Source organism: Neocloeon triangulifer, unplaced genomic scaffold (assembly GCF_031216515.1).
Source record: "Neocloeon triangulifer isolate White Clay Creek 2 clone unplaced genomic scaffold, ASM3121651v1 ptg000014l, whole genome shotgun sequence".
In the NCBI taxonomy this organism is placed as follows: Eukaryota; Metazoa; Arthropoda; class Insecta; order Ephemeroptera; family Baetidae; genus Neocloeon; species Neocloeon triangulifer.
In genome coordinates, this window is record NW_026775556.1 from 15,241,352 (window position 1) to 15,451,417 (window position 210,066).

The 210,066-nt window shown below is 36.9% G+C and overlaps 3 protein-coding genes across 3 annotated transcripts; 1 reads left to right on the plus strand and 2 right to left on the minus strand.

Annotated features, from left to right (window-relative positions):
- Positions 1-4,544: 4,544 nt before the first annotated feature.
- LOC132200158 (calcium release-activated calcium channel protein 1-like) lies at positions 4,545-8,049 on the minus strand. Its single transcript, XM_059625404.1, has 3 exons — positions 7,820-8,049; positions 7,304-7,424; positions 4,545-6,147 (listed from the first exon to the last, which is right to left on the minus strand). The coding sequence occupies exons 1-3, from the start codon at positions 7,873-7,875 to the stop codon at positions 5,587-5,589; spliced, it is 738 nt and encodes a 245-aa protein (XP_059481387.1). The 5' UTR covers positions 7,876-8,049; the 3' UTR covers positions 4,545-5,586.
- A 57,732-nt stretch (positions 8,050-65,781) lies between these two features.
- Positions 65,782-189,536, minus strand: LOC132200009 (uncharacterized). Its single transcript, XM_059625166.1, has 2 exons — positions 189,038-189,536; positions 65,782-70,791 (listed from the first exon to the last, which is right to left on the minus strand). The coding sequence occupies exons 1-2, from the start codon at positions 189,228-189,230 to the stop codon at positions 69,629-69,631; spliced, it is 1,356 nt and encodes a 451-aa protein (XP_059481149.1). The 5' UTR covers positions 189,231-189,536; the 3' UTR covers positions 65,782-69,628.
- On the plus strand, positions 139,140-142,331 carry LOC132201422 (microtubule-associated protein 1B-like). Its single transcript, XM_059627583.1, has 3 exons — positions 139,140-140,463; positions 140,554-141,650; positions 141,765-142,331. The coding sequence occupies exons 1-3, from the start codon at positions 139,140-139,142 to the stop codon at positions 142,320-142,322; spliced, it is 2,979 nt and encodes a 992-aa protein (XP_059483566.1). The 3' UTR covers positions 142,323-142,331.
- Positions 189,537-210,066: the final 20,530 nt, after the last annotated feature.

Here is a 210,066-nt window from a genome sequence, read left to right on the forward strand (position 1 = left end):
TGCATCACCAGTCGATCATCGCCTTCATACACCTCATTCCCTCAAAAATCTTTTGTCCCTAGTATTTGATTATAAAAAAATTTTAGCAATAAAATTAATGGGCGATATTATAATTACCTCCATATTGGGAAACGACCGACACGTATGACTATGTTTGGCTCTGTTCTGATTGATGAACTGTTGGAGAATTAACAGTACATAATTATAATATTCAATAAGAACCCTTTAAAAATTTTGTGTCCTATTATTAAAATGTTAGAAGAAAGAAGTTCATTTTTTATTGATAAAATTTATATTTTTTTTTCAACTGTTGGTGGCCATGTTAAAAAACGCCCTTTTTAAATTAATTTTTTCCATGTGGATCAGGTCCAGACAAAATATTGTCTTATGTTGTAAAAATTAAACTATCAGAGCCAAAATGCTTTTAGATATAAAATAAAATCACAATCAACTTATTTTTTGCTAAATAATTAGGCATACTATTAGAAAAATCAAAGCCGATAATATTCAGAAAAAATTCTTTGAAATAAAAAATTAAATTAACAAAATTAACAACCTTACCTCGATGGGTTTATATTTTTAAGTGAAAATAATTTCACAGCTCATGTTGCCTGCAGCCCGTGAAATGTAGAATAATCTTTTTCTGAACCAATAAAGGAACGAAAAAAAATCATGGAAAAACCCGGAAACTGAAATGAATCTCAAACGCAAAATTTTATCGTAGAAATAAATAAAATTTAGTTTATCCTTCAAATAATTAGATCCAGTTATTTTAAAAGAACAGAGAAAACAATTTACTGGATGCTTATAAAACAGTTCAAATTGACAAATTGAAAATTAATTGAAGCATGAATGATTGTGTATAACAATGAGTTTTATTATAATTAAAGAATTTATTTGGTCCCATTTGGTCCCGCTGTTCTCTTGGGAGCTTTTTAAAGTACAGCTGTGCCAGGCTTGATATTTATCACATTTTAAATAAACAATAACCAATTTTTGTTCTAACTTTAAGATATCACTTTCTATCACGAGGAACGCATTTTAATGACAGGTATTTTCTGATTTGAAAATAAAATAGTAGTACAATAATCAATGCACATTCAATACATTCACCAACGCTTCATTATCTTGCTCTGTAAATTATTTGAACGTTTTCATAAATTTTCCATTTAAATATTATATATTTTTGCACTCAAGTTCTACAACAGAAAATGTCTCTATGGCTAGAAATATATCATTTTGAGGATCACCTTGATACATGAACGTTTATCGTAGTAATATCGATATGATTAAGCCTCCTGGAAAAAAACTGGCCTATTGCGTAATTTGGTTTTTCTGCCTTTTTTCTACGTAAGTAGCAAAAATCGGAAATTAATAAAGACTTCAGAATAACCAGTAGATATATTAATTGTTTCTATAAGAACAGAATAAAATAGTTCAGTTCATTACCTTGAAAGCAATAACACAATTAATGTTGAATTATTTGTTATGACGTCTGACATATTTGTATTGAAAGTTTATTTTTAATTATGCCATTTGAATTAAATTTCAATCTTGAGAAGGGTGTACGTCTTTTAAATGTTCCTGAAATAAAATAAAATTAGTTTAATAAATTCATTTGTTAGCTCAGTTATAATTTGATATGTAAGAAAAATTTTCAAGTGAGAAAAAATTTCCATCATAACGCATATTTGTTGTTCATAATCTGCGCTATTAGAGCTTGGAGCACGTTTGCAAAGGCTGTGCTGGCGTGATTATTTGTCTTTTTGTCACGGGCTCACGTTGTTGTCAAAGTGCAAAACAAAAGGCGGCGGGTGCATTATTTGTTGAAAATCTTGGAGGAAAAGCGCAAAAACACACACACCGAAAGCAGAAAGTGCACATCCGGCGGGTGAGCGAGCGACGCGGGTTGCATAGCCAGGGGGTGTGCGAGCTCCAGGGGCGCGATTGCAATTTCGTGATCCACGCGGCGTGCAGGCTGGCGGCAGGGGTGCAACGAGGGAGGCATGCACGCGGGGTGGCTGCCGATGGGCGTCGACGGCCGAGGCTCCTCCACATTACGCGCGTTTCACACTCACACATTCATAACCCGCCCGGCAGAAATTAATGCAAGTCGCAGTCAGATATATTCCGCGGCGAGGGGGAACGGCAGCAGCGAAAAATAAGAGCATAATAGCGGCAGGGAGGGTCCTCGCTCGGCTGGTGGGGTAAAAAATATATAAAACACAAAACGAAACCACACCTTTTCAACACACTCACAAAACAGCAGCCATCACGCTGACGTCACGTCTCAAACAATTTTTCACTCTCGCGTAATGTATTATGTTTGGATGTGTGTGCATGTATAGAGTCTATTATCAACTTCAATCAAAATACACTGTACGTACGTGCGCGCGGCTGCTGGTGTCGGGATACAGCCATTTTTTGCTCCTCCTCTCTGCGCGACGCCGCCGTCTTTCTGCGAGAGCCTCTTTCGCCCTGTGTTTTTAATTTATTATAATGCAGCAGCCCTTGGAATTAAAAGTAAATATCTCTACTCGCATGAGTGCGCTCGGATGAAAATAATCGTTTGTCGCTGGATGCACTGAGCTCAACATTTTTAATGATTGAAACTCAAAATTTGGGCCTCGCTGAGCATTGACGATGGCTGACAACAGAGGAAATTGCAAATATTCTTCTTCCTCGTTGTGGTATTACAACAAAATACTGAAAGCGAGGTTTAGCGACTGCAAACAAGAGTTGGGTTTATAAATTCTGATACTTAAAAAATAAAATAATTTCAATTTCCTTAAAATAAAATTTATTTATTATTTTTTTTTCATAGTTCTTACAATTTTTAATATTTTCCAATTTAAAAATACATTGATTATTATAATAATAAAAATTAAATAATTTTAATAATATGTAATTTCATTATTATTTATCCCATTCATCATGTAGTATTTTTTTATTAGATAAATTAATTTAAGTTAAAAATATAAATTTAACATCTATATTTTTTTTTTATTACACCTAAAGTCGATCCAAAATACCACGAAGTCGCATGATTGTTGCCAAATATTTTTTAAGTTATGTACCGTGTCTGATGCAAAAACAAATTATATAAATTTATTACTCCATTTACGCAAGGAAACCCAAAGTGCTTGAAAAAAATTAGTTATCAACCCTTCTTGAAAGTGTTGAAATTGTTTTTATTTACATTTTTATTTAAACCATGTTTTTATTATTCAAAAAGAATTAGGGATAGTGTTGAAACGCAATTTTAAATTGTTGAAAGGGTTTATTAAATAATGTATTAATTGCTCAACCCACAAACATAAATTGTTCGAAAACTTTCTTATTCCATCACTTTCCGCAAAGTTTCCATGTTTAACACTAAATTTTCCAACACTATCCGACGACTTTATGTATCTGAAGCCAAAAAGCAAAGAAATGTTGGAAATTGTTAAAAAAAAGTGAACTTTTTCTAATTGAATATTTCAAGCTATTTTTATGCCTAATATCGTTTCATGATATAATATGTATAGATTTGTTTGTGGATGCTTTATAGCTTGCATGATTTAAGATTAAATAAATATTGAAAAAAAAAATCTGAACGTGGCGGCTTCGCAAAAAGTTAAAATAAACTTTGATCTGTCAAAAATAATTACAAAGTAGTAAAAATATAATGGGGGGAAAACTCCAAAACCTTTTAATTTTTTTTTCAAGCAAAAAATAATTATCAAACCATTAAAATTCATGGTTCACTCCTACACAGCAGCATACATCAATTAGCAAAAACTATTGCGCCTGGAAGAAACTTTGCTTATGCAACCATTGGAACACAAATCGCCAGCAGGTTGCATATGTTTTGCAGCTGCTATTATTAAACATCATTATAATTTTAAAAAACGGAAAGCTTCACTTCTTTGCTACTTAGCTACTGCGACACTTTATAATTTTAAGTGCACAAAATTTAGGTTCGTGAGCATTACAAATATAAAATTGATTCTATTTTAGCAACAATCATTATTTAACATTTTTGAAAACCAAAAACAGTTCTGTAAATTTGGAAAATTTTCAAAGTTTCTAAATTGATATAAATTTAGGCTATTACTGTCCCACCACATCATTAAACATTCACAAATCATATCACTGGGTAAAAAGAGAGTGAATTTTAAAATAATCTGAAGTACATTGTTCTCAACTGAAAGAATCCTATGATTTGATATTTACAAAATAGTTTCAAAACTCAAACTGAATGTTCAACGATTGAAGGAGACGCAATAATAAAAATGACAGAAAACATCAGTTTCATATTTCAAAGTTTTAAGCATTCGATGGAGCAAAACAGCGAAACTTCCCACAATGCAAATAATGAATCTGTTTGCGCGAAGGATCAGAGATAAAAATGCGCTTCGGAGTTTCATTGTGGCCTATAAATGGTCGTTTTTCCATTTGCTTATTTGCACCACAACAAATACATCTCGTACTTTTTTTATTTCGAGCCCTGGGGAAGTGACAGGACAAAAAAGTGCACTCGACAGCAGAGCGGGCGGGCGGGTGGGCGAGAGAAATCGCGTCCTGTGAAATGAAATAATATTCCATTGTGCGGCTGCCAAGCAGGCAGAGAGTGTCGAGATAACACGTTGTTAGACAACATAATGGTCTCGCGTACTTTTTCACGGGAAAACACTCACAAAAACGGCGCGAACATGCAGTTGGAATAAATGAAAGGCGCACTAACTAGCCACGCGCCGGCAGATTATTTTATTTTCCAACTATATTTACTCCATTGCCGCAGCTACAGCCATTCAAATTGCTGAGCAAAGGTGAGATTGGACCTGTCTGTCACACTCAAATCGCGCCCCCACCGCATCACTCGTCTCTTTTCCTTCCCAGGCCGGAATACACAATCTGATCCTCTCGAAATTGTCAATTTTACACTTTGAAAGCTTTTCACCGCTCGCTCCGTCGCGATTTGCCTAAAGTGTGTGAGTGTAAAGGAATTCAACACGCGTCAAGCTCAGACCGTCACGTCAATCACACAATTCACTCTTACCAATGTGTTGCTCAAGTTTACTTAAGGCTCGGGGAAAATGCACATTTTATTTGGTTTTGTAAAATATCAAGATACTTTTTTAAACAGTTCAACTTTTCTTATTTGAATATTACATTACAATATGTATTTGTCAACAGCCGTAGTCAAAATAAAAATTAACTATGATTCTTATTTTTTTAAATGATTTTTTGATGAATTTGATTTCCTTGATTTTTCAAAGCAATTTATATACATGAATTTTGAAATAAAATAAATTCATTATTAGATCACAGTGAATGATTTTGCGATTTTTGTTAGCAAAAATCAAACCTTTTTTTAAGTTTTACGTTCCAATGCCTACAAAAGTTAATGAGAGACGCATTGCAATTTTTTCCATATTAAATTTTACCCTCTCACTTCATGGTAATCACAGTTTAATAATACAATAAATTATCAATAAAAATAGCTACCTTAAATGTTAAATTTATGATTTAGTTTTTTCTTTCAATAATAGAATAACAATAAAATCATTAAGCTCGATTGAAGCAACACTATCAGTAAAAAAATCACGGTCTGTAGGAAATTATCTCATCCGACAGGGAAAACTTAACACTTCCCTGCCGAGTCTGTCCCGAAATTTCGTTTGCCGAAAGCTCGTCTTGCATTTCGCGGATCTCCTGGTCCCTCTTTCCATACGCACACTCGCCCAGCACCCTGTTGAAATGCCAACAGAAGGCGAGGAACAGCACCAAAACTGGTGCCATGATCAACGAGCCGGCCCAGCAAGCGGCCTTCGAGTGGTCCCAAAACTTAACCCACGCGAGCAGGGCCACTTCGAACAAAAAGAGGAACAGTCCTAACACGTTGGACAGGGCGACGCTCAGGTTGACGAATTTTCGCAGCCGGTTGTGAGGTGAAAAGTCGGGCACCGGACACACCTTTGCCGCCCCCGGCAGAGGCGGTTCGTACTCCTGTGCAACCGCCTCCATGCTCGGCAGCAGACACGTGCTGATCACTAACGAGAAGATGTGCACGGCTATCAATGTCACTGTGTTCACCGCGAATAGGGTGAAAAGCCACACTGGAACGGTGGTGTCCATGTCCAATTGCAGTTCCTGCATCGTGGACTAAAATCAAATCATAGAATTTCACATTTAACTTTGATTATTTTTTTATTTTATGAAACGGATAATGTAGAAGAACATAAAGCAAATCGAGAAATGGCATTGATATTATTTTCCTTCTGCCTATAATTATTTTCTATTCAGTAATTAGAACATACTTAAAATTTTAAAAACTATAACATCATTTTTAAATGTCAGCCGATAATTTTTCAAATGTGTTAATTATCTCATTAATTTTAAGTCAACAGACTTCTCACTAAATATTTAATTCATACATATATAATTAGATGAAAAAAAATTAAATTTATTTGTCACAAATGATATGGATTGATATACATGGAATCACTGCCCATATCTGCCCGCAACTTGGGAATTTTACTTATTTGCCAAATAGTACGAAAATCGTTCAACTTAAGGGAAAATTGATAATATAGCGTTGGTAAAATCACACTATTTATTTTATCAATCATTGCAACACATATTTTGTCATAACCTTCCACGGACTTTGTAAAATGCAAAAATTGGCGTGCTTTTTAACAATTAAATTTTATTAGTAATACTTACTTAGTTTAATTATTTTTATTATAAAGTAAATTATATAATTTTTTTGCTTTAAATACTTAAAATTATATATTTTTATGATTTATTATATTTTAAGAATAATTCTTTTTGTTATATGAAAATTACTGCATGACATTGGAATTCTGCAGAGTCAAAATTTTACAATTTTAATTATTTAAATTTTAAATTATTATAATAATAAATTAAAGGCATACGCATTTTAAAAAATATACTTCATATGCTTGAATTTTCAGTTGCTTTTCTTATTGAGTATTGATGTGATTTTAATTATACTTTACTGACTTCATTATTACATTTTGTTATAAATTATTAGCATTATGCGCCAGATTCATTTAACCTTACAGAGGTTGATCCAGTGTTAAGGAATATTTACTAAGCAAACAATTATTGAAACTTAACTAAATTACAGTAAGTAAGCCTTGATATGCCTAGATGAAAGGCGGTGTCTCTAATTATTGCTAGATGGAGGAAAATTAATTTTCAATAAAATGAAAAAGCATATGTTAAAAGCTATTTTAAAAGCTAGGGAATCATACCATATAATTTATACTGTGACAATTACGAAATACTGACTCACCATTGAAAAAGCGGCCAGTATGTATGATGCCCCTTTCGCCTCACGAAGTTTTGCCTTTCGTAGGTGCAACGTTCGCCATTCCAATGCTTCCTTCGACTGCAAGAGTGACGTCAAGTTGTTTCTTCAACAGAGAATTATAACATTTTAGCCTTCTTACGCAAAAATAGTTTTATTGAAGTTTTATCTTCAATCATAAAAAAGCACTGCTTTGAATAGTTACTATAATTAAGATTCAATAATTTAACTCCTTGATTTTTAATCAGTTGTTTCCTACATTATTTTGCAACTTTAACTAATGCTCGTTTTTTGAGACAGAGCGCACAAATGACCGGTTATTTTTTTTTTATTAATATTACATAATACCTGATATTCGTAAACTATTGTCAAACTTTAAAAAGAAATGAATTTTTCTCGTTGTATTATCAAATAATTATTTATTATCACCTCTAAGTGAAGTAAACTGCTGGCCAATAAATAATAAAAGATCAAAAAGTACAATTTTTTTTAATCTCTTACTTTGGCGCTTGTATGACGTGACAACACGTGTGGCGTGTTTTGCGAACGTCCATCATTTTTTCAAACCACTCTTGGTGGAAACTACTTATCGGAGGGCTTTTCAATAAATCGCCATTGCCCGCTTGTTGCGTCGATTATCCGATATATCCAGAGGGTGAAAAAAGCGATTTGATAAAATGCCGTGGCCACTTGAAGGCGCTCGTTGCTTTGCACTCACTCGCCGCACTACAGCTTTATCTACACTGAACGTGCGGTTTGTTTAAAGTCAGAGGCAAACAGGCAATCTACTCCTCCGGCCGCAGGAGACACGTCACAACTCAAGTAACAAGGTTACGCCTCAATTAAGTTAGGTCAACAAACAATAAACTGCTTAAACAAACTACTTACTTAACTCGACTCTGCTCTCGCGGTAACAACAGTCAACAACTTTATAGCAAAACGCGCAAGACCTTCATTTCTATCTTGCATTCTCTTGTTAAAATATTCTGTAAAGAATTAAAGTTTTTTTATTACAATAATTTGGGCTATTTTTATTAGTAAAGTGCCTTCATATCTTATCTATTTTGTTTGTCTTTAGGAAAAAACAAAGTTCAATAACTTATAAAAGTTATAAAATAAAATAAGCTTTTCTCTCTCTGAGTTATATCAACAATTTCTTTAATTTTAAATAATTCATATGTAATTGATCAAAAGTGATCGGATAATTTAATCTCGTGTATCACTTATGTATCAGAGTGCATCTTATTTTGATGTTGCATGCTTTTTGGACCCTCGCGTTTCCGATTTCCCCTCGGGCTGATATCAGATGGTGCCGCGCAGCTTCATGAACGCCGTAATTTGAGAATTTATTTTGTAATAACATGTCAGACAAATGTTATTTTTATGAGCGCCACAAAAGTGTCAGGTTGCATACAGTGGCAGACGTCGCCTCATTTGTTGATTGCGCTCACACCCAGGTCTTTTTTCATATTGCATAAAAATATTCATGCTCGGCGGAGATGATGCACATTGCGCGCGGCGTGTTTGTGCGGCGGAAAGAAATGTCATCCGCGAGCCGTTCGGTAAACGTTGATCACGCTGATCAGAAATGTGAAATATTTCGTGGTGGAACGAAAGTGAAAATTTAAAGTTAAATACTTACATAATTATGTGTATACTAACTTCATTTAAGAGTGAAGTGAAATAGAACAACTCTTTCATATTCCACATTTCGTTTTCTTTTTTTTTTATATATTAATTTTTTTTATCAATTATTTATTTAAAAAAAAAAACAGTGGAAATATTTGACATTATATTGATTTTTTAATCGATCCTTTCCATAAATTGTACAAAAACTTCAACTAATATAGTCTGATTATTAAAAATTTATAAGAACCATTACCATAAATGAGATGGAATATTGATCAAAGTGATTTTTTAAGATAAATTACATTTACTTTGATTTTGGAGCTTGGGCAACTTTTTAAGGTGTTTGAAAACAAAAAATTGAGATCCATTAATGAAAGACTAAAGCTGCATCACAAAAGAGGTAGCTAACGATTGAAAAACAAAAAGTATCCAAAAGTATATAAATTGAAACAAATTTTTGTTGTTACACATTTTTGAACGCTTTCAAGCAAGAAAGCTAAAAAAGTCATTGTTTTCAAGATAACAAATAATAAACCAGTACTTTGCAAAGTTAAGAAAACTTTCTAAAACTCGGAGGCGTGTAAGAATGATAACTGGAAGTTGCGTCATGTTTTGAATTCTTCATAAGCAATAGCATCCAAGAAACTTTTCTTATTGCAATGCCCAGCAGTCACAGAACTTGTTTTATTCACTGGCTCTCTTCAGATTGGTCGAATTCCCAACTTTTCTTCTGTCACAAGATTGAATTCAGTTGTGTGACAGCAGGCCATTCTCACTCGATTGGTCCGACGAGATGGAAATGCATTTTTGTATTCATACATTCCGAGGGTAGAGTGCACGTAGAAAAGGACTTGATGATTTGAAGAACCGCTGGGCAGAAGCTGAAGTGCATTGAAAAGAAGGGCGCGTCTTCTTGGTGTGCCGGAAAATTGCGCCGAATGTTTTCAAAGTGAATAAATTTCACTCCAACATGTCGCCGAGCTGAAGAGAAAGCTGCGAGTCTAATCGCCTCGTTAAAATGGAGGAGCGGTGGAATTATTATTCGTGTGTTGTCAAATTAATTGTTTGCGCCGCCATCGCGCTTCGAGTGGCGAAGAAAGAGAATTTAATTGTTTCATTGCCACACGTCCATTAAGTAAGAAGTGGAAAGTTGCTGACTGACGGATTGTTATTGAAGCACTTTTGTCGCCGAGCAATCGCCAACTTTTGCATAAAAAGTCATTAGCGGCGCGCGCTCGAGTATCCATTTCTATCTGTGAACCGCTTTTTATCCAGTCTGCAGCCACATTCCCTTCCCAGCAGTCGGATAATTTGGGTCATAAAAGAGGATGAGAGGAAATGATCAAAGGGCCGCTTTTTTCGCGGACGCGACGTTTATTGTAACTACCTTCTTTGAGTCATTTGCTGCTTATCGGCTTTTAAATGCTGCATTACTGTCGCCACCGCCGCCGATGATTAAAAGACGTGGAAATGCTGTGGCGGATTTTCTCCTTTGCATCCACCAAGCTTTCTCCTTGATTACTTTCATATTGTAATATTTCAATTTGGCCGACTCAAACGAACGAGTCATGTCGCCATCGCCTCCGGAGAGCTTTATTTGCAGAATTCCTGTGATGCAAAAGATGACCGCTTTCGTTCAATCATTGCTTGTTAACTGTCGATAAAATGAATGTCCAGCTTATTTTATAAATATCTCAAATTTAATTACAGTAGTTATTTTTTATCCGCTCAATTTAATTTAAATTTGTGAATTTATATCACAATTTGTAAATTGGCTTCCATAATAAATCAATAAATTATTATTTGCAACTAAATCAGTATATAAAACTAAAATTTTTGTAAATAGTAGGGTCACTCTCAAATATGAGAATAATGAAAGCAGAAAAGGGTATCCAGAATGAAAGAGCGAGATGTAGGCATCATGCTCTTCGTTGGTGTGAAGCAAGTTGCATATCTCTATGAGAGCAAGTTGCAAACATTACAAATTATGACAATTGTTCTTTAAATTCATGATCGTGATGTTGGGGAACCTTTTTGTCATCTCTCTCACGAATAATTATAATCAATGAAAGACAATTATTTAAAATACTTAATTGGTGTAACAAAGACTTCGAACATTATAAATCTGAAAGACAATTATCCTTTATAATATTATTTTCAATTTGTTGATTTGATACCTATAAGTCAATTTTAACATATTATTTAAAAACTTTTTTTATATAAATGTGACGCTCCCTTGATTATTAATCCTAGCGTTGATGGCGCTCAAGCCTTGATGCAGAAAGCGAACGGGGCAGAAAGCGAACGAATGAAACCCCGCCCTGAATATGCGAGAGCAATAATTTGTGAAAAGCAATACGCACTTTCGACGCAGCTGAAGTGTATGAATGCGAGCGGGTCTCTCGCATATAAATGAGTCATATAAATAATCTCGAGAGCGCCATATTGGTTTGTTAAGGGAGGGCAATATTCAGCTCGGAGCGCGCGTGATTCACGCTCTCTGGCTTCACGGGGCGAAAAAAATATAACGCGGACGCGGACTAATCACTCAGAGTGAGGAGAGAGATTTTTTAATTCAAAAATTGACGCACAGCAGCCAGCGAGATGGAACCGTTTGAATTTTAACAATGCGAATTACAACAGCAGCGGCCAGAGATTCGCTAGTTTGTGTCGCGTCGAGTGACATTCTCTGCGGACCCCTGGGTGCGGAATTATTCCATTATGCGGCCAAACAATGTAATTTGTAGCGAGTTAGGCCCTCTGAAAACTCAATTCGCTGCATCAGGGGGACTGAGGACTTCATTATGGCCACTGAATTTGCTGAGCTAACGACCACTTTGATGCAAAATTCATGTCAAATACACATTTCTAGTAGCAGACGAAAAAATATAGTAAATAAATATGATCCCGTTCAATTATTAATTCAGCGGCCATCCAGCATTGAACTATTTATTTTCATTTTAAGCAAACCCTGATTATTGTGTAAAGAAAAAAATGCCTTCTGCATATTATAATTTTTTTTCTGCTTTAAAAATTGCAGGTTTTTAAATGGATACAACTATTGCAATTATATATTTAATAATTTGAATAGCATGTAACTTAAATGATTAAAAAATAATCATTTTCTTAATTTTCTTGCAGATCTAACATGGTCCTTGAAATGGAACAGATTTTATTTGATAGAATCAAATCCTCACTAAGTTAATGTTCATATTTCTAACATCAATGAAAAAAGTAATTAGAACGATGAAATCAAATTATTAACGGAAACGAGAATATAAACAATATATTCTAAGTGCACTTGTTGGATGCTGATAATGATATAGCGTAGGATAGAATAAACCTAATACCATGCGTTTTCATACTGTTCTTTATCATTTTTAAAACACTTCAGCCAAAGTCTTTAATTCGTTTCTTAATTTGGAATTTTCAATATGCAGATATTTCAGGATAAAGTGAAAACAATTTTTTATTACAAAATAGCACGTTTTTCTTTATTTAAAAAAAAAAATGAAATATAACAAAATAATATGGCACAGAATGTATTATAAATTATAATATATTCTTATAAATATTTCAAAACTCCGTCGTAGCGAGAATTCATTAAATTTAATACAATGGCGTGATGCAGGTAAAAATTATTATTACTGCCATTTTTAATAATTTCCACGCCAAGGCGCCTGCCTCATTCTCTCATTTCGCAAAGAGGCCAGAGCAATTTGAGCTGTGTCTTGGAGCGGTGCCGGAAAGAAAACTTGGTAATTGCATTAAAATAATGAGGTAGCACAATCCCTCGCTTGCAGGCAGTCTTAATAAACACCCAAAACGACACGTTGACTGGTGTGCACAGCAATTAAGGCGCGCAACCAGTAATTAATTACATGCAAATTTCTCCAGAACTCCTTGCCCCCGTCTAGAAAGACAGATTCCGCATTTGCATGCTTGTAATTATTGACACTTTGTGCAAAATGGATCATCAGGCGTTGGAAAAATGAATATTTAGTGATTTGAAGCTCCTGAAATCTTTCCTTAATGATGCACATTCAACTACATACATTTTTTTTTACACTTTCGGCAACACCAAAAATGATAAATCACCGTTCGCATTAAAAATATTTGGTCTCTATTGTTATTTATTTTAATTTATTAGTATGACCAATGTAAATATATATCTGCTAACTAAAAATGCTTAAATGCTACCAATAAAGTACGAAAAAATATTACAAATTGGTCCAATAAAAATTTGTATTTCACTTACTTAAAAACATAAGTAGGAATAATTCACTATAGTGAATTATAATGTGTAATGACTGTAAATATTTGAAAATTCAGTTATTCAATAAAGAAAAATCATTAGGTTCTTTTTGCAAAAATATGTAATATTTATCAAGGTAACATGTTTGCTTTATTTAATTTCTAGCTTTATCCTATAATATCTTTTCATGTTTTTTTCTAGATATTTGTCATTTTTACCTTTTGATTTTTTTCTTCATTTTTGTTGCCATGTGGGGGTTGTAGTAAAAAGCTATTTACAACTATCAATTATTTATCTTGATTTATTTAGAGATCTTCAATTTGCTTTAGGCCATAACTTTAATTATGGAAGACCAACAATAATGACATCTGAAGCCATTTGATGCAGGATAAGGATTGAGAAATGTTTTGAATGGATTGGATGTTGGCCAAATGTGCTGATTTGAGCGGTTTGCGACATCGGTGATAAAGGCATTCAGCACCGGCGGCGCTAAGGGAAGGAAATTTGCATGCACAAAAATTGCGTCTCGCCACTTTCGTGAAGGAGGGTTGCGTACCTGCAGGCATCATCTCATTTATCCTCTTTCGTAAGCTGTTTTAACGCCTCAAAAGTTCCCTGGAGCGAGTCTTAACTGAATGAGTGCGGCCCTCGTCAGGCGAGAGAGCGTCGCCGCGCGTGTTTTTACGCCGCAATCCTTGCTTTTCCACCCTCATTGTGTAGATTATCTCTAAATCACATTAAATTTGCCTCTTGTTGTTAGGCACGAAACGTTCTCGCCGCGTTAAACTTAAATTGAAAATTTTAAATTCATTTGTGACGATGTAAGCAAATTAAATCAACAACAATATTAGGCAGTCATAAAGTATAAAAGAAAAATATCCATAATGTAATTTTAAATTATTATTAAGTGCTTACATGGATACATAAATTATTCCTTTTTTTTGTAACTTTATTTAAGTTCCTGAAAATTCCCTGATAGCAACATGTAGAGTTAAAGAAGCATGTGACCTATTCCTATGAAGAAGTATTAATTTTAAAAGTTTTTTATTTCATTACTAATTGTTTTCTATTTAACCCAAATTATTAAACTTCCAATGTTTTTCATTGTAATATTATTATAATTTGTAATTAATTTTTTGCTTAATTTGAAAACGTACACTATTCTTTTTGCATACAAGATATTAAAATATATTTTCTTTATTTTTATATTTCATTTTCTTTAAACCAGTAGTCAAATATTGATTAGAAAAATTATGAATTAAAATATACTCCACACTAATATTCCTAAGCCGATTATTTTAAATGATTTAAAAATATTTTTTAAATATCTTATTATTCATTAATTTTTTTATTTGATGTAAACAAAATTAGCGCATTTATTGACATTTTATGGTAGGCATACTAAGCTAGAATCTAGTATGATGTAAAAAAAAAAAAAAAATCGTGCAGTCACTGTGCTCCAACAGATATAATGGTAGCCGATACTAACATATTAATTTTCATGATTGCATATTATTAGATCAAATTATAAGGCAATATATTGATTTCTGAAATTGCTGAAAAAGTATTGGAGCGGTGAATTTACAATGTTTATTGTGCCCCATCTAAAATAATTTAGTTCAATCTGCATTTTAAAAATCTTCCTAAATTTTATCAATAGTATCAGTTTAAACAAATAATTAAAAAATACTATCAAAATTTAAATAATTTTACATCTATTTTCAAACATATCAGTTTGGAAGGCTCCACAATTTTCCACCAAATAAACCTATATCAGAAAAATGCAGACTTTTTTTATTTCCCGCAGCATGCTCTTGGTTGCAAAGAAAACGCACGCCACATGTGCTACTCGTCATTTTTCCTTCAGCCCCAGCTTTTCCACAAACGTGCGAGTGTGTATGTATACGGGCGGCTTGCTGATTAAAAAACAAAACCAAGCAACGGCTGTTAATTTATTTTCGCACGCAGCACCCGACGAGGAAATTTATTTTTCTCTCTCACACCACACACGAGTGGAAAGAGAGGAGGCTGTTCAGCGGGTGTGAATTTATACAAGCCCGCGCCGCACATTGTTTGGCGCCAGCAGCTCCACTTTTTTAATTGCGATGCACGACGTCCTGTTTTAATTAATACACCGATGCGAATTTGAATTAACCGTGGGCCGCCATTGCATGCATGAAAGGTGTTTTGCTTGTGCTCCGACGCAAATCTTCTGCAGTCATTTTCCACTTTTCCAACCCACCAGCAATTATACTCGCGGTCTGCGATGCATTACCAAATAGGCTAGCTCCCATTTTATTTTTATTTTCATTCAATTTGGATTGCCGCTCACGACTAGCGACGGAGCTCTTTGATCTGCACCCACCTTTCACAATTCAAAATCAGTTTTTTTTTTCAGTGCGGAAAAATTAATTGTGTATGGGATAATTAATTTGAACATTTACGGATGGGGCTTATTTATTTGCCAAAAAAAAAATGATAAATTAGAAGGAATAGTTCGTTGCAAATTAAATAAGAAAATTATAAAAAGTGAATACTTATTGGGTTATTTCTACCTATCGATTTAAGTAAGAATCGTTTTAAAATAAATAAAAAGATGTTGCTTTTCAATAAAGACAGTTCGTGGATTTTTCCGGCAATCAATGGCGCCTAGCCGACAAGACTAACGATATAAAAATAAATAAAAACAGAGAACACTGTAAAACACCATCACCCATCAATTAATGAATTTTCTATAATTTTCATCTCACGAATATAAGCGATTTTGGGAGGTCAAGAAGACTAAGTAAGTTGTTAATTGATAATAATTTTAAAATGCATGACATGTTCATTTATTTAATTTTAGTTTATTTTTATCAACTTAAAAGATTCACAGAAATCTACATTCCATGATACACAAAGCGTTCACCATTAAGTTAATTTATTTATTTTTTCTCACTTTCTTCTTCTGCATCAAAAAACTTAAGCTTGGGCTCAAATGATAGATATTATGCTGCGTGCCAAAAGTACTATATGTATTGTTTATAATTTTATTGTACGATTCAAAATGCTTTTTATGATATAACTCTTGTGCCTTTGACGATCATAATTGTGCAATCAACTGTTCTACTGCTGAGTTATCAACAAACGGTGGACAAAAATTGACATATATTTGAAATAAATTAAGAATCAACGACGTTTGAATTGGTGATCCAATTATCATTATTTGATTATTAAAATTTCTTTTGCAAGCAAGAACTGGAATACAGTGGCTACATTAATTCAAAACATTGAAAGTCCATAAATATGCCCTCAACTTTAGTAAATGATTATATTTTAGAGCCGCTGAAACTTTTGTGTGATTTATATAGTCACCAAATTCCAGCCTCCTTATATAGTCTCAAGTATTTTTCAGCTAAAAAATGGCGGTTTTGAAAAGGCAAATAATTTTTAATCACTCTCTTTTGTCTATCAAACTCAACCCATTAATCATGAATTGATGAATTAGTCGTTGAAGCCCAATCAAATATCACATTGCGGCTATTGTAATTATATTTTGATCAAAGTCCTTTATGGAAAGGGTGCAGTTAAACATAAATCCTGAATTACCAATAGTAATGATGAACGCGATATTATGTTAATAATCTAAAACTTAAATTTGTGTCTGGCCCTCTCCTTTAAAATATAAATTGATAAAAAAAACTATGAAATACCTAGGAGACCAACCAAGAAGTTTTAATATTGCATTATTAAGGTTCATTAATTATTGTTTCCCATGTTTTTCAAACGCTGCTCTATAAACAATACAAAAAATTAGGTACATAAGTTATTCACGATCATTTTTTCCCTTTGCTCAATACTATTGATATTAAAACACAAAATGTTTGCTCAAAAAATTTGAATTCGGTTGCTTAAAATTTAATTTTCTGTATTTTTTTTCATTTCAAAATTCTTGTCATACACATTAGTTTTGAGGAATGTAATGTTATATTTTCACAAGGAAGACAACATTTTTAGCAATATATGCGTAGTAGGTTTACTTCATTCGACTTTTGGAAATTGTATTTTGTTCTTGATTGGGAGAAAATTTTTATTTAATTTACTGTCAGCTCAAATTTTGATTAGGAAGGCAATGTTTTAAATTACAAATTTTGAGGTGGGGGGTCCAGATCACCAGCGATAAACTGGAAAACTTTGAAGTCAGGAGATAATCTCAAGTGATTGAAATCAATATTTAAAAAAAAATTATATTCAACAGAAATGATCAACCAATACAAGCAATATTTAATATGAAATGTGCAATTTACTTGGAGATATTATAACAAAAAAATTGATAAAATTAAGTTGCATAAATTTTATAAGATGATACAAAAATTTCGTGGTTTAAGATTGAAAACAATTTTGCATTACCATAATTTAATAAAATAATATCCTTTTAATTTAATGTAATATTTATTCTGTGAAAAATGTTTTAAAGAATATGAAGATTTCAGAGTTTATTGAATTAAACTCTCATGCCACCGGACGTGGTATTCGCGAATATCTATTGACACGAAAAATGAGAGTGCAGCTCAGATGCATTCCGTCATGACACTTCTATCCAGCCTGAGAGACGCAAACAAAGGGACCTCATTCTCTGAAGCGACGAGAATTTTTTCTTTTGTATTTCAAAGAGAAGGCTCGCATCAAAAATACAATCTCGCGTCTTCAGAAAGAATTCAGAGAGGTTAATGCCTGGCTGGATTGCATACAAATTACACATGCATGCATTTGCACAGGACGGGCAGTTCGATGTAATAACAAAATCTGTGATTGCACCAGTAACATTGGTGATGAAGAAGACAAATTTTAATGTTCTCTTCTCTCTTTTTAAGTGCAAGGAAAACTCAAAATTAAAGAGATCTAATGCTAGTTAGCAAGACGATTTAATTCAACATCTGATCTTTTAAACATGAAAAATGACAAAAAAAATAATTTTAACGATTTAAAATGAAAAAGAATCTGAAATGGTATCGTTGCAAACAAATAAAGTTTAATGTATTACATATAAATCTTTTACAAATTATCCAATATTTTATATAATAAAATTTTATTTTGATACGTTTAACCTAATTTTATTGGTTATTGTAAATTTGTGAATTAAAAAAAAATGATTTGTATGATAAAATAATAATTTTTTTATTCATTAATTTATAGATAAATTAAATTTTAAGTTTTAACCCAGGAAAACTAGTATCAAAAATAATGCAACATGATTTTTTTTTAATTTATGTATTGTTCGTTCAAGGATTAAGCAAAAGTATTAGGGCACTCAAGTCACATGAGTCTGATCTATAAGGATGAATTTATTATCATTTCATGATCATAGTTTTCCCGATTAAGTAGGGATTTTTTTTATCAACTGAAAACTACAATATAAATGCGCGTCTACTTCACCTTTATGCGTGGTTGATGCAAGCAAAGAATGGATGGCATTTTACAGGGCGATTTAGCGTTAATTGCGTTTCTACTTTTGGAGAGGACGTGGTGGCGTGTGAGGTGGCAGCGGCGGTGGCGGGCAGGAAGGGCGAGGAAAGGAAACCCACTTGGCTCGTGAGCAGAGAGGGCGACAAAAGCGGCGCGAGGGTGCAAATGACCAACGAGCCGCCCAAGCAAAAGCCGCGGCGGCGAAATAAAACACAGCAGCAGAGCAAATCTTAATTACAGTCTGTTTCCTTAGGGTTTGTTCTTTGCTGTTTTATTAAACAATGAACTGCCATTTTTGCACTCCCGCCACCGCCGCCGCGCTGTGTCTTACTTTTATCATTATTATTCTCTCTCTGTCGTGCACGCCAAGTCTCTTCATGTGTGTTTGCCGGCATTGTCAGGGCCTTTTCAACTCTTTTTGCATTTGATCATCAATAATTACAGTTGCACTGCGAGTGAGAGAGGGCAGAGGGCGGCATTATGTGTACGTGCATGCGATAATTAAATCTCGAGTGGAAGAATGGAAGAAAAGAGAACACTCGCGGCCAAAATACAGCAGCAACTCCTCACAATTAATAATTACAGCACAATTTTTTTACCCAAAATGAAACGTAGAATATTGCAATAGATAAATGTATGGAAAGTTTGAATAATTTGTTTTTAATATTCCATGTGAATTTAAAAAATAAATGACGTAGCAAAATAAAACGGAAAATTTGTTCAATATTTAAAATGATGCGCGTAATTGACAATTTTTTTATTATTATTTTTTGATTTACCTAGACGGCTTTAATTCAGATCAACTTTCCCTTTGATATCTTAAATATTGTAAGAACTATAAAAACCGTTGTAAGAATCTCTTGGGGTGGAGGACTTTTAATTTTTGCAATGTCAATATATCGATGATTATATGATGAAATGTTCAAAGTAAATAACATTATTTTGATGTCGAGTGGGATACATATTTCTGGATATTATAATAAAGCCAAATTTTTTGAAGTTTAAAATTTAACAATATTTGACTAGAATCTCGACTACAGTGATTCTTAATTTATTTTTTGTTTTTAATAATGTACGCTATATACCTAATGAACCAATTGATGATAGTGAAATATTTATAGAAACAAAAAACTTACTTAATAAAACCATCTCTTAAAAGAGTCTAAAATTTGGGAGCTCAGGGAGGAAACTAAATTTTATATCTTGCCATTGCGCCACTGACGTCTGCAAATTTAAATATTATCTTACAATGTTTGTAATTGTTATGTGACTGATGAGTTTTTTTTCTGCTGTATTTTAAACCTCTCTCAGTTGTAAATATTATCATGTTCAGCATAAATAAACTAAAAAACGCAAAATAATAATGTTAATGTTAATAATAATAATTTATTCAACCAAATAACGCGAATCGCTTACCGGTAGTAGGTTTGATTTTAATTTGACTTATCAAAATTTGTTGCCAGTTTTGACGCCGTGAAATAGTGTAACCTCTTGAAATTTTATAATCTATTCCATTGCGGCTAACTTTTGAAAATATCACACAATTTTCATCAGAACATAACGATCCAGATGAAATTATTATATGCAAATTTAGTTTGATTTTTACCCCACGGCATTTTCTACCACAATTGATTTGCATAATATAAAATTGGGGAAAATGTCATCAGAAACTACCTAAAAAATAAAATGGAAGAGAAAATGCACACATTTTAAATATTCACAACCACCGTAGAACTCCAAATAATCTGCGAAACGAGGCTACTGAAGATAAAAATATTCAATTATTATCAATTTTAAAAACTCTTAACATAAAATTTTGGACAGCCAGAGATGAAGAAATTTTGAGAAAATGATAATATTTTATTTCTTTTATTAATAATATTATTAATTAATTTTTACAGCCAGTTTTTGTTTTCACGTTAATTTTAATGTGTTTTATTGCTCTCTGATTGCAGAGTTTATGAAGAATTTACTATGGCCAAGACATAATAAAAAAATGAATTGAGCCAACATATAACAATGGTGCGTGAAGCGATTGAGAAAAGGACGCTTTTCCCCATAATATTTATAACGCAGCATGTGCGAACGAGACAACATAAGAAAAGGCGAGCAGACACAATAAAAGCAGCGTCGCGAGTGAAGAGCGAGAGCGACGCCGCCTTTCCTCCAAGGAACGCGCAATATCATAATGCATCATCAAGCCTATACCATTTGAAGATATTAAATTGTTTGTTGCAGGCACATCTCACTCTGTTTAATTGTGAAAGTGACGTCACACGTACACCATATCGCAATTACTCTTTCTCGTTCTCTTTCCGCGCGCACTCGCGCGCTCGTTCGCCCGCCCAAGCTCGAATAATACGTTTTATGTATTTGCAATTCGCACAATCTCATTTGCCGAGCTTTCAACATGGCTGGAGATTTTCATACAAGTCACTCAAACTTGAAATTTCCCCTCCAAAGTTGCGGAAGATAATAACTTTGGTAAATACGTGTTCTTACCCAGAGCATTATTTCTGCTTGCAGCGCATAATGGTCTAATGCGGTTTTCTTGTTCAAATATTGAGAGTACGCTGCTGATGCCACGCTGCACATTTATCCTATCGTTAAATTGGTTGTGCGAAACATTTATAATTCATTTTCAGCAAATTTCAGCAAATTCTTCATCCATATTTTAATAGACAATTTTGTTTGAACTGTATTAGCGACCATGTTTTAACGCAAGTTATAAATTTGGAACTAACATTAAATTCTTATATAAAATCTTTCAATTATTCATTATTTCTGCTCTTCTTAATTATTCTTATATTAAATTAAAATAATTCAAATACTAAATCCACGTATCTAAAAACAAAAATTATATAAGTTGAACTAACTCAATGTTATATTAATGGCGATAAGATTTACAATCAGATTAAAGTGATAATTTTTTTTTTATAAAATATAACAATCGTATGACGCTGTTTTTCAAATATCTTTCTAATAAAGATTAAACTAGCCAATCCAAAATCCAAACAGTTTGTAGCTCAGTTTATGAAATATGAAAAAAAAATCGTTGAAATCAAGATGCTATTTTTTTTTTGTCAAGATGCAAAGTATGATTTAGAGAGAGAACATTTTACAAAAATTGCGGCAATAATATGAGTTTGATTACTTCAAATAATTATAAAATATTATCCACTGTTGTTCATTTTTAAAAATTGATTCAAAAATTTCAAATTGAAAGAAAAAAAAATTAAAATATTGAATTGATTGACAAAAATGTACCACCACTAGCAAAGACTCAAAGAGCAAAAGAAAATACCTTGCTAAACATTTCTAGATCAAAAACTCCCCCGATGCGCCACATTGATGGACCTCAATAATTATTACAACTTTTGCAACAAAATCGCGAAACAAGCAAACAGCAAATAATAATAATAATAATAATATCAATTTTAATCAAAGGTTTTTAATCCTTACATCTCTTACTGTTGATTTCAAAAGTTAAATAATTATATCATTTCACAATTAAATATTTTCTTCTATATATTTGCTTTATTGACTTTTTTATTGCTATTTAGTATACTACTGTTGTATTTAGAGCTGACAATGAGATTAGAGGAACTTGCGATTTTATTTTAGATGTTATGTTAGATTTCATATAAAATCCAGAAGAAGAGTAAGACAATTTTTATCATATTTTAAGTAAACGCCATAATTGTGCAGGATGAACCAGCTGGTCCCTTTTGTAATGACTGTTATATAAAATTGTTTCTCATGGACTGCAATTTTTTTTTTCGTTAAAGTATCGCGACAGACGAATCATTAGGAATTGAAAATAAAAAAGAAATATTAAAGAAATAGCTCAAAAGGACTCTCAACGTGACAAAATATATTGCTTTAATTTAACTTATTGCTGTTATTTATCACTTAAAAATGAAATATTGCAATGATACAAGATAAAGAAATAAATGACTTATTCTTAATAAAGTGGAATCATGCCATTGTTTGGATGCTGCCTTATTATTGTACTCTGAAGTCAAAACCACCTATAAACGACTTTCAAGGGCGAAAAATTTTCAGGCAAGGCCGAATTTTGGAATCGCAGTAATTTTTCTAGCACATTTTTAACTTCAGGTTGCGCAATTTTAAAACAAAAAAATTATTGGGACCGTTCTTGCATAAAGAATGATACCTTGACAGTATGTGAGCATAAATTATAAAGTTATGGTTAACATTAAAAGTTTTTGCATCATCTATCCGCATTTTTATGGTTGAACGACAGCAGCGTGAAGTGGACCTTATATTTGTAATATACGCACAAGTGCGGCAATATGAGGCCCAATTTATGATTACTCGTTCGATAGTTCGGACAGGTAAACCCAGATATGTCTAAAGCATAATATAGGCATCAAGTTTTATCAGTTTATTAAATATTTTTCGCCAACCATAACTAGAACTCACTAATTTACTTCCCGAAATTTCACAGTACGAAGAATTTTCTAATTTAATTTATACACGGCTCTCCTCATAGTTGGAATACATTATCCCTCCATGACTCTAATGTCAATTGTAATGCGAGATTACTCAACGAGTAAACAAATTTATTCTTTAAAAATGCAAATTGGACGAGTCGAAATTGCACGTGGGAGGAAAACCATGGAAAAAGTGAGCTTGTTAATTAGTGCAGAGCGCGGATGAAAAGACGCGTCCTCGAAGTTGAATTTGCAAGCGTCGACGCGCGGCGTCGCCAGGCAGCCGCAGCAGTTTTGACAACACGACATTTTTTAATTAATTGCGCCCTGGCTGCTCAAGTGTCGGCAGAGAAGCACATTAAGAGCGAGAAAAGCAGCCGCGAGTTTGTGCCAGCTCGGCGTGAATGGCATTCATGGCGACAGATTTATTTGCACATGTATACGCCGTGTGTTTATGTGACAAGGAGTTCTCTCTCTCTGGCTGGCGGCTCACTCACTAATTAATGTGCAGCTCTACTGTATTATAAATGCGATCCGCATTATGCACACTCACATTAGCAGTCAGTCAGTCAGTCACATTTAAACTTTAACAGCCGGATGAACAGGTAGGTGTTCACATTCGATCAAACCAATCATTGCTCGCGGCGCCCAAACACGAGAGAGATGCTTTTTTTAATCAGACTATACTTTCCCGTATTGTTCGACTAAAAAATTGAACAAAATGTTCTGAAATAGCGGTACATTCTGAATGAAATGCATTGTTAGCAATAAAAAACTGCAATAATAAATATATTCACAAAATAATTAATTAAACAAAAAAAACTGTTTATTTATGATCATAGTCTACACAATACAAGCTGTTTTGGTAATTACTAAAAAAAGAATAATAAATTTCAAAATTTGTTGTAAGCACTTGTTTTGAGTTTAATTCCGTCAATAATGAGTTCTTAAAATATCAAAAATCAAGGCTTTTTTATTGTTACTGAACTCCTGAAATTAAAAAATAATATTTTTAACAAGCCTCCACGCCCTCCACGCACCATTTTTTTTTTTTTTTTTTTTACGAAAAGATGACATTTAACGTTACGCGGCACGCGGCTAATAGTTATAATTTCAAAATATAATTTATAATCTCGACGGAACTCAAGAATTCTTTTTTTTCAATTGATAGTTTATTGAAACATTTGCAAGCAAGTTAAAAATATTAAAGCTCCACAAAAAGTCACACGTTATACAAATGGAAACGCCTTGAAAACTTTCAAACTATAGTTTACAACAGCCTGCAGATTGCTTCAGTTTGTAGCAAAATAAGATGAAAATAATACGGAATAATATAAAATTGTTTTATATAATCATCTTAAAATGTAAAGTGTCCTTCGTCAATGGTAAAAATACATTAATTGCTGACGAGATAAGCTAGTGAAAATCATTTGAAGTTTCAGTCAACGGTGTCTGGTATATAAAATTTCTTTAATTATGGTTAAATGTAATAATTTATTTCAATGCTTTCCTCTATTTAAATTTTGTTTCTCAATATTAATGGATTTAAAAGCACCATATAAGGTGTCACCGGCATAAGGATCTGGAATGCTATTATCCTTTTAGCAATCCTCGTTTAATATAAAAAAAAAATTAACACGGAGTAATTTATATTCGACGCACGCGTGAAATATTACAATGCAATTTGAGAATATTTTTATTTTAAAATCAGAACCCTTGTCATAATAAGAATATGGATCCCGTTTTAGTTTCTTGTTGAAAGAATTGTTGTTGTTTTTAAGATTAGTTATGTAAAAAGGAGAGTACAAGATTAAATTTAAAAGATAATAAAAATTTTTTTTAAATACATATATATTTTATCACTATAGAGTAAAATAATTTTCATAATTTTATAATTCAAATTTCATTTTATTCCCATATCAATTGTATTAACTCAATAAAATAATTTTTCAAAAGAAACACAAAAATTTCTGAAGCCATAATCTTAAAATATTTAATTATGTTCAGTCAGAATCGTAAGGAATGAGGCCAATCTTCATCATATTTCGAATCAAAAATGTTTCCATTCTGTTCAAAATAAATACAGGTTAAATTGAATTTAAAAAATACTTCTCATAATTATTATTTTAATTATTTTTCTAGTAAAATTAGGCGTAAAAAAAGAAGTTCAGTTTTTAAACGCTGTTTTAATTGCTTAGTAGAGAATGCAACTTTAAATTGATAGTATAAATATCAGCAAAAATAAACTCATAAGTGATAAAAATCATTTAAACTTTCCAAATTCAATGTTAAACCTCTACCAATCAAAGCTAAAATTGTGTATCAAAAAATTAATTATTGATTCTTGTCTGCAAATAACTTGATGGTATAATATACTTTCAATAAATTCCCAGTGATGATCTGCAGGACCAAATAATGAAAACATCTTAATTCATTGAAAAATAAAATTAAATCGGTTGAAATGTAATCTTTTTACATATCCATACAACACTTGCTATAATTTATGTATCAACTGATTGACACATTTTTAATAAAAAGTGAAAAACGTTGTGCCAAAATAAAAGTAATAATGTCGGATTCTCTTACCGCGAATTTGCAAATGAGCGAGAGCGGCGGTTGCCGGCTATGCTGACGGCGCACGGGATCAAATTTTCCTCGCACTCGGCACAAAAATCAGCGGCTGTTCGTTTCTCTCACCTGGCTGCAAACCACTGAAATCGAGCGGCCAAACGGTGCGAGCCGTGTGGGAATGGCCGCCCCAGGAGCGGCCAATTACGCCCGCTGCTGACAGGTAGGCGAAAAATGTCCCTTTTTGTCCGCGATCGCATCAACACGGTGTCCGATTTCAGCCGCGACTAGTTTTATTTTTTTCGCTTCGCGCATACAGCAAACTCTTGGGGAATTTCGTTCGCCTCGCTCGCGAACAATGAATGAGATTTTTCTTTTTATTTTCACACTGCACGCGGAGAAAGAACTGCGAGAAAACTAAACGCTTGAAATTCATACCTATCGAGGAGCAGCAGCTCTCGATAAAAGGAGTGACAGACTGGAAAGACTGCCTGCCTACCATTGTGGGGGTCAATCTTGCGTGGTGACAGTTTATTATGACATGTAATGAGCACTGGCACATAACAGTCGACGGCTTCCGAGAAACACACCTCCTTCCTGCGAATACCTGGCGTGAGTTCTTAACTCAATTGCACGCCCGATTGTCTACTTACTTAATACCACACAATATATGTATGCATTATCCAAATAGTTTACTTTTGTCTACCCTACTTGCTTACTTGTCTTTTTATTTATCATTTTTCCATAGTTTTTTTTTTTTGACGTATTAACATTTACATGTTTGACGCCTATGCAGAATTTTTTTTTTAAATAAATAAATATTTCTTCATAACAAAGGGGTTCTAGACCTAGAAAAAAAAATTTGTTTGAGGTTAATTACTTTTTTTCGTGTTCATTTAATATTCTTCACTCAGTAAAATATCCCTTGTATCTGGGTCAAAATTTCATCTATCAGCTTCAGTAAGATTTTACACATCGGTACATTTTTTTTAGTTGAAAATTGTCTTTATTTTTTTTTATACAAAAAAAAAAAAACATATACATTGAAAATATTAACTGGAAAATAAGTCTATAATAATGAGTTTTTAAATTTTGCTTCAAGAGCAAGGATATAAACTGAACTATTTATTTGCACCTAATGCTTAGAACGTTATAACAACAGATATATAGTATTACGAAGTAAAGCAGTTGAAAAGTTATATATCGCTTCACGCTTTTATTGATACATCATCAGGTCACATAATATAGTTACTGCCCAAATACATCAATCCGCATCATTCGTACGTTAAGAAAATTTGGATTTTTATTCATTTTTGTTGTTGGTAGTTATTTAAAATTTATTGAATTCATTAATAAAAATAAAAATACTCATTTTGAAATGATGCAATATCATTTTACTTTATTTAGTATATTCATCTAATTTGTAGTAATTGCAAATTTTATTGATAAGGAGACATTAAAAGTCTGATATATGATGTGCTTTGTAACTCACTGTTGGAGCAACGCAAAAATTTATTTCAAACGGAAAAATGTATAAAGATGTTTTTTTGCATCATGAACGGTGACGGTTTATTGGAAAATGGCTTTATTTTGTTTACAGCTGGGAACAGTCAATCATCTCATCCGGCGAGCTCGCTCCTCTCATTAATCATGATATTTTTTAATTACTGAAATAGGAGTCCTTGTTTTCTGCAAAAGGTGTGAAAAAGGGGAGGGAAATGAATGCGCTGCAAACAAAAGGCCACATCTTGATAGGGAAAAAGAACTGCAGCTCGCAGCATTATGGTGGAGTCTGTCTTTCTCTCTCTGTAAAACTCTTTCTCTGCTCGCAACATACAGTATAAATAATAAAAACTGCTGCTGCCGTCGCTGATGCTATTCAACGTATGATATGCGAAAAGCAGGGAGTTTGCCAGCCTATATGCATATAGGGATGACAAAAAAGCTTTTTAAGGCTTTTCACACCTCGCTTTTCTCATTTGGAGTACCAGAGATTTGTGCGTGTGTGAGTTCTCTCTTTCTCTGGCACGTCTCTTGTCCGAGTAATAAATAATCCTAGCAAATGACAGATTTTGCAAAAAACACTCTACTCGCCAACTGTCGCGGGAACGTAATTTGATACCGTGCATAAAACCTCAATTATTATCAAAGGGGGCAAACAGCTATAGACCAATGATCGTAAGCCTATTTTTATCGATATGGAATTTACCCTGTAACATTCCGTTCTAATACATTTATTCAATTTTTCCATGCAACCACTTCAAAAGATCTAAATTATCAGCTTTTTGGTAAATTCTCGTGGAAGAAAACATCGGAAATCATTTTGTTTTCGAAATTCAGTAGTCTGTTTACTATAAAATTTTCGAAGTTGTTAACTTACTTTTTAAATTAATACAATGTTCATTGTGGTAATTTTGATTATTTATGTCATCAAATTTTAAATCCTCTACACTATATTTCGATGACTTAATATTTAATCTATTATAATAATATGGTCTATCATGAGCGATCCTGGATCAAAAATAATTAAATATTTTTAGGACTCCATGTACACCAATATGAAGCCACTTTAAAAATTACATTAATTTTTACTTTTATTTATTTATTCACTAGTGCATTGTTTTATAATTGAACAATACGATGAAATTTTAAAAATGTGCACATAGGGAAGTATTTTCACCTTTTTGCTATGGGGCCTATGGGTTATTGACCAATTCTATATAGATTTTATTTTTCTATACCCTCTACACACCACTCTTGAAGATAATAGAAATTAAATCACTAACAAGCAGTATTTGTTCAAATGTTATTAAAAAAAAACATCTTATAATTATCTTGAAAACTATTGTTAAAGCTATAATTATTCTTCCGCGCGATCCAATCGTTAAAGAAATTGTGCGTAAATGATGAGGTTAGAAATTTGCGCAGACAATTTCTTTTAAACAGCAAAAATTGTTAAAAATAATAATAAATACAGATTTTTAACAACTTATTTTTGTTAAGTTTCTGGATGCAGAATTTAACTTGAATTCTTGAAAATTCATTTAAATGTTCCAAGCTTAATGCTGGCTACATTTTAATAACCACATATATTATTTTATTAAATTTCATTTTAGGAAAACTTTAAGATTCCACTATCACTATCACGCTTTCTTCCATGTTATATCCACGCGCATATACATATTTTTCTTACTCAACTTGTTGAGATATTTCTTTGCATCAACGTTGAGATACATATTTAAAACTCAAAGCTCAATTATTACAGTTATTTCATTACAATAACTCGCAACGTGTAAATAGTAATAACCGCAGAAAAAAATTTTCGACTTCATTTTCCTTTTTATGATAAATAATTTCTTTACGTACCAAATTTCACGTTAATAATATTATTTTTCCTCTATGCGAAAAAATATAGCTCTTGAAAAATAAAATACTAAATTTAATATGCTACATATAAATTTTTTGATATCAGCAATAATAAGCATAATTAATAATGAAATATTTTGTATCTAAATCCTTCTACAAACTCTGAGTTTGAGATAAAATTTCCTTCACATTGTAAAAAATAATACCATGATTTAAGATATTTTTGAGAGAATTTAAAAACGAGGAACTCCAAACACCCGGCACGACACTGTTTACAACTTTTTAACACCATTCAGATCTACAAGATATAAAAAATTATTTTATTTAACCTAGCATGCGCAAGACTTTCGCGATTGAGGGTTGATTTATGGTGAATTGAATTTAATGAATTTATAAGATATAGCCGCTTGTTAAAACCCAGGAATACAATATCCATGTTTCATCTGTGCGCTGCAGCCAGCATTAGTATTTCCGATCGCTGCCTAAACGTGCAATACTGATCAGGATTTTATTGTTTTTCCTGTGAAATAAAATCCTACACTAGTCAAAAACCCCACCATCGTAAGCTGAATTTAAGTTCAACTCTGCATAATAGTATAATTTACTTTGACTATTTATAAAGTGAAAATATATGCATTTCCAATAGCAAAATATAATCATTTTAATTAAGCCAGTCTTAATGCTTTATAATGTTTTTCATTATACCGTTCATGACCATTTTTATATAAGTTTTATAATTATAGGAGCTCTTTTATATCTTTTATTTTAATTTTATCAACTAAAATATAGGTTTTCAAATTTTTTGCAAGCCTCATATTTGTATTTGTATTAAGAATATATAATAATGTGCAATAATTTGACAGACGAAGCTCTAGCTAAGTAAATTTGTTAGCAAAAATTATTATTCATTAAAAATTAACAATTATTCATTAAATTCGTTGTAATTTATTTATATTTTTAGTTATTTTATTTCCTCTAAAATACTTTTGAATTTATGTTATACTTGATCATCTGTCCAGTGTAAAGTAGATTAGCATTTTGCAAGTAACAATTAATATAAATTTTATGTCTGAGATATTACTATACTAGAAACACCTGAATAGGAAAAATTTAAATTTGTACTTAAAAACAGAAGAAAAGAAAATTGTACTGCATAAAAAATAAGCGAAGTATTTCAAAATTGACTGCGCGAGTTGACTGCAGCGCATTTCCATGTTGTTTTTGCCGGGGGAAGGGTGACATTTTTGCGCGCGCTTGCATGGAATGGGGTTCTCCATCTGTTTGCCCGAAGCGGAACTATTTGTGTAACAGGGGTTGAATTATATCATCTCGCCAGATCAATAAACATGCACGTATATGTGTGGCACTCGTAACGAGGGGGCAGTGCAAGACGGCGAGAACGAGCTCAACGAGAATTGGTATGTTATCAATCACCCCCGCTCCGAGGGACGTGAAATGCAACCCCTGCGGAGAACGCGGCGATGGCTCCAAGCTGACACACCAGCCAACCCTCTCAAAATCAGACGTATTATTGTGCAGTTCGCAAATTAATTTATGCGTAGGAACTTGAGAGTTGTGAAATACTTTTTACTATTGCATAACCAAATTCTTATTTTAACACATTAATGATGAATGCTCCTTTTAAAGTTTAATTTTGTTCCGAAAAAATTTACAATATATTAATGTTAAAAATTAAATACTACAACATTTTTTAAGTACATTGATGCAATTACCAAACTGTTTTTTAGATAAAAAAAAATTGCAATGAACAAAAAATTAAATTGAAAATAAATTATAATATTAATTAGCGTTTTACTCTGATGATTGTTTCTTGCATTTACATTGAAACGTAAGTTTTTTCATATTTATATTTTGTCGACTGACTTTCTTACATTAAAATTAGGGAAGCTTTAAATTTGATGATAATTTAGCTTATGAATAAATCTTCAAAAGACATTATGTGAAAGTGTAATTGTAATGTAAAATTAATTGGAGAATCTTCGGTAACACGTTCAGATGGCAGGTGCTAATGGGCTCATCATTCACATCCCTCATTTCACCCCGGAGCCAGTGCCAACTGCTTAGCTGGTAATGCGATCAAATAAACACCAGCGGGTAGGAATAATGCGCCCCGCGAGCGAGGGCGAGCGGAGGAAAAAGCTGCTCGGCCGCTTTTTCTACCGCATCCGACATCTCTGACCGAGATGCAAAACTACGAGGAGTCGTCGCGCGCTCTCCCTACGAGATGGGTGTCGCTCTCTGGTAAATGTTTTGCGACACTTCTCCGCGTGCTTAATTGAGGGGAGTCATTAATTATTACATGTCACTCACTCCCCGACCCCGCAGAAATCCTATTTGCCCAGAGTGCGCGCGAGAGCTCAAATTTTGCGGCCACCGGAGGGTGCTGACGGTAGAGGCCAAACCACCCGCCCAGGCACGGACTGAGCCTTCGCCTTTTTGCTCACTTTTTTCAGGCGCTATTCTCAGGCGCTAATTAGCATATATAGCTTAACCACCACGCTCGAATGACTTCTTTGCTAAGGCGACTAAATTTATTGCCCACAACCTCTCCTCGTATATGTTTTTCACACTGGTTTTAATGATAATTTTTTTTCTTTGCTATTTAGAAGTGATTGAAAAAAGTTGGAATTAAATTTAAGGATCAAGATCATTTTTCTTTTTAAATAGTCTTAGGAAAAGTAATGCGAAAGCAACAGTGAAACGAACAAATACTAGAAAATGTAAAATGTAAGAACATTAGAAAATACAAACTCATTATTTAAATTTAAATGAATTTTATACTTCCTACATAGGAGTATTATAATCCAAATACCGCAGAAAAAAAATTATTGTTTTAATTGTTTATGTTTGCAAATTGCTAACACTACTGTTACATGGAAAAAATGGTTCTTATTGTTAGAAGAGAAAATTTTAAATTTTTGGCCAAAAAGGCTCGTTTCCTTTTTTAATCTTATTATTTCGGCAATTCTTTATGTCAATGTATGTAGCTTTTGCATTGTGTTTAGACTTCAAATTTTTTATTTAGTTTCAAATGAAGTTTATTTGTGTAATGCGAGACAATCTCTGACAATTTAGAGATGTAGCATACAAGAAATAATTGAAACAAATAGAAAGAAAACTACAAACCGTGATAAAAGGGGGCAAAAACTTATATATTTCTTCTGGAAGCTTTTGTGGGAAAAAGCAAACACATTTAAATAAAATCACTTCTTATTTAAATAATTGAGGTTCAGATTTTGTATTTCTTTGTATTTTTCCCTAAACAATTAAAGAGCAAATTTTTGCTTCTTGTTTGCGAAAGAAAAATTGATTTGTAGTAACGGTGCAGGAAGATTTTATCTGCATTCGCTTTAATATGATCGAAAGTGACACTGTGTGAAATGCAGGGCGTGAAAACTGCACTGGTTGAAAAGCTGCTCCGTATGAAATGCACCTCGGGCCAATAAATCAACCATGTTTTCATATTATATATCACAAATCAAAGATCTGGAGTGGAACTCGCGCAAATAGGAAAGTGACAGAGCGAGCGTGTGACACTCTCCGTTCCTCGGGGGGAAGGGTGGATGCATGATAGATAATAAAAAATATATACGCGCCCAGGGGTGGGCGGCGAGGCCAGAAGGGTGATATCAAATCGTCAGGTGTGATTGATTGACGCAACAAGAGAGGGCCTCGGCAGAAACACCACTCCGTATTTTTCCTCACGCAATTTTTTTTATATAATGCGTGGCAAACGTATAGAATTGTGTACGTCATGTGTTCCTATTTGGGCTGACAAAAATTGCTCGTACATGCACCGAGCCAGGTTGAAAGTATAGACAGACTTATTACACATGCATGTATATAAACTCACGGCATAAGCCAACCTTTGACAATGTCATACGCGCGGTGACAAAATTAATGCTGCCGAGATCTTTTTCGCGATAAATATTATAAACCGGTGGACGCGCATGTACTTTTGATCGACAGCTGTTGACTTTTTATCAAGTGAAAAGCGTTTAAAATAATAATGAGCGAGGCAGATTGTGTGGTTTATAACGCGCGCGCACTGCCATTGATTATTGATTCTAACTATAGCACCAGTTTTTGTTTCCGCTCCGAATGACCTGTGGAAATAAAATTCCCGTTCGAGGAAAAAGAGACACAAAAGAGCGGATTGCCCATTGGCAATTTAATTACCCGGCAAATGGACTAATTGCGATTTGTTTATGCTCACCTTATTATTTTGTACAATATTTATGAGGGGAGGTTAACTGTTGTGTTGGCAATATGCACTGCATACGTGAAAAGCAGGTTGCATAGCTTCCCGTGAATCCTGACAATTTACATTTTTTTCATCAATTGTTTTATCTTGCCATGCTAGATATTTTCTTATTTTGATTCCTTGTTGAACATTTAATTAAGGAAAACTTAATTTCCTTAAGTTTCTTTTATACAAACAAGTTTTTAGAAGGTTTCAGAAGGTTTATTAACTGTTTTTTTTTTAACAAATTTAAATTCAATTAATTTTTATTTAAAAATTTTTAATTAAAAAGTATTTTAATTTCATGTAATGAAACAATACAATTAATTATGCATGTAAACAATCAATTATGGTTTACTAATGAAATTATGACTTTTCAGTTAATGTCGTCAAAAAGCTTTCTTTACTTTGAGGTCAAAATCCAATTCTTTTAATTTTTAAAAGTAAGAAAAATGGTTTACTTATGATATTTAAATTATTCATATTTCAAGCAATGCTTATTAGAGGCAAGATGAAACAAGTTGAACAAAGCCAAGTTTTGAATTTTAGAATAATATTGATTTTACTTTACAGTCGTGAAAATTTTTTATTTCTAGAGTTAATTGAAAAATCCCAGTAGCATTCAAAATACCACACATTAATAATGTGCATTAAATCAGAAGGGAATTCCACCTCCATTAGCTTTGTATTCACAAAAAACTGAAAAGGAAACACATTGTTTTGTATCCTCTACGAATTTGTTTATTTTGAGTGCGACAATAAAGATATTGGCAGGCAAACATGTTGGCATGGAAGTGCCGCCATAAATTCGCACTTATGGTCATCACGGGGCAATAAAATTTCCATCGAGGCGTCGGTCGTCGGATTATCTGCCGCTGGTGCTGCGTGAATATACAATAAAAGTAGAAAGCGCGGCTGCGGAAATTGATATCATTCCAGCGGCTCGAGCAACAATGCAGAGAGACGAAACTAAAAGTATAAGGGATTGGCGCGCGCGAAATGTTTTATAATTTGCAAGTTGGAGAGGCTCTCGCTATTCACACGACAGTAATAATGAATGCACCGCATTATGCTTTCGCGAGCAGCCAGCCAGCCATTTTTTGCTCCCTTTGCATGCAAACTTACACACAACAATAGCGGCGAGAGAACGAGCCCAGCAAAAGGGGCATTAATGGAGTGGGGTGCGCCGAACGAGCGAGCAAGAGCAGAATTGTGATTATGCGCGGCTGCTTTTTCGGTATTATGTTTGCACTATTTGTCATTTTTCATATAACGGAGAGGGCACTCGTCTGCGTTGGCTCATAGCCGACTGACGATGAATGCGTAATTAATTACTAAACCACTTTGGAAATCATCTAACCGTGTATTCATGACAAAGCGATGGATAAATTTTTTTAAATAAAACAATTAAAAGTTCAACATAAGTTTTGAATCAATTATTTAATTGTCATATATATCAAATTGGAAACTGAAAACTTAGTAACAATTAAACAAGCGTTTAGTATAGAGAGCGATTAAGCTGCGGGGACAAAATACGTTTGAAAATAGGCAGCCTCAAGTGGCGAGCACGTGTGCATAAGAAACTATAGTGTGCGTATATTAATCTTTTGTAAATCTACCGCATATGACGGGGTCAATACAAAGCAGCCTGCGATTTTTCCTTCCTCAGAGATAATGGTTTGTCCAGTAATCTGATACGTGTTTTTGGTCCCACGTGGAAGTAATATGCACAAAATGCAGCGTTGTAAATGCAACCCAGCTGCTGTGGGCATAGAAGATCTTTTGTATTTTTAAAAGCTTACCTATCTACAATTTTAATGTCATCTGCTGACTTTATGGCACGATGAACGCGAGAAACAACTTTAGGACCTCCGTGATTTGGTAAACAAGCCCAGGGCCACTTTGACACATGAGCAACACTGCAAAATGCTCTCCAAATCCCCTCCATGTAATTTTTTTTTTAAAGTATAGTCCATGAAAGTGTTCAAAATGTTTACAATTTTTAGTTTAACAGGAATTTAAATGAATTAGTTAGCTGAATATTTTTTTAGGTTCCCGATCACTTTTTACATTTTTATACATTATTTATTTATTTAATAAAAAAAAAAATAATAATTAATGATATTATGTAGTAATTTAATTTTTGGATTTTGAACCAAATCTTCCAAATCTGTACTTAAGAATGTTTTTGAGCCATTCAAAATATGTTTCTCTCCTCATCTCAATATTAATTTTATTTGCATATTTTTTTTAAGATTTTGTTTTCAAATTTAAAACGTTAAAGATTTTCTGATTGAGGTGTGAAATTCACCTAACCGTGTTATTTGCCCGGTGTCAATCTGGTTGTTTAATTTATTAATCATGATTATTATTCTGTTTTCCCTCAATTTGCGGATAAAGGATATTTATTATTTATCCACAAAACCTGCGAATATATATTCATAGCAGAACGGAGCGATCCGCCCAGCAGCGCATCCTGTCTGCTGTGAGCGCCGCGTAATTTGTGTATGTGTGTATATTTTACTCGCGGTTGCGAGTATGGGCAAGTAGTGTGTACATATGTACTTAGTGGCGTACATATTATATACATACAGCGAGAGAGACGTGAACGGCTGCTGCACGAGAGAGCAGCCAGCGCAAATTTAAACGTAACTGCTGCTACTCGTTGCCCGCACAAATGGCGCGACGTGCTGCTTGCCAACGCTCTTATTGCCTGCGCAAATAAGCATTCCTTTTCATTCATACCCAAAAATATGTAATCAAGTTTTGAGATGGGAAAAGTTTGGATGTAAAAAAAGAAATGAATTGGAGCAAAATTTAAATAGTTTAATAAAAAAATGCCATCAACACTCACAAAGAGAAAATTCCTAGAAATTTTTTGATTTGAATTTTGAATTAAACTTGAATTAAACTAAAATATGGTAAATTTGAGAGGGAGATAATCTATCAATAGAATTAATTTTCTTGATAAATTTAATTATGGTTGATATAATAATTAATAAAAGAGTATATGCTAATTAAAAAGAAAAATTAAATATTTGCTCTTCGTGAAAAAAAAAACATTTGTGTCGTATAATTTTCAGCTGCCTCTTTAAATTTCGTTTGCTTCTATTAATACAAATATCACGACAAACTACATGCATATACTTTAATTAATTGCGAACTTAAATATTAAAGATATTCCTTGCATCAAGATAAAATTAATTTATTATTTTATTTCTTAAAAAGTTATCATAAACCTTAATTACGAGCCTCAAATCTTAACACTGATTGCCAGACGCAGAGAACTCTAATAATAAAAACAAGCTAGGAGTTTATGTGACTTGGAATCAAATTTTATTGTCAAGACCTCTAATAGGATGTAACGAATGAATTAAACAGCAATTTCTTATTTTATTACCGCGCACAACGACACTCTTGTGTCTCTCTCTTTTTCTTACTCCTTTTTGGCTTGTTAAAACGCTCTCGTGTATATAAAACATGCAGAGAAGGGAAATAAGAAAAGGCCTCACGATGTTGCACATTTATTTTTCCTCGACGGAAGCGACATAAAATAAATAAACAGCAGCAGCAGCACAGTCTGGCAAAAATTTTCCGTCTTGTGCACGAGATCTATACTCGAAAGGAGCAGCCACTGCTATTATCGTTGGTATGTATTTTTCGCGCACAAGGGAGAAAAAAAATGTTAAGCGGCAAGGCAAAGATATTTGCTCCTTTTCTTTCCTCCTTTCTCTGTGCGCCGTTTTTTGAACGAATGCCAGAAAAGATCGGGCCGACCCGCGCGCACACATAATGCTAATGCTGTTTCGCCCGCTGCTTCCTATTCGGAAAAAATAATTTAGCAAAAAGTGCTCCGGAGATACGTGTGTGTTATGCATATAGTATAAAATACGCGCGCCGTCGCCGGCGGCGGCGAATTTTTTATGAGCCAAGACGAAACACAAGCAAGTCTCGGCCGCTGGTTTAAATGTTATCTCGGCCCGCTTATCATTTGTCGCGCACAGCTTTTTCCGACGAGCTCTCGTTCGCTACGCTGCGCCTCCTCTTACGTCTTTATTTTATTAGCTGCTTTTGCTCTTTCTCTCTGCCGCGATAAAAAGTCGCTTGCTGGAAATTTCGTACGCAGCACAACACTTTGGCTAACGTGTGTACACACGTACATGCATGATAAGCGCGAGCTGCAAAGTTTGGCGCTCGATTGGTGCTAAAAGCGATTAGACGTCAGCCTTCCGGCAAACAGCACACCATATAATACCGCAAGACTTGGCACTCGTGTCGCAAAGTTGGATTGCGCATTTTTTTTCTGCATGTGTTCAAAAAACGATAGTTTCCGTTTACTTATTCAAAAAGAAGAAAAAGACGTACGATCCGGATTATACTTCAACTGGTGCTGTATTTGGTCAAAGCTTGGGTTAAATTGTGGTGAAAAATTATTTTTATGCAGCTATCAGTTCTCCGGCAAAGCGGTTTTCCATATGAGATACCTAACCGGATTCTTGCATAGATCCTTTTTCGTTGCATATATTCAAAATCGACAAGTAAGATGAATTAGAGATTTGAACAATGAATTATATATCACTTACATTAAATAATGGCATTTGGCAAGTTCTTATCTAAATAAATAAAAAACAAAAATATATTGTTTTTAATGAATACGTAAATAAGAGTTAAAAATTGATTAAAATAAACTGTTTAATATTCTTACTAAAGTAAATCAAAAAGAAAATTTTTCAAATATTCTTGTTAAAAAAGCTAAATAAAAATAATAAAATAAAATTACTGTTTGTATATTTTAAACTTTTGAATTTTTTTTGTAAAATAACCAAGAAAAAAGCTTAAATTTATTAAAATTGGATTATTAATTAGATTTGAGATGATTTGTTTTGGTTTATATGGCCCATAGAGTGGATTTTAAAGAAACACTTTATTTCTAATCAAAATTACTCTAAACTGTTATCTAATTACAAGCAGCTGTCATAACAAAGAATTTTTTGAAGCATTAGTGCGTGGCGCCGCGTTTAGCATGGAAAACAAAGCGTAAAAAGACGCAGCGAAATTCACGATTGTGCGCGAGTGTGTCGGTATGAAACTTTTTTCATTCACGCATTGTGGAGCAAAAGTCCGTGTGCGGCGTTTGGCGTGTGTGCTTTGCGGGGCTCGTTTCCAGTCGGCTCGCGAGATAGATAGCAGCGGAGGCACAGCCGCAGCGGAAACAGGTGGGTTGTCCCCTCTCGTTTTTACCTCCATAAACCTCTATACTGCTGCCTGCTGCTGCTGCTATTGTCATAATGAAAGTAACTCGGCGCGCGAGGGCCCAGCAAGCAGGGTCATCCGAGGTTAGGCAGCACCTGAGGTTTACACACTGATATGGCTTTTGAATGCATTCCTATCCACTACAACATCCACTCCCGGCGAAAAATAAACTGCCCCTACTGCTGCACAAAAAAAAATAATGTGTTAACATAGATGAAAATAGAATTTAAAAGAAAATGCAAAGTGCAATTTTTTCAAATTAACTGTTATACTTATATTATTTTTATAAAGAGATTTGTAGTTTTAATATTACGTTTTAAAGATTTAAAGTTATATTCATTTAAAAAGAAATATTTATTTAAAATCGATTTTTTTCAATAAATTTTTATCGTGCGTATCATATGTACTGAATGATACCTTATTGTCTTTATATTTATTTTTTGTATTTAATATTTAATATTTTTACAATATATTGTTATGGCTTTGCTTATTCATATAAATATTAATTATAATTTAACTCCTTTATCTGCTTTCTTCTTTTTAAACATATTATGTACCCTTGCGAAAATTTGTTAAAATTAAGAAATAATATGTAGCAATTTAGTTTATGAATTTTCAGTAGAAACTATGACTGCATGGTAAAATTAATATGATTGAGAGATAATTTCGTGCATTATTATGAATGTTAATTGTTTCCGTTGACAAAGTCGCATTTGAAAGCAATTCCAGAATGGCTTGGTGCATTTTTTTTATTCAATTTTCTATAAGAAGCAGATTTTTCTCGCCGTGCGAAATTAATTACAATATCAAATGAAAAAATTCCCAGTGGCACTTTAGCAACACAAGTGTAAACTTTAGAGCTGAACATGCACACGCGCGTGGTGGCAGCGGCGGGCTTGTTAAATAAAAGAGAGAGATAAATGTAGTCCGCTTATTATTCTCGACTGGATATGCAGCAAAGCAAAAGTTCTCTCTTCTCTTTCTCATCTTGAGCGAGCTGCTTTTTATTTCTCTCTTTACCGAGAATCTGAACCGCGCGCCGCCGTCGCCGCGCCACTCGCGCGCAGAGTATTTTATAAACGTGCTAGCGCACAGCATATATAAAATAAATATCCGAGAGCAGAAGCAGCAGTAGAGAGAGAGAGATTCTTTTTATCTGTGTGTGGAATAAAAACGGCCTGATTTGAATTTAAATAGGTGAAGAGCCAAGCGAGTCGTGTCGTCATATAATGCAGCAGCAAATAACGCGCCGCCCAGGAAATATTATTCTCCGTCTATAAAAAGTTAGCCAGATTTATTGTTTGATAAACACATTGCCGGAGCTCGTCGTAGAAATCAATTCTATTTGCCCCGTACATCATTGTGCTCTGTTTTGCCGCGTCAAAGCGGGGCGCAGATTGGCGAAAAAGCAGCGGCACGCAAGTCGAGAGGATTTCTTAAAGAAATGTCAAGGGTTCATCGAAGGCGGCCTCTTCATTACCTGCTGCTGAAAAAATCCCACGCACACACTTGTCGACGTCTCCTCTCGCCTCTTTTCCTTTCATCGGTCGCTGTTAATAAGCCTTAATTGAAATGCTTTCGCTTTTTCTTTTTTTGTTAAGATAAATTTTACTTTTTAGTTTTTAACAAAATGCTTGAGCACCCAAAGTTAAAAATGATTCTTTATACTTGCGGAAGCTCTTTTGATTCTTTTTTCTTTTAACCTTCAAACCAGCCTATTCAAGGCTTTTCTGCCCTGAAATTCAATCACTATCTGATTCGGCGTAAAATATTTCGGATGGGAAAAAATTGAATAAAAACTCAATTTGGAAAGAAAATGTCAGAGTAACTCAGTAGTTTGGACTTCATCTCGATTTTTATCAGTTTTTATAATCCAAATTTTATTTTATTAGGAGAGAAACACTATAAGATTTCTCAGGAGCAACAACTTACATAAAAATTAAATAATCCTACTTTATAATGAATTGCAGAAATAAGATCATTAAGGGGACATGAGACAACAGCTTTAATAAAAACCACAATCCACATTTCAATAAATTTGAGAAAATTGAACTAATTTGTTTTAAGTCACCCTAATTTCTTTGCAGATAATTTTTAAATATTTTATTAGAAATTATTATAGATGACAGAAAATTTTAATAATTGGAAGGTTCATTGCAATTTGATTTTTTTTTCAACCGTACTCTAGTTTTCCTACATCAAAAATCTATTTTCATTGTTTTTCACATTTTTAATGTTGATTCCTTCTAAATTATTTGTTAATCACCAATTGATTTATTAGCCCTCCATAGTTAATATTTACAAGTAAGCTGCCAAAAATCCATGTAATTAAATTAATATAAATTATGCTACAATGCAAATATTTTTTTGCATACCGTTCAAATATTCATTTCAAGAAATGCTATGTTAAATTTAAAGTATATTTGCTATCATTAATATATTAAATTAAATAAAAGTTTTACTTGAGTGTTAACCTCATTTTTCATGAATACTCTTTTATCACATATCACTAATGAAATTTCAATTTTTTTTCTTAGAATTAAAAAAAAATTATGTTATGCGATATTTGAAGAAATCAAAACAATCGTGTCAGATGACAAAAAAGGGCATGCGCGATCTGGAGATAGATACCTTGAGAGACATTGTGCTCTGCGGACATTAAATAGAAACTACAACCGCACTCAGATTCGAAATTATACATCTACAAATAGAGCTGCTTCTGCGCGTGTAATTAATTTGCAATAGATTATCCGTCCGGCGGGGTGGATTAAAAGGCCGGGGGTGCTCTTGGTGTGGCCGGGCTTTGCTGCTCCGCCTTCGCTTTATTGCCTGGCACGGCATAAAGGAATTAATATCCTCTGCAGTTTACGTTCTAGAACTCCTTCAAAGACTCAGAAAATTAGTTGGTCGAGGTCCCTTTCGCCGTACGTACATTATGATAAAGTTTAGCCGAGGCCTTTCTTCATCACGATGCCTTTGTACCCGAGACGACGAGCATGCACAATGCTTGCTGCCTCGCCCTGGCTGTATCAGCAATACACACACACAACTGAGCAGCGAGAGAGGAGCCTGTTGGGACCGGAGGTGGCTGCCGCTCGAATAAATTAATATATATGTATGCGTCAAACACTTTGTTGCACGCCACCTTCGTGGTAATGACATCGCACAGCAGCGAAAAAAGTTTGCCCGAGCGACTAATTTATTAAAAAAGTGCGAGGGAAATTCGCAGCAGCGGCTCGGCGGAGGGCCTTTGTTACGCGACGAGAGATTTCCCTCTCTGCTGCTGGTGTGGTTAACGCTTTGTTTGCACTTTGCCTACGCTTTGTCAGCAGCGAATGAGAGTGTGCACATGAATTATACATGCCCAGCAAGAGTAATTACGCTCTAAACTGGACTTGAGTTTTATTTTTACAGTAATTGCTTTGAAATTTAAATCCTATGTTAATGAATTAATGAAATTATCAACGAGAATAAATTGAGAGCAGAAAGAGTGAATAAAAATAAAAGCTTTGTTAAAAATTTACCTTCTTTAAAACTTAAATTTTGTATAAAAAGATTATATTGTTAATTAGCATTAATTAGTAATCGAATCATTGATAATTTTGAGCATGCCTGATTAGTAACTTTACATTTTATCTTTCTTATCTTGGTTACAAATGTTAAGCATATTTAAAATCATTGAAACTATATAATAAATTATTTATTTATTAAATTTTTATAATAAATGTTTTTATTGTATTTTATTTCATTACTTTTCATAAAATGAAATATTCCCAACCAATAGGCTAATTACAGCATCTTTATCTGCTAATTGAATATAGAATCAATCTGGTGCCAATAAAAATATTATTTGGGTATGCGCATCATAGTATTATCTTAATTTGCTATTATGTATTTAAGACTGTATATTGAATGGAGAATAAATAAATAAATAAATAAGATAAGATAATGTTCAAGACGTATCTCAAATGATATTCATGTAAAATGAATTTGGGCTAAATAATTTGTTAAATTATTTTGATTTCCGACAATATATTAATTAAGCTTATGTAATTTTCGTAATTTAAAAAAAAATTCAAATTATAAATTCACATTATGTATTGCTATTTTTTCATTTAAAAAAAAATCTTTTATGGAGACAAAAAATAGTTTATGTTTCTGAAGTGTGAACATCTATACACCTCCTCTTTTGCTGTATGTCATGTGTATTCAATACATAAAATAATATCCACCGATAAAACAATCGTTTTGATTAAAATCCAACATCTCCATCAGCTGTCATAGGATACGCTCCCATTAATTAAAAAAAATAATTTGCACGTGAAAGCATTTAGAGGCTAAAATATTACCCTTAACAGACGCACATACACAAATATGCAAATGGGGCGGAATTGTAATTGCGCGTAATCACGATGATCACAGCGGCGTAAATAATTAGAGCTGAAGGGAAAAGGCTGTTTGCGCTCGTGTCAATTATTGATGAAGCGTTGACTGCATGCGCCGGGTTTCGAAGCCACTGCGGAGAGCAAGGCAGAGGCTGCGGGGCGGATTGCAATGAATAATGACGACACGGGCGATGAAATATGGAGCGCTCATGTTTGATACATCACACTCGCACACCGGCGGCTGGTAAAACGAACATTGGCTCGGTGATGAGAAATAGTGAGTAATAAAGAGAGCCAACCTGCAACATTCAATATTTAAACACGCAGCAGCTTCAATTCAATCACATTTTACTCGTTTTATTGACGCACAGTTTATTACTTTCCATCCTCTGCGCTCACCAACCATATGCAATCAATATAATAAAAGTCATAACACTCTTGGCTCTTATTCTATTAAATACTTTCTGATCGTGAAAACAAATCGCAATACACGATGTATTCAGAATTCAGATTCATATGGTGACGCTGAAAAAGGGAAATTTTCAATTTGATAACTTATGCTTGGCTGCGTTCCGGAACCAAAGTTAATTTTTTTCTTTCGTAAAACATAATTGTTATAATAATCAAAACATTGTTTTGATCCCAATATTTTCAATAAATTTCAACAAATAAATAACTTTTCTGAATTGCGCTTTTGAAAGTTGCCGCTAAAAATCATATTAAGGCTTTGTTCGATATACTCGCTCTTGTGGACCTAAAATATTTTTCTTATTATATTTACGTACACGGAAAGTTGAAAAATAATTTGTGATGTTGAGATTTTTGCAATAATTTTTTATATTAAATAATTGCAATAAAACGTGTACATTTACCTTTTCTTTTTTTTAATCAAAAAATTATAAACCATTAATAATAAAAATATTAAATAAAAATATTTTACGTTATTTAGTACTTATTTCTAAGTTAAATAACAAAGTTAAGACTGGTTGTCTAGACAGTGCGTTTAGTCACCTTATTTTGATACATTCAGACACGATTCTCTCACTCAGGCATAAAGCAATGGGACTGTAATTGGATTTTAAATTGCAAAGCCAGATTATTTCCTGCTCTGGGTGCGAATAATCTGCACAGCCGGTCGTCGGACAGGCTCTCGTTTTGTTAATATTTGAATCGCCCTAATGAATTTCATCTGCAGCCTCTCTCAGCGCGGTCTGATGGCATTTTCATGCACGAAAGGGAAAAGCGACAACGTACAGCCTCCGTCGACAAAACAAATTTTATTCTCTGCACTGCTGGCTGCGCGACAGAAAGTCAGTGTGGCTTTAATTCACATTTCATGAATTTCACCCGTTCACAGGGAAGTGTTTCAAACAAAATCCCTTTACTGCAAAGCCAGAGAGATTCCTCAATAAACTTGTGTGATTAATTTTTTTTAAACTACACATATACTTTTTTGTCTAAAAATATTAATTGATATTTTTGTTATATATTTTACAATTAGTTGAATCGCAAAAACAAATTATAAATTTTAGGAGAAATTTATTTATTTTTTAAATCTCATTACAATGCTGCAAAAAGTTTATATGCTTGTAAAATGATGTCAAAGTGGGACAAAAAATACAATACAAGTCAATTTAATTGTTTCACACTTCCCTATATCAGGTTAATTTCGCAATATAAATTCTAATTGTGTGGGACACGTGGTGCGCGAAATTGTGTTAAAAGCAAACAAATTTTTTAAAAAGCACTGCAGCATTTTGGTGCTTTTCCACGCCGAATTTTTGCTTAGCCACCCCTGCCAGCATGTTATGCTAAAAACTCGGTCTGTGCAGGTGTTTATTCGGAAAAAAAAATATTTTTGTTTCGTTTTTTTATGTTCCGAATTCATCATGCAGTTTACCGCGCAGTGCCTTTTCTGCTTCCTCGCTACTCATTTTTGGACGAATTGAATAATAAAAGAGAAAAACAGAATGAGCAAAGGAGAGAGGGAATATATAAGCAATCTGAAAAATGCCAATGCTGCGGTTTTGTTGTGCTGGTAAGGTGATGCAAAGGTGTCATTTATTGCTTGCGTATAACTTGCTATCTTTAAAAGGCTTCTGTGCTGACTTGCTTATTTCCTATTTTCAGTGAGGAATTTAATTTGCCAACATATCGAATTATTTTCATTATTTTCTGTTGTACATAAAGTTCAATTTTAGATTATTATTTTTCGATCAATCAGTGTAAGATTTTTAATTTTGAAAAATAAAATTGGATCGAGAAGCAGCTTAGTTCATACTTTGTGATCGATTAAATTCTATGGAGTATGTCTAGAGGTGGTTAAACTAAAAAAAAGTGATTAATATAGAGATAAAATTATTATAATTTTAAATATAAAGGTTAAAATTTTCTGAAATAATAATTATAAATTTTTTTATTTGTTGACATGCACTTTTTATTTATATTGTTTGTAGCATAATTCTATACAATGCATATCAATACAAAATGTAAATACAATTTTCTAAAATTCCACTTCACTTGTAAAATACGCACTATTTTACAATTAATTGTTAAATTGTCTGATATTTGTGATATACCCACAAACATGAAAAGCTTTATTAGTCTGATATGAGTTTGCTGAATATAATAACTCTCAAAAGCCGACTGTTGAAACCGACTGTTAGCAAACAAAAGGCTCGCATCAAAATCCGGAATTACATCGCGCACCATATAATTTTAACCAAATTACAAATTTATTTGGCACCACTTGCACCTAGAATAATAAAACAGAGCAAACAAAAATCGATTCATTGAAGTTTATATTATTTTAATTGTAAACCACAATTTTAATGTTTGGAAATGTTTGAGATACACGTGTTAGCAAAATTTGTTTTAGTGAAATGTGATCGCTTTAATTGCCGGCCTATAGTAACATATTTGAATTTGCGGAAGAACGCGTGTTTCATTATCACAAGTAGCAATTATCTCAAATAAATCATGGTATTTAAACGCCACTCATTGTCAGTCGATAATTACACCTCCAATTATAATCACAATTACCAATTCGCGAGGTAATAAATTTAGCATCGTACAAGTAAAAAAATTTAAATGGATATTAGCTAATTAAAATAGGTGCAAAAAATTTAATGTAAATTTATCTTGGCGTCTGCGAATATACGTCTCTGCCTGTCTCTTTCCCTCTAGTGATGTAATAATACGGCGGGCGCCCTGGCAGGCCGGCTGCTTGTTAAAGTATGGCAATTGAAACTGACTTTATTACATTTATGCTGTGCGAACCACGCCCATAGCGAGCTAAAAAGATTTGTCTTTCTCTCGCTCGAGTCGGCCGACTCGCCGGCCGCCAGCCATACGTTGCTAGCCAGACTGGCGCTCTTGCTGCTTTAATATTAAATTATTTCAAAACGCGAAAGAAAACTTGATCTCCTGAAGGACAAAAGACACAATAATGTGGCTGGATAGCCTTTCACGGCGTAAAAAAGAGCGGATTGGAGCGACAGCTTTTTGCCTTCGAGCATACACCGCAAGTGTGCGTGCTTTAATATAAAATTAAAGCACATAATATTCTTTTTTCCCACTTTTGCCAGGGATGAAAAATAGCAGATGATCAGCCATATAATTAAATTTTGCTTCAATTATTTTGTAAGGTATAACAAAAGGTAAAATTTTCAATTTTCCGAATTTAACATTTTGGAGTTTCGGATCACATATTATACCTTTTTGTTTTGATGGAAAAATAATGCAATATATTTCTCACAATTACCAAAACTTCCCTTTGAATTTTATATCAAATAATGATGTTTTTATTAATTATTATTAATTTTCAATCATATTTCTTCCTAACAGAACTAGCCTGATTTAGAAAAGAGTCACATCAAATAACCTTTCAAAATTCTACCTCTGAATAGTAAAATATAATTTATTATATAATTATTTTTAATATATCTGATTTGCTAAAAAAAAAATACATCATAGAAAATATATTTTTGACAAGGAAATTTTGAATATTGCTGGTCAAAACAGCACCACCAGTCTAGCAAGGATTTTGCTACATTACCTTTGAGATATTTACGATCCAACGATACTAATTATTATTAGTCCGCAGAATGATGCATGCGTCGTAACTTAAATCAAATGATTTGCCATTAATATATGGGTCTTGCAGGCGGCGGGCATATGTTCCAGATCACGAATTTCGCTGGACCGTTGACAACTTATTGTATAAATGATACATACATTATTACGCTTATTGATTATAATGATGTAGATAAGCAATTTTTAATTTTATTAATGGAAAAGTTCTAAAAATAAAAATCGATACAAAATGTAATGATGTTGAATTAAATTGGTGAAATAAAATTAGGTTTTAAATCCATTTTTGTTTAAAAAGTAAAAGTTATTTGTAATTTTTTCTACGCACTTTATTTTCACATTCGCACCTATACGCTCCAGTCCCACCTGTCAACCGATTCAAAACCGCCTGGTCGTCTGCCGTGTTGTTTTTCCGCGAGTGTACATATGTGTGTGTGTTTGTGCGCGCGATGCGATAATATCAATTCCATGCACACTTTGACGTCAACACCTTGACTGCCGACGGAATAATGAGCTGCAAACCAAGCAGGCAGATGAGGGTCGTCGCGCAGATTTTCAAAGGCCTGGAGCTGTTCGACGGAGCTGAGAGAGACGAGCAGCTCCAACTCGTCGTTCTCTCTTGGTGGCGGCGAGCGCAGGATAAATAAGTAAGTAATCTAGCCCCGTGCCGAGCCGAGCCATAAGTAATGAGAGTGAGCGCAGCCCCGCATCAAAATCAATAAATTCTTGCAAGCGCGCGCTCTTTATTAAACCGTAATAACTTTTGCTCTGCTTCTGCCGCTGGCAGCTCAAATTTTATATGAAATTGCTCGCTTGTGTTGCCGCCCGCCGTTTTTCTTTCCTGCATCTCTCATGCGCAGCCAGCCAGGTGAGCTATCGGATCGTTTTTTTCCCAAGCAGCAGCTCAACCAAACAAGAGAGGGCTCTTTTGTTGTTTTCTCTCTCGCTGCCGAATATAATAATATTGCAGTAAAAGTATGGCTATGGGGCATGTGCATGCAGAAGAACGTGTGCTGAATACTTTGGGTGTTTTACGACTGTTATATGGATGGACATCACGGACGTATTTTTGTTTTAAAATGCCCTAAAATTTGTACCAAAAAGAATTTTTACTTTTTTTTATTAAAAGAAATAAAAAAGTAATTTAAATTTGCAAAATTTTTGCATTTAAATTTGTAAAATATGAATTTTGACACGTTTATAACGTCTACTGAAATGTAATATTTTTTGCAACTGCATTAATCATCTGACTTGCCATTAGATTTTAATATCCTCAATGATTTAAGCTGATTGTGACAAAAGATGGGAACTGTTGTGACATCTCAAACCTGGTTTAATTATTATACTGGCGGCATTGTGAGTTTAATGCTAAAAAAATCACATTCCATAATTGATTTTTCTTTAACATTTTGATAATCTATTTTCATTATTAAATATGTTAATTTTTAATAATATTTTGATAATTCGATTCAGGGATAAAAAAATCTACCAGCAGGAACGATTCAGCGGATGTATAGTTCATCTTCATGATTTTTCAGAAACATAAGTACACGACATCAGATATTCTGTTCGTCACAATATTTATAATTAAAAATTAAAATTTGTTTAAAACAATTAACAATCAAATCCGCTTTTTATAAATTTTAAAATTATAAAAAGATTAAAATTATCTTAATTTTTAAAATTATTGACATTTATTACATTGTATATTTCATTTATTTTTATTATATCGTCATAATTTTTTTCTTCCATTTCAATTGTATGTAAAATTAAAGTATATGACTAAATAATAAATAATTTAGGTTCTATTTATTTACAAAATTCCATAATTATACAGAACAATTAAATTAGCATCACTATCATTGCGTCTTGTGAAGCTGTTCTTATATTACTTTCTCGTTGACGGTGTGATTTTTCTCTTCTCTTGCGCAGCAGCCACTCAGATTGTCAGAGTACGTCCGCTCGAGTGAACTTTTTGCTGGCAAGTCGACGACGACATCGAGAGATAGTTTTCTTGCTGGCAAAGGAAGAGAGTTGCTGGTATGCTTTTGAGCCATAACCACGACATTATTCAATGACACGGTCAAGAAATAATAATGCTGTGTACACTGTGGAGGCATCTCTGCCGAGAGCTGCAGCGCGCCGGGGCACTTTCTAATTGAGCTATTATTCCATCTAGATGCCTTTGCAGTGCACCAAGTGCTCGTCGCGCCGCGCGCTGCATCTCTAATGATTATCTGAGAGCTGCTCCGAAATTGCTCAACAAACTTTGCCTCTCTCGCTCCACCGGCTTACGGCGCGGCTCTTGTTCTTACACGGACGTTAAAATGGCATGAGCTGCCGGCTGACTGACGCTGCGCCGAACAAATTAATGCACCAGACTTGGGAGCAAAAAGGTCGAGTGATTTCAAAGGATATACATATTATACGGAGCATGCGGCAGTCAAAGTGCAAAAGATATCAAGCAAGACTTTCCAAATTGATTTTCTGGAATGCACATATGGAATTTATAATTCATAATTTTTTTACAAAAGTAGAGTAACTGCTGTTCAATTTAATAAGGACTCGTCATCAATGTTGCTCAATGAAGAATAAATTAATAAACAATATTAAGAATAATGAATTATATTGTCATTTTTATTGTTAATCTACCTATTGATTTTACTTTTCCAACTCAATTGGGTTGATATGAACTTGGTTTGAAGTAATTTTTATCAATTTTTATCAAGACAATGTAAAAAAATATACTATTGAAAAATCCCAGGAAAAAAACATCAAAAATTAAGTTTTTTTCAATGAATTGAATATTTCTTATGATGTCACCTTGAAAATTAAATGTATTTACCAATGGGAAGTCAAATTATCTTTAAAGTAAATCAGATTGGTTTTTTTAAAGAGATATTATATAAAATATTATGTTGCTTAAATTGAATTAATTAATCCATGCTTTAAGCTTAAATTAATCTTTTAGCAAACAAGAAGAAATTTAGCAATTTTTACATCCCCATAACATTTTTTAACTTTTGTGCGCTTGCAATCATGCAAATTAATCATCAAGCATCATGATTCAAATTTTTTTCTGTTCTTTGCAATGTTTTTTTTCTTCTTCGTTTCTTTTTGAAACAATCAAACGCCCAAGTCATTCAATTTATCACCCCAAGCCACCCCGTTCTGTTCCATATACCCATTCTTGTTTATCATCTCATTAGCCCCGGCGGAAGATTGTTTGAAGTGAATTACATACAATAGTTGATGTTTGCAGAACCACAATGCTCAGAGCAAAGATGGAAAAGGATAAAACCGAATAGAGCTCACAGTGCAGCCGGCATCTGTTTGTAAGTAGAGTTCATACATATCGATGTGCAATCGCAGTATAGAGCAGTGGCCTGGGGGTGAAAACTTTGCTCGATGTGCCGCCGCCGCTGCTGCGTGGCTTCCTCTTGAACTGTCTCGTGCGCGATCCAACCCCTAGCCATATTTGCTCTGGGCACATAGATGAAAACTAACTAACTGGGGCCTCTGTTATTTGCCAATTAGCAAAATTTATATTTGGACCCACTAGCGCGGGTTAACATCGAATTTCAACAACGCTTCAAGCTGATCTTCAACTTTTTTTAGTAACAAAACTTGGCACTGTTTAAAATAAGTTTTGGAAATTTTGCACACATCTCTAAATTGATTGTACTTTTTGAGAATAAGTTAACACCATAGTTAAACTCTGTGCAGGTAACAGTTCACCTTTTTTTATTTCAAAATGTGCAAATTTCATACTTTTATTTTATTTTTCGTTTAGACATAAATGTTGCCTGCAACGCATTTTTACAAAATTAAATCTTTTTGTTTTTATCAAAACGCTTCTACAACGGTTTTTCCAATTGATTCTGGAAATCCTCCACGCAATGTACGATATTTATAAATTTTACAGATACCTACAAAAACTATCGAAAACAATTCATGGAATTTATTTTTAAATAAATTTTGATGGACAACAAAAAACTAAACAAGAGTGTAAGGCCCAATCATGTTGGATGTTGGAAAGAATTTTAAGCAAAAAGTTTCAAACAAATAAATAAATTTTTTTCTTGTGAATGAGAGTGATTCTTTAAATTATTTTACAAATCAATCTTGTTTAAAAAAATATAGTCTGAGGTATATTTTTAATATTATGCATCTTGTATCCACTTGTTCTTTACATTTTTATGACATTGAAAAAAATAATTTATTTTAACTCGTTGTAATTATTTTTCATTGGATTGAGATGTTGAGGGAAAAGGAAGAAGAAAGGGGAGGAGAGGAAATAGACGCACACTGTTTCACGCCACTTTAACTAAAGAAAAGAGAGACAGCTGATAAATAATTTGATTCAGTTTGCTTTGCTGCATAGAGCGCGGTGAGAGGCCGTCTAATGAACAATCTCGTTAATTAGGGCTCGTTTGTCTCGTCGGAATAAATCCGGCCGGTAATGCAATTCAGGCCAAATGGTGTCTTGATAAAGTTAATACTGCGCGCAGCTCGCGCTACCTGCCTCTCTCTAGTCGCTTGTCTTCTACTTCATCTAAACACCTTTAGTTACAAAGCCCACAAGAGCGGCGGCGGCGGCGGCGAGCAAGGCATAAAACCAACCCCTCCTCCGTCGGTACACACACAGCACATATAACCACCCTATCTAACAAAATATCGATTCCCCATTTCTACTACGTGAGCAACATTGCTCCAAAGCAGTATAAAGAAGCAAAAGGGTGCGCTCGCTCGCTCGCCCGCCCGCCCGCCCGCTGCTTGCCTAACTCGCAGGGGCTGAAATTGTGTTTGTTCCTCCTCTTCGCCAGATGACTCGATGCGGCGGCGGGGAGAGCGATTTCAATCTTCAAAATCAGTTCCGTCGCTCGACCAAATGATTGATTTATATTTTTATAATCATAATCAATTTTGTGTCCGGGCGAATTTGCGCACGGCTCCGCCCGGTGGGTGAAAAATCCGAGAAGATATCTTGTCACTGCTGCACCGAGTTTTACTTCTCTTTTTCTCTTTCCTTGGGTGTATGTACTCGACGCTGTTTTGCCAAATTGAATGATGCTGTCAGACTGCTGCCTCTTCGGCTGCAAAAGTCGCTCTCGGGCGCTCACTTAGCGTCTATAGAGATAGAGAATTCTCTCTGCTCTCTTCACAGCCGGCCTAATCTCGTTTTCTTTCAATAACACGCACTCGCTGCTGCCAAACTCATCACCTTGGCATTTGCAATCAACAAGAATTAATTACTTTCGTATATGCCCCATTATTTTGACTTCCGAAGTTCTCGCCAAGGAGATGTTAAAAAATAGCATTCTTTTTTATCAAACTGTATTAAATTTATACAGATAAATAAAATTTAACAGTTTTCAAAAGATATTCTAATAATAAAATACATTTAATAATTAATTACACGTATTTTTTATAATAAAATCATTTAAAATATAGCAACATAAAAATTAATATAATTTATTTCACTGGTCCCAATCTCTTATTCTTATGGCAGTCTTCAAACTAGGTTTGTTTGTTTGCAGTGGGAAATAAAAAAGTAAAATGAATAAAAGTAAAACAATTAAGCAAATTGTTGTCGATGGGGACAGAAAATATGACATACTTAATGGATAAATCGCATGTTACGCTATAAAGACCTTGAATGCAACGAAAAAAGCTCATTTTTGCGAATTTATGTGTTTCAATTTTCAAATAATTGTAGTGCAAAAAAATAAACAATGGTGGAAAATATTAAACAATCAAAACACCATTTCCTTTAAAAAAATAACCAGAATAGTATCTCCGTTTCTGCGTGAGTGCGTGAACAATGTTGTGTGAGCATTCAAAGAAATATATAAAAAGAAATTACACGTTTCACGGTCAGAGACAAAAGATCCGGCGGCCAGATTGAACCGCGAAGGGAAATAATAATATACACTATAAAGGGAACGCGTGACGCCGAGCGAGCGATAAGTGAAATTTGATAATTAAGCGGCGCGAATGAGAGAGGAATCTGCATGATAATTTTATTTAATCACGTTGCTCGCATCTCTCCGTATATAAAGAAAGTTCTGCTGTGTGAATTGAAAAGAGAACGTCCGAGTCTAGTGTGATAGATAAGGAGGCTCTTCTCTTTTTGCTCACATAGAGAAATAAAATTGCACACGTTTCGGACACAGACATAAATAAATGAATTCGCATCTAAATAATACACATCATGACGTTTATATTATTGAGGAATGAATAACTCTCTAACAAACTCTCTCAGTCAGCCAGAGGAAAATAATAAATACACGGCAGGGAAAGGTCTTTTGTGATCTCAATAAAATATTGCTCTTGAAATATTATGTGCAAGCACGTCTCTGCAATAAATTTGCGTGCGGGTGATGATTAGAGCCCATAGCCGGTTGGTGGATTTTATTCACAATTATCCAACAACAGATCAATTCCAAGTATTATGAAGCATAAAATTGGATATGTCGCAAAAAATTGCAGAACTATTTCAAAGGAGGATGTTTAATGCGCTTGAATAATTAGGAAATGAAAGCAGGCGTGATGACGCATTGAGAATTGCAGTCTAAAATCCATTGTCCGCTAGAGAGCATTTCTGCTCGCCAGATTAGCGTTTGAATTGCATCACCCACAAGAAATAAAAGCGTGCTCGAATATGCAAAGCATATTCAGCACATTGTCTCGACGGCGCAAAATCGCTGCCTTGTCGGCGAGGCTCCCCATTATGTGGAGCTGGTGAGGCCAAAGAGAAAGGCCGATTCAGGTGCGACGTGTGTGTCACAAGAGAAAGAAATTCGCCAATCTCGAACACACTCACACAAGTCCTCTATGAAACCTGCCACTTTGTACGAATGTCCTAACCAAAGTCCTAATTTCTGACGCCATTCATTTCATACCAAGGATCGTACAAAAAACCTGTTTGAATTAAAATGAATGTTTTAATTGACATTAATTTAAGAATGAAGATAAATATTAATTATTTAATAATAAATCGACTACGCCGATTAGGCAATTCAAATGAAAATGAGTCTAATCCTGAAACAGTTAATTTGATTGGTGATTTTTTCCCTTTAATCTCTAGCATTTTATCCCATTTATAATCCACGAGTTTTTGTCTATAAACATAATTAGAAACTATATTATCTGTGATTATCTGTAAATTTTCAGTTTTTTAATCTTCGCAAAATTGAACGTTAAATTATGTTGCAAATTTCTTATTATAATAACCCTCTTACTGATATCAGGGAACCTCATGTGTCTCACTACAGTACTACTTGACTAGAATAAAAAAAAATAGTATACAATTCTTTGAATTACTAATAAATATCCAGGAGAAATGTATATTTCCGGATAAATAAATTAAATATTAAAAAAAATGTTAAAATCTTGGCTAGAAATCATTAATTAAATAATAAATATAAATTTGAATATTGTCTCTATGAGTATTTTCTCTTTATGTTTTCAAAGTCTCTGATATTTCAATAACATCTTAACCTTTATACCTAGCCAAACTCAACGACCAATTTTATAGATTTCAGAAGATTTCCCGTCCAAATGGAAATTCGAAAGGTCTCTGATGCTTGATGACGTGTAAAAAGTCGTGTGACAAAAAGGGCTGCCTTAGCTCTTTTCCAATTCCACGCCGATTTCTCTTCACGGCGTGGAACGCGATCGGCATTACATGCAACTCAATCCTCTCCCCCAAAATAGGCCCTTTGCGCGCACAAACAGCAACTTTATTCAAAACGACGTCGAGCGCAAGAGAGTCGACAAAAAGCAGCGAGACAGCCGCGCAGAAATATATACACCAGAGAGAATATTCGCAATAAGCGACGACGTGTCACAATATCCAGCGCACTGCTGGCAGAAATACAAATCCATCTGTCACACTCTTGCGTGTGTGTTTCCCTTTCAAATGGCCCTACTAGCGTGGCGAGAACGGTATTCGGCGTGACGTCACCTGCCACACTCTCCTCACCGCTGATTGTCGCCGCGTTAATTGGCATTAAAATGCAGCCGACGTGCTCATCAAAATTGTACTCACGAGAGACCTTTTGCCATTTTTAATCTTAATTATTATGTGGTACCAGGTGGCAATAAAATTTGACGCTTTCACACCCGGATATACTCTTGGTAGTGCATTAATTAATTATTGGACATGAAATTTCTTTAAAGCTTGATCTTGAATTTTTAATTTTTTTTCTTCATGTGTGACTTTAAGGCGTAGAAATTTCTCATATGTTTGATGATATACCTTAAACAAATGTCAGTCGGATTTAAATAAAATTTTTGCCACTGGCGAAAATGAGAAGAAATAAAATCGGTGTCAAAAGAATTTTGCAACCTCATCGCAAACACATTCTTTCTAGACAAATCCCACTGAATCCCCAGAGCTGAAACGTATATAGAAAGATGTATAATTTAATTTTGCAACACAAAAACAACAATCTTTTCGCACGCTCGTTAATGTGGCAATGTGTTGGGTGTCAAAATATGTTAATAACTTTATATGAAAATATTATTGATCGGTGTTCCAAACGTGTTATGTCAGTGCGCGATTATCTCTCTGTTCGCATCGAGAGAGGGAATTTATAATTTTGGGTGCAAGGTGCAATGGATCGAAACATCAATTATCAATTTCAGATGTGAGCGTTGCACAGGTGAGGTCAGCCGTGTGGAGGTTGCCGCCGCCGCCGCCGCCGATAAATATGTGAAAATTTGGTGAATGTAATTCCGCGCGGCCACCGAGTCGCCGCGCGAGAGAGCAGCGCGCAAAAGCCTTTGAGGCTCTGAAAATGTGTGCTGCAGATTGAGGTCAAGGTATGCCACTATGGTGCATGCCTCAATGTGGATTATCTAAGGCTGGCTGACGTGATAAAAATTAGCACTTGCGTTAACTAGCAGCCGCTGCTGCATGCGCGCGCATTTCGCACATTTGCCAAGTAGGTTCCAATCAGATAAACACAGATTTTTTTTTATGATTGAGCGATAACAATTTAATAAATGATGCATCAAATAAATTTTTATTTTTGTTTATTTAGTTATACTTAATCAGAATTTTAGGAATATGGGAAATTATTTAAAAATAAAAAGTATAATTATTTACTAAAGAAATTTATTGAGTTCATGAGTATGCAAACTCACCCAAATGGAATTTAATAAAAAATAATAATAATTCTAGTAAAAAATTAATTTTTTAATTTTATATTTAGCAGGCAAATGTGTTGATTAATTATAAATATTATAAACAACAATTGATGCCTGTCATATAGAAATAAAATAATTTTCTAAAAAATTAAATTATAATAAATTTCAGACTATAACGGTTTAATGAGAATTTCATCAACCTGTGAAGCGGTGTCAACATTTAAAGAATCAGATAATAAATGTTTTGCATTCTAGCGTTTTATACTTAATAATCTGATTTTGAATTTCAATCAATATAAATGAAACCTGGGTTAAAAATAAATATTTTTTTCAGTTTAAAATTTATTTTTTGAATAGGCTTTTCATAGATAAATAAACTCAATAAATCCCAATAAAACTGCCAAACTATCCAATTTCGCAAATTTATGTTTGCTCCTTGCAATTAAGCCACCCGTATTCTTTGATGCATCTTGGTGCAGCTTTGCGCCTTTGCTAATCCGGTTAACGCGATAAACAACTTCGGGGGGATTGCTGGGAGAGATCACGAGGCACACTGCTTTCGCTCAACACACAAATAATGCAGCCGAGAATTAGAAGATAGCGAGCGAGACTCGTGTGTGCGCTCAAAACAGCAGCTCGGTGGCGACGGCGGCGATCGATCGGCGCGCAGATAAGAGAGCAAATAAAAAAGCTGGCAATATCATCGTCGAACGCTAAACGCCGGCCGTCCGTTATCAGTTTAATCTGCGGACCGAATAGTAATTACAATAATTGAATGCAAACGAGGGTGACGAAGAAATAAAGAGCAGCTCTCGGAACATTATTATTATTTCATCCAATAAGGAGGACATGCACGCACCACCCCCAAGAGAGATGTGTATTGTCGGTAATAAAGACCGTGCAGTGTGCGGTGTGGATGAGTAATCGCTCGTCGGTCTTGATTTGCGCGCGCGAGAGGATGGCGCAGTGCTGCTGGCAAAAGCAACCCTCGATACTTGCTATAGCTGCACATTATTAGTCATTTAATCCCTTGTATTCATACACACTGCTGGCTGCCTCTCTCGCTCGCCATTCTCGCGATATTATTTTCGCCCGCCTGCCCGCTTTGAATGGAGAGAAAACTGGTGGGGGCGTACGGACGTGTATTTGTAAATGCGAGGGAGATATATCAGATGTTGAACTTATTGGGGTGATATAACACTTGAGCCAAAGGTTCGGCCGAGGGTGCAATGGTCGACGCTTGCTTTCAGCCCTCTCTGGCACTACGCTGATGTGAGCACATGTGCCATGGCCGCTCGCTCTCTGCGGTGACACACACAGCACGCGAGGAGAGCAGCGGAAAAGCAGATTTCCGATTGCTGGCTGGCGCCGCGTGTGACGTACTTTGTACATATGTGCGTATGTGCAAGTACTTTGTTGCACTTGTCCACAATTGCTTGCGTTTTAGCGCCGCTCTTGCTCGCTGGCTTGACGTCACGTTGATTGATTAATGTAAAGGGAAGATTTATTTTTAGCTGCGGCTCGCCCTGCCCGGTTATACGCGCTCGGAAGTAATTGCGGCTGTGTTTATACATATGAGCAACATTCTTTTTCAACAATGACAAAAATAGCTGGCTGTGATAATCAGAAAAATTTAAAAAACCAACTGCTTGCACGGTTGTAAATTTAGTTTCACATTAAACATGTTTCTAAAAAAATTTATTTTATTAGTTTAAAAAACAATTTAATCTATAGCAAAAATATTATTTAACAATGTTAATTTTCATTTTTAATTTGTTTTATTTAATTTTACATGAAACATGAATTTATTGTTAATTTAAAATTGCTTTATTTTTTATGCATAGTTTAAACTGTATTCTTTATATCATTTGCAAATTCAGCTACAAAAAATAAATTTCCAAAACATATTTTGCCCTAATAGTTTAATCAATGAGGCTCAACATTTTGCAATTCACAATTACCCTGCTATCGCAATATATGTAAATTATGAGAACATTGTCTATTTATTCTTGAAAGTAAAAATTTTAAATGTGGTTGATTGTAAAATTAATTGAAATTTAAGCGGCATTCTGAAAAATAATTTTCATCATGATCTTACTGGTTTTCAACAAATTTGGAAAAGAGGTTTCATAGTATTTATGTTTGATAGTCAATTAGTCTAGTTTCACAATAAAATACAAAACTTGGCTCCTGCTTGGCTCAAAATATCTTTAAATGTCTCGTGTTTTCCTATGGTTTTCCAGTCATAGCAGCACATCACATGAATCAATTGTCATTTAATTTTCCTGCAAATGAATATGCACGCATATTATTGGCCTGCATTCATAATTTGCATAAAAGTGCGCAGAGCCATATTTCACTCACCCCCCCTATACTTGTTTGATAATCTAATTGAAAACGACATTTGTCACCTAAAGTGAAAGTTTTAACCCCAAATTTCCGATTGAAGGAGACGGGAATAATCCTAATATAATAATTCATCGATACAATAGAGAGTGCTTTATTAATAAGGACGATTTTCCACTCCCCCGCGTGAGCTTGGAATCGACAAACACGGTGCTAGGAAGCGAGGCAGTGGCGGGCGGATTTATTTAATGCTCCCCTCGGTCGCGACCAGCAAGCTTCATGGCTGCCAGCAGCGCGTGTGTGTATTTGTACAAGCTTTCAGAAGGGTCCCCGTGTGTCATATTATGCTTTTGTTGCACAATCACACTCGCATCCATCCATCCTCTCTCTCTCGCTCTCCGCGCTGGCTGCGGTTTCTGCACTCGCTCCACTCGCACGCCGCTTTAAATGCTGCACTAACTATTATTTGATTTGATGAGCTGGCGCGGAATTAGGGGATTAGCCGCGATGGAAACGCTGCCTGGATGCCGCTTGATTAATTGCAACACGCTTCATTTCACTCGCCGTGATTTGTGCACGGCCGCGGCTCCAGCGACGACTCGCCTGTTTTGTAAATAAACAACCTTAATTAATCCTCCGCGGATTATCCCTCGGAACTGTTGAGCGCCGAGCGGTATGAAAATAAAATATACGCCAACAACCGTTTCTCTGCGGGCAAATTATTCAGCGCTCGTCTCCTCTGGTATTTTGGCAAAATAACATTTCTAGAGGCCAAAAGAAAAGTTATTTTTTTGTTTCAGTTTTAATTACGCAATTTATTAATCATAAATCGTTAATTACATTGCAGATTTTTCATGTTTGATGAATTGGGTAGAAGAACGCAAGTTGCATAAACTTAGGTAATAAAGATTTTTTTAAATTAATGAATTTTGAAATTTTTGCTTAGTTTTATTTGCTTGTTTCTTCGTTTTTTTTATGATTAATAACGTTTTAATTGCAATATTAAAAAAATAATGATACAATTTCAACTGTTAAATTGTTTTTTAAAAATAAAAACCTCAATTATTAACAAGCTCAAACTCTGTGAATCATTGCCGCATTAATGGAGCAGTAAATAATCAAATTACAGTTATTGCTTTTGACTTTTATGTTTTGATGGTCAACAATGTAGAAAGAAGATAATAATAATAATAACTATTATTTTTTTTTTATAAAATCTTATTTGTGTATTAAATACTTTAATGAATCTTATAATGATATAAAAATTTTTACAAATTTTTAATAATAAAATAAATTTGCTGATTGAAAAAGTATATTTTTGTCATTCATTTTCTTTATTTATAATTATGATTTAATTCAAGTTTTTCAGATGCTTTTTAAAAAATATGATCTTTCGGCTATCTTTGAGGTTATTAAAGTTTAAAAAAATTTAACTTTCTGATACAAGCTTATTATTGTACTTTTACTTAATTTTAATATTGTATCATCAGTCATCATTAATTACTTCGCGCAATCCTATAGAACAAACTTATTTTTAGCAATTTTCTAAGAAAGTGATTGAATATCAGTGCGAAAACTGCAAACAAACCCAAGCCAATTCAATACCACCAGCATTAAATATTTAAAAAAAAACCTCATTCTGCGAGCCACGCTTCCTGATATCAATCAAATTTGCGGGTCGGATCAACCAGTGCGTGAAAGAGAGGAATGGAAAAAAGTCAGCCGGCTCTTTCCGTGAGTGGACAAACAATCCAATATTCAGGCGCGATTTGTCGTCAATAAAAAACACTCTCATCTCGCTTACACGCACGTATACGCTGATCCTCGACGACGACGACAGACAACAGGAAAGCAAGCAAGCGAGAGCATCACAAAAATTAATCTGACACTTTCAATCTCACGCGCACAATGGAGCCGAGGGAATGAAAAATCACCCTCCCACATTACATATTCAACTCTTTTCTGCGGCGCGTCTTCGTCATCATGGCGGTGGCGGCGAGATAATAGATGTGCATGTTGCTCTCCGCCCGCTCTCTCTCGGCGTGTTTTCCCGGCCAGCCATATGCATTTTGCAGCAGCCCTCGTCGCCCTCGTTCTCTAGCTGCTTTTTTCTGCTTTGATGTGTCGAGAGAGGGTGGCGTGCAAAAGAAGCGGACACACACATTATTATCAGGGGGCGACACAGACAATAGAGCGTATAAAGAAATGAGATTTGGCCCCGCTTGAGGCCTGCATGCAGCGAATCAAAATTCTATCAGCCGCCGACAAAATTGGGGCAGCTCCAACTAGCCGGTCTGGCTCTTCATCCCTGCGCTGAAGCAGGTTACACAGAAGTGATGCCGATGCAAGTGCAGCTAGCAAACTTGAAATTGAATCTCCTGCTCTCGCCTGCTGCTTGATGCGATGATGATGGGAAATCGCTAAAAGCCCTCGTGCGCGCCACCGATCACAGATTTATGGATGCGGGGCTGCTCATTGGCAAGGCCGGAGTGCAAAAATTTTCATAACGAGCAAAAAAGCTGCATATGATTGATTGCCTTGCGGTGTTTCATTGCCAGAGAGCAATGAGGTTTTGATTAAAATTAATTTTAAAAATTATCTAAAAAAATTGTTAAAGTGAAATTCCGACATATATGTAATTTATATTGACGATGGTTTAATAATTAATAATACTCTATCACCTGGATTTATAAAAAAAAAACTTGATTTAAGGCTATTTTCGTATTAAAAAAACTTTAAGCCAAATTAATATTTTATTAATATTTTTTAGTTTTTAAAGATTTTATCAGTATTTATGTGGAATGAAAAATATTTGAAATACTGAAAAACAGATTTATTTTTATTGAAAATGGGTATACAAGATTTGCTTGTCACAGATCTCATAATTCTGAATCAATAAGATATATACGTGTGATTCCAATATGAAGCAGACGGAAGTCTGTTGTTATTGAATGCAAAAATATTTGTGGTGGCCGTAAACAATGACGGTGTAGTGTAAAAAGTATGTTAACTAAAAACCAGCAAAAATATATATGAATTGAATTTCAAATTTTGTTTTACGCCACTGTCGTTTTCATCAATAAATAAACATTTAAAAGTGCATAATATATCAAAAACATTTTTATGTATAGATCAATATTCTATTTGTGTTTGTTTTAACTATTTCGTAGCAAAGTAAACTAAAATACAAACTCATTTTAAAAGTTTGCATTGTTTATTTCCACAATGTCAGTAAATTAAGCAAATTTATTAATGCAGTCCTCCCAAAAGTGGCACACTCGAAAAAGTTGCGTGCCGTGCGTTGTTCAAAGAGGAGATAAAGAGAATCAAAGTTTTATGTGGCTTAAAAGTTTTTAGGTGGTGCGCATACAGCGGCTAATAGGGAGCTCACGTGAGCACCGAGGATGCGAAATGACGCAGCCCGGAGCCTTTCTGTGCGAAATTAATTTGTTGACATTCACGAGGGTAAACTTAAACCCACGCGGCCGAGTTATGCTGATATTGCGTTTCTCCTTGAAGAGAATTTCGGAGTAGAGAGCGCCGGAAACTCGATCATGATGTGCCCTAAAACTATTCCAGCACTCGGCAGTTGTTGAGCTCGTTTTGTGTGCGCCCCGTGCTTACATAGAATTTGATATTCCGCCGCCGAGCTGTACATAAGCGCGCGGGTAAATGGATGTTTCAATACAGTTTGCAGCGAAGCCAAATGACCAGTATGGGTGCCCCGAGTGTGCTTTTTATTCCCCCTGGTTAGATTAAAAATCAGATTAAATGACGGTGGCGGCGGCGGCATCCTCTCTCCAACACTCGAGCGACAATATTATTTCCATAATCGATGCCCGCATAATTTCCACCACCTTCCTGCTCCCTCAGACTGCTTTTTTTTTGCTCCGCGAAAAAATGTATAATGGGGATGACGGGGTTTTCGGCAGAGTGGCTCAAAACTTCCGACCATGCTGTTTTTTTCTTTTATTACTTTCAGTTGAAAATTATATACTTGTTTTCATAGCTGCAAAATATTCAGAATAATTTTATTGCAAAAAATTTCTGAAAATTAACATCATAAGAAAAACACAATAAGACTCTGAGGTATATCCAAGTTAGAATTCAGCAAACATGAATTCCACTTTGATATTGAACTTTTTCAAAGAAAAAATATTAATGTCAATGGAAAGTCATGACATTCTTAGCTATTTATATATTTGTAAATTGTGAAAAATATATGTGCACAATTGAGGCTCAAAAGGGTGTATACGAAGAAACGGTGCAATATTTTACAGTACATACATCGAATTCTTTGGTCAATTTTTTTTACGACAGATCAGTTATCAATTAAATTTGCACGGATATTATGTAAATTAAAATAAAAAAGCTAGGTAAACCAAAACTCGATGTACCTTTAGGTATTCACCGCCACCAAAAGCACACCTTCTAGCACAATAAATATACTTATCATAATTTATTTAAATTTTGCATTTTTTGCCTTTTATGTGTTTGTTTTAAGGGCAACAAAAATAAGTCCCCAATTTGAATTTTACTAATTGAAAATAATATTATAAATAAATAAATATAATATAATATAATATTGAGAAAAAACTGTCGTACAATGAGAAATTTGAACATTTTTTTATTGTTATTGTTAAAATTTTTTTTTTTTTATTAAAACTTGTTTTAAATGAACAGCTGTTTTCTAAGCTGTAATCTGCGACAGACTGTATGTGGCTGCGTGTAATCTTAACCTGTGCAGCACACTCGAGTTGGTGTCGTTTGTGTCGTTCGAGCGACCACCCTCTCTGCTGCTGCTGCTATCACCAAATTCCGACGCCCCTTTTAAGTGCGAGGCAGTTGAAACTGATGCTGTACATAACACCTTAATTGTGTGCGAACGGTGCGCTGCAGAAAAAGGCGGTCTGGATGGATCATCTCGGTGGCCGTAATGACATAAACAGCCTCCTTTACGGCCCCTCGCCGGCTGCGCGGCGATTTTGTAAGACTTCGAAAAACCGGTCTGTTTAGGTTAGGTGCTCTAGTGAGCGAAAATGTTCGCGCACTCATTCGTATTCTCTTCGATTTCGACCAGCGGAGTTGCCGAGGAGGAGATGTGCATCTTTTTATGCTTTTTATCTTGGTACAGCCAAGCAAGGCGAGGACTCTTGCCAACGACCGACACAAATGTAAAATAAATAGATTTGGAGTTGGAAAGCAACCGCATCGGATATGTAAACAGATGACATCTGCTCCCAAGAATTACTTTTCTTCCCTCAGACTCCGGCATCCATTTGAAATGATTTTATCTTCCTTTCATCCAAGGCAGTTTTCAAATAATCTGATTACGAAGGGGAAAAAGTTTATAAGACTTTTTACTATTGGAAAATAATAATGATGCTCACGTCCACAGATATAATATTGAAAAGACTTATTGCAGATTCTAGTCAATCATCATTCTTTTTATTTCATTTGCATCACAACTATATTTTGTAGATGATGTGAAGTATCCAATAAGAGCACCAATTAAATTTAGAAAATATAAAATCATAAGTTTTTTTTTTATAAATAACAAATATCCTTGAAAATTATTTAAATGTGATTAATTGTGTGTTGACAAAACCTTCACACTTAAGAGTGACAGAGGGAGATTTAATGTTTCTCTATATTTAGATTTTTCAGATAAAATACATTTTTAATAAACATAATGATTTTCTTATAAAATTTAGAAAGCAACGACTAAAAAAAAATAGTAATAACTAACCTTATTATTTTTTCAAAATTGCAAATCAATCTGATAGGATTGTTTTTAAATCAAATAAACAAAATTTTGGCTGAATAATTTTACTCTATAACAATACGATAAGTGATGATATAAATCATCGACCCAAGCACAATTTGATTCAAACTGCACCCTTGTCAGCAGCTTTTGAGTCTCACACGATATGACTGGTTGGTATCTCGATTTGCATAATAATATTGTTGAGCATTTCCGATGAATTTCCCCTTTGGTTTATTTTCCAAATTTAAATCAGTAATGCGTCAATGTAGCGAATAAAAAAGCAAATGAAAGCCACGGCCGCAGGCAGTTTTCTTTCCATTACACAGCAGTGCACGACATGAGGTGGAATGGGGAGGGGTGCGCACGTAACTCACATCCCATTATGGCTGATTCGCATGAGTAGGAAAACGGCTGTGAAATAAAAAATAATTTCTCAATAAAGGCACGGTTTTACAGCTTATATATGGCATTAAATTACCGACTAAATAATTTTTGCTCGAAAGTTCCAGTTTGGCAAGAAAAAGTCAAAGAGCTAATCTCTGCAGCAGGACAAGCAGAGCAATAATTCAGCTCTTGCTGTGAAGTAATTTGCCTAAAACCAATATTGTAAATTAAATCCCCGGAACAGGTAGCGTGCCGCCGCAATAAACGCAATAATAATTCCACTCTTCTTGTTTCCGCCGAGCGGAGCAGCCACTTTGCCAACGTAGTGTACTTTGGTTGTTGTACAGGGCGTGCTCGGTGTAGTGAATAGTCGTGGCCAAAGTTGGCGGGTGGTGCTGATGCAACTTTATAGCCGTGGCGGAGAGAGCAGCAGAATAAAAGCGGAATAATATTGTAAATTATTCCCCGCTCTGTGTGTGCATTTGCAATGCTAATCAATGTTGATGAGGGTATTCAATGAAGAAGTTTTTATGTTGCTCGGCGTAACAATAAAAGCGGCGGCGGTGGGGCTGTTATAATAATAAAGCGAGAGCGAGTTGCCGCTTTTCGCACCCCCGCCGAGCCTGAAAACTATTTTGTCCGGCGCACACGGCGCGGTTGCGAGCATGTAATAAGTCGCTGGCCCGTTCATAAACCCACTCAGCAAACTCCTCTTGCACCCATAAACCCACTTTTCTTTGCCCGCCTCTTAATTACTCTTGTTAAGCCCATTAAAATTTTTAAAGAATAATTTGCTAATTAAATAAAAAACAAATTGTTTGACATGAAGATTATGCTTTTCATTAAGTTTTTTATAAATATATTATTAATTGCTATTAAATTTTCCCTCTCATTTTATTTATCAGTGGGTCTTTTATCATGTTTCTTTTATTCTAAAAAAATTGTTGAAATATTTTTTTATCGACTTTTTCATCTATCATGATTATATTGATTGTTAACTCAATAAAAAAAAATTAATAAACCAGTTCAATTTTATGTTTCTTTTACTTACAAACTAAAGGGTAAAGAAGTATGGAAATTATAGCCAAAGGTGTAATTTTTCAGGTACTTTTTATTTTTTTATGCTTTTGTCATTTTTGTATAATATATTTTATTTTTATGGTGAAGGTTATCCTGCCATTAAGGGTAGTAACAAATCTCTTCTCCGTGATTTTATCTGCATGTTGAAGCAATATTCATCATGAGCTTTTCACAAATTTTTCTATACAAAAAGTAAAATTCTCAGCGCAACACTTCAACCTGTCGAGACACAAAAGTTTTCCAAAAAATAATTTGCTGCACAAATTAAGGCAAAGGATAAGAACCTTCTTTCTTGTGATTTTTCTCTGTAAACATAGTCAATGATGATCGTTTAGCAGCGGATAAATTTTATACAAAGCATTCTCTTGTTTTAGTTTACACTGTGTTGTTTAGAGTCACCCTAGTTGTAAGCACACAAGAATGAGATAAATTCACCTTCCCAGTTTTAATTCGCCTCTCTTTCAAAACTTGCTCTTTTTTCTATACAACTTTACATTGACCGCACTCATTGTGCGGGTAACTTAGCAGCGGGCGAGGCAGAAGCGAGAAGTGTGATCAAATACAAATCGTTTTGGTTTTTTGCTTTCATTTTTACTTTGAGTTGCATAAGTACAAGGTTTTTGGAGTTAATCAGCTTGCACGCAGAGACACCTCACATCTTACATTGTGAATCGGCTTTTGTTTGTTTTCTATACAAAACGCGTCTCATCAGCACTCGTTATTTTGATTTAGTCGGCAATATTAATTAAACGAGGATGTCTCTTCATTTTTCACATCGATTGTGAGTATATAGTGGCGAAATCAAGTATTTTGCTAGCTTTTTTCAAGTACATTTAGTAGCAGCGTGTTTACTCCAAAAGTTCACCGTTTATTTCTCATACTTTTTCTCTGTGTAGGTTCGCATCTTTGGGTTTTGTATACACAAAATTTTTACAGCAGCATTTATCAGTTAATGGCACAAAATGCATCGAATTTACTCTCGAGTGACTCGTTTCGAAACAATCATTCAATGAAATCATTCGTTTTTTCATTACTTATTTGAGCGTGGACAAACAGCAGTTGATTGTGAGAGAGAAACCATAATCATTTATAAGTCATAAACTTCATCATCATTGTCGCGGATAAATACACAAAATTAAATTAATAAAACAGCTTCTTGATAATAAATATATGTATAGCGAATATGCGAGAAAAGTATGTAGTGCAATACCGCAAATCGGATTTTAAGGGACTTCTCGATCCCCCACCGAAATCAACCCACATTAGCTAAAGAGAACATTTGAAATGATATTAAAAATTAAAAATACTTAGTCTTCATAAAAGTAAAAAAAAAAAATGTGTGAAACTCTAAAAATAATGATGTGATAAATCAGTTAGTTTTTTCCTGCTTATACCACTGCACGAATAGAGACGGATGTTCGGCCGAAGAAACTATTTTGTGATTTATTTTTCTTTTTGTGGATGGAAAGCGTTTGTCTCGCCTATAACATTGAATTCCTTCGAGGCGACTCGAAAAGATTCCTCGCTGGATGCTTGTCTCGTCTAGTAAAAAGTCATTAGTCGTCAGTCACGTCACCATGCTACACGGAGGTTTATCTGTCTTTCTATCATATTTAATAGTAGTATAGAAAGTTGTTATTTGGCCAGATTTTTTGTTACACGTAAAAATGTGTTTGCATACATTTGGATATGAAAATCATTTAATAAGGTTGACTAATGCCTACGCGAATCCCTGAATCCAAAGTAAAGAGAGTTTTGGTTGCTTAATTAAGTATTAATTAAAGTAGTTGGTCGAAACTGCAAATGCATTGGAAATTTTCTATGGAAAACACAGCCTTCATTGAAAATTAATTTAGTGAGGAAATTGTTAAGTAATAAAATTTGTGTATGCCACTGAACTGAAATACTGCAGATGGGGGGGATCATGTTTTTTTTTATCTTCTCACCACTTTTACCCTAATGATGAAAGAGGCGGTCGTTTTTACACAATATTTTAATTAGTTGATTCACTTCAGCGTACGTTTATTAGCATATACATGGGACATATCACAGCCATTTAAAAGTAATAATCTACAAGAATAGCCCTAAGAACACTAACTATCTATCTGCGTCGCCTATATAAAATGTTATTTATTCGTAACTAAGAGGAAAGTCAGAAAAACACGTACGTTTGAAGTTTTTAATTGAATTATTTATACGAGAGTGTTCAATTATTTATACTGGCGAGAAAGAGGGAAATTTATTTACACGGAGGTAGCAGTAATTAATCAGAGGTATTGGATAAGCTGCGGCCACTCTCTGCGTCTTGTTTTAACAAAAGGCAAAAAAAAGTGAGTGAGGGAGTTAATTTTGTAACTATAAAAGATACAACATCGGCACGGAGGCAAACGGATCGTCGAGCTACTATGTGTATTACGATTTATTTTTTTTATTAACCAGCCAACCTTTAATGCAACAAAAACTTTCACCTATACATTGACGTAAGAATGAATGCGCGGGAGATTATTATAAAGTCTGTTAGTGCTCTGCTCAGTTAAATTGTACAGAACTTTCTCCGGAGCTGAATAGATTTAAATATTGATCACTTCTTTTATCTTTTTTGGTAAAAAGCGTACATTCACTAGATTGGGACTATTAAAACGAACACATACAACAGAAATATATATGGAGGGGCACAACAAATAAATCAATGTTCTCTTATAGGTTAAGTGTTTGCGTGTGCGCTTGGCTGGCTGATTAAATAGAAGAAAGGCGAACAATAAAAATAAAAAAAAAATTTCTTGTGGGGTGAAAATAACTCACTTGGGAGAATATGTTTTATGAAACGTCAAAGGGGCACTGGCTCGTCAAGTCAAATAGTCAAAAGAAGTAAGAAAAAAAATTAATTTAAAGCTTTCCATCTTAATGCAAATTTTGCATTGCAGTACAATGCTAGAAAGTCGCGGCGATTTCAAACTGTACTATGAGAGAAAGATGAGAGTTTGCATCTTTAAAACTACAGAGCAAGACCTTCTTCTTTCTTTCAGCGGCAATTATATGTAGCAGTGGTCTACATTAATTATGGTGCAGTTGCTTTTAGAAGGATGAACACAACACTAGTACACACATCAATTTTATAATTCTTAGAATACGAATGAATTTAGAAAGCCTTTTCATCTATGTGCCATTTTATCTATCCACATTTTTTTTTCAATATTTGGCAAGCATCAAAATTTTTTTTTTTCAAGATTTGCAATTGTGTCTACAGAAGGAAAGTGTTGTGTCTGTGCGATTGCAACTACACAAAAAGTTGCTTGCTCGATTATCATCATCGTCCTGTAATGCTAGTTGCACGCTTTTATTGATAGATGATTACTGTGTATGTGTGTGTGGTATTAGTAAAATGTTATACAAATGTACTAAAATCTAGATATCATCATTTTTATTTTCCATGTTGCTTTGTAATTGCGTATCTCTCACTCTCTAAATATAATTCATCTATTTTCGTATGTACACAATACGGGCTAACTGTGTTCATTTTCGCTTCATTGTGTTAATTTTTTTCTTTGTTAAATTCTATCAATCAATCGATCATGATCGCGTTGAAAAATGCAGTAAAAACCTTATACGTCTGAACATGTATATTATGTATAATATATGCGATTCGGTAAACGCCCGAGTGGCTCTATAAAAAACTACGGCATCAGAAGTCCCAATTTTCATATTAAATGTTTTGTTTTAATTGTTTGTTTGAATCAGTCCGTTTTTCTTTTGCAGGTGATGGCAAATCACTGGTAATAACTGTTGTAGTAGTTATCCCAACAATAATAATATTCGGCACTACCATCGTCGGGATACAAATGCTGCCATCACAGTCTATAGCGCTAGGACTCGAGAGATGCGATCAAACTGTGAAAAACCACTGACTGCAGTTCACCAAAAATCGACGTGTGTCCGCACGAGAAGTGCTGCTGGTCCGAAGAGTCGTTAGCGCTTTCACCGCTGGCTGCGCCACCTGTTCTCTCAGCCTCCACTTGTGAGGGACGTAACCGTTCGTCGTTGTCACTGTTCACAACGTCGATGTCCTCGTCCTCGCTGTCTGAGCAAGAGGAAGGCGGCGTGTCCAGCAAGGGCTCTTCACAAACCACTAACCTATCGTCATCACTTGTGTTCACCACGTCGAGTTCGGCTTCGTCAGCCATTACAATGTCATCCGCCGCAATCTTGACTTGGGTGATCGGCGTCGGCTTTTCAGTCTCGCATTTCTTCATGAGGTCATCGGCACTGTTGCTGTTGTTGTTGAGGCTCTCCTTGGGCACCGATGGCAACTGGATGATATTAATGTTTTCGTTCTGAGGCTCCTCCTCAAGCATCACCCTTTGCTTTTTATTAGGCACCTGCATGTCATCCTCGTCATCAATGGAAGTCAACAGGCGTGGGGTCGGTGGCATGTAGAAGTGGCTCAGCACGTCCTGCACGTCACAGTCTTCGCAGTCATCAGTGCTGATTGACCTTTTCCGTTGGTTGCTCTGAGGAACCTTTTCTACTGCCGGCTCCAGCACGGTGGGTTTCAGGTCCAGCTCAGGAGCACTGAAGGCAGAGTTGATCTGAAAGATGCCCTGGCGTTGCAACTTCTCCTCTCGGGCCTCCTTCTGCAGCCGTTTCATTGTGTTGTTGATGAGAACAGAGCGTCGCAACGAACTTTCGTGGTCCTCAATACGCTTGAACTTGCCGATTGAGATCTTGAGCACCTTGCGCCGCTCTTCCTTGAGTCGGTACTTAGCACTGATCATGCTCGGCCGACCCGTTTTGTTGATGTAGGCGTTGGTGCTGCCGAATCGGACGCACCCGAAAATCGAGTCGGATGACGAGGTTGTCGTCTCGCTCGAGTCAATTTTCATTGTGGGCAGTCGCGACGCCGGTAGGGAGGACAACAATGGACTGACAACTAGGGTGCTCGGGGTCACGGCACTTTGCAATGGCGAACTTGGTGGTGGAATCTTAGGCGAGACGTTGGTACTGATCGGGTTGAGACAGCGGTTGCTTCCTGAAACATAAAAAGGAGAAACTGATTAATATTCATCATTTTTTTTTAATTTTATCAATTTTATTATTATTATTATAATTTTTTTATTATTACATTTATTTATCTTATTATTATATTATTATTAGGTGCGAAAATTTATATGAAGAGGAAGTGTGAAATCAGTTGTGTGCATCACAATTATACTAATAACCTGACGAGCGCTTTCGTTTTCTCGCGTAGCAGCACGACTTATTTATTTTTCAATGATAAAGTTGAGATAACAACACCTCGTCGGTTGTCTGGCCTTTCTCTGTGCCCAATTCTCTCTCGCACGCTTACTTGGCCGCGAAAGGCAATAAGGGTACTTAAGGTCATTACGAAGGTGAAATTTGATAATCAACTTCAGACACGACAGAAAGGCTGCACGTCAGAAACGATTGCTGTGACAAACTCGTTCCCGCACTGGCAGGCGAGCGAATGGAACAAAAAAGTAGGAAAATAATAACAAGGACTTGGGCGCGTAATTCTATAGCCCCTCTTGCATAATGAGACACAAAAAGAGTGGCGAATTGCGCACTAGAACACTCCTGTCTCTCCACGCAGCGAAAGAAATTTATTTCCCTGCGCCCTTTCCCCGAGCTTTGATAAATCTTTTCCCACCGCGCCTCTCTGCATAATTCGATTTGGTCGGGATGTATGCGTGCCAGGTACCTTCATTTTTATTCCTCGGGCAGGCTGAATTTTAGCAGTGCTTTTAGATCGTGTAGACGGCATTTGTCTAAGAAGATAAATCCATTGGCTGCACTGCTTTTTGCTCTCAACCCTCTTTCGCTCCCTTGTCAATTTTTCCACAGCAGCGTCAAAGAACGCGATATTGTGCGGAGCGCCCGATAATATTTCCACACATCGGGACCGTACGAACATTTTCAGTATATATTATCCGAGTATGCCTCTCTCTCAACAAGAGACGTCGGCTCGGATGGCGTAACACTCTGCTCTCGGTTATATATGTGAGCATGTTTTATTCATACATCCACATTTTACAACTTGACTCCTACGTAAATAAAATCAAAATATATCTGCAGAAGAAATTCCACTCCACTTAAACCTGTTTACTTTCATCCGCGACATTTATCACGCCACTTGTGCTGCCGACTCCTGCTTTCAAGTACGCCACTTGATGCGAGCGAATTTATCTAATTAGGTGGCGATAAAGAGGCGCATTTTTATTTATTTTCCCTCCGCATACTTTCTCTGCGCGCGTGCGTCTCTCAATGTTTACCGCGGTGCGATCTACTTCTCGCCCAACTAGTTTCAACACACATTGGCTTATATTGAATCGAGGCCCTCATTCTTCTTTTCCGAGTCATAGCATAACAAAGAACGTCTCCAGGGATAAGTGGCAGCGGCCATAATGATGTTTTGAAACAATTTATTAATTTCCCGCAGTTGTTTTGCAATTCACTGTTTAGTCACGAATTCGCCGGCAGAAAAGTGCACTTCGCGGAACGAGATACGCTTTAATAGTCCGGAGCCATCGTCTTTTTCTCTTGACGATAATTACTGGCGAACAGAGACGCGTCTAAAATAATTACAGAATAAGGGTCTTGACTTTGTTGGAAATAAAACGAGCTCGCCGTAAATGGAAGCTCTGAAAATGAATTAATGAGCGGCGGCGGCAGCCGACCGACCAGCATTATATTGTTTTGTATTTATATTTCAACACCAGGTGTACGCGCGTGTATACTTGAATGTTGCATTAAAAGCACACCTAGTGGCTCGCTGTAAAGTAATTATAATACGTTTATGTACGCGCGGCGGTGAGCCACTTTTGTGTATAAATAATTTTTTATATAGAGAGTGCGGCGCTAATATAAAAGAGCGCGGCGGCACGGCGTAATGATCAAAGTTTCATTTTAGTAGGCGTGAAAGGTTGTAAAAAGTGCGAGTACACCAAACCACCCTGCACAAGCCCTCACTCGCTCGCCACACGCCAAAGGTGTTGCTATCTCACACTCTCTCGATATTAGAAGCGACCCTCAGTCGGCGAGTGTGTAATGAAACTACCTCTCAGTTGTTGGCTGCTGCCGTGTAATCTGCTGCAACTGTTATTTTTGTGGCAGATGTGCGGTGAAAAAATTGGTTCACTAAATATTATCGCATTACTCTCTGCGGAAAGCCAGTATAGAGAGAGCGCGGAGGGAGAACTGGTGCCTTTGGCTACAGTCACGCTGTGGTTTTGGTTTATTTGGCAGAAATATTATTTTAGCGCTTTAAAGTGGTTTATAAACAAGGACTAGAAATTCAAAACGTCAAGTTTCGTTTCCGGGAGCTAAAAAAATGTTGATTTTAAACATAATTATACTACAACAATTGTATTTAATCATATTTTAGAACGGCAATTGATTTAATTATTGAATAAATTTTAAATTAATTTTGGTAATCAAAGAATCTATCTTTGCACAGTTTTATTAATAACCCCTTTTTTATGCTCTTGTACTGGTTATTAATAAAAATTATAATATTTTTGATGATTTAATATAAAGTTTATTTTACCAATATATGAATAAATCTGAAAATTAACCAATTCAATTCACTGTGTAACACAAGATTACACCGCATCACAGTGCCCGACAAAAAACGAGCTCCCATATCATGATTTAACGGCGGATAAATATTCTCTTTTAATAACGCAACACGGTGTGCACTGCACTCACCGGTGGTTGCCCCGACTTCCAATCCATGCGAGTCGTGAATAAATATCGCGTATCGTATATTCATAATAGTCAGTGGCGAGCCACCTGCCTCGTTCATTTATGCCACATATCGTGTGGCAGATTTTTAAGGCCCACCAAGCGTCACATCCTGCATCACTTCCCGTCTTTTTCAGCCGCAAACTGCTTTAATAAAACCCACGAAATCGTGTACATTCGCAACAAGCCATTTGAATAAAAATATATATATTAACGGCGAGTGCAAACGGCAAGCGTTATTTCTTTCAACTGCATGTGTACAGCAGGAAACAGTTAAGCAAAGACAACGTGGATGGATGTGTTGAAGGAACGCGGCGGCATCGAGGTTAAAAAATCGGGTCAATTTAATAACACAGCAGCGGCATTTGCTCTCGAGAGAGGAGGCAAAACGTCTCGGCGACGAAAATACACTCGAGAGCTAATATTCAGCAGCATCTCGCAGCGTGCTCGCTTTTTGACTTGCATCACGCCCGATTGTATGCAAATCTCTGCTCGAAAGTGATTCGAATAAACCGGCTCGTTGAGGTCAAACCTGCTGCTCCTCTCTCGAATCGCCATTTACGCAATCCGAGTGGGCCGCCTGACCTTTCTTCCGACGGCTGTCGTCCTCAACCGTGAACGATAAGGCGGCGCCGAAATCGAGCAGCTCTTTTAAAGGGACTAATATTAAATCCGATCGCACGGCAGCAAAACTTTTCGAGACCTTGGAATATTAAAATGTGCAGAAGTTTGATTGTTCGCAGCCTTGTGCCAAAAGCTATAAAGCCGTTCTCCCTCTCCACTGCGGCCGCACATACAACTTTTCGCCTCTCTTATTTTAAAACGAGCAAATTGCTGTGCAAATTTATTCAGCACCGCTGTTTGCTGCGTTTTGTTCTTGCTCCATGCATAACTGTTTGCCTCGAAAAGGGGCACGACTGAAAAGTAGTTTTTCACAAACGCATTATTTTCATATTATTAGCAGCCATGAAATTTTAGTGCTGCATCTTTTATTACGAGCTCCAGTTGCTCTCTTAAATCGTTGTTTTGCGACCATAAAATTTATTATTATTACTGTACATTTCTATCTCATCTTTGTGTGTGCGCCAGTATGTAAGCAACAGAGTTAGCGAGTGCGATGAAGTGCGCTTTTTGCAGCTGCGAGATAATACGCTGCTCTCGCTGAGCCGTGCACAAGTGACTGACTTTCGGCACAAAAAGTACGGAGGGAATTCAAATCCAGGCCAGCCACTGCATTTCAAAATGAGACCGAGCCATTTGATTGCTTCCTTTTCCAATGGCAACTGTGTATTAGTTTTTATTTTATTTTTGCATCCTTCACTCGAAAAACTAGACTATTGCAACATATTTTTCTGGTTTAAAAAAAATTAAATTAAAAAGTGCAATGTTTTAAACCAAATTTTCAAATAATTTAGAGTTTGTTTTCATTTCTGTATAGATTGCGGTATCTAAATAATATACATCATTCTTTTTAAATCTATACAATTTTTGAGCAAGCTGTTAGTGTAGTTGTATGAGTAATTGCGCTTGGCGAGATATGAAAAATGGCCCATCATCTTCTCGTTGCGCGTCGGTACTTGTATAATCCCTGCTCTCTTCGGCCGGTATATAATAATTATTATGGATTCGAGAGGCCCTTTGGCCCCAGCTTAGATTATTATACCAGCAGCGGGCGGGCGGGCGAGTGAGTGAGTATATTACCAACGAGGAAACAATGGAGATTTATGACACTGCTGAAGCACCTCGAGAGGCGGACGAGAAGAATTATACCTGCCCGGGCACGCTGAATAAAAACGATTAAATTATTAAAAAGGTTCTAATGGCACTTTTATGTTTGTTCCTCCGGTGCACACAGAAAGGGGAATCCTCTTGCATATTTTTTTCCTCCCAGCTGAAGAATAAAAATTGTGTTTATATGTTTGTTTCTCTGGGGAGAAGAGCGCGCGCGAGAAAGAAATTACTTTACAGCCGTGCACTTAATACAATTCGTATATATGCATGAATTTATAATATATTTGTACATCCACGTTCTCTCTCCTCGGCGAGGCCGAGCCGTTGCATGCATTCATGTGTGTTTTGTAACAGGTTTTTCCTCGTCCAGCTATACGTTCGCCGCGCACCTTTAGCGAAGTCAGCCCTATCTCTGCAGGCAGTAGCTCGTGCCCCACCACGTATTCACCTTGCCTCGAACTTTTAAATGTAATCACTTCAAGATACAATATCAAGTTATACACACGGCCGTTGCTATTATAGTGTATATTAAATTTAATTAATGACTATATTATAATTTTAACAGATATTTAATATAGAAAAAAAAGATTAAAATTATTATATACAAATTTTATGATATGTGTTTTGGTTTTTATTAATTAATTTTGTGTTTTATTGATATAATTTTATTAATTTTTTATAATTACTTATTATAAAATTATTTTAAGTTCATTAGTATAGAGTTTAGAGTTGCCGCGTCAGAGTTCATTGTGTGAGCGAATATGTGGCTCAAAAGAAGCGCTGGGTAGAAATGTTTCATTATATTTATGCATATTAGAGATGTGCTCTTGTTTAAATTGCCCAAAAAAGTGTTTCTCTCTTGTATACGGCGGCGCGAGTTGTTTGCTATAGTGTACATTTTTTATGTATGCAAATGCAGAGGACTCTCTCTTGGAACGTCTAATTTTTCCTCTCCCGGGGAGATTATCTAGCATCAGGCGCGTGGGAAATGAATAATTTTGTTGTCTCCTTTTCAAAAAAATTAAATTTTTAGTTTTCATACTCGACCTAATTCTAGCAAAGAGCAGTTGTTAATTAACGAACAATTTATGTAATCGCCACTCGACCATCAAGATCACTTGCTCAAGAGCATTCCTTCTTCCTCCTTTCACTGCTCACCACGCCAGAGCACTCACGCGCCGCTCATTTACGTTCACATCGGACGGAATCGTTTGCCATTTTGATACGTCCGCGAATTGGGTGAGAAAAGAATCCTCTGCAGAATCTCATTAAAGAGTCAAAAGGATCGGAAGTGAAAAAGGATCCAACGGAGCGTGTGTGTGTAACCCTTTGGAAAGGGCCCTTTCATGTGCTGCTCTGTTTTCTCCATTGTCTGTCAGTTGTCACTTGATTAAACTTGTGCTCAACTATGTTGTCATTGGTATTGATTTTGCAGCTCCGTACGTGTGTGTTTGTGCACACAAGTCGCCCGCCCGCCTCTTCGCCGGCGTTTATTTTGTGCGGCTTCCGCGGCACACCAAAATTCTCTGCTTGCTTTCCTGCTGCCCTTGCGTCATTTTATATTTATAATTTATCACCTTTTGCGTCTGGCGAATCATCTGCCGCTTGTGCCACCGCGCATTATTTCCACAAGGGTGTCTGCACGAGAGAGAGAGGCGGATTATTCATCGCAGCACGTTGACCATGGTCACTCTGATTTTCGGTAGCGGCATTTATTAGAATTTAGAACGGCTGGCGTGTCTCGTGCGATGGAGATTAGCTCGTTTTAATTGCTTCAAGGCCCGAAAGCGTGCAATAATTAACATTTTCAGAGGAATTTCCCTTCCGACGGCGCCACTCAATTTTCATAAAAGAGGAAGCAATGAATATTATATTTCAGAGAGAGGGAATAAAAACGACAGGTTTATTTATTTAAAAAGTGGATTTATGTTAATTTAATGAGAGGATTACTTATCTCCAGAAAAAAAAACACGAGATGGAAGAAAGTTCTCACACCAAAGTTTGTTTTTATAGAAAAGCATGCTGGTATTATAATTATCATTGACTCTAGTTTTATGGTGTTTTAAATTACTCTTAGCACGAATGACTAAATTAAAGGATTTCTAATTTTGCGTAAAAAACTAACCGTAAGCGAAATGCGAAATAAAACCACCATAATAAAAAGCACCAATTTGTAACATACTTTCCATAATGAAAATTTGGCTCCACACCTAAGCTGAAAGATTCACGTTTGCAAGCGGTCAGCCAATTTTTTCCAGCCTGCCCGCGAACAATCGAAAACAGACACGCTCGTCCAACTAATCTGGCGTGCAGATTTGTATACGAATAAATAATCCGAGCGGACGAGATCCGCGTCTGCCGGTTGGCGTAATCACCAGTAACACTGAAAAGCCAGCCACGTGGAATGTTTATTGATTAGTGGCATGCACGGTGCATGATAATTACTTTAGCAACTCGGCACCGCTCTCTGGTCAGCCAGCCGTGCCCTTTAAACGCGAAACCGCGCGCAGGCCTTTCGAGATGCTGCGTACTAAATAATACTTTCATAATGGCCTACAGCTGAAACGAAGTATGTGCATTATTTCCAACCTGCCCGCGAGTGAGCGAGACCTTGATAGGTTCAAAACGCAGCTCGGTTTCGCATTGAGAAACAAAGACCTTGCCGCGCTACACTTTTCAAATGTACAGCTATATTTTCATTCTGCAGCGTTTTCGTGTACGTGCCGAGGGCCAAAGCAAAGGTCACGCAGCAAACACTTGCGCTTTTGCACAAATTTTAAAATTAGTATTAATTCTCCAGACTCCGATCGCATTTTATTGATTTATTTATTCCCAGTTTTGCAAAATAAAAACCAGTCTCACGCTAATTGATATCAGCGGTGCGATTTTTTAATTAAAAAAAAAGAAACGCAAACGGGCCTTCACAAAAGCAACTGGGCAATTTGTTAACACGGGGAAAAATTGTTTCATGCCGGCAGCGAAGCAAAGGATAAAATTACATTTGGGTTGTGCGCTCGGCTCTCGCACATACACACACACACGCAGAGCGCACAGGGCTGAATATGACATTGATTGGTGGAGCGGCCGCCGCTGTTAATAATGTTTGGCCCATACAGCTGGATAATCCACCCATATAACTGTGCCGTTGTGTTGTTTGCGGGTAAAAGCCGGGGCGCTGCTGCTGCATTACAATACGACGGCATTTGTGCATGCATATTAGAGCACCCCAGCTCGCTCCATCATCATCATAATTCTCGTGAAACAGCCAACCGCACTAGAAAGGCTTTAAATTGAGTGGCTCACATTGCCGCATCAGCAGCAGCAGCAGCCCTGAGGCTTGTTTGTAGCTGCCAGGTTCACGCAATTTCAGCATTGATTGGCAATTTGGTAAATGTCTTTAGGCGTAATTTTGGTTTCGTTTTCATTAATTGAAACTTTCTGACTCGCAATCCTAAAGTTTGTAAGTTATTTACATAAAACTATTACCTCTTTGATTCATTTATCACAAAAATAATTTATTTTATCTTCTGCAAAAGAATTTAATTTTGATCTTAATTAAAAATAAAAATTACATCTTGGTACTTCAAATTTTCTAATAAGTCGCAATTTTTTTTGTTAATACACAGTATTCAAATATTTATTTTTATATTAATAAATCTTAGAATTGTAAAAAATCGTGTGCCTGCTTCACTTTTGCAACTGTGTCTGCTCGGGTGGGTCATTTGCTAAAAAACAAATTGCTGCTCTCGCACATCTGTCAATTTTTTTTGCCAACGCCGTAAAACAAATTCCACGAATGGCTGCTATATACGCTCGCAGCGTTCAGTCCAAGGATGAAACACGCTCGTAACCAGCACTTCGGCTCATCAACACACACCCATTGCCGTGTGTCGCGTGCATTTTAAATTCCATTTCCTCCTGCTGGAGTTTCATTTCGCGACTAATATGACTGACAATCGTCACTGGCATATGTAATTGTTTAGCCGCCGGAGCTGCAGACAACGGCAGTGCACGGCAGTAAGGCACGCCAATTTGCGTCACGTCATCGCCCCTTCAGCGAAATCACCGGGTCTTGCTTGCGGTGATCTACCGCGCGCCTCGATATATTTAAACCGCGAACATCAACAGCTGGTCGGGAACACGCAGTCCCAATAAAATAATTGATTTTTGACCGCAGATAGATATACATATAGGCGTTGCGTTTTGTGCTCCGATGCCCGCCCTGATAAATTCGGGAAACAAACCCGCGGCTGGCTGGTTAATTTTTTAGCATTCCCTTTGTGCGCGCTGAATATTGACCAAGAGCGAGCGACTGACCGAATTTGTGCATGCGTGGGTTTAACCTCACAAAATTGGATGGCAAGAGCATAAAACAAAATTTGCCTATTGAAATAAAATAATAAAAAAGAACATAATTGGTTTTCAAATTATAAAAATATTTCAATATTTAAATTATAAATAAATAATAGAATTCTTTTTTTAAATTTTTCATTTAAAAATACTTTCAAGAGAAGTGATTCAAAAGCTTAAATTTTAATTTTGCTTCCTAATAAAACGTTGCTGTTCCCCATTATTTTTTGTTTTCGAAATTGATTCGATGGAAAAACGTTTCCTCGTTCAACTCCCACTTCTCTTCCGTCAGCCTTCACTTTAGTATGGTCACATTTCAAATTATCTTCCTGTGTGTTCGCCATTGGCACTGAAAAAACTCTCGCGGCGCACCAACCAAGCGCGAATTAGCAAAGCATAAAATGCCGACCAAGGCAGAGAGCTCTGTTTTTTTTTTCGCCAGCAGAGAAGTTCTGCGAGATAAGGTGTGTGCACAGTAATTTAAACGTGCCGCGCGCTCACAGTTATATTCATTCCGTCCGCCACAGCCGCCGAGCAAAACACAATGGCTCTGCTGTGAATATGATAATGCGACTATAATATAGTCTTTCTTCGTTGGGTGCAAATTATTATTGCGCGGTCTTCTAAGATTGTAATCAGGAAATGAGTAAGAAAATTTAGTAAAAATGAAAAAAAAAAAAATACAGAGAAAAATTAAATTTCCATTTAAAAACATTTTTCAGCCAAGTCATGAAATATTTGAAACAGTTTTGTATTCTATATAAGTTTCCATTTCAAGTGAAAGGAGCAACAATGGGATTGTTGTTAAAGTGTAAAAGCTATAAAATGAGACTTTCACTCCAGCGAGCACCAGGGTTGAATCACAAGCAAGCATTCCAGCCAAGGTCTTTACAATTTGGCCTATAACTAAAATAAAAAATCAGCACACCCGACTGATGGAGACTCACGTTTGCAAAAAAAGGACAAAAATAATTTGTTTAGCGTAATTGCCGTGTCTACGTCGACACCTACACGCTAAGCAAGTTAAAAGTCGTGATTCATGTGTCTTTGCCGTAGGTTTGAGCGCAGAGATTTCACTTTCACTGCTGCTATAGTAGCACACATTCGAGCAGAAGGTTATTTTTGTTGTACATTCGCCAAAGTGTGCAGAAAAAAGTCACGCAGTGGCGGAATGTCACACTCACCGCAGTGGAATTCCGCTGCGGCACAGCAGCGGCGATTGAGAATCCCTTTTCTCTTGTGTGCGTCTATTCGGCCTCCCCAGCTGCAAAGCCAATTACTTAGGCTAATTATAGTAAAAACCAGATTCTTGCCGAAGCGCGATTCCACAATCTGAGACTTTGCAGCAGCAACGTTTGTTGGAAAATTGCAAAATGTCCGCAACAGAAAGTCGCAAGAGCAGATATTAGAAAATCACTCACAAGGAAACTTTTAAACCGCGCACTTGTATATGGTGTTATAAGAGTCTGATGATTGCGGTTAAGAGTGCGTATCACCAACAAACTCTTGAGAGCTTTTGATAAGACTTCTTTAAACAGTAGAAACTTTTAACAGTTTCAATTTGTTTTCCTGGTATGATTTAAAATTATTACCGATTATATTATTTTTCTATTTTTTTTTTTATATTAATATCAAATAAAGAAATTGAACACAATTTTTGTGAAAAAAAATGTAGCTTTTGTCATAGAAAATGTATTTATCAATCATTTTCAATACATATTTTTAAGCATTTTATTTCCACAATATATTTATTTTTTGCTGAGGTATTTGCACGGTTTTACAGGACACTTGATAGAAGATTTTTAACATTGAATTTAAAAAAATAATATGTTGTTTCTTAAATAAGATTAAAATCAATAATAAGACAATAAAAAATAATAATTGTATAAAAAGAGTGTAAAAATATTTCGAATATTTTAAAATATATTTTTATATCATTTTTGTATTGTTCTTTGTTCTTGTCATGGATAATTATTTCTTTTTAATTAAGACAATCCTCTTCAAACAACATTTCAAGCTACACTGCTAATTGCCACGAGAGTACATGGGAAATTTCCAGAGCAAATTCTCACTAGAACGCTAGCAGATGAATGACTCTCTTTTAAACGAAACGCCGCGGCAACGCGTGCAAATATATCAAAAATTCCGGTGGCAGCCTCGCATTTAAGCCGATTTGGACATAATGTAAAAGCAAATAAATTAAATTTACGAGAGAGTGTGGTATGATGCAGAGCACCTTTATACGAGAGAGACCATTACAGCAGAGGCGACTGCATGCAGATTATACAGAGGCGAACATGCACCGACGGGTAATTATAAATTAATGCGACCGTGCGCTGAACCGCATTCAAAGTGCGGCGCGCATAATTAATCGCCCATGCAGCCGTACAATGTGCAGCCGCCGCCGCTTCATAAATTTGAGGTCAATATCACCGGAGCCATCGAAATAAACGATTTCACTGCCGCATTGTTCCCATACGGCGGGTTTCTCCTCGCTGCACGCGGCGACTATATTCAATTAGAGACTTTGAGTGACAAGGAAATCCTCCTTCTTTATCTCGAGTGGAAAATATTTTGATGGTACATGAATTTAAGCCGAAAAGAAGGTTTTCGAGAGGCCCTTGAAGAGGTTTAAAAGAGAGACGCACGCTTTCGTCGGCTTTTCTAATTACTTAATAACACGCTCGTATATGTTTTAGTATATTTAAAAGTCAAATTTGTCAAAAGAGAAAAAGTGAGTGTTTTTTTTGCACGTCGTCGCAGGTCATAAATTAAGCATTTGGCACGAGCGGCTTTTGAACGTCTCATCATCGGATGCAAATCAATTAGCGGGCGCAAAAATTGGCTCGATTGCAGCACTAATTGCGGCGCTGCTGTTGCGGCCGACGGATATATATTCACACTCGCGACTGGAAATGATGTAATAAATCAGCGAGTGTGTGCGTATATAATGGTCTGGCGGGATGTGTAAGCGTAGCAATAATAATTTCATAAAATATGCCGCGGGGCATGCCTTTTTATGCCTCCCATCGCACTGCGCCGCTGCTTATGTACTATACTCTCCTTTTTTTATCCATCGGGCTCTTCTCTGCTCCACGAGAGCGGCATTTTATTTTATGGTCTCTCTCTCTCTTTCTGGTTTGCTACCGTGTAACAGAACTGCCTGGCTCGGCGGCGCGGTCGCCCTTCTCGCTCTTCACTCACTCTATCTGTGCTAAGTGACGTCATAAAACTGCTCTAGACGTCACTTCGTATTCCCGATAATAGGCTGCTGGCGCTCTCTCTCTCTCTTAATATCGCGCAGCCGGGAAAATAAATAAATGCCCCGGCCCAAGGTGCACGAATTACGACCTTGGCAAATTGGGATTTTTCTCTCTTTCGGCCGAGCGGTCAGCGAGCGGAAAATCCGGTTTTTCTAAACACCCAACTCTATAATTCGCGAGTGCGTGTTTTATGAGTTGGATCGAGGCGCGCGTAAAGTTGTTTTGCGTCCACTTGCGAAATGGCCAACTTGCATTTTTATTTACACGCGGCCGCCGAGCGAAATTGCTTCCTGCTCGCCAAGCATTCCCTTTCGTTATTCGCACCCAACTCTCCAAAAATGTTATTTTAAGTAACTCAAAAAATGCTCAGGAATTTCTATAAAAAAGTTACCCAGGAGCCAGAATGATAAAATTATTACTTCTTTCGAATCATTTTTCACAATTTAATAATGTGTGTAAAACTCCAGGCAAATTATGTTCAATATTTCACTATAAAATTGTGAGCAGGAGGAAAAGACGAGGAAACTGAACACAATTAATTAATTTGTAAAATGCAATAAAAAAGGCAAAATTTTCTGGGGAAAAAATATATATTTTTCTTTTTAATTATTTCCATTAAATATTTAATAAAAGTTAAATTTTAGCGAAACATTTTGAGACTGTCTTTGGAAAATTATATTTGCATTGATAATTCTGGCAAAACCACAAGAACCTCTCAAGTTTGCAAAGCTCATTTACGATTTTGAAAGACTGCCGCAGTTAATGGTTCGAGGAGGATTTTCCCCGCCCGTATATTTGTAAAACACGACGGCAAACTGCGCGTTAGAAAAATGCTGTCGGTTGCAGCTCGCTTCTTTATATTTTGTCCTCTCTCCGCGCTCGCTGTTTCGTCACGCCACTTGTGTGAATAGCACACGGTGCAATCAAACTCGGCGGAGAAAAAAATTGACCGATTACACATGCATGCCTCGTCTCTTTTCTTGTCGCGATAAAAGAAGCAAAAAGTAAAAATAGCAGATTGAGATTGAGTGCTGCAGCTTGTGTGCGGCACTCACTGAGCAATTTAGTTATGCAACCGCATCTCTCTCGTCATGTGCTGACCAACTTACAATTAGGTTACAATTTCATTTGCGCTCTGCCATTACGACGTACGTAATCCGTTATTATGGAGCTTTGGATTAGGTAATTAATTAGCGACGATTAATTTGCTGGGCGGAAGAACGAGTGGAAAACAATTTTCCCGAATGAGACGAGCGGTCGAAAAAAGGCCTTTTCGGTCCGCTGGAGGAGAATTATACATTTTACGATGACCTAGATTGGATGAAAGAGGAGGTAGGCAGTCGGTCTGGCTGAGCAGCTGTAATGTATATGAGCGAGGAGGCAGCCAGCCTTACATGGCATGAAATCAGTCGCGGTGAAATACAAAACTCTTTTCTTATACACAAAATGTCTGCAATTTCGCTGCTGGTTTTTCTATTAGCTCGGCAGCTTATCTGCTAGAGGGTCTAAATAAAGAGGTCTTGCAGAAAACGACGCAGCGAGATTGCGATCGCTGGTCTGCTTTTGTGGAGCGGTGATTATTATTTTATATATTATTTTATTATTGTCGCGCGCTCGACTGCGTCGCTAAAAGCTAATGACTGGCGGTGCGCGCGATAACAAAATCGGCGAGTTCTAATTAGAGTCAATGCCAGCGGCAGCCAATTTAGGCCACAGTGTCACGGATTTCAAAGAATATATATGTATTTATGGATTATATTCATGTATATAGAGAAAAACCGATAATGGTTATCTCCAAAGTATAAGTGCAGAACAAAAGACGTTGCGCGTATTTTATAAGCCAATAAAATCGGAGTTTGAAAGTGGCAATTCGAGAAGGGGAGAAGTCAATCGCTTCTTTTCAAATCAATTATTGCAAAGACTTTTATGTTTCTTTGAGTGAAATTTGTGAAGTGTAGTTAGTGGACGTAGTGAGTTGTGACATTTAAAATTGTTATTATCGCCGCTGGCGTGTTTGAAAATGAGCTGCTGAAGAGTAAAGTGTATTTTCCTGTTGTGTTCGTAGACCTGACCGTGAACAAGAATGCTACGTTTTACAAAACCAGCAACAGGAAGTTGGTGTGAAATACCTTTTATAAAGCTGGTGTGAATCTATATAATTTTATTTGCAAAATAAAATTGCAAAAAAAATCAAAAGGCGCAAAATAAATGTGCAAAAGTCATTTTTCTTGAATTATAATTTTGGCTAATTGAAAATAATAAAAGTTTGCAAATTTAAATATACAAGAGTCTCACTACGACGGATGGGGTCCTTCTGATCTCCGAGGTTTTGGCAAAATTCTTGCTACGGTAACGTTTCATCCATCAATTCCCAATCTTTTCAAATATATTTTCTTCAACAATTGAATCGGACCAATGTATTTGTATATAAGAATGTGGAAAAATAATCAACAATAATAAAAAAGAAAGCAAGAGAAACATGCGTTTTCTTTTTAAGATTTTTCCATATAAATAGAAGCAAAGGTAACGCGTCGATGAAATTCATAAACGGCATAAATCGAGCCCCCAAGTTGCACAGCTGACAGCGGCGATAAAACAAATTAACACAGGGGCGACAGACACTCTCTCGAGGCAGGAGGTCTTAAAGGGGTTCTTTTTCCCGAGAGCTCGCTCACGTAGCCACCAGCGAGCAGCTCTTGCTCTATAGCAGTTGCTGCTCGATCTCTTCCTCACGAGAGAGAGAAAAAGTAGCTGCCGAGAGCAGAAAGTGAAGAGTAAAAAAAATAAGGAAACGGACCTACCGATTTTTAATAGAGTAGTCGATTAATGAGACGGGCAATCACTCGTAGGACGCACGCACACCACACACGTATTCGAGCGTCCTCCTCTGGTTATACTCAAATGGCAATCCCAATCTGGTTACGGCATTCAACTGCGCTCACACACATACACCATGACTATGGAGGCACTACTGACTCAAGTCTGCTGTTCGCCACCTCTCTAGCCAGCCGATCCGCCGCCGCCCGCCGAGAGGGGGGACCCAGAGCGCAGCCAGCGATCCACTTCGCTCCCCTCGAACCCATTCTTTTGCTTTGTTGCTCGCGCTCTCTCGCTCGCTCTCCGCCTGCTTCTGATCTGATGGACCATCCGTCCTGCTTGCACATCAAAAGCCGAAATAAATCGCCCGGCAAAATGACACTCCGTCGGCGATTTTTCAACGCCCCTGATGCGTTTGTTTGCACTTTTAATGAGCTGAGCTCTCACTCGTTTCGCGTTTTAGCACCACCTTTGTTACGCAAACCGAGCACCAGTTTGATTGCGAGAGTCGATTAATTCGATTATTTCATTGATTGATTCAGACCGGGCCGAGAGAAAATAATAATTAACAGAGAATGAATTTTAAATAGAATCGTAAATAATTATTTTGTTGACAATAATTTAGCGAGTCGGAATCAGCTGAATCCTTGTCGGCTTAATTCTTTCTTTCTCTTTCTAACTTGTTTGTTTTGCTTTTGATTGATTTTGAAAATAAACAAACGCGTCATTTTGTTGTGATAACACTCGGCTGCTTATCAAATGTTTGGTTTACAATTATGAGCCGCTACCGAAGCTGATTGGCGTTGCAGCGAATTACACGTTCGCTGCTGTGGCCAAACATTTTCAAGTTCTGCACCATTCGCTGCTTAACGGTATCGGAATTTTCAACGTCGTGACTTCAAAAATGAATTCAATCCTCTGAGTAAAAAAAAAAAAAATACTATTTAGCTTATTATAAATTATAAAATAGCTCCCATAATATACTTTTTTTCTTAGCCATCTCAACCCAAGCATTTTGCTAAACGCGAGAGTAAACTCCAGCTATTTTCAGTTCATTGTATTTGCGCAAGCAAATTATCGCGGCACAATAATAAGCTCCTCGCGGTGACGTCACGCGAGCATGTGAAAATTCCGGCAGAGCGACGCGGCAACGGTGGTATCGCGCCGCGGCTCAAATTGCCTGGATCATTTCCTTTTTCAACACTTTATTGTATGTAGCATCGGTTGGTCGCGCCGACTGTACTGTAAGTACGACCATCCAGACGGAAATTAATGTGGGCACCACCGTAAAGTAATTCACGAGTGGCTCTTTGCACTCTCAAGTGAGCCGGCAGCAATTTGAAAACAATTATGAGGCTAAATGCTGGGCGCACAAGTTAAAATTCAATTATATAAATTTTTGCTTCTATTGAATGACTTTTTGAGTAAATAAAAAGGGAATGTTAAAATCACTGAATACAATAAATTATATTTATTTTTCTAAATTATGTATATGATAAATTTATTTTTCAGATTTTTAGTGCAGTCATTTTATGATTGGATTTGTTAATGTTTAAAATTCTATCGGTATTAAATATGCTCTTATACCGTGGAATTTTTTTGCATACGTTAAATCTTTATCTCTTTTTTTTTGTATCCTCATTTTAGCAGTCTGAAAAGAAACGGTTTAAACGCGGTTGTCTGATTTGTGAGTTCCGCCATCAGCAGCACGAGGCGAGAACCTCATTTTGGTTGCATTCCAACAAAAGAAGAAGTTTCCAATCGACCAGTGACACACTAACAAATAAATCCACAGACGCGAGAAAGTATTCAAAGTAGGTAATACAAAACCACACGCCGGTGTGGCTGCATCGCTTTTGTTAGTGTCTCTAGCTGGTGCATTGAAAAAATCCTGTCTCTCTATTTTATATCCATACTACTTATTGAGACAAGTTTAATAATACATGCACGTATATTGTCGCGTGTTGCATTCATGCAAGCTGATTTGATAAAATTAAATTCCTGAGTTAATAGGAGTTATTTTTTATTATTTTTTTTTATTTTCAAGAGCAATAGTCGCGAGAAATCCATTATTGGAGTTGACCGATTTGCAACCTTTTCTTTTCAAATAAATAACTTTATTAAAAAACCGCGTCAATTTCTTGATTGCCGTTTCACCAAAGATATTCTCTTTTTGGTTCATGAAATTTCAACCAAGAGTACAAAAAAGTTTCTTTGTGTAAATATTTCAAAAAATAATCATGTGCGAAAGAAAAGTTTCGAAAATTGAATTTGTTTTAATAGAAACTTCCTGGGCACGCTCTCTTGTTTTTAGGGGCCGTCATTAACAAACAAAGCGGCTGCTCTTCTCCTGCTCCTGCTTCATCGGCGAACAGCTCGCGGCTGCTAAAATCTCCATAAATATAACATGGGGTACCCGATCATTTACACAAACGCCTGGCTTTGTTGTTGGCACGACGATGGTTAGTCGGGAATATTATACAGCGTGTAAAATGCATAAAACATTCAGCATATCAAAAGTGGCTGCAAGCGATGCGAGGAGAGTTAGAGGCCGCGCGAGTTGACCAGTCAGTCAGTGTCACACTTTCCTCATTGCGCATTTCCGGTTTTGCACGTCACTTTTCCGCGACGCTTGAGCGAGCTTTAAAGAGATCTTTCTGCTTTTTCACGCCGAGCTGCAATTAAAAATGCACGAATGCTGCTAATCTGGTGTGGAGGCTGTACAGAAAGAAAACCTTACTTAGTCAAGGGTCTCCACACACGCTGAGCAGTTGGTATAGAGGAAAAAAGTACTTTGCTGATACGGTGGTAATCGGGTTTGAGAGGCGGCTGCGCACACAATTTTTTCAACTTCCTCATCAAATAATGTATTTTCCTATTTAAAAATTTCATTATTAAAAAAAAAATATATATAAAAAAAATAAAGATCGTGCCTGCAATATTCTAATAAACATCACTGAAAATAATTTGTTAAAAAAAATTAAGAAAAATTAATTTTTTACCCTATATTTGGTGTTTTTTTTTTTTATTAATATGCAGATACGTCTGTTAATAATGAATATAATTTCTTTTGTCGACCAGTGTAACATCAAAAATTTGAATTGGTTAAAGAAAGTAAAATATCTTTTCAAAGGTATTAATTTAATTCTACCAATAAAAAATATGGACAAATATTTACTGCCGCCAGTTAAAAAAATATTTTCTGAGATTTAAAAGAACCTTTTCATTTTGCCATTCACTTCCTCAGCCGCTTCCCTCACAGTCTCTTTGACAAACTTAGTTTAACGTATTTTCTGCTTTTCCAATTTTGATCTTTGATAGCGAGCGAGCTGCTCGACGAGCAGAAATTCTTTTTGCGCGCATTTATATACCACAAAAGAGAGAGAAAGCACGGCCGGGAAAAAGACGCGCACCCCGAAAAGGGGCAGTTGAGGGTTGCGCTGCCCGGAAAGTTGCTCTCTCTCTCTCCGAGATTATTCAAACGTAGCGAATTCATTTGACTGCAAAACAGCCAGTTTCAAAGAGAACTCCACCCACGCCGAGATTACATTTTGTTATGGACTTTTAAAGCCGCCGCTTGTGTAGCAGTAGCGAGAGCAGCAGCGCCTTTAATACAAATATTTCCACATACAAAGCAAAACAACGAAACACAACGTTAGCTGCCATTACAAACAAAGAAGCGAGTGGGAAAAAAAACAGCAGAGCCGTAGCAAAACTTCTCTTCTTATCTGCTCAACGAGTATCGCGTATATTTTCCGAAACACTTTGCATAAAATGCGCTTTGCATCGTTACATGCCGGCCGCCCGTTGATCGTTTTAATTTAGTTAATGGAGGCTGAAGCCGAGAGCCCTTTGCTGGATTAAAAATGCACCACGTGTGTCTCTCGGCAAAAAAGGCTCTCTCCTGAAATTGATAGGTTCTTTTGCGCCGTCACGTGCTGCTGCATGATTATTTTCCACACAAAAATGTGTGTGCGTTTTCAGACCAATGGGCCGTGGCCTGTTTGCTTTGCAAAGCGGGTCACGACCTTTGGTGCGCTCATTTGTCAATTATGCATCAATATCGCGCAGGGCGTATGTATTATGTGTTGTGTTGCTGAACGAGAGCGAGCCAGTATCGAATTATTGATGATGTGCTTGACTGGCCCGAAATAACTCTAAAATGGCACTTTATTGAAATGAATAGGCTGTAAAACGGTGCAGCAGCACGGCGCGTGTATGGCACTCTGGCACGAGAGACATTTCGCCTCGATGATTCGGTATCGATTCGACGGCCGATTTGACATCAGCACTCGCAACCTGATCAATCAGAAAATAAGACATGGCGTTGATATTGGTCTTCTTCTGTAGGGATTAAACTTCACTTCAAATAACTAAAATTGATTGAATTGTATATTTATAGAATAAAATTTGACGAAACAAAAATATTTTAAATGTAATAAATAAAGTTGCCCTTGTAAACAAACAATAAACCCAATAAAGTTTCAATTGCAACTAAAATATTGTAAAAAAAAACTTTAAATAATTTGAAGTATGAATCGAAATATTGATAACAAATTTTAAATTTATGTAATTATTTTAATATATTACATTTAATTGTTAAAAAAAAATGCATCCTACAAGTTATAGAGAATTTTTTATTTTTAAATTAATTTTTTTATAAATTTTTGATCTTTAGTACAATTTCATTATTTTTTCAAGCGTAAAAGTAAAATATCAGCAACTGCATGAAAATTATTAAATGATTTTTTTTTAATTTTTAAAATCTTATATTATTTTGGTGTATACAGATTAAAAAAATCTTAATATCCATGTGAAATTTCTCTTGTCATCCGATTTCAGATGTGTTGCCCTCTTTCATCAAAATACAAATTACATCCAGGGAGAAAACTGGAAAACGAGAGGGTATAAAAGAGGCCAAGCTTTTATGCACTGCTCTCTGCATTGCCCTCTCGCTCTTGGGGCGCTCGGCTCAAAGTATAATAATACAATCTCGCTGTTTCTCTCTCTGCCGTGGCAGTGGCAGGGCAAAATGTCAAGGATTTCATTATTTTCCAGCTGCAACTTGTGCACTTAAGATAAAAATGAAGCGCATATCTGCGCCGATGAAAATAATAATATGACATGGGGGTGCTGCCGAGGAGATCTGTTGCGCGCTACAGAGAAAGAGCTATTTTTCATTTATGTGTGTCCGCGTGTGCGCAAATGACATCAAAAGCTACTGCGGCATAAAAGAAAAGAGGGCTTCATCTTAGCGACGGCAGAAATAATAATCTCGCCGCGTGGAAAAGAAATTATACAGAGCTGCGGTGGCGGCCCAGGTTGAGGCAGTAAAAGTCATGATGATGATGAAGCTGCCGAGCGCACCTTTTGTGTCTAATATACGGCGAAGGGAAAAAAACAGAAAGAGAGGAAGGCGAGAGAGCAGCGCCAAGAAAGTACCTTACAGTATATTTCATTATCAGAATGAGATTTTTTATGGCTGCTATTTTTTATTACAATAAACGACACCATCTTTTTACTGCTGCTGCTCGAGAGAAAAATTATTGCGCGCCTCGGAATAATACACAGTCTTTCGACTGCCCGGCCGGGCATATAACAAGACGGCTGTAGGGATGCTTTTCTAATTTTATTTTTATGTGTACGGCACGTGATGTAAAAACAGTAAAGCCTTTTGACACTACTTCATGCCGGACGACGATAAAACTGTCGCTGCTTCATTTGCATGAGAGGATAAATTTTTAACAGCTTCTCAAAAGAATTAAATTTGTCTCTTTTGTAGAGCTTTATGTTGTCTGAGAATTTCATCACTCACGTTTCGGGGCGGAAAATTCGTTTTGTCTGTTGCAATGAAATATTTCGCTGAAAGGGTTCATCGACGTGATTTATATAAATGGAATAACTTTTCGTTTGGCGGGTTTCGCACGATTGTTCAGCCGTGTATCGACTCATGGCAGACGAGAGCCTCCACACTGCACAATTCAACTCGTCCGCCACTGATTTTTTGTGCCATTTCGCAATAATACACCGAGAGAGGGAAGGCCCGAAAATGTTTTTATTTGCCTTCGTGCATGACTGGTATTGTCTACACAGCCATTATGCCACAGCGTATGCCAAACTTGTAGCAGTGTTGTTGTTATAAAATTCCTCAGCAGAGCAGTCTCTCGCTCTCGTCGTTTTCTCTGCCTAGCGGCCCGAATCCCTTAGAGTGTTATAAATTTATAGCGGCGCAATGTTATTGGAACGACGGCTAAAACTTATTTTTCCTCCTCGCGTATAGTCCCGGTCCGTCGTCGTTCTTTTTCCGTTTCGTTTTTTCCTCTCTCTGGGAACGCCCTCGCCGTCTTTATCACTCCTCGTTGAGCAATAACACTTATTTACGACGTTTCGCATTAAAATCGGTCCTCGTTTAATTCGCATGACCAGCGGATAGAGCAGAACGTCACGAGCAACTGTTGCAACACTACCGACGCATCGGTTGCATAACTCACAGGTGCCCGCGCACCACCGACTGCAGCGCACTGCATCGATTCCTTTTCCTTCGTGTTCCCTGCTTCCATTTCCTATAAAGCCGCTGTAGCGTCCTTTTGAATTATTTAAGGCGTCGCCGCCGCGAGGAAATATGTTGTTTATCAGGCGCTCAGTGGCGCAGTTTATTTTCTGTTTTGTTTCTTTCTATCTCGAGACGGCTTTCGTTCCTTCTACGCCAGCCGAGAGATGTTTTGAGAGGAAGGAAATGCGGCCTTGGGAATTTGTGGCATTCCGAGCTACGAGGGATTTCATCTCGCGCGCGCATTGATTGATTTTCGGACCTTTTTGCGCCCTCGAGACGCTCCACAGCATCTATTGCACTGAATATATTTCCACTTTGAATAATTTTGCGATCCAATAACTCGCGACCAAAAGTTTCACTTGCCAGAGTTTATTTAACCGTGTGTTGAGCACTGCTAATTGAAATTTTATTTCACTCACGGATTATTTTGTATAAATTTTGAAATGTGATCAATGAGGGTGACAAAATTTCAACAGACGATTCCTAAACTTATTGTTAAACAAGATTTTTTTCTTGAAGAGACTAAATGGTATAAATGTTTTAGAGCACACGACGCAGCTAAGGGTTGTTTTAACCACTGTTAAGGGACATAGGCCTATATGGTTTGCCAAATGTAATTATTATGAAAATCATATGAAAATAAATTTTAAGAACATCTGAAAATTAGTAGCTTATAGTGTAAGTATAACATATTGAGCTATACAAAATAACAATAATTAGTCTAAGAATTCAAACTACTTAGCTTTTAAATTAAATCTACCATAATATTTTTTTTAAATATGAATTAATATTTTTGCTTAATTTTTAACATTTTTATTTAACATTTTTTCCATTTAAAACTAACTAATATATTTAATTTTGTAAATTCGACAAATGCTTTCGGTAAATCTTTAATTACGTTTATTGTAATAATTATATTTTTTTCTAAGCTAAATGGAATATTGGGAATATTCATGATTCATGATGCTTATTTGTAAAAATAATTGCATGTTGTAAATTGTTTGGTTTAGGAATAGCAAATCTCAAATTAGTATGGATGGAAAGAATGTTTGTGCTATTTAAACAAAGACCCTGAGATCAAAGCCTTAATTTAATATATTTAATTGGCGTGGTGTCATCTCTGCTTAAATTTTATCAATTGAGGTCTTTAAGAAATATAACGCAATCTCAATTTACTATTAATTCCTATAAATCACTTTCGAGATTTATATAAACTGCACTCACACGACACATCTACGTTATAGGAGCAAATTATTTGCAATAAACGGACGAGAATTTCCGGTCTATTGAGTCAATTTTCCGGCGGTGCCAAATCATTTTCACCTCTCACCCTGCTGGTTTAGCGCAGCGATTGGACGCTTAGCACGGCATGTGTCACTTTCGAATAGCGCCCTTTTCAAGGGTCGATGCCAACACCAATCACTTTGCCATCATCTCCGCCGCGCGCTGCCGCTATTTCTCTTTCTTATTTCGCGCCCGAATAACATTTGCAGAGGCATCTTCCTTTCTCGCAGGAAGCGCCGGGCGAAAGAGCAACTCTCGTGTCGCGCACTAACTCGGCGGCGGGCACATAATGTATAGAGAGACGATGGAGGGCGGCTCCTCCGACGACATAATCCATTACTTTTGAGACTGCTCGCTTTGCTTGTCACTCTGCCACCACGCTGCGCCTCCAAACTGAATAACGCCGCTCACACGCGTGTAACTTTGGCGCATTATTATATATATATATGGGCTCAACGCAGAGCACATCAAGTGATGCAACTTGTTGTACACTGAAGTTGAGAGGGCTGTTGTCACGCGTTTATGCATTGGATGGTGATGAGTTTCTAACCGAATCATTTGTTTGCTCGTTTGTCGGCCCTTTCGCTGCCAGTTCGGGCATTTCTATTGTCACTGAGCAGTTTATATGCTCTGCAGGGACTTATGAGAAAAGGGCGCTTTTGATATCTCTCGTACATAGACGCGTCAAGTGTTTGCAGAGTAATTGAATAAGTAGGACGCCTGGGCACGTCTAGAGTTGGAAACTAATTTCCATGTAGTTTATCGCGCATGGGAACAATTGAAGAGTGGATTGGGAGATGGATTGATTCTCTCATTCAACTCGAATCCATTTCAACTGCAGTTGGCACACCAAGTAAACCGCAAAAAAAGCAATTACAGAGAGTTGGATTTTTTTAGATATAATCTATAATAACGATGATTTGGCTTTAGATCTGTATGTGATATTTCTTGGGGAGAAATACTTTCTTGTCGCAATCAAATATTCAAGTGTATTTAATCTGTAATTGTTATAAGCTGTACATAACACAATTAATAAAGCAATTTTTAATATTTTGGGGTAGAATTTCAAGATCGAGGGTTGATTAACGGCGATTTTTTCCCGACCACTGGCCTGACGAGAAAGGTTAAGCTCAAAACACACAACCAAAATTATTATATAAAAATTAATTTGTTAAAAATTCTGATTCCAAGTGTCAAAAGTGTGCTAAAAATAGTTTTGTTTTAATGTAACTTCAAACAGTTTTTCACAAAAAATTGTTAATTTGATGTAAAATATTTCTTTAAAGATTGATTTTTGAACTAATTCTCGATTTTAAAATGATTCCACAGCTCATGAATTATGGCTGAAGCCCGCAGCCAAAACATAAGAACAGGATTTCGTTTTTTCTTTTAGACAATAAAGAACCCACAATATAACGAGAAGGAGCTTATTTTTTATTTCAAAATATTTTTACGCTTCCTATAAATATTGATTTATTTGAACAAAATTTGCCTTTTTAAATTTAAAAAAAAACATATAGATCATGTGGTGGAGTAATTAAATTAATCATCACACAGCCTTCTATTTTTCAAAGTGTGCATTGCATCATTTCTCATCTTTAATAACAATGGCTTGAGAGGGCTCTGGCATTCTCAAAACCCCTCCCTGCACTCTCGACTCTCTTCTGGGTTTTCAAATTAGCCCCAGAAAAAGCGAGCAATTTGCAGTTCATTCCTTTCTGCACTTTTTCTCATCCGGTTTGTCAGTTGAGTCTGAAAAGGCCCGTCTGCGAGTCGGCACAAAAAGCTAGAATTCTGGTCTCCGTCGTCGCGCGCGCGTCTCCAGCTGATGATGATTATTTGATGTCGGCCGGGCGGGGAAAGAGAGTGAGAGAGAGAGAAAAGCCCTTTGTGTTACAGCACGCACAGAAGTTTTGAGATAATCTGCGCCGGATTATGAGGCTGTGTGAGCACACAAGCAAAGAGGCAAAAGAAAAGGCATCGCCACTTTTTTTTCCGGCGGCGCCTCTTGATCGATTCGGCCGCATTGATACGACGGGGCGGTGCTCAGTGGGTGCTCACAGCGAAACAGCGCGGCCATATTATGGTGTCAAAAGTTAAACACTGCGTGAAGGATATAAAGATAATCATTAAAGTGTGTATAAGCCACTCTGTGTGCGCAAGAAATCCCATACAATTTGCTTCTTGGCAAAGCTTCGCCGTCGATTTAGGGCCTTGATACAGATATAGGTGCACTTTTTTATCATTCCGACAGCATCTTGATCGTTGTGTTGGTAAATGACCCTTTTATAATCGACGGTCGTGTCATGTGACCTCACTCGAGAGATTTATACTCACTCGGTGGTGCATCTATAGCCTTCGTTTTCTTGGCGCCCTTTCAGATGCAATTTATGGGCAAATTGAATTAGCCTAGTTTCTCTCGTTGAGACCCAAATCGCGCGAGCTCTCGTTGCGATTTACATAAATTTGTCAATGCATCCTTGGAAAGGAGCGAAAAAGAGCTAGGGAGTTATTGATCCCTAAACTGATGGCTTCCACCAGGAAAGTGTACTGATCGTGCCAAAGAAGAAACTTTTTGTGGAATTCGTTTAACTTAATAAACGATCGGAAACATTTAATTTGATCCCCATAGTAGAAAAGGCTAAAAGGTCAAGAACAATGAATTGCTAGCTTGTTAAACACGGCAATGACACAATTTGATTGCTAGTAAAATCATTGTTTTGCCAGTGCAGTCGTTTACATTATTCAATAACAAAAATATCGATCGCAGCAGGTAAATCTGTATATAGTTTTTAAGATGAAAGGACAAAATAAATTAACATATTTAGTATTTAAATACAATCTTGATTTTTTTCGGAATTTTCCCTGATTGAAATCATCACGAGACACTGTTATAAAAATTATTTTTAAGATATTAATGTGTTTGAAATTTTGTCATTTATATTTTTATCTTAAACAATGTTATTTTTTGGTTTCAAAAATTTTCTTGGTTTGTAAAAAAAGAAACAGAATTTGTAAGATTTTAATTATCATTGTGACAATATTTTTTAACTCCTCTTGTTTCAAAATCAGCCAAACTGATTTCCTCTCTTCAGTGCAAAAGAAATCAAATAATTTGTCCCACAGTATATGTTTAAGGCAAACAAAGCTCTGGTGGATTGTGTCTCTGCATGTGTGTCTCGTGTATAAATTTATATGCATTAGATCAATCCTCAGCGGGACCACATATTATCATCAGGCTGGTTCGCCTGCTCTCTCGGCAACGGACGATAAATAATGCAAGTTTACACCAACAGGCCAGCCAGCTAGTGTGATGTTGGGAGCAGCGGAAGTTGCGCCGGTATAATGTGCACGGCAATATTGCTCTCCGCTATGTTTTCATGTGTAGTTAACTCCGGCTGGCTCGGTTGCGAGCGAACCGTAATTATCAGCCCTCTCTGTAGCTGCGAGCAAGAGAGAGCTGCACCCCTTCAGCTACTCTCTCATTCGAACAAAAGTGCTGTTTGCAGGTTGCACAAACACATGCACACATGCAGCAAGCAGCTCGAGGGCTGTCATCGTCACCGCGCGTATATTACGTGCTGCACTTATTGCACGGCGCACATGCACCTCGAGCAGCTTAATCTCGACTAATTTAATTAATGTCGGAGGCACACGCCTTGGAGATGGTGCAATTAGTTGCTGAGGCGTCGTCCTTTTAATTGGCACTTTGTGTAGGCAATCTTTTTTTTAATAAGAATCTTAAGTCATTTGATAATAATATATTTAGGTTTTATTCAGATTAATATAATTATAATCTTTTATTTTATAGTTTTTTTTTAGATTTGAGAAATTTTAAAATATACATCCAGCTGGATTTTGTTTTTAAATTTTCATTGCGTATATAATTATTTATTGCTCAATTATTACATATTTATTGACCATGATTTGCACTCAGAAGGTTATTTATGTTAAAAAATAAATAGATAAAATGGGTTATATGCTTGTGTATTGATGACAAATCAATGTAATGCAATTAATGTTAACTCCAAATTACTTTTAATAAAATATTAAACAAAAAAGTTCAATTTATATTTTTACACATAATACAGACACCTCAAATTTCCAACGATATACAAATTTGTCAAGCTAGATATGAAAAATCCGCACTCAACTTTGGGCAAAGTGCGATTCCATTTGCCTTTTCTCGCGCCAAGGCAGAGGGACGACGTCGCATTAAAAGGGGGCGATAAATTCCTGCATCGCCATCGAGGCGGCCGTAAAATAATCATTCCGCAGATTTGACCGAGCAGCAGGCCATCCATAAAAATATCCGCCGCCGCCGCCGAGTGCGGCAACTTTTTGCGCGCTCGAGCAACAAAAATGTGTTCTTGGCACCTGTCCTAGAAGCCGGCCGTGATAACACCCTCGCAAAAGCAACCCCCACGTAATATGGCGCGCGTTATATGGATATTACCAGGCAAGAGTGATGATTATTGCCCGAGTGAGATGATTGAGCGCGCGCCGGCCAAAAATTGCATTACGACCGCGAGCTCTTTAGCAGGCCGAATTCCCTCGCCGCTTTTTATTGCGAATAAAATGCTGCTGCTTTCCTTCAGACCTAATAAAAAGCCGCCGGCCGACGCAGTGTGTGACATTTACTCTTGATGAATACAAAAAAGAGAGGAAGAGCTGGGCTGTCTTTCGCACACACCGAGACCTGCGCCGGCCGCCATTCGGGCGCACAGCTTTATTTTGCTACATTTTATTACAAGTTCCTTCGTATTTTATGGTTTAATTTCCAACGTTATGGTTCAATAATTCCTGAAGGTGCTGTTTAATAATATTTCTTGCGAGACTTTCAGCAACTTTTGTGTGGCTGACAGTCAAGCCATTATTAATGAACACGAGTCTGTCCGCTGGCTTGGCGTTTCTACAATTCACTCTGTGCCGCCGCCGTTGCCGCTACCGAGCCGCTCTCTGCAGTCGGGCAATTAAGACTGTGTCCAATCAGCCCAACACCAGCAATCTAACACACCTCGCTCTTTTTATCTCTCTCATTCCTCTCTCCGTTTGTAACAAAGCGTGAGAAAATAATAGAGAGCCGGAATAAAAAATTTAAGATAAATGAATGGCTGTTTTTAGGATCAGAGATCGGAATGGGATGAAAAAGTTGATGATAGAAGTTTAGAGTGATTTTCATTGCTCTTCTATTTTTTACATAGGATATACAATTTATCCTGTTGGCGTTTAAGTATTTCTGTTTAATTTTTACAATAATTTTAACTGCATTAAATAATGTTATTTTTATAAAATATAAAAGTATCAAAAACATTAACTTTCATAAACTTCTGCGAATAAAAAATTAGTTATTATTATACAAACGATTAAACCAAGCGAAAAAACTAGAAAAAAAAAACTAAAAAAATATGTAAATAAAAGCAAGTCCTTATCTTGTGAAAATTGGCCACTTTTAGTCGCAGCGTGCACTTAAAACAAAAAATTGTCGCTGAAAGAGGCCCACTTTATTTCTTTGCGTTGCCTCCTCTTATATTTCATGCTTTTAAGCGCTCGCCGCGCAGAGTCACTTTTAATTTGGTTCATCCTCTCCAATTTGCGCTGAAACTCGAGTCTCTCGCGCGCACTTTTCGCCCGAGAGAGAGAGGAGCAAAAGTTTGCGTCGCCTGGCGGCGCATAATAGCGCACGCGGCGTGTTCAGGTGTTTGAGCAAATAATGACCCTTGGTGCCGTCACCGGTGCCGGATGGAAATATCACCTTGAGCTAATGCACTGGCTAAGCTACTGCATTGCTCGCTGGCACAGCCGCAGCACGTAGCATACACACAATGAGAGACAAATGTAAATAAATATGCCTGTCCGGTGGAAGGGAAAAGGCAACGGCACGAAACGGGCTTGACGTAAATAAATGTACGTATGCATATTATGTCTCGGGCGGATTCTCGCGAAAAGTGACGGTGCAATGCAAGGAGCGACGACGACGACAGCCGCGATGATGGCGATAAAGCGTGCAAAGCGGACGTCGCGCGACGGTTTATCAGTGAACGCAATTATATTAGTCCCTGCTGACGGCAAAAGCGAGACTTATCTCAACATTCGCTGAACCTCGTCTATCAGCACTCCAGCATTTCAAACGTAAATATGAAGTTATAAAATTAAAAAAAAAAATATTATTTTACTTCATACCTCGAAAAAGCTAATTTAGCATTTAATTGTTTGGTCAATTTTGATTATAATTTTTTTTCTAATAAGATGTCCCACGTAAGTTTTAAATTGTAATTTGACATTTTTTTACACTAGCTAATATTAGATTATTAAAATTTAGGAGTTTAAAATATTACATTATTACTAAAATTTAAGTATTTTGCTTTGCTTAAGCCACAAAATGCCCCTTTTCAAAAGACATTTTGCTAAAGCAAGCTTAAAGCCTGATATCAAAATTTCATGAATTAATCAAACAATCAAATAAATAGTTTTAATTTAGGGATTTTAAGTGTAAAATATTTAAAATCCTAAAATTTACTACATACTATAAACAACACACAGAATTTAAGAAAGTTATAGTTCTTTTTCTTTTTGATTTGGATATATAATATAATTTAGAATGTTATCTCTACTCAACTTTTTACAATTTAAACATATATAATTTTTTTTATCATAATTTTTTTTTTTAACAAAATTAGAAAATCAGCAAAAAAAATTGTTTTTCTAATTTTTATATTTGTGTGCTGGATAATTTATTTTTAATTCAGAGAGCAAATTCTTTTCATCAAATAGCTTTCCAGAATAATTATTCAACCTACTCTGGTCAGCGTACTTATATAATTATTTTATGATAAGAGAGTGTGAACGCAAATTGAAGATCAAGGTTATTATCTATCAGCTGACACAAGCAAAGCCAATTGAGCGACGTTGTGTGCATTTGCGCTCGAAGGGAGAGTTCGAGAACAACAAACAGCACTAACTAGTCTCTCTTCAAATCACAGCTCGCAGCGTTGCAATAAAGCCAGCAGGTGAATAAGATGATGCAGCCTCTTATTGCGCTGCCCGAGATAAATTCTTACGACTTTTCGCTCTTGCTCTATGTGCTGACTGAGTGACTGCGAAAGAGCAGAGAAAAATAACCCGAGTCGGGAATCGTACTCGTTTAGGGAGCAATGATTCCTGAGTACGTCGACCCACACCTCGCGAGAACTGCCTGCTTCTCGGCCGTGTTTCGTAATAATACTTACACAGCAGCGGCGCAGCCAGTCGATGCCTCTTGTTTCTTTTCTCTCGGTCCGCTAGTGTAAAGTAAATGCAAGCGCACTTTGTATGCGGCTGAGATATTTTATATGCATTGCTAATGCGAGGGGGAATTCGACTGACTGACTCGCGTGGTTGCGGGAAAAGTACGATGCAAATTGTTGAGCTGTATATTGTTATGGTTGGGAATAAGTTTTAATTTATCTGGCCGCATGCAACTTTAAAATATTAAGAGTTTGACGTTCATTGGATAGCAAAAGTTTTAAAATGCACTAGTTAATTAAGAGTATTTTTTATAATTAAGAGTTTTTATATTTTCAATAAAAACCAAAATATATATTTAAGAGCAATTAAAAAAAGTTTTTTTCTAAAGCTATAAAAAATATCAAATAAATAAATGAACATAATAAATTATTTTTATTTCAATTCTGTTCATTTAATTTTTTTAATTATAATAAATGCTAGAGTCCACCAAGACAAATGATTTTTTTTTCAATTCTGTATTAAATGCAAAACTTTTTTTAAATAGAGTTTATTTTTAAACATCCTCTGCACCAAAGATACTGATCTCGTGTAATTTTTATCGCAGCGAAATCAGAGCCGCATAGTAAAGCGTCGTGCCCCTCATCACGTAATACACTTTGCGTATTATATACGCGGACTTATCAAGATCGAGCTCAAAATTATGAGGCCGCAATCAGCGTCGATTCGCCAATTAGACAATTAAGCGGCTCGATTGCTGCTCCGCTGCCTACCGAGAGAGACTTAATAAAAGTACATGGTGGGCGAAGTAACGGCGGCGGCGACTTTATTTAATCAAAAGTGAGGAGAGCGGTGAATGTAATACCTAATGAAATTTCTATAGCTTGTACATACGGACGCGGTATAAAATAAATGGGAGAGAGAGCGAAAGAGCCGGTTGGCGCAATACTCTCGCTCGCTCGGTGTATAAGTGAGTACATCACTCGTATTATGAAGATACAGCAAATGGCTGGGGCCCTTGTCTGCTCTTTAGAGCGCTGCATGCTTTGCCTTTCAATTCCATTGAAACCTTCCTTTACTTAAAGCTGCTGCTGCACGTTTATATATATAGGGGATGAAAGAAGCACAAACTCGCCTGCCTGCCGGCGGGGAAATAAAAAGATTGAGGAGCGCGCGGAAATATTTCTCAGTATGACAGTCATCAAATATTTATTATTGTCGGGGCGCTGCCTCGCCTGCCCGCCTGTGCGCCGCGCGGATAAATAATAATGCTGCCAGCTCCGAGAGTGCAGAGGGAGCCGAGTGAGTTGGGGAGAGCAAAAAGGAGAGACTTCTTGTTTTGGGACCTCTAATCCGCAAATTACCTTCATTTCGGCCGAGGGAGTATTTATTGTTGAGGACAGTACGGAGCACATAATTTTTTATGCCGAGATCAGGGGGCCTTCAAATGGTTACATTTTCCCTTCAGGATTTATCTTTTTTTTTGTCAAGATCTTAACTAAATTGCAGAATACTTTGTACGGCCACAGAATCATAATGAAGTTGTCATTTTTTCAAAATTTAATTGTTACAAAGTAAAAATGAATTTTATTAATTTATAAATATTAATAATGTACGTTGTAGCGATTTCCGGAGTCACAATGATATTTGACACTCCCCTCTGCCTGAACAAACCAACCGAAACCAGCTGCTGTAGATTGTTGGAACAACATGAAATCACAATTCCCTTTAAATAGGCAAAAAGAAAACAGCAGCTGGATTTGCTATTGGTCTAATTAAACTCTTGAAAAACAGATTTATTTAAAAATTTTAGTTAATTTATTAATAATTTTGAAAAAAAATTAATAGTTCAATATTTCAATAGTTATACTATTTAATTTACCCCTGTCTCTCGTAGTGTAAAAAAATTTCAATTTTAACATAGGCAATTCAAAACTTTTCTCGTTTTGCCAAAAAGCGTTATTTAGCCTTCTTTGAAGTTTGACCACTCCTGGAAAGTATGCAACCTGCTGCACATTAAAAACACCAGCAGGATTGAAATTTTGCTTCAAGTTGGTTAATAATAGGTTCCTTACTTCTGAACACTTACTTTGAACATTGAATGCTATAATTAACCAAATTTTTCTGATCTTTTATTTAAAATAAATAAAATTGAAGGCATGTTGAATTTTTTTGTTTAGAATTAAATATTAAAAAAATGCAATAAGTGTATAGAGAAGTTTAGTGTGAAACTATGACCCAAAATTATTATCTGCAGAGGGCAGTGCGCACTGAGTGAGAGAATAAGAGGACGGCTGAGGCCCCACCATCATTTATGAATCTGCTCCACAGAATAATCGTGTGTGCGCGCATGTATATGTATGAGAAGAGGTTTCTCTCTTTCTCTCTGCTGGCGCGCGGCTCTCGACCGGGCTGTTTTGTTGTTGCCATCATCATGCCCGCGATCATTTCTCATGAAAGATGAATAAAAAACGTCCTGACAGTTTAGTCGGCCGAAGATGGGGGTATAACCTTTAACAACTCCTCTCTGGTTTTGATTTGTTACTCCTAAAGGAGATATGGCCGTGATATGTATGACGGAAACTTGCTCTCTTTCTGCCTCCGTCGTCGCAGCGCGCGCGTTTGTGTGTAAAAAAGCGAGGGCGGCCGTGCGGAGATGCTCCAGCAGGATAATTTAATACACAGAGCGAGAGTGAGTGCGAGCTGGCGAGAGAGGACTCTCTGCCAGTTGCGTTTTATGGATGGCAATTTCGAGCGGAGGCGGCGCTCGGGGCGGTAATCAAATGGTGATTGCGCTCTATTTTCATGTTGCGCCGCTGCCCCCGGCTCCGAAATTAAACTTGGCGTAAACAAAATGCTTCAATTGGAATGTATATAATTATGATCATGTCATTTGATACTTTAATTAAGTAACTTAAAATTTGTTAAAAATAATAGTAATTTAATATTTTAATTTTTTTCCTCGTTTTATAACTTTTTTGCAATTTTTTAAAATAAATTTAAGAGTTTTTATATATATATTTTTCCCCAAGATTATGAATCATTTTTTCTGCGAACTAAAAGTAAAAATTATTAAGAATATAATATAAATCAAGCTTACTATATATTATATGACCAGCCAAAGTAAATTTCGTAACAAAGCAATTTTAATCAATTGACGACATGCTTCATTATTACAACAATCAATTGTGTTTATAATTCGTTTCATTGCTATAAAATTCTCGTGCTTTTTAATTTTAAACAAATTTTAAACTGCATAATTATGTGCTGAAAAATTTTCAATAGGAATACATATTGTATATAATTTGAGGTCAAAACTTCAATTTGGAAATTAATCTTTGATCAACCACTGTGTACTAATGTAACAGATTACATCGTCACAATGCACACAGCTGATAGTGCGGCTGAATAATTCATAGGCAATAAAAACCAATTTCCATTTGAACCCACCGCACATTTCACCTACGTGGAACTGCTGGCTTGACGAGAGGAGGTGTGTGCATGAACGTGGAAGTGAATTTATATTTAATGAGCTCGCATGAACCGGCGCGCGCGATACACCAAAACTTTCCTGTTGACATTGTGTATGCGCCTTTCACGGCGAGTATTGTGTGTATGTGCAAGAGCGGGGAGAGCTTTAGTAGTGCGTTGTTCAGATCAATACTTTCCAGGAAGTCGGAGCCGCCGACGAGTGGATTATTATTCCGTGAAAAGTCTCTGTATCTATTACGTTTTCGCGGATTTGCTGTTCGATTCTCGGAAGCATTCTCGCTGTGTGCGTTGGAAAAGACGAGAGAGCGAAGCTTCTGGAAAATTTGCGCGCACTAATTCGACCGACTCTCCATTTCCGAGCTGTTGATTTTCCCGCCGGCTGCTTTTTATATTTTCCGCGAAAATCGACGCCGATGCGAAAATAAGAGTGGAGCAGTTTTGACGCTGCTGGAAAACGAAACGGCGCCTCGTGACTTTTTCTGCGAACCACGTTCCAACGCTTTTGCTACCGAAAAAGCTCTTTTTTGCTTTAAGAGTGTTTGCAGTTCTATAGAATGTGTTTATATATTTGACAGTGTTTCCGCGGCAAATGAATTTTCCTCTTTACTCAACAAGGAAAAATCGGCTTTTCACACGAAAGAAAAAAAAATCAAAGGAAAAGCCGTTTAATTCGTATAAATGAAATAACCGGGAAAAAGGTCTCTTCTCATTTTACTATAATTAGACTGCAAATTTTTTTATTTCGAATTACCCTTTCTGTTTTAAAATTCTAAGCGTTGCCGGGGTCGAAGATAAAAGAGAGCGAGCGGGTGATATTCAAATGAATTTCAATATCCTCATATTCACAGCATCCAATTTCGCCCGCAACACCTGCTTTGCATACAAATTCCCGCATCGCGCGCGCCTGCTTTAGCGCTGCTCTCTCCAAATTCCATCAATTTTCCTTTCTCCGCCGCGGAGGCGTCTCCCTGTCTCATTTCGAGTGGAGTAACGAACAAAAAGAAAGAGAGAAAGAAAGAAGAGAAAGGCGGCGAGAGTTGTCACTCCTGAAAAGAGGAGAGAAGCCAAAGCTTCTCTGCCGCTGCAGTATATGCGGTTTGCAATCCCCTGCAGTAAATTTTTCTCAATACATCTTCATATGTCCTGCGGAGTAAAAAACATGCACGGAATTCGGTTGGTTGGTTCGCTCGCTATACTTTCCTGCCTGCCCCATACAGAGGGCTGTTGGTATAAAAATTTACATGATAAAGTTATATTGCAGTTCTCCCTGCACGCTGGAGCAGAAGGCGGGTTGAGGATGAGAGAGAAGAGAGAGAGAGAGCTGGCTTATCTTCTTCCACTGTGATATCGATTTGCTGACTTGTACACAATTTTATTACGCTTTTTTTTATTCCACACGAGAAAAGCGGCGCGCGCTTAGTCGGAGGTTGAGCGTTAAAAAATTTGGTGCGGGGATGGCGTGATTGTTAAATATTAAAATAAGCAGGGCGAGTAAAAAGTAATCCTCGAATTAATTACCCTCTAGACACGAGAGAGAGAGGGCGTAATTAAAAAAAGAGGAATGCTCACTTTTGCTGTCTGAAGCAGCTCCTCTCTCTCGTTTGCCGCAGCCCATGCAAAATCAGCGCCATTTCCCTCCGCAGGCTCAATTTCCCCTTTGCCTTTTTATTGTCCGTGGGTGGCGGTGCAATTTTTCCAGTCAGGCGCAGACACAAAAGCAGCCGCGTGTACTCTGGGGCCGTAATTAATTTATGAGCGCGCGCACCGGTGACGCGTCCATTTTTGCCTGGCCCGGCTCGCTGCACTTAACTTGATAAGCTTTTCGTTCGCCGTGTGCGTATATATCGTGTGCGTGTGATAGAGAGCGAGTGAGCGAGCCGGGAAATTATGTTAAGTGGAATTTAAAGCGCGCGCGTCCGCAGTTTTGCGATAATAATGTATCACCGGCCAGATTATGGTGATGATGCCGTAAATTCACATACTTTTTGACGCGTAATTTTGCCAGCAGGCTGATGTCACTCGGTCACCTCCCTAAAATTAATTAACTTTGATTTATTGAATCCATTCACTGAATTTGATTATTTTTATCATGATCATGAACGCTTTGATATTATAACAAACTCATTTTTTCTTTATTTAATCAGGTTGACGACAAAATTAATTTAATGACAACAAATATTAAAACGAAGTCATGTTTTTGCACACATTTTATCTCATTGTACTCGTTATTTTATATTTTAATGTGTCTGCATGGAGAATGTGCATTAATCAGAAATATTAGCCATGAATGGATACAGAGAAAAAAATTGAATATAATTTTATTTTATTTATATTGATTCATATCAATATTGAACACTAAAAATAAAATATGCATGATATTAAAGAAATTAGTATTACACATTTTGTTGTTTATTTATTTATTTTTATTATTATTGTTATTTTTTTAGAGCAAAGGATCCTTTTTTCACAATAAACGTTGTTAATATCAAATCTTACATACTTGTGCTTGATATGTCAGTTTCCTAAAACACATCTCAATTTTTATATTATAATTATTTTAATTTTCCTCTTGTGTGTCATGTGTATTATTGTGGATCATTTAATAAATGTGTAAATATTATTTCCATCAAAAAAAGGCACCACAGTGTGTAAAAAATAATTTTTTTTATGACAATGTTGAATGTGCCAATTAAATGTAAAATTGCGCGCAGAAAGCTAACTATTGGTTATTTGGTTTCAGCAGTTTATCGACCTCAAACAGGCTTTTGCAAGTTTAAGTACAAGCCGATATTACACGGTGGTGTAAACGGTCGGTGCCTTTGCCGTTGCCGTGTCGCACAAGCCACGGTATATTTATAGGCCGTTGCGGCGCTAATCATCCAGGGGGAATAAACCAACGCCGCCGCATGCTGAATTACGCGCGGCGACCAGAGCAAGCCGGCGAATTGATGGTGACAAGTTGTCTTTTGCTTGACAGCCCGGGCATTATACATACAAAGAGGAGCCCAGTCGTGTGCATAAGCTACTGCGCTGTATAACACAGGGGTGCATGGGCAAGGGTGGACCAACTTGATCCAGGTGCCCAACAATCAAATTTATCACATTATTAATTCGATCTGATAAGTAATATTCTATTTTTTTCTGAATTTATAAGTTTAAAAGAAATATTGCTCGTCTTAAATAAAGGAGAGTAAGAATTATCATTAATTTATTTTTTTTCCTCTAATAACCTTATTTTTTTTAATTAAGGGATATAATGCATGCTGTACAAAACTTTGTACCTGCTTCGTACAATAAGGTACCCAATCATTTGATTGACTCTGATTTCATAATTAATCAGTATTAAAAAAAAAAAACTAATAATTCTTGTCTTGAAATTTATGATATTTATTTTTTCAATCATAATTTATAGAAAAATAAATTTACTTCGAAAATATACTAAAAATTCAATTATTTTTTTTTTAATGGACTAATTAATTCTCAAACTGATATGTTATTTTTTGTTGGGTATGTTGGGCATAAATTAAATTTTAATAATTTACAAACTTTGCACATAATTGGTAAAAAAAAAATCCTGGAGAAGCCATAAAATGATGAATACATGCGGGGGATTCGTAGAAACGTCTATCTAATTAATTCCACATTTCAACAGCCTTTTAATTAGACCATCACGACCTAGCTGCTACTATCCCCGGTTTCGTAGAGCGAAAATCATTAGCAGGCGCAGCCAAGAGAGGCGCACACTCTCGTGTGTGGGAAATGTGAATTTTCCTCTCAGCCGCTGACACACACACACACACACACCGAATTCCCGGCACTTTATTTGCTTATTTATTGGCGCGGATGAATAATTAAATGCGGATCTTGATAGTGCTCGTCACGCCACCGGCGTCTGGCAATTATTACGATTTCGCTACTGGCGTGCGTGCTCTTGAGGATATCACGTGATCTGCTGTGTGTTGCCCCTTCGGTGTCGCTCACTCCCAGCATGTATGACAGACAAACCGCGCGGGTTCAGCCTTGAGCTCTTATGGGTGCTCACTTTTTGCAATCAGCCGCGCTAAGTAAAAAGAAACGGCCGAGCTAAATAAAACTGAATGCCCTTTTCCAGCTGCGAGACCGGACAGCTATAGCAATGCCAGCATGCGACGGCAAATTGAAAGGAAACCTCCCCTCTGCGGGGGCGGAATATATGCAACCGGTCGGACGCCCCTGTCGTGCACTTTGCAGCGCAAACACACCACCGCGCTGATACGGCGCGGGAACGAGATTGATCTCTGGCTTTGTCGCATAAATTAGCATGTAAATTAAGCTCATTCCCAGCGTCAATAAAATTCCATCTAATTAACTTGATTAGTTGATGGGGAAACTGAAGGATTTTTATGCAGTTTATGCAAATCATTATTAAAAACTAATTATAAAATTTGGAAAAATCCTTAGAAATTGTGTCTACCAATATAATTAAATTAAATTTTTAATTTTCCTTTTCACTCAACCCTATAACAAAAATCAAACGATCAATAGTTACAATAAAACAAAATTATTAAAAGTTGGGACACACTTGAATATATATTTATAAAATGAATAAATGTTCTAAATTTTAAATTTAATACTATGAAATAATGTACATAACGACGATAGTAATATATGAAGTAAATTTGAATGAAAAGGTTTGATAAAAATACACATTTATCAAATATTGTTTTTTAATAAATTCACATTATTAAAAAAATCTTTTTATATTGTGGAAATATTTATTAATTTTAAAATTTTTAGAGGCAAACATTCTATAGATTTAAATTTACTATTAGCCTTTGCCAGTGAATCATGATTCATCAGAAAAGTTAGTCATTGGTCGTTTCTTGCGGAATTATGCAACTCACATCGGCGTCCTAATTTATGCACTCGAGCGTGCGTGTATGTATTTATTTGTCCAGCAGGCGGATAAAAAACAAAACAATGGTCGTGATGAGCGCCTCGTTCAAGGCCTCATAAATAAATCGCTCACTTTTGCAATTTACATTATTATTGCAGGCGTGCGCTGCCGAAGCACAGAGTGAGTGAGTGTGTGTGTGTACATCCATTTTTTCCTCTTATTCTTGCGATGCGAGCGGAAAGAAAACGAACGTGGAAGATCCTGCTCGGCAAAAAAAGCAAAGGAAAGAAGAATTTTGTAACCTGCTCGAGCGCGCACTCTCGGACCATTATTATTCCACACGCCACCTTTTGTTGGAATAAACAACGGCACACTCTGCGGGACACGGCCATTTTTTATATCATTCAAATACGTAAAAAAGTTGCCAAGAAAGGAGATCGGAATAAAGTGTATTTTATTGTGTTTTCATAACAAAAATTGCCCTCTTTTATCGCCTCTGCCTTTTTTCTGCAAAAGGGTCTCTTGAAAAGTTCAGATTTTTATATAGTGAATCGAAATGGGGGCATCTCTCTTTCTCTCTTTGCCGTCAAAAACATTTTCATTTGCTGACTGCGGAGAAATAACGACATTCAAATTTTCTCTCATCAGTGCCCATTTGCGTTTTGCGGCATAATTTGTTGAGCTTGTTATTTATATACGGGTGCGCGAGGAGAGTGGAAAGTGTTTTCCCAGCAACACCTCCCACGTCAGCGAGAAATGTGACCCTTCCGCATGACATTGCTATTTTTCCAGCGCGTTATGATGGGTGTCCTCGTTCCCGCCGTTCTCTGGATGTGATGGGGAGTGTGCTTTGAAAATGCCGCCGCGTGTATTATTTTTATCTGCAAACACGACCACCGCCTGCAAATATATACGACAGCGACCCTTGCTCCACGCTCCGCGTTTCTCCATTTTTCGCCAGAAACAACATTGACTGCATCAAAAGCAGTAAAATATTTAATGCTGCGACCGCCGTGCACATATACAGCCAGGTCAAACTTTGCCCTCTTTTTCAGGCTATTTTTCCTCCACTGCTATTTTTCTTTTTCATATAAAAGAAATTTTCTCCTTGCAAAAATATGAAATTGATTAATAAAGAATAATTTATTAAATAATTTTGCGCGAACAAATAAATTTAGAAAGGCACATTTTGATGATTTATTATATTTTCAAACCTATATTATTTGCGCAGTGGTGCGTTCCCAGCATTCCTTAGATTTCAAATGTAGATTTCAATCTCGATTTACCTGTGAACAGAGAGAAAAGAAAGTGCGATTAACTCTCTCGCAAGCAAGTGTGAGCTTTTTAAAAGTGCAAAAATTAATTTAATCGGTGTCGCCACAGAGGCGGCCAAACGAGTTGGATTATTTGAAGGGGAAGCTGCCGCTGCGTGCGTGGAAATAAATTGCGTTTTGCCATGCAAACACCGAGAGCTGAAATATCCTGGCCAGCGAGAGAGAGCTCGGCTGGCTGGCGAGGGCACAAATTCACACACCTGCATGTGTTCCCCGACCGCACGTGCACATTGATAAATGTGTATGTGTGTGTGTTTCTGCGTGTGTTCGCATATACATATATTTGTATTATACGCATCATTCAGTCCGTATATATACGTATACGCGGCGGCTGCTGGCCTGCCGCACGTTAATGCGCTGTATAAAAGTTTAATGCGGCTGCTGTCCTGTGCAGATTTGAATTCAGCTCGTTAAACGAATTGCGCGGCTGGTCTGCCTGTGAAATGCTGCTGGGTTTCTCGCTTGATAAAATTGTGATAGAATGTTAAATGATGAGGTCAGCTGTCTCAGCACAAAAAAGTCAAAAATCGATTCAGAAATATAAACATAAAAAGAATATTAGCCTGTCCAATAGAATGGAATTTTTCAATTTATATTAAATAAAGTCACGTTCATACAGCGCAATAAGCATTCCAAAGATTATGTATACAAAAAAATTAACGCATGTATTAAAAAGCGATTCAAGTAAAAACACAATTATAGTGATCGAAATTGGAAATATTTCTTCCTCTTTAAATTCAATTTTAATTGATATAATACAAGTTATGGTAAAAATATAAAAATTAAGGGAAAAATATTTATAAAATAAAACAAAATTCAACTATTGTTCTACAAATTTAAATCATGTTTATATTATTAAAAATTATAAGCTTCCTGATTTCTTATAAATTCATTTCACAATTTTTATTTTTTTAAATTCGGAGCGGTTATTAGTAAACATTTAATTTTGTAATCGTTGTATGTATTTATTTATGTCGCAGTCTTAGATTAGGGTTATTATAATAATAGTTATCTTCCTAGTTTAAAGACATATTGCATAATCATTTTGGTCATTTTGCATTATTATGAAGTAATTAAATTTTTTTATTTGGATTAAATTTTCGTATGACTTTCTATTTCAAATTAATCTGCCAACAGATCTCTCATAGTTTTAATAGAAGCAAGAGGGACTCATCAAAGCCGAAATGATTTTTGGCTCGCTTAATTATAAGCGCAGCGTCTCCCCCTCGTAAGTAGCAAAGCCGCGAGCATATTACACGCGCGTCACTGCCGGCATCTCTCTTGTGTATTGCAATTCGCATAGCCCTATTAAGGCCAGCATTTGACGTTATATTTCTGGCTCGTGCATAACTTATCCCCGCGTCGTGCGTGGCGCCATGTTCATCTCCTCGGCAGTGTCGCAGCTAATTAATAATGCTCCGAAGCTCATCCAGTGGCAAAAGGAAAACTTGTCGGCGGCAACAAAACACGGCGGTGGGCGCTCGCCCGCCCCATCAAGTATGCAACCCCACATGCACGAATGCCGCCCCGACGTATTACCACCGGCCTGCCCAACTTTGTGCCGGGCGGAAACTGTAATATAACGACATTGCGAAAGGCTATGCCGCTTGACTGGAAGCGAAGAGGAGTGAGTATTGCCGGCTGCCTAACTCGCTTGTTGGCAGGCGGCACCCCTCGCCGTGTAATTGAATAGGCCATTGTGTGTGCGATGTGCAAGGTGCCTTCGAGAGGCGGCAGCACCGCGGCCTCTCTCTCTGTTATTATTGAGACGTTGAACTGAATGGCAAGCAACTCGCTCTCCTAGCGATGATTAAGTACTTTCAAGAATGCGCGCAGATTAATCTCTGCGTGCAAAAGCAAGAGACGATCCACGGTGATTTGCATAAAAAGTTTGTAGAGCATAAGTGATCTTTTCAAATTTTTCGCAATTCATAACTGTCGATCTTCCATCGTGAGCTTTCTTATTATATTTTAAATTTTGACTTCCTGTTTAATTTTGTATAAGGTCGATTAAAAGTTTGAAAAAAAAAATTAATAAAACAAGAACACATTTCCTCTGTAATTTCAAATATTTTCCCATAATTATGTTAAATAAATTTGTTATGATGCACAATTATTTAATTATGCTAGAATAATTATAGATTAATTGATAACAGCTAATTAATTAATTGATTCAGCTGAGTTTTACTTAAGAAAAATTAGAGCTTTTTTCATAAGCAACAACAAGCAAATAAAAATAAATTGACAAATGAAATACATAAATAAATAAAATAAGGAATAAAATGAAAAAATTTTAAATTCTAAACCATCTTTTGTAGGAAGGGATAATTAATTTAAATAATTAAAATCACTTCAGTTGCCTGAAATTACAATTAAAGCAAATTGAAGTGATTTTCAATTTTATTCATTATTTATTCTGCTAGACCTATTTACTATTTACTTTAGCTTATTTTCTCTAATGGAGCCAAACACACTCTGGAATACAAAAGCGAGCATCATGAATTAATTACACATTGACCTGCAGTGCAAAGCGAGTGGAACGGCGATTGGAGCACAGTGGCATAATCAAATAAGCGATTTTCAGCAGCGTGCCACATCTTGTTCCGGTGGTATGCACACCCTTTCGGGTTTGAAATTGTTCTGGCTTTTCGCAGCTCCATTAGAGGGAACGGGTGCGCGCGGCATACACGCTCGTAAACACACATTACCCGGCCGGCCAGCCGGAGAGCAACAAACACATACCTATGGCAAACAATAATGGAAGTTAAAGACCATTAAAGATTTGGCCGGAATGATTAAGGCAAGAAGCCGGCCGGGGGAAGAAGAATAAAAAGGAAGGAGGGCTCGCAGCGCAGTGCGTGCTCGCGAAAGCAGTGGGGCTTCGTGGACGAGGTTTGCGGCGGACAAAAACGTGCTGCAGGACCGAGAGCGTATAATATTATGGCTGGCATCCACAGCAGCAGAAAAGTTTCTTGACATTTTGTTATCTCGATAGAAAATACAAAAAGCGGCGGCGGCCAGAGCTGCTGCTTACAATTTTATCCTGGGAAAGAAGAGGGAAGGGGTGAGTTTGGCGAAGGAGCTTCTTCTTTTTCTTTCTCTCTCTTTTCTGCGGAGAGGAAGAAACCGCTCGGCGTGAGACTGTGTTGCGATGTGTGGTGGATTTGTGCAAGGCCAGCATTTAAAGTGGCCTCATTATCCCTGTGTAAGGGCGAATCACCGCACACACCTTGCCGCCGCCGGTCGAGGGTCGTCGCTTGTTGGCGTGTCCGACAGCCTTGAGGTGCAGATTGATTCTAATTAGATGAGTGTTTAACTCTTTTAGCCCGTGTCTACCCCTGTAGAATGAAAACTCCTTTTTCTCCGAGTGTATTTTTTTTATACGATTCTCGCGATAAAATCAGAAAATGGGAATGTTTTTTTTCTCATTTTTATTTGTCTGAGTTCGTAAAATTTGCAAATTGGGCAGCAAACAATCCTGCATCGTCGAGGAGGAACAAATAAAAAACAACTTCCTTGGTGCATGCCGGGCAAAGAGAGCTCCATCCAGTTAAGGGCAATCTTGGTAATTACCTGCTACCTCAAAGCTGAGAAACCGAAACCCTTTTGACAAAAAGGCCTTTATCAGCCAGCCAGAATAAAAAACGCCGTCCTCGGTGGCACACAATACCAGAGTATATATGGCGCTTTTCTAGCGGCAGAGGCAATAGCGAGTTGCTGTGGCAAATAGCGATCCTCCATTCTTTGTCCGCTGCGGCTGGGGTGGAGCGAAATAATGGGTCAGCTGAGTAATTAGGGCTCGTTTCGAAAGGTGCATTCTATTAGCGCGAGAGCGTGCGGTCTCATTAAAAGTCTATAAAATCTGGCGAGACTGCAGATGCGATAAATTAATGTAGCAAAGGCATTACGCTCGCACGCCATGCGCTCTCTCACAGCGCACAATTCGTATTCTGCACGGCCAGTTTTATTATTCATTGAGCAACTCGGCTCTCAGCCGTGTGTGTGTGAATACAGAGCTCCAGCCGCACTGCCCTTTGTGACGAGGCCCAACTCGTTCGTTGGTGGCTGAGAGAGAGTATCACCCCTGTAGCATGCAAATATTCACTCTCGGTTGTGAATCCATATACATGCATGCATATACACCCCGGCACCTGATATACACGATGCTATGTATAAAACGCTAGATAAACTCGCGCCGCTTTTCAACCCCTGAAGCAGCCGCTCTTTTAATTTAAATCAATTGTGCTGCGAGGTAGTTTGCCCTCGTGTATATAAAGCTTTGATTGGCGCTTGGAGCTGACGTAATTCTCGCTCAACGGTGTCATGTTTGCACCTTGAAATATCTTCTTATGCTCGGTATGTGTCCTTGATAAATTATAAAAGCTGAAATTAATTTTTAATATAATTTCAAAAGAATTTTTTTAATTAAAACGCCATCGCAAAAAAACTTTATTATACTGAATTTGTTATGGAGTAAAAAATAATATTGGTTTCCTATCGCAAATAACAAATTGTACATTTATCCTGATACATATTAATTGGTTAATTAGCTAAATTAACTCTAAAATATATGGCAATGCAAACTATAACAACTAAAAATCTCATGTACATGCATGAAAAGCAAGATAAAAAAATCTGTATAATATTCTGTTGTAAATTTATTGCATTCTCCTCTTTTATTGATGCGGCGATGTTTTGAAAGAAATTCTAGATTCACGATTTGCTTTGACTGACAATGAGATTTTTTTTCCAAATTAAAGCAAACCGTTAGTTTGTGAGGAAACCCTACACCTTCAGGATACACTACTTGATTGTCTTGTAACAAAAAGTTTGCACGGCGGCAGCAAGTGAACTCTTTTAAAGCACGCTGCCTGATGGCTATCACGCCGGCCATTAAAACGCTTTAGTGTTCTCTTCACACCAACAAAACCAACTCTCGACCAACCATCTGCCAGCAGAAACGATTTCGAGAATTAGTACTAATTTCACCGCACTTATTTTCTGCGATTTATGACGGCAGTAATTTTCAGACTTGAATGTTATCAGACGTCTGTATTATAATTGTAATTGCCTTTGCATGCGTACATGTACAAAAGTGGCTTTAGGTGTTTTTGATATAACGAAAGGGAAGCATATGACTGTAATGCTTTGATGTTAAATTCATGTCATACTTTTTTTGAAAACATGTTAAACAACTTTACCGATATTGAACGAATTTTTCGTCGGTGTTTTTTTTTTCTCAATGGAAGGAAAAAAATCATAGATCTTCTGTGCCAATGGAATTTCATTACTTCCCCAAAGAATTTATGCTTGCAGAAGCAAACCGGCACAAAAGAAATGCAATTCTACTTGCTCATTAATCTCTGGAGCAAACAACCGAAATCGAATTTTTTTCCAAACAAGAAAGCGCTTCCATGGACCGAGGGCAAGTCCAGAAAGAGCAAGATGCGCAAACATCCAGTAAATATATTCCCCATGGCAACAACTCGCCATAATGGGGCATGAGAAAACGCTCCCGTGTAACAAGAATGTTGAGAGAGGATAAATTCGCCCCCGAACCTGTCAAAGTGCTGCGTGTGTGCGCGCGCTCGTAAAAGACGCACAAGATAATAATAAGGGTGGCTGATTTCCAGTCACAGAAACATTCATACACAAGAGAAACAGAGCCTGGGCTCGGGCAGGCCACATGAAAACACATCCACACAAAGCAGCATATAATATAAACGCTTCCTTTTGCTCGCCCTCGGGCATTATGCGCACAAAAAAAAATCGGCTGCACCCTTGACTGCGTGGTGCGTGTGTGCGCGCGCGATGACAACCCCCTTGTAAGCCGCTGCGGCCCTTGCCTTGTGCAACAGACATGTGCATTAGCCGAGCAGCCCCTTGAAAATAATTCAGAGAAAGAGAGGAGCAGAAATCTTGGCGGCGCCGTGCATGCCTGAGAAGGCACCCAACTTTGGAAAATATATGTGAATTCGTCCCTGAGAATTATTATTGCCGCGCCGACCTATTTGGGTGCCGGAAAAGGAGCCAAATTTGCCGGGAATTGAGGTCCTGCTGGCAAGTTTGCGGACGGATAATGGGGCTTTATGGGATTAGGGGATTATGAGACCTAGTTTTTCGCCTTAAGTGTTTTGTTTTCAAGCTTCAGTGGCCAAGGGAGTGAATGTGTGATCGTTTGTGCCGGACTAAATCACAATAAAAGTGGTCCATCAAATATTATTATCCTCCCCAATTTCATTAATCGAAGCAATAAACGCAAATTAAGAAAAATATTAAATCAATAGAATTAACAATTGCAAAAAGCAGTACACAAAATCACTAAAATGTAAAGAGAATTAAATTGTTTTTATTGGATTACAAGAGTCGTAATTATTTAATTTATTTATCTTTATATGCCAATTAGAATAAACATAAAAAACCCCTTCCTGTTAAAACCTGCACAGCAATAAAACAATAAAGTCGGCGACCGACCTGCAAGTTGATTTCCTCTACTGCAATCTTGTGAGTATAAAAAGTTCAAAGAGTCATTCCATTCATTTGCTGCGCAGCTCGAGTAAGGATCCATCGAGCTAAACAGACGGTTATATATTTTAGCACCTCGTAAAGCACGCGGCGGTTCGCGCACTGCAGATTGATTTTCAATAAAATTAACACGCCGTGAAACGGCGCAAGGCGGGCGGCAGCGAGGGCCGGCGCGAGCGAATAAAAAAAGTAATTAAGGTTTATCATCGCCGGATTTTAATTAATTCACACACAGCAACCGAGGAGGCAGACAGGCAGGGGTTTGCAGTGGCAACTCTCGCTTTTTTCCGGCTGCCGCGGCGACGAGCGGCTTTTTTCCGAGCAACTCACTCGCCCGCCGCCGCCGCCGGCTGCTGGCCTCGTTCAAAAAGCCGCTCTGCTCCCTACTCTCTCAAGTACATAAGGCACCGCAAGATTGGATCAATAAATTGACATTTCCGCCGCTGCATATATACAGTTTATCAAAATTTATCTCACGGCAGGGGATGAAATTTTCATTCCCTCGCTGCGACGTGTAGAGAGAGCGACTCGCTCATGAATATTTAAAGCATCGGCGAATTGACACATTGGGCGGAATAATTATCGGCGTGTGCAGTAAAAACGGCAATTCTCACGGCGCCGCTCTCGCTCTCTGGCTTGGCCATTACCTTTCGTGTGGAGCGGAGCAAGATGCTATCAGCCATGCTGCGACACTGCTCCCTTATCGAAATCTCGCTGCAAAACGGTCGTCGTTATTTATATGCGATTAATTGAAAGTCTCCCTCATTACACCAATTATATGATCAAAGTGGATTTCATTATTTTTTTTTCTTCCTTCGCTGAGTTGATAACTTTGAATACTTAATCATATAGAGAAGTTTTTGTTTATACAATTTATGCGTTTCTCAAGAACATAACGAAATTTTCACACACGTCTTTTATTTCGCGTATGCGCGCAGATAAATAAAAAAAATTATAATAACAGTCTCTGTAAGCCCGAAATAATACGTTGAGCGTTTAGATTTAAAAATAAATCAGGAACAATCGAATTTCCAAATGCAGTGCAAGAATACGCGCGCTGGCACAGAGATTTATTCGCGAACAGCGCATAATGAGCTAATAATGGTACTTATTACACAACATGTTTTCCGCCTCTCGCTAGAATGATAATTTATATTCGGGCATGAGAGAGAAAGGAAAGACTAACGACAGCGGTAATCGTGATAATAATAAATAACTATAGCTCCGTCTGAACCAGGTCTGAACAGAGTTTGCTCATGGAAACGCATAATCTCAAGACGAGACTAAGTTATACAGCGAGTTGTAGCAAGCAAGTGATATATATTTTTTTTGCTACAATGCTATTAGTGTGTATTTATCATGTGCATGCTGTTCAATGATGATTCTAGTGCGAGTGCATTTACTTGCAAAATTTATGGGGAGTGTGTATAACTTTAATCACATTATTTTATAATTTACAATTAAGTGAATGAAGAGATAAAATTATATAATTATAACAGATTTGAATAATACGATCAGTAGAACAAAGGACAATTTTTTGCAAAAAAATGATCTTAGCTAAACTAAAATTTAATAATTTATTAAATTAATCTTAGTTCTAGGTGTATTTAATTTATTTTGTATTTTCACAATCAATTAGATACAATGAAAAAATTGTAATACATCAATAATGCAAAAAGCATTGAAAATTTAAAAAAGTTTTAAAAATAATTTTTATTATATTAATTGTTACATATAGGAAAGGAAATAAAATTTAAACTAATAATATAATGTATTAAAGTTTAATTTTATTTAATGATTAAAAAAATGCAAGTATTTTATTAATGCAGTGTCTTAATTTTAACAATAAGCAATAAAAATTTTTGATCAAGATTTACGTTTTAATTGCAAACGAGAAAAATTATTAACACAATATTTGAGCATTAAAACTCGACTCGCCAAGGGCAATGGAATTATTAACCCTACAAAGATGTGCCGAGAGCTGCCCTTAAAGGAAGTGAGAATGTAATAACTCGCTCTTAGCTGAGAATTAACACCAAAAAAGCGCCACATCCGCCCCTAAGCTAACTAACTAGCAGCACGAGCTGCGCGAGGCCTGTGCCGAAGACGGGGCAGATGCACTTGGAGGTAAAAGTTGAATTCCACCCTCGCCGCTCTCTCTCTCTCTCGCACGTCCCCTCGAATGCGGCCGCCGCAAAGCAGCGAGAGAAAAAAATGAGCCCGCCGGTGGATGGAATGGAATAACTCTCGTGCGGTGCACCCTCTGCTAACTCATTGTAGCCATCTGCCACACGGAAAGTAAAAAGTATATATGGAAGCAAAAGCAGCCAGTCTTGAGCCTTTTTATATCACCCGCAGGGACCACGGAGAGAGCATGTTTCGTGCACAAGTCGGCGTGGAGAATTTACACGCACAGATTTGGGCCGGAAAAAAACGAAGAGCGACCTCGAATTAATAATGCAAAAATAAAAATTTAAAATTTTCCTTTGCAACATTTTCCTCCCTGGTTTAATTTGTTCCTTATGAAAATTAACGCGCAAGCCCATTGTTTCTGGTGCTGATAAAGCCACCGACTTGTTCTCCTTGTTAGGCGGCCGAGGTGTTAAATGATTATGCGCCAGAGACGCGGCTCGAGCGAAAAAAGCTCTGTTGCTGCGGCCGGCTATTTAGCAGCTTTATCTTATCATTTATTTTCAAGGTTTTCTTGCTGCGGGCGCCGAGTTAAGCGCAAGCCAGAGCTGCGAGACAGCACAATTTGCACGAAAGTCTTGCCTTTTGCACCCATAATTACAGAGATGCTAAAAAAAAAAAAATTAATAAATTAATGCAGCATACAATTATACATACAAAATTTGATGATGATTGATTGAATGTTATTATTTTCCTTTAATATTTCAAATAACTTATGAAAAGAAAGGCAGTGAAGATTAAACATTCAGTTTTAAATTTAAAATAACATTATCTTGATTAAATAGTGTTAAAACAATTTATTTCAATGAAAATAATTTTTATGACTATAAATATTTTAATTTTGTTAAAAAAAATTTGAATTAAATTAAAATAAATATATTTAATTATAGATAGTCTTTAATAAATAAAATGTAAACCTTTTAATTTCATTATAAGTTATCCAAAAAAATTTAATAAGAAAGTCGCCTGTGTTTATAAGATTTTCATAATACAAACCGCGGCGAAAAGTATCTAGCTTATCCATTTTACGACTCCTCTCCAGCTAAGTGCTTCCAGCAGCCGACAATATACACGGCAAAGCTGAGGCCGGGGTGAAACTTCTGCCGCATACAATGGCAGAAAAGTTTTAGTTACGAAGCAGGAAGCGCCCCGAAAAGTGGCCACCGCGCGTTTATTGTCGCAACAGACCCAAAATAAATAATTTTTACTGCTCCCTCGTTTTATTTTGGTTGTCAAGTGCACGTATAATCATCGGCGCAGGCAGGCACGGCTGTCTGACACTTGGGGTAAAATAAAACATAGTCGTCGGGCACCACACATGCGAGCAGATAAGGAATGAATTGTTATTTAGCCACGCGGTGTTGTTATCTGTGCAAGAGAGGCGCATTATGTGCGGCTGCACAGAACACAACGCACCAAGCTCCGCACACTGACACCGATATAATGAAATAATTCACTTCACTGCTCGTTGACAAAACCATACAGAGGAGCTAATGACATTTTTCGGCTCCATTTTCACACAATTTTGACACCCACACTCAGAAAAATAAATACAGAATTCACTCAGTTAGAGCACCTTTAACTGTAATTCATTCATATCTACTGATTTTTTTAATTCAAAACAACCACGCACAATGTTACTTTTACCGAGTGGCTCAAATCACACATCAGTTGGAAAATCCAGCTCCCTCACTCGGTAACATCTACTCATTTCCACTGTTACATGTGTGCTAGTTGAGCGGCAGCAGTAAAAATTACCGCGCGCGCTCCAGCTAGAATATTCTTGGTTGACCAAAAGGATAAATTTTACTGAGCACGAGTATGTTACATGTAACGCGGAGCTACCCTACCGAACTGTTTGCGTTGTTATGTAGTACTTTTTACCGCGCATTGCTAAGTAAAACGAAACCTAGCTCTTTCAAGCAGGTAAAAGCAACATAAAAGAAGCGAGTTTAAATTAACTGAAAAAAGCCTGCTTGGCACTTAACCTTGTCAAATCAGTAAAAAAAACCTCGAAGTTTGGCGCGAATGGCCGATTTTGAATCTCCAAGAGAAGTGAAAATTAATCTTATTTTTTGTTAATTTATTAATATCAGTTAACAGAACCAAGGCAGGCTCATAAAAATGTTTCTAAAAAATTGTAATTTTTTTTATCTACACTATACTTCATCACTAGTTTTTTTCCGACTAACTTTTATGCACTTAATTTAGGATTTTCAATATAAATCAACATGAAAAAAATCTATTTAGTACATATAAACTTATATTTATGCATTCTAATGCTCTTAATATAGCAGAGAAACATTTTCTTGTAATGATTTAAAAAAAAATTATTTTATAATTTTACCGGCCATCATTGCATCTTGAATTAATTTTAAACTCATGAACTTCTTTCTGCAAGGACTACTCGATTTTATTTCCAGCGCGAGCAACACTTTCAGAAAAGCAGTTGGTCATTCTAACTGCTCAGCGCGGTAAAAGTGCTCCAGCTATGCGCGTCTCTATGTCTTTTTAGCTGAGGCGCTCGGTAAATTTCACCGAATTTGAGTTAATAAAACTGTGTAAAAAAGCAAATTTTGACGCCATGTTGAAAAATGCTTACTGGAAAGCGTCATTACAAGCGTACTCATGGAAGACTCTACATCTAGCAGTGCCTGGCGCTATCTAAAATTGCAAGTTTTCTGCAAATTATGGAATACAACTGGAACCAGCAGTGCCAAAACCAAATTGTAAGTACATTTTTTAAGCTTATATTTGGAAATATAGCAGCTTCAGCCTGGAACGAGCGATATAATTGTGATTAAATCTTTGCAAATTGTTTTCAGAGATATATATAATGTCTTGGTCTATGCCGTGGTGGGAAAAGGAATTCCATCAATCATGAAGTAAATCTGCGCACCCTGGGTTACGAAAATCACTGACCAATGTAAGTTAGAATATAAAATTCCCATTTTTGTCTAAATATTAATATAAACATATTTATTTCTGTGTTAAAGGAGATGCAACGTCTGCACGCCTGCTCTGTGAAAATTTTGCTGTTGGAAGTAGGAAGATTCCGCACAACAAATTCAGCTTGGCTCCCCGCAGAAGATTTTTCTGTTTTGAACATTTGAAGTGCCTGTTTGCTGCAGTTTGTACTAAGTTCCGCTAAGTTCATCAGCTATGTTTGCCGTGCCAATTGGATACTTGATCTTCTGCTTGAAATCCATATAATCGTAAGTGCTTCATTATACAATCCAAATTACTGATTTTGTAAGTACAATTTTCACCACACTGTCCTCATAAATTTGTTCTGTTGCGACCTAAAATTAGTAATTATGACAATAAAAAAACTGTTATTTAAAACTTGAATTTATACACTTCAATTTTATTCCTATTTTCCTTATAAGTTTATAGTTCAGACAGACGCATAACTCTATTTTTCTGTTCCACTGTATACTTGCATTTTATTTTGTCTGCTATCAAAGCACTCACTTTTTGTAACAAAAATTATGTTTCTGTATTACAAAAAGTGTAAGTACTTTTGATGTGCAGATAAACTAAATGGGAAGTATTAAATGGAACAGATAAAAACCAGGTTATTTCTACCTGAATGCAAAGAGTAGTATCAAACTGAAAATAAGCAGCAAAAACAGCTGTAAATCAAAGTAAGATCAACCGAGAGGCTCTGCTGACCTGCTGCAATTCTAGCTGAACGCGCTCGGTAAAATGAACCTAGCCGAAATCAAGAGCTTAGTTTCTCTGACTGGTTTGTTTTTTGGCGCTGTGTTATTCTAGCCGCGCTGCTAGGTAAAATTCAACGAGTAATAGTTTAACAATATCCAACTTACTGCTGCTCGGTAAAAAGAACAAATATCTTGAACTGAGGCAAATTTAACTCTTGAAACGAGTTACTTTCAACTGAAAAAAAGTAGAAATTTTTCTGAGTGCAGAAAAAGAGGGGATTGTTTGGCTTGTCAATTGATGATAATAATGAAAGATTGAAACCCGAGATGCAAGGTTGATGAGGAAACAAAACCATAACAAGAGTGCGGAGGAGAAGCGTTTTAATGAAAAAAAAGAGGCCAAGGGACGACGTCCTATCTCAGTTTCCGTGGTCTACGTGACAAACCTTTTGCCCAGCAAATCTCCCAAAATGAAATGCTCAAACGGCACAATTTGTAGATTTATAATATTCTCTAAAATTCTATGTATATTTGCCAAATTACGATAGCCTTTAACGTTCAATATTGACTAATGAGCATCATCATAAGAAAATTTAATGTGTATATGTTAAATACACCATTAATATATGGTTATTTTACTTTCATATATTTCCACCTAAATTCCTTAACAAGTATTTACATTTTGTACTCCCTTTCTTTTCTTTCTTTTCTATTACATGAATATTCAGAGTTTTTGTTTTCATTTTGTAATTGTAAAAGAGTTGTTTATTGTAAAATTTATTAATTTTTTACTCTTATTATTTTGATTACGAAATTATAGACCTTTATGCTGGGCAACAATAAAATTGTCTGCTGTGATTTGCAATACCAAAAATACCAAAACCATTTTACAATTTCAAAATTTATTTAATTTTTTTTATTATAAAGTAATTATTATATAATGTGAGAAAATATTAACTTTTTCTGTAAACAACTTTTTGATGTTGGAGTTCCTCATAATTATAAATTTTATTATCGTTTTTATTTCATTCAGCCCGAATATTTCTTTTGAGTGTGAAAGGGAGTTATATCAATTGGCCTGCAGCGGTCATCTCATACATATTTTTCCACCCTTGACTCTCTTCCTGCGCAGATACAGTATGTATGACACAAGTGGGAGCGAAAAGGAGGAAAAGAGAGAAGGGGTCTCGCTCGCTCTCTGCCGAGTAAACTGATAAGCTTTTCTCTCTCTGCCTGCACTTTACCATAAAGGCTGATTGTGTTATAAAGCTTGTGTGACCGCGAGTGGCCCCGACCAAGAAAAAGACGACGACTGCTGGTGTGTAATAATAAAAGGAGGGGAAAGAGTTGGGGCGGCAGGAAGTATTATAAGAAGAGAGCGAGAGATCTCCAGCACATAAACACCCAAAACGAGCAAATGACTCTTTATCATTTGGGCCGGGCGGCGACGCAACAGCTGACTTTCGTTCCCATTTTATTCTTGATTAAAATGTGTCTGGCCGAGGAATTTCGCCCGATATTATTTCCCCTTGCGGAAAAATGGAGCTCGCCTTGTGTTTTGGCCGCAAAATTGGAGTCGTAAATTATTTTCGCCCGGCGTCAGGAATTTTCATCCGCCACCAACCGTATTCTATATTATTTTCCACCCAAACGGGACAGGAAGGGATGAGACATTTAACCCCTGTGATGAGGCTTGTACTAAACATAAGAATTTGCTCATCTGGTTTAAAATTAGAGACATTTTACGACGGCGATCAAAACGTCCAATAAACTCACAAATTAATGTCAAGATTTTTTAACGCATTATAAATTTTTCCCAAAACTTTTATAACTCTTGCCGACCGTAATTTATTGTGCAGATTTCAGCAAAACTTTCGCCGAAACACGGAGTTGGAAAACTTTTAAAGTCTTCGCGTAATAAAATCAAGAGCTAATTTCGAGTAACTCTGGCGAAGGAAGGCAGGCAGGTCTTCCTTCTTCACGTACACGCTCGTAAAAATTTTATCAACCCGTACCACGCGATGGTCAATTTATTTATCTCGTCTCCCGACAAGGAAAAACCGCCTTAAAAGCAAAACAAACACGCCGGCGCTTAGGCAATCAATAAACAAAAGAATCAAGCGAAAGAGCCGTCGTTGGCGGCGCTGATTAATTAACAGGTTGATTTATCAGAACGATTGCGGCTTGAATTACGCTTAATTCGAGCTGATACTTTTATATATGCGCTCGTTTATTGCCCGCCAGTGCTGTGTTTTGTGCTGCCAACACCCGTACAAAGAAAAAAATAGCTCTGCCTGTTTTATAATACTTTTTGTGCTCCACCATTACTTTTTTATTGTGTATAGTTTTTCTCCTCTCCACACGCCGTGTGTTATGTGTGCTCGGCAGGAATGGCCAGTGTTGCCAGACGCGACTGACAGCTCTCGGAAAACGAGCCCCGCGCACAATACGGATGCACTCGTGGCATTATCATAATCTTGGGAGCGCAGGAATTTCTTTTCTGTTCGAGGGCCCCTCTAATTCTGGCATTAGTGCAATCATTTTTCAACTTGCTTGATGGCCACTCGCGGGGGGATTTCGCCACCTGAGCCACTGCGGATTTTCCCCCGGCCGAACTCCACACATACAAATTGCCACGGAACACATTCTTCCTGTATTGATCGGCGCTCAGGAAAATTGGCTTCATTTCATTCTCGCTCCTAAAGGAGTTAATAATATTATGATGAAGGATGAAATAACTGTATTGATTAGATTTACTTAAAGGGTGGCTATTTTTATCAAAGAAAATATTTTTTTTCATAAAAAATATCAATCTAGAATATTTTAAACTGATTTTATAGTTATATAAAAACCGATTAATTCAATTGCTAATAAAAATATTTTTTTAGATATCTATTCGTTTTGAAAGTTTGATGTAGAATAGCATAATATGCATTATAACAACCTTGGAAATTTCTGGAAATTCCTAGTTAAAATTTCGTCCTTCAATTGTAATTTATTATTCAGTCGGAATTGTAAGAAAACCTTAAAAATACTTCCCTGATCAACAGCAAATGTTTAAGCCCCACATGTGCACGATTGTGTGTAAATCTCATTTTGGTTTTGTTGCAGGAAAAGCAGATTCCGATTTTCAAGCGAGAGCACACACGTTCATAATTCACATTCACCCTCTCAAGTGCGTCTCAAGAAGGATCCCATTTTCAGCTGCGAGTGTGTGCTGCTCACTTTGGTGTTCAATAAGGCATGAAATCCGCATTATTATTATTTTCTATTCGTACACCAAAAATATATGCGAGATTTCTTCTCCAAATCCGGCGCGTGAATGGAGCCGTGGGTGCTGCCTTGAGTGAGAGAAGCAACCGGGAGAGGTTATAAATTTTATATTTATGCCATTACATACGAAGAGGGCACATTTGATATGCGTGCTTGTTCTGCTCGAGACGTCTTACCCGCTTGCACGACACTCACGGCACATGATCTATTGTACGAACTCGCCGCGTACAGCATTTTTACTCAGTACGTGGCACGGTATGTATGGGAAGCAGTGCAGAAGTGTTCGTTTAATGATAAAATACACACATGTATGATGGAGAGTGTTAAGCGTAGAATTTTTTATAGCGACGCTTGTGGTGCGGTGAACGGGGTGAATGATAGATAAAAACTTTACGCGTCGCATCAACTGGGCTGCTGCCTTTATAACGCTGTGTATAGTTTGCGAGTTGAGACGAGAGGGAGCCAAAAATAATAGAAAAAGTGCATTTTTTTTTTTAAATCACAGCTTAATCAATGATATTGAAATAATTCCATCAGTAATTAATATTAATTAAATGAATGCAATCAATTTAAAATGAAATTTTGTATAATGTGTTCTAAAAAACATAATTTAATTTCGTATTTTTTTACATTAAATTTAATTGTTTCTAGTTGATTTTCTTTTCAAAACTTGTATTCTAATTTATGATATTTTCATTAAAGATACTCAAATATCATTTCTATAATTTATCTGACGCATAATTTAAATATTTATCATGATTTTTTTTTAAATTTTAAACATCAATAGTCAAACTTCATAGTCCACACAATTTACCCTAAAAAGCAAATGTCAGTGAAAATTTCGTTTTTACTTTATTAATGGAACACGGATTGCGCTCAGTTCCCATCAGGCCATAATTCATGTGATTACTCCGCCGAGACTGCTATCGTGGTGTTGTGCAGTCGGCCCGATGATTGTTTGCGTTGGAAAACAGACAGAGCGAGACGCAGCCGAGGAGCTCGAATGTCTCCTGATACTTCTTGCATTATGGAAATGGGGAAGGAGGCGCGCAGCCGCCACTCCGCCGCCGCCGCCACTTTTTTCCTTCTGCGGGCGATGCTCACTCGATTTCGTGAAAAGGGGATGGTATTTTTATACATAAAGGAGCATTTAGACGCCTCGTACTCGCTTTCTTATTACATAATGCCAAGCAGGCCATATAATAGCAGCAGCTAGCATTGCGCCAGCCAACTTCTCCTCTCCCCAGCCCTTCCTGGTGTGTAAAAATTACTTTGCTGCAGCGCACACCACGCTGCTCTCTCTCCCTCCGCGAGAAGCGTATTGTGCTTTATTTTATATATTCCGGCAGTGTAAAAATCCCAGTCAGCCCCTCTAAAGAGCGAAATAAAACGCAATGTTTATGCATCGCAGGTGCGCCTGGCTAATTAATTATGCCTCGAGGCAATTAATCAAAATCGCGCACTTCTTGCATGGATCTCGGCGCGAGAAATTCCACTTTGAGGAGGCGGAGGGATTAATTTGTTCTCAAAATCAATCGGCCGCGACGAGGGATGAGCTACTCGGTTGAACATCAAAGAGATTCGGAAGCCGATGAAAATCGGAAACTTTGCAAAAAGTGTGGAGTTTGGAAGCCAACAGCACCCTTTCCTCGGAAATCGTTCAGTGGAAACTTTACAATTCATCTCGCAGCCCTTCCAGGAAGCGTTCCAAATTCCTCCCGATGTGCTGAGAGCACTTTTTGAGCTTCTGAAAGGCGAGCAAGGCGCCTTTCTTTCTATTTCTTCTTTTCGTTGCATTCTTCCCCTGGCCAGGCTCGTTCATTGAAGCAAATTGACAGCGGTTGTAAATCTGCCGCGTCCAATTGTACAATACAAAGCGAGTTTCACGCTGAGAGGTGGGTGTTTGCTGGAAAATATCATAGTTAGAGCGACGTGTTTTGCCAAGTTGGGAACAACAGCCCCACAGCATTTTAATCCTCGTGTCGCCAGCTTTTTACAACAACACGCTTGTCTGCAACAGTTTATAATCTGAAGGGAATTGGACAAAAATCTTTTAAAAGGACTTCCTCTGGTGGTACTGCCAAAAGGCACTAGACATACTTCCTTTTAATCTCGTCAGATTGCTTTGGCCAAAATATTAAGCGGCTCACGACGAGCACATATCACTAATTTATTGACAGGATGTGCCTGCAAATATTTGTCTTGCCCGTCATCGTCGTCGGCACAATACACGCCGCCGCGACTGGTTCCCCATCTCTTCAGGTTGGGAATACATAAAAAGTGGATGGTATGAATGTACATGGGGAATATAAAGAAAAAGCATCTCTCAGAGGCGGCGCGAGTGAAAAAGACCTACCGCAGTGTCTCTCGAAAACACCCACCTGGTGATTTCGACACCAACAAAAGATGACCAATTCGACCGAGAAGAAATGATTTGGCCGCGCAAGCATAAATTACCCTCCAAACACTCGGCCGGATTAATTTTTGGTGCCTTTTGTGAGCTCTGTCGTGATAAATGTTGGCCTGTGAAATTATTTATATACCCACATTTTTCGACTCGGCACAATAGAATTGTCGGAGGCTACACTACTATTATTCAAATGCATGCCGGGCAGCGACAAAAATTTATAAACGCTGGCACTACAACAACTACACAAACGCGAGCATCCATCGGCGGGGCGGCCGGCAATTGATTTATTGTTTAACTAGCATTGTTGTTTTTATTGTGGCGCGATATCATGAGCTCGGCCTGGAAACGGTTTACATGAACGCGAGCACCTCCTCTTCCCTGCTCAATTATTTGATATCGTAGCCGAGTGAGTTTTCGTTCTGCAGCTGCTGGGAAAGACAAGCGTGTGAACCGAATTTTGAGGTTATTCTCTCTGGATTCAATTCGGCCTACCCGCTTAGACCAGTTGTAAAATCATGGTTTTTATGCTGCTTTATAATGCGATGATACGGCTTTGCGTTTTGATGCTCTTGTGATTCATCCTTGGTCGATAAAAAATTTTAAATTTATCTGTTTTATTTTTATATAAATGCAAATTATTCTGTATTTGTGCAACTGGAAATAAATGATCTCTATTGGACACAATTTAAATTATTTTAATTAATTTAATTGACCGATAAAATTGGTGCGGGACTGTAAAGAACGAAGGTTGATTATTTATTTAAATGATGCATATTGCCACCGAGGCAACAAGCATTAAAAATATAAATATCATAATTTAATGATATTTGCTAAAAGACATATTATTATGCTATTGTATTGATTATTTGATTTATCTTTAAAATAAACATTAACAAAATAAATTTTTAAAAAATTTTTAAATAATTAATATTGTTTATAAATATATAATAAATAATGTGCATAATTATAGAGAAAAAAATGTAAATAAAATAAAATTATTGCTATGCTTGTAATAAAACTTATAAATTATCTTTTGTTTCAACTGCTTATATAGCATAACTTTATAATTCATTTAATAACAAAATAATAAATTGTCACTTAATTGAATAATGGCAAGGTCTGCGAATCAAAAGCTTGTCGAAAAGTGCGCGCGTGCGATTCTCGCTAAGGCTGCAGCGCAGGGGGCAGAGTGCCATCATTACGCCTGCATGCAGTTTATATCGGGTGGTGCTGCGCCGCTGGTGTAATCCTTTGATGTCGCAATAGCTCGGGGATTAGTCGCGGCTCTCGGCAATGAACACGCGACTCATTCTGCACTTGCTGCATATATACGAGAGGACGTATTAAAAGATTGTTGACAGCAACATGCGCGCGGTGCTCATCAGCCATTTCACACACAGGGCAGAATTGTTGCCGCGCGTATTGATCAGCCAGGGCGGCCGCCCCACTGCACCGAGTCTCCGCCGCTTTTCCTCTCTTTCTATATATGTGCGACCGGAGTGTGTGGATATTTTATTATGATGACATTGCGTGCGTGTGCACCTCGCCTCTTTCGCCCGCTCTGACAGCGCACACACCAACTAACCTCAACTCCTCAAAATCCACCCCCGGGGTGCGGTATATGTGCTGCGCCCCGCCAGCCCCAGAGAGAGAAATAATCGTGTGTGCTGAAATGGCCAGCCAGCGTGCCAAATTTTTTGAGTGACATCTCTTTCACTCGCCTACTCTTTTTTTTATTTTGCACGCGCTATTGGATTTTCATTATTTTGCATGACTTTTGCTGGCGAGTGCTGTTGGCGGCCGGAAATTTTCAGCTTCAATGTTTTGCAACACGGCGGCTTTTCTGCTACAGTCCATCCAACACGTTCGGGCTAAACTTTTTAATTGACGTTTCAATTGAGGGGATCAATCGACCATCGCCCGGCTTCCAATGTGAGAAATGCTTTTTTTACTTTTTTTATTTTACTTCAGCACTTCTGACAAGAAATTAAAAAAAAAAATAAGTTCAATAAAAGTGAAGAATCTTTTTTCCATTCCCAACGTCACGGAATATTATGTTAATTTTAAAAATTTGCTTTCTGGTGGTCAAATTTTGGCTTCATTTTTTCAAGGCCAAGAGACACGTCAAGCGCACTCTATACGTGTATAATAAGACAGGAAGAAACTAATGATTGAAATATTGAATTGCAAAATCGTAAACAGCGGAAACGTTTTATCACGTGGCAACTGTGATGAATGAATGCTTAAAAAAACAGTTCTATTTTTATCTTAGTGCAACGTGAGAAGAGATTTAATTTAAATGAAAATTTTCCCACAAAATAATAAGGAAATTAAAAAAAAACGCGATAGAGAAAAAAATAAGATTCAAATTTTAAATCTAAGAAAACTGTCTGTTGATAATTTTTTAAGTGTTTCAAGAGTATTTTTACCTTCTTATAATTGTAATTAAAAGGTTACCTTCATAAAAAAATTAAAAAGTTTTTTTATATTTAAAATTGTAAGGTTTTCTGTTTTCAGACAAACCACAAAGTTTATCAAGTACACTTGTAATGCAATTGATGTAATGGAACCAGACGTCTCAATATTATGCAGCCCGCTTGACACGACACGGAAATCATCCACTACGAGAGCAATGGCAAGCATTTCCCGAAGAATAAAGAGGCAATAACACTCGTTCTCTTTCAATTCATTATATCGATTCGGCTGCTCGTATGTGACGCTTTTTCCAAATCACAATTCACCCGAGCGTTTCTCATAAATAAAATATTCCCTTGCAGCGCGGCTGCGGCGGCGGACACATAAATTCGCCGGGTGGCGAATCAATTTTTCCTAGCGCTAATGTGACAGCCTGAGAGAGCAAAAGCAGCAAAGCGCCTCGATTTCTCCCGTGCACTATCAATATTGCGGCGCCCCCTCTCGATAGTGCTCTAAACAAGAGGCCATTTCACTCTCTCTTTCTCTTTATTCTTCGCCCGCGTGCATCTCCTCTCGTCTTTCTCTCCCATGATATCATTACGAGCACTGCACACAATATATAAATATCCATTCGGTCCCCCTATAGCTCTTTTGGGACCCCTCCCGATATTATTCTTATAATTATTGTGTTGCATGCAGCGACCGCACGAGCGCGGCGGCGGTGTTAATAAAAGTGGATCACCAGCCTCGAACAACTAAATCCAGTGCGTGCGCCTCTCATTGTTATTCCCTTTCGCACCAAATGATTCGAACCTGTTGGCGTCGGATGTAAACATTGTAGAATAATTTGTTTTTCTGTTGCCTCTGCGAACCTATTTACAAACTATTTATAATAGCGTGATTCTTAAAATAAAAATAAATTAAAGCCATTCATTCAGCAATTTTAAGTACAACAACGTAATATCTACAAAATAGAAAGAAAAAATTGTTATAAACATGGCAAAAAATCCTTAAACACTAATTAAACAATAAATTTATTCATGAATAAACGGCAACTCAGTAAAAAAAAAAAATGGTTTCATCAGGTGCCCTTATCTTAAAAAGCTCATTTAAATAATAGTCAGCATTAAAAACCCACCGAAATAAAAATTTTGAGTGCTCTTTATGCCTTTATCAAATAAAAGCAGTGAAAGTAGATTTTTGAGCTCTGGTACTTTTCACTTTGATGAAAATGCAGGCAGTCGCAGGCACACACTAAACTTATGTTTCAATATCTCGTAGCAGCGCTGCATGCTGCGGTGCACGTAGCCCTTTTATTTCATATTGCAGTGTCAGAGATTCCCGACCATCCAGCCGTGCAGCGGCGCAGTTTGAAGGCTGCATTTCGTCATTCCCCAGAGCAGGAGCAAAAAGAGCCCATACGAAACACAAACGAGTCAATAAATCTGAAACGGCAGCAGCTGCTTACATGAATCTCTAATCAGCTGTGTGTTAAGTTAAATGAAACTTTTCCTCTCCGCGAGGTTGAATTGCTAAACATACGTTTATAGTGTTATGAACTCTTGAAGGACAGGAAAATATATTTATATTTGTTTTCTTGCGAACATGCAGAAACGTATATCGTCGGCTACGCGGCCAAATGGCCGATCTGGTAATTACCCCTGTGGGGAAAATGGCTAGTAGCCACTTTCCCCGTTGGGGAAAATGGCAGATGGGCCTTTTTTCAAATTTTACAGGAGAAGCAAAAAACTGATTATCTGCTCCAATTTTCAATGTTCAGATTTCAAAATTTGAACCAAAGTTCAGCATGTTATTGCAGATAATTTGGTAAACTTAATTTTCTTTTAAGCCTTAATATACAACTGTTGTAAGAAATTTAAAGGGACGTAACTCCACACTGAAAGAGTAAAACGTGCAATACAATCGAAATTAAACCACTTATGCGATTATTTCCTCCTTTTCTTTGTTCAATTTAACTTAAAAATAATATTTTATAATATAATTTTATTTTAATTCATCTTTTTTATTAAATTTTTATTATTCTATTTTATTTAAATTAATTTAAATTTTATTCTTTTATTTGCACAATAGTAAACAATTTTGGCATTAAAAGCATTTTTTTTATTTCACATGACCCGGCGTCACTTCTAGTTATAATCTCATGAATAGTTTTACTGATATTTACTATAAATTGCAATAATTAGTAAAGTAAAATCTAGCTCGGATGCAACATAAAGCTTCTGGTTGCATGTCAAATATTTTAATAAAAAATCTATATTTTACTATTTATTTAATTTTAAAATTATATCTATTTTAAAGAATTATTTGCATTATCACGCAAAATGCATGAAAAAGCTGTCACTTTGGAATACAATATTGACGAAACTACAGCTTATTCTGATATTTTACTTCTTACTTAATGTTAGGTATTTTATTAAATTTATTAAAATTTTATTTTTTTATTTTTTACATTTTCGATATTTTCATTATTTTTAACATTTATTGCATTTAAAACAATTTTGGCATTATTCAGCAAGCGGGAATGCTGCCTGCTTGCCTGTAAGGGGGCGTGGCACTGCCTTACTTTTGCTCCATGAACTCGCGATAGTGAGACATCTACCGAGAAAGTTGATACTTTTATGGTTATTTCTGATGCAGATTTTTACACTGAATGCATTGGAACAATAAAAAAAATTTGTCCGGAAATGCTCATCTGCCATTTTCCCCAACGGGGAAAGTGGCTACTAGCCATTTTCCCCACAGGGGTAATTACCAGATCGGCCATTTGGCCGCGTAGCCGACGATATGGAACGAATGGCATTAAATGTCAGCGGTACAAAAACTTATTGAATATTTAAAAAAATAACAGTATTGGACTTTTCCTTTTAATGGAAATGGAAATTTTTAATTATTATAATAATTTTTTCTTTCTGTGACGTAAAAATAATTTTAAAAAAAACTGCTTAATGCTAATTAGCAGAGCAGTTATACGGAATTTAATAAAATAAAATTATTATATTGTAACGTTTAGAATATTAAAATTTCAATATTCAGCCCATTTTCAATTTAATATGAAAACTAAAAGCATGAAAGCAGAGAATTATTGCGTATTTGTTACTGAATGATCTTTTGTGAAATGTAATTTAATTTAATATCCTTAAAAAGTATATAGCAAGCTTCACCCCGCATAATATTGAAGAGACTGCCTGAGCTCTGATAATGTCTTCATGCACGGCACGCTTGACTTTTGGGCAGAAAACACCGTGAATTATCCAAATAGTGCGCGCCTGGGCGGTTGCGAGTGTATATGTGGCATGTAAGAGGTCCGTTTGTTATATTTCAAGAGCACAAATGAGCCGCGCGCCGGCTGGATAATCGAATATCCTCATTTCGTTTTGTCGGCGGCGCGTTCATTGTAATGCGCGCAGGCGGATTAAAGTGGGACGCGACCCACATAAAGGGCCCTACAAAGGCGCGCACTTAGCCGCGGCCAGCCGACGCTGAGACGACGACGTCACGCTTGCTCGGTGCACACATCGGCTCTAGTTAGCTGCACTGAGAGAGTATGTACATAGTGTAAATACCCATCCAATTGAAACATGCCATGCGAGAGCGAGTCCATTATCAAATCGACCGCGCAACATATTGCAACAATGTCCGTGCGCTAGAGCCACCTTGTTTAATAAAAAGCGTCCTTTTTGCTCATGCTGCTTTTTGCCCTTTTCCACCGTGACTTTACTCCAACTCTTTTGCAATTACTCTTATAAATCTCTTTTTATAGAATAAATCTTTTTGATTTGATACAATATCAATTGTTTCAATACAATTTATTTAAGTATGAAACACAGAAAAATAAATTGATTAATGTAGATGAAGTTATTTTGCTTCTAGTATAAAATATATAAATCATTATTATTATTTTATTTAAAGTAATGCAAAATATATTAGAGTAGGCTTGAAAAGGTCTTAAATGTTAAGCAAAAAAAATTTAATAATATGCAAAATAAATAAAAAATTATTTATTAAATTAAATTAATGATTTTTTTATTGCAAAATCAAATAATGTATGCTTTTATTAATATTGCTTATATTTTATAATGTTAGTTGGTATTAAATTTAAAACGTTTAAAGCTTTTTTATAGTTTTTAATTCTTCTTATCAATGTCTCTGATGTTAATTATGAGAAAATAAAAACATTTTGCTCATTATTATCTTATAATGATCACAAATAGCACACGAAAAATGTGAGATTTAAAACACTCCATCGTCTAAAATAATTTTTTATGCAAATATGAAGTTTCCTCCTTATTGGTGGCGCACAAATTCGCTATACGCTCGAAGTCAATCATTTCTCTCACATAGCCACGGGTATAACAAAAGTCGACGGCTTTGCGCAATCAATGCATTCAAACGAACTTACTTTGCCGCCGTCGCCGCTGCTCTCGGCATATACACAACCCACTGTGCACGTTTGTGGCAGCAAAGCTAAAGGGAACTCGCGCGTCTGCTACTTCTAATTCTCATTAGTGCTGCATGCACTGCTGACGTGCAGCCAGAGTCATTTACCTGCGAACAGACAAAACAAAACAAATTAATGCATTAGCTGCACACGGCAATCAATCTAAAGAACGCGCGGCGAATTAAACTTCACCGCAGTTTGTTCGTTGCTCTCGCCGAGCTTAATTTTGTTCCGACTGTGCGGAAAAATTCCTGGCGGATGAAATTAATTAACGGAAGGTAATGCAGTTAAGTGCTAGGAGAGCAATGCACATAAATATACACTTGACAAAGGGCGTGAATTTCACAGGGTTGCATGCAGAATTTTATTTCTGATGCAGCAGCAGTAATTTTTAGCGTCTGCATGCGAGGAATTTATGAAAACACGTCGACGTAAAAAGTACTCGGAAAGTAAAACACGGCGCTTTTGCCCCACATTTCCGCTCGGAGAAATGTTGCATAATAAATTTTGCACTCGGCGTAGAAACATATTAGAGGGAGGAAGACGGAGGAGCGTGTGCAGGAAAACTTCAATAGCGTCGGCAGAATGTAAAAGTAAAGAGCAGAGCGAGGAAAGTCTGGAGCGCGAATAAGGAGAGAAAAAGAAAAAGAGAGACCGGCGCCTCGCACTACTTTGCAATCTGCCCCGGCACACGCAGCGCAAGTGAAGTAATCTTCTCGCCTTTCTTTTTGTTTCTTTTTCTAACACTTCTTTTTCCACCGCTTTCGGCAGAAGCGGTCTCCGGGTTATTCAATATTTGCATCATGCCGCCGGGCTACGAATATATACGCACGCAGAGAAAAAAATAACAGTTTGCACGAGAAGCGGGAAAGAGAGCAGCCACAAAAGTGGCTTTTGTAATAATGCATAAATCAATACTCCGTTTTGTTGAGCACGCGCTTAGCTTGATTTGAAGATAACCTTAAGTACACGCAGTGATGAAAAGTATGGAAAAATTAACAATAAATAATATCTATTTAAACATTGTTTATTTAAAAAAAATAATTCTATTTAGGTAAAATTAAAGATTAATCTAAAAAATTTATTTTTTTTAAATTTAAAATTATTTTGGTGTTTCAATGAAAAATTGACACCGGGCGAATCTCGTTGCAAAGAAAAATGAAAATAAAAAAAAATGAAAAATTACAAAACACAAATATGACCCCCAAAAGGCAACTTGCGGTCCGCTGGTACTTTCAAACATAGGGCTTGTCTTGTCCAAACTAAAACTAAGCGGAAAGAATATATAAAAAATTAAAAATTAAATGGGGTGAATTTAATTTTAATAAACAAAATTTGCAGAAATAATTCCAAATGAATATTAATTATTCATGAATTGTGTATATATATATATAAATTTGTTAAATAAATTAAAATCAATGTATCTGGCGACATAGCGTACAAATATATATAGTGACCATGAGTATGTACATAATAAATTGAATTGCAAGCCTTATAAGGATTATATTATAGTATTTTTTGTTGTTTAGTAATTAATATCAATTCTTTTCTTTAGAACATGGTGCATCCATTAAACATAATCACACATTTGTGTATTCTATAAAAGATCGAATTGAATGGAAATATTCATCAAATATGCGATTCATTTTTCCCAGAAATATTCATTATTTGCGCAGTCTGTTCTTAAACGAAACCACTTGTTCTGCCAGCCGCAGTGTAAATAAACGCTCGCTCACAAATCTCAACATTTCACACTCAAGCGTTTTATTTTGCTTGGTAATCTGTTTATGATGGAGTTGGCTTTCACAGATTACGCTCGGCGACTGCTGCTGCTGAGAAATCATCGGTTGCGTAAATAAAAAGCGCCGTCAGAAATTGTTTTGTCAGGCCAAGAGCGCGTCAGAGACGTTTCATGTGGATTAGGAGACGTGAAATAATGATGAGAGCGCGCAGCATCCATCCCAAAAGGAAAGAAAAGAAAGGAGTCATCGCCATGCATGGTGTGCCTTTTTAAGCCTCTTATTCACCCACGGTTATAATGCATATCAATTTTTCAACACGGTTACATAATAAATGCGCGCGCGGCACCAAAAAGCACTACTTCTGCAGTGACAGCGGAAAAATAATACACATATAAAACGACGACGACAACGAGCCAAGCAAAACATATACTTCAACGTCACATTGTTTTGCCGCAGCAGGCAGCAAGCGCAGAAAATAAAAAAGGCAGCACGGAAAGAGAGATTCATATTGCCAGAGCCAAAAACACGCCAAATTAACTCCGACTGATTAATTTCCGCTGCGAGGGCGGCTTTTATTTTGGTTGTTCTCGGCCAATTTGGAGCTGCATCAACGCATGCCCCTGGGGTTGATTGATCGCTCAGATAAAACAAAACACACCCCAAAAGGGTAATTCCATTTCCACGCCGCTCTCCTTCTCCTCTGGCCGGCAGCGGCACCCGGGGACTGCGGCACGCGAAAAAAAAAATACGCAAACGTTTTAATAAAAATGATGAATCTCGAATCAAGACGAAGTTATTCGCAGCGGCGCAAATTGCACTTCAGTGGTTTCACTTTTAGCGCCGCAGCCGGGCTTGGCTTTTCTCTCGGCATGCAGAGCTAGGGAGCGCTTGGTGGCGCGGGCGGGCGGAGGTTTGCGCACTAGGGGAAGTATTACAACCTTCTTCTTTATGGAGCAGGGGTCGTTCCCTTATATTTCCCACACCAACCACCGCCACCATACTGCACAAGTGTATAATGTAGCAAAAAAGAACGTCACGGAAAATGACACAAGAGAGAAAAGAAAGAGGCGCAGGCGGCGCTGTGTGCGGCGTCAAAGTGAGAGAGTGTGTACGCCGCCTATATTTGTGCGGAAAAACACGCAAAAAAAAAAACGACGTGCCGAATACAAATCTCATTCACATGGCGCGTTTTCTTCCCAGGTGACTTTTTCACACATTAATATACGTTACTTCTTGCGCAAAGAGGCGCGTTTCATCTCAATTAAAAAAGCAAGAAACTTTATTAAAAGACATTGCCAATTCTGGATGAATTTTTAACAATTCTTTTACTTTGATCTTCTAATTGAAGTTAATTTCCTAGCTGTTTTTCCATTTGTCGTTTTGGTGTTAGAGTAGGGTAACCCTGTGTTGAGATGACATGATGAAAGACTAAAATGATTTTTTTATACAAAAAATAAATAAATTTAATTTTAATATATATGGTATTTGTTAATTAATTAGTTTTTGATTAGATTTTGCAGTTTTTTATTAATCAATGAAAATACTGGTAATTAAAATAAAATTACCTAAAAATTAATTTCTGCAATTTTTACAAACAAAATAATCAAAGAGTGTAAAAAAAATATTTAAAATAAATTTTTATTAACATCAAGGATGAATTTTTGATAACTTATGCAGTTGTTTTAATTGTTTTTCGTCGGTTTCTCCACTTTTATAATTTATTTACCTCGTAACTGTTCAGGCAAGGGCAAAATATTAAGTTCTGTGTAAATTTCATCAAAATTGGTAAATTGAATTAAACAAATTAGCGAGATTTTAATTTATTCATGAGTGAATACTAATTAATTTAAGGTCATTACAAATGACTTGCACTTTCTTCTTCAATTATGAGAAACACATAAATAACATTGAAAATATTCCATTGTTGCTTTATTTACATTGTTTCAGCTTGGAATTCTTGTAAGGTCGATTGTCGGCGTCTCATTGTCAGTTTGAGTAAAGGCCAAACTTGAAATGGTAAGCGAGAAGTCGCCTCGTTTGAAATCTCGGCTCAAAAAACCAGCGGTGGTGCCGCAGATCGAGGAGCAGGATGGCGGAGAGCTCGCGTCGGGAGAGTTATCGCTGCCAATTAACGCCTCGGAGGACATGTTCCGATATGAGAAAATCGCCGAGGCGGGTACGGTGGCAGGCGGCGCGGACGAAGAGAGCTGCAGCAGCAGCAGCACCGGTGACGCCTTCTCGGTGCCCGACTTCATGAAGGCCAGCAAGAGGAACGCCGGCACTTTTGCCGTGATCAAGGTGGAGAGAGACAAGGGAAACATCCACTTCAGATTGAGGGCAGATATTGATCCCAGCTGGATGGTACAACAACAGCGAGCGAGGCAGGCGGCGACCGAGGCTGCGGCCGAGGCGGAGCGCAAATTAGCCCAAGTGGCCGAATACAAGCGCAAATCGCGCGCCAATCAACTCGATCGCAAGAGACTCCGCCGGATTGCGAAGCCGGCAACAGCTGCGAAAAGTAGTGAGCAACAAGTACGGCCCGCTGAGGATCCGCTCAAACATCTCAAATCCGAGGTAAAGCTCATCAGAGCGGCACCTAAGTCGACCGCCGTCAAAACGCCGCACAAGTCGGCGACAAAAGCGGCTCACAAAATCAGTAACGGGAACAAGCAGTTGCCGGTTAAAAGTGTGCAGCTCAAATCTGCGGGCAGCAAGAAAATTTCCAAGCCGCAGAAAAAAAGCCTGCTGAGTGCCGTGTTTCCGACGAGGAAAAAGAAGCAGCCGGCCAAAGTGGTGCACTCGCCGCGAGCGAAGAAAAGCCCAATCAAGAGGCTGATTAAGAAAACGACCATTGCTCTTCTGAAATCACCGCGTCCACCCAAAGTCGTGACAAAATCGGTTATAAAGAAGGAGCCTAAAAGCCAGAAGTCCCTGCAAAAGAATAAAAGTGCTGTAGTGAAGGTTGCAAACACGCGGGTAAATGACAAAAGAGAGAGCAGCAAAAAGATTGACGCAAAGCTGGCAGTGAAACCAAAAGCTACCAAAGTGGAAAAACATGCGAAGACGATCAAGGAAAAGCCAAAAATTGAAACAAGAAAAATAGTAAATCGATCAGAGAAAATAGAAGGAGAGAATAAGAAAATTCCATTGAAAACAAAGGACCAACCCAAAAAAGTAGAGAAAAAGGAAAAGAGGCAAATTCAGAAAACTCCTAAAATTGCGTTGAAAGATTTTGACAGCAGAACAGTCGTCAAAGAAATAAAGCAGGACCTCAAAAAGGAAGAAATTATTCAAATCAACAAAGAAGTTGGGCCATGTTTCTCTGAAATTTCTTCAGGTAAAGGTAAATTTATCTTAATCATTATTTTAAACACATAACGTTAAATTGAAATTTAATTATTAGATTTAAATTATTTATTAATTGCAGCACATAGTCGGTCATCAAGTGAAAATCTATCAAGAGCTCGGTCGGCAAATATTTCTGCAACAAGTTCAGGAAAGGCAAGCACCAGAAGCAGTTTAAGTGAGCATGACAAAGACTATGAGCTTAGAAAAATAACCGTTGTTGAGGAGATTGAGGAGGTGGAAGAGTTTCAAGAATCACCGCAAGAGCCCGAAACCATTGTTGCAACAATCACCGAGGACATTGCTTTGGAAGAAGAAAGTTTGAAAAGTCGGTTAAGTTCAGAGAGCAACAAGAGCTCACAAAGCCTCAAAATTTCAGAAAGTTTTAAAACCTCGGTTGGTTCAAAAAGCTCAAAAGCGTCGTTAAGCACCAAGAATAGCAGCCAAGGAAGTGACTTGCTCGTCGCAGAGAACAATTCTGAGAGTGCCATGGAAAAATCTGAAATCAAAGAAGATTCTGGAAATGAGGAGAACAGCAAGTTTGAAAGTGCTCAGTTGACCCCTCAGATGACTCCTCAGATTACCCCTCAAACCTCCGAAAATTCCCCCTCGTCATCCACGCCCAACAAATCTCTGTATGAGCTGCAGCTGGAGGCCGATAGAGAAAGACTTGTCCATCAATTATCAAACGAAGCTTATTCAGACGATTCATTCAACACGGACGACGCATTCGAAGAGCTGCAAAATTTGCCCGAGGACTTGATATCGACCCTGACCGATGACGAGTTTGAACTGATTAAGGGAAAGGTGGAGGAGAAGAAGAGGATGTTGAAGCACGTGAAGCTTTCTGAAGGCCATGACGAAAGCTACTTCACAGCGGAGGAGTCTGATTCAGAAATTGACATCACAGACATCGACTTCAGCGAGGAGCTCATCCAGATCATGAAGATGCGGAAAAGGTCAAGTCAAGCACAGAGGGATTCGGTGCAGACGGAGAGGAAAGAGTCTGAGGCGGATCGACAAACTGAGCATCAGGATCAACAAAAAAAGGGTTTGCTGAAGAGGCCAAAGGTGAAGGCGGAGCAGCCAGTTGATGAGGAGATTAACATATTCAAAATGTGCGAAGCCTGTGGATGGAAGGTGTGCCCAGCGGAAAAGTACAAACCTGAACCACCAAAGGTAAAATAAAATTAAAATTAATCATTTTAAATTATTAAATAACAATAAGATTATTATTTTTTTTTTTTAATATTTAAATTTAATTTTAAAAGTTGAATTTTTTAAACTCTTTAGGAAGGTGAAGAGGCGTCACCAGAAAAGGAGCACGGCGAGTGCCCCCAGTGCACCAAGGACGTGGTCAAAGATAGGCCATCGCAGGCGGACTGCCTCAACTGCCGCGGCGTCTTCGGCAGCAAGACCATGTTCAAGCTGGAATTCGATTTCAAGGAAAAGAGGAGCAAGGCCATTTGCACCATCTGCCTGGGGCCGTTGCTGATTGCCCAGAAGGAGCCGCGCGTCAAACGGGTGCCTCCGCAAGGTCTGCGCATGGACATCAAACGCGACCCCGTCCTTGCCGAGATGATCGCAAAGTGGAGCGACAAGTTCGACCGGCACACGGGTGATGGTTTGCCGCACGACCTCGGCGTCCTCTACAGGACCATCTACCAGAAGAGCTACGCCGACGCCCCTGAACTCAACGTCGTCCGGGTGAAGCCACCTGGTGCGGAAATTCCGCCGAGGCCCAAGTACAAATGCCCCACCACTTTCACGTTGGACTACCAGTACATGGGCAAAGGTGATCGACCGCAGAACCCTCGCATTGTCTGCAAAGAGCTTAATCACTGCTCATGAAGAACTATTAGGCGCTAGTTGAGATAAAAAAAATCCTACCTTTAACTCAAAAAATGTTTTACTTTAATACATAATACATTTTAATAATCAATAATAAAAAAATTTTTTTTTTATATCTTATAAATATCTCTTCTGAAATGTGAATAACTAAATATAAATAATTATAGATAATTTCCGAGAAAATTTTAACAATATATAATAACATAATATTTAATTTAATTGATTTAATTTTATAGTAGAAGATCATGGGTTGATTAATAGTGATTTGAATTTAAATTCAGCTTTTCCTCGATGGGTTTTTGTGTGTTTTTTTTTTATTTTTTTTAGAAAAGCAGGATATTGTTATTTGATAAACAATAAAAAACACTCACAAAAACCATCAAGGAAAAGCCGAATTTAAATTCAAATCACCATGATTTAATTTCAATGCTTTTGGCTAAGACTGATAAATGGATAATTATTTCAAAAATAGAAATATGATTAATTGGCTAATTTAAGCAATTATTCAATTTGTCACTTCTTGATATTGTATTTGTTTTAATTTTTTGGCATTAATAATTAAATTCATCAAATACGTTTCAACCATTATTTTTCTTATTGTTATAAATGGATAAAAAATGAATTCCAAAAAGTATATACCGTGTTTGTGGCTCTTGATAAATTCAAAGAAAACCAAACGAGAATACAAAAGAGCTTCGGGGTCGCCAGGGTGTCGTTTTGGCTTCATCAAATGTCACGGTTGGTTCGAGTTGGCGAGACGCCGCTTTCGGCGGTCTCATTTCAATGCAGGAAGGTGAGCCTCCAGTATAAATCGTCTCGGCATCATAATATTTGAGGCCATTTGTCATGCCCAAAAACTGTCAGAACCTTACGCCTGTAAAAATTAATTTCAGAGCGCCATCAAAAACAATTTTTATTCCCTGCTCTCCGGCGGGCGGGCGCGTTTGCTGCCTCTGGCTCATTTTTTATACCCGCGGCGGAACACAAGCAAATCTTTTTCGCGCCACTATCACTCTGCCATTTGAGCTGCTTTTTCGGCTAAGGGCCTGTTAATAACAGATCCGCGACGTGAAATTTATTTTGCCGCGAAAAATCAGTTGGGTATTAAGCGCATTAGGGGTGTGTATAGGCAACCCGGCCGACATCCACACACATTTAGTGGTTGTTGGTATATAAAATGTTGTTTACCTTCGGGCTATAAAGCATGCGCTGGCAAAATAAACAGGCGCAGCACCATCTTTAAAGTATATGTACAGCGTTTTATAATTTAATGCCGCCACCGTTCAAATGCACATCCATTATGCAGGCACGTGTGAAATGGAACCATATAGACTACTTTTTTCCCCGTTGCCGCTGCAGCAATACAGCGGCGGGCGAACATCGACTTGCCCTCTTTTCCTTGAATATTAAAAAATAGCGTATGCGTTTTATTTTACTGCGCTCGGGATGAAGGGGCTGCTGAGAGACCGCGCCGCTTTTTGAGGAGTGCTCTGAATGTTTTATGAAGTCGGAGATTTATCTTACGCCCTCCCGAGCAAAACAAATTCTAAATTAGACCCTCTTGCTTAAAGCCTGAGGTTGTTCTTTTGACTTCAGCATATTTATATCTGAAATTTAAAATGCTTGTGGCGTAAATTGTAAATAAATAATTTCGCACCTCGGTTGATTTGAGCATCACTTTGACTAAGTAAGCTCTGCTTTTTGCAAATCCCCTGCAGCTGGGAAATCGTTCTTTCTTGCACGGTGGGCAACGGATTGAGTTCTATGCAGATTGCCAAGCCGTTTTTATCGAGCTGAAGCAAGAGCCCCTTTGCAGATGCGTTTCTCTCTCCTCCTCTTTCTCTCCCATTCAACCCTTATATAGCCATGCATATAACACACATAAAGCTCAGCGAGACGACGAGTCTTGATGTACGAGAGTGAGTATAGAGCGAAATGAAATGTAATACATTTCATTTCCTTCCTTTGTTTGCTCAGCAGGATCGAGATCAAATGTAGGCCATCTTTTCAGCATCAGCAACCTTCGGTCTCTCTCGTTCGTTTGATGCAACTTTTACGCACACAAAGAAAAGTTTCGCCTTGTTTCTTTTTCATTATAGAGAGACCGGTGATTTGATCTCTTTGCGTCAGATATGAGCCTTTACCCAGCATCTAATGATGACAGTGAGGGTTTGAAAAGAGCAGCGTTATAGTGGGCGATTCTCTGAATTTCCGCTCCGCACTTCTTACACGGAAAGTCTGCTGATTTTATAGCATCATTAATTATTGCAACTCCTGTGTGTCTCAATTTTAATGAAAATCAACGCATTAAATATATAATGAAGTGAAGTGCCGGCGACGTAATGCGCAGCACCCGGGAGAGCAGAATTAATTCAGTTTCAAAGTGCTAATCCAACGCGCCGGGGTAATTGTGAGCGTAATTGTGATGCCTCGTGGTTCTCTTGTGTGCGTCTTGGTGCTCTCGGCTCGGACGGAGAGCAACAAACAGCGCGCCACACCTGCCTGCCAGATCAATTTGCATAACAACGGTGCGCAATATGCATACACGCAGCAGACATCATTTGTACATGGACGCGGTACATAAGTAGCCTCCTTCGGAAGAGTTTTTCAGTTTGGCGAGGCGAGTATATACAAAAGCATTTTATTTTATTGCCGAACGCATCGGCAAACCCGTTCACAGGGGGAAAGATCTTCTCTCGAGAGACCACACAGAGCATGAAAGCCCCGTCAAGTCGTTGGTGTGCGAATTGCCCGCATCTTCCATGCGAAAAATTAAAATGGAAATTTGGATTTTTTTGCGATATAAAATATATTACAATTATTAACAGAAAAACAGTGATTAACATTGATAAATAATAATTTTGCCCTCTTGAAATCGTGCATTTCTTTTGCGTTTAAAAATTCTGACGCAATTTATTACTCTAAAAGCCACGTTGCAATATGTGTGCGCAACAATAACTAAATTCGCAAAATACAAATGCATTCAAACATATTTCTCATTTTCACTCTTAGATTGCATTGTGATTATGATTTACAAATTGATTGATTTTATTTTATTAACGGAAAAATCATTCATAAGAATTTATAAATTTTGAAATATTATTTTAAATCTTTAAATAACCCATTTATATTTACACAGCTTCCAATAATTTAATGAAAGTTAAATATCTATACTCAGAAAACAGAATATCCATTTCCTTATTTTCCAACAAAACTATTTAGTTATCTTACAGCTTTGTTCCTAAAACCATTTTTTATTTTTGTTGAAACAAAACAATTTGCATCATGTAAATATATCCTTTTTGTAAACACGCCGAGTAAGCTTTTGGGAGAGTTACTCTATGAGCAAAAATGGTTTTGTGTATTTTCATATGCCTATATATACGTGAAACGTGAATAAAACTTTGTTGTTCATTTTGCTTAATTTTTATTAAATTAAAAAATTGTGCTAATTCTGTAACTAATTTAGGCCTTTTTTAAAAGCCGTGCAATACCGTTGATATGGTAAATTAGGACCTCGCTCGCGTCCGCTGTTAATTATTCAAATCCCTGCTTTCAGTGCAAAAAAGCGCGGCCGTCCGGTCCGAGAGAGTAAATAAAAAGCGCGAGTGAAAAAATTTTGGCGCTGAAATGTTGGCGCGGCAAGTGGGGGAGGCGCAAATCCGCTTTGGGTGTTTTGCGAGAGCAAATCTCGGTTCGACGGCGTAAAATATGCCCATCATCGAGGGTAATCGTGTTTTTCCAATGGCTGGTGTGATTATGTATGCGCGCGGCGCAAAAAAGCAGCGCCCGGCCGGGCTGGCGGCGGAGGGCGAACGGAAAACGGGCAGGGTGAAAATTGTTTAATACAACGCGCTGCTTGCTCTACCATGGGGAGCGAAACAATAAGTTAAGAGGTGGAATGAGTTTTGGTATATAATAAGAGAGAGAACCGGCCGGGGTTGATGTCGGAGGAGGAGAAAGGAGAGAGAAGAAGGGAAGTTTAGCAAAAGTATAGAGAGTGAGCTCTGCGTCGAGCAAGCGAGAGAGGGAAGAGAGTAGAGACTTACGGGCATTGTGGTGTGTTTGCCGTTAAATCGATCGATCTACGCTGCTATATAATACGAGTCCGAGTTATATACGCCGGCGAACTTTCCGCCCAGCTCTCGAGCTGCTAGGGATTCCAAATAACAGATTTATTTATTTGCAATCACACCAGATTTTCTTTCTTCAGGGAAAAAGTTTATTCCAAAGCGGATAATGTTTTTGTGAAAATCTAATCACAAGTGGAAAATCTATTCACATTTCTTTCATTGTGTTTTCTCATGCTTGAAAATGAATGAAATAAATTATGTTATTAATCATAATGACCTCCTCTACACATTTATATGTATGCATTTTTTATTTATTTTTTTATTTTTATTTTTTTTTAATTTCTTTTGGAAATTTGCATACGGTTAAACTTCAGGTTAAAATATTTTCTGTAAAAGAAATAAAAAATTAGTTCAAAGCGTCTCAGGTGCAGCGCCGCTTTTTTTATTTGTATAAATATGCAACCTGCAAAACATGGCCTTAAAAAATGTTTAAAATAAATTTTTTATTTTCATTAAAAATATACCAGAACAAGTTAACCTTGTCAGGAATATAGGAAATTAAACAGTTTTGAATAAAATTGAAGCAATTCTTGTGTTTGCAGGCTGCTTATTTATACAAAAATATATTAGGCAATTATTCGCGGAAAGTTTTCAGCCAGGAAAAGGCAGTTTCCGACCGTCGTGTGCGCACCGGATCAACACACACACATAGCAGGTGGAAGCGGTCCAAGCAAAGAGCCTCAGGTGGTGGATGGATGTTCTCCACAGCTTGTTGGCGTTATTTATGTCGTAGCGGTGTATTAATTTGTCAAGGTGCCCGGCGCCGAGTAATTAAATCAATGTAATTAATTTGGTACGCGGTGTCGGAGACGCGCGCGTGGCAGGACCCAACTGTTTGATGAGTTAATACTTCCTCCTTGGCTCGCTTCTTCTTTCCTCCGAGCAGAGAGAGAAGCTGACGGCGGTCCGTCAAAAACGAAGGGATTCATCCATCTGGCCGCGCTATTTTTGGAGAGCGAAGAGGCCAGCAGCACGCACCATATTGCGGCGCTAAGGAGCTCGGAAAGTGCTCTCCGAAAACTGCTACTGCCGCCGCCGGCCGGGTGTAATGAGTTGGGTTTATTATTTCACATTTTCTGCTGGCGCACGGCTTTTAAAAGCGGCGGCAAGAGAAACACTGTCGGATTAATTGCCTTTCTGTCTTCAAAAATCTGGGGCATTCTCGAGCTCAGCGGTTTAGAATTTTTGTAATTTTTCTCGCGATTTGCCATTTTTTTTTTTAAACTATCGTGATTCCAAAATGAATGGCAAAAATATCTTAAAATTTCATTATGAGGCAACTTATTGAATATTCATTCCTTCCTACAAACAAAAATAGTTTACTTAGAAACCTTAACATTTGTACAAACTCACTTTACAATTCATATTAAGACCATATTTTCCCCCCCATCTATTTTTAAGAGAAATTTTTAAAACTATTCCGATTTATAATAAGAATAAAAATGTAAAGACAAAAACACACTTATTACCGAGCTGCTGTTATTAAAAAATTATTTTTAATAATTTTTTTAATGAATTTATTCAATTTTAGAATGATGGAAATGAAATTGGCTTGAATTTTATGCTAAACATTAATTCTCTTCTTGCTTTTCAGATTATTCTGTGCGGCCGATAATTTGCTCTGCATATAGCAGCAGTGCTGAAATGTCAACCGGCGAAAACAGCAATAGCGATGTGTACTAGGAAGAGCTAGTGACAGTAAAACTCGCATCAGCATACCATTTTCGCGACTAAAGTGACGCAATTATGCGATTTGCCAGCTTGTCGCAATTACCAGGCGTGATCAATTCGCGCAAAAGCCGCCGCGCTCTCTCGCGATATATACAATAATATGCGCGCGGTAATAAATCTCGCAGGCTCTGATTTGCCGACTTCAAGATGGGCCGCCTTTTGCTCTCGGCGCTGAATAAACACTGTGCCGAGAGCAACCGCAATCGTGCAGTGTTGTATATTTTATATATATGTATATGTATAAATAAAATATAAAAAGCAGCGACTGGTCCGGCGGCACAAGATGCGCGCCAGCGGTGGTTCTTGATGGTGTGTAGTTTTGCGATTTATCGGTCGGCCGGCGGGCCGGCCAGCGGTCGGTGCTTTTTTAAGAGGCAGCAGAACAAAGAGAGAGAGACAGAACGCGTACCACCAACACACAGGACGCCCTTTGAGTTTTTTCTTTGGCGTCTCGACGCCTCGCCAATTAAACGCAAAACTGATGCACAAATGTTGGCACCAAAATTTATTAACTACAGCGTTTGTTTAAGGGGGAAGAAGGTTTCAATTATGAATTGACCGTTTAAAAACTTTAAATGTCTACTTGAAATTTTGTTAGTTACATTTAAAAAAAATAAATAATAAAAATAATAAAGAATTCAAATTTTTACATATCACAAAATTTATTTTATTTTAGAATAAATTCAATATTTCTAAATTTAAATGTTTATTTTGATTAAGAAATTGTTTATTTTTATATTTAATGTATTCAATGCCTATCTTTAATATCTTAACTAATATTGAATATAACAAATAGAATGTGTTTGATGAATGAAATTTATGTTGTTTATAATTGAAAATAATGTAATACAAGGATAGCCATTTTTATTGTCATTTTAACAAATTTAAATGTAATCAGTCAATATATACCAAAATTATGGGAATCTGCCGCAATATTTGATAACCTATCTAGTATGAGAGATATGTAGTTGTTACAAATCAATTTTTTGTTTTAAATTAATTCATTATCCGCATTCATATGTCTATCAAATGTATAAGGCACATTTAATAATTACAGGATGTTTCATGTTTTTGATTCTTTCGTCAGCAGAGATTACGTTTACTTGATTTATTCTGATTTTGTCCTGCAACGAATATCACTCCACATTAATTTCCACAAAATCAGTGATTCAAACATCCACCTGCTGCTGAACCACTCCACATTTGCACGTTTCATTATCCAGCGTGAATACAAATCTCACCCCAGCTCTCAATTTCAATTCACCTTTTTCCATAAAGATAAAAAAACACGAGACTTGTGCGTCTCCTCGGCGCAAAGAAAATCTGCAATCAATGCAAATATTCGCGTACACGCAATAAAGAATTCGCGACGGCGCACCCTCTCAAGGAAAAGTACCAAGCAAGAAATTCTGCACAAGCAAATTCGAGGCAGTAAATCAGCGTCTTGCCGAGGGATAATTTCAGCTTCTCGAAAGGGCGCACGTACTTACATTTATAAAATACAAGAACGAAAGAGAAAGAGACACTTTCGCATTCACATTATATTCCTCCCTCTGCTGGTGTGCGCGGGAGGCGGAGAGAGGCGAAAGCTGATTTAACAGAGTGAGCAGCAGCAACCCCTAAAGAAGAAGAAGCAGCGGCAAACGCACGCAGGGGCAGCGGCTTAACCGACTCGCAGAGGGAAGTTTTTTGTCTTTAAGTAAAAATATTATTTATATGCGCGCACGAAGGCGAGCGAAAAAGAGCGAGGGAGAGATAAAAATGATTCCATTCTCTCGCGCGAGCAGCCTAAATTACCTTCTCTCACGGAATGAACGCACATATACAAAATTAATATTTGTCAAGAGCAAATCTATTACAAAATTTATGGCCGCGGATAATGTGCGAGAGAGCGAGTGTGTATCGATTTGGCGCTTTGTGCTCTCGTCGGCTGCCTAGCGTTGGTGTTTGGCTTGTGCATTATAACAACCGTCGGCAGCGCTTCGGCGTTTGTCTCGCACCAAATCTAAATGCTTCTGGTGCGCCTATAACTGCTTTTCATATCAACACGCCAATAAATATATAAATCCCCCGTTCGATCCGCAACAACCGATCGCTGCTTTTACCTGCCACATTTGACGCGCGATGAATAAATTTGTGGGCCAAATATGCGCTTTCAAATCGGATTGGAATCTTATTTGTGTGTTGAACATCATGTCCTATATCAAGTGCTTTACTTTGAATCACTTCATTTTAATCACTTTCGTAAACTAAGAATTGGGCAGGAAGCATGTAATTTAAATCTTTTATGTATAATTAAACTGGTTTCATTTTAGCAAGGATCTATATAATTTAAAAAAAATTTTTTTGGAACAAATTCAACAATTTTAAAATAAATGAAGAAAATCATATTTTTTTATAGTAAAAGATATTAAAAATAAAAATAAACAATTTAATTAGTATAAAAAATTTAAAGTTTAAAATTATTAAAAATTATAAAACAAAATAATAAATTTAATAATTTACATTAACATTTTTTTTTAATTTTTTTCCAATAAACTGTAAAATTGCGGGCATGTGTAACTTAATTATAATTTATTATGTTAATATTGTCGTTGACAAAAAGCCTTCAGTGAGCAAGAGGCCTTCAGTCCAGTCATAACGCCTTCCCACCAAAAACTCTCTTCACTGTAGGCACAATTTAAAAAAAATCAAACATTCGAGGTTAGTTAAGTAGCAAGGCAGATTTCTTGCCACACCAATTGCCGCAAATTGTTGGCTGCTGCTTTTTCATCTCTTTGCTCTTTCTCTTTCTCTCACCAAGCGTTAATTAATAATTAGACGGCGCTTTATTTAATCAGATTTGGCGTGCGCAATCAAAGGCTCGGTTGGCATTTTGAATTAAAACGGAGAGAGTATGCAGCAGAATGTAAAGAGAGTATAGCACAGAGAGGCGTACGGGGATGCTGCCGAGGGCTATTTTAAACTTCAACACCCAAACAAACTGACTGGGCTCTCTTTCTCTCGCTCGTTCACATACACGCACGCACCCCGAAAGGCTGCTGCTGTGCGCACACCAGTACAAAACATGTCAACCTTTTTCATCCCTCCGCCTGCACCACCACCGCCGCCGCCGCCGCGTAATATATAGCGGGGAAAATCGATTAGCTTGCTGCTTTTCGCAAATAAAAACGGCAAAAAAGTGGCGCGCTTTTGTGCAAAATCTTTCTCTCTCTGCCGGCAGCCAGTCAGTCAGTCCCGCTTGCTCGATGAATAAAAAAGTAGCAGCCTGATGGAGTATTAAACAAAAAGCTTCATTGCACTCGTCGGTCGCTCGCATGGCTGGTTGGTAGGTTGGTTAGTCTGCGCACCTATACATGTGTGTTTGTGCGTGTAAGTAAATATTGCGGCTTACTCGCGAATAAATTTGCACTCGCGGCCATTAAATGAGAGGATATTATGGAGAATAATATGTGCGGGATAAAAAGCGCTGCCGCCGCGAGCTTTATCAGCCGGCGAATTGTGATTTTCAGACCAGCAAGCGCAGTGCCAACACTTTTTCGTTTATATGCAAAAATGTACAGAGAGTGCTTCTGTTATGGCAGAGAGAGAGAGAGAGAGAGAAAAGCGTCAAACGCGAAGTAATTTTTGTGCGAGCTGGTAGAATCTAATTGCTTTCCTGCTCTCTGCAAAGTGGGTTTCGCAACGCAGAACTAAAAAAATGTTGGCGTTATAAGAGAGGAATGATGTTGTTTTTCACGCTTTTCGAGTGCAAATTTTTTAATAGGAGATTAAACGCTATATACGAAATTGTATCAAATAATTATTTATACAGCATGTTACTGCAGTTAACGTTTATTTATGTTTTATTATAGAATTTGCTGTATGAGCAGAGTTAAAATGCAAGAAATTAAAATTTTTTGATTAATATTTTGTGTATACTTTGTAAATGAAGACTGAAATGTTTTAATAATTGTGCATTTTTGATGTTAATAATAATGTTTAGGGTTTTTAATTTATTTTTATATGGTGGGAATATATAAGTATAAAATAGTTAAATACATATAGAAGTTTTAATATTACTATGATAAACCGGTGTGTATTTTACATCAATGAAAGGCCTTAAGGAAAGTTAAATTGTATCGTTTTTTGCCTTTAGGTTATTTATATAAACTTTTTTTATGATTTAAAAAAAAATATGTTAATATTTCATATTACACAATTTTAGTGGATTGCATTTGCTTACCAAATTATAATATCTATAAATAAAATAAAATATCTCAAATCCATATATATATAAAATTTAAAAATAAAAAATAAAATATTCTAACGAAACTGTTCCACTTAATAAAGGAAAAAAATTATTTGTTTTGAATTTACAGTAGAGAGCTGACGTGTTTTAATTTTATCTCTAATCCCTCAATTCACTGACCTCAATGTCCAAGCACATTTTCGCTTTATCCCAAACCCTCTCTCTGTGAGTGCGCTGAGCATCATCAATTTTCGGGGAACATGGAGCAGGGGGTGAGCTGCCCGGTCGGCCGCAGCAGCTCCGTGTGTGTACTCGGTGCGTATATTTCACGGCACATAAGCGAGCACGTTGGCGAATTCATATCAAAGCCCTGCGGCCTGCACACGGGAGCGAAATCAAAATCAGTTGCGCGCTTCCAGCTTTGTCTTTGTGCTCCAGCCCTGGATGAATTTCGCTTGTTTAGAAATGCGAATGACAGGTCCATTTAATTGCGATTTGACGGACGTCGTCGTCACCGTCACCGCCACACACATGACAATTAAATATTTTAATGCGCTCTGCTATGTGCCAAGGTAATGGTCTAAATAATTCTGTCGGATCGTTGATGGATGAGATGGACAAGCGTATATTATATTGATGCCCGCTCCACTGAGATATAGTGCACCGGCACAAATCCATCGCCCAGAGTGCTGTTGGTAATGTGGTTGTCAGACGCTAATCAAATCACACACACTGAGCGCCGCTGCAGCAGATCCAATCAACCGATTTAGCAGCCCGGTCGAGCGACCGCCGTTTTTAGGTGGTGCTGCTACCGATAGCACTAGATTTTCTCGAATGAAGTGATCAATCTGCTCATCTCGGCACACCTATACCATGTAAAGCTGCAGGTCACCTCTGGAAGGGGCAGAAATTCCCTCATGTTTTTCAAAAAACGCATCTCGATAGTACCGCAAATAAATAATACATTTTGTTATTACAAACACCACACCATTTAAAATAACAGGTATAAAAAAAAACTTTTTTTTCTTACAGCTCATTAAAGTAAAGAAAAAAAAATTAAATCACTAACAAGCATATAATTGCAGCCAATATCTTATGAACACGAAAATAATTATCAAAATCTGATATTCCGCAACCTGCAATAAAAAAATATCCTTTCTTAATAATTTTTTTCCTTCCCCGTCCGTTTTCAGCTTTGTTCGTCATCATCGCGTGAAATATCAATTAAAGATTAAATGATAATATTTAATTCAAATAATGTTGAACCAAAAAAATGAGGGGAAAATGCATTCGGCACCACCAGTAAAGGGCACTGCTTGACAAGACTTTTTCGTTGCATGCCTGACCATAAAAAGTAATAACATGGAAAATTAGTGTTAATGGAGTATTTTTTTTTACTATCTATGATTGTATGTACTTCAATTTAAAATTTTTTAATCTCCTTTTTAATATTGATAAAAATGCTGGAGATTTGGGACATTTCATTTTTTTTTTCTTTTAAGTTTCCTTATTACTTTCACTACTCTCAGATTTATTGTTGCTGATGCTGCAATTTATATGCCCTGTCTATAAGTGTTTATTGTCTGTCATTGAGGCGCAAGAATAATTTCCCAGTCAGCAGTTTGCTCCACACGGGCGTTTACCGATTTCAGCAAAGAGTAGCGGCAGTGAAAGTAACTTATTTTGTATTGCAGAGGCCGTGTGTGCCACGCCATGGGAATTAGGATGCTCGTTGTTCGGCCGCCGTTCACCTGTAAATCGGCTGAAAGCAAAAAGCGGCCATAGCCAACACAAAAAGCATATCTCCTCGCCAGAGTGCCTTTACGGATATTTTGTATTGTTGACGCAATGCGCGCTTTAGAATCCAGCAATTTATTTTGGCGGTGAATAAATAAATAAGGGAAAGAATGTACGATTGAGCTCACTGGCCAAATGGGAGAAAGTTTGGTCTAAAAGAGAATGCATGGCAAAAACAAGGATGAAGTTGGATTTGTGGGTCACTTTTTATTAAGAAAAAAGTGTTCAGTAAAAGCAAGTAATATTTTTTTATTAAATAAAAGTAATATCAGTGAATATTAAGAGATGGTGATAAGTAATGTAATTATCATTATTTTATTGACTTGTTATTATCTATTAATTACTTATTGATTTAAATTTACATAATAATGGAACTAAAAGAAGTAATAAAAAAAATCTTCAAAAAGATATCACAGCAATGCAGCTTAAAAAATTGTACGGGACATGGTTGAGATATTTAAATTAAATTCTTAATATTAATTATTTCGTTCCTATATAAAAGTCTATAGTATAATGTGCTTGTAATTAATTTTGTCTACAAGAAAAAAATATTTGAATTATTCCTGAGGACAATGGTGAGAAAACGTAAGAAATTTCCTTTCATTAAGACGTTTAATTTGAAACTGGTTGGGAATTCCATATATTTTAGGTTGAAATTGCACAAAGGGTTGGGTTCTTCATATTTGCCAAATTTGAATACCTGCGGAGTGCAATTTGCCAGCCAACACATTTAATCCACTCTAAAGCAAACATTCTCACCTGGAACCCTTGTGTTCCGACTCAAATTTAATTATCGCTCCCATAAAACAGGCAATTAAGGAGGTGACGGATAAAATTAAGGACGCTCTATAAAATTAATACAAGCGCCTCGTCGCGGGAACAAAATATCCCATTTTGATCCACGCGCGGTTAGGTGGGCAAACTGCACGACAAATTGGGCCAAAAACTGGTAAGCCGCAGCTCTCGTGTGTGTGCTATCAGGCCTAATTAATATTTTATTTTAATTACATCAAACACTCGAGTCAGAAGAGGTAGAGAGAGAGGGAGGGGTCGTAAATAACGATTACGCGCATGCAACGCGAGAGCAGGCGTTAATTATTACGGCTCGGCTGAGCACATTCGATTAAATGGCACCACTTAATCCTGCAGCGCTCTCATCATTTCGGTTTGCACACGTTTCGAGCTGACTGCCTCTGCAGTCGAGTGATGAGATGTGTGTATGCCGTATTTATTCGTTTGAATTTTCGAACAACAGGATTTGGAAATGACAAGGCGCGGCTCACTGCCTGTCTCGTTTTCGAGACGCTTCGCTTTTCTCTCTCCGCGGCGCGCGCGAGAGCTGCCGTGTTATCAAGTCACCAAGGATGGATGGATGGATGGGTTTATTTCTCGGCAACATGCTTTCGACTCTCTCACGCTCCAAAGACCGCTCTATCAACACCAAAGGCTAAAATGCAGCACTCTCCTCCGTACAGTACGTCACACACGACACACAGAAACACACGTTGTGTTTTGAGCTTTGACAAGTTGACAATCGGCGCGACAATTGCGCGCTCACAACCCATCTGCCAGAACCAATAATCACAATGGACCGCGAAATTTTTCAGCGGATTTGACGCTTTGGCGAATACAGGCCGGGCTTAATTTGCACGGCATCACAAAGAGCAGAATTTCTAGAATTTTTTTAAAAACGTACTATAAAAAATGTCATAAAAATAACAGTGAAAGGACAATATTTATTTTAAATAATCTTATTTTTTATGAAACAGATGCTTTAAAATAATTATTAACTATTTAATATTTTTCTCGGTTGTGAACCGTGGAAGATACCTCTCCCTGTTTTTTTTTTGTTTTTTTTTGTAAATAAAGAAAATAACTTTGATTAACGTGTACAGATTTGATTATTAATTAACTTACCATTTATAATTTGATTTAAATGTAACCCTCCCACTCCTTGAATACTATAATAAGTTTCGGAAACTTTGTTAATCATATACATTTTAATTTAAAAAGGAAATCATATTTTAAATGAAAACCATGAAAATTAATTTATGATAGCAGTTTTTTGCATTGCACAATTAAAATGTCTCTGAACTAATTGTCTCAACTGAAGGAATTTGCCAAATGATCATCAGCTGATAATTTCATTGGGAACTTCCTGCACTTAAAATGTAATATTAAATCTTATCTTTTCAAAAAAAAAAAATAATAATTATAATAATAAAAATTAACTAATAATAGAAGTTTCAGCATTTATTAACGTTTCCTGAGGAGAAATTTGTTCCTAGTGTAATTAATTGAAGAAAGTTTGGCAGATAAGGACTTTTTGCAACAGCGAGGGCGAAACCATTTTCCGCATCGCTGTACGTAGCTCTCCCCAGATTTGCGCAGAGCGTCTAATCAACCTGATTTCTGGCGGGCGAAGCTGTCAAAAACGGCCCTCGTGTAATAGTGGATCACGCGGCGGCGGCAAGGCAGGCAGGCAAGAGAAATTTATCACCATTATCGTCTCGGATCGATTAATCTGCAGTCGCGACTGCTGCTTGTTCGCTCTCAGAGCAGAGCAAGACTCGGGGCGGCCAGAGAGAGTGCACGAGCCTCTAATGATTGGCCCCTTATCGCGATCGATGCGGTGATAATTTACGAGCGCTTATTGTAAGGACGCGCGCGCGGATGACGAGCGGCGCCTGCTTTCGCGCCAAACCATCATACTGGTGTGTGTATTCCGTTCCATTGTGTGCCCGATTTAATGCGCCAACTCGCAGTCAAAGAGCAATGATCCTGTTATTAATTTCCTGCCGCCGCCGCTCGGATACATACAAAGCGCCCTCTAATTCGCGCCGAGGAATTGCTGCACGGGAGTGGTGCTTTCTCGGGGAACACCAAATTGCTATTTCACGCCAACCTATACGTGGCGGCTACCAAAGAGTTTATCAAGTTCTATAAAGGCATTTCGGCAAATTTATCTCGCTTCGGTTTCACAACCGGTTGCCTCTTCATTCAGGCGTGAAAAAAAAATTTAAGGCGAAAAAATTTATCATTTTATATATTTTAAATATGCAATAATATATTTTCTTTCTTCTTTTAATTAGTAAATACATTTTTCCGTAAATTAAATTTAATTAGGTAAAACTATTATATACATTATAATTATGATTATTTTTTAAATTTAATATTTTTATTTTTATTTTATTTGATTTTTTATTTTTATTGAATATTATTAAAACAATTGAGTTTGTTATATTGGATTGTTCAATATAATATTCATATTGATTCATTTGATTTAATCTAATTATATAATAAGTAACTGAATCAAAGAATCTCTTATTACTTTTATTAAAAGACTTAGAGCTTCCGGAAAGTTGTGTAAGAAAGACATCACATTATAATTGATTGAACAATTTCAATAATTTTTAAACTGAAATATTTCAAGAGGATTTTCTAAACTTTAAAACAGATTAAAATATTTAGAACTTTTACAATGATCAAAGTTTACAATCCGAATTTATTTTGAATAAATAATTGAATAATAAAGAAATCAAACCAAATTTTGGAGTTTCACGAAAGATTTTAATTCGATAAAGTGAACCCGGCGTTGAGACTTATAAACCCAGAGTCAACAACAAATTGTGATTAGCCGCGGCAATAAAAGGAGGCGATAATGGTGGTGAGTGATGCGCGATAAAATCTGGTAAGCAGCACTCGGCGGGCCATACTACTTTGGGGGCAGCCCTGCGCGCTTAAATGCTCACTCTCGCCGGGCAGGCTGCATTCCGTGGAATAATCAATAGACCGGTCGCTTGGTTGGTCGGTCCTCCCACACTCATTATTAATAATATGTGAGGCATTTGGCCCTTGAAGTGAGCAGGATGAGCCTCGAGGCCCTCGGGGCCCAACACTATTACACAACTCACTCTCAACTTTTGCTTTGCTTCAAACGGGGCACGCAGGCACGACGACCAGAAATTATAATTCCGTCTCGTCCGCCTTCTTTTCTTTCGTTATATACGTGTGATTCCTCGGCATTTTTGGGCAGCTCAAGACGAAGCTTGCCGGGCTAGAAGGGTTATTGTGCGGCCGCGCGGCCATTATTTAAGACCGCCGTAATCGTCAACAATTAAATGCCGTTCTGAGAGGGCGGCCCTGCCCGCGAGAGAAGGAAAAATGTGTGTTTATGCTTCTTCAGCAGGTCGAAAAAAGGCTTGGGAATGGAATTATTTTCTCGTATAAGCCGATGGAAACTTTTGGTGGGTCAGAAAAAAATGATAAAAAAAAATACCTCGCAGGAGAACCAAGAGGAATTATTAGATTATTAAAAAAAAAATCTCAAATGGCTCTTGAAAACTTCAAAAGTGAATTTTTAAAAAAATCGAAAAAGAAATTTTATGTCATTAACTACTTCTATTTCATTTTATAATTTTCAACTAGTTCCAAAAAAAAAATAATAATAATTTTAGAAGCATAAATTATTTTTTTGATGTAGAGATTTTTTGTAAACGTTTTAAATTTATAAATTGAAATCACTTTCATCTCATCTCATAACTAACCAAAAAAAAGGGTTTAAGCAAGCATTCTAATTTTACTTATAAGAACTTTTAGTCTGTCACTATGGATTGCTGTTTTGCGGGTTGCATAATAACTTATTTGTTGCGCCGAAATAAAAATGTTAATGTGATAAAAATTATTCACTGCAAAATATATAAGATTATCTTATTTATTTTGTTTAAAGTGGCGCATCAAATCAAACGCATCTAATTTCCTGAATCACGCACGGCACGTTACAATTTGGAACTATTAATGAGTTTCAGCAATGCTTCTGGAATTAAATAATGTATGATAATGAGGCAGTAAAATTCAAGGCTGCTGACATGTTTGTGCTGCTCGCGCTCTCTGCGTTCTTTCGTGTTGCGGCCTAATTGATTTCCCAATTTTTCATCCTGGATTTATTCGAAACAAACACCCGAGCGGCCCATAAATAGAGGTCTCTGGGCAAACTCTCCAAGCAAGAATTAATTCACTCTACAACCTTATACATATTAAGTTAACAAAGGAGGTTGGTTGCTGCCGTCGCCGCCGCCGAGCTGCTCATGGTAATGGTGTGATGGTGGCGCAGCGAGTTATTTATTTTGTTGCATGACAAGGATTAAAATTACACAAACACGGGGATTAATAGGGTGACCTCATTGAGTCGCCAGCGCAGATATATCAAAATAAAGCACGCATATAGACATACACGAAGTCGGGCGGTGCTAAATAATTCACACAGAATTTTTATGCAGCATAGGAAGCGCGCAAAAAGCGAAAACGCGTAATTAAAAAAGGTTTACATTTGGTATGTAATTTGTTTGCGTGCGCGTTCCACCGAAATAAATGGGCCTGCTGCCAAATTAACCGTGTCAATGTCGGGCCAAATCCAGCAAGAGCGAGTATGAGAACGTGCATTATCAGCACCAGCGGCGAAACACATTGCAATGCGCCAATGTCGCGCTCGGCTGCCAATGATTAACACTTTAAATGAGAAATTTCATTATTCATCAGTGGTGGAATAGAATGCGGATTGTGATGTGCTGATTGTTTAATAATTAATCAGCTCAATACATGCGGCTTTATGCACTGTTTAAAACTTCACTTTGTGTTGGTTTGTATATACATAAAAAAAAACATTTTAAAACAAATTTGTTATTTTAAACAACAAAGGGATAATTTAGTATTTTAATATCATATTAGTTTATTTTTATACAAATATCATGTAATTTTTGTATTTAAAATTTTACATTTATTTAATTATATCAGCTGATTTTCTACTTGCTAAAAAATATTCCTACAGTTTTGAAGTTTAGGTTTTATAAAAAAAAATAATATAAATTATAGTTTTAGGATTTTGAGTAGATTGAGCCATAACATATAAATACAATTTTTGTCTGTGTCTGAAGTTTTTCACTGTTTTTTATATTAATTAATGAATCAAAAACATATCGGCAGCGGCAATGATTAGCTCTATTTACCGCTATTTACTATAAAAAGTTTTAATAATTAAGATATTATTTTACCTTCAAACAATGCACGATACATGTTTTGATAATAAAAAAAAATCTGACAAAATATACTTGCCACTTTGTCTTGATTTGTAATTGAAGTCATAAATTCAATTTTTCTCAAGCACGGAGTGTTTAAAGCTATATATTCATCTAATATATTTTAATCTATTTTTATTTTATACAAATTGCATAATTTAGGCAGCTTTCATATCAGGATTGACGCGCATGCACCGCAAGCAAATTGAGTTGGTGTCAGTCAAATTTCCGGTGGCGCGCGCCAAGTTTGCTGCAGCAACATCAAACATAGGTGTCGGAGTGAGCACCGGTGACGTCACAGAGCGCAGGCACAATCCATCCCGCCGCCGCCGCCGCTCACCCGCCCGTCGTTCGCCTCTGCTCGCAAGCAACTTTTTCGCCGAGCAGCTTTGCAAGTGAAGAGCTAAAAGGCTCAGAGAGTGTGTTTTAATAAGCACGACCAACTGTAGCGGCGGCGGCGGCGGCCGTCTCTTCTCGTCTGCACACACACATTAGAGTTACATATTGCCTGCTCTCTGCACCAGCCAGACTTGTTTAATTAAAATTAATTAGCCACGCACTGTATATAAACACATTTTCGACTGGTGAAGCGCCGCAGAAAAGAGTGTCAAAAATCACAGCATCTCTATATTAGCCAGTAAATTGATCTGCAATTTTAGTAAACATTGCTTTAAGCCGAAAATGACAAATATTTATGACCGATATAAATAATCTAATTTATTAAAAATTATAAAATAAAGAAATTCCAATGCAAAGATCAAATTAAAATATATAAGTTTAAAACCATTTATAAAAATAAACATACCCTTCAATATTTAATCACTAAAAATCAATAACTGATTTTTCAGAAAAAAAGCTAATAGTTTTAGTTTCAATGAAATTTTATCTACCAAAGAGAAGCAATCAAATTCAAAATATTAGGGATTTTTTGTTCTAAAAGAAATAAAATATATTTTATTTTTCCATACTTTTGATATAGCTGCTTTAATTTTCCTGACATCGCTTTTTTTAAATAAATAAGCAAATTAAATTATTTTTTAATAATAATTTCAAGAAATAGTTTCTTTTTTTCTACTGCTCAACTCTAACAATAAAACGTTATTTAGGAAAATTAGCGAACAACTTTTTGAGCGCAGCTGGTGAGAGGTTGGGTCAGAAAAGGCTTTTAAGGTTTTATCTCTGCAGCAAGACAAGAGGGCCCAGTAAATTTTCACCCTTCTTAATCTATTTCAAGATAAAAAGTTGAAAATCCACGTGCAAAAAAGTAATCAACGAGAAACTAGATTATAAATTTGCTCGGCCGTCCACCGGCAAAAAGATTAAATGGGTCAAAAAATTAGCTTTTGAAAGGGCAACTACTTTTTTTGCCCCGCTCTCATTCAAAAGTTTTTTGGTCGGGATAGCTGGCGGGAGCGCCGCCGCACAGCAAATAAGGCAGTAATGGATTCAGCACCTCATTATTCCAATATGTTCCAAACTTTTTCTTCCCTCATCCGGCACTTCTTTTTTTATACGGCGGCAGAGCGTAGAAGCAAGGTGGGCCAGGAAAATGGAAAAGCATTTGCCTGTGCGAGAGGTGAAAAGGAAGAAAAAGAAAAACTGGTTTTGGCGTTTGCACGTCACGAGAGAGCGCAGCATCATCCGCAGCCGGGGCTCTTTTGAGAGACAAAACTTCTCTATGTACTGCTCTCCTTGCGTCTTTTATAGTTTTTATATCGATTGAATCCTCCTGCTCTCGTCTCGACGTTAATTTTACACGTTCGCTGGGAATGCTCCGAGTTGAACCCATGAAGAAGAAGAAGAAGTGCTTTCGTACTTTTATATGTACGCGCTGCTATATAGGCCAATGACAGCTGGGGACGTCATCGCCCCGCTGCATTTTTCTTATTGCATTGCTGCGAGCAGGGTCAACGGTGCTGCAAAACGTTCACTTATATTATTAGCAGAGAGTGAGTGTGCTTGCCGTTTGTAAATTATGATTCAGATCAGCAGATTTTCTATTTCAATTTAATTTTTAACAAGTGCTTTTTTAAATAAATATTTGTTGTGGAATGGTTAAAACATAGAAATATATAAAAACTTAATATTTGAACAGTTTTATAAAACATTCAATTTAAAATTATTTTATTTTTTATTTTGTAATTTAAAAAAGAAAAAAAATTGAAATTGAATCAAACGCTCGTGCTGACAAATTTGCTAGAATTTTCACCTTACAAATAGGCCAAGGGAGTCGAAACTCGATTGGTTTTGACCTTGGAAAGCAATAAATTGCGTTTGTGAATATAGATTTTTTTTCTCTGTTTTCAAATTGGAAAACTGCAGCAAATCAGTAAAAATAATTTAGCGGTATTAAAAAAGTAAATAAGAAAATAATATTGAATTGCTAAATTTATTTTAATGAAGGTCGACACATTTTGTCTTGGTTATAAAAAAAAGCTAATAAATTTATGGAATAGAAAGTGCAAGTAAACACTTCTGATTATAAAAAAAAGTTTTATTAAAGCTTTATTTATTTAGTTTTGCAAAGTTTCTCCCCATTTCACACTCTTTTTGCAACGTCGTGCCAAGGCGCAGCACAAAGCAGCTGATGTTTGCGAGCCAGAAAATTGAATACATAATGCACTTTTGTTCCGAGTTGATGGTGCAGAGCCGAGATAATGTCGCAACCGCAAGCGAGTCATCTCTCCCTTTCCATCTCCGGGCACGCCACAAAAGGTGTCATGTTTACGCGCACGCTATAAAAGCTGCCGAGGATAAAATTCGCTGCTGCGTATTTCAAAAAATTAACGGCAACACCACACTGCGGCGAGTTTTTCGTTCGCGCCGATGCAAATTGGCCGAAAGCACGGGAGCTTTGGCAAAACAAACACGCGGCTTTGATGGCGGTGCCCTTCCTTGCTAATAAAATCCACGCATTGTTGCGACGGCCTTCGACGCGAGAGGTGCAACAAAGTTATAAAGTCCGAATGTGTGTATATTTGATATTGGTTGGATCATAAAATTTACAACCGAATGTCGCTGTGCCTTTTGATTTTGAGTATAAATGTCAGATTTGAGATTAAATTGAATTCGTTTAGTGCATGCGAGCGGCACGGCCTTGGTTTTAAATGACGATGGTGCTGAAATCTGAGAGTACTGAAGATATTTAATGTTTTGTAAATCTTAAGTGCTGAATATTTCAAGGCGATGAATTAATCAACGATTTAAGAAAATATTTTATTAATCTTTATTTTATCTCAGATCGTTTAAATATTATGAATATGTATCCTAACTCAACGTGTCTGTGATTAATTGAATATTTCCTCCGGCTCATCAAAGTTTCAAACTAATTATTAAATGAACTTTTAATATTTGATTGGAACAAAATTTATCACACATATTCTACTCACATATTTCCGAGTCTTGGGAATGGTCAATTATTTTGAATGTAGTTGGTTGACATTTGGAGGCTTACCTGGAAAATACAAAAATTTATTTAGTGATTATGAAAATTAATAGTTCATAAAATGATATCTGCTAAAATACTGTAATTAAACTCATTGAAAGCAAATTGGTATTTTATTTCTAGTTTAAAAAGTAGTTGTCTGTGTATATTTTATTGACGGTGTCTTTCGCAAACTTGATCGGCAATAAAAGTGCCTCGACATCGTCAGTCAGCTGTGCAACAAAAAATCGCACACATTCCCTTTCTCGTGCACAACTTTAAACACTCTCTATATACACGAACGTATAGAGCACAGTTTTTGCATCACTCGCGGCGGCGGTGGTGGCGGCGGCCTGCTTGCTCAACTCTGACGTCGTCCTTCCATTTCATACACTTTTATATATTACAAGGTCAATTTTATGCAGATATAAACGTGGTGGATAATGGCTCGGAGCACATAGCAGTCGGGCCCCGCCTCGTTGTCTCTCTCTGTTTTATATTTTGTTCTTTTTCGGCACCGTTGCAGCGCATCCAAGCGGTGCAGAGGAAAGTAAAAGTCTCTCGTGAGCCAAAATTATCCGGTCGAAATTCGCTCGCTGCAAGTATCGGATTCGCTGCAGCGTTGGCGGCGCTGCCGCATAAATGACGGGAGAGCACTTTTATGATCTGCACCCGGGAGGTCTCGAATTACTTTGCGGTGAAATTAATTTCTGACGCCGCCGCCACCGCTGCTGCCACCAACGTGCCAGCCAAATCGGTGCCACCGTAAAGTTTGCGGCAGAAATTTTTATTTGAAAGGATTAAATAAATAAAAACGTTTATTTAATATAATCAAATAAATGAACTTCACTTTTAGACTAGAAATGATTTTGATGTCTAAATATTGATGGAATTTTCAATCAGCGTGTGATTCAAACTTTTTTCTACTCGATCATTTTTGCTCAAACTGGACGACCAAAGCAAATTGAAAGTTAGTCAACGACTTCTCTTAACTTCCTCTCTAAAAAGTTTTTTTCAAGAGAGGCAGTTCTCGTAACATTTTCCAATAAAGTGATTTCCCTAAGTTGCTGAATGTGCAATTTGAATTTTCAGATTGGAGCTCATTTTCAATATATGTTAGTTAATGTTATTTCATGTGATGTTCTTTGGGGTGAAAGTTGGCCTAGATTGAAGGCGCATCTCATCGTGAGAATAAAAGAGCCAGATGCAGGACGACTAATGAAACGAGCAGATTTGCGCTCAGCACGATTCAGTAATGTTATTATTTGGATGCACTTCCATCGCGATAACGGAACCACCACGCGCGACCAAAATAAACTTTGGCCTACTATCAAAATCGCGAAGCCTCAGCAAAAATGAAAGTTTAATATAGGCCACATTGCATCCAAAAAGCTCCGTGCCGCTCTGAAGGACACACCAATATCACGACGTTCCATTAAATTTGAATTTCAGATTCATAAGTCGCATTTTGTTTGGATTTTTCAATTACACTAATTTTAATATTAAATTAGTATTTTTTTTATTTGAACTACATTTCAAATTTTAAGCTATATTCTTTATATAAATTTAATTCTCTCAATTTATTTATTATATATAATTTCTTTTAACAAGTCGGTATAAATTTCCAAATAAATTAATTTTTTCTGTTCCTTTTGCAGTTTTAGTTTTAATCAGATATTGTGAGCTTATAGCCATATTTCACCAAGTTAGGGTATTTTGATTTATCGATTTAAAATGCCCCCAATAAATTAATTACACGGTCGGTAATAAAACGTCAAGCCTGGAGCCAAAGTCAACATCACACGCAACGCCCTCCGGCTGGTCGCGCGCGCGGCCACAAAAACACGCGGGTGCTTTGTCACAATCTAAATTTTCCACCGAGTAAACAAGATTTATGTTTAATAAGGCCGTCTCCAGATTGTCATCCCATCATCAACAGCCTCTTCTTCTTCTTCTTCTTGGTGCGCTGCCGCTCCTCCTCCTGCTCCGGCTGTTTCCGACCAAGATTAAAATTGGACCCACTCCAATGAACACACACGTATGCTACAAATGCTCTCAAAAAATACATGCCTGCTAAATTTACACCGCGCACACGCTATAGCCGCCTCTTATATGTAAATCTGACGAAGTTGCCACGCTAGAAATAAACACTGCATTTTATTTTATGGCCCGAGTCTCTCAACTCGCGGCGGCCTCGAATGCTCTCAGTGCACATTCGCTATGCACGAGAGGTGCATCTCATTACTCCACATGTACCCAGAACACGGCCCCAGTCGGGCGAAAAGAAATTCGCGCCCAATGAGGTTGAAAGCAGAAAACCCTTTCGTTTTACGACTGTTCGCCGAGCAAAAAGATGGCTGCACAAAACTCATAGTTTTCTTTCGGAGTGAGAGAGAGAGAGAAAGATGCAGAGGGATGACCTTTTCTGTTGCGACTGCAAGGTCACGCAATGGCTATTTCCAACGCGGTTCGTTGCGAAGAGCAAAAATAGCCAATGCAGGATTGTGAAGAAGTTTTCGTAACGAAATATAAGTTGGATTAATTAGAATTTTCAAAAATTTAGGCTATATAATGTTTGTTGGAAAATTTCAATTATTTAAACTTCGATTAATTATTTTTGGAAACTAGAACTTGTAAGAAATAATTTATTTTTATATTACGGTTTACAGAAGAAATCAAAATTACTAGCATTTTTATTTAATTTTATTGCTTAGGTATTATTTTAATATTTATTTGATCAATTATAGTACATTCTGCCCAGCAGTAAAAAATCAATGCATAATTATTTTGAAAGAATGAAGAAGAAGAATTTATTTATGGCTTTAGAAAAATTCCACGATTTAGGATTGATTCATGATTCATAGTATTTGTGTCTGAATTTAAAATCGGCTTTTGCTATTTGCTATACAAAACAATATTCAACAAAAATTCCATCGAGGAAAAGCTGAATTTTAAATTTACAAACCAATTTGTTGGAATTACTTTTCTATGTAAAAGACTCTAATCCCAGTAGAATTAATTAAATACATATATTGACGAAAATTCTAAGTTTACACCACGGCTTCCCAGAAAGTTTTGCATCAAAATTTGCATTGAAAGCTAAATTCATACGAAACTCAATCATCGGATGCCATGACATAATTGCGCTAGTTTGATTTCCCTCGAGCCCAAGTGTCAACCGGTTATTTTTCACTAACACAGGAAACGTGACGATGCCAATCACTCTCCACACAGCAGAGGCATTTGCATAAAACGCGTAATAATCCATGTTGCACCCGGCGAGGAACCTCTATGACGACACTCCTTTCCACTCTGACAGACACTCGAGAGTAATCAAAACAATCGCGTTGCGAAAATTTGCGGCGTGCAAATCATCTGCATACTCGCTGTACTGTTGCATGGATCGAAACCACTCTAGTATGCGTTAATAAAATTTCCCATTATTACGCTAGTCTCAGACAGCGAGTTGCTCAATGCATTTGTCACACTCAATTACAAGAGACTTAGGCGAGAATTGACTACTTTGAGAAAAGGTGTTACTTTTTTTGCTTGCGAAAATAGAGCGTGAACAGCAAAGGTTTGTTGCTCAAGCGAGCGAAATTGGAATAAGCGACCGCGGAAAGAGAAATTTTAGTGCAGGATGTTCAGATTAATGCGAATTTATATGTTCTTCTACAGTTTAACACAATAATTAATTAATCAGTTTTTCTATGTAAAACCAAGAAGATCTAGAACATGGAAATATAATATCTGTGTAAAATTGAATTGAAGATCATGAAGGAACCTCAAAATCAAATTTGAAAATTTTTCCTATAATGAATACAATATATGTGAAAAGTGAAAATTATGTTCAATATTTAATATTGTATCTATTTATATGGTCACAAACCAAAGCTACTCTATATGCTTCCGAGCAGAACGATGATCGCCAATTAAGTAATTTTAATCGCACGGAGGCGTCACGAAAGGCCGATAAGCCTAGCGCTCTTTGGTGCTCACAATGCGCGAAACATAAAGCTCTTTATCTCTCTCCCTCTTGCCTCAGATTGCCTCCTGCCTCACTGGCGTTATTATTATTATTCAGCGCGATAATTGAGCACCGCTTTGCTTGGTGACGTATTTCATATTTAACGAAGCTACTGCGACGACTGCTTCGACAAGTCCCTTGACTATTATCAGCCTTCACTATAGCACTGTGGTTACATTAAACCGTATAAACTGTTAAAAATATTATGATATGCGCCAACAGAATATTTCTAAAATAATTTTGCCAAATTAAAGTATGTACTAACAATTTTTTTATTTGAAAGCAAACACTCGAGGGTAGATTTCATGAAAAATTGAAATCCGGGTTCCTCCTATCCGGTTTTAATTTTCCTGATATACTTAAGTTTAACACTTTTCTCTATCTTGCTTTTATTAAATAATTTAATTATTATTAATTAGCATTACAATTAAGCAATTATTAGAAAATTTCATTTTCCATTGGAAACAATTACAAGAAATAAATGTTGGAAGAAATAATCAGTATTTTTGCGTAGGAGTGGGGGGAGTGTAGATCTAATTGTCAATTTTTTCTTTATCTTGTTATTATACTATTTTTTTAATGTAAAATTTTGTTATTATGCAAATTACTAAATTACAATTCAACCATGTATTTAGGCAAATAGATTTTTGCGTCATTAAAGTATTGCTTAAAACTATTTTTCTATAGTTATATTTTATTGAATATGAGCTATCAGATTTTTCTTGGCATATTTAAAAATTTAATGGCAAAACGAAAATAGTCGGTTTTACAGATGTGTGCAAAAATTGCAAATCATGCTATGTTTTCAATTCTGCTACATTCTTTGGTTCAGGATGGATGTTCACTTTTGGCAAACAGACAGAGGAGAAAGCAATGCGCATGCAAAGAGCAAATAATGTTTATGCGGAGAGTATAGGAACGTGCATTCGGGAAAAACCGAAGTCAGTGCACCGGGCATTGATACAATATACCGTAAGGAGGGTATACACTTTCCAACGAATGCAGTTCAGCCAGAACTGCGCGAGTGGCCACGGGTGAGTGATTTTTAATTTAAAATATACGGCACGCTCTTGCTGCTGCAAAAAGGCGCGCGGCAGCCTTGGAATTTTCACAATGCGAGAGTCAAATTATTGCTCGTTGCATTTCTCATACAGCTAACGGTAAATTTAGCTTGAATTTTACAGCACCAACAAGGCAAAAACAGGTGCATTTGAAGTTCCTGTGTACATGATAATTTTAAAAATAAAGATTGGAAAATTAATTTCCTCATTCGCTGATACCGATGCAAAAAAAGTTATCAGTGTAAATTGCGAACACAAGTTTATTTTCATCGGTCTAGCGCTAAAAAATGTCGGCGTCAGCACGCGTTGATGAGCGTTGGGACGACAATTATTCCACAAGGAGTGTTTCATGGTGGTTTAAATAAAAATTGAGTGGTGATTAGATTTGCTCTTTTTCTGCACCCCGGCGGCTGCTCTGTGGCTGTGAGCTGATGATGACGGGGAATTGAAAATGTTTTCCCCGCAACATGACAGAGCAGAGGAGAGTGAGAGCTGCCGGCGAAACTCCGCTGGGATTTTGTGTACGGGATACAGCCCTCGGCGGAGAGCACAGAGAGAATGAGGAACAGCAGCAGACTGTGTGCAGCTCACAGATGCTGATCGATACAATTTTGTCACCGTGTCAAAAACCAATTGGCGAGAAAATACGTTTACAAAGAGCAGCGGCAGAGAGAGGCTTCGGAGTGCGAGCCTCTTTGCGCTCGGAAGCCAAGGTGGTTTTGCAGAGATTTGCAGTTTTTGCCGCTCGTTGCCTGAGATTGCCTTTTGCTAATGCCAGCTACTATGTAAAGGGTCTCAACTTTATTCCGTGTCGCAACGAGAGTAGAAAAATGCGAAACCAATATATTAAAATTAACCTCTTTAGAAATTGGAAATCATTAAAAACAATTATAGTTCTGTAAAAATTACAACTTTCCCGTAATTTAAAAACAAAAACGGTATACAATCCTGCTATAAAACAAAAATAAAATGAATATGCCGCGCAAAATGCGCACGTTTAAAGAGACACAAAGTTGTAAATTATGTTTAAATTACCTTACGACTGTATATAATATCTTTTCATATTTTCGTAAGAGAGCGAGCGAGGGGCCCCACAAGTATAAGAGCACTTTCAAGAGAACCGCGACCGTCTCTCCCAATTCCTGTACATTTTAAATTCCAACTTCAGACGCACACACTGCATTATTTATACCAGCAAATTCAATTTATGCGAAGGTCATATTTTCTCGGGCAGACCAACAAATTCTGGTGTGTGAGGGCGCGCCAGCAACTACACTTCTTGAGCCAGCCAACAGTTAAGCCTCTCCAAACAATAAATCGCCATTAGAACTTGCCACGGATGAATATGATAATAATTCTTTATGCAAATAAATTTCGCACATTAGAGCAGGAGAGAGACCGTGGTCGAAAATCTAAAGCTCAAGATCATAATGGTGCGCGATGAGAGTGCGTCGCGGGTCAGTGGCCGCTGCCTGCTGGATTTCTTTATGTTCCAGCCAAGAAGACACACAGCACGCCTCGTTCACTCTCGTTGGTAATTCTCAGCGAGAGAGTATACCAAGCTTTATCTGCGCTAGATGATGGTTCGCCGGTCGCGGTCTACTAAACACATCGCCAGTACATACGTATTTCGCTCTCTCACTCACTCAGCCTAAACAATCTGCCTTTATACGAACCCATGAGATGAAATCATTTGCGAATGATTCCTAAAAAAAGTCTAAACGCTATAAATATATACAGCAGATAGTTCGCAGAAAAGGACCTCTTCACCCACTTGGATCAATTTTCAGGCCAGACTTTCCGCCTTATAAGTCGGAATGCAGAAAAAAAGTCTGAAGGAAAATCTTGTTTGATTCTTTCAAAGTCCCTTTAGCGTTTAATTACAAAGCAGCAGGCAGTTAAGAGTTAAAATTTAGTAGCTGGCGACTTTTGAAGTCGCCTTTTATATAATGACGTCAATGGCCGCTCTTTTTAGCCTATCTCGTAAATCTCTTTCATGAGCGGTTCTCATGAAATTTGCCAATTAAATGTCACCGATGCTTTTGAATGCGCTATATCGACTGCAGGTTTTTCCCTCCAACCTCTCTTTTTACCAACACAGGCAGTTTATCTCGATTTTACAAATGTCGGTCGTTTCTATGCCGTGTTTTATTTGAAATAAAGCGCTTTCCCAGCGTGTATGTCGTTTATTTCGAGTTTGCCGTTAGCAAGTTTATTATTTCAAACTGCGACGCATTTTCATAAAAAATTTACTGTCCGTCATCTGCATAAATCTGGAGAATCATAAATCCCGGCCGAAATTATTGCCCGCCTAATTCGTTGCTGCGTGTGCAGGAGGATCAATTCGAGGGCGGATCGTCGTGCAGGCACAACTCCTAAAAACTCCATAAACGCTGAAACGCCGGCGCATCCGAAATCTGCACGGTCGTAAACGGCAAAGCTGAAATTTCCGAGTGAGCGCAGCCAGGGCTGGCCAGCATTAGCGGTTCGGATGTGTTTGCACAGACATAAAAAGACGTGGAAATAATTAAAAAGTCTTTATTACGCTGGGCGACGGCGACACAGCACAAAAAGAGAGCGTAAGGGACGCTCTAGTGCTGCTGCTCGGATATTATAATACGGCTCACTACTTTATGGATATAAATGCCCGCAGGGCAGAGAGCCAACTCTCTTCCAAACACACACTGTTGAGTTTATTGCGTGATCCTCTCGCGCTGCTGTGTGATGATTCTTTGCTACTCCTTCCTCCTCGAGCTTTTTTGTGAGAGAGAGCAAAGCGGATCCATTGCATTGCGAGAGTGTGTGTATTGGTTTAGGCAGCCTTTGTTTGAACACCTTCGAAAATAGCACCAGTCATTTTAAATTACCTCAAAAAACATTACATAAAACCACTTCCGAGGCAGATTAAGTGAAAAAATATGCCGTATACCAGGTTTATATTCCAAATTAATTTTTCCAAGCCTTTCCTTATTAAAATAATTCAGAATCAATTGGAAAAAAGCTACACAAAAAGAAAGCTTTTCGCACACTCACTGTCTCAATTGACTGCAATTTATTTGTCTATCCATATCTCCATTTCCGAGTTACCTCAATTCTCAAATAAATACATTTTTTTTTCACATAGCTTCTTTTTCTAAACAAATTTGGCGACAAGAAAAAAAATTATATAAAAAAGATGTAAATTTCTACATTCAAAGAAATATCGCTAAATATTTATCCTTCACTAACAAGATAAAGAAGTAATGAAATTTTCCAAGAATAAACTACTAATCAAAGTTACACTTTCGTGCAAAAGTTGAAACGTGGAAAACATCATATAAATATCTAATTAGTTTTTCACTTGCTATCAAACTTCTACTTTTGAGAGTTACGCAATCAAGACGGCACAAAAAATTAAATCTGCTGTGTATTTAATGAAGGCACTAATGGAATGGATAAAAATAAAACGAAGAGCAAAAAGCTATTCGAACTCTAGAACTTTCAGAGATGCTTCCATCCAAAACAAAAAATATCACCAAAGTTTTGACTTATTTGCGAAATTTATCAAAAAGTAAGACTTAACAATTCTCAAAGTCAAACAAATCGGCTCCATTCGCGAGGCAGCAAGTTCATTCCTTTTGGAATGAAAAAGACAAGGGGTGCTTGATTAAAACTCCCTCAGCCGTATAAAGTAAGTTAGTCCGTCTTGGGCAATAAAAGGCTCTCGAGATGCATAAAATATATAAAACGCCGCGCGTGGGAGGAAATATCGGAACAGGGCTTTGAAATGTGCAAAAGAACCACCGGCGTTTGTTTTTGCCGGTGAATATTCAAAGCTGACTGCAGCAGGGCAGAATCCTTTCCGACTCTTTGGAAAAAGAGTGTGTCTATCTATCTGTACTTACAACAGCACTCGCTCTGGCAAAATGCTGGTGAGCGAGCGGCCGCCTCTCGAAAGCGCGAGCTCGGAACGCGCGCAAAGTCTCGCTCTGTTGTAACCATGGAAACTCCTCTGGCAGTCCTTTAGCTACATATATACAGCTTTTGAGGCTACGGCAATTTTGTTCTCATTCTACGTCTGCGTCATTACGACACGGCCAGCCTGCACAGCACCGGCGTCATCTCCTCCAGCAGCTGATGGATCGCGCGTCGAATTATTTGGCCAATCTAATCAGCCAGAAATTAAACACCAGATTGATTTTTCACAGGGCGGATGTCGCGACTCTCCGGGGACAAGCTTGGTTGTTTGATTTGTTGGCGCCTCCCGGAAAAAGCCAATCATATTTTTTCCAATCACTTTCCAAAATTTCCTCTTGAATGTAAATAAAAATCAGCTAGACGAATAATGCCAATTACAGCTTTTCCTCACTTTTACACAAAGTTTTTAATTAATTTACATTTATTTTATTTTTAATTCTTTTTTAAATCCAGACAATAATTTTATCTAACAATAAATACTAGGCGTTAACTTTTATCAAACGATGATCCTTAATCATATAATCAGAGCTGATTTAATTCGCAGTACAATGTCATTCGGATTAATTTAGTTGATTGATCTAACAAGGCTAATTTGATTGCGCAAGTCAGCCGTTCCTAGAAGTGACTGACTTGTTTGCAAATTCCCGCAAGCATTGCCTACTTGAAATTGGCGTCACCGCGGCGTCATTTGGACTTCTCCCCATCGTCGTCTATTCAGCGAATTTTCGAGTGCCGTGTTCTGCAACCCCCTTATTTTTTTATCCGAGTAAGAAATTCAAAGAGACCCAACAACCACGAATCCGGGCTGCTTTCTGAGTTCCCGAGAATTCTCCATCATTTTGCGCTGCACTCATTGAAGGCTTCCCTTTGATGTCGAAATTACTCATTCACCTAAGTATGAAAAGTATTCCACTCGACTGCCGATGCTGCAGCACAGGGATGCTGAATTAGCAGCACTTTTCATAAACTCGCCGCAAAAACAGAGTTGGCGCCGACAATAAACAAGAGAAAACGCCACATAGAAATTATGATAAAAGAAAAGTATAAGCTTGTGGCGCTTTTTAACATCACTACTGTAAATAACAAAAAAAAACTGTAAACATAATGATGCCTAAATTAAAAAGTTACAAATAATTGGAAATGATGTTTAGATTTTTCTTTTTGTTTACTTAAGTTTTTACACAAAAATTATTGATGCAAATTTTTTTCAATTATTACTTAAAATAAAAAAAGGAAAACAATAAAGTATTAAATTACAACAGTCAATTCATTTTTAACTTGTCAATGTTACTAAAGTGAGAATTTAATAAAATTTAATTTAACCTATGCTGTTAGCATTAAATTGTGAAGTTTAATCACAAGCCAATGTAATTTATTTACAAATTGTTGTTGTTGGATTTTGCGCTAAATCAGCTGTGAGTGAGCACCGGGCACACCACACTGAGCACATGATGTACGTGTGTACACACACCGGAATGGTGCAATGTGCTTGCATAAAAATCAATTCGTCGCACTGTGAAGCGAGCGGACGTGGAACGGATGCAGCGGCAAAATGCTAGCTGCTGTTTCGCGATCGCACGGTAAGAACGAAGTGCTCGGCTGCAATTCCTCGTCTCTATTTACCAGAATGCCTCTTTGCCTGGTGGTGAGCGCGAGCACGCCAAAGATATCTGGGTCGAAAGTGAACAAGCGCGGCGGCACGGAACCTGCAGCCAGCTATGCCAGCGAGAACACTCTGTTTTCTATAATATACAGTGGGGTGCTCTTTGATTGATTGGAAACACGACGGGGTATAAATCGACTCGGTTGTTTCGTGGCGCCGAATGCATTAATTTTAAAAAGTCGGTTGCTGAGCACAGGATGATTAATTCCTGGACTATTTTTTTAGAGCGAAATATTAAATAACATTCAAGAAAAAGTTTGCAATTCTCCATTATTAAATTTACACTTTTTGCAAAAATTTTAAATCAAGGATTTTGTTATTTTCTTGCAATTAATGTAATCATTAAAACATAATTGATGAAAATGCAGGAACGTTAATTATTTTTTAGCCATGCTAAAAAATATCGTAGAAAACTTTTTAACTTATAAGAGGGCAAGAAAGTTTGCTCCTGGCAGATTTCACACTGCACCTTGTTGCCGACACTTGATAAAAATTCACTTCTTCGGAAAAGCGTTTGAAAGATTCTTAAATTGGAATTACTTTCCGCTTGCTTTCCAGCAGGGAGTGCAGTGGTTAGTTGTTGAACAAAGTTGCTCAACCTCAAAACTTTATGTGGCACACGAGAGCTAGAAGAGGCCGCCGCCGATATTTTTTCCCATTCCACGCGCAGTTTCTGACCGGCGCGAATTATTCTCATGGTCGGTCGCCGCGCATACCAACGACAATGAGTAATCTTTCTCAAAAGAATCGACCTGCTCACGAAATTGCATTAGATTTTCAAAGTACTTTGAACTTGAAACTTTTATTTTCTTCACTTGGCCGCTCGGCGAGAGAAGAAAAGAAGCACCTTTCCTCTTTTTGTATCACTTTATGCACGAAATAAATTGTATAATCATGACTCCCTTGGAGAGCGAGCCTCACGTGCTATTTGCTCATTTATTTGCACTTTTGTCAAGGGGTTTAATGACCCGCCTGCTCTCGCTTCCTGAATTTTCTCATTTGTTTCCCGACGTCTGGTGCAGCACGGGGCGGTTCCGAGAGTGCTTCGTGCATGACGGAGGCGCTGCTCTCGCTGCCGCGTATTAAGAAAAAACTATTTAGCAAATTAAATGCTATGAAAAGAGCGGCGGAGCGGTTTTTACGACGCCGACTACTTTTCGGAATGTATTGCAGCTCAATTATTAGCAGTTGGATACGAATTTTATTCTCCCTTTCCGGCTCGGCTTTCTTTCCTTCTACCGAGAGAAGTAGGAGATTTTTTGCAATTCACTAATGGGGTGTGTTTTCGATGTGAAGTGGCTGGTTGTTAGCAGGAAAGAATGAGGACGGAAATCGAGAGCGAAAGCTATTTTCGGTATCTAATTTCCATAATACGCATAAGGTTGCGTTAAGCTCTCTTGGTGCACGACCTGGCAACTTTTTAGGTCGAGGAAAATTATTTTGGGAAATAATCATGTCATCATTGAGCTATGCAAATCTATGACCTGTTTTATTTGCAGATCCAAAATGAAATTTATTGATTAAAATTAAAGTCAACCAGAACTCTTCGTAAAGTGGAAAAAAAATCAATTAAAATTTATTACCATTAATCATGAATCATCTGTATGCAGTTTATTGAATTATTATTTAATTATAGTTCTAATTACAACCAACTAAATTTTGCAAAATGCTTTATAATCATAACACACATTTATCAACAATATCAACTTTCTTCAATTACAATTATAAATTTTGTCTATAAAGAGATGCAATAAATATAAAAATCGAAATATTTTAAAATAATCAAAAAAATACTTATTAATTTATTTTGAGTTATAATTACTTAATGTCCTGCATAATAACTAATCTATCTATTATTTTTCTTTTTGCTGCAATGAGTTCTGATGAAAAAAGTTATATTTGGAGTGTCCCTATTATTCCTCTAATTACCACCCTTTCGCGGACTCGAGCCTCTCCTCTCTCTCTCTCCATTACTGCAAACAGCCTCTGTTTAAAATCGAAAGTTAATCAAGCGAGGGGAGAAAGGCGGCAGTTAGTCAAACAATCCGAACTCATGCATCAGCCGGCTAAGCTTGAAAGAGAGAGACAATTCTTGGCGAACAATGCAACTACGCCGGAGTAATTGATTGTGCAGTACGGTGGCCTTGATTGGCCAATGTTTCAATAATAAAGCTCATTGAGCTGCCGTCTGTTATTCGAGCCGCGCTCGAATGGTAATTGTGCGAGCAGCGTACTTGTGTCTGCTGCCGTCTCTACTCACATGCACGAGCCACTCGCTGCGCTGTTTATCAATATCTCTTAACACCGAACGCGCAGCTCTCGCGGCAAGGTTAATTAATTCCAAATTCGAAAGCGACGGTGACATTTTTAATCGTCGCATTTCGCATTGTTATTTCACTCGCCGTCACTCTCTTGTTATTATATACGAACCTGACCTTTTCAACGGCCAGGGATAAGAGCCGCTGCGGGCCGGTCGGGTTGGTCTCGCAGCACTTTATTAGGCCTGCCAGTATTATCAAGGTGAGCAACGTGTTTGCTCATTATTTCACTCACTCGCTCACCTGCTTCGAATTATTTTATGTGCCGCTGCAGTTTGTCAGCGCTCATTTTTCATGCCGCGATCGAATCTCTCTCTCCGCGTTTGCGTTTTAATTTTTTTCATTTATATACCTTTCAGCCAGGTGATTCCGTAACTCTTGAGAGCTTTGATCGATTTATTATTTACAAAAGTGACCGTCGGTCGATCGTGATTCCGAATCGTTTGGCTATTTTGGGGTGATCAGGAAAGTCTGGCTTGGGTTGAGGATTATGGAAATGATGGCGGGTCGCTTTCATTCAACACAAGCAGGCTGCAGGATTTGAATTTTTTTGACGGTTTTGATGCCCCAACTGTGGATGGGAGAATAAGATGAGTTTGGTGTTTTATTATAATTAATTGGCTTGTCAATAGAGTTATTCGGTTTCCATTTCCGAATGAGATTGTGTGGATGGGAAAAGCTATATAATCGATCAATCCTTAATGGATTTTGGAAGAGGGCTTTAATTGAATACTTTACAATAGTAAAAATATATTTTTTTTTCTTCTAAGCAAGTTCAAAAAATTTATTTGAGTATGGAAAATATTACAAAATATTTCAGTGCTTATTGGACTTGATAAAAAGAGGAAATTCTGTCGGTGAATGAATATATTTCTTCAGACTCTGCAGAATTGAATTTCGATTGGGATGTCGGAGTTATTCAAGTGGTGTCATGTCAGGCAGAATTTTCCGCTTGATCTGCGAGGGCACGGTGCACAATAACCATTAAAGGAGCTCGCCTGCTCTCTGCATAATCACCAAGCTACTTCTTCTGCAGTGTTCCCGCGCGCCAAGCAAAGGAAGTGGCTCTGCGCGAGATACAATTTTAATTCAGTTCACACTTTGAACTGCGGCCCATTACGCGTGTTGATGCGGCAGTGCGCGTATTATGAATGCGCGGAGCATGATACATATAAAAGCGGCACGTCCGTGTATACTAAGGTGCTTGGAGCACCGCATGCATGCAGGCGGAAGGGGATCTGTACGTAGCGCGCGGCTCTTCCACCCTCGTCGCCAAAGAACGACGACTAACTCTGCTCTTTCCATCTTTTTCGTTTTGTGTGTGTTATAACAGAGAGCGAGCGAGTGAGCGAGCGAGCCGTGCTCGCCTCCCAATAAAGTTGACTGAGAGAGCGGCGGCGATCGATTTTGCACAACAAAAGCGCCAACCCTAATTACTAAAAGAGCGCAAACTCTTCTCGTATTATGTGAAGCCGGCGAGTATATATAATAATCATCGTGAAAAGTTCCCGTGCAAATGGTGATAAAAGGGCGCTGCCGTCGCAAAAATCCGCCTACTTCTCTTGCACTTTTCTGTTTGAATTCATTCTCACATTTCACGTCAGCAAATAGAACATTCTCTGCGAAGCCTTTTCAATAATTTTTTATATTATCCAATTAATTAACTTGTTTTGTATGAAATGGTATTAATAGAGTATATCACAGAATTTACATGGACTGAATTTTTTACCCTACTTTACGAAGTTCAATTCAATTGCATGTAAATATTTTTTACAACGCGATAAGACTTATAAAAATGTGTAATGAAAATATGTCTCTCAATAAAACGATATAAAATTAAAATCAATTTTCATTCTTAGGCAAGTTATATATTAATATAAATAAAGGTCTTTGCAAATAGAATTGAAATTTTTATACAACTTGATAAATAAATTAAAATAGGCAGAAAATATTTATTAATTTTTTCACCGTTAGCTTCTGAAACATACTAAAGCAGAAAAATTGATACATCCATCTGTTGAAATTGGTTTGATTATTCGATTGCAGAGCGAACTTGGATTAATTTACGTATTTATTGCCGCTGCACAATGTGCTACACGCCAATTGATATACAGCGCACCCATATTCAGAGCTGCGACACAAAGCCAATTATAATTTGGTTACTTGTTGACAGCAGGCAGAGCGATCATATTATAGAGAGGACGAAACGAGGCGCAGCTCGATTTTTACACAAATGTGCTTTCCAAAAGCAGCCGGGTGAAATAATAATATTATGTTTATTCGGGAGGCGCGAGTGATATTCCGAGTGATATTGCCGCGGCGTTTTTCTCCCTTTGCCCTTTTGCATATCATTGGCTATATGTACGTTATTGTTGCGAAACAGCAGAGTGTGTTTGCTGTTCGTCAGTGGCGGCATTCAATTATTATTGGCACAAAATGGATGATGTAATTGTGTTATAAAACAATACAAGAGAGCTCTGCCTCTGTTTGCTCGCGCGCACACTGCCTTTCATATCGGTGGGCTGCTGCATGGCCTAACACACAATCGGGCCGCTGATGCTTTTGCCGTGTTTGGACGCTTTTTCCACCTAAGAGCAAAATTCAACCGCAATTTCAATCACGCTCGGATACATCGTGTCCTCCGCAAACATGCTTGTTATCGGAGCTCTTAAAACATCTGTATTCGATTGCGGCGGCGAATAAAAATGGCACGTCCAAATTGCATTACGGCAGTATTGATTCCAAGTAGAGGCTTTTGCAGGGTTGAAAAATTGTATAAATGAAAATTATTATTTCCAGGAAAAAAACACGTAGAAAGCCACAGAAAATGATCAATTAGTGTGTTCTTCGCAACCAGCTCTTCCTTTTTTTTTAACTTGAAAAAGTTGTATAAAATTTGTGACAACTCATTTTTTTTCATGGAGAAGAGAAATACAAAATTTAGGTACGACTTCCGAATATTTTTTAAAACAAGTATGATTTGACCTAAATGAAACCCTGCCGGAAAGGAAATATTGTCATGAATTCTGCTATAGTCTCTGGTAGTTAACTATAAAATATTTATAAAAGATAAAAGTCTTGAAGGAGAAAATTATTTGTTCAGTTGAACGGGTTGCATAAGCAATTCAAAAAATAAATTTTGCTGGATTAAATTAAAGTATTTTTTATGGATTAAATGAATCAACACTTATCAAAATGTTCCTTTGCTGAGGGTATAAAAATAAATGATTGAATTCCTGCTTTTCATTTCCAGAACATCCAATTACCATTTTTTCCACGTGAAAATACAAAATCTCTTTTTGCGAGCATCTTTTTTTTCTTCTCTCCAGCCGCGCCTCAGTCAGCCAGCAACATCAAATTCTTTTGTACAAATAAAAACTCGCTGTTTTCCCTCTCTCGGCACTCTCTCTTTACGCGGCGTTCAATTAAATAAAGCCCGGCGTCTCATTAGTGCATCCGAAAATCGCACGATGAAAAGATGAGGAGGAAAAGCGCGTGGCGCAAAAAAATACTGCTTGGGAATGAGAGAGAAAGAGTGAAAGCGGGCGCTGGAAAATCGCAATGGAAAATTTTCGCTCGCACTTCACCTCTAATCCGCGAGGGCCTTCTCTCAATTTGCTCCCTGTGCAACGCGAGAGAGAGAGACTGCGAGAGGGAATCAATTCAAAGCAAAGTTAAAGCACACTCGAAGAAGAGAGATTGACGTTTGACTGCGCCACCAAATATATGTATGCATGCAAATAGCACAGGGAAAGAGAGAGAGAGAAATATATTTTCGCCCGCTCTCGGCGCGGCACCAGCACTGCCGCTGATATATCCTATAAAATATAATGCCTTTCAAAAGTAAGTATTGATTTCGCCGCGGCGAATATATAAAAAGCGGAAAAATCGCGCGCGCGATATGGTGCATTACGTCGGCTGCCAGCCGCGGAAAATTCACTCAGCCGCTTTTTGATCTTTTTTGTGCACTCGCAGCGATTTCCATCCATTCTCTCTTCCACACCACACACATGCAGAAAGCGAGTGCAATGTAATAAACCTCATGCAAGAGAGCGTGGGGCAAGTGGGAAATGAAACCCCTCAAGTGTGAAAAGTGCGGAACGCGCTCTGGAAAAACAGTTCTTTTGTTTTGCAGCGTTGGTGTGTTTTCAAACGACATACAAATTCCTGGAAAAATCGCAATTCGCATTGCACATGTTTTCTCTGATAAAAAAGTGACCCAGATTTCATGTTCATAAAAAACAATCAGCAGCTTATTCTATTTAAAAAAAAGTATTGAATGAGACAAAATCAACAATTTCCAAAAATTTCAAGATTAACATCGTGAGCAATTTGTTACCTCCTTTCTTTGTTTGTTCGCAACAAAACCTGCGGATGATTGCAGCTTTGATTTTAGATGGCCTACTTCTTACTTCCTCCCATTGTCGATATAAAGAGAGAGAACAGCGCGGCGGCAAGAAGTCAATTGTGCGGAGAAGAATGTGTGTTGCCGGCAAGCACAGGCCAATAGAAAAAAGTCCACAAACCAATTGACACATAATATAAGGACGCGATAAAGCAAAGTGAAGGAATAACACACATCATTCCGGAACAATATATACGCGGCACGTAAGCCGCTTAAAAATATTTCCCGCCTCTTACATAACTGTTGAAAAGAGCTTGGGCGGCTCGTTGGTTTGGCTCTCGTTTGCGGTGTGTGTGTCTCTATATGATGTGTATATACGATACACACACTATACCATAGCAGAGAGAAAGAAAGCGACCCAGGATGTGCCGTTGACTTTTTTCTTTGACTTCACTCTTTCCTGTTTCACTTCTGCTGCATTCCTTCTCATATAACCAGCTGTTTTCCAGCAGTTCTTTCACTATTTTATCTCTCGCTGCGTTTTACGGAGAGCATATTTCATGCTGATGAACTCTGGATTATGAATGCGAGAGTATGAGGAGTTGATATAAATTTTAAAATTTGACGTGGCAGCCATCAGAGATGAGCAATAAAAGAACTAAGCTTTGAAATAGATTAAATCTAAGAATGAAACCAACTTTAAAATTTCTTATTCTATTTTATCCGTGCTGATGTAAAAATTTCAGGTTTAAGAATTCAATACAATAATTCTTTTTGTATAAATTTATTATCCTAACTGTTTGAAATTGAATACAAATAAGCATTATTTTGGTTTATTAAAATTCTTGTCTGAATATTTTCAGTTAATGCTCAAAGTATTAATTTATAGTTAACGAAATTCAATTTGTCAATTCGAGATGAACTAAATAATCAATTGTTTAATTATGAACTTATCACGCTTGTGTACTTGTACAAATGGTGTAAATAATTAATAATTAATTCGTGCAATTAACACGGAGCGGCATCAATGAATGGAGGAGTCAGAGCGCGCAAGAGAGAGTTAATTTGTTGCACGATTATTCACTCACTCGGTCGCGGTTCATCACTAATTAAGCCCGGCGTGTATATGAATGGCTGGCCTCAATTGAATACTGCGTGTGTTTCTTTTTAATGCCCCTTAATTGGCGTTTGAGGCGGCGCGCGGTGGAGGCGGCAGCCAAATAAAAAAGGTGCGGAAGCCGCCACAACAGGCGAACCACCCCCGGGCGGGCTGCAAACCGCCTCGCGGCCGCCGCTTTTCGCGGCCTTTATTACACAAACGCTGGAAGTACAGTCTGAATATGTACTCGGCTCGAAGGCAATGCTGGGCGAGTGTAGAGAGTCGATTTGGCTCTGCTGCGGTCGCGAAAGGCCTCAAGATGTGGCCGTGAAATTGATCTAATTTTGAATAAACGCACAAGCACAAACCTGCACACTATCGCTACAATCTTTATGATGGAGAAATTATTTTTCAAAAGACATATAGATGCACAAATTAATTACATCAATATATTTAATGTGATACATTATTCAATTATTATTGTTTTGAAATCTTATTCATAAGTATCATACATTTATTTTACGATAGTATTTTATTGATACGACTCGGAATATTTGAAAATCTTTTAGAAATGTGTGAGAGAGAGAGAGCTTAACTGATAAAGTAAGTAATGGATTTGTTGAAGCTATGGACAATGTGAAAAAAAATAAGTGCCATAGAAAGAAAATAATCTTTTTACCTATTTTAATTATTATCTGCCCTTTAATCAACAAATTGAATGATTCCAAATAGTTTATCTTTTGTTTTCATTTAATAAATCGTATATTGTATACAATTATCTACCGAGGAAAGAATTTGTATAAGTTTAATTTGTTACCCATTGTAAAATTTTGCCTTCTGTTACTATGTCTTTACTTTATAATATTATAGAAAGCTAATATTTTTATCTCCAGCGTAGTAAAATGCAATAAGGAAGGCACCTTTGTTAAAAACAGAAATAAAGAAAAAGATAATAAGAAAATTGGTGAAATAAGATTAAATAAAATTAAAAAAAAACAATATGTTGTCATTTGAATTAAAGTTTTTATAGGTAACAATTTTTATAATGTAGTTTTAAGAATAATGTTATTAACGAAATAGAATTTGTATTTTTTCTCTCATGAAGAGAATTATCTTGTGATGTAAGAAATTCTAAGCAAGAACTATTGAAATCAATGCCGAAAAGCGGCCGGTTGATTTGCGAGTGGCAGATTAGAATCAGCTCTCGAAGGAAACTTTTCCGGAAGAGTGGATGCGCCTCGCAAGCGGTAACGGAAAGCGAGTGTGCTTGGCAATTTTTCCCGCTAGACAAACTTTCGCTCCGGCGTTTTCCCATCAGATACACTTGGCATTTTTCGTCTCTGGCTTTGTTTCAGCGATGGAGCCGTCTGAGCTGGCGAAAGAGGAAAGAGCGGGTGTAATGTTTGTTTTACGTGGATACAGGCAATATACATGCGGAGAGAGACGGGCTTCGCAGGGAACCTACTTTATAAATGTACCAAGAACTTGTAATTTTATTACGGCGAGCTGAAAAAGAGACGCAGGCTGTTGAATTTACGACCTTCTGGGGTGCGAATAACTCGTGAGAGATGCCGGCGGAAGGGGTTTGAAATATCCAGACGTTACGACGAGCTGATGTCCAATTTATTTGAAGAAATTATTATTTGCACGTGCCTCCCTCGACGCATTAAATGCCGCACGGAATTGCACGCGCCGAAAACCGTAGAAGTTATTCAGAACAGAGAGGGGTCTCGCGCGAATTATAGAAGCAAGGGTGCGAGTTTTATTCAGCACGGGGGAAATTTTTAGAGGGAGAGTGATTTTTATTTATTAAATAGAGAGCTAAGAGATATTTCATTGTTTAAGGAAAAAATAATCATATATAATTATATTTCATGAAAATATTATTATACTGAATAGTTAAAATTTGAGTGAAACATGGAAATGTAAAATATTTGCTTATTATTGTTTAATAAAATGTATTTTTCTCCTGTAATAAGTATGATAAATATAAATTTTTCAATAACTTTTAAATAATTGCACAGAAAAAAATGGGATTTGAATTCAAACAATTTCCTATCCTTGCATCAGTCCGGATTTAAAAAAATGAACACTTCATCTATAGACATAATTTGCATCAAGCAAGGACCGTAACTGATATTTCATTCCAGAACTATAAATTATAAATATTAATTTAATTACAGATGACTTTGAAGGTTTTTACTATATTATTAGTTTTTTCTTCTCCTTCAAAGCTAAAAAAAAAACGCAATATCGTGTTGAGACCGCGTCTTCTGATCAGCGAGTGAGCGCGCGGTTGACTGCTGTGGAGACAATTTAATATTCATCTCATGAAGAAATCTCATCCGAGTCTCCTCCAGCGGAATGACAATTCATTTTCCCGTTTCTCTCTGGCTTCTCTTCAGCAGATACCGCGCAGGTGTTGCCCGTTTGCTGCCGAGCATCAAAATCCGCGCCGAATCTTTTTGGAATTATACGCATAAAAACAAAACGAGATAGAATAAAATCTCGAGCTTTCATTGTTTGCCTCTTTAAAAAGAAAGTTATTCTGGAAGGCGCAGAGGCTCAGTGAGAGAGCTCATTATTATTGTTACAACACACCACACACACATTCACAGCTGTAACAGTATAGAATGTGGCCCGAGAGCAAACCAACCTTGATACCCAGGTACAGTACTCACAATCACTATAAAACCGGCCCTTTAAAAGATGAAACACATTTTTCAAGTCCTCCTATCCTCTCTATGGCTCTTATTTGTAGCGGCAGGTAGGTAACACATACAATCAATACCGACACCACGCCGGCCGCCTCTCCGCGCTCGCCCGCATTATCAATACCTTTCCATCGCACACGTTCCACCCAGTGTAGATTTTTTTACAGCAAGGTAATGTAAGGATAAAAACTCGGCAACGATTTCAGAGTATAATTTCACGATCAAACCTGTCTTCACATATAAATTCAACTAGGATATATGAATTAAATACAAAAACCTTTTTTATTTCCTTTAAATTATAGTTTAAAATTAAAACATAAATAATTTTATTTTATTTCTTGTTAATTTACAATTTTTTTTCTTTCTTCTCAGAGAAGAGCTTCATATTATTATTTTTTATTCTGAACATATTCATTTTCTTACATGCACGTGTACTAGTTTTCAAACTAATAAATATATAATCCAATCAATATTTTAAATTATTTGAAAAGGGCCTACTAGGCAAGTTTTTTATAACAAAAAATACTTTTGGGAATTCTAATTATTGTAAATAAAAATCAGAAAATCAGATAATCTGGCATCATCACTATGGAACGTCGGTGAAAATAATTAAATTTAATCGGCACTAAACACTTAGAGCACAAAAAGAGCGCTGTGGCTTTTACGGGCAACATTAACGCGGCAATATTTGCTCGAAAATTCTTTTGAGCCGCGGCAAGCGGGCGGGCGGGCGCAAGAGTCTGGCTGGTTTATTTACAAGAGGGCGCTCGGCGTGTTTTGTCCTACCTGTAATTAAGTCTATCATGTGTGTTAAAAGGGCCTCTTTACCTGCTGCTTTTTATTGTGCGCCGTCGCTGAGCTGCATTATGTACGCACGAGAAAAGAAAGAAAAGAATGAGCAGCGGCGAGGATTATTTTCCAGCTGCTGGGCGGGCGAACACTTTTAAAAAAAATTCCAATACATTGTCCCGGTTGAATCGAGAGCGCCTTTCTTGACTAAGGGGATGATATTTTGTCTGTTCGTTCAATGTGTTTTCTTACTTTTCATCCGCCCCGTCATACATATTTCCCGGTATACGGTCGGCGGGCTGGAATTTTTATCTGTCTGCCTCAAAAGATGAGGCTTCAGTTTGAATGCTCTGGTTGTTCCTTTTGCCTCATTCATCGCAGGCGCGAATGTGCGACGGCCGTTTTGATTAAAATTGTCAAATCATGCGTCGCGACTGAGTAAGCTCGGGTCGGATTATCACTTGGTATTGATCTGCCTAATGACTTCTCAACTCTCTAGCCACGAGCGTTGTAATAAAATATCAACGATGATTGCAAAAAGAGAGGATCTGAAGCAAATTATTTCTTAATTTTATAACAATAAAGAAAGAGGGGTTCTCGATATCAAAGATTGCACGGTTAAAGGGACTTATTAATTAAATAATATAATAATTAAGAATTTTCTTACAAAATGATCAAAAATGATTGAAAAATTAAGGCTAATTTTAATTAAAAATTTGGTATCAATGAACATAGAAACCGTGAGGCTTCTGAATTTCTATTATGAATTGGATCACAAAATTTCAAGTTTCACGTTTTTTTGGTACTTGTTATGCTATAATAAAAAAAAAAAATATATAAATTTTTAAACAAATATTCTACATTGTTTTTATTTTTATCCCTTTGTCTTTGATCTTCCCTGAGAAGTGGCGTAATAATTACTTCATTTTCCTCACAAACTGCTTTTTTTCCAAAAAAAAGGCACAAAATATGAATTGTTGGATGAAGAAAAAGAAATAAAAGGAAACAAGTTTTCGTTTCCAGCACATGTTAGCGGCACAGCCACTCGAGCATTAATTAATTTCCCTTTTCAGAACGTCCGTATAATAATTATAATATTTGCAATTTTCGTCGTTCCCTTTCCTGTTTGTTTCTCCGCACGGCGCCATCCCGCAAAAACAAAAACAAGCAAAACTGCGAAGCGCAGTCAAACGCTCTTTCATCGCACAAACAAATTCCAGCAGTGGAATTAAAATATAATTGCGAGCGCGTACGTCTCCTCTTCCTATCTGCCATTGTTCTTTCATCGCAGCCGTGATGTCATCGTCTTTATTAAAGCACAGTATATTATTATTTATACGACTTCTTCTTCGCAGCCGCAAGTACAATGTATATTACTGCAGCACACAAAACGCCGCAAACAATGAGATGAAAAAAAAAACAGCGCAGAGCTATAATAACCGGCGCGTCACTTTTTATTAACATTTTTGCTTTGTCCTAACGAGCCGTGAAATAATTTGCACTCTTATGAAGATCAGCTTCTAGAGAATCGATAATCTCTTTATATCACAATCAGATGCGATTGTAAAGGCACGTGATTAAATGTTTTATCCTTAAATGTTTTATCTTATCTTATAAACATTTAAATTTGTCTTGATTTTTATAAATGCACTTTCATTTAATTATATCAAATAAAGAGAAGACTTTTAATTAAATAACAAAAATAGTACCGTCTCACATTGCCTACAAAAAGGCTACATTACTTAGCCTCAAAATTAATATAATTGTTGAAGCATAATATTAAGGTTCAATTAAAAGTCTTCAATTGTTCCTCTCAATTATTCGTAAATAATTTAATATTAATGCAAATTTCAGTAGTAATCTTTTTTATAAAATTATATTATTCAATTAAAAAGTGAGTTTTTATTGGCAACGGGGAAAAGTGGCAGCAACTGATGACAATAACAGCTCAAAGTGATAACGCGCTGCGAACACAGACAAACCGATATTGTTCCCCCTCTCTCTGTTCACGCTAATCACAATTGTCACGTGCACCTGATGGAGTACATTCCACGCGCAAACACTATATCCATTCGCCGGAGCTATGCGTGTGTGTAAAATTATTTTGTGCCGCCCTTTTGTTTCACTATTTTATTGTGTCGGAAAGTATCGATCAGCGCCTCCCAATGCATCTCTCGTCGAGATTGTGATTTTGCCAGGCCTGATTAAAACTAGAAATTTTCATTAGCAATATTTTCCTCCTAAAACAACTGTGGCCGCAAATTATAATTTACCACGGACCATTTTTTAATCCCATGATGATGTAGTTTTTTTCATTATCGCAAGCTATAGCGGAATAATAAACAAAACGTAGTTTACAAAAAATTAAATTTTACGCACACCTAAATTGATAAAAAAAGCTTATTTTATTTTTTAATAAGTGACCGTGTATTATTGAGTCCATTGGTTTTGAAAATTAATAAAAGCATAAATTACAATGTGGTAGGAAAAAAGTAATTAAACGTATATAATTTTAAATGCATTACAAGATTTTTTCAGCCTTCAGGATGGAAATGAGCAAAACAATGCAAACTTTTAATGAAGGAAAAAATAATAATTAGCAATAATTAGGAAGCTAAATATTTAAAAAGATTTAATATTATAATTATTTTGCTTCACAAGACTTCAAATTAGTTTTATCATAAAATTAATTGATATTTCCTATTTTAAATAATTCCAATCTAATTTCAATCCAGACCTCATCCACTTCTACATACAATAAAGTATCATGAATATTTATATTAATTATGAATACATATATGCTTGTGGTTATTTAAATAATATATTTTTTTATAAATTTTTAATTTAAAAGAATTCAAAATAAAATACTAAACATTTGGTAATAAGTAATATTAAGTAAATAAGTAATAATATGAAAAAAAAATTATAAATAAATATAATAATAAAAATTGTATAAAAACTGTATATATTTATTTTTAATTTAAATAATAATTTTTTACTAGTAAAATAATCATATTAAATAATTTTAAAACTAGTACATTATGACTATAATATTAATATTACTGAATGGATGTACCAGCAGATGTTTCTCCCAAGCATGCACAAAACACCCCCCGAGCGCAAGGGCGGCAAAGGCAGATTCTCTCTCCAGCAGCTCCGTAGCTGTGCAGGCACGTACAAATACCATAGCGAGTCGCGTCACTTGCAAATGAGCCGCTTGATTGATTCAAAGGGTTAATTAATTTACCAACGAGCTCGAGCAGCGCTGGCAGGTAATCGACTCGGCGCTTAATATCAAAATCGCTCGTTGCTTTCTTAACCGTTCCACATTAAATTAAAAAAATTAACCTACCTGTGGCTGAAGAGGAAGAAGAAGTTCCGCTGCTGGTCTTGGTGGACACGATGCTCTGGAGGGCCTCGTCGTCCAGCTCGGACAGGGTCCAGCACTCGTCGGCGTTGTAGTGGGTGGCGGCGTTTTCAAAGTCCATCAGCTCCTCCTCGAGGACGCTGGTGGGCGCCTTGACGGCCGAGTACGGTCCGGCCATGTGTATATTTTCTTCCTTAATTAATCAATTAATTGATCGGGTTTCAACTGAACTTTGCGGCACCAAAGGCGAGCGTCACCTGTGCTTACATCCCTGACCTGCGGTAACACGGCCAGGGGATGCGTCTGTGTGTCCTCTTGGGCAGACCACTGCACTGTCACTCGAAGCACTGTCCGGCGGTTGAGGCAGGTCTGGATGTGCGCGGAGGGCGCGGAGATGAGGAGCAGGTTGTGTGATGCAATTTGCGCACAGGAGTGGCGTGAGTCGGGATGCTCGGAGCTCGCCTGACGCCAGCTGACTGAGGCTCGCGGCCGATCTGCCTGGCGTGCTCTCGCCACTCGTACCGACTCGTCCTCGTTCGCTCGCACCCGAACGCTGCTGCTTACAAACAAGACGCAGGAACAATATCGCGGGCGGCGGCGGCTCCTCCGCTTATGTCAAATATTATTCTTCCCCTCGTGGTTTCTGGTGTGCGCTGTCGGAAACAATGCGGGCCGCCTGGACCCTCAGCTACGATTCCCATCTTCCTATTATACTGTATTATTGAGGCACTACTTAAGCCATTAGCATCACTCCGTTCATTTGTCAGTCAATTTGAAAACTGTGTAAAAACTTTTTTAATAAATTAATAATAAGAATATAACTTGAAAATTAATTTTAAACCAGAGAAAATGGTTTTTTTACGATTTTTTTAAATTTTTATGTTTAATTTTTGTATACTCTCACTAAAAAATGTGATTGAACTGATCAAAGCTAAATTTTACATTTATAATTAAATGTGTTATTTTTGTTGATTTGTTAGTGTGAGTGTGTGATTTATTGTAATTTTTAGTGTAGAGTTGTGTCATGCTTGCGTTGTTAATTCCAGTTTCTATTTTAATGTGTCATTTTTCTCAAAACAAATCTAAAATTAAAACTGATATTGCAAAGAAATATATTGTACTACAAAAGAATAAACCGGAATTGGAAATTATAAAAATTCATATCTATAAAGCAATTGCTTGTGCATTATAACTGAAAAACCATTGAATTTTATATAAAATTTAAGTTTTTATTACAACTTGAGAAACTTGAGATTTTTCTGCATGGCACGTTGCAACAGCTACATATTACCAGGCCATGTCCCTAAATTGATTGTAAGATTATTAAATTTGTAGCACTATTATAATAAAACTGCTGGAAGCATATTTTTTTTTAATTCATAAAGAGAATCACAATTTGCTGTGCTATTGATACCAAAAATAATTATTCTTTTTATCAAATAATTTCATTTTCTCATTGATTTTGGATGAGTTCTTTTATGGGGCATAGTTGCCCTACACCGAACCTTTTTATTTTTAATAATTATTTTATTTTTTCATCATACAACCGGGTGTTTTTTATTTTGGAAGTTGTAACAAATAATCCTTCCTAGTGCAGTTTTGCCATTTTTCCCAAACATTTATTTGTGCAAACAAATTTTTCAATAGTTTAAATTTAACAGTGTGATAAAGGGAACATGAAAAAATAAACACAAATAATTTTGTGATTAATAAATAATTTAATATTAATAAATAATTTAATATTTATTAAATAATTGAGCATAAAAAAGATAAAATATCCATATTATATCAGTCTTGGTGTAATTTACTACAGTTAAATCATGTATATTCAAAAGAATATAAAATTTTAAGACTGATATTTTGCAAAAAAAAATAAATGGTTATTTTTAAATTATATCTGTTGATGAATTCTTTTAATACCAAAAAACAAAATTGGTCTAACGAGGCAAATAAGTGCGAACAAAAGATTGTATTTTGGCGCTGCATATCGCACATTTTTGTAGCTGAACTGCACAGTTTGTGCACACTATTGCATGGGCACAAGGTAGAAGGACGACCTGGATTTCCCTTGCGTAGCATACCTTGCACAAATATGCACTTGGTATTTCCTTTGCATCTTGTTTTCGCATTATTTCTGTAAAAAGAAAAAAAATGTCAACATAATTTTTAATAAAATAAATATATAATTAAGATTGGCAGAAAAAATTCGCGCAATGGTTTAATCATTATGAGTAGAGTTCAATTTTATGTTCATTCAAGTTTTAATTTGTTTAATTTATCAACTCTATTGCATTATTTGATTAAGTAAAAACCGGCTTCCTCGGTGGAGATGAGCAACTTTGTTGTTTCTGCATGGTACAGAATCAATAAAGTTGCTCATCTCCATCGAGGAAGTCGGATTTTATTTCATCAAAAAATGATCACCTTGAGTGCCAAGAGGTTCCACAACAACAACTTCATGAACCTATAAATAATCTATAACATTGAATTTGTGAAAATAATATTTTTCAATGTAGTAATGAATTGTGCGGCATATGTACTTACTGTTTAGAGAACGAAACCACAGGCCAATAATTAGATACTATATTATCTCGTAGAGCTGAAGATGAAAGAATCCAAGAAACGCTGGTGGTTGAAAGTTAGTCCATTTTATACCACGAGGCATTGGGATCGACTTTTTCTAAAAAGTCTTAAATCGACTGGCGCAAGAGTTGCCAAGAGCTGTGAAATTGGACTTTTTGAGTTAGACTCTTATCATATACTTTGAATATTAGAGATGTTGTTACGCCAGTGTTGGCCACCAGTTTGTATGCTAAAATTAATGACGACACTGATTTTCAAAGCTGAAACTTTTGATTTATGAGAGTAAAAGTTTTTTCCTTATTTAAATCAAATGCTTTGATTTTCTTTGGAATTTGAATGAAATTTTTGGAGCTCTGTTTACCTATTTTCAATCAGTGTAGCATGGTGGAGCAGAAGTAAAAATATGAAGAGAAAAATTATGCTTAAATCAGCTTAAATCTTACAAACAAAATTACACATAGCCCAAACAATAAAAAGAAATTTCATATGTGAAAGTTCCAAAAACAATTAAATATTTTTTTAACAATCAAATCAATATTGATATATAAATCGTAATAAGAAATCATCATCTCAGTTCAAGTATTCAAAAAAGTTTTCACAAGTTTTTTTTTTAAGTTTTATTTCAATAGTTAAGATTTATCCCTCGATTAGATGTATTAATTAATTTATTTTTTATGCTCGCTAATTTTGTTAGACTTTTTGCATATTATGTGACATCGATGTGTGGTGTTAATCTTTTGGATTTTCTGGTGTGTGTCTGATGAAATTCTCTCTCATCTTCTGCTTTATGTCCGTCTCCCCTCCTGCCAGCATGTTCCGTGCTGAGCGCGCGTGAGGGATTCATTGCGCTCGAGGGTGGAAAAGTGCCGCTGCGCTGCCACCCCGTCACCATATTCGCCGGCAACCATTCATTTGGTAATCGATTCGCCCAATTTATTCAGACGAATCAATTACTCTCGCCGCTGCACGACCGTACAAAACCTACTGCGCCAAACAGATTTTCTTTCTCGTCAGCTCTATTAGGTCAATTAGTTTTAATTGAACAGAGCAAAGGTCAATAATATTATTACTTGTGCACATTAAATTAATATTTATAAATACGGTGGCCGTTTACAGTATTATTCATACGCTTTCAAAAATAAACTTAATTTTGCATATTCAATGAATTTGACAATGGGACACTTCAACAAAACTAAAAAATATTTTAAAAGAAACATCCCATACTTTTTCATGCAATATTTAACAGATATATTTGAGACATTATTCTTGCAATTCATAAAGTAAGTTTGATTTTAACTCAATTTTACAGTAGCACAACGGAAAAATGATTGGCTATGGTATAAATTTATAAAAAAAAAAAACAGTAAAAAATTGAAATTAACAGGATAATTATGGTTTTTAACTTGAATATTCAAGTAATATTGCATCATTTTTGTAGCCTCAAATATCTTTTTTCTATAATCAAAATTTTAGCAATTATTTCTATTTTGAAAATAATAAAATAAATAAAAAAATCATTCCCCTGAGCAAATAGAGTTTTTTCCAGATTAAGTTTCACCAATATACAATTTGAAATATTATTATTCTCAAGTGTATAATAAAACAAGAGTAGCAGATATATGCATTTGAAGTGTTGATTTAATTAATAATTGAGGATTGATATAGGAGGAATGAAGGAGGGGTGCCTGGCTGCTTTTCTTGGTGCAGCAGAGAAAGTGCTGCATCAACGACCCGCCCTCGCTGGCAATTAATAAATTCGCCCGCGACTTTTGCAGCCCCCGCACGCGCCCTCGGCCCATTATTTTTGAAATGCAGCACCACCGCTTCCTTCTCGGCTGCTGCTAATTTCATTGCTAAAATATCATTTCTCTGGCCGGTGGGTGAGCGGCCGAGTGCGCAAACGCGCGCCATCGAAACGAAAACAACGTCAAGAGAGAGCGAGCGAGGAGGCTCGTGTGCCGCCGCCGCACACAAACTTCAAAGGGTTGCTGCTTTCATACACTTTGTGCTCGCATTCAAGGCGCTTATACGAGGGATGAAAACAAATTATTAATAAACCAACTTTGCTTACAATTCAGCAGCGCCAGCCGGAGAGATTTATATGAAGACTGCTCGCGAGAGTCAAGTTCTTGGTCGTAATTTTACGCTGGGCCTCCCTCTCTTTCATTCTCGCTCAAACACCGGTTTCACAGCTTTTTATTTTGCAAGCAGTGAAAAATGAAAAAAAAAAATGTCCTTTGTGTGCATGGATTTGTAAAAGATGTAAAACGCTGCTTTCTTTACACTTTAATCAGCCATTTAAATTCTGTAAAAATTTTCAGTTCATAAAAAAATCACAGGTGTGGTCTTTTCAACGCAAATCAAAGTCATCTGAAATCTACTCAATGGTATTTAGTCATTGAAATAAAAAAAGCTTAAAAAAATCATAAATAATTGTATTTTAACAAAAAAAAAAAACTATCTATCAACTATAAAAGCAAATTTTGTTACAATTTTTTTGTAATTTAAAAAAAAGGTTTTTTATTTGTACTAATTCTTGTCAAAATGATTTCATAACTCAAGCCGAGACACGTAGAGCAGGATATTGTTTTCCTTAAACGATAAATAACTCACAAATGACAAAACCCATTGAGGTAAAGCTGATTTTAAATTCAAATCACCATAAAAAATCAAGTACGGTTGAACAACCTTTTAGAATATAGGTGGAATTCTATGATTCACAGAAAAATTAATTATAAAAATCTAGGTTGTTTAAACCTTAGAGAAATGTAATTTGTAAAGCACACGACGTCAGTGGTGATGGCGAGTGTAGCGGCAATGTTTTCCTCCTCGTGCTGCACGCAGCCAGTTATGCAACCTGCCAAGCAGATCTGCTCGGTGGATTGCATAAGCTGCTAATAAGCTCATCTCCGGCTTGCCGGCGCACATCCCGCTTCACGGCCAATTTGCTGTGATGGCTTTTAATGCAAATGCATCGCAGTTTGCCGCCGCTGCACTCGATACAAACACACACGACGTCGTTTGACCCACGAGTCTTGGCACGGATGACCTTTTTGCAGCTAATTAGAATCAAGGCTTGCTCAAGCATGCGACAAAGAGGTGATGAAACCGCAAATTGTTCAAATTTATGTCAATATCTTTCACCCTGTTATTTTAAGTCATTTTTCGTGATTATGAACAAATATAATAAATAGAAGTAAATACTGCAGCCGAAGTTGAAATCATTTAAACACATTAAGTTAAGTATTTTTGCCAAACTTTATATATAAATAAATTTCCTTTCTTTATTTTTTATAAAATTTTAATTTTCTTTATAAATTATTGTTCTAAATTAAAATGTTAAAAAATGAGCTAATGTAAAAAACAGGTAATATTTTATACTTATAATAATTAATAAATTTTAAAAATAAATTTTTTATTTATAAAAATAAAATTTTTGATTTAATAATGATGTTAACTTTTTTTAAACTACATCTTTTAACTTCTTTAAAATTATTATTACAAAAAGTAATATAAACATCAATATAAACATTTCTTGATGCGTTAATATAAAGTTATTAATACTTGGAAACAGTATTAATAAATATTTATTTACTCGTAACTGCCCTGTCCTTGCATTTAAATTGTCCTCATCCATTTTCACTCTTCGTTGTCAAAAGGAAAATCTGACGTTGATTCTCATCCGTCCGTCAATAATCCATCCGCCGAGTCATCTCCACATCAGACACTGCGCGGTTCCTTTGCAGGCAAAGCGTCTCGTCATTTTTGTCTTTCCGTAAAATAAAAAATTGCACCAGGCGTAAACAGTGGGGGAACAAGGGAAAGATCTTTTGAGCGATGCGAAGAGTGAGAGTGAGTGACTGCCGCGGCGGTGCGGTGTGACTTTTCCATCAGGTCCCGCCTGTGCTGAAACAAATGCGTAGGGTATTCGTGCTGCAAAAACGGCCAAGCCGGGCGCGCCGTAATGGAGGCCATACCTCTGCCAGCGATCAGAGAATCAATCATCTGATCACTGGCGTCGACACCTTTTTCATCGTTAACTTGAGCCAGGCAGCCTTGATTGCGGCTCGCGCACTCTCGCCAATTTTATAGCGCTCTCAGAGGGTCGATCACGGTCTGGCTGAAATATAGTTTTTCTATCGCCGTATGAACAACAAAATGCATTATTAATATATGGTTTCGTTAGCTCCGAGTAAAATTTTATGCACAGTCTATCGATTGAAAACAATTATTTAAAAAAATTTTCTACTGTTTAAATTATAAAGAAATTTTCATTTTAATCTTCTTGGGTTTGATCTTAATTATCCAATTATATTTACTTCAATCAATATTTTTCTCAAATGTAGATGCCTGTGGTACACCATTAAACCTAATTTGCAACTAGATGCTATATTAATTTTATCGAAAAGTCAATTGATGATATTTGTTGATAAAAAATTTGCAACTAAATATTTTCTCACTATCAATAAATATATGTGCAAAATATCAATTAAAATTTTTTTATTTCTATAGCCATTTGGATAAAAAGCATTTTAAATTTCAAGTTAATTTAAATTATAAGATTCCTGTAACTTTTATCTAAAAATTTTAGTGTACAATGCTCACCATTCTAAAGAATTGCTACTTTTTGGGTACCTTGAGAAGAGTTTAAAAAGTTAACGCCCGACACTTTTTTTTCACCCCCTGGGGTGCAGGAGAAAGTGGGCACGCTCACAAGCCACCTCCCCCTTTCACACTTTCTTTTCTCTCACTTTTGCTCTCTTTCTTTCGTCCGACCGACACACATCGTCAAGCGGTGCAATTAAGATGGACTGCGCGCGAGAGGGTGTCAAAAGATAAATATCCCCTTGTTTTGCTCGGCGGTGTTTTTAAGTGTGTGTGTGTGTGTGTGTGTGTGTGCCCTATAGCGAGAACCCGCGCAGATAATGGCAGACGCAGAGTGCGGTGGCGGACGAGTGGCGTGTAAGAGCATTAACCCTTTCTTTTGTGGGGTGATTATTTGTATAATTGGTTTATTTTGCGGATAAAAAGTGCCGCCCGGCTGGCTTTTTGCATTTCGCGGTGAGATTGATGGACTAAGTGACGTTTAGCCGCGCAGAAACTCGCCAATGGGGAGCACGAGACGGGTGCGGATTTGAGTGCCTTCATAAAAATTATCTTGGCGGGGAAAGTGCGCGATTGCTTATCAAAGTTTAGGCCCTTTTGAGGGATATTTCAAAGTTGTCCTGAAAGCTCTTCTCTCTTTTAATGAGCCATGAAAGTTGTCTTATGGCAAAAGAAGCTGTTTTCTTTTGGTTCTTTTAACAATCTATAGTTTTCGCAAACCTTGTGAAAGTGTCATAGAATAACATATTATTTTTATAAACATTTTTTGTTTGTTAATGGAACATATTTAAATTTCTCTTCATTTAGGAATATGAGTTTCATTTTCATTCCACACTATGGCACTAAAACCAAATTTATCATTGCATAGTTAAGTAATAAGTAATAATCAGATGATGAACATGTCCGATTATAATTAATTTTTTTCGAGGTACATAATATATTTGCTTATTTTTTGGGCAAGAAAACAACTAAAATAATGATGAATTGATTTTTGTATTCGCATTTAAACCGGATATATATTAAAATTCATAGAGCGTTAAGTAAATTATATTTGTAAAACAGTGTGAAATAAAATTACTTCAGCGTTCTTATTTAATATTTAATAATTTTGAATAAAAAAAGATTAAAAGCAAAAATTATACATAAACAAAATATTGGTCATAAATTCAATTGTTTTAAAATATTTTAAATAAATGTATTCTAAATAATACCGTAAATCGCCGTAAATACTTTTAACACAATTACAAATCTTTATAAAAATATTAAACATGACTATGTTAGCTGGCGTTGAATTACTTCAGCAAACTAATTGAATGCATAGTTGAGCGCATTAATCAATGTTTACAAGATTTTCCGGCCAAGTTTCACAATTTTATCAATTAAGGTGCACAAGGGCGTTAGTTCCAGCTCGAGCGTGCAGCGCGAATGAATATTTGATGTAATCAAAAGAGCTATTACTGCACAACAGTGCGCGGGTGAGCGCGCGGGCGAGGAGGATGAATAAAACACGGGGTGTGTGCGAGTGTACGCGCCGCGCGTCCGTGTAAATACAGTTCACTTACTGCATTCACAGGATCAATATTGTGTATAGGGAGAGAGCGGCATGGAGAGAGAGAGAGAGAGAACCATCCACTACAAACTCCATAATATAACGCCCCGCTCTCTTCTCTCGGCCTGGCGACCGCCCTATTATTATTATTATTTGCATCCCCTCGGCTCGCTGCGGAACATCTGATGATGATGGGTGCGCGCACTGGTTGCACACCCACCAAGGAGAGTTGTTGCCTCACACTCGCGCGCGCAAAACCTTGGGTCACTTCCACAGAGTAAATCAATTTGCGTCCGAAAATTCATAATCGGGGTTCGTCCCCTCCCGAGTTGGGGGCGCGATGACGTGGTGATTTCGATATTAATGGAGAATCATATTTTCGCTAGGGTGCTGCTAATTGCGAATGCCGCGTCAACAACAAACACGGAAACTTAAATGAGGCGTTTGCAAAAATTGCTGAGAAAATTAAAAGCAATTTCTTCCATTTGCCAACTGTTCGTTCCAACTAAGGAGAGAAGTTTCGATTGCAAGCGTAAAACAATAAGGCTCCAATCAATTTCATGCCCTCTCCGTACGACCGACCCCAATTGCAAAACTGAAACGGTGTTTCCGTCGCTGCGCAAAACGCTAAGTGCAAAGAAAGTTTGTAGCAGCGAGTGACACGTGTTGCAGGTTATTGCACCAAAGAGAGGGAGCGAGAATTGCCCTGCTGCTATGGGGTGCAAACTGCATGCACGTGCGCCAACACCGCCGATACGCCTGGAAACTACAGCCACTGAGTTAATCAGAAAGAAAAAAAATTCCAAAATTATTAATAAGAAACAAAAGATTATTATCGTCAGAACTTAATTTCATTGTAAAAAAAGTAGATACAAATTAATCAAAAAAATTTTAATTCAGTTGTCTGGAACTTATTCATGGTAAATTATTTTTCAGAAAACACCAGAAGTGAATAATAAGCATGTAAAAAAGTAATTGAAAAAAATTGCAATCGAGGCCAAGTTTAATTTATTCTGAAAATTTAAGACTCACTCAGTAGAAAACTTAAATTGGTGTCTGCTTAGGAAACTACGACAATATTAACCCTGATTTTTTTCAGATTTTTTACTAATAAAATTTGAAAATTTGCTTGCACAGAGCTGCAAACATTGGAGCAAGCCTTGCTCAGCAAGGAGGGGAAAATTATCATGGCTAGAAAAATCATACACTTTAATTAACAAACATTGCCACTTCCTCGTATATAGTTTCATCATCTTTTACCAAAAAAAGGAAATATTTACAAAAGTAATGTTGCTTTTTTATGAAATATTGGCAAGCTTTAGAAATTTTCCTGATTTAAATTTATCTTGCTGATTAAAAAATATAATGCATAAAATATCCAGTAAAATAAATAATAATAACTTAGCATTTGTTTACGACCGTGACTAATTATTATAACATCTTATCAAGATTTCACCAGATTATCTTATCCTCACGGGTGCGCAATATGAGCGCCATCCATAAAGCAACTTTATAGCAGAACCTAGCGGAATTTTCTAGGCAATTTAATTAATTCAAAGCTCATTATAATTTTCACGAGCACATGCTCGCACTTGCGAAGGGAGCGCCATAAATCTTGCACAGCTCCAAAACACCACTGCGGCGAGGGTCACAAATATAAAGCATCAGCACATACATTTTCCCATACGAATAAACGTGGGGTGGAGCTGCGAGCGAAAAGGAACAAGAGAGGGAAAGAGCGGTGCTCGCTATCAGAGCCTTTCGCTTACGGCAAGAGACCTCGCAATAAACCAAAAGTTGCGCGAATTAGGCCCAACAGATACACACGCTATTTTCCAAGCGGATTTGCAAATGGCACTCGCGCAAAGCCGTGTTTTATCAATGCGAAATTGCTGGAAATTTTGAGACGAGCTCAAATCTGTTAACGGGCTTTGAAATGTAGCCAGGATTGTTTTAAAAATTAACCTTATTTATTCATTTTTTTAATGCTCTCTGTTGTAGGAATATTTTTGACACTTGTTACTTAATTTTCAAATCCTCTTAATTAAAAAAAACAAGAACTTCTAACAAGCAAATAAATTAATTTCCACATGCTATTGTCCGCTATTGTCATTGAAAGTTTCAACGTGTCAGATTGGAGAATTCCATTGAATGTAGTCGTGCCGTCACACGTAATTATTTCCTCGCTCTCACAACAGGAGGGCAACAACAACTGTCCCCTTTCCGTTGTACGCAAATTTGCGCCGCCATGCAATTTGGTTCGACCGAGAGAGAGAGAGAGAGTCGTGCAGGCAGAGAGAGCGAGTACTTTATCGACCGGGCGTGCTAAATGAGATGATACCACAGGTATTTATATTACACGCACTGTCTGCATTAGCCCCGTGTGCCGGGCGAGCCGAGGCCCTTTTCAAAAGCCTACCCGCCCAGCTCTTTTGCAGCTGGCCTGCTCTCTTGTTTTGTTTTGCATGAAAGGGTTGCAGGCCCCGTGTGTTTGATATGCCTAATACGAGTGATGGATGTGCTTAAGGAACACCGCCACTTGACTGCGTCTCAATATCCATCTCGCCTCCACTGCCGCCGCTCACCCGCAAAATTCTCCCTCGCTCGTCGTCGCCGAGTTTGAAAAGGCGTATTAATTTTATTGATCACCACCGTCGACTGGTGGAATGCGTGCGTCTTCCAACCTGCAGTGCTTTGCAAATCTCTGCAAACATTTTCCCCGCTTTTGTCGATTCAGGCAAGATGAAAATTCAATCATACTTGACTTAAAAGTGTAAAATTATAAATGATAAACAAGCTAATACGTTTAGGTACCATTTTTTATATATATTTTATAAGCTGAGGGAAATTTGAAAGTATAGATACAGATAAATAATTAGAGTGCACGTTAGTTTTATGTTATATTCAAGTTTGAAGCCATTAATAGAATATCGAAATAAGCTATTGATAAAAATTTTATCATCGGACCTTCTGCTGAACAAAGATGCTTGATGATAATATTTCTCTGCATTAACATGAGCATTGGTTTTTAGATTAAATTGTCAAAGATAAAGATTCATCATAAGACAAATTGAATTCAGTAGGAAATTAGATTTTTTTTCTTATAAAACTAATATTTTGTCTTATGAGAATTAAAAAAAAATACAAATTGATAAAAATTGCACCAAACCTCAGTGTCACCCAAATCAAGTTACTTAAATAAAAACTATAGGTAGGTTGAAATCGGAAAACGGTTCAGTACACATTTTTCTCAGTGAAAAAACAAACATACTATCGAACAATTTTGAGCTTTTTTTTCAATGTTCCATAGTGAAATGTTGTAACTAAAATAAATATTAGAAGAAATGGATAGTATGTTTTTGTATCCAGGGCAATTTTTGAGGATTTTTAAGGTTTAACTGTAATTTCCTGAATAATGTGAGTTTAATTAAAATTGAAAAATAGCACTCTGGAGCAAAAGCTCAGGCTGCGGAGCATGAAATTGAGAGCGCGGCTTGGTGCTGCACGCAGGTTGCATACACTCAGATACACCGCGGGGGAGCGTATGCAAATAATTTGAGAGGAAATCTCCTTTCCTCGACAGCGCGCGGAAAAAGCGAGCGACTGCTGCTGTTCCGAGTGAAAAGCGCCAGATAGCGACAAAGAAGAGAGCACGCAGGGAAAGTGAAGGAACCAACCCCTCCTTGCCCCACTGGAGAGAGATGTTCTTTGTTGCGTATCAAACGAAAATTGCGTCTCGCGTTTAGTCTTTTCAGGAAATTTGCCGTGCGCATTCTGAGATTACACAGGATCTTCTCGCCGGCGGTATTTTCATGAAGCCGACAATCACATTTCCTTGTCGTCGTGGAAATTTAATACGTGCGCGGCAAGTGCGTCGTTCTTGCCACCAGCAGGCAGCTATGGTTGCGACTTCATAATTGGTCCTATACGTATTTTCCCGGGAAAGACAGGCACGTCGGCTCGAGTTTCTTCGAAGATTTGCTAAACTGATTAAAAGTTTGGAGCGTCTGTTTCTTAGCATAAAATTTTTTTAAATTTTGATTTCAAATTAGCAGAGCCAAATATTAAAGAGGCAAAAACTGATAATTCAATCCATAATAAAATATATCTTTACTGATAAAACTATTAATTAAATTTAAAAAAAAAGTAAATAGATTGGATTTATACTTCATTAATTGCTAAACTAAAATATATGTATTATACATAACCTTTTTCCTGTGTATTTTGTGCATGTTAATTCTGAATCTTAAATCATTTAAAGATTAAAAAGTAATATCGCCACAATATATACTTCTTGCGATAAACTATATTCGTAAAAAATTACGATTCATAAATTTTAATATATTGTAATATATCAATGTATGAAAATTTGTTAATAAAAATACTTACTTTTTTGTTAAATTCACCAAGGGAAATTGTACAAAAATAGCTGATTAAGTTTATTATACCATTTATTGAAAAGTCGCTAAATTAAAACATCAATTTATCTCAGTATTTTTAGAAAGGCTTCATAAAAAAGCGAGATCTTGTGTATCGGAGCGAAAAGATTGAAAAGAAGGCGCACAAAAAGCGGCAAGAAGCGAACAACCGACTCGGCGGAGGGTGAAAAAGCGCCGTTCCACGCGTAGGTGGGTGGAGAAATAAGTTCAGGTTACCAAGTGATAAAATATTCACACTCGCTCTCTCGCTTTTGTCGTCAAGCAAGTGGAGCGAGAGAAAAAAAGGCAACAAGTATTTCCACTCTTGGCCTCGAGAAATAAAGACTTACGCATTTGGGCAAAGGGCGCACACGGCACTGGTTGCGCGTCTCGCACTGGATGGAGATCGAGTTGATTGGAACTTGGCTTTGCGACGAGAGTATAAGCCTTCGCCAAATCACATTCACAGACCAAATCCATTCCCAGGTGCCTTGCAATGAAAACATCGCACCATAATAGAATTTATATTTTATGCACCAAATGATAATTGATAATTAACAAAACCATCTGGTAGATATTTAAAAAAAAAATTCATTGTCTTAAGATATTGATACATATTTTTAAGTCATTCAATTCCCGAACGTTTTATTTATTTTTTTTTTATTTTTTTTTTATTTTTTTATTAATTTTTTTTATTTTTATTATTATTATTATTATAATTTTTTTTTTGCTTTCTTTCCCTGGTACATTAAATTGTGTTTGAATATGAAATAGCTACGTCTAGAAATTCGAATTTATATAGACCATTAAGACAATTGTATGCGATATCAGAAATTTCGCGCCCAAAATAATTAAAACTTAATCCAATGAACCTATTTTCATTTGCCTACTAATGAACATCTATTAATTAAAAATGACAAAATGAAACATCAATCCTCAGAGACGCAATTAAGAATTTATTTTAATGTCGTCTACTAAATTACAATTTGCATTTTATTTAATAAATACGTTGATAATTAATATTTTCCACAATAAACGCGCCTAATATTATGGAAAACTCTAATACGCATACCAAAATTTTCAATAACATAATATTCAATTTCAGCAAACTTTCCGTGATCTCCAAAAAGTATTTCTCGAGGTGAGGCTTCTATCAATTTAATCTCTTTTTTGGCCACACAATTCGTGCTAAGTAGACAGAATCGAATAAAGAGAAATTCAATTTTTGCAAGTGCGCGCTCCGCCACTCGCAGGGAGCAAAGCGCCGGCTGGCCGCCTCTCTGATTTATAGGCGAAAAGAGCGCTCGTGCACATTATTCCAGCTGCTGGAAAAGAAAACGGGGCCAAAAAAGCTTTACAAGCATATTTAAAGGCTGAGGTCCGAGCTAATGCTTGATCTCTATTTCCAAAAAAGCAAGAGGAGCTCTATTTTCGTTTTTAAATGTTTTCAAACTTTATGTAAAAAAAATTTACCTGCAAATATTTCAGATTTTACTCTAGTTGATCAAGGTTACTGTATCGTCAAAATCGTTTTGGAGAAAATACATCATAAGGTGAAATTTCGACATTACAATTTAAATATTTTAGTTAACAAATTAATCAAACATGAAGGCTTAAAAATGCAAAACTCAAAATTTTAATTATCAGTATTCATCACTGCGCTCAAGGATTTGCAAAACATTGAACTTGCACTCTGGTGATCTTCTATAAAATAAGAGCTCTCGATTACTCATCAATTTGTTTACACATAAAATTCGAATAAGACGAAATTTAAAGCAGTTACAAAATTTAAAAACTCTATAGAACAATTTAATTTTAGGGAAAAGTTTGCCAGTTAAAGTCATCATTGGTCATCGTGATCACTTGGACCGTTGGATCAAAAAATATTGGACAATCTTGGTTGTAGGAGAAAGAAAGCGCGGAGGAAAAATTAGCATATTAAAGGGCCCAACCAAAAGCTAATCCTCAACCCTTTTGTTCGTGAGCGGTTAGGATAAATTAAGCGGTCGACTTGGCCAGCCTTTTTTGCCCAATGAGAAAAGGAAGCAGTACAAGTTATTAACAAATAAATAGAGCCGGCAGAAAAGTTTTGCAAACGGTGGCACCGCGTGGTTTTATGTATTCGCTTTGAATGCATACAGGTCCATGAAATGTGTGCGTCGTTTTATTTTCGAGTGAGAGAGGCAGTTCAGGCGAATATGAAAGAAGTGGAAATGAAAAGTCTGTCGTACATGCATTCATATTAGCTCGCATTAATTATACAAAGCATTTCGTTGGCTGCTGTTGGTAAAAAAAAAGAACTTATGAGAAAAATATAATGCTTTTGGTATCCAATTATATATTTAATTTTCGTTTCCTTATTGCCTTTTCAAACCACACTTTACTTTTTGGTCAACATTTCTATAAATCAATTCATAAATTATAAGTAATTCTGAATTTTATATTTTAATTATCGCGGGTAATAATTAAATTTTAGATATATAAGTCCACATTCTCAGTAAGAAATAATAAATTTTTTCCTGAATTAAATCAAAAGATGTAGTTATTGGATTTTTTTATTTAACGCTCTATCCTACCTGTCGTAAGCAGGTGTAAATTCTGAATCCAATATGAGAATAAATTATTAGTTAGCAAAAGATTCAGATTGATTAGAGATCCTAAATTTCATAAATAATTCACAAAATGTAATATTGGGGAAAAGCGGTGGGACCTTCGTTTCCTCTCTCTGTTGAGCGTAAATGTAAACTAATTACCGAAATTGCTTCTCCGCGTTCAAGCCTCTCATGAGAGTACAAAATATTTTCCGGCCAAATTTTCGGCTAGTTTGGCAAAGTTGCAAAACGTATGCTACTATTTTTTTCCAAAATATCTCAAAGGCTTCGCAGAATCCCAGTAAAAATTAAGCTCCCTCTTTTTCAGGATGGCTCGTAGTTTGCATCCAACAATTTAACTCCGCTTGCCTGCTTTTACTGCAAATTAAAATCAATACGCCCGGTTTATATCGCTAAGGGCGAGGGGTGCACGGCTGTAGTCAAGCACGATCCCTCTTTCTCTCGCTTGCCTGTCCATTTATTATTTAATAACCCGCACATCACTTGACTCCTCCTATTATTTTGGCATTATACATAAAAATACAACACAGCTTTCTATAACATTAAATTTCCTGATAGTATTGTGGTTGTAAATTAATCGCAACCTTTAAACTTACACCAAAATTTGCTTTTAATTTAATATTTGAATTAAAATTGCATAAATATAGGTGAGAAAAGTGTTAAACTGGAACTTCTAGTTGAAAAAAAGGTATAAAGTCAATTCTGGATAAATTTAATTTTAGTGACCACGAGCGTTGCCAATTACAACACAAGAAGGGATGGGCAAACCATCCCTCTGACATATGTATTTCCCGGAAGCCCTTTTGCCCTGCCTGGGCAGGCGGTCGGTCGGTCGCTCGACGCTTTTTGTGATGAAGTGGATTGGGTGGGCTGACCGAGGCTGAAACGCCTGCCGCTTCCAGCGTTGGCAATTTGCTCGGCTCATCTGACCGGCCGGTTGCATAATTCCCATTACTCGGGGGCTCCCTATTAATTGGAGCTGCCGCCTCGACGGCTACAGCGGCTTGGGCATCTGTGATTATGATTGTGTTAGTCCGTCCGGTCTCCTTGGAGCGACAGCAAACCGGAATGCAAGAAGATATTTAATCGCCCACGCGGTCGACATTTGCCGTTTGACCTTCCGCCGTTTACGAGTGTGGCTGCTTGTCAACCAGACCAACCGGAGACTTTTAATCCGAGAAATGAGCATGGCCGTGAATAAACAGGTGGGAAACGTCTTAAAGGTCATGGGTGAAAATGCAAAGTATGGAATAAAAAGTTTCAAATAAAAATGCTTTATCTCATTATGAAAAAAAAATTCATTGGTGAGATCGCGAAGTGAGAAGAGAAGAAATGAGCCCTCAAAGTGAATGAAGGAAGAATCCATGTTGGTAAATTAGTTTTTTATTAGTAACAAACAGACTCTCTAGTTTCGATTACGGACTGGTTATTTTATAAAAAGCGGGGGAAAATGCAAGTTACATTTTTTAAATAAACAATCAGAAATTTTGATATCTTAAATGATATTTAATTCTTTATTTAATTTTTTTTGTATAATTTATTATTTCTGATATCGAAAACATAATTGAAAAACGTTGTTCAATCTAGAACAAAAATCCTCAAACCTAACAAGATCAATGCCGCGGCGGAGGTTTTTCAATCATAAAAGTGAAAAGGAGGGATTCGGTTGGGCGGCCGAATGAATTCCAATTCTAAACACAATAGAGAGAGAGATAAATGGTTTTCAATAAAGGGTTTAATGCTTTTGGCACTCTTGATTGTGAGCCGGAAGGGATTTGCTCAATGGAACACGGCCCTTGGGGTGAGATTCAATTGAATTAAGGCCCGCTGAATAAATTTCGCACCCGTCTGCTTTTTTGCGCGGAAAATATAATGCAGCACCAGCACAAACTTGGTCAGAGTTTTAAATAGATCGATACAGTCGGCCCTGTTGCCCTTTTTTTTATCGAAGCAGTTAAATGTCGTGCGTTTTCGCAGAGGAAGCTGCGAAAAGGAGAAAATAAAGCCTTTATCATTTTCGCGAATCCTACAGATGAGATGAAAGTGGGCTCTTTTTCGCGGCGCCTTTGATGTTCGAGGAGGCCGTTCCACAATACAAGATTGCTTTTAATTGTATCAGCGGTTCCCTTTCACTCCCCGGCCGGAAAAAGCCCTTGCTCTCGCCGACCGGTCTCTTCTCTTCCTTTTCATGCCTTTGACTCGCAGGCAATTACAAATGAACTACTTGATTTCTTAATTGAGAATCTGAGCTCTGAACCGTCGCATCAACTTCACCAATTTAGTCACAATAAACAACGATTCGCTCGGTTCTTTTATCTCATGATGAATTATTCACTACAATAAGCTCTATTTGTAACAAATAAAAGCTAGCGAGCTTTTATTTCACTGAAAAAGATATATTAAACATAAATAGAAGGTTTACCTTTTTACCTGCTTAATAATCTTTATTATTATTTTTTTTTTATATATCAATTTGTACTCATTTATAAACTATTTAAAAAACCTAAATTATCGATCAACTGAATAATTTTTATTTATTTTTTCTAAAAATCTTCCACAATCAATTTTAACTTTGAAAATTTCTGTCATTTATCAGCATTTATACGCATCAAATGAATTTATCAGTCATCACGCTTCATCATTCTACATCTCGCCGCTTAACAATTTTTAGTATGCAATTAACCATTTGGAAAGAAAAAAACAACCACAATTTCCGCGACAAAGCAGGGTGGCAATAGAGGCGTGCAATAAACATGCCAGCAGGGTGGCGCTTTTGGAATGCAATTTGAATACATACCTCCATAATTTCAAAATAATGCAAGCCTCCATTCACGCGCACACATTCAGTATGGCTTTGGCCGGCAGAGGCGAAAAGGGAGCTGCGTAATTGTCAAAAAGCAATTTAATTTTACACAGGGAGCTCTAAAATATTGCCCTGGTCGCATAATTATCATCTCCGGCACGCACGACTTTTGGAATGGCGTGTGGAGGAGGCCACGCACACAATTGTACTGTAAAGCAATATTTTGGAATTTTAGCCTGGCAATTTCACCAAAATTTTGACCTGAAGTTGTAACAGGCTTTATTTTAATTAGTTAAAGGGCCACTGAACTTTTCAAACAAATGAACGCCTGAGATTAAAGCTAAGAAATTTTTATTACTTTAGACATAGACATTCTCTATTTCTCTGAAACAAGTGCTGTTTACAAATACCACCATAATATGACAATATTTCATTTTTCAGTAATTAATAAAACTACAAAAAAATGTTTGAACATACTTTTATACTATTTTTTACTTTTCCAATGAATTTTATAAAAAAAAGTACGCGATTGTCGATACAAACCTGTTTTCTTTTACTGCATTATTAACACAGCGTGCGTCTGACTGGGAGCCGGTGAATGCAACTCTAATTATCCCAATTCAAAAGCCACAGCCTGACGTGCCATTCATGCATAATTGAGCAAATACACGCGCGTGTGTGCACACAGCACAAACTCGGGCCAGCTTGAAAGTGAGAGCGCGCGCGGATCCGTCTGGGGAGCAACTTTTATCTTTGCCTACCGTTTCCACCTCCTGCGTTTGCGGTCACGGGTCCAAAAGCAAAGGTCGAAAATTGCCAGCAGTTGGAGCAAGGAAGGAGCATTGTGCGTAGCCCCTGCGTGAATTTAAACAGGCCGCAGGCGGACGCGTCTTCTCTGCGCGTACCTACATGTAAATTACATTATCCGATTTCCAGTGCGCACCGCCTGTTAGCCGTGTGTATAATAATAGACGCAGAGCTCTCCAACTCGTCCGTGATTTACGGCCCGGGGTGTAATGTGCCGGTCATTTTATTGTGATGTTCTCGTCGGCAAGCGTCCTTCCAAAGCATCCATATTTACCAGACTGCCAAAACTTTTACTAAAACAAGAACAATAGATAAATAAGTCAAATAAATAATCAATATCCCAGTTTGTAAAAACATTAGGGGAGATTCAATAGACTTAGCTCTCCCGGGATAAAAGATATCCCGGGATAAATCCAAAGGGATTAAATTTAAACCACCGTCCCAGGTTAAATATTTTTTTTCCCGCCTTCAATTTTTTGTCCCCAAGTCAATGGTGATAACATTTCTTAGCACCCTCAATTCCCCTTGTATAATCTTTTTGCAATTTTACAAAGATTTTAAATATAGTGTGGGATCACCGAGGCGGCCGCAATGCTTTTGATCGGGCGTTTTAGCAGTCCTTTAGTTGCGATAGCCTTCCTGCTTATTTCTCCAATTTCAGTTTTTTTATGACTTGAGTAGAATAAATAATAAATAATTAAAAATAAAAGCTCTAATTTATCATTACAAAACTCGGGATGATTACATACTTATTGAATTTATTTTTGGAAGCATTTTTTATGAAATTTGGTGATTACCTTGATACAAAAACTTAAGAACCATCACTATCGATGTTAGTGAATATTTAAAAAAAGCCTTTTAGAATTCTCACTACCAGCAGTGCCGGCACTACCAGCAGTGCCGGCACTACCAGCTGTGCCGGCACTACCAGCTGTGACGGCACTACCAGCAGTGCCGGCACTACCAGCAGTGCCGGCACTACAGTATAATCAATACTTTCATTAAAATTTAATCCAAAAAATAATAAATTTGAATATTACATTTTTCTATTAAAAATTAATCAATACTTTCATTATAATTTTATCCAAAAAATAATAAGTTTCAATTTGAATTTTCCTAAAATTAAATTATTTTGCATTTTATTTGTGTGTCTCAACCCTCTCTCAAAAGTTTAAAAAAGGTCTACCTGCACCTTGAGTTGCCGAGGTTAAAATAAATAATTGATTTAAGTAACTTTTTAATAGTTATAAATGACAATTGGATCAAACTCTTTCGCCGGTGCAAAACTGTTGGATCCAACTCTTTCGCCGGTGCAAAACTGTTGGATCCAATTGGATCCAACTCTTTCGCCGGTGCAAAACTGTTGGATCCAATTGGATCCAACTCTTTCGCCGGTGCAAAACTGTTGGATCCAATTGGATCCAACTCTTTCGCCGGTGCAAAACTGTTGGATCCAATTGGATCCAACTCTTTCGCCGGTGCAAAACTGTTGGATCCAATTGGATCCAACTCTTTCAGCGGTGCAAAACTGTTGGATCAAATTGGATACAACAGTTTTGCACCGGCACTACCAGCAGTGCCGGCACTACCAGCAGTGCCGGCACTACCAGCAGTGCCGGCACTACCAGCAGTGCCGG

Coding starts and splice junctions, on each gene's coding strand:
- LOC132200158 (XM_059625404.1), bottom strand. CDS start 7,875: ATGATGGACGTTCGCAAAACACGCCACACGTGTTGTCACGTCATACAA. Junction 7,425..7,819: donor CACGTCATACAAGCGCCAAA/GTAAGAGATTAA, acceptor TCTCTGTTGAAG/AAACAACTTGACGTCACTCT. Junction 6,148..7,303: donor TACTGGCCGCTTTTTCAATG/GTGAGTCAGTAT, acceptor ATTTGATTTTAG/TCCACGATGCAGGAACTGCA.
- LOC132200009 (XM_059625166.1), bottom strand. CDS start 189,230: ATGGCCGGACCGTACTCGGCCGTCAAGGCGCCCACCAGCGTCCTCGAG. Junction 70,792..189,037: donor TTCTTCCTCTTCAGCCACAG/GTAGGTTAATTT, acceptor TTTATGTTTCAG/GAAGCAACCGCTGTCTCAAC.
- LOC132201422 (XM_059627583.1), top strand. CDS start 139,140: ATGGTAAGCGAGAAGTCGCCTCGTTTGAAATCTCGGCTCAAAAAACCA. Junction 140,464..140,553: donor TTTCTCTGAAATTTCTTCAG/GTAAAGGTAAAT, acceptor TATTAATTGCAG/CACATAGTCGGTCATCAAGT. Junction 141,651..141,764: donor ACAAACCTGAACCACCAAAG/GTAAAATAAAAT, acceptor TAAACTCTTTAG/GAAGGTGAAGAGGCGTCACC.